The sequence below is a fragment of the Xiphophorus maculatus genome, chromosome 20 (assembly GCF_002775205.1).
Source record: "Xiphophorus maculatus strain JP 163 A chromosome 20, X_maculatus-5.0-male, whole genome shotgun sequence".
Classification (NCBI taxonomy): Eukaryota; Metazoa; Chordata; class Actinopteri; order Cyprinodontiformes; family Poeciliidae; genus Xiphophorus; species Xiphophorus maculatus.
This window is the reverse complement of record NC_036462.1, coordinates 25,718,808-26,001,694: the sequence shown is the minus strand read 5'-3', so window position 1 is coordinate 26,001,694 and position 282,887 is coordinate 25,718,808. Positions and strand designations below refer to the sequence as shown.

At 40.3% G+C, this 282,887-nt stretch overlaps 20 protein-coding genes and 2 non-coding genes across 30 annotated transcripts in view; 14 read left to right on the top strand and 8 right to left on the bottom strand.

Moving 5' to 3' along the window:
* The window catches only part of LOC102232764, an 11,419-nt gene extending 9,661 nt beyond the window's left edge, over positions 1-1,758 (top strand). For both annotated transcript variants that reach the window (XM_023325377.1, XM_023325376.1), the window contains exons 15-16: positions 819-908; positions 997-1,758. In XM_023325377.1, the coding sequence (XP_023181145.1) occupies positions 819-908; positions 997-1,488 (582 nt within the window). In that variant the 3' untranslated portion in view covers positions 1,489-1,758. The remainder of the gene's footprint in view (positions 1-818; positions 909-996) is intronic.
* Positions 1,759-6,101: 4,343 nt separating this feature from the next.
* On the top strand, positions 6,102-31,052 carry LOC102231983 (coiled-coil domain-containing protein 120-like). The gene is made up of 11 exons (XM_005813827.2): positions 6,102-6,543; positions 18,183-18,325; positions 18,412-18,508; positions 18,920-19,050; positions 23,038-23,139; positions 23,233-23,353; positions 24,422-24,481; positions 24,609-24,762; positions 24,886-24,987; positions 25,609-26,646; positions 28,537-31,052. Exons 3-11 carry the CDS (start codon positions 18,460-18,462, stop codon positions 28,631-28,633), a joined length of 1,854 nt encoding a protein of 617 aa, XP_005813884.1. The 5' UTR covers positions 6,102-6,543; positions 18,183-18,325; positions 18,412-18,459; the 3' UTR covers positions 28,634-31,052.
* An 886-nt stretch (positions 31,053-31,938) lies between these two features.
* Positions 31,939-41,474, top strand: LOC102231727 (SRSF protein kinase 2-like). The gene is made up of 15 exons (XM_014474453.2): positions 31,939-32,192; positions 33,165-33,444; positions 33,526-33,634; positions 34,189-34,276; positions 34,471-34,558; positions 34,721-34,827; positions 34,918-35,089; positions 35,233-35,258; positions 35,352-35,408; positions 36,546-36,909; positions 37,064-37,161; positions 38,523-38,630; positions 38,709-38,778; positions 38,859-38,951; positions 40,401-41,474. The coding sequence occupies exons 2-15, from the start codon at positions 33,234-33,236 to the stop codon at positions 40,583-40,585; spliced, it is 1,776 nt and encodes a 591-aa protein (XP_014329939.1). The 5' UTR covers positions 31,939-32,192; positions 33,165-33,233; the 3' UTR covers positions 40,586-41,474.
* Positions 41,475-41,568: 94 nt separating this feature from the next.
* Positions 41,569-47,942, top strand: comt (catechol-O-methyltransferase). Of its 2 annotated transcripts, XM_023324570.1 has the most exons (7): positions 41,569-41,828; positions 42,571-42,653; positions 42,792-42,963; positions 46,320-46,437; positions 46,554-46,747; positions 46,842-46,973; positions 47,059-47,942. In XM_023324570.1, the coding sequence occupies exons 3-7, from the start codon at positions 42,793-42,795 to the stop codon at positions 47,236-47,238; spliced, it is 795 nt and encodes a 264-aa protein (XP_023180338.1). In that variant the 5' UTR covers positions 41,569-41,828; positions 42,571-42,653; position 42,792; the 3' UTR covers positions 47,239-47,942. The 2 variants fall into 2 exon arrangements, with proteins under 2 accessions (XP_023180338.1, XP_005813882.1); XM_005813825.3 differs by lacking the exon at positions 42,571-42,653 and having other exon boundaries at positions 47,059-47,359.
* Positions 47,943-56,198: 8,256 nt separating this feature from the next.
* Positions 56,199-67,735, top strand: pcsk1 (proprotein convertase subtilisin/kexin type 1). The gene is made up of 14 exons (XM_005813824.2): positions 56,199-56,659; positions 57,625-57,729; positions 57,832-57,954; positions 61,532-61,678; positions 62,426-62,502; positions 62,864-62,952; positions 63,283-63,455; positions 64,123-64,335; positions 64,418-64,518; positions 64,612-64,845; positions 65,693-65,850; positions 65,945-66,078; positions 66,183-66,344; positions 67,254-67,735. Exons 1-14 carry the CDS (start codon positions 56,471-56,473, stop codon positions 67,665-67,667), a joined length of 2,319 nt encoding a protein of 772 aa, XP_005813881.1. The 5' UTR covers positions 56,199-56,470; the 3' UTR covers positions 67,668-67,735.
* Positions 67,736-70,747: 3,012 nt separating this feature from the next.
* Positions 70,748-75,128, top strand: LOC102232496 (globoside alpha-1,3-N-acetylgalactosaminyltransferase 1-like). The gene is made up of 3 exons (XM_023324462.1): positions 70,748-71,066; positions 72,844-72,906; positions 73,210-75,128. The coding sequence occupies exons 1-3, from the start codon at positions 71,033-71,035 to the stop codon at positions 74,166-74,168; spliced, it is 1,056 nt and encodes a 351-aa protein (XP_023180230.1). The 5' UTR covers positions 70,748-71,032; the 3' UTR covers positions 74,169-75,128.
* Positions 75,129-81,050: 5,922 nt separating this feature from the next.
* Positions 81,051-98,430, top strand: ell2 (elongation factor for RNA polymerase II 2). 2 transcript variants are annotated; one of them, XM_005813823.3, is made up of 12 exons: positions 81,051-81,239; positions 85,312-85,359; positions 85,850-85,971; positions 86,085-86,248; positions 89,032-89,291; positions 89,711-89,835; positions 90,449-90,521; positions 90,618-91,272; positions 93,518-93,581; positions 93,812-93,983; positions 94,240-94,284; positions 96,099-98,430. In XM_005813823.3, the coding sequence occupies exons 1-12, from the start codon at positions 81,066-81,068 to the stop codon at positions 96,213-96,215; spliced, it is 2,019 nt and encodes a 672-aa protein (XP_005813880.1). In that variant the 5' UTR covers positions 81,051-81,065; the 3' UTR covers positions 96,216-98,430. The 2 variants fall into 2 exon arrangements, with proteins under 2 accessions (XP_005813880.1, XP_023180947.1); XM_023325179.1 differs by lacking the exon at positions 96,099-98,430 and adding an exon at positions 94,405-94,655.
* Positions 98,431-100,705: 2,275 nt separating this feature from the next.
* Positions 100,706-106,110, top strand: glrx (glutaredoxin). The gene is made up of 3 exons (XM_005814739.3): positions 100,706-100,993; positions 101,828-101,952; positions 105,715-106,110. Exons 1-2 carry the CDS (start codon positions 100,787-100,789, stop codon positions 101,939-101,941), a joined length of 321 nt encoding a protein of 106 aa, XP_005814796.1. The 5' UTR covers positions 100,706-100,786; the 3' UTR covers positions 101,942-101,952; positions 105,715-106,110.
* Positions 105,712-137,859, bottom strand: rhobtb3 (Rho related BTB domain containing 3). Of its 2 annotated transcripts, XM_023324965.1 has the most exons (14): positions 137,192-137,858; positions 136,982-137,035; positions 136,674-136,905; positions 133,979-134,171; positions 130,062-130,219; positions 129,797-129,905; positions 126,850-127,045; positions 126,558-126,754; positions 117,756-117,865; positions 114,169-114,274; positions 113,451-113,624; positions 108,146-108,312; positions 107,964-108,060; positions 105,712-105,854 (listed from the first exon to the last, which is right to left on the bottom strand). In XM_023324965.1, exons 3-14 carry the CDS (start codon positions 136,839-136,841, stop codon positions 105,736-105,738), a joined length of 1,794 nt encoding a protein of 597 aa, XP_023180733.1. In that variant the 5' UTR covers positions 136,842-136,905; positions 136,982-137,035; positions 137,192-137,858; the 3' UTR covers positions 105,712-105,735. The 2 variants fall into 2 exon arrangements, with proteins under 2 accessions (XP_023180733.1, XP_023180732.1); XM_023324964.1 differs by lacking the exon at positions 136,982-137,035 and having other exon boundaries at positions 137,192-137,859.
* A 2,414-nt stretch (positions 137,860-140,273) lies between these two features.
* On the bottom strand, positions 140,274-143,664 carry rfesd (Rieske Fe-S domain containing). The gene is made up of 4 exons (XM_005814738.2): positions 143,571-143,664; positions 142,062-142,231; positions 141,122-141,156; positions 140,274-140,871 (listed from the first exon to the last, which is right to left on the bottom strand). Exons 2-4 carry the CDS (start codon positions 142,213-142,215, stop codon positions 140,560-140,562), a joined length of 501 nt encoding a protein of 166 aa, XP_005814795.1. The 5' UTR covers positions 142,216-142,231; positions 143,571-143,664; the 3' UTR covers positions 140,274-140,559.
* A 1,529-nt stretch (positions 143,665-145,193) lies between these two features.
* On the top strand, positions 145,194-147,874 carry nudt2 (nudix hydrolase 2). The gene is made up of 2 exons (XM_005814737.2): positions 145,194-145,473; positions 145,585-147,874. Exons 1-2 carry the CDS (start codon positions 145,347-145,349, stop codon positions 145,899-145,901), a joined length of 444 nt encoding a protein of 147 aa, XP_005814794.1. The 5' UTR covers positions 145,194-145,346; the 3' UTR covers positions 145,902-147,874.
* A 5,084-nt stretch (positions 147,875-152,958) lies between these two features.
* On the bottom strand, positions 152,959-159,874 carry ube2r2 (ubiquitin conjugating enzyme E2 R2). Its single transcript, XM_014474815.2, has 6 exons — positions 159,272-159,874; positions 158,818-159,037; positions 155,702-155,788; positions 154,401-154,498; positions 153,822-153,956; positions 152,959-153,444 (listed from the first exon to the last, which is right to left on the bottom strand). Exons 2-6 carry the CDS (start codon positions 158,998-159,000, stop codon positions 153,159-153,161), a joined length of 789 nt encoding a protein of 262 aa, XP_014330301.1. The 5' UTR covers positions 159,001-159,037; positions 159,272-159,874; the 3' UTR covers positions 152,959-153,158.
* An 891-nt stretch (positions 159,875-160,765) lies between these two features.
* ubap1 (ubiquitin associated protein 1) lies at positions 160,766-167,522 on the top strand. Of its 2 annotated transcripts, none has more exons than XM_023325655.1 (7): positions 160,766-160,932; positions 162,468-162,514; positions 163,495-163,619; positions 163,860-164,663; positions 164,747-164,905; positions 165,842-165,943; positions 166,062-167,522. In XM_023325655.1, exons 2-7 carry the CDS (start codon positions 162,475-162,477, stop codon positions 166,200-166,202), a joined length of 1,371 nt encoding a protein of 456 aa, XP_023181423.1. In that variant the 5' UTR covers positions 160,766-160,932; positions 162,468-162,474; the 3' UTR covers positions 166,203-167,522. The 2 variants fall into 2 exon arrangements, with proteins under 2 accessions (XP_023181423.1, XP_023181424.1); XM_023325656.1 differs by lacking the exon at positions 160,766-160,932 and adding an exon at positions 161,195-161,497.
* A 4,643-nt stretch (positions 167,523-172,165) lies between these two features.
* dcaf12 (DDB1 and CUL4 associated factor 12) lies at positions 172,166-182,990 on the top strand. The gene is made up of 9 exons (XM_005815163.2): positions 172,166-172,560; positions 173,876-174,166; positions 174,263-174,541; positions 177,225-177,285; positions 177,472-177,665; positions 179,139-179,204; positions 179,422-179,584; positions 180,903-181,081; positions 181,186-182,990. Exons 1-9 carry the CDS (start codon positions 172,501-172,503, stop codon positions 181,342-181,344), a joined length of 1,452 nt encoding a protein of 483 aa, XP_005815220.1. The 5' UTR covers positions 172,166-172,500; the 3' UTR covers positions 181,345-182,990.
* A 1,663-nt stretch (positions 182,991-184,653) lies between these two features.
* ubap2 (ubiquitin associated protein 2) lies at positions 184,654-203,516 on the top strand. 3 transcript variants are annotated; one of them, XM_023324935.1, is made up of 27 exons: positions 184,654-184,748; positions 187,300-187,437; positions 187,675-187,752; positions 188,814-188,924; positions 190,161-190,323; positions 190,436-190,516; positions 190,597-190,660; positions 190,811-190,920; positions 191,006-191,064; positions 191,749-191,819; positions 192,158-192,320; positions 192,457-192,727; positions 193,641-193,945; positions 194,043-194,269; positions 195,282-195,567; positions 195,663-195,702; positions 195,802-195,973; positions 196,119-196,170; positions 196,831-197,143; positions 197,227-197,318; positions 199,263-199,313; positions 200,342-200,435; positions 200,526-200,936; positions 201,037-201,141; positions 201,209-201,276; positions 201,375-201,566; positions 202,711-203,516. In XM_023324935.1, exons 2-27 carry the CDS (start codon positions 187,342-187,344, stop codon positions 202,804-202,806), a joined length of 3,771 nt encoding a protein of 1,256 aa, XP_023180703.1. In that variant the 5' UTR covers positions 184,654-184,748; positions 187,300-187,341; the 3' UTR covers positions 202,807-203,516. The 3 variants fall into 3 exon arrangements, with proteins under 3 accessions (XP_023180703.1, XP_023180704.1, XP_023180702.1); XM_023324934.1 differs by lacking the exon at positions 184,654-184,748 and having other exon boundaries at positions 199,266-199,313; XM_023324936.1 differs by lacking the exons at positions 184,654-184,748; positions 201,375-201,566; positions 202,711-203,516 and adding an exon at positions 184,759-185,045 and having other exon boundaries at positions 201,037-201,262.
* A 2,979-nt stretch (positions 203,517-206,495) lies between these two features.
* nop56 (NOP56 ribonucleoprotein) lies at positions 206,496-214,320 on the bottom strand. The gene is made up of 12 exons (XM_005815162.2): positions 214,254-214,320; positions 213,540-213,629; positions 213,346-213,460; positions 212,124-212,288; positions 211,731-211,929; positions 210,506-210,693; positions 209,432-209,583; positions 209,130-209,230; positions 208,164-208,312; positions 207,849-207,970; positions 207,498-207,617; positions 206,496-207,238 (listed from the first exon to the last, which is right to left on the bottom strand). The coding sequence occupies exons 1-12, from the start codon at positions 214,254-214,256 to the stop codon at positions 207,032-207,034; spliced, it is 1,611 nt and encodes a 536-aa protein (XP_005815219.1). The 5' UTR covers positions 214,257-214,320; the 3' UTR covers positions 206,496-207,031.
* Positions 207,691-207,759, bottom strand: LOC111605937. The gene has a single exon (XR_002751914.1). It is a non-coding gene; the product is annotated as a small nucleolar RNA SNORD57 (small nucleolar RNA).
* On the bottom strand, positions 209,667-209,786 carry LOC111605938. The gene has a single exon (XR_002751915.1). It is a non-coding gene; the product is annotated as a small nucleolar RNA SNORA26 (small nucleolar RNA).
* Positions 214,321-219,218: 4,898 nt separating the features above from the next.
* On the bottom strand, positions 219,219-238,253 carry LOC102224722 (retinol dehydrogenase 12-like). Its single transcript, XM_023325532.1, has 6 exons — positions 237,981-238,253; positions 231,463-231,702; positions 225,280-225,369; positions 224,962-225,150; positions 223,110-223,219; positions 219,219-219,545 (listed from the first exon to the last, which is right to left on the bottom strand). The coding sequence occupies exons 1-6, from the start codon at positions 238,135-238,137 to the stop codon at positions 219,366-219,368; spliced, it is 966 nt and encodes a 321-aa protein (XP_023181300.1). The 5' UTR covers positions 238,138-238,253; the 3' UTR covers positions 219,219-219,365.
* Positions 238,254-245,702: 7,449 nt separating this feature from the next.
* On the top strand, positions 245,703-251,157 carry LOC102218348 (aquaporin-7-like). Of its 2 annotated transcripts, none has more exons than XM_023353419.1 (6): positions 245,703-246,047; positions 249,328-249,454; positions 249,548-249,673; positions 249,784-249,902; positions 250,494-250,711; positions 250,822-251,046. In XM_023353419.1, the coding sequence occupies exons 1-6, from the start codon at positions 245,922-245,924 to the stop codon at positions 250,964-250,966; spliced, it is 861 nt and encodes a 286-aa protein (XP_023209187.1). In that variant the 5' UTR covers positions 245,703-245,921; the 3' UTR covers positions 250,967-251,046. The 2 variants fall into 2 exon arrangements, with proteins under 2 accessions (XP_023209187.1, XP_023209186.1); XM_023353418.1 differs by having other exon boundaries at positions 245,704-246,047; positions 249,548-249,685; positions 250,822-251,157.
* A 4,897-nt stretch (positions 251,158-256,054) lies between these two features.
* tpgs2 (tubulin polyglutamylase complex subunit 2) lies at positions 256,055-259,784 on the bottom strand. The gene is made up of 7 exons (XM_005797931.3): positions 259,628-259,784; positions 259,440-259,519; positions 259,259-259,346; positions 258,109-258,249; positions 257,852-257,965; positions 257,574-257,737; positions 256,055-256,980 (listed from the first exon to the last, which is right to left on the bottom strand). Exons 1-7 carry the CDS (start codon positions 259,707-259,709, stop codon positions 256,762-256,764), a joined length of 888 nt encoding a protein of 295 aa, XP_005797988.2. The 5' UTR covers positions 259,710-259,784; the 3' UTR covers positions 256,055-256,761.
* A 146-nt stretch (positions 259,785-259,930) lies between these two features.
* kiaa1328 (KIAA1328 ortholog) lies at positions 259,931-281,705 on the top strand. Its single transcript, XM_005797996.3, has 11 exons — positions 259,931-260,002; positions 261,388-261,662; positions 261,798-261,889; positions 262,022-262,137; positions 269,530-269,654; positions 271,376-271,764; positions 273,194-273,412; positions 273,623-273,697; positions 273,814-273,905; positions 274,133-274,244; positions 281,053-281,705. Exons 1-11 carry the CDS (start codon positions 259,948-259,950, stop codon positions 281,279-281,281), a joined length of 1,779 nt encoding a protein of 592 aa, XP_005798053.2. The 5' UTR covers positions 259,931-259,947; the 3' UTR covers positions 281,282-281,705.
* Positions 281,706-282,887: the final 1,182 nt, after the last annotated feature.

Below are 282,887 nucleotides of genomic sequence, written 5' to 3'. Positions count from 1 at the left end.
CTGTTGATTAACTTGTGCAGCAGCAGATAAAGCAGGAAAAGCCACAACACCAGTTTGAACGTATTTCAAACAAAAAATTGATAAACAATTATTTACATAGACCAGGGGTCTCAAACTCCAGTCCTGGAGGGCCGCTGTCCTGCAACTTTTAGATGTGCCTCTGCTGCACCACACCTGAATAGAATAATTAGGTCATTAGCAAGGCTCTGGAGAACTGATCTACACAAGGAGGAGGTGATTAAGCCATTTCATTCCAGTGTTTTGTACCTGTGGCACATCTAGAAACTGTAGGACTGCGGCCCTCGAGGCCTGGAGTTTGAGACCCCTGACATAGACTGATGGTAAACTCTTGTATCATGATACGTTTATCAGCCGTGTCGTCTGGTCCCTAGGATTCACCGATATGACAATTTTCGCCGACATTGGTGTCCAATGTTAATATTGCTCAGCCAGTAACCGATACTTACCGATACTACATCACTGCGTTTCTGCTTCAGGGAAACTTCCCACAATCCTGCACTGCATCAGTATCACTGTCACATGACCAAACAAATGCCACACGAGCAACCTCTTCCACTTCCCCTCCAGAAAGGAAAGACAACGAGATGGAAGTAGATATAGGTTGTTGACATCAGCCCAGATTTATGTCTCGAATCGATGCCGATGCGCTCACACCAATGTCATTACCGATATATCATGCATCCCTACTTTTTTTGATAAACTTTCCTTCATGTTTCTTTTTTCTTTAAAGTGTTTGTGTGATAATGCTTCATTATGCTCAACGGTTTTAACTCATTTGACTGTGTTTATTACTGAAGGACCATCACAGTCAGTGGGATACAGAGAAATCGCACACAGGCAGAAATGCCCCAAAGCACATGGAAGATGACGAGGACGAGTTTCCCATGGTGAGTGTCCGGCATGTCTTTTTTTTTTTTTTTCTTCAACATGTTAACCAAATAATCCCGTGTTATTCATTCCTCGGCTCATCCACAGATTACACAGATCTTCAGTCTAGCTGAGAATCCGGCGGAGAGCGGCATGGACCTGGAAAACCAGCTGATGAAGCTGCTCCACGCGCTCCGCTCCTCCGTGCTGCCCATCCTCTGGTACGCCATCATGGTGGAGGGCCCGCAGCTGCAGCTCATCCAGTGCTCCAAGCAGTCCAACATGGCCGACACCATGGTGCTGATCGACCCGGGCTTCTGCTACCAGGTCACCGTCCAGAAGCAGCCGCTGCTGCCCATCCACCCGCTCTACGACATCCACCCGTCGCGACTCGGCACGGCCACCGACGTGGTCAGCTTGCTGCTGTCTCTGGAGCGGTTCGTCGTGTGCCAGGGACTAACCACGAAGCAGTCAACGTTCGGCAAAGGGCCGATCGTGCTGGAGCGGGCGGCCACGTGCGACTTCCTGATCAAGAAGAACGAGCGGACCTGCGCGAGCTGCAAAGCACTACAAGAACTTCAAATCCATCACAGAGAGTGAAAAACAGTTGGATGGAAACAGTGACTTCTTTTTTTATATATATATATATTTTGTGCCATTTTCTTGTTTTTTGTTGTTCTTTTTTTCACTATATTGTACAGTTGAGAGACAATTTGACAGACTTACCTCTGGACTGTGATAGTATGTTTTACCTTTTTGAAAATCACCAAAGGAATTCCAGGAGCTGTATGAGTGTGTATATATATATATATATATGTATATATAATTATATACATATATATATACATATATATATATATATACATATGTACAGTATATATGTTTTTTTTTTCCACATTTTTATCACACTGGTGTTTGCTTTTTATGATTTATTTTTCTAAACGACTGTCTGTGTGGCTGTGTGTTTTGGCAGTGTGTGGGATTATGTATTTTAATTTCCCATCATGCATTTGTCTCTTACTTGAAAAAAATAGCCCGTCTACTACTACTACATATTTGAATAGTCAGCCCTCAGACAAATTGATACTTTAGGCAGTTTTTCTCGCTGGCAACTTTGGTCTCCGTGCTTGTTTCCGTGCTACACCAGTATTTAAAAATAATGGAGTCAAACAGCAGTTGCATTCTGATTGGAAAAACATTTAATTTGTAAATTGGACAGAGTTTGTAACTCCGGGTTGCCAGTCTACCATCACCTTACTATCTCGCTCTAATTTCTGTTTCGTACCCTCTTACTTTACCGTTGATTGATTGCATTTTAGAATATTATCTTCTTTATTTTGGAGGCAAGTAAACATGAAATCATAATTGCCTCACGCAGATATTATTTACAGCATAACATTATTGTGGATCACATAAATTTACTTTGTATCCTTTGCTGTCACGAAGGATACAAATGGAGAGATTCTCGGTACGAAACGACCAGCACGCTTCCTTTATCATGTAGAAGTTTTTCTTTTTCTTCTTCTTTCCAATCCTTTCATTATCAAGAAACCGTTTGATTGTTGTTGGGTTTGTCTTTTGAAATGTCTCCAGCACACTTTCCCTTGACGTATGTAGTGAATCGGAGAAAGCCTGCGCGAGTTCGGCCGTCCGGAGAAAGAAACTTGCAAGTTCGTCAAATAAGAATGTGTTTTTAAAAAAACCGGTAGCAGTTTGGCAGTGAGTGAGTTGCTCCTGAAAGAAACAAAACACTACCTCTCCATTTTATCATCTCGTCTGGTCACTTCCTGACCCGGAAACAGAGTGGGATTTTTTTTATTTTATTTTTTTTCCTAAGATGTTTGCAGTTGTCACATTAAAGCTGAAATATGTGCAGCTTAAATGGAAAAACCCATGAAAGATTATAATTTGGAGGGGCTCTGCCAGATGTTTTTTGCACAAAGGGTAGCATAACGTCAGAAGTTGAGGACATTTGCATGTAATTGTTCTGAGGGCCTGTTTACTTCCCGTGTGTGTGTGGAGGGGCGTGTGTGGGTGTGTGTACTCCAGAGAGATGTCCTTAAATGAAGGTGCTAATGGAGTCCAGTCATCAGGCAGATGATGCCGTTCAAAAACCTTGATGAAGCTGAATTTTCTAGACTCTTTTTCCCTAATTTGCAACCATGGCTAGTAGAAATATTTATAATTATTTAATAAAATTTAAAACAATCGGATCTATTTTTTTTTTTCAGTTAGTTTTTTTCCGTTGCCCCTGCCGTCTGCTTTGGGATGTTTGTGGAATAACTCAGTGACTTTTTTGACAATGTGAAACTTTATGCATTTTCAACATATACATGTATTTTGGATATCATGTTTTCTTCAATTACTTTGTGTATATTTGATGCTTTAAAATTCTATTGTAATTTAGTCATCGGAAGAAATCATATTTGAAGAGTTGGATCAAAGACTTTTTTAAATCAGTACCCAAACTTTAGTTGTTGGTTTTTCTATGGATCATGTGTTCTGATCATGAGAGCGAGGAACTTATTGTGCTCGATTTGGACTAATTATTGTACTTGGAGACAGAAAATGTTTTTCTGTTATTAAAAAAAGAATGAAATTGCGACTTTGCTTCCTGTACAGGTTACCAGAGGTACCTAAATCCTACCGTCCACCTCTGTCACACCCGTCTACACATCCTTCCAGCTCCGTATTTAGCATCCCTTCTTTGCCTAAATCATGTACTGGTTGCCTAGCTACAATTTTCTCCAAACAGTTAAACCTGAGCTGTCTGTCTGATATTACGATTTGATCTCATTTATGTCTCCAGCTTCAGACTGCAATGTATTTTAATGTCTTTTTGTGATCAAACAGCTAAATAGTAAAGGGAAAGAAAAATGCCATGATTTTAATTTTACTCTTTTATGTCATATATAGAAACTGAAATTTTCTACTTTGCCTAAAAGATTCAAGCTTAGAAAAATTTAAAGTGCTTAAATATGCGCTCAGTTTTGCTTATGTTTTGGATTATTGACCTGCTGGAAGATACACACAACAGATTTTCTTCCAGGATTGCCTTGCATTTTGTGTCATGAATTAGCTGCTTCTTTTTGGGTTATGTAACATATTAAAAATCTAGTTTTTTTACTTGCATGTTAAAACTATGGAAAGGTATAAAATAAGTGAGAAAATCTGTGAAAGGATAGCACTCCACCTCCTCCGAGTGCTGCTAATGGATTCTGAAGAAATGGCTCCCGGTCAAAAACAACCAATCAGAGCCAGGAGGAGGGGCTTAATGCCGCCAATGTAAGAAGAAGAGAAACAACTTTCCATTTCAGGAAAACTATTTGTCTTCAGTGGCCATGCTGACCACCTTAGACTGTCTCCTGACCAGTGATGTCAGTAAACCACTTTTTTCAGTAACGAGTAATCTAACGCGTTGCTATTTCAAATCCAGTAGTCAGACTACAGTTATCGAAATCACTTTGCGTTACTATTTTCTTTTGTAATTAAATTTTATTTCCTCTCCGTCTCTTGGGGAGTGACTGCCGTTTTTATGCGACAGAAACATAAACAACGGAGGAAAGAGGGAGATGCGCATTTTGTTGCTGGAAAAACAGAAACTATTTTTGAGTTGGCTCGCCAAGTCCGATCATTATAAGCAGCTTTGGGCTTGTTTTTTTTTTTTTTTTTTTTTCTAAAGTCGCTTGCAGATTGAATGAGTCGCTGGTTGCGGGTTTTGGGCTCGGAAATTAGCAGACATAAACCCCAGAATTTGTCTGTCATCCAGTTAGTTTCAGTAAAACTCATGATCCGTCCCGCTTTGTCTTTGTTAATGTCAAGTTAATATATTTGCTGTGAATGACGTCGAGCTTCGCGTTGCGCTCCAGAAAATTGCAAACATCGAGACTAATATGAACAGCGCAATAAACGTGAAAACAGCCACGAATGAACGAGTCAGTAAAGTTGTGCAACTAAACGCCCTTATAATCAGCAATATTAAGATAAGTGTCACAAATCTGTGTAACTACATATTTTTGAGGTGGATGCGAACATCTCACCTGGAGAGACGAAGCTTTTCTTCGTCTCTCCAACATCTTTATCCTTCCCCCTCTTCCGTTTTCTGTTTTGTGCCCCGGAGTTTTTTCTGCGCCCCATCTTTAGCTTCCTGTTGTCGAGGCATTACTACAAATTTAAAAGAAACAAAAAAAAAAACGCGCCTCAGCGCTTCTGAAGGGCCGCTGCCCAAGCTATCTGTATGGGAGAGGGGCGCCTAATCAGTGCTGTTCCTCTGTTATTGATCATTTCATAAAATGCTGACTAGAAAAAAATTCCCCACATGGTTTTTGCGCCCCCTCTTGCAGCGCCCCTATGCGTTGCATACACTGCACAGCCACCTTTTGCGCCACTGAGCGGGACATCTGAGTTGTGGAGCGGCAGGAGGAGCTGTGTGCTGCGCTCTGACAGCAAAGGCAGGGACATAACGCAGAACCTGGACGCTGGGGCGGAGAATGAGGGGGGAGGGGGAGAGTCTAAAATCCTATTTATAGTTTTCCAGACAATACTGGACCACACAAACCCACGCACAAATTTCTAAAGCTTTTTTTTTTTTTGCACTGTAACCATTAAAAAAAATCTCCCCTTCAGTTCAGCCTTTCAAGTGGAGACACATTGTTGATGCTACCATTATAAAATAGGTTACAATTAAGTATTGGTAAAGATCAATGTCATTTTCACAGCGTTGTTGTTAGCAGCTGCTGAAAGTAACTAAAAACGTTACTTTTAATGTAACTTAGTTACTTTCAAAAAGAAGTAATCAGTAATCTAAGTTACTTTCCACGGAGTAATCAGTAATCCGATTAAAGTTACTTTTTCAAAGTCACTATGCCATCACTGCTCATGACAAAGCAATAGCTTAACAAATATGTATATAAAAAAACATTTTATAAAAATGATGTACCCCAGCTTTAAGCGTTATGAAAACAATCGCAATGCACTGTAGACTATTCTGCGTTGATTCAAGTGACTTTCATTCATCTTCTCTGAACTAAAATATATATTTACCCCCCACACACACACACTCACACACACACACAAATGCAATTTTACTTTCAGAATATTTAATAACTATTTCTAGCAACAATGTATTCAAGTTTAACACACATTTAATCTTACTTGAACCAAGAAGGGAAAGGAGGAAAATCACTTCAATTAGCTTTTGCTGCTTTTCCGTTTCATGCCACTCCGCTCAATAACAACTGGGCGACATTAGTATCACTGGGAGGCGTGAAACATCTGGGAGGGGCCTCCGTGTTGTGACAGTAACGTCTCAGCTGGCCGTGAAAAACAGCGGCTCTTCGGTCGGTGGAGAAGGGGGAGCTTTCTTCTCGCGGAAAAAAGAGGCTGCTGACTGAGATGCGCGCGGCTCCGACGCAGCGGAGGTCGCGAGGCTGCTGGTGAATTACAATTGGCACGCGGAGCCACCGTGAACGCAGGGCTTTTTATTTTTAAAAATCGCGTGCGACGAATTTCCACCCCTTTCTGCTAATTGTAGCTTTTTCACCGAAGGGGATTTTTTTTTTTGTCTTTTAGTCTGCCACAGGAATGTTTTTGCCCGGCTGGGTTTTTGCTACGGAGGACCACGAAGACCTTCGAAGGCATCGGTCATGCTCTCTGGTAAGCTCCAAGATGTCTCTCTCATCCTGACTGGGCGGACGAGGGCATCTTCGTCAGCACTGCTTTTATGTGTTGCATTAACATTTTAAGTCGACGCCGACAGAAGTATTTATGGGGTTAAAAAAATAAATAGATAAATAAAAAAATAAGTAGAGCTCCTGTTTTTAGACCAGCCTAAAGACACACCTGCGAAATGTTATTGCTCGAATGAATTAGTCCTGGGTGGCTCATTAAGAGCCGGTGTTGCTGTCTCAATGCGGGGTAGCTGCAGCCTGACAAGCCGGGCTTTAATGAGGGGCATGCTGTTTGCTGGACGACACGTCTGCGCATTAAATGCAAGGACTGCATGGAATAAGGCCAAATATTTTTCATCTGGGTGCAAGCGAGCGCACTGTTTTTCCGTGGCAGGCACCAATACACTGAAAGCGGGGAATGCGCGTCCATATACATGAATATAATCAGGTGCCATGAAGGAGTACAAATCTGTGTCAGGCTTCCTGGGAATACAACTTCTCCCTGTTGCTGCATTCTCAGGCAGGATCCTGATCCGGCTGTCTCTCACACGTTTCGCTGTTTCCACCTGCATGAGCGCTGCCTGTTCCCATGCAGACTCGTTAAGCCCTATTATTAACAGATTCCTGAACCAGGAGGCCTGCGGGGATGTGAAAAAGCTAATCCAGAAGAAGTTGGTCAGTCAGTGCCTCCAGGGTCATCTGCTTACCCCCATGTTTTGCTTTGTCTTTGTGTTCAGAACTTAAATATGGTTTTATTTTGAGCTGAAGGGGGATTGTTGCCTCTGTTTTCTGGTAAACATCTACATAGTGGAATCTTGTTTAGATCCGTCTTTAGTAAATTTCTGATATTAGGTGTGTTGCAATGGTAGACAGTTGAAACTTATGTCATTTTTTAAAAGTGCTTGGTTTACCTTTCTGTAAACAAATGGTCCGTCCAGGTTTTCAAGAACAAACCAAGTCTGACTATTTGATTCATGATCAAAAACTTCAGTCTGAAAAATTCAGTGCGTGTTATTTTAGATACATTAAGTATCTTGGACACATAATCTCATTACTCAAATGTTTAAGCTATTTCAAATGAAATAATTTGTCTGGACATACAACGTTTGGTTTTTATTTTTGCTAGATCACCTCAAACGTGAAGTGATGTCCCTTCACTTTAGCACTCCCTGCATGTGTTTTTAAATGTAAAATTCAACTGAGAGTGAATTATTAGTCATATCTGTGCTAATCAGAGATTTGATATCAGATTTTGGCCTGATTCCAATGTATGCCAATCTTGAAAAACTACAACTAAAACCAAAAATCTTTAGTTCTGCTTTCTGGATGAATTGAAAATGGATCTAATTTATATGTCAGGTTACACGTTAATAAAACTGTTACGTTACAAGCCAGTGTTACAGAGCCGAAGCTATCAGCGCCATTGACGCAAACACTGTCTGGGACAGATGAGGCTGTACAAAATAATAATAAGTAAAAGAAAACAAGCTCCTATTTCACTGTTCAGAATGTAGCACTATACGTACTCGCCTCTATTCCTTCAAAATAACGATATAGTTAGCTTAATATTTGAATGCAAAATCCTTATTTAATAGATCATTGAATCATTTATTCAGTAATTGAAGAGCCTAATGACATCACATGATTTAATAGTTCAAAGCAAAGATGCAATTTTGGTAATTACACTTTAAACAGGTTTTAGCATCTTGTTTTAGCTGTGAGGACAATCATCAGGTATGTACGCCCTGTAGCATTATAAACGATCCCTTCCCTGAATTTTCTGATAGAATTGAGGTCATCAAATGGATAAAGGAGAGCAGCTTTATCTTTTATACGTTTTTACTATAGTCTACAAAAGTCTCTGTTTTGCCTGAAGGAAAAAAAAAAGTTTTTTTCTCTATAAGCTCTTGAGCTTCTTGTGATTTCATATTAAACATTTCATTTGTTCTGAAAGCAGTGAAATGGGTCTTCTTCCCTCTGTAACAACTTCAACATGGAAGAGTGTTGTCAGCGCAGTTTAGTGGTGCTTGCATTGGTGTTTTAGTGATTTCTTGGTGCAACCTGGCCTGGACCTTAGAAAGGGCTTAAAGTGGCGGTAACCCAAGGTTACAGTTTATTTGGGGTGCCCACAGATTATTATTATTTTTTTTATGAATACATGTTTGCAAACATTGTACTATTATGAGAAATAGACTAATACCAGGTGAGTTGTAATAATATCTTCTTTTTTTGTGTATATAAACAATAACACAGTATTTGAAAAATTATAGTTTTTTTTGGAGAGGGAAACAACATGGTGCTATTAGCCAAGGGATGCATTAAATCTAATCAGTTGGTATCATCAGTTCATATCTGGTTATATATAGGACATATAAATGTACTGCAATTAGCATAAATAGCATTAGCATTATTTAGCGAACCAAAACGATTTCCCACCCAGGGCTCCACATCAATGTAAATTCGGCCCTGGATGCACCTCTAGTGGCATCACAGAGATTTTTTTTTATCCTGTTTGTCATTTTGATCTGTTTTTATTTCTGCTCTTCTTATCTTTTAATATTTTTTTTCTATAACCATAGCAACTGGTTTAGTAAAAGTCCTCTGCGCTCTCTTGACACGGATCTACTTAAACATCTGCACAGATTTAACCCTGAAAACATCATTGGGGAGGAATCGAGTCCCAGAGCTTATCAAGTGGTGGTCTTGTTAGCCACAAGATAACCCACTTTGTCTCTAAATCGCATAAGCACGAAAAAAAAGAAGCACAAAAGGGGAAAATGAAATCAGATCAGAGAAGCTACTGTATGTGCGTGTAAGTAAAGCCTCTGACTGCAGGGCCGGGGCTGCCTTCATAAATCTGACTGAAACAAAAGCGCTGAGCTGCTTCCAAAATCAACAAAGCGGATTACAGAGAGTAGAAACACTCTTTGGAGTACATGCAGGAGTCCCTCCAGGTGTGTAGAGCAGAGGGGGGGAAACGTATGGAAATAATCCCCTTGGACTACAGGAGCGCATTCCTTTCTTTATTGCTACTCCCCTTTCCTCCCCCAGCCTATCATAGCAGACTCCAGGTGGATCGCAATCAGCAGGTCTACGTTTTGCCCATGGTAGGCGCCAAGGTGACTCAAGGCCAGTGAAGGTGGAATAATACATCGACTTGATTGGTCAGTGTGAGCCTCCTTTGTGCTGCTTGGTGTGTTTATGGATCAGTATATAGTGGATACAGATCACACAGCTGGAGATTACTTTGTAATCAGGGGTCGGTGGGGGTCACCTGACCTCCTGTAAACTTTCGCACTGTTCCTTTGGTTGGGGTCGCTCAGGTGGGGTAAAACCTCCACAGTGACTGAGCTGACCGCAGTCACACAGAGACAGGTTCGGAGGACAGACGACACACAGAGTGTAAGCCTGTAACTCTGTTTCCATTAACGAGAAAATTGTGCAACTTGAAATTACGAAAATGAACTGGCTTAATTGAAATATGACAATAAAAAAAAAAAATCACGTTTTCAGATTAAAAAATGTAATTAGCGTCAGGATGAGGTGGTTTTCCATCCGTATCAAAACACATTTTTCACATCACACGCATCGTGTGATCAACAGCTGGATGTTACTACTGGTGAAAACGACAAAGAGGAAGACAGGAAGTAGTTGGAGGATGATGGGTTTTTTTTGTTTTGTTTTGTTTTGCACAATGTGCATCTGGCTCCACCAGAGCTCTCACAGCGTCGCATAGTTCATAAAATGCTGTCTGTCACTCATAGGCCTGTCATAACAATTTTGCTGGACGATAAATTGCCCCAGAACTTATTGCGATAAACGATAACATTGTTGTTTTGGAGAACATTTTCAAGTAACATAATAGTAATAATTGCATAAAATTGTAAGAACACATTCTCATAAATAAACTTTAAATTCTAATGAACATTTAAACACTGGAACTGGAAGATATTTGGAATACCCAAAATAAAAAAACAAACAAAAGAAACACCAAATGAAATAAATTATGAAAACTCTGGAAATAAAATTATCCTTCCAAAAAAGGTTTAGTTGAGACTAAAACATCAGACTGAAGATTTTTATCATGAAGTTTTTGGTAAAATGAGAGAAAAGAGAAACAATAAATCAAGCAAATGAAAATTATTGTTTCTTTTAATTTATCATGCGATTAATTGGTTTATTGTTTACATTGGGAGGCCTAGTCACTCACACATGTTGAATCCATAGCTCTTCTGTAAAATTGCCGACCCAACTTCTCCAAACCCCAGCCTTCATAGCTGTTCCCAGGCAGCTTGTCGCTCCAACGCCTGAATAAGACACAGATGTCTCCTCTGATGGCTGAGAGATGATGATGCCAGGGCCATTTCTGAATTATAATAAAAATGTTTACATCCGTCCCTGACATGATTTGTAATGACTTATCGCGGGAACAAGCTTATTCACATGTGATTTTACTTTCATTTGGAATTTTTTTTTTTTTTTCCACATCAGCACAACACAAAGATTTGCTCACATTTGTAATGGAAACTCAGCTACAGCTGTATGTTGTTCAGATCTACAATCTTTGTCACGGTCATTTTAAAGAGACACGCTCTATATAAACTCTAAGCTGTGATCCTTGCTCTAATCCAACTGGAGGTGCCGACTTGTAGCCCGGCCCCGAGGCGGGCGGCAGAGTGGGCAGGGGGGTAGGTACCATGTGTAAGTTGACAACAGCAGCTGCGTCAACACCAACAGGCAACATGCGGGTGTCGGCCTCACCTGTCCACGGCGAGCTGGACGAACGCTTCCAGCTGCTCTTTTATGCGTCAGCTGCTCAGCAAACGTCACGAGTTACTGTTGTAAAAACACATGTGGATTTCTTGGAGGTCAAACTCTTCAGCAATGAATTTCTAATAGTGGCACCACACGACTGTTTATGATCTCAGGAAGGTGAAGAATTTAAAACACACAAGCTGTGAGTGTTTGGATTTCTACAGATTGTAAGACGCCTGCTGTATGAAGGAAAACAGACTTCCTACAGTGTGTAATGTGTCAATAAATAGGATTCTCTGCTAAATATTTTTGTGTTTGTTCTGGAGAAAGACTGAAGTTTCAGTCATGTTCTATCTGACCCATCAGTAGTTGTTTTGGAGACTCCCTCCTTTAAAGTAAAGATGCACTGATGCAGATTTTTGGAAGTCTTCACAAATGTACAGTTTTTTTTCCTTTGGACTAGAACACATAAAAATGAGCATATGCATATTTTCTCTACACTGAAAACATCTATTGATACTGTCTATAGACAGAAATTAGTGAGTTCTCAGTTTTGATGCATTCAGTGCACACAGTGTTGCTTTTTTTATTTTTTATTTTTGTAGCATATGCATCAACATCCGGCCCTGACATGATTTGTAATGACTTATCGCGGGAACAAGCTTATTAACACGTGATTTTACTTTCATTGGCAATTTTTATATTTTTTCGACATCAGCACAACTCAAAGATTTGCTCACATTTGTAATGAAACTCAGCTACAGCTGTATGCTGTTCAGATCTACAATCTGAACAGGAGATTTATTGATTAATCCTTATATTTTCCACCTTTATTAACTTTTTTTTCAAATTTTCAGATATCTTTTTTTCTTTTGCATTTTTCATTTGTTTTTAATGTCAGTTTCCTACTACTTCATGTATAACATACAGTAAATTAATTTCTATTGTTTCTTAGAGACGTTTCAGTTCCTATCAGTTCTGAACTGAACTGATGAATCCTTTTTGATGAGAGAAGTCTTTCAAAAACAACTTGCATTAGGACTATTATGTAATGACTGAGAATAGACACCACACTGCATTTTAAACTATTTTAATGAATGTAATTTATTTGTTTTTTGTTGATTAAGATTGTGTGCCCTCAGTTAATGACACTTTCTATTCTAGTTGCCTAATAATTTTACTTCCTGGTTGGTATTCTTTGATGTGATTGCTGATTGTTTTCGGGATGCATTTGATCGTATGAAACGTGCTCTATAAATAAAACAAGAGTGAGATGAAAACACAGAGCAGCGAAACAGAACGATTGGAATCATGTAGGGATAAAAGCTGCGTATAAATCCGTACGAGTTGAAGAGTTAATCTTACTGTGAACGTTATAATCTCTCGTGTATTAGTCCGAAGATGAAGATGCGACGTTCGGGCATCTCCAGTGTTGTGATCTGTACCAGGGTAGTTCTCAGCCCGTGTTTAGCTAACACATCCTCCTGGGTGCCATCTAAAGCTCTACACGTGCAAAGTCAACATGCGTTTGATGATTTGATGCTCGGGTCTCTTCTGTTGATGCTTTAATGTAATCCTTTTTTGATGCTGCTCTCCGCGTCTTTATCTGATTCTCCACTGTCCCACCAGCATCCTTCTGGAATCTGCTTCCTTTGTACCTGCCCACATCTGCAAACCAGATGTTTTTGAACATTTAGCAGTCAGGTGCCCTGTACTTTAGACGTCGTAATGATCAAAGGTTTAAACCTGGTTGTCCTCTTTGTTCAGTCTGTTTTTGTGTGCAAACCACCGCTTCTCCAAAACCTCATAAACGCACAACGCTTAGCTACAACCAGGCTATTATAATTACACACTGAAGTGTAGCAAACACTGACTGTATTGTTCAAAGCCAACTTATCTCATCTGATAGTCGTTATGCACACCAGACCCATACAGACTCCAGTAATTTAATTAGAGAAACCAGGAGCTCAGTTGGAATAAAAAAGCTTGTTTTGCTGGACAGACGACCAGCGTTGAAGATGTTGTCCTCGTGAGATGAATACCACCATAAAAAAGTTGTCAGACCTTTTGAACTGTTTCACAGTTCAAAGATAAACCATTAGAAACTAACACCTAATTAGTTTAGCTTATTTAAACATTCACAAATGGGCCGGTCACAATAAGAAATAATAACCAATTAATCACATGATAAATTAGATTTTTTTTTTTTAATCTCTTGCTCTCGGTAAAGACGAACGCTTTATTTCCCTCTGCTCCCTGTTTCCCTTGCTCTGTTTTTGTACTGTCTTTTTCTATATTTTTGGAGCCTTTCTTTGCACATCCTCCAGATCTACAAATTATGGATCTGGTCAACCGGCCTCTCAATGCAATTGATCAAATTTTCTCGACGAGAAGACTGGGCACAGGAGAGCCCTCTTGTCCTACGGGGACACACCTGGCGGGATACACCCTGGATTTATTCGTAACAGGATTTCTGCTGTTTGGAGCTTGTGGATACATGGCTTATTGACAAATTTGTGACGGACTTGGCTGAACTAGCAAACACTCAGATTGTTGGTGTGGACAGAGACACAAGTTGGATGCGAGCCTTGCTGAGACTCGCAGCCCAGCTGAGGACTCAAAACACACTAACGGAATGGATCTTGGAGAAGTTGCTAGTTTCGGTTCGGTGGAGTGACCAAACTAATTTGGATGATTGGGAACTGAGATGTATTGGAGAGACTTTAGGGAAGATTGAAATTTAGAATCTATCTGACCTAAGACATTCTGTATCTGAATTGGCTTTCCCCGTGTTGCCTTGGAAAGGCTGCACATTTCCAATCTCCTTGAAGATATGTAAACATAACGCTCCTTCCCACCTCACCCCCTTCTGTTATCCATGCAGCTGTGGAGCTGAGCGCTCCCAAGGACATTCCTCGATAACAACATCTTATCTGACTTCTGCCAGGAGGCTGAGCAACGTGGTTTCATGGCCTTGTGATGTCACCGCCTTCACTCATGTCTTTGTTTTGTCTGAATGTTGCTATTTGCCCTAATGTGTCCTTTCCTCTTTTTTATTTTATTTTGTTAGAAACTGTGGAGTACTCACTTTTAACCCAGAAAAGTAATTAGAACAAACTTGGAATTCAGAGACTCTAGTTTATTAGTCACTCCTTAACTTATATTTTAGAAACTGTAGAGTACTCACTATTTAGATCAATATTAGATTAATATTTAGATTATTATTCAGACAGACTCCTATTATTGCAACCCAGAAAAGGAATTAAAACAAACTTAGAATCCAGAAAAAAATATTCCAGAATAGGAACATTTAGTTTTTATTATTACTTAGAAAGTGTGGAGTACTCATTACTTTTACAAATTTAGAGCACACTTAGAAAGTCCAGAGAATACCTACACTTATTTTGCAACCCAGAACAGGGATTAGAACTTGGAACCCAGAAAAACTACCTTAGCAACTATGTTTTAGACTCCTATTGTCCCAACCCAGAAAAGGAATTAGATACTTACTTATTCTTATCTACCAAGCCTGAATAGGAGTATCTAGTTTATATACTTTGGGTCAACATTATTAGCTTTTTCTTCTTTTGCTCTTTTCTTTGGCTTGTTATTTTGTTTGTATTAACTTTTAAATCCTGTAAAGCACTTTGTATTGCTTTGTTGCTGAAAATGTGCTATATAAATAAAATTACCTTAACCTTTAGAATGAGCTCAATAATTTCCATTTGCATGATTTGTTGTTTTTCTACCTAAAACTAAGTCTTCAGTCTGGTGCTTTGGTCTCAACTAGCCATTTTTATGAAGTACAATTTTGTTTGCAGACTTTAATAATTCATTTTATTTGTTGTTTTTTTTAGTTATTTTGGATAATAATGTCTTCCAGTCAATAGTCTCAAAATAACAGTATTATCGTTTTATCGCATTAACTTCTGGGACAATTTATCATCCAGCGAAATGTATGGCCTATTCACAATTCAAATGTCATAATATGTTTTTTGATAGTTGTTTTTTTTAGTTAGGCAGAAGTATAAACTTATTCAGTCCTGTCTTTCTTTTATTAGATTTTACTTTTTACACATTATTCTTCATTTAGGAAACAAATATTTGCATATATAAAATATAGAACAATAATAACAATTTCTTTAACAACAGAGAGCTAAAACACCCGGTCCATTTCTTCCAGTCAAACCCAGATCCAACAAAAACAGTCTTATGAGAACCGAGTCTTTCACTCTCTTCCAGCTTACATCCTCCAACACAGAAGCATTTAAAATGACTTTTTATATCCTATTTTAAACTGAGTTATGTCTTTATATTGTTTCCATCCAACATTTAACCCGTTCCATAAATCCACTCCACAAACACACTTTTTTTTTCTTGTGAGATACTCTATTTTTAAAAATCTTCTGTTTCCTCTTAATGTATAACAAAACATTCTGTCACAGACCTTATATAATAAAAAACTGTATACTGAAAGGAAAATAATATATTATTTCAGAGTTCTTTCACAAAGGAAAGTGTGGCATACTGTTGTGTTATTTGCTATTATACTTCTAGATAAAGTTCAACTACTTGTTTTTATCTAACTGACACCAAAAAGATGCCTTCATAATTTATTTATTTATTTGCACATGAATTGTTTTTCTTCCACTTCCCAACTAGTTTGTGTTGGTCTGTCACATAAAATCCCAACAAAATCGATTTAGTAGTTGTTTGTTGCCACAAAGTGGAAAAAGCTGCACAATATGAAAAAAACCTTGTTTCATATTATGAAACCCTGTTAAAATCATCCACCCTTAGAGAGGCAGATCTGGTGAACATAAACTGTAAAGTTAAAGAGAAAATTGTGCCTCTGGATCTACTGGTTCATTTACTGACAGGAACAATGTAGTGGTGCGTTTTTTTTATTTTTCTTTGTATGCCAAAGGATTAAAAGAACACGAGCAGAGCTGCGAGAGTGAAATATTTGTTTTTGGTCAAGATGGTGGGAACATCTTTATTGAGAAAGGCACCAAATGTCTGAGCAAATGTTTCTGTGGCACAACAGAGCAATTCTTAAGAGGCATGGCAACCTTTTGGCTCCCGCGTTCAGCTGCCTAGATGAATACCAAATGTTTCCCACTTGTTTTCTCAAGCGCTTCTCTCTGTGGTTCTTCCACTCGGCCGCCCATCGGATAACAGTTGTGACGGTGTATTGTTTATCTCAGGTAAAAAAACAAAACAAAAAAAACCCTCCTCTCAGTCCATTAGATTAGCAGTGAAAATCCGATCATCATAGACTCCACTTGGTCTAACGGGATTCATGTGACGAGCTTTTGTCCGGGCGGCAGTCGTAAGTCTGCCACATGTTTTTTGTGAAAGGCTCCCACTTGTCTGTCAAAGGGAGGTCAGGGGGGCGGAGGCTTTCACACATACACTAGCTACCGGTTCACTTTCAGGACAGAAGCCAGCACAACCTTTTGAAGCATCTAGTGTTTGTTTTCACAGAAAACAAGGAAGTAGCCGGTTGATTGTGAGCAGAACTTCGAAGGTGGCTGCTCTAACTAACCGGTAGATAAATGTTTCTGTTTCAAAGATGCAGCGCCGGCTGAAGCGGCCTCAGCCACGGCGATTGTGCGCCAGGACTGAAGAGCCCTCCGTGTGGATTTGTGAGCTGCCGGAAGTCGTTTTATGATTCAAGCAACTGGCAAAGAGACAGAAGGGCGATTGTTTATGGCAGCGATCTGTGAGCAGCGATGAGTAAAGGGGTTTTGGCAGAAAACACTGTCACTATTTTTGGATATCAGGTCTCTGTTGGATATTAGAGATGAAGCTTTGTGCATTTGGCACATAGACTACATGGAAACAAAACAATACCTGCCTCAGTCAGTTCAGTGAAAACAATACTTTTCAAAGGTTTGGGTGTATTTCTTGATTGGAATATTTTCAGAATTATCTGTCTCAGTGGTGAACAATCTGAAATTTGGGAGTTGGAAGTCAAGACAGGAGGAGATAAAATAATACTCATTGATTTCCTACTTTTGTTACCGATTCCACCAACCAGGCTTCAGTCCTTCTGGTTTCTTTCTTCTTGTTCTTCTCCTCACTTTGCTTTAATCAAGACATGGACAAACTACTAAGGGAATAAATTTCTCCTCCTCTAATTCAGTCCATACATTATTAATGTTACTTATCGTGTCTCATTTCCCATCTTTTTGCAAATTAATTAGTTGCTAATTGTAGTAGAGTGCTAATTTTAGAGTCATTCTTTCAGAATCTCTTACACGCATGTTAAAATCAGACTCAAAACTGGATTTGAGTTCAGTGTAGAATTGCAGATGTTTCTTTTTGGATTTAACATGGCTGGCCAACACAAAACAACTCTTAATTCTTTATACGTTTAAAGTGTGGGATGCATTTTTTCAACCCCTTTAATTCAACAATTAAGCCCAATGTAAGTGTAATGAAACAAGCCTAAAGTTGTTGTCTCTGTACTTTAATAAATGTGCAATTTAAATATCCCCATGTTTTATTTTTTTTTTTAATTAATAAACACCTTGATATTATAACTTCACAATTGTGCCCTACCTTGTGTTTGTCTGTTTCATAAAATACCAATAAAATACTAAAAGTTTGTGGTTGCAATGTGACAAAGTGTGACAAATTTTATATTTGCAAGGCCTTACAATAGTATCTAAAGTTAGTGTATCGGTGAATTGTTGCAATTCTAACCATCAGTTTCCTTCATCCTTTTTACTTGCACTATGTGGTTTGACTTACTTTTAAATTCCTATTTTTTGTAAACCTAAAGCAGCAGAGAACTGTGCCATATTTATTCTAAACTAATAATATAATAACATTAATGTGGATTTCTCCTTTGATCTCTCTCAGAATTCGACTTTATTCATCTGAGCCGAGGCGCAGCGCCTCGCTGTGTGTCTCCCACGATTCGGACCCCGCCCATGTTCATCTACTGCTAATTTGGAGAGAAAATGCTGCTACCTCCACACCTCAACACCACAGATGGCTGCAAGGTCATACTGAAGGAAAGATTGAAACTTGCAAACATTTCTATCTGTGCCTTTCAGATGCAAATGATCTCTAATCCGTCTTCATCCAGGTAAGGGCGTTGCTGGGAGAGTGAGTTGTGTCCCCAAAGTTACTTTGCATGGAGGTCAAAGGACATCTGATAACATCCATGGGTTTGGGGACTCCTGGTGAGTAGCAGAGTCGTCTCACTGTGTAAGAAAACAAAGAGAAAAAACAGCCCATCATGTCTGGACAAGCTTGAAATGGCCTGAGAAATTTATTTAGTAGCTTTTTTTTTTTCTTCTTCTGACAAGTTTTGTCATGGGACCAGTCAGCTGAAAAAACATCTGCTTGTGTGAACGCCTTTTGTTCACACAGTGTCACCACAGCTGGAAGATACTTTAATCAGAAAAGTAGAAATCTGAAAACAAAACGGTGCAAAAAAAAAAAGAGAGAGACAGTGATATGATGGGAAAAACACTCGTTGCACCAGGTTCTTTTTTTAGCTACTGTACATGTAAACCTGAGTCATTTGCTCTAAATGTGAAGCTGCTGTTGTTTGCTATCTAAAGATGCTTTACATGTGTTGTGGCCTGCAGATGTTCAAAGCTGCCAGGACAGCAAACTGCAGGCTGAGAGGATTGCAGCTCTGCAGGAGAGAAAGCAGACCCTGGAGGCTCTCCTCAATGCCAGAGTAGGAGAACTTAAACAAGTGTGTTTGCAGGAAGCGGTGAGTAGCTTTCATTTCAGTTTTCAGACGTACCAAATGAAGGTCAGGATAAAAAAAACCCAACAAAAATGTATTCCCTTTCACCATGTGAAAAAAACCTATTGTAGCCTATTTCTCTCTTGGACATATGGATATTACCAGCTTTCACAAGATGCTGAAAAATAAAACCGAACAATTAAAACTGAAGGCATTTTAACATTTTCTGCAAAATGAATTATAACATCCTCACTTGTACTTCCACTAGTAATGGCTGAAATTAAACATTAGCATGTCAGGTACACGACTAGTAACATTGTCACTGAGCATTTTCAGGGAGGTTTGTTGTGAGACCTTCAAAGCACTGTGTGTAGGCCATAATGTGTAGCGTTAAGAGCAAAATCAGCCAGAACCCAAAACGCAGTCAAAACAAGTTTTATTACAAAAATAATGATGTAGAAGGGTGTGATCACACTGATGGGTCAGGGGTGGGGGATCCACAGGGGTCAGGAGTCCAGCCGGGGGAGGCTTGGGTGAATGGACAATGGGAGGTCAGGGGACAAACAGAAGACAGGGACAAAATCCACCAACCAGAGGCTGAGTCATGAAACGGTCCGGGGTCATGCACGGAGGGTCTCAGGCAGTGAAAATCCAATAACCAGAAGGCAGGAGGCAGGGTCAGAGACAGGCAGGGTTCAGCAACAGGACTTCCAACAGCAAAAGGATTAGGCAAAGATCTGTGGTCATAAACAGGCAGGACCAGAAAACTCTTTGTCTCATAAGACAAGGCTTGAAAGCTGTGACAGTGGCAACAGACGATCTCGCACTGAGCTGGTGACGAGCAGCTGTTTAAGTAGGGAGCAGCACAGAGCAGGTGAGGGAAATGAGTAATCAGCCCAGCCAAGGCAGAGCTGAAGGGCTGGAATCATGACATAATGCAAACCAGTTGTTCTCAAGACAGAGACAAACATACATAGTGACCAGATATGACTGGTTCATTTCACCATAGCAACACTTTATAAGGAATCGACCAAACAATAGTGCATTTGTTCTGACTACAACATATGTATGAGGCCGGTACTTCCGACCACATTCAGAACTGAAAAGCTTTTTGGAGCAGTCGCACGAGTCTCACACACACCAGTCCTGCCATGTTAGTGCACCAGGTGCATAATCTGAAAGAGCACAACGCCTGTGATCCTTCAGCTCGGTTTGTATAATGTGAGAGGAATTGATCATTGTGTTCATTGTAGAGCGATGACTTGAGACGGATTATGATCAGCTCACCATCCAGAATCCTAGAAACACATCTCAAAGCTGAACGTGAGGAGAGGTGTCAGAAATTGGCAGATGGCTACACATAAGCTTGTCACAATAAGTAATAAGTCAATTAATTGCATGAGAGATTAAAATTAAAATGAGCATGATAATATCCATTTGCATGATTGTTTGTGTTGTTAGAGATGCTGCCCTTTAATATTATTGAAAAGCCAGCATTTTAAAAAATGCTGCAAACATTTGACAATCAGTACAAAGTGGTTAGTTTGCACTTTTTTTTGGCACTTTTTCCTGTTTTCTCTGTCTGAGCCTAATATGTGATCTGAAGGGAATTTGTGTTTTGTTGAGACTGCACAACCCACTTTATTTATTGTTTAGGTTGTTTTGTTTATTTATTTTGGACACTTAATGTGTCTCCCAGTTCCAGTGTTAAATGGAAATTAAAGTTTATTGATCTTTGAGAGGGAGTTCTTGCATTATTATATTAAGGTAGTTGAAAATGGTCTCAAAATACCAATATTATAATTTATCGTAATAATTTCTGGGACCATTTATTGTTTCCCAAAATTAGTTATTGTGACAAAAGAGGGTAAAACAGGCTCTTGGTGGGTAGGCTGTCCTAACATTTTCTCTCTTTTTTTAAAGTTATTAAATACAATAAAATTACTTTTTCACAGACATAAAAATTAGATTAACGTCTGTAAATATTTCTTAATGACAAAGTATTTAACAGAGCGACCCAATTCCTCCATGTGACTGAGAAGTGGTGTTCTCTTTGACCTGTCCGTTTACATTCACGTTCAGTTTACCTCCATATTTTCACCCTCTTTGCTTCACCACCGTTGAGCTCGGACTGATGGAGCAACTTGCCGCACCGTTTTCTCAAATACAAAGGCCTGCAGATGAGTTGCTCCTGAGAGCCTGTCAGCACATGTTAATAAGGCCACAGGGCCCTCAGCTTTTCTTTGCAGCTGTTTAACACATCCCTTCATTTTCAGCTGGCTGTGTAGTGAGTCACTCCATCTCACTTCGCCTGTTTTTGGACTCAAATGGCGACAGAGCAGCTCGTCTCAGATGTTTTGAACTGCTGCTCTTCTGCAGGATTTTATTCCTGACACAACAGTTTATATACAATTGTCTCCATTGATTTGTTGCAATATTAGTGCATAATACCATTCATTAGGGGTTGAACCAATTAGTCGACTAGTCGACTAGTCGACTCTAGGACGTCTCGCGAGTTTTTACATTTCATGTCGACTAGTCGCAGTCATGTGATTGCCGGTGGTGACAGCCTGTGCTGATCTGACAGCACAGTATACGTCACAAGACAGAAGAAAAATAAGTTAATACATTAGTTTAAATGATATGTAGATGGATGCATATTTGTGGTTTTACAGTGTTTTTAAAAGGAGATGGAGTTGCAGCTGCAGTCCACTACAAAACACGAGCCGTCTAAAACTCGCCCCCTTCCCGCTAATGATGTCACTTAGCCGGCTCGCGAGTGTCTTTGTCACGACGATCTAACTAATACATTATGATGTTATGTTGCTGATTAAATAAAGATCTGTGGTAATGACAGTGTATACTTGTCTGACATATATATAGCCGTGAGTTCGTGCTAAGAATGACACTTTGTGCTTAGAAGTGTCATCAGATCAGCTGTCAGAGTGTATGACACTCTGACAGCTGATCTGACAGAACACTGGCTACAAAATGGCGTCTTCCAAACAGATCGAGGACAAAACCCGCATCTTGTCAAACAGGTAGAAATTACTGGGTCCTTGTATGACAATGTGCTCTTAGCGAACTCTTAGCGAAGAGAATATTGACAGCGAGTGAACTTTATTTACCCCCCGCCCCCGTGCCACCTCTTTTTATTGTTTTTACATGCCATCTAAAAGATGTGCGTTTCCTTTTGAATGTTGGTTTCCCAGCAACTTATTATTTATCATAAACTATCCCGATGTTTTGTTGTTTCACTTGTTGCTGTTCTGTGTAAATGCCGTATTTTTCCATGAAAACGGGTAATAAAGCCTGTACGTTACTCCAAAGCTTTGCGTCTTGCGTTGCCATGACGTCACAACGACTAGTCAACTCGACATTGACTCGACTTTTATCATGTTGACGTTGACTAGAAAATATCTTAAATCGTTCAATCTGCTGAGTCAGCAGAGCTTCCTGCCGCGCATCGGGCGGAGGAGAAGCAGGTGGTTTCGTTGAATTCAGCTGTAACCAAACGGGATCCGTTCATAACAAGTTTGGCTTGTGATGTTCCAAAAGCACCATGTAGTCAGTGTGATCATTTGACTCCTATAGTAACTATCCAGAGATCATCAGCATCAGCCGGTGTTTAGAAAAAAAAAAGTCAGACCCGATTTTGTGCAACAAACTTTTCCCAGCTGCTCACGAAGAATCTCCGTAATAGACTTAGTAAAAGCAGGAGAAGGGGAGAGAGTGTGTGTGTGTGTGTGTGGAGGGGGGGGGGGGTGGGGGGGTCAATATTTGCCGTGAAAATAGCTAATAAAGCCTCCAAGTAGTTGTGAAGGGTTTTTGCGCTTACGTCACTATGACGTCACCGCGACTAGTCGACATCGACTCGACTATTATCATGATGTAGTCAACCTTAAAAAATATGTAGTCGTTCAACCCCTACCATTCATAGGATTTATGTGCGGTAAACTCATCTTGGATCGCTCAGACAAGTAAAGAGTCACTACTAAATGTCCTCTGTAGGAGCTGACTGGGAAGTTGCCGCGTTCTTTCCCTCTGGAGGTCGGGGAGAAACCCCCACTGGTGCAGCGCAGAGCTGGCCTGGCGCCGAGCACCAAGGCAGAGGTAAGCCATCCCCCTGAATATCAATAGTGCTTTACACATTAGCTGGATCTCTGTGCTTGTGTCATAATGTGAACGACTGTTTTCTGGCTTCAGGATGACTCCGGCCAAAGAAAGCAGATGAAGGCGATCTTCACCGGCGCTCTATGCAGACACTCTGAGTCAGACAGAAATGGCCTAAACAGCAAGAGGACAGTCCACAGGGGGTGTCATACAGGTGAAAGACATTGTTTCTTCCAAATGAAAAGAAACCTTAAGTGCCGTGCATATGTGTTTCTACTCTTTTCACATTCAAACAATAAACCCATTTGTTGAATTTTATGTGATAGAACAACACAAAGTAATGTATTGTTGTAAAGAAGGTTACTTAGTATTCAGTTGTTGTGCAAATAAAGATCTGAAAGTGTCACACTTAATTTGCACACGTAGAGACTTAATTTCTTTTGCTCATTGTTTAGCTAAAGTTGAGTCGGATTGGATGGGAAACGTCTGTTAACATCAACTTTAAAGTCTCAATTGAATTTAGGTGTGGACTTTGACTGAGCCATAGTAGCTCACTAAAATGCTTCACATCTGAACTAGAGCTGCACAATATGTTGAATCGCCTCTGCTATACCACAGTGTGTGTGACATTGCAGTGGATGCCTGGATGCACTATTTGGAAGGATATACTGTATTATCACAAGACATGCTTTCACATGCTGTATATCTAGAACATATTTGCCTCTACAGTCTATGGCTACTACCTTTATCTGTTATTGATAAAACTGAGATATTGGTCTTCATACGGCTGCTTGTTCTTTAATTTCTCTAAAAATATGACATTAATTAATTTCCATTTGTGTTTTTATTACATTTTGCTGCCTTATGTTTCTTGCTAAGCTGTTTCTTCTGCTGCTGGAAACTAGATTTCCCAGAGGAACCTGAGTGACTAATAAAGTCTAATCTAAAAACGTCTAAACGGTTGATTTTATACTGATATTAAAATACATGCAATACTTACTACAGTACGGATTTTTATTTAAACCTGTCTGAGTAATGTTTATTCAGAGGACAATTAAGCACTACTTTTTGTTGCTCTGTGACATAAATCCCAATGAAAGACTTGGATTTTTGTGGCTTAACATGAGAAATTCATCTGTAAGCTCTGCAGGAGAAGGAAATAAATACAAACAACAATGTTAATCTCACTGAAAGAGCACTTCACTTATGTTTAGCAACCATAAGTGAAACATCACCAAATTAACAAATCAGCCCATGACCAGAACTACTCACTGTCTTTTAGAGGACACTGTGATGTCAGAAAGTACCAGCTCCATGTCGGATTCAACATCACACGACAACGGTGAGTTGGCTGTACATAAATGTTCTTTTCTCATTTTTTTACTCTGCCTAAATACCCCAGGAATGGTTGGTATTCATTGGTGTATGTTGCAGTTGGTCGTCATTTGCTGCTGTTTTTCTCCTCATAGACTCTTCACCCAGCGTTGCTGCTGACCAGCGCTCCCTGTCTCAGCCCCGGCTCACCGTGGGAAGCCCCGACCACAGAATCAGCAGGAAACTCTCTCCTGTTGAGATTTACTATGAAATGAGGACACGTCGCAACTCGGTCACAAGCTCTGTGAGGTAATTGTCTAAGAGTTCAGTTGTACACGTTCTGCTGCCAACCTGGTCCCTCTGTCACTTATAGATGTACAAGATACAATCTCTATTGTGTAAGTTATACAAACTTTGTGTTGACTTTTGCAGCCCAACTCACTCTTTACCCAGAAGTGCTTCTAATGTTGAAGGTAGAAGTGTTCCAGCAACTCCGTTGTTGGCCCGAACTGCTCCAATCAGCGTTCACATCAGGTATCCAGTGATGGCTCTGATGGCTTTTGTCTCACAGTGGTGTCCAGACTTTTTCTCCTGGGGTCAAAACTGACAAATCTAAACTACTAGTGGGCCACAAGATTCATTAAGTTACAAATGCAAAAATTAGTTTATTGTGATTTAAAAAATTTTATTTTTATTTTCCCTGCTCAACAATAAACCAGATTTTTCTGAAATATGTACATCACAAATCATGAAATAAATGGCTTCAGACTGTTGCCTTATTAAAAGTAAAACAATTTCCACATCTTTGTTGGTCATCAGTTGTTTACCATTTTGACATGTGATCAGAGGCCGAACAAAATGATTTCAAAGGCCACAAATGGCCCCCGGGCCACATTTTGGACAGCCCTAATCTAAGATATGTAATCAGTCACACTGTTTGTTGAGGAGCACCTATTATACAACATGCAAACAGCAGCTCTTCATATTTTTGATATTTAGATTTTTTTTTATTGATTTGATGCACTTGTAGTTTTGTACTGATCAAATTTAGCTGCCATGTTATGACTCACTTAAAAAATACAGAAAATGTCCACTGATCTTTATCTGTAGTTGTCTTTGTGAGTCTTCTTGTTCTTGTGTTTAATCCTCCTGCAGGTCTGACACATCGGGTAGTAATGGATTGAAGCAGTGGTCTGGCAGCCTGGATGTGCCGTACATGATTCCCCTGGCTCAGGAGGGCTCATCTTCTGATCGCAGGACCTGCCCTTACAGCTCCAGAGCACGGCGCAGCAACAGCTCTGAGGCCCTCCTGGATCGCTCCAGCCTGCCAGACGAGCCTGGACCCAGAAACGGCATGCCTCAGCGGGGAGGACCGTACAAAAGCTCCGAGACCCTGACCGACGGCAAACTGCAGCAGATTCAGCTCGGCAGCCCAGAGAGCCAAGGCGACGGCTCCGTGGAGCAGAGTAAAATGCGTCTGTCAGTGGGCGGCAGAGGGGCCAGCGGAGGCTACAACGAACTACTGATGGACTACATCTGGGGAAAGCAGCAGAGGATGCAGGTGCAGCACCAGTTGTACCAGTCCACAGGCAGAATTTGGCAAGACATGTCCTCTCCTCGTTCCTCTACTGCTGCAGTGCCTCCACATGCCAACGGCTTCTCCCATTCCCAGGTGAACCTTCCCAGTGCTGCAAGTCCTTACAGCCCCATGGTCCTCAGAGGGTCCCAGGCGGAGCTTCGTAGGGTCAAGGTCACCAGGACCAAATCTTGTGGGCCTTTCATTCCTTTGCAGCAACATTCACAAGATGGTATTTTGCTCTCTGCGTACGAGTCTTCTCTTCCTGCCACTGGCACCACCACATCCTCCATCCCCAACCTACTCCCATATCAGACTGAGCTGACTGGGCCCTCCTTTGGCCGTAGGCCCCCGCAGTTTTCTCTCCCCACTCCAGAAGATTCGACCAGAAGCCTACATAAAGCTCTCGCCCTGGAGGGACTGAGGGACTGGTACTTGAGGAACGCCTTCGGCTACCCTCCTTCTGCCTCTAAGGGCCAGGAAGCGGGCATCTCTCGGCTCTCGCATCCCCATCATCTGGTGCAACATCCCCAGTCCCTTCAAGGGGAAACGGCCAACCTCCAAAGGCCTCAAATACCCCAGTCAGCAAGCTTCCATGGTCACCCCCTGCATGGACGGTCAGTACACAAATGTCTCTACATGACTGGAATATTCTGTCAAAAGCTAGAATTTATACATATTTATGTAAAATGAACAGATTAAAACAACATTCTGTTTTTGAAAAAAAATGCTCTCCATGCTCTAGATTGTCCCTAACTTTAGACTGTAAAGTATTTATCTTGTGGTTTGTAAGGAAAGTCAACACATTGTCTGACTACAATGCACTGCTAAAAGAAGAAGACAAATTAAACAGCAGAAGCACTAAATGTCTGGATCATGAACAGTCAGGCATGTGAATTTATGTCATGCTGAATCAACAACAAAAGACAATGTCTGACTTTTTTTCCTTTTAATCTACAATAGCCCTAATTCTCCACTGCAAAAAATAATGCCAGAGTACATTTACACCAAAAAACATATACATTTTATTTTGATAAACTTGGATAACCTGACATTAAGAAGCTGTAAATTTGCAAGATAAAATGATATATTTCCAGTGGTTAAAGGCCTGAATTTAGGATTTTTAGAGTAGGATATTTTTACATTGTGAAGTCAGAATAGTGTGTGAGGGAAAAAAACAAAACTCTGAACCTCAAATTTTTCCTATAAATCTTCTCAGACATTTGTGACAGAAAATGCCGGTAGTCCTATGAGATTGAGGTGGTAAATCTAGGAGGTGCATACTTTTAATTTGTCATGTGAGTAATAAACATTTTTACCAAAATATAAAAACATATGTAAACTGTGTAGTGTTTTTGAATTAAGCTTAGCTTTTTATATTAGTGAAGTTTTAAATGGTAGAAATAAATGCATATGCTATACCTACCTCAATTAAACATTTTTTAACCTTAGTGTGCAACATGTTTAACAGGGAGCGTTTTGTCGTAAATCTGCAGCACATTTGAAACTTTCACTGAGTGATTTATGCTTGTTGACTTTTCTTTGCTTGTGAAAAATAAACAGACTTCACAAAGTTTACACTTTGTTTAAAGGAGACTGGAGGTTGTAACTGTCAGAAGACACAAACTACTGACTAGATCCTAATGAGGTGGAGTTAGCAGGTTTTGTTTGTTTGGGAGATAATTACTTAAAAGGAGAATGTCGTGTGTGTATCTTTCTCTTTGACCTTTCTGCTTTTATAGATCATATTTGTTTAGCTGTTATCCAGCAGAGGACGGTCATGTTACTCTAGTCTAGCCTTATCCGCTATGAATTGATCCATCATCTAATTTTACAACTCTGCCTAATTTTATGGGGCCATTTTTGAATAAGCATAAATTTCCCACCTAAAGCCTTATGCTAACATTTAGCCTCTCTGTTGTTTGTTTTATTCAAAAGCAGCACCAATCAGATTTAGCTTGCAGTTTGTGACCTTTAGCTCAAGTACAGCTGGGTCATGCAACAGGACGTTGATCGAAGAGCACATACAAATCTGTCTCTGAATCGTTCCCCACAAAGCAATAATTTTGAAGTGCCCTAGTCAAAGTCTGTACAAAATTTTATGATCCCAAATGGGTTGTTCATGATCAAAAACACTCACATGTGGCAACAAAACATCAAAGTACTTTGCATCATAATTGTGAATGCGCAAGAAATATTTAATTTTGTCAAATGACATCATCAAAATTATGAAGCAAGTGGACATCAAATAATATATAATGATCAATATTCCAGTTATTATGAATCAAAACTAACACTAAGCAGGTGGATTTTTAGCCTAAAAGAAATCAGTGTTTCAGCAGTTTTGCAGTTTTCTGGGAGTTTGTTCCAGACTAGTGATTGCTGCTTCTCCATGCAGCTCGCTAACGATGTGCTTTTTTAAAAATATTTTTTAAAAACTTTTAACATACTGCCTTTATGGGCTTCATGCACTGACCATAATTTTTGTGTGTGTGTTTTTCTCCCAGGTCAATGGAGTTTTCTCTCTACCAGGAAACTCCAGATCCACAAAAGCAAGAGGCGACCCCAAAAGAGCCGAGTGCGGACCCAGGTACCCTGGTCTGAAAGCCACACGATGCAACGTATCAGCAGAAACACTGTAGCCTCACCTAGACTCGATTAAAAGTTACAAGTGGATACAACGTGACCTCAGTAGCAAAGCAAAACATGGCAACCTCAGCAGAATGAGACTGAAGTGTAGCTGTATAGTTTAAAAAACAACAGAAGAAGAATTAAAAAAGCTGAAGAATTTCCTGTGTTCTGTCTGATTCCAACAGTATAAACTTGTAACCCAGTGTTTCTGTCTGAATGTGCACAAGTGCTGACTTGTCGAAACATCTAATACCAGTAAACACTGCGTCTGGTCCCACTAAATCTCCCAAGATATACTTTTTTACAGAATATAGACATCTCTAAATAACTATTTTGTATATCCTGATATAAAAACAGCTATATTACAGAGGGTAATTTATTGCTTCTCAAATATGTGATAAACAGTGGTTACGGTCTCATTACATTTGAACAAAATAGCTACATGATTGCTTTTCTAAACTATATTTTAAAAAAAGTGAAAACATGCCTCACTGTTCATCTACCATTCACTCGCTAGCATTTCTCCTTTTTTTTTTTTAAAGAAAAGTATTTTATGAAAATGAACAGGGCGGCAAGAACTGTAGTGACATCACGCTCAGGTGGAAGTGCCAAGCTGTTTACAAACACTGCCTTGCTGAAGTATTCGTAGCAGATGAACTTTTCCAGTTTTTGTCACTTTACAACCACAAACATCAAACTGGACGAAATACGCTGATGCAAAAAGATGAAGGAAAACAAAAAACATGCATGGCTTTCTGGATGGTTTAGAAAAGTGAGGCATACAAATATACGCAAAGTTATTGACTCAAGGGGAGCTGAATACAAACGCACCCCTCACTTTCCTGCTTTTTGTCTGTAGAATATAGAAAATCCTGCATCAATTTTCCTACTCAATTTATGCGCTACTTTGTATTTGTCTGTCACTTTAAAATCCCAATAAAAATGTTACGGTGATCAGGCTGGTTCAAATATTTTAGCTAACTTATGTGCTAACAATAATCTGTAAAAAGTTATAACATAAACAAAGTGAAACCGTTGATGATGTCACTCAATTAGTTAATAGACTGATTGTCTTTTTTTTTATTTTCTAGACTCAGATGAGTGCTGGGTAATAAATGAAGCCTTCTCTGTTAAGACCTCAACAGACGAGTTAAAACCAGCTGCAGGTAAACGCGTAGGGCTGGAGTGAGACCTGCTGTATGGTTGTAGCACATGACTGTAGGACAACGAATGAAACTACATTCAGCTGGATTTGAGTGTCATACAGAGCACTTTATAAACATCTGAAGCCTTAATTCCCTATTAAGTAGTCGCCAGGAGACGGGCAGCAGTGAGGTTTTGCTATGAGGCAAAGCTAAAGAGGCTTTTCAACGTCTGCTGTAGGTGTGGGGTGTGGGTGTGTAGATGGTGAGGATGGTGCTGAGGAGTTTCACACTGGCATTTTATTCCCAACTAATCTCATAACAGTATAGTATAAAATAACCTCACCTCAACCTTCCACCCCCAAGTGAGCATTATTGGTGGTTTGTGGTAGCGGAGCTGCTGCAGCGTTCGGCGAAGGTGTGAGCAGGTCTCGCACTGTTGCATCCTGTAAAATAAAATGAAAACTGGTCTGTATTTGTAGGGACTGTAAATCATGTGCTGGGTTTTTTTTGTTGTTGTTGTTTAACAGAAAACCTCATTTTACATTTTTCTACCATATGTTGCATCATAATTCATTTTCTAATCAGACTCTGTAGTATTTAGAAAAGCCATGAGGCATAAAAACCTGAAATACTGTTTGGTGTACCATAACTTTTTTCTCTCTTTTTTTTTTTTATTGTATTTGTTGTCGGTTTTTATACTTGAAGCATTGCCATTGTAGAACTAATTTGAATGTGATTATTTAAGTGTGTGACTCTATATTTTTTCACTGTATCACGCTGTGGAGTGCCATGTTTTCTGATGCGTTTCAGTTTCCAGCTTCACAAATCTCCTTCCCAGCTCATTAAAAACCTGAAATCAAAGACCAAACTGCTGTGCACTGGGGGTCAGAAAGGTATTTTTCATATTATGTACTCTGTAAATACAAAATAAATGCTATGAATTTAGCTCTAAAGCAAAATGTATTCAAACTATATTATATTTATGAACCTATAACATTTTGTAGCCATCTACTGTAGCTCTTGGTGCAGGAATTGCCAGTGTGTGTTTAAACCATTTTATTTAGCAGTGTGATGCGTTGACATATAATTTGACTATTTTTTTTTCAAAATATATAAATGCAGCTGTTTTATCTTTCCCTCATCTCCTTCTAATCAGGCCTATGACATTTGACTTAACAGACCTGCTCTCTGCTGTACATTTGAGATTTTGCATTTGTTCTACTAAATAAAGTGTCATGTTGAAATTACCTCTATATTCCTCTGAAGTATTTTCTCCAAGACATTTGGTAGCAGAAGTTAAAATTGACACATTACAATTATCAAAGATTTTTTAGATTCTTATAAACTCTTTTAGATTAAGTTTGATTTTTCAGAGCAGTAGTTTCATGTGATATCATTGGTTTACTGTACGTTTGCTTAAAAATAAATAGAGTGGTGATTTGTTATTTAGTTGCTAAGCAACATCTCTATGTGGAATATTTTAAATCGTAACAATTCGGATTAATTCTTTACAGATCTGGTACATGTCTTTTGACAGCTTTACAGATCAACCATTTGGAAACATTGGTGAAAATTAAAGCACCAGTTTTGAAAATGATTTGTCTGAAAAACAAATTGAATAAAATGTGATCGGTTGTTTGGGCCACGATTTAAGATGCTGTTTGAGGGACCAATGACCCGCAGAAGTGGAAAATAAGACACCAGCTTATCCTGGTGAAACACTGCCATCTAGTGGTGATAGTTTTTTTTTTAACTTTAAGAATAATCTAAATGCAGTACCTTGCAACATTATTCGTGCCTCTTGAACCATTTCACAATTTTCACTAGTGATCGTGGATCCCGGCTTTCAGTAAGTGAAACGATGTGGTTGAAACACTGGAGCTTTCAATAAAACGGCGCTCGAGTACGACACCTAGTGGTCAATAAACTGAAGTGCCACTGAAGCTGACATTAAGTAAGTGAAGTCACTTTATTGCAGGTCTTTCAAGGCTTAATGACCACTGTCATGTTTTAAAAACACTAATTTACTAATGGGCAATATAACTATCATGTGTTGCCGTAAACCGGCATGGCATCCCCCAAAACGGCGGTAGCAGTCGTGGCAACCCTTCTAGCTGCCGCTGCCATGAATTGATCTTGCTGTCTCTCCAGGCAGCAGCAGCGGCGGCGCTTTGCTCTTCCCTCCTCTCAGACGGAGGAGTGCTGAGCAGAGCAGCCCAGGACTGAAACAGTCCACTCCGCCGCGCTCAGCTCTGGGGTCGGCCTCGCTTCGAGTCGCGCCTTATACCGGTATTAATTACTTTTAATTGGAGAAGCTGCGTCATAATTTCAAAGAGCCGCCAACAACACAGGACTTCTGTTCGACCTCCCCAAGAAGAAACCATTGGGTAATATAAACTTTAAGTATTTTTGAAAGAATAATACGTACATTTAACAAAACAACATAGTTTTACATTAAAATAATAAATATTGTTTCCATCTTGAAACTTCCTTTCTTCACAAAGACATTAGCTAACTTTTTAAGAAGTAAAGTACGAGAAGCGAGGATAAAAGGCAAATAAAGTTGTTTGCAATATAACTAATTTAAAATAATGTATTATTTTTGAACGTATTTTATATATTCAGCCTTTGGTAGCTGGTGTGTGTAATGTTAGCCTGTATTGGTGTTCTTTCCTCTTCCTCCTTCAACAGTAGTGTCCATACAGTTTGTTTATTCTGTGAAAGAGGACCCATAAATAGCTTTCTCCTCACGTAATTAAAAATGCTCAATAAATCCAGCAAATGTTCAAAAGTTATTGAATGGATATGATTCAACTACAGTATCATAGAGAAATGTGTTTATTAAGTAGTTATTGAGCATTTTATGACTTTTTTAAAGTTAAACTATCATGAAGAATCTTACACTGTTTTATCCGAAAATGTGACTGAATAGAAAAGTTTGTCAGTTCTGCAATGAAATACCAAATTAAAGTTGATAATGGTATTATAACAAGAACAATTAATAATTGGGATGTTTAAATGTCTAAATTTGTATCTCCAAATTATCTTTTGACTCTTACAGTACTTGTATCAGTCTGCACAGAAATGACAGAAACAAAAATAAAAAATGGGCCCATGAGGTTTTCAGAGACCAGAGAGCTCAGCAGCAGTTATGCAAGCCCAAGTAGAGTCTGGTTGCAGCTGGGCTGGTGTCAGGGCTATTTATGTTGACATGCCATTCATCCAGCTAAAAATATAGATACCCACTCATTGGCCCTCTTAAAATGTCATTCCACACAGCCAGTGGGTGTATGCACAGACCCCCGTAGAAGAGATGTACTTGAAGTTTCTGAATTTCTTAAAATGCCTTTTTGTTTCAGTCTTCCCGAGTGCTGCCGTCATACCGGCTCTTCTAAAGCTCCACCCAAACTGATCGTGCTCCGGTCAACATGTCGTCGTCCTATGCGGCTGCCATATCGGCCCTTCTCGCATCCAACCAACCAATCCATCAGCCTTTCTCAGAAACAAAACATAAGAGCAGCAGCAGAAAGAGTCCCACACCCAGCAAGAGGCCTCCATCTTTACAGAACCACGCCGCTTCACCGGAGCCTCTGGGATCTTATGAAGAGCAACAGGAAAATCCTTCAGACTATGGCATCGGTAAGGCAGATCCCAGCAATAAATCCCAGCGTGTCCTGTGACATCTTCACTTCTGATTTCTATCAACCGCGTTGCTTCCAGGTGGTTATTACCGGGTAGAGATTGGAGAAATATTTGTTGACCGCTATCAAGTCCTTAAAAAGTTGGGATGGGGTCACTTCTCCACCGTGTGGCTCTGCTGGGACATGGTGTGAGTAAATGCTTGACCTTGTAGCTTTGCATTAAGTATAATGATACCTAGCCATGCTAAAAGTATTATTTCTATCATTTGAAGTTTTCAACAATGTGTCACATTGCAACAACAGACGTAGTCTAGTCTAGTGGCTCTGCTTCAAACCTTTTGCAGCCTCTTACAGCTTTGGCTAGGTTTTTTCAGCTACCCTGCTTCAATGTTCCCGCTGCAGAAAAACATCTTCTCAGCATGTTCCATTGTGGAGATGGTGGCTTGAGGGTCATGTATTTTTATTTTGGTTTCATGAGACTGGAGCTAATTTTTTTTCCACGTTTGCTGAGGCCCCTAATTGGGGACTGGCAGCGAGATTTCAGCAATTAACCACTGACAATTATATGCGACTTTGTATTGTTCTATGATATTAAAATCTTATTTAAAAAAAACAAACACTGGTTGTAATATGACAATTGTGGAAAAATCCCAAAGGGGTATGAACAGTTTTGCCAGGAAGTGCAAGGAACCGTGATGGTCACTGTTGTAATCAATTTTGAAAAAAAATTTTTTGCCTGCAGAATGAAGCGCTTTGTGGCTCTGAAGGTGGTGAAGAGCGCTGAAATGTTCACCGAGACGGCACTGGACGAGATCAAACTGCTTAAATGTGTCAGTCTGAGTTTCCACTTCGATGCGTCTCTTTTGTTTGTTTCTTCCAAGCATTATGTAAAATGAATAGTGAAACAACATTTTGCAACACCTTATATTTTGTTGTGCAGTCTTTAGTTTTTGCTGTTTTCATTTTCTTTTGTTGTTGTTGTTAAAACCAAAAGTTATTTGATTGTTTTTCTTTGTGCTACAAGGTCAGGGACAGTGACCCCAAGGATCCTAAGCGTGAGAAAATCGTGCAGCTCATTGACGACTTTAGAATCTCGGCTCCGACCGGAGAGCGTATCTTTTACAGAACGGAGACGACGTTGCTCCTAAACGATTTTGTTGCGAGGTGTTGCTGGACTTAGCGGGTTCCGCTTTTATGCCGTCGCTGCGAGAAACGCTGACATAACTTCTCTGTGGGGGTAAAAAAAAAAAAAAAGTTCCTTAGCTGCACATCAGACGTGTGCATGGTTCTGGAGGTTCTCGGCCACGAGCTTCTCAAGTGGATCGTCAAATCCAACTACACAGGCCTCCCCCTGCCTTGTGTTAAAAGCATCCTCAAACAGGTGTGCTGCATTTTACCTCATCGTATGTTATCCCCCGCTCTGCATTTCACTTCTGACTCAGATCGCATCAATTTGTCAATTTTATTGCAGGTCTTGCAGGGTTTAGATTACTTGCACACTAAATGCAAAGTCATCCACACAGACATCAAGCCGGAAAACATCCTCCTGAGAGTGGACGAGATTTATCTGAGGAAGCTTGCAGCCAACACAAAGCTGTGGCAGTTACCTGTTCCTCCTCCTCCTCTCAGCAGCAGCAGCTCAGGTTTGGGCAAATCTTTTGAGTAATTGCTTTGACTCGATAAATTTCGAGAATCAAGTTGGGTTTTTTTGTTTGTGTTTTTTTGGTGTAGCGCTTGTTGGGGGCTGTTGATTAGTCTCATATTCATTCTTCTCTCTTTCTGCCAGTGAACAGAGACTCGAGAGAAAAGCAGGTGTGGGACTTTAAAATGAACTCTTCTGTGACTACAGTATATTTATGCTGAACTCTGTTATGCCCTTCATCTTTCCTGCTACTCTTTCCTAAGAGCGTGTTCAACTTGTTTGGGAAGCTGACGGGGGTTCTGCACACCCTTGGCGAATGGGTAAGCTGAGCTGACAGACTCCAGGCGCCTCCTGATGTCAACAGCATGGGACGCTGATGAAGAGCGTTGGAGAAGCATGCATTATTGTTCTCTAATCCCTCTTCAGCATTGTGTCTGATTAAAAATAACTGTTCACCCTCGATAGATATATATATATATAAAGCTTTAAAAAATATTTCTATAGCATAATACTCAAGATTCAGCAAATTCAATCCTAATCCATGTACTATTTCTTTTAGCCGATGAGAATTGTGATAATATTTGTCTTTCCACCACAAGCAGTAAGCAGGATTGTAAGGGAGGTAAAAAGCCAAAAGTCTTTCAGATCTGACTGACTCCCCGTTGTATCAGGCGTACCCGGGGCTTTGTCCTCGGACCCCTCCTTCCTCATCACATACGTGCTTCCCTCTGGCAGTATTTCCTGCAAATTTCATATTGGTTATGAACCAATATTTCATAAACATATTGGTTTGTTTTGTTTGGTTTGATAACACTCTGCTGTAACCAAACCCCTCTCAACTCGCCATCCGACATTTCCACCCGCCTGTGTGAATTGAAAGCTTGATGAATCTCAAACCCGGTTTTCTAAGGGATTGTTTATTTGCTATAAACGTAAAATCCACACAAGCCCTTATTTTTTTATAGGTCTAAATAAGTTGGTACGTTTCCTGCTACGTGGCGGATAAGTTGTAGAAATTCTAAAGGAAACCAGATAGTTTTCAAGATTTGAAGTCAATTTCTTTTGTCCAAATTAGGAGAAATGCGGAGAAGGCTTTTGCGCTGCAGTGGCGATGTCTGCTTTATGTCAGCAGAGACGAGGAAATATTTCGAGGTTCCTGCAGCAGCAGCTGTTGTTGTGGTTACGCTGTACTTTGCTGTTAGCAACGCTCAGTTCAGCGGTACAGATCAAAGATCTTCCAACAGGGTTTTTAATTCTGAATGTGTTTTTCCCTGTCACGGCGCACAAGTAAAGGAATCACGGAGTCAGTTGAGTTGGGACCATGCGTGGCACAGAGTTGACTGAATTTACATGGTTCGCTTCCAAGACACACATTGAGCTGACAGTTTACTGAACTGCTTCAATCACACAGTTAACGCTCACATCTGATTGTTTCTGACTACGACTGCCGTCCCCAGTCCAGCAAGGTTTCCAGGAGTCCGCTGAAGCAGCAGCTATCGGCGAAGGACAAAAGCCGTCGGGGACAGAAGAGTTCGTCTGACCTGAAGTCAGACAAGCCTCATGTGACGTTTTCTGAAGCTGCCGCTTCAAGCACGCATCACTTCACTAGTACCTCAAAGCTCAGAGGCCATAACCTTAAGTTAAGGAGGCAGACTTTGCTGTTTGAGGATGGACTGGACAGTGCTCCGCGCAGCCACAGGCACTCCATGGGCTCATGCCCAAACTTTAGCGTGGACGCTCCGGCCTCCAGCTCCAGATCCGCGCTGACCCCCCAGACGTCGCACACCGAGCCCGTTGCACCTCCGGCTTCCTCAGCTAGAGGTCAGTATCACTGTTTACTGCTACACTTGTTTAAAAAAAACAACTAAAAATCACTTAAAAGAAGCCTCAGCTTGGTTAATGTATTTTAATGATCTGCATTCTTATGTCTTTGACCAAGTCATTGAAGTTTCTTTAAACGTTTTCTGCGTTTCAGGAATCGGTGACACAGACGCTCCTCTGGACGTACTGAAGCCTCACAATGCCGACAAAATTGTCGTCAAGATTGCAGATCTGGGCAATGCCTGCTGGGTGGTGCGTGATTAAAGTAAAACATACAGTTACAGTGATTTAAGTGACTAATCTTAGATCATTTTTAATGGTTAAGTTGAGTCTTTGATGACCCTCACTCTGGGTTGGTGCTTACAACTTCATTTTTATTTACATGTAGTGAATCTGAATCTGCTCACCATCAAGACAATCAACAAAAAATTTGCTTTAGTCTCATGTCTCACTTTATTCTCTAGCTTTATGAGATTCTGAAGAGGTGAAGAAGATGAGCAGAATTAATTAGTAACATTACGGAGCTTAACTTCAGTATTTTCTAGTTTTTATAACGGTATGAAAGGAAAGGACATGCTGAGGTCACCATCATGTCAGCTTCTCGTCACCTTTCACTTCGAAACGCTCAGATTGAACATTTTGAGCATTGCTGTCTTTGTTAGCTATTGAGAACCTTCAGAAACATACGTTTTACTAATGGAGGTGAATCTTAATAAATCGAATATCAAAAGATCTACTTCTGAGAAAATAAGATCGCATAAAAGCAGCAAGAAAAATCTGCCCCTAAATAGTTTAGGTGTGTAAAATTCTTCTGTTTTTTACAAGTGTCCAGACAACAGACTCTTTGTGAAATTGACTATGTGCCGTTTGACCAAATAAATCTGAATGAATGAAGTTAAAGCAGAAAAGTTAAGTTGCAGCCTGCACCGTCACAAGAGGGAATATAGACTTGGGAGATCTCCGTGCTAAAGAAGCTAACTGTCCACAGAGAGCTGCATCCTAAAGACATGGATGAAAAGTTCAGCTGGAAAAAATGTGTTGCTGATAAAGAATCACCGGGAAACACCAGCCTTAGTAGGAATAATGATAATAATTATTATTATTCTGACTTTTTAATCTCAGCATTCTGATCTGCTGACTCAGAAGAGGAAAGTCAGAATTATAAGAAAAGAAAATCTGAACGATTTTTTTTTCAGTGGCCCCCATCATCAACAGTTTTGGGTTTTAAAAGTAACAGCTTGAAACACATATAACCCGAGTGTTATGAATTTCTGTAATTCGTTCTCGCATTTTGACTTGAGTAACCTAAATAAGATTTTCTGTGACATTCTGATTTATTTATCTGACCTTGATCTTTCGACCTTGAATGAAGATAGTAAGATGAACGAAGTGAACTTCAGACCAAAAAGAAAAAGAAATGACCAGGGGTTTAAACCTTATAATGGATAGAAAGCCATCCATTAAAAAAAAAAAAAAAACAAGACAGAAATGAATCAATTTAACAGAAAAACAAACAAACCTTCACATCCTGGTTCTGAGCTCCAGCCTGGTTAGAAAAGCAGATGTGCGCTGCAGATTGCCGGATCATATTTTCAGGTCTTCTCTGTTTTCAGCACAAGCACTTCAGTGAAGACATCCAGACCTGTCAGTACCGCTCCATCGAGGTTCTGATTGGTGCGGACTACGACACGCCAGCTGACATCTGGAGCGCCGCCTGCATGGTGAGTGAGACAACAGCAACACAGTTATTCCACCGTTGGAATAACTGTGTTGCTGTTGTCTCCTTGTGTCCTCCGCAGGCCTTTGAGCTGGCCACGGGAGACTACCTCTTTGACCCCCAGCCAGGAGCCGCGTTCTGCCGGGAGGAAGGTGTGTGTTCGGGTACTTTACCACCGCTGTGTTGCAGATAAACAAGATGAACATTAAACAGAATGTTTTCATGTCCGTAGATCATATTGCTCATATCATCGAGCTGCTCGGACCTCTTTCGTCCCAGTTTGCCCTTTCTGGGAGAAAATCCAAACAATACTTCAACAGGAAAGGTAAAGTTAAGTGTTTAAGAAGTAGACGGGGGGTTTTTTTGTGCCCAATCTCTTTTTCTCTTTTGGCAATTTTTAGTTTTAATAGAATACATTTTGAATACATACCTAATTTATCTTGTGTAGCACAAGAAAATACACGCGCGGCATTGAAAATATTTTAATCCGTTCATTAAATGTGGCAGGAGCAAAGGTGATGTGGCGCCAAAATGACTAAACGATTGGAGTGTTCACTTTGTTAGGGCGCCTTTAGCATCTTCTGTTAGCGATAAACAGACTTGGCACGGCTACAAAATTGCAGCGTGACAAACTGACACCCATGTGCTCTTCTAAGAAAATATTAATCCATGTCTGAGATGGATAGAAACACTTACATGAAGATAATACTAGCATTTATTCTCAATTCCCTTCAAAATTTCCACTTAGGTAGTTTCTGCTTGTTTAATATTTCCTTTCATTGCTCAATTATTAATCGATTTATTAGTGTGAGTACTTAATAGGCTCATTGTTGATTTTTTTTAGTGATTAAATCTAATCTAATCATTCAGCCTCTACCTGAAGTGTTAATACTGAGATGTTTACAAAGACAATGTGCCGTTCAGAGAGGCTCTGGAAGATTTGAGACTGATAAAAAGCTTCTCAAGTGAGACTTAAATTTTAATACATACGTATATTCCAGTAGTCAATTAACCGATGCAGCTTATGATCCAATGTTTCTAAGGCTTATGACTTTGCATGCAAACCTCAGTGAACCTCAGACGTGATCCTCCTCTGTTCACCACAATATGTTGACGCTAATCTGAACTCTGGGATATATGAAAGCTGCCAGCATGCCAGCGTCCAGCATTGCCCGTAGCAGACTGTGTTTGTTTCAAAGGTCAAGGGAATAAAGCGGCAGCCTCTGCTATACGCCGCTCAGCCTTTTGTGTTATCTGCAGAAAAGGATCGCTCAGCCTGAGCTGACCCAGATGATTCTCAAGATGGAAAATATGTATTTGTTCTGACTAGTCTTTGCATCTCAGGGCTCTGACCTGAGTCTGATGTGCCTCGCTAGTACTGCAAACAATCAAACGACTCTTTCTTCTTTATCAGCACGACCTGATAAAGCTAGCCTGCGCTCCAACACGACCTTTGAGTTCCTGACTGACCAATCATGAGTCAGAGCTTAAAATTGACTTATTTCTCCCACCAGCCATTTTGTTTCCCCCTCTGCATTTCTTGTACAACGCTGTTTTTTATTAGTGAGACATTTTAAAAGCCCGATTCTCACACAGATTTGTAAAATACATGAAATTGATTCAATCTAATTATTTGATACGGTTCTTGCTTTAGAAGTACTGGACCATGTCGACGGTTCATGATATGAATAATTACAAAGTCAGGCTGGTCTGAGCAGCCAGAAACCCCGTCTCCCCCCTTTCTCTCTCTCTCTCTCTCTCTCTCTCTCTTCAGGGCAGCTGCGGCACATCTCCAAACTGAAACCGTGGAGCTTGTTGGAGATCCTGCTGGATAAGTACGAGTGGCCACGAGAGGAAGCGCTCCAGTTCAGCTCGTTTCTCCTCACCATGTTGGAACTGCAGCCACAGAAAAGAGCCACAGCTGCTCAGTGCTTGAAACACCCCTGGGTTACCTCCTAGAGACACACAGCAGGAAACCAGGGCCACTGTACAAGGGGGGGAAAGAAGGAGTCCGTTTCTGAAAAAAGCTCAGAAATTTTCAAATTAATCTCTAGAGGTTCATCTAATCTCTTAATCTAGATTTTCTAGAACATCTAGACATTTCTGAGCTTGGAAAATCTAATGTTTACTGGGAAAGAAAACAAATCGGAAATCCTGAGCTAAATAGTTTATATAAGCACTTGCATTTCTGAGTTTCAAAAGTCAAACATTTGCTAGAAAAAAAACAAACAATTTTGAGGTCAATCTCAGAAAAAAGATTAATTTCCGAGTTTCAAAAGTCACATTTTATCATTTTTCCTTGAAAATTTCTGAGATTATTCTCAAAATTTGGTATTCATAATCTTTATTTTTTTTCTTACTTTTGGACCACAAAAACTCCCTTTCTTCTTTTTTTTTTGTTTGTTTTAAAACATTTCTGAGATTATTCTCAAAATTTCAGCTTTTTTGTTGTTGTTGTTTTGGTGGAAATGGCCTTCTTTTAATTTCTATGTACAACGGCCCAGATACGCTCTTGTACACAGGAGACGCTGTCCGGCCAAAGGGACTCCGCCTGCTGCAGTTGTTTGGTGCTGGCATCAGTAAAACTTAATTTTTCTTACATTGATTGTTTGTTACTTTGACACTTTTCATGCCACAGAGATCAGAGTCTCAATGTTGCGTCCATGTCGCGTTTCTCCTTCCTAGAAAAATCTTCCGTTCTTCCTGGTGTCTCACATTTTAACGTGACTATGAAAAACAGAGAATTCTGGGAACTAGTGTTTATAAAATCTTAGACTTTTTTTTCTCTGTCTCTCTCTCTCTCTCTCTTTTTTTTTTTTTACAATAAAAACGTGCAAGAACAACTCTGCTCCGGTTATTAATGGAATCCTTTAATTCAAGCCAAACATCTAGAAGAGGAAAACGGTTTTCTCCGCTCCAAAGACTCCTCACGTTAAGACTAAAAACAACTAAAGCTGTGACGGATGCTTCTTGTTTTTCTGCGGAGCGTGGAGATTTTCTGCAGGCTGCACATTCCTCGCATGCCCACATCTCGCATGAGCAGAGGAGGACGAGGGAGGAGTTAGCTTCGTGTAAACTCGGGCATATATGTCCGGCTTTCCAAACACATTTTCCCTGGAGCGGCGACGAGGCGAGAAGAGGACGGAGGAACTCCACCTGACCACACGGGGAAAGTCTCGTGTTGGATCGCAAGGAAGGCGCGGTGAGTGGACTCATGATTACTCTTGAGTTACTTTGTTCCTGTTTTGCTAAAAGGGGACGCGTGGTTCAATCTGGACTCATGCCTTCCGCACTTAGAAATGTGTTAATTTGTAGCAGATTAACTTGTACATTTGCAACCTTTTGCCACAGGAAATGTGGTCAAACAGCCTTGCTGTCTCTCTCTCTGTGTGTGTGTGTTTTATGTTATTTTTATTTTTTTTACTGAAGCTGTAATTTAAACATTGCATCAAGGTTGATTGTCAAAAAGGAATGATTAGTTTAATAATAATAAAAAAGGTACCAGTTATGTTCTGCATTTTGGTAGGTTGAGAAGAAAGCCCGAGTAAAAAGGTCACAGTCTCAGTTTTGTGCCTTTGGGTGACACAGCTCTTAACCCCCAGCCAGTTGCCATGCGACTCCAACTCTAAATCAAAAGGGATTACCTCAGCTCCCTCAGCTACAACAGAGCTTTCACAGCTGTATTATTACTCCCTTTTCTCTCCCTCTCTCTCTGCTGCTCTCCTCACTGCTTTTCCAAAGAACGAGTTGTGTTTAAGATTCAAGCTGTGCTCTCTTCTCCTCTCTCGTTTTCTTCTTTTCCCTCCCTGCTTCATCTGTGCACAGGCTGTAGATAAACAGCTCCTAAGTGTGGGAAAGCAGCTGTTTGATTATTGCAGCTTATTTTAGATACTTTCTTCACAGTGATATATATGTATTTTGTGTGTGTGTGTGTGTGTGTTCAGATTGGATGTGGCAGCAGGAGCAGCTCCTGTATTGTACCCTGCACAGTAAACACCCATCTCATTATCTAAACACAAAGGGGCAGGTAGGGCGACGGGAGACGCGAGAGCCCCTTGATCTTTCTTCTTGCGGATTTTTTCATTCATCACCGTCTCTTTCAGTATTGCAGCACTGCACGCTGCAACTGCACAATTTTCTTTCTTTTTTCTTGTTTTTCTCGCAGGATGTGGCTGACTCTCCTCTACGGCTGCGCCGGCGGGGCCGCTCTGCTGTACGCGCTCTACAGATGGGTGATCCCGTCCGTCGTGCAGTACCACGCGGGTCTCGCGCTCGTTTGGCACGACACCATCGTGGAGGGATTGCTGAACGCCCTGACCCAGACCACGCGTCCTCAGGTGTGCCTTTGCTAGACGCTCGCCGAACACGATAAATGAACGAAACCTACATCGAAGGCGTAAGAGTGTTAGGGAGACCTTGTTTTTTTTTACTACTTCATTAAACTCTCCAAATTACCTGGTTTGTTTTTGTCTCAGCAGTGAAACGCAACGCCTTGCAAAAAATATTCACATTCTTTGGAAGTTAAGTGGAAGGAAAGCAGCATCTGAATGAACGTGTTGGCCGTTCTTCTTTGTGAAACGGTTCGGGTTCAGTGAGATTGTTTGGAACAATTTTCAAGTCTTCCACAGATCCTTAAACGGAGTTGGGTTTTAACCGGAAGATGAACTTCTCACCCCGTCTTGGGTGTTTTGCAGCTTCAGAGAGCTTTTCCTTTCAGGACTGCTTTGTGCGTAACTCCATCCATCTTCCTGTCAACACTTACGTTGATGTGTGGTGTTGATTTCTAGCATTTCACTGCTGTTATTTTAAACATTTTTCTCATCTCACCAGAGCATTTTCTTCTAGGTGTTTTTGGTGCGTCTTGCAGGACTTTGTGGCAAATTGTAAATTCCTGTGGCTTCCTTTTAGCAGTGGGACGCTTGCATAGAGGCCATATTTGTAAAGTGGAAAGCTAATATTTGCTGACTGTGCTACTGACCTCAGCAGCTCATCCTGAGTTACCATCTTGGCCATGTCCTAATATATTCTCAGTTGTACCAGTTTCTGTCATACCCAAGTTTCGCAGGATGGCCTGAACAGGGCTAGTTATGAATTAAAGGGGCAGTAGTGTGTAAATGTGACTTTTTTGAGCTTTACATCGTGTTACAATGTTATTCCCCCATCAAAAACGTACCTGGAGTGTTTCTTTCAGTCTTTCATGCATGTTTGAGAAATCCTTCAATCTCCCGTGGCAGACGTTCGTGTTTGTTGAAACTCTTGGGGGAACTGAGCGTTCCCGAGCTTCTGCTCAACGGAGCGATAATCCTTCCACGACTCGGCTCCTTCAAACTAGCAGCAGCAACTGGCACACAGCTGGTGGAACTGTGCATTTGCTGAGCTCATTGTATGAACTGTTTCTCGGTGCAGTGGTCTGACGAATGTTTGCCTTCAGCGCGTCAACATTGCCGCACCAAACGTTTACAGAGTTCCGGAAAGAGCAGGAGCTTCTTAAAGAGACAGAGGTTCAATTTCAAAGCGTCAAACAGCAAAGTCACATTTCTTTGAAGTCATTTAAGTTTTATAACAACTGGATGTAACGACGTTACCTCATCGTGCTATAAATTGATATTTTGTGGTTGGAAAATGCATAATACTGCCCCTTTAATGCATTTTACTTTGTAACTTGGCTGTAAATGTCTCCACAACTTGATCTTTGGGACGGCCCCTGGTTTTCAAGATGCTGTTTGCTCACTAACGTTCTTTTAGAAACATCTGGATTGACACAGAGTTTAAATCTCACACAAATGGACTCTAGTTTTTTTGAAGGCAATTGGTTTGACTGAATTTTATTTGGTGGCATCAGAGTGGCTGACCTTCAGTGCTCCCTTCTTCAGATGCACCGTGTTCCTGTCGCCTCATAAGTGCCCAGTGCTTTCTGTTGATCTGAAATGTGAATAACTTTTTATGTGAATAACCACAGATCGTCATGGCAACGTGATGCATGTAATTGATGTTGGTCTTTTGGAGGCTGCAAAAAAATATCTCTGCCTCTTCATTCGGGTTCCCTCTCTTGTTGAGAGTGAACTTGTAGGAAAAGATAGTAGGGAAGCTAAAAACTCTTTCAAACCCCTCGTGTTTGAGATGATCCATTCCGTTAAGGTGGCTGACCCGCGGCAGGACAGATGCATGCTGGGACTCCCTCCTGTCGGCTAAGAAAACAATTCTTGGGCTCAGCAAAACCACGGAGATCTGCTGACCTCAGCAGATTCGTCGTCTGAGCCTTCTTAAGGCTCACAACTTGGCATTAACGGATTGAAACCTTACTCCCAACGCAGCGAGCCTCAGCGACCCGGGCTCGGACGATGTTTGTGTAAGTGCTGTGAAGCATATTAAAATAAAAACGCCCCTGCCTCTGAAGATAACATGAAACCCTTCCTGCAAGAACAGAGACGCCTTCCAAAAACGTTTCCAAAGACTCGGTTCCTCGTTCTCGCTCCTCCCGCATCTTTACGCCGTCCACTCACAGCCGCTGAATGTAGATTCTGCTACGTCAGCGCTTCTCAATTCCGGTCCTCAGGCCTCCCTGCTCTGCATGTTTTAGATGTGCCTCTATTCCAGAACAGCTGATTCAAATGATTGCATGACTATCTAGTGCTGCAAAAGCCTGTTAATCACCTATAGATTCAATCCAGGTGTGTAACAGAAGGGAAACACCTAAAACATGCAGGGCAGGGGGGCGTGAGGACTGGAATTGAGAAACGCTCTGCTACATTAACGTGTCAGCGTGTTGTCACGAACGGCTCAGGCTTTGTGGGGCATTTCGCAAGTCTGGGGTTGTTGAAATATTTTCTAGTTTGCACACAGGAGAAGTGAATGCAACCGGCTGAAAACGATCGCACAGGCAAACACGGCTCCCTAAAAATTAGAACCTGGAGAAAAGTCGGCATGGATACTTGGAGAAAAGAAAGACGATTTTAATCAAATGTAGAGTAACCAACAACCAGAGCAATTGGTTGTCGTGATGTTTGTTTCTTCTTCAACCTTTAAGTAATTTCCCTGCTGGGATGAATAAAGTACTTCTATTCTATTCTATGTAACCAGAACCCCCCCCCCCCCCCCCCCCAATGTTTTCATGATTTTACCTTAATTGTAACTGATTATCTTGTAAAAGCTTTTTTACTTTCCTGTCGGAGATCTTTGATCTAGAGGAAGTTTTATTTTTTTTCCCCCCCGGTTAAATAAAATTTGAAGAAGAAGAAGAATTCAGTAATAAATAAAATTTGCTCTCGTCTTTTAAAAGCTTACAGTCCCATTTTAATTTCACGCGAGCACAAACTGACGACAACAACTCTAAAACACAGCTGCTTAGTAAAAATCGAACTCATGCGGAATAGATTTGCAATTATTTTTAAAGCAATATAAGGTTTTTTTTTAAGCGTTCATGCTTCCTAGAAACTGGTTTCGAATAGACTAAATGATGTGGCAACCAGTTGCTTGACACGTTGCTCCTGTGCTCAGTTGTCCTCGGAGCCAAAAAGAAATTCAAGAAATTGACTGCAACACTGCAGCTCACTGCGAAACCTTTTCGCCTCCAGGAGGAGAAAAGGTTCATTAAATGTGATGAAAAATAATAAAATAGTTAGTTTTTTACTCACTGGGAGGTTATTGACAGAACTGAAAATGATCCTGTTTTTTTTTTGTTTGCTCCCTGCAGCGAATGTTGGCTGCAGTGCAGAAGAACGCCACTAGAGGGGACCCTCGCAGCGTGGTGAAAGCCATCGATCAGTTCTGCAGACAGAAGGAGTGGGCTATGAATGTGGGAGATGAGAAAGGTGGCGACTTTTTATTTATTTTTATTTTTTTTAAAGTCCATAACTCTGTTCTTTTATGAGGGGAAAAAAAAAAACCTTCCCTTCCGGTACGTTTCAATTCATCCTTCGACCCCCAGGGTGCATCCTGGACTCCGTGGTGACTGAAGTGAACCCGGCGACGGTGCTGGAGCTGGGAACCTACTGCGGCTACTCCACCGTGCGCATCGCCAGCCTGCTGCCGCCTGACGCCAAGCTCATCACCCTGGAGTTCAACCCACACAACGCCGCCATAGCTCGCCAGGTGATCGCTTGGGCAGGATTGGGAGACAAGGTAAAAGCCCGACGTCTAAAGCAAACTACGAGAACAGGGGGAACAAAAAAAATCCACTTCTGGGTCACGTAGCCGAGTGTTTTCTTCCCTCTAGATCCAGTTAGTGGAAGGGGCATCTGGTGACTGGATCCCCAAAATGAAGGAGAAGTTTGGGATAGAAACGTTTGATTTGGTTTTCTTGGATCACTGGAAAGATCGCTACCTTCCCGACACAAAGCTGATGGAGGTGCGTCTGTTGTAACACACTTCAGTTTGGATTGAACTCTTCCCTGTTCATTCTGCCATGACACAGTTTTCGTTTTTTAAAACAGGAGTGCGGTCTCCTCAGGAAAGGCAGCATCCTATTGGCAGATAACGTCATCTCCCCAGGAACGCCCGACTACCTGGAGTACATTCGCAACAGCCCCCGGTATAAAAGCCAGTACTTCAGATCTCACCTGGAGTACACCAAAGCGGAAGATGGTTTGGAGAAATCGGTTTTCTTAGGGTAGATCTTCGGCAGAAGAGCCTCAAACGCACATTTCAGAATCATCCAGAGAACAAGAAATCCCGTCTCTTTTTCTAATGTAACGAAGACATCAACTTGAAAATAAAAGTAACATGAAATACAAATGTAACGTTGCGTTCTTATGCTATTGCTCCTGCCGTGACGTTTTCACATATTGTCGTGTCTTAATTGCAGTTTTCATTGTATGTTTGTTGGGATTTTTTTTTAACATGACAGAACAATAATTTTGTTCCACGAGCCATTTGGGAACTAAGAAAGATGTTGCCTTAGAAAATAACAAAATGGAGATTTTTTTTAATGTCAATATGCAAAATACTTCATTAGCAGAGAACTGATAGTTTTCACATGGAGGGGGTTGCGCTGTTCATGTTGCGCTGGTGGTGGTGGAGGGGTTTGGTTCTTTCTTTTTCATCAAATCTGCTTAAAGTTCATTCAGAGCAATTTGATATGAATTCTCTGAATTGCCAAACCTTTCAAAAATCCTATTTGTAAATCATTTTAAAAAGCGTCTATTTATCTTCCTCGTTTATCTCTCATGCTGCATGGAGCGTTGGTGTCTCCTGGGCCGGTAGGGCTGCAGCCCAGGGCGCCATGTTTTACTTTTCTTGGGGGCGAAGGGGCTGATTTTGTAATGTTTTTTTTTTCTTTTGCAAACTTTGTAGCTTATATAAAACTTATAGGCCTGTATGAAGTGTGGTGGTTTTAATATTGTAATTTTTTACAATCTATACTCAAATATTCAAAAATTCTGAAGTTAAGCTACATGTGTTTGGGACCAAGCCATCTCACATGGGACGGGTATGTATCGGCCCACCTGTTAATGTACTGCAGTTTGCATGAGGTAAATGCTTTTTCTTTGTTTGTTTGTTTGTTTGGGTAGGGCACCAGAACTGACACTCATCTTGCCAAATCCGGCCCTGGGTCAGTGAAACATGTATACGTTTCTAATTGTAACTTGTCAAAATGTAAAAAAAAGAAAAAAATTAACTGGGTCTGAACATTTTTGCAAGCCTGAACACTTGATCCTGTAAGTTGTGTTCGTATCTGTCCAGTGCGGCGATCCTTTAGCCGAGCTCTTGATGGACAGATGAGCTGCGAACTGACCTGGGAGCTGCTTTTTTTTCAGAGCATCAACTCAAATCAATCGAAACCTAATCCAGCTACGTTCTGTAGCGCACAAACCTGTTCTGTGCTCTGATATTCTCTGTCTGGGTGTGTGTGTGTGGGTGTGGGTGTGGGTGTGACAGTTTTGCAGCTTGCAGACTCTTGTTTTCAGTTTATGATACCTTATCAAACATGTCTGTGACGCTAATTGCTACCGTTTTGTTGAATGTTGTCAGATATTTGGTTGAAAATCGGTCAAATACATGTAGGCTTGTTCAAATGATTGATTAAATGAAGTATATAAACTACTTGAACTCAGTATTTCGGTTCATATTTGAGTAAAATTAAACAAATTATTGTTTCACTAGCTGGTTGGGCTTTCTTTAGACAGGATACACCCCCTCACACACACACACACACACAGTAAAGGGAAAAGTTGACTCATCAGTTGATGGCATTATTTCCGATCAGTAATCCGAGACATTCCCGAAGCACAATGCTGCCCTCTGCTGAGTAAAACTGGAACTGTCCGAGCCAAGGCTTCTGAAAATGGCTTCTGGCTTTTGCGCGGCTGCTATAAAATTCAATGAGGCACTAAGGAGACTTTATAGCCTGTGCCAACTTGAAGTGGAGCCCTCCAGCAGAAACACCAGCGAAGTGATACTTGCATTTCTGTGATGTTTTGATTATTGGTTAAAATTTTCTATCCAGTGTGTATTAATATTTTGGACCAGGCTCACTGACTCAGTTTGCTTTAAACTTCATTGTTGCTTCTGATGTTTCTCATCTTCCTTTTGAGTTTACCCACCAGTCAAGCCCAGTGACACTGCGGAGATAAAAGCAGGTACTGGCACTTTTGGTAGAGCGGTCCTCCTGCTGGGAAACGAAATCAGCATCTCCGTAAAGCTTTACAGCAGAGGGCAGCTTGAGGTGCTTCGCATTATCCTGGTAGCTGAATTTGGACCTGATGGGACAAAGCTGACCTACCTCAGCAGATGGCATGGCTCCCTAAATACACACTGACCATGGAAACTGTATATTTTACTTAAAGAACCACATTTAATGGCATGTTTACTATCCAGCAATATGGGAAAACAGGAGCATGTAGTCAAATATCCACGCCCCTTATAACAACTAAAGGATGTCAAGTGTTTAGTTAGATTTTAGAATTTGTTTAGTTCCTGTTTTGTTTTGTTAACATGTACTTTGTATCTATTGATTGGATATATTGTGAGTTAACTATTAAGTGGTGAATTTGTGAAATCTAGGTTTGTGTTTCTTCCTCATGCATAGAAATGAGGAAACAAAAGTTTGTTCGTTCATCTAGCAGGCCTTTACCCCTCCTCTAAATTTTTGGACACTGATCTCCAAATGAAAAGAAAAAAATATATTTAACCTAAAAACAAAACTTTGGACAACTGAGCAGTGAACTAAGATGTTTTTCCAACATTGTATCTGTTTCAGGAGCAGATGTGAAAGTTGTGGCTCGTTTCCTGGACATGTCTGTCTTTTGTTGTTTGAAACTCTGACTCCCGCCGCCGTCCTCACCTCGTGAATCTCCGTCTAAACTTCATACTACAACTGGAGTTGTTCCTGTGGCTTTGACACCTTTGTCCAACACACTGTCATTCAGAAATAACCACATCCTATCCTTCCTGTAGAGGGTGTCAGTGACTCTCATTGTCTCCATGATTTTCTAGGCCATCCGTCTACATACATTGTGACACTTATTAAATATCTTGGTCTCTCTTTTCTGGGAAGCTGAATTTTAGGTCATCATTTGCTGTAATAAACAAAAAAAAAGGTCATCAATTGCCAGATGAGATTTGAATCCAGATTCATTTAGCTGTGAGACATCAATGCTAACCACTGAACACACTGCATGTTGGTATTTAAAGGGGCAGTATTATGGGTCTTCCAGGCACATAGTGCCATTTCACAGCACAATCCAGTAACTATGTCACTTTCAGTTGTTATGAAAATGCTGTATGTACCAAACATAACTTTAAATAAATTCGACTTAGTACTTTTACGGCTTGAGATTGGACCTCTATTAAAAACTCCTGCTCTTCTGAAACTCCGCCTTCAGGAAGTCCACACATCGCTCCTCTATTAACCCTTTAACAGCATTTTTTACCAGCGTTTTTTGACAGCGTAGCAGTAAGAAGTAGTTTGTATAATGAGCTCAGCAGATGCGCAGTTCTCCCAGGTGTTTGTTTAAATGATTAGGGCTCCTCAAGGTAATTGGGAATTAAATTTCTGCAATATGATGGCAAAAGTTGTTTCTTAGTGGTGGGCTTGGGAATATTTTGAACCCCAGAAAACACACTGCGAGGACAAAGTATCCGTCAGCAGTGATAAAATGTCCTAAAAATGTAACACTTTCCTGCACAAATCGCAAATTTGACAAACTAACTGTGTCCAAAAGCATGCAAATGTTTCAATGTCTTTTGTGCCCTGAGCAGCAGCTTGGCTGCAGATGAGGATTTCATCAACATACTGAAACGGTGCAGCACCATCGCACAGGGCGAGAGAGTCTAAACTGTTTTTCAGTGCAGCCTTAGAGATTGTAGGACTCTCGGGAAAAAAAAACTTTGACATCAGGTAGAATTTGGGACAAAACAGTATTTGGATGTATACAGTTGGAGCTTGAGTTTGAATTGAAATCACGGCCTGGAAGTCTTGAACAAAACACCATTCGGTTGGCTGAGCTGGACCTCTAAGGCGTGTGCACAAAAAGAAGTTTCACATGTAGCGATAATGCCACAAGCTTTAACAGAATGTCCTGTATTGCTTATTTTTGGAAGGATCACAAATGATTCACAGTCTTATCAGCCCTACGTGTTGATCGCCTTGAGGATCCAGCCAGGACTGTGTTCAAGAGGAACAGTTCACTAGGAGCTCTAAAGTCTGAGGTTAGTCCTACAGTTCTATAATATTTAAAACATTATTGTCAGGTCAGAGGTCGGAGGAGTCCAGCCAGTCACTGTCATACATAGTTGAACAAAACAAAAACACCCACCTCCATTGAAGACCAGTTTGATGGCGCCGTAAGGGACACAACGTAAGTCTGGGACATTAAACAAAGACAGCTGGGCAGGAGACAGACAGACAAAAAGGGCAGCAGCTGGTGCTGTCCAAAAAACTCACAGTTCAGAGTGAATTCAAAAAGTCGTACCGCCCGATAAGCGTTCAGACCTCCGCCCGTCCCCAGATCAATCCTCGATGCGTCATTGTCAATACGAAACAGATCTATCTGACCCCAGAGTGACATTTTACGTCGTTGAGGATGAGATCAGATGACATTTGTGGAAGGCTGCCTGAAAATGTTCATCATGCGAACGACTGGAGCAGATCCTGAACCTTTGCGTCTGATTCCAGTTTTAATTGTACGGTTACGGTCGCACGAGGTCACAGTTGAACGACGCAGTGTGTTAGCTGCTACAAGTTCCCGATAGACCACAAATTTATTTACTTGTTTATTTATTTTTACTTGCATAGGCAACGTTTAATAAAGTTAACCAAACATTGGGATATATTCCAACTCTCTCAATGTCCAGTTCTTCATCATTTACTGCTTTTGTCATTTGAAACACAGTTGAAACAAACATCGCTCAAGTACTCATTTATGATTAACTTGAGGTTTTGTGTGATAGACCAACACACACTTGTTACACAATATGAATCTGAAAAGTGTGGCTACTCTGTGTATTCATTTCCTTGTCCACGACGCGATTGTTCTCTATTTTACGATGGCGTCTTACATAATGTTAAAATGAAATGATCTAAGAAAATGATTTGAGTTGCATTTACTTCATGCCGAACACTGCGACGGCTAACGATGCAGGAGACGAGCAGGGATGCAGGAATGATCAATTGGCCACACCTAATTGATTTCATTTGAGTTAACATGCGCTGAGTCAGCTCTCCTCTTTCCACGTCTTCACCTGCGTCACCCTGCGACTAAAAGCTCCCTATCGCGAGGCGATTCGGTGCACCTGGAAAAATAATTAGCTTGAGACGCGCAGCTCGACCTCTGGAGTCGCCTGATGCGAGTGATGTGTGTGTGTGTGTGCGTGCGTGTGCGTGCGTGTGTGTGTGTGTGTGTGTGTGTGTGTGTGTGTGTGTGTGTGTGTGTGTGTGTGTGTGTGTGTGTGTGTGTGTGTGTGTGTGTGTGTGTGTGTGTGTGTGTGACGTAAGAATGATCTCACCCCTCTCTGCTGACATGCTCAGGCACAGTTTAGATGTAAGGACACTGGATTCAGGGAATCAGTATAAACAAAGATTCACTGATCTGTAACAAAATCAGCTTCTCCTGACATAAACTGACCCCGTGTGTTTTTTCTTTTCGTTCTGTGTTTCTGCGTGCATGAGTGAGAGCAAACAGTTGTTGCTAGGTAAAGATGGATTATACAGCCGATGCGCTGCGAACCTGTTTGTACACGACCAGATGACTACAGGTAATGACTAACAACTCACTCTACAGAGACGCCACACCTCATTAAAATGAAAACTGGAGTGTCCTTTACCACCGCAGCAGTACTAGTATTGTGCTCCATTGTTACGGGGTTGATGCTGTTCCTTTGCTGTGCTGTGTGGCTGTTGAGGCCGCTGTGGTTTCAAGGAGGGTGAACAAACACAGCCGTCTCTCCAATCAAGCCGTGGTCTCTGGATCACTGCACTCATTTAAAACCGCTGACACACTGTTTCTATCAGTAAGCAGCCTGAGCTTGGCGTTATTGTTTCCACGAATAACTGAAATTGTCGCAGTTTGACGAGATAGCTAAATGAGAGTGCATACTGTGTAATAACGCCGTTTTATGGAAAAAAAAAAAAAAGCTGTTCAATAGACTTATTACACTGGTTTACAGCTAAACAATTGTCTGGGGTTTCTCAACTGTTTTAGGGTCATTTAGATGTTCTGAATCCAAAAATCTCATTGGTTTTGCTCAATCAGGTCAACTTTCTGAACTATGGATGCAACATGAGCATCAAAATGCACGACTTGTTCTCACATCTGGATCGGTTTCCTGAGAATCTGGATCAGTGAGTGAAGAGCAGGAGGAGAGACTCCATCAGGACAGAAAAGAGACGGAGAATTTAGCACAATGAAGGCGAAATGCTGAATTTACATGCAGTTACCCTTATCAGAGTTTATTATTCAATCTACAGAAATCCAAGTTTGTAACATTTAATTAATACACTCAGTTAGAAAACTTTCTTTTTCTCCTAAAACTTTTTTTTAATGACAAATATTAACGGAAATTAGCTGACTATGTCACAAAAATGTCATCAATTTAGTCAGAAGATCGGATTTCTCTCAATCAAATTAGAATAAAAACTTTACCCGATTGACAAAAATGGATGTCATTTTGGATTCAGCAGTGCGAAATAGTCCTAATTAGGTAGGAAAAAACATAAGACAACGTCCAAAAGATTTTTTCTTTTGTAATCCAGTGTTATTTATCTCATTAATCCGGCTATTAGCATCATTTTTCGTAAAATTAGTATGAAACTTTTAAGATCATGATATAACACAGAAAGACGTTATTTCGGCTCGCAAAAGTTTCCATCCTCCTGAAACTTGCAACCACCAAGTTTGATGCTTTTTTAATTTTATTTAGGATTTTGCATAATTTCATCAAGTGATTTTTAAAAAAGTATGTTGGAACAAGGTGCCCTGATCAGATTAAACCAAAAATTGAAACAAAAGAGATCATTTTTGCTCCACCGCAAAAGTAACAATAGATGCCAGGAAAGATAAGACCAAAATGTTAGCCTACTTGCTATGTGTGGCATGATATGTGAACAGCATGAGCGCCATGAACAGATTATCTGCATGGAGAAAAATGGTGGCTGGTGACTGTATCCTGCTGTGGAGATGCTGTTCTTCAGGAGGGACAAGGAATCTGATCAGAGGTGATGGGCAAACAAAGTACAAGACAAAGTAACAAAAGAGAAAAACAGTTGGATTGCTAAAAACATGAGAAGGAGGCAAATATTTACTTTGTAGCAGGACGATGATTCTTTAGACAGGGCTATGATGGCAGGGCTTAAATCAGATCATGTTCCCGAGTAAAAGACCCCCAATAAAAACCTGAAGCCAATTGAGAATCAATGGGGGTAAAACTGTTTATCAGGGTTTTTAAAGCTGCAGTCTGCATGTCAGGAAAGGTCTGGGTTCGAAAGAGCAACATTTTCTGAACAGTGACCAGGCTATTAGCCTGCTCACTCCTTTTTCTGTCCGCTTCTTTGTGTTTGACTCTCACTTCCTCCGGCTGGGAATGCTTGAATTCATTTCACGGCGTTTATCTTTAAAGGCTGCATGTGTTTCATCCTAAAGCATTTTCTTTGTTTTGGGGGGGGGTTCATCAGCAATGTTTTCATTTAAATATGTTCATATGGCTTGGCTGTGTCATATTCAAGTCATAAACATTTTTTTGTTTGTTTTTGCTGTTTTGTTCTCCCTTCTTGTCATATTAAACCTCCCTGGACGTGCAGCTCAGGTTACAGACCTCAGTACCAGAAGCCATTTATTACCACGATTTCATCACTGCACTTAAGTTGGCTCTTATGTTCCCTCTCTGATATTAGCAAACAAAGCTCACTGTGTGTGTGTGTGTGTGTGTGTTTTGTGTGAGCCATGGGTCTTTCCTGTGTTAAATTTTCCACAACTATCTATAAAACAATATCTATAAAAAAGATATTTATGATCCTGATCATGTCGCCTCTGAAGTGATCTTGTAGTGAGGAAATAGTAAACTGCATGAGCAAAATATTCACACCCATTTGTAACACACTGTGACTTCACACTGGCATTTTAGTCAAACTTTACTATATTTTTTGATACTTTGTGTGATAGGCTAAAACAAAAGAAATATAAAGCTTTCAATTAAAAAAATATTTGTTAAGATTCTTTCCTTTACTGTCATCTAATAGTTTTTGTTCGAGCTTGATTTACTTTCCAAAAAGAAATTAAATTGTAAGTCTCTGTGCCAAATATTGACCACAAAATGCAAACCAAACATTTTTACATGAACAAAAGAAGTAAATAAAAACGATGCATTTATTGTCATTAATCAACAGGTGTGTGTTGCACCACCATAAAAAATAAAATGAAATCACAATTGAATCTGTGGAGGCTTACTGTTACATAAAGCGTGAAAACGTCTTAAATTCTGGAATAGTACTTGTTATTATCAGTCTCTATTTCATTAAGTAGATTTGATTCATGTGCAGAAATCTACAAACTAAAGAGTGGATTAATGTAACGCACGGTATGCATGCTCCACAGTTCGCATATCTGCTGTTTTATTTCGAAATTGGGCCCCTGAGAGCCCCGCTTTCAATGCTCGGCTGGGTTTCATGGCGGGAGGGAGGAGCTGTCCGGGGTGCTGAAGCTTTTCCCGACGCGGCCGCAGCCTGAGGACAGACAGACGGCAGAATCTGCCTCCCAGAGTTCCTTGAAGCACAATCTGCTTGTTCAGTGCGGACTGGGGTGGAACAAAAAAAGCTCAGACACGCGTGAACGACTCTTGATTATAATCATGACGGCTACGCGCAGACGAAAAATGCACGTGAGGCAGATGCTGCAGCGCATCCGCCTTCATGATGACGATAAAGAACATATACAAAAATATGTAATCAGATGGGATCTGTATTGTTTGTTTGGTTGTTGTTGTTTTTTATCCCCCGAGATAAACACTCGTGTGATATTTTTAGTCCTCCCGCTTAGACGTTCTCCTTCAGGAACTAGCACCCAATCTAAACAGAGGTGGACGCCGGACTGACGTCAGAGTACCAGTGATGTGACGTGTAAGCTCCCCCCTCCTACCAACATCACGACCACAGACGCGCACTGACACCGAGCCCTGCCTTTCAGCAGTATTTCCTCTCCCACGACAAGCTGGTTCCTTCCATCTCAGGGAGCCGGTTCCATCAGGAACATCCTGAATTTAACGACTGATTCATCCATTTATGTCATTATTAGAACTGCGCAACGTTTACATCTCGCAGGGCTTTTTTTCTGTTTTTTTTGTGTGGAGATTATATATATATATATATATATATATATATTTTTTTTTTTCTCATCTTGTTGATTTCCCTCTGACATGGAAGTGAGATGCCGTCCAGCGGTGATGTGCTGTGTTTTCGCCGTCCTCTGCTCCGCGCTGTCCCGCTCCCAGGCGCTGTCTTACGCGGACAGGCAGTACCTGAACGAGTGGGCTGTGGAGATCCCCGGCGGGCTGTCCGAAGCCGAGGCCATCGCCAAGGAGCTGGACTACCAGCTGGTCCGACAGGTAGGCGACACCCGCACCAACGCCCTGAAGCACCAGCTTTAATTAATAATAATAACAATAATAATAATAATAATAATAATTTTATTTAATTTAATGAAAAAAGGGTGTCTTACGTAGGAGTATTTTAACGTAGGCAGAGCCAGAACAAGAAAAGTGTGTTTTTTTTTTGGGGGGAGGGGGGGGGGGGGGGTTAATGAATCGTCTCATTTCACTGAGGAAAATAATAATAATAATAAAAAATTGGGTCCGGATTTTTATTTTTTATTTTTATCTTGTCCATCACTCCACTTATTCTAAACACGACAAAACCGTGCTAAACCTGCTGACTTTCCCTCGGTGATTTTGATTTGCGACTATACTGCACATTCCCAGTTTGCCACAGGTCATGTAGAGACACAGCAGAGGTGTAGAAGAAGGTGTAGTCAGATTAGACCAGCTTTCAGACATGGTAGTGGCAGCATCATGCTTTGGAATTGGTTTCTTTAGCAGAGAAGTTTTAGTTTAGCAGAAAAGGAGAAAGAAGCAAGGGAAGGTCTGAACTCTTTGGAGCCTGTTGCTCTGGGCATCAATCGGCGTCCTTCAGCAGTCTTTCAAGCTATCTGCGGACAGTTTATTTTCCAAGGACTTTATATTTCCAGCGATATGTGTAAAGATTAAAACTGGTCTGAGCCTTTATGTGGCAACAGTTTGGCCGATGCAAGCTTTAAAGTCCCTGAAGATGCTGGTCTGATCTGTGTGGGTTATTTATTTTATCTTCATTTGAAAAAAATAAAATAAATGAAAGCCTGTAAAGTAACCACTGCTTATCCTGTTACAAACTGATCTGCAACCGTGTATTACTATATATAATATAATCAGTTGAAATAAAGAGCTAAGAAATAAAAGTGCATCACCAAATGGTTGATTTTATGTTACCTCCAGTTGAGCAGTGTGCTTATCTGTCCACCGTCTGACGCTCTCTGCAGATCGGGGCCCTGGAAAACCTCTTCCTGTTCAAACATGGCAGCCACCCTCGCAGAATGAGACGCGGCGCGGAGCACATCACCAGGCAGCTCTCGGAGGATGACCGGGTGGGTTTTTAAGTCTCGGGGTCGTTCTGTGCCCGTAAACGCGCTGGAGCTCTCTCGTCTTCAGAGACCGGCAAAATCAAACCTCTTCGTCTGTCGGCGCAGGTGTTGTGGGCAGAGCAGCAGTACGAGAAGCGAAGGAGCAAGCGGGCGGCCCTGAGGGAATGCAGGGACTGCTCAGTGGACAAACTTTTTGACGACCCCATGTGGAACCAGCAGTGGTACCTGGTGAGTTGTAGTTTGTTTTCAAGGCTTTCGAAAAACCCATTTGAGCATGTTCAGTTTTAGGTCAGAGGTGTGTGGATGTTGCACATTTGTGATTGTGGTTTGAGCGGAAAAGTGTTTTGAGTGGTCATTTACTTCCTGAAGGCTATATGATGTGTACTTTGGGTTTGTTCGCCTGCAGATTGTCTGCTCTCCTCAGACACCCACATGCATTTTAAAGCCCTGTGAGGGCTGGACGGGTCCACGTTTTGTCCCGTAGCCTCTCTTTTTTTTTTTTTACCCCTCCAGGGGGTCTTTTGTGGGCTCTAGTGTCCCTTATATGAAAGTAGGTTGACAGGAAAGGGGGAAGGAAAGGGGAGAAGACATGTGGCAAATGTCGGTGGGTCCGGGAATCGAACCCGCGTTGAGGACTCAAGGCCTCCAAACGTGGGTCGCGCTATCCCCTACGCCACCACAGCGCGCCCATCCCGTAGCCTGTTAAGTAGAGATTAATGGGAACACCTCTGCATTTTTCACACGTAAAGCATCAGCCGGTTTGTGTGAATTAATTAATCCAAGTGTTGCGATGGAGAGAATAAACAGTGAATATGCTGCATATGTACACACACCGACATCAGATTGCAATATGGAGGGGCAAAAAAAAGCATTCTGTCAGGCAGCGCCAGCCAAGAGAGCTATTTGCTTAATTGGTCACCCGGTCCCTTGTGGAGATGAGAGGGTTTGGAGAGGCCGTAATCCAGTCGGATGGGGTAAGCCAGAGCACAACGCATTAAATCCTTATTTAAACGGGACGTTTTGACTGTCCCAGGGCATGTAGTTAGAGGAAAGATTGCAATCAAAGCAATAGAAAACAACCAGCTGTCCTAAAAGAAGTCATAAAAGCTCATGGGCAAAAAGAAAACTTTTTGCCAGGTGGGAATATATGAGAGAGGCATTTCATTAGGGGTAAACAATAAAATTAGGCTTAAATGCAAAAACATCCAGCACATTATTGTCAGTCATTTGTCTTGAAAATCATCCTTTTCCTTCTGTGCTGCACTATTCCACGTTGTTCTAACTGGTAAAATCCCAGCTTTATAGTTTTAGTTGCAAAGTTCACACTTGATTTTTTAAAACATTTAAATACAAACATTTGACAAGTGTAGCATGCGTTTGTGTTCGCCTCTGGAAACTTAGTGTGGCTGGATGAAGTGCCTGTGAACTTCAGCTTTCAGGTCTTACTCTCGATTGGACGTAGGTCTGGACTTTGACTGGGCCATTCCAACAGATGAACGTGCTCTGTTCTTAACCAATGGTGTTCAGCCACAGTCTAATGTACCTGAATAACACACGACTCGATGCAAGGCATCCGCTAAACTTGATCACTTACTTAAGGAGGCGTTTCATCCATTTGACTGGAGTGTGTTAGAGCAGGGATGCATTTCAAAGTTGCATGAAAAGTGAGTGACTTTCAACAACTCAAGGACTGATCTAAACCTTGGTTAATCACAATAAACCATTAATAAATTAATTGCAAGATCAATTAAAATGAGCTTGATAATTTCCATCCTGATGGTTCATATTTTTTTGAAGGACAATTTTTATTGCAGCTACATCCAAATCCGTTTTATTTATGGTTTCGTTTTTTTTTTTTTTTTCTCGTTTCATTTATTGTTTTTGGTTACAACGTTTTATTTTGGATACTGAAGACATCTTCCTGTTCCAGTGTTGAGTCTTCTTTACAAAGTGAAAGTTTATTGGTCTGTAAGAGGGCATTATTATGCCATTATCGATATATCACTTGAAAATCATCTCAAAACAGCAATATTATCATTTACCACAGTGATTGCTGGGACAGTTTATCGTCCAGTATAAGATTGTTATTGTGCCAAGTCAATCTGATGACAAAAAATATTGAAAGCAAGTCATTTTAACACTATGTAAAATGCCTTGCATTTTCCAAAAAACAAAAACATCAAGTTATTAATTTTCAACTGCGATTTAATGAATATTATATCCTCTGAGCTACTTTTCTGGGAATAAAGTGGCAAACAGAGGCAGAGGAGGAGCATGTTCACCGTCAGCTGTTAAGCTACAGGGAACAGATGTGCTCTGTTATTGACCGGATCACCTCACATGACCTGGATTAACGGGTCAAACAGGTGAGACCGACCAGTTACCCGAAGAGAGCAAATCCTTATTTTAGCCATTTTTGGGGCTTAAACGTCATCGAATTCTTTCCACAAATCGGACTTTTTAAAATATTTATTATTAGATGTGTGGACGTCTGAAAGACAGATCCGTTCTCTGGGCCTCGACTCTTTTTTGCAGCTGTACTAACAGAACATGAGTCATGCTTGCAGCGACCGAGAAAGCAAATTGAGATGAATCAGCTTTGCCGATGAGGGATGATGACACTAATGGGATCGGCCTCAAAGCGCCACTTTTTGTGTTTCCACATCAAGCCGTGTCTGTGTCACCGGGAGGACCGGGTTACAACTGGATGCAAAAAAAAAACAACAACCCGGCAGCAGATTGAACAACCGAGCGGAGGCATCCCTCTGTTTTTAACATTGTGGCATAAGGCGTTTCCCCACAGAGCCGGCAAAGGAAGGATAACGAAGGAAAATGATTAGATAACACAAAGACTGAGAGGTCATAAAAGACCGCAGTGACAGCGATGCTGGCGGACCCGATGGATGCTGATACTGGAGTTAGGGTGGAGCTCTGTGATGCGATCAGAGGTAGAGCGCTGCAGCAGGGAGCGAGAGATGAAGTGTCTTTATCTATTATGAGTGGGTGACTGCATGAGCCTAATTAGGGGGTGACTCATACATGTGGCCTGAAATTCCTCTCACATGCATGGCTGCGAGGTTGTCGGTCTGTGTTAATAGTGCATCTCTTTGGGCATTTGTTGTTCACGTCATACCGTCTGTTGTAAAGCAAATCGTCCACAGCTGGAACGGATTCTTGTCCTGAGTGAAAGAGCTGCGATAGGTGAGAGGAGGGGGCAGAGGGGGAGGCAGGGAATCAAAGCGGAGGCCAACGCATCGCAGGGATGACTCATATCTGGTGAGGAGCTCTGCAGCGTAACGCACAATGTGCAGAGCTCTGTTTTTAGTCTGAGCTTCTTCCAGCTTTGAACCACAAAACTTCTCAAAACGGGAAAGACTATCGTTCAGTCATCCTCGTCTCCCTCTGATTATGTTAATGGAATCACTAAATGTGAGCTGGGCTCCCCTCCAGCCCCCCATGTCCATGTGCACCAGTGTGAGTCTTGAGCGTCAAAATGTTGTATTGAAAGACACAAAAGGCTCAATTAGTTTGACCTTCCAGTCACACTCTCCCTGTGAGTGGTTGTGCAGCAGCAGGAGTGGATTCAAACTCCTACAAAGAAAAAAGGCTGACAGCCCAGTGATGAATGTCTGTAAAGGTCAGCAGAGTCAGCGGGGCGGAGGGAGGAGAAGTTCATTATGATAATTCCTGAAAAGCCTTGTTCAGGTGAAGCGGTCAGAAAGAGATAAGAAGGGTTTTGTTTTGTTGTTTTTTTTAAATTATAATTATCAATTAAAGTTTTTCTTTTTCTGTCCTCCACATCCAGCAAGACACGCGGTCGTCGTCCTCGTTGCCGAAGCTGGACCTGCACGTGATCCCCGTCTGGCAGAAGGGCATCACGGGGAAGGGAGTGGTCATCACCGTCCTCGACGACGGACTGGAGTGGAACCACACAGACATCTATGCCAATTACGTAAGACACCGTTTCCATGGTGACAGCCTCCGTCGTCTGGGCCTGCCGTTGCCGTGGCGACGCGCGCCGGCGACACCTCACGAGGCGTTTCGCAGAGGCAGTGATGAGCCTCTGCTGACGCCTGTCAGCTCAGGGGCCTCCAGGCTTTTTGAATTCGTAACTGCTGAGTTTGAAAACGCATTTCTTTGTTTTGGTTTTTTTTTTGCATCTGCAAGGCCTCTCTGACTCTTTTATTTATTTATTTCACAAGAAAAATTCCAATCAACAGTGTGATATGGTATGAAAGCAGCGCTTACAGGAGCCATGCACACAGCAAAGAAAAGGGAAGGAAAGCAGAGAGCGAAGATGAGGAATGATGTATGACAACAGCTCCTAATGCGATTAGGCTCAGGCTTATTAATCCAGAGATCAATCAGGCAGAATGTTTATTCATAATAATCAGGGCAAATTGTCAGCATTCATTTGCATAATTTATAATCATTAAAATGACAATCACAGACATCTGATTTCATTGGATATGGAAACTGTTACTGTGAACCAGAGGCAACAGGATGACAGTGAAACTCTTTATTTCATTGTTTTATGAGACTGACAAACCGGAAATAAACGCAGGTTGAGGAAGACCAGGCAGCCTGTTAATTCATGACAAAGTTGTCTGTCAAGAACAATTACAGAATTATTATATTCTGCATCAGATTCTTCTTTGTATGAAAAAATTCACCCTGCTCCCTTTTATTTTTTTTAAAGGATCCGGCAGCCAGCTACGATTTCAACGACAACGATCCAGATCCTTTCCCCAGATACGACTCCACCAATGAAAACAAGTAAGTCCAGGTTATACTCTTAACCAATCTCAACTTTTTAGTCTCAGACTGAGTTAAGGCCGGTTAAACAATTCAATTGTATGTGTTTATGTCTTCATTGCTTCACTCATTTATTCATTTATTTAAATTTTGGATGTTTGTGGTTTTACGATGCGAAGCACTGTGAACTGCCATGTTGCTGAAATGTGCTATACAAGTAAAATTTGTTATGATTTTTTTACAATTTATTTATTTGGGTAAATCTTCCATAAAGAGACTATTTACGGCAGATATACTTATTTTAGCTATTTGTTTATTTGGTAAAAACCAAACCTTTCTTAGAAGAAATGAAGATATTTGTGGTTTACTCTTTTCCTTTTAGGCATGGCACCAGGTGTGCAGGGGAGATTGCAATGCAGGCTGACAACAACAAATGTGGCGTCGGAGTGGCGTACAACTCCAAGGTTGGAGGTGAGAGCTTTTGATTTGAGCTAAATGTGAGCTTCAGCTTCACCACCTCTTAACGCCGTGTGTGTTTTGTCTTATCTGCTGCTTGTTTGTTTTTATAAGCGGCAGTGTTTGGTTTTGAAATTAAAGATGGAACGCGAGTATTTTAGATTTTGTCTCACCTTTGACTTCCTCTGAACTCTCCACTTGACCCCGATCATCCGAACCTTTTCCTTCACACCACATGGCTGCTTTCATGTCGAAATCTTACTTCTCTGGAGAACCTCAGATAATGTAGCCAAAAAAGTGTGTTGAACTTTAATGTTTCTGTTTGGGGTTTTTTTTAACCCTCAGGAATTCGCATGCTGGATGGGATTGTGACGGATGCCATCGAGGCGAGCTCCATTGGGTTCAACCCCAACCATGTGGACATCTACAGCGCCAGCTGGGGGCCCAATGACGACGGCAAGACCGTGGAGGGTCCTGGCCGCCTGGCCCAGAAAGCATTTGAATACGGTATTCAGCAGGTATAGAAAACATAACACAGACACCATTTTGTACTAGAAAATTATACATGCACCCTCAAACCTTCTGACATTTTTTGACATCGCTACGTCAATACTTTTAGCTGTAACTGCACCAAAGTTTTGGTTTAGAATTGACTCAGGGGTAATGAATACAAATGCATGTTACACATATTTATTTTATTTTATTTTTATTTTTTAAATCTTTGCTTCAGAATTCGGTGTAACTTTGTGCAAATAATTCCCCAAATCACTCTGGCATTTGTTGATGTAATATGTCAAAACGGTTACAAATTCAGGGAGTATGAATACTTCTGCAAACTACGGTATATTTAGCTGCTGGGGTCTGCTAACAGGAGCAATTATATGCAGCAGTGGTGAGAGTCAAATGGATCAGGATCAATATAAAACCATGCAGTGATCTGCTAAGTGTGAAGATTTTAATGACAAAAACGTTGTAAACGTTGCACTGATGCTAATTGAACTCTTTCTTAGAAACATCAAACTGCATCCTAAGCTGTCACTTTTTTTTTTAATCTTTCATATAAAATAACTGTTTTAATTCATTTTAAACATAGTTTAGGATCAGCTTTAGATTCTAACCAGCAGGAGACTATCTGATTCAGACATCCCAGTATCCTCCTTTCGCTCTCTGTTTCGTCTTGTGTAGGGTCGCAATGGGAAAGGCTCCATCTTCGTCTGGGCATCGGGTAATGGAGGTCGCCAGGGCGATAACTGTGACTGCGACGGCTACACAGACAGCATCTACACCATCTCAATCAGCAGCGCCTCCCAGCAGGGCCTGTCCCCGTGGTACGCCGAGAAGTGCTCCTCCACTCTGGCTACGGCGTACAGCAGCGGAGACTACACTGACCAGAGGATTGTAAGTACAGAGAGAGAGACGGAGCTCATCTACCTCAGGACTTTCTTCATCGAGCCTTCTTTGTTGTTGCTTTTGCCTTCAGACCAGCTCCGATCTTCACGACGACTGCACTCAGACTCACACTGGAACCTCGGCTTCCGCCCCACTGGCTGCTGGGATTTTTGCCCTCGCACTGGAGCAAAAGTATGAGACTCTGCAAGTCACTTAGCAAATCAAAGCTTTGTTTTGCGCGTTTCAATACATGCTCACTGGTCTGCTTGTTTTGTGTTGCCTCAGTCCGGATCTCACGTGGAGGGACCTGCAGCACATTGTGGTGTGGACCTCGGAGTTCGACCCGCTGGCCAATAACCCGGGCTGGAAGAGGAACGGAGCGGGGCTGATGGTGAACAGCCGCTTCGGATTCGGGCTTCTCAACGCCAAAGCACTGGTGGACCTCGCAGACCCAGCCGTGTGGAAACACATGCCGGAGAAGAAGCAGTGCATCGTCAGAGACGACGCTTTTCAGCCAAGGTACAGGGAACATTTTGAGGCAGAGATAATACATTTTGCTGCATAATCCAGCATAGGAGAGCGCTAGAGTAAAAAAAAAAGAGTTTATGTTGATTCTTCACTTTATGCTGGATTAGCAGTCTCAGTATCCCCAACACGCATGTTCTGATTACCTTGTGTTGCCCCTGTTTAATCTGAAAGATTTGCCTCTCCATTTCCTCTGCTCTGCTTAGCAGTCTGGACGGCCCCTCTGGCTTCATGCCAGCTCGAACGCATAAATCCTTTCATTCATGTCTGGGACGGATTGGGATTAGTTGCATTTTGCAAATGAATGACCAAATGCTGCGAAATCTGCAGACGCATATTGTGTGCACTTGGGACTGCCGCTAAACACGTAACATGGCGGCATGTAACGAGTGCAACTAGGACTTACACTGACCAGGTGTCAAGTCTTGACCAGCGTGTGTAGCCTGACTAGTGTGGAGCTTTGCGAGATCAAGAGAATGATGAGTAGGTCTGTGAAAATGTTGGATAAAGTTGTGAGATAGCAAAAAGAAACTTTCTAGTGTATCACTTTAAATGTGATACAGTCACCAATTGAAAGAAATGTATTATAATTTAATATCTAGGTGAAAAATAGGAGAATTTCCTTTGTGGGCGATACAAATAAAAATAAATATATATACAAGATTACCGTACTAAACAAGCCGGTTAAAAGATGATTGTTACTCCTCCAAATTTAAACATAATAATGCATGCTTTTAATAATTGTCCTTCTTTAATAATAGAAATGTCCTGAGCCAGGGGCCATGTGACGTCCTTGGGTTTGTTGACGTCGCAGCCGCAGCTAATTCTATGCGTTCCGCAGGGAGCTGAAGGCGGCGGGAGAGATCACCATAGAGATTCCAACCAAAGCCTGCGAGGGCCAGGAGAACGCCATCCGCTCCCTGGAGCACGTGCAGGTGGAGGCCAGCATTGAATACACCCGGAGAGGAGACCTGCACATCACCCTTACCTCCCCCGCAGGTCAGAGATGTGCACACATGAACACAAGGATGTGTGGCAAACAATAAACCCAGATGTAGTTGTAAACAGTTCGCTCCTTTGGGTGTTGCCTCAGGTACAACCACTGTGCTTCTGGCCGAGAGAGAAAGAGACACGTCATCCAACGGCTTCAAAAACTGGGACTTTATGTCGGTGCACACCTGGGGAGAAGACCCTGCTGGTACTTGGACATTGAAGATCACAGATACTGTGAGGGTTTTTTTTTTAGTTTACAAATCAGTACATCATATTGCTTGTTTTGTAGATGTGAGTATCTCCTATTGCCTTTTAAGCCCTCGTATTCTTTTACGCAGTCGGGGCGAATGGAGAACAAGGGGCGGATCTTGAACTGGAAGCTGATACTCCACGGAACATCGGAAAAGCCGGAACACATGAAGAAACCTCGAGTCTACATTCCTTACAACGCCGTTCAGAATGACCGGCGTGGGGTGGAGCACATGGATGACATGATGGAGGTGAGCCTCGAACTTTTTCTGATGTCGTCGAACAGCCAAAAACTTTAAGGCGTTTTCATTGGGATTTGAGTGGAACTACATTTTGCTGCAATTACAGCTTTAGGACTTCAGTAATACGTCTTTGCCGCCTTTGGATGTGCAGAGAAGATTTTTCCCCCCCAATCTTCTTTGCAAATTCAGCCACAGTTAGACTTGCTGGAGAGCAGCTGCCTGTCAAACATTCATTTCCAAGATCCCTCCTTAGATTTAGGTCAGAATAATGAGTGCACCATTTTAACACATAAAAGTACCTTAACTAAACTGCTGAATTGTAGCTCATGCTGTACTCTTAGAATTGCTACTCTTATAGGTTTTCTTCAGCCTATTAGCTTTTAAAGAGCTTCTGGAAAAATATTCACCTCCTTCACTTTCTTCACTTTTTTCCATGTTACAGCCTTTTTTCAAATTGTATTAAAATAGCTTCAAAATTTTACACAGAAATACCCAACTGCGACAACAATGGCAGAAATGTGTAGAGATATTTGTAAAATCACATTTATGTAAGTAATATCTATTTATATATTTATACAGAGAGGTTTTTGGTATGTGTAGCCTGACAAATGGCAGCAAGGGTATTTTCAAGGCTGGAACCGAGAAAGATAAGATGCAAAACTCGGCCGCAGGCTCAAAGCTGGTCCTGGTGCCGTCTCAGATTAAGACTCATTTCTGGGCTTCTCCGTCCAATCCTTGAAGATGAGATCAATTTTTGTCTTACACGCTATCACATCAGTTCTGTTAAAGCCAAATGAAACACAACGCAACCCGCACGCACATTCTGAGGATTATCTCTGTTTTTTGTTTTTTTTTTCTTCTTACAATCTGCGTCATGACCAAATGCCGTGTCTTCTTTGTGTCTTGTTGGTGACACAGGAACCCACGCAGCCCCGCCCCCCTCAGAAGACCGGGGCTGCAGAAGCCTCTCCTTCAGTCTCAGAGAAGGAGCCCAAAAGCCCCTCAAGCGGTTCCCCACGCCGCCCTTCCCTGGCCCTGCTACGTCTCCTTCAGACGGCTTTCAAACAACAGGCCACCGTGTCGCAGCGTCCCGGGGCCACAGCGAGGCCCCTCTCTGCCCGGAGGAAGCAGCAAAGTCGGGGTTTTCTCCCTCTTCCTACGAAACTCCCAGCTCATAAGCTGTACCAGGCTCTGGACTTGATCAACAAGTTTAGCGGGCCGGGGGACAGCCTCTACAGTGACTACAGCGACGGCTTCTACAACATCAAGCCGTACAAGCACAGAAACGACCGGCTGCTGCAGGCCCTGTTTGAAATGCTGGATGACGAGTAGAAGCCAGGGAGGCGCAAGACGCAGGAGGAGAGGAGAGGAGAGGAGAGGAGAGGAGAGGAGAGGAGAGGAGAGGAGAGGAGAGGAGAGGAGAGGAGAGGAGAGGAGAGGAGAGGAGAGGAGAGGAGAGGAGAGGAGAGGAGAGGAGAGAGCGGAGGAACAAGACAAAGAGATGAAAGAAGGCAGCCGGATGTCAAAACCTCTAAAGGGAACCTTGAGATGAGAAATACCCAAAATGCTGCATTTCTGATTATCTACTTCTAATCCATAACTGTCTGTAGATCCGTTCTTTCATCCAGTCCTTTAGAGCAGTAAACTCTTTATTTCCAACATGGACTTGTTTGGAGCCTGCGTGCTGTGAAGTATATCCTCATGTGGAGCATCTAAATGCATTTAACCAGAAAACAAAGGGATGTAGAAAGTTTCGGTGGCCTTGGCTCTCTTCTCTTTACTGCCTGCTTAAGCATGCCACCGTTAGAATATAAGTTTTGCAGTAGTATCTATTTCTATATTGTCATCCGGAAACAATGATTGTAATATGGTTTGAAAGCCCTTTTAAGCAAATCCCATCTATATGTAGTTATTCCTGATGCTCTGAGCTACTGTAATAACTTTTTTTCTTTACCTCTGAGTAAAAGTTTATTCTATAAAGCTGAAAGGAAGTTAGATAAATCTGAAAAATTCCAGAAACAAATTGCAAAATGCTAAATTGATACTCTCTGCAAATTATTTTGAAAATGTTGGCTTTCGATCTGTTCTCAGGGTGTCAACAAGCAACACAATAATAGCTTTATTTTCTATATACTTACAAGTATTATGAGAAATAAATGTTATTCAGAAAAATTATTTGCTATCTAAGTAAGCAAATACAAATGTTTTAACTTGCAAATCAATAAGGATAAACAAATGTAAAAAAAATAAAAAAGGAATTTAAAAATCACAAAAAGCTAAGCAAATACCCCAGCAGTTTTTTTTTTGTTTCGAGTGCAATGCTGCATTAAAGAAATTATTTTTCTATAGATGATTTAAGCCTGTGAAATAAGTTTAATAAGACATCAGAACCTTTTAAAAATGTATTTCTTTGTGGTTTCCGGTCACACAGTTTGTGGCTGCAAAGTCTGTATGGTTATAAATATGTATAACTACAAACACTGCCAAAAATGTTGCTGTCGAAAAGCTTCGCAAAAGGAAGAAAAAAAAATTGTTTTCCAGCTTATGTACCAGTGGGGGAAAAAAAGAAGAAAAAACTTCACCTGGCCCAAACCTCTGTAGAATAGGGGCTGAATCCTGCAGCATCAAAGCACATTCCTGTTGAACGCCTTAATTTCTGCTATGATTACTGGGCACATTTAATCTCCGTTTAATGTTGATCAGTTTTGCTGGATTTAGCATTTAGTGTTTGTGACATGAATCCTTCTGGAAGCCGTCACGGGGAGTCTCTGCTCTCTGCCTCGGGTCGCCGCCTCAGCAAAGTGACCCGTTTGGTTAAAAGCTTTTCGTGCTCCAACTCACCTTTCCTTCAGAGCAGCCCGTGCTGCTTTCTTAAACACTTCTGTTGACAGGTTTTTCAGTCAAACGTCGTTTACACAAGTTAACGTTATGTTGCCATTTCTGTATGGATGTATAAAAAAAAATAATAATCTGAAATTTATCGAATAAACTGCAAAGTGATACCTTGAGTCTGAGGTGATTTTGTCGGGATGCGGAGAGGTTTTTTTTTTTTTTTTTTTTAGGGACATTATTACCTGTGACCACAGTAAAAACCTTGTGTGGTTCTGTGAGTGAAAATGTCAATAAATACAGAAAATATGAGTTTTTGCTATATTTTCAAAAACCCTTCCAATAATTTCTCTCTTTCAGCTATAAAAAATTCCAACTGCACACTTAGTTTTTGCAAAGGTTTTGTTGGCTCTAGTGGCCTTTATTTGAAAGTAGTTAGACAGGAAAGAGGGGGAAGACATGCGGCAAATGTCGCCTGGCCGGGAATTGAACCTGCGACCACCGCCACGAGGATTATGGCCTAAATATATGGGTCGTGTTTTGCCCCTGGGCCACCACAGCTCTGCAACTGCACACTTATTTTGCTCAACATAATTACTTTTTTCTGCCTTGAATTCAAGTAATGCAATAGTTGTTTATCTGTTTATTCTAAAATAGTACTGACTTCCTATTGATATGTTATGATTATTTGCGATTGTGTAGTCTGGCAATTACCTGTTTTTATTTTCTTTTTGTTATTTTTGAGTCAATCATGTTTCGTCTCCTTCCACAAATTTTTCAAAATAGCTTCCTTGAATTTTGTCCCGTTTTTCCTGACAGAGCTGCTGTGACTGAGTCAGGTTTGAATGGCAGCCTTGTTCCCACACAGATCACCTCTGCTGACAAAACAACACACAGTCACCAATCCAGAAAATAGTAACAAACATTGCATTTTGTCAATACTCATGTTATACGTTGGTGAATGTCCAAAAGCGACTCTAACCAGATGGGGGCTTTAGTCTCGATTTAAAGGAACTCATGTTTCAGCTGTTTTGCAGTTTTCTTCAGTTTCAGATTTGTGGTTCATAGAAGCTGAATGCTGCTTCTCCATGTTTGGTTCTGGTTCTGGTTCTGGTTCTGGGACTGCAGAACAAGCCAGAACAAGAAAACCTGACGCCTGTCAAAAAGTAAGGCCTAAACAAGGCTGAATATGTAAGCTCCATATTTTCACAGTGAATCGGTTTAGCATACTTACTACGCCATCTGCTGGTCTGATTTTGCTCAAACGTCCTCTCATGTTTTCCATGCAGTCAAGTGTCTATTTCCAACTAAGTATCTCCACCTCGTGGACAAAACAAATCCAACGTCAGTACTAAGTTCAACTGTAAATAAAGCAAGTAAAACCCAGACATTTAGTGATTCTCTACTCTGAGCTTCTAACCCCAGTGTGGGAAGGAAGCTAAATTGTTTATCTCTGCTGTTTCTTGATTGTGTGTACATTTTCAGCAGTTGCACTTCCCTGGTTTTGTTTTCCTCAACTCCTCCCCACACATCTGGCTGTCTGGATTTTGCTCCTAGAGTCAAAGCTGCAGGAAAAAAAAACAACAAAAAAAAATGTTAAGAGGAATGTGAGAGGGGGGGGGGAGCTGCTGGAAAGAAGATTCAGTATGAGCAGCAAGAGGAGAGGAAAATAATCTGAAAGCCATGAGGAGGAGAGAGAATCTGAAGCTTTGGAAAACCAGTGGCCAAACACCGTGGTTTTAATGGCAAACGCTCAGGAAGAGGCTGGCTGAGCTACCCAGAGAAATAAACACAATGGGCAGAAATAGTTTCCTGCACTGTTAGATTAGATTAGGTTTTGAGAGTTTAAACCAACAACCGATAGCAGTATGGCACTTTTCCTGTTCTGCAAGTCTCCTGCAGGTTAGTAGACTCTCCAGGGGCAACGCGCAGTCTCTTTCTTTGGTCATTTTTTTTGTTCTCCTAATTTATTTATCATTGGCAGCTGCGTATGTGTGTCGCATGTGGGTTAAAGTTGCTTTTGTTCTGAAAGTTGTAGTTGAAATTCATTTCAGAAATTCGTCAAGTAAAACATAAAAAGTCTATGGGACTTGCATGCCTTCAAAGATGTTTGACATCTAACTGTCTCGTTTGTTTTCTATTTTTTGCCTAAAGTATCACATGAGGTCTTGCAGATTACATGCTTTTATTCATCTAAATGTCATTTTTATCTTGTTATTTTCCTCCCTCCAAGTCAAAACAGACAACTACAGCAGAAAACTTTGGGTTTCAAACTGCAGCAAAAAACAATAGTGTGGTAAAGTAGTTGCCCCCTTACAGATTTCTTTTCTTTAATGCTTTTATTTGACGACACCTATACATTTTAGAGCATGAAACAAATCTGAGTATCAGACAAAAATCACATGATGAAATACAAAAAGCAAAAAGGGTTTTAATTAAATGAAAAAAAGCAACTTATCTGGTTGTGAGGAAAAGAAAGTTGTTACCTATTAACCCATAACCACAGCTGATCAACATAGGATTAAAAACAATACTTAAATGGGGGTATTATGTAAAATCAACTTCTTGAGCTTTACATCATGTTCTAATGTTATTCCATCACCAAAATCATACCTGGGAGTGTTGCTTTGATTCTTTCATGCATGTTTGAGAAATCCTTTAATTTCCTGTGGCAACCATTTGTGATGCCTAAACGTTTGCTCTCTCCACGCATCGCCTATTTCCACAAAGCTCCTCCGTGCAGTCACCACAGAGCAACTCGTCAACTCCTACAGACTAGCAGCAGCAGCAGCAGAAATCCTCAAACATGGTGGAACTGAACATCTGCTGAGCTCATCATACTAACTACTTTGCAGTCCAACTCTCGTAATAATAATGGTTGTAGGCAGCATAATGGAGGAGCATTGTTGTGATGACTTGTTGCAAGAGGAATATCAGAAAGAGCAGGAGCTTCTTAAAGCCATAGAGGGCTAATTTCAAGATGTCAAATTGCAAAGTCAAATTGCTTTTGAGTTATGTTTGATAAATTCAGGATTTTTATAGCAACTGAAGGTAATATAGTTACTTGATTATGCTGTGAGATGACACTATGTGCCTGGAAAATATCGACCCTGTAACCAGAACCTACCTGACAACATGAAGTTGACTAGATTATCTAAAAAAAAAACAACTAAAAGAAAACATCATGTCCCAATTTCAAGAAATTTAAGAACAGATCAGAAAAAAAAATCTAAAAAAAATGTCAACCGATGTCAAAAAAGGAGAAGGTCAGGTCAGGACTTAAACTCAAGCACCCCAAGGTAGCAAGTCCACCTCTGGATGGATCAAAATAAATTTACTTTTAGGAGTGGTCTGACGTTGAAATAAATTCAGATGCTGTAGCTTGACCTTTAACAGGCTGTTCATGTTTAAAACCCCTCAGGTTGAGTGAATTAATGTAATCCTGCACAGAGGAGTGGAAAAACATTTCTTCACAGGGAAGTAAAAAGCTTGAGCAGATTAAAACTGTTTTTATATGTTTGCCCAGGTTATCTTTGTCTTCATTTTTAAAACGTTTAAGTTGCATGGAAACAGCTAACATGGAAGAAATCTCAAAGAAGGTGAAAAAAAACCCCATCACTGCATTAGAGTGGATGAGGACAAGTTGCCGCTGTTTCACTGTGTGTTTGTCGTCATGCAGGCCCAGTCAGAATGAACAGAATACAGCTCCTTCTGTGCTGTTTTCTACTGTCTCTTATCATATGTAAGTATACAGAGCAATATGTTCTTTCACTTTGTATCAGGACAATGCATGCACACCGAAAAATGTGTTGAACAGACCTACTTGGACCTTAGATGAGTTGTGGGCCAAATAGTTATATCAGTTGCTTCTGATCATTTTTATAAAGGTAATTTCTGTATTTTGCTACATTTCTAGCAGAGTTTTAAACTTATCTGTCTCAGTGTTGGCTTTAGGTATCAGTTAAATATTAATAGGTGTGATTACTTTCCATATCCAAGTACAGTATGGTTTTTGTTCTTAAATGACAACTTTTTGTCTCTCTAGACTTCTTTAATGGACGTAGAGCTGCTGCCAGTTTGGAGTCAGCCCATCCCTTGTCTCAGGTGTTGGGAATGAAGGATGGAATGATACTGAAAGACATGTCTTCAATGAAGACAGTGGACTCAAAAACTCCACAGGAGACATCATGGGGAGCCCCTATGGTTTGGGGTGACAGCCACAATTCGGTGTGGCGCAGGGCAAAACTCTCAGAACGAGGAATTCGCATAGGCCTGTTGGCCCTTGTGGTGGGAACTTACGCCCGGTTTGTCCGTCATTTCCTCTACTCAGCCGAAAACCACTTTCTCCCTGGTCAGATGGTCACGTATTACATTCTTACAGACAACCCCCGCACTCTGGATCCTCCGGTTGAGCTGGGCCCTGGACGACAGATGAAGATGCTTCCGGCTGCGGAGCTGCCTGGCTGGGACAGGTTGGCTTACCGTCGCATGGTGCTGTTCGCCGAAGCCATCTGGGGGTCCATTGGCAAAGAGGTCGACTACATCTTCTGCGCTGACATTGACCAGGAGTTTGTGGGCCCAGTAGGGGAAGAAATCCTTGGGGATCTGGTGGCTACGCTACACCCAGAGTTTTTTGAAATGCCACGAAACAATTTCCCTTACGAAGACCAAGAAGAGTCATCCGCTTGCGTAGAGGAGGACGAGGGAGACTACTATTATACATCAGAGTTTTATGGCGGGGTGGTTTCTCAGATGCGCAGACTTGCTCGGGAGTGTTCTTTGCTTATACTTCAGGACCAGGCAAACAACATGATGGCCAAAGGACTGGAGGAAAGCTACTTAAACCGCTACCTGATCGACCACAGACCTACCTGTGTGCTCTCACCAGAGTACAGCTGGTGGGATTCGCCCCTTACTGCCCATGTGCCTAAAAAAAGACTGGTCTCATTGGGAAGGCAGTGTGAGGCTTATGACATAGAGAAGAGAGAACTACAGAGGTGTTGAAATTTTAAAAAATGGAAAGACAAGACAGTAATGCAATTTGCACTCATTTATGTACACAGTGGTGTGCAAAGTATTCATGCCCTTTGCACGTTTTCAAATCAGAACAAACTCCAGTGTGTTTTATTGGTCTCCATTAGGGGAATTGCCAAGAGGTTTGATCTAAACCACTCCATTGTAGCTTTGGCTGTAACTGTAATGTCGTTGCCATGGTGTAAGGTGAACATCCATGCCACTCTCAAGTCTGCTCTCTTACAAGTTTTCTTCCAGTATTCTCCTGTCTTTAGATCCATCCATTATCTTTGACAAGCTACCCTTTCTCTCATAAAGAAAAGCATCCCCACACCATAATTCCGCCTCCGCCATGTTTCAATGGTGCGTCCAAGTTGAACTCCAATGTTAGTTTTCCATTATACATGGTGTTTTGCAACTTTTTCCAGGTAACTGATGTGTCCCTGGCACATGGTGGTGCCAAACTGCAAATGGGATTTCTTCAGCACTCTAGACTTCCTCTTGCCTCTCTTCCATGAAGGAGTGGATAACTAACAGTTGTCCTGTCAACAGATACTCCTACCTAAGATGTTAATCTGCACCGTCTCCATGGCTGCTTCTCCTATTGATGCTGTGTCAGGCGTATCAGTTAAAAATCTCCTAAACTTTATCACTGACCTGTCTTTTGTTTTCCTTGGTCTTCATGATGCTATTTACTCACGGATTTACTTCAACAAACCACCAAGGTCTCCACCAAACAGCTGGACTTATATCCTGAAATTAATTCCGCTACATTTGTGGTTGTAATGTGCTAAAATGTGAAGGACGAGGAAAGAAAACATCAGTATTTTTGCAAGGCACTGTATCTCATGCCATTCCATGGAGGTGGAAAACGTGGCATTTCACAAGACAACTGAAAAAAATCAATGTAATGAGAATGCAAATAATAAAAAAATCTCCATAAAAGATTCATTTTATTTTTATGGTCTGTTTTGTGAGATAACAAATGGGTCAAGCAACCGTGCTAGAGCTAGCTGCACTGAATTAAAGGTCCATTGGTGTCAATAGCGCCTTTCCATGGACACTCTCTCTTCCCCCAGCAGACAAAGAGAAACTGACCTGTCTCTGCAAACAAAGCACTGTCCTCTCCATTAATGTCAGCCTCAGAGATACTGCTCCAGTGGCTTTGTGGTCGGCAGTGATAAGAGACAACAGTAAGTGCACACTTTCCCCACAGTGGCCAATCATTAACTGAAAGAGCCGCTGTCCCAAGGTCTTTAAAGACCAGGTGGGTGAAAATAGACTCAAATTGGGAGTTGTTTTTCTATGTTGCATGTGGAAAGAATTTGGGGTTATGACAAGAATGTATGCAGCATGTACAGAATATTATGTATATATATACAGACATACTGTACATACTGTATGTATGTATATATATATATATTTAAGCTGCACTTGACTAACTTGACTAACAATGCTGTTGTCTTCCTCCCTCTCACCCCAAACACAAACATGCTCCCACGTTCACACATAGACCTTGCTGTCTTGTGTGCTGTGTGTTTTTTTTATTGGGTGGGTTAAACAGGAGCAGATGTTTTCTTCTCACTGCCAACAGAATCTGTCCTTAGGGCCAGATCGCCACGTGGAGTGGAGTGGAAGGTGAACTTCAAACAGCTCTGTGCTTCACATGAAAAATTCGTTTTTCATGTTTTTGGATATTACCAAACAGTGAATAAAAGCTCTCTAGACGATCAACGTCAATCTTATATCTGTCACATAGCAAATACTGCTGTGCAATTCCTATGAGTGTGCCAATGTTGCCAATATGCTTTTACTGACTGCAAGAACTGAAAGGTTTTAATGACGTTAAAATTACAAGTACATGGGCGTGCCGTGGTGGCAGAGGGGTTAGAGCGACCCACATTCAGGCAAAACGTAGCCTCGACGCGGCTGTCGCGGGTTCGACTCCCGGACCCGACGACATTTACCGCATGTCTTCCCCCTCTCCTGCCCCCTTTCCTGTCAGCCTACTTTGAAAAAAGGGACACTAGAGCCCACAAAAAGAGACCCCTTGCGGGGCGATAAAAAAAATTACAAGTACATGAACTTTAAGCCCAGTGCAGTTGTCACTTTTACATGGAGAAATAAATTAAAAGTGGAAAAAAGGATTAGGAAATTAGGTGCAGTTTTATACTGTTCAAGTTTTTCTTTTCACAGAACAATAGAAATTCACATCTAAATGATGGATGCAAGTATTGTTGGTTGAGTTATCCAGATGGTAACTGTGGTACTCAACAGAGGTTAAGATATGGTCTGCAATACTCTGCAATACACATTACTACATAGTGTGAAAGCAACATAGGCATATACATTCACAATTATCTTTATTGAAATGAAAATGTCCAAAGACATTCACATCAAATCAAGTTAGAAGCATCTGCCACTGCCAGATCTCCGGCTTCCGTCTTAACTCTGTCTCTTTTAGGCTACTCTTTTTTATTATTATGTTGTACTCCATGTCTGTATGTAAAACAATATTTATCTATCTATCTATCTATCTATCTATCTATCTATCTATCTATCTATCTATCTATCTATCTATCTATCTATCTATCTATCTATCTATCTATCTATCTATCTATCTATCTATCTATCTATCTATCTATCTATCTATCTATCTATCTATCTATCTATCTATCTATCTATCTATCTATCTATCTATCTATCTATCTATCTATCTATCTATCTATCTATCTATCTATCTATCTATCTATCTATCTATCTATCTATCTATCTATCTATCTATCTATCTATCTATCTATCTATCTATCTATCTATCTATCTATCTATCTATCTATCTATCTATCTATCAGAATTGAGAAATATTTGAGCATCACATACAAAATGTTTCCTCTTGTTTTCGGTTACCATAGTGTTGTTTTTGTAGTTGTAACACTGCCGCATTTTTTCTGAACGCCTCAAACTTGTTCTCTTGCTTCAGGTCAGTCGACATACCGGGAAAGGCTGTAGTTTTCATTAATGTGATCATCATCAAACTGGAATATTTTTCTGGTCTTTTAATGACATGCTATTTTTTCTGTCATAAATCCAAAGAAGATTAATGTATTATTTTCTTTAGCATAGTTTTATCTTGGATGGGGGGCTTTTGGTCGAAGAGAAATCCTTTTCTTTCACTTGTTTCTCCCTGGTAGTATATATCTGATGTACTTCACAGGTACATCAAATGATGTATTTAAAATGTGCATGTATAATTTTGAAAGGAACTTCACTTAAAATAAAATAAAAAACTGTAGAGTTGTATTCTAGATTGTATCTGAATTAAACATGTTTTTGTTTGCTCATCAATTTTGCTGAATAATTGTCATTTTTGTCAACTCTGTATATATACCACATTTTTGATCTATGACTGAATAATTAGATAAACACAGTATAACAGACTCGTACCTGAGACGGTCCTAGTAATGAAACATCTTACAAACTTCTAAATGCAAAACGCTATTTTTTTAAAGGTTTTGTTATTTGTGTCTAAATAATCTTACAACGGTTAGTTTCTTACCATAAGCAAAGAATGACTCCTTTTATCTACTCGTTAACTTATGTTTAATAATTTGCACAGTTTTACTATTACAAATAATTTGGTATTTAATTTACTGGAATACTTTAGCTGAACTTCCTTGCTGAGTTTAAAGATTTATTGGTTCGGTCCTTTTTATGTGTTTCAGTGGTAGTAAAATAACAGATTACTGACATCAGCATAACCCAAAGCAGAAACCAGCATACAGGGCACATGTAGGTGAGAGGACATTTTTTGTGAAAATTTCTGCCAATTGTTGTGGGACTGAAGGAGAATCTAATGTGGAAAAAATAGTAAAAAAAATAAATGGACAGAAAAATGATCCAGAGAGTGTAAAATTGTGTTGTGCACAACTTATATATATTATGTACTTGCCACTTGATGGTTCATGAGATTCTTCCATCTCCATGCTTCGCAACTGGTATGCAGTCATTTTCTTAAAATCCTATGCTTGGCTTAGACCAAACATGCCCAAATAATTCACTGTTAGACTTATTTGTTACAAGAACAGAACTCCAGAATCCCTGGTCTTTGCCCGATTTAAGGATTTTTGGAGGCTTCTTTTAGCCTCCTTCGGTCGGCTTCCATGATGGCCAAACCTACACATGTCAGCAGCTGTTCTGGATGTTCCTCATTTCAAGACAGGGAAATCACTAATTTTCAAACTTTCTGAAGACCTCAAAACATTGTTTCTGAAACATAAAGTAAATGTCTCAGGTCTAACCACACTGGACTTCCTTCAAAATGCTGAATAACGATGTTTCATCACGTGAACCCGATGAGATCCAGTGGTGTTTGACTTTGTCTGTTTCAATGGGAAAATAAAAGCGGGGTGTCCTAATTTATTCCTCAAGAAAACAATTCAATTCAATTCCACAAAAAGTTTTATAAAGTATACCACTTGAATTATTGAATATTAATAAAATTGCTAAAAGGCATTTATGTATACAACACCTTTTCACATAGATTGTGCTGAATGACGCTGAAAAATAACATTTTGTTCTTAATTTCAAGTACTTTAATGGCATTGGTTTGCTAAGAATTCTTTGAATGTTTACATTGATGATAATGACTCGTTTGTGAAAAGGTTTTAGTGGGTGTTGGTAATTCTTGGTATGGTTTACTTTAACCTAAAGGAGACATCCAAACAGTCCCTTCTTGTGTTGTCCTTTTGCACTTGAAACAGGGCAGAATAAATATAATCTCATGCTAAAACATGAGATTAGATTGATTAGATCTAAACCTGGAGCCCCCCAAAAATGAAATCTTTTACAATGACTCTTGTTGGAAAAAATAATAAACGAAAACACTGACAACACAGTAAAGCAGCATGCAGTTTGTTTAGCCACATGGTTAGACAGTATTGTTTTCTGGAAATAGTTTCAAGCATCTAGTCTTTAAAGTTTAACTAGAAACAAAGGGGGTGTAATTTTAAGGTACTCTTTAAGCTTCTATCAGGTGACACCTTCAGGGCCTTTGTAAACACAAAACGTCTAAAATGAACAGGTCATATACACCTCGAAGGCTTTACTTAACTGCTTGTACAGTCGGCAATCTGTCAGACGAACTGGAGCGGTTGACCGGGTTCTGAAATCTGCATGGATTCAAAGAAAGGAAGGGTGCAATACAAACCAAAACCGTCAGAGGCTGTCGAGTTTCTCTGACTCAGTTGAAGTTAGACACGTTAACGGATTACAAAAATGGACAAAGGAAAATCCTGGTTTGTCACAGCTAAGATATTTTTAAACATGTGAGCATTTTGCATCAGTGTGTGTAATTGGCTGACTAGTCAGGGGGATGGGTGGGGTGAAGAGCCACGGTAATCTGCTGGATTCACACAAGCCTTTCCCCACCCTGCCCATGGCTACGCCGTTAATCACCATGTCAAGGGGACTGACACTGCTAGATAGTCCAGTTGACAAGGAAAACACATATTGTAAAAAATAAATTCAAAAATAAATAAAAAAAAACTAGGAAAAGCAGAGGACAAGGGTGTGGTTGTGAAAGTTAAACTTGTTTATTGTTTATTTTCAGTTCTACCCTGAATGGTAGTGCGAGGTAAATCAATTGAAAGATGGGAGAAATTAGTTTAAAGGGCATTTTAAGTGTCTATAAACACAATTTTTCATAAGGTCAATAAAAAAAGAATATTTTACACAGAAATACCCCACTTGACACAAGGAATAAAACATTTGTAACCTATGTGTAGGATTCATCTGTGCATAATGGATCTTTATGTGTTAATTACAGTCTCCAACCCAAAAATCTTAAATAAATTATGCTTGAGAATGCTCTAAAGGCAGTCATTATCCCTGTTCCTGGAGCAAGCTTTTCCCCCCACATTTGTTCTTCCACTCAACTTTCTATGACTAGAAAATAATATTGCAACATTTTTTCACAATGTTAAAATTTACTCTGAAAACTGTGTTCTAGTTAAAAAAAAACAATGATATTTTCTAAATTATTTGTCATGTCACTGTATTAAAAGCAATACCATCTAATGAAATCTTCTGCAATTTTGGTATTTTGAACACTAGCAACATCTTCGCTGAAGTTTGGAATACACTGTGGATCAAAGAGAAGTCATGAGATTTGTTTTTCAAAAATACGAGTAAATATTTGTACTTTTATAAAGTCTAAACTATTATATAGTTTCTCTTAGTCTACACAAGGCAGTCATATTGGACTTTGAGGTTTGTGGTAAACCTATGATTTTACCACTTGGAATTTCCGCTTTACTGGACCTTTCTGCTAATTTCTTCTTCCTGGTTTTCATAATCTCACAAACCCAAAAAACGTACAAAAGCTGAAAATAAATAAATAAATAAATAAATAAATAAATAAATAAATTGGCTTGTAACATTGTTCAAAAATCTCTATCCATATGGTGGCACTTGGAAATACAAAAATTGATTAGCGTCATCAAAATGTATGCCAAACCGTGTGTGTGAAATAGATGAATTACTGTCCCAGAAGCTAACTCTGACATTTTCAGAAGGTTATAATTAGTTCCACCATGTCAGCATAACTCAGAAGTGGGTCTGTGTGTACAGAGAAAGAGGAACTAGAAGCTAGAAGTGTTCAAATAAAGGTTTTAAAAAAGACAAAGCTGGCCCTTTAAATATAGCCCCTCAAAAAAAAGGACATTTGAACTAAAATGTTTAATTAAAACAGTGCTCTCTTTATTCTCTGTAAAACACTTTAGGTTAGGTTTAGAAAGACAGAAAAATGAAGACCAATCCAATTTCAGCCCTGTGGCCAGCAGTGTAATCCCTCCCAGGAGCAGAGTGCGCCCAGGGAGCCTCAGCTGCTAAATGCTCCGGCTTCAGAGGAACGATGGTGGAGGGCTGGTAAAGATGGCGGCTCTCTCCGAGGATGGGAGCTACGGATTAAATTGTGGCCAACAGGGTGCTGAAAGAGTATCCGTACTACACGTCAAGTTGACCGAGACGGCCCTGAGAGCGATAGAAAACTACCAAAGTAGTTCGGTGAGTTGAAGAAGACATTAATTCCTGTAAATATGGCAGCTGGCTGTCTCTAGCCGACGCCGCGTCTCCCAACTGCCACGCACAGCTAAAGCTAGGAGGTTAGCTAAACTGTTGACAGGGCGACTTTCTGCTTCTGTTTTTGATTAAATTAGTTTTGTGTCAGCCGGTTTGTGGGCTGATATTAATTAACAAAGGCCACATCTTTTGTTCTGGCCAGGTTTTAGGAGCTGACACACATTTAATAAACTATAAATCCTCTTTGTTAACTTATTGACAGTCTGATTAGCGTTAGCACTGCTTCAGTCAGAATCCCCCTTTGCTGGTCAACCTAGTCCATGTTTCCTGTCCTCTCAACCGACCTAACGTGCTTACCCAATTAGGAAATGGTTTCAATATCGTACGTTATCAACATTTGAGTTTGTATTTTTTTTCTTTTAGAACTGTAAACAAGCATATTAGCAAACTTTAACTTTAATGCCTGCAAATTGTAACTATGTCACCACCAGTAATATGTAGTAGTATATACTAAAAAACTCAAATTGAACTTAGTTTAGCTTTGCAGGCTTTTAAAGCACGTCGGTGTTTGGTCAGGTTACCATATGGTCTCAACTGGCTGGACAACCCAACACCGCAGCCTGCTAGGGATATGCACGTTCTGCTAGACTAGAGCCACCTTTCTATAGCTTTTTAACCTATTATACAATGTGGCAATCAAATAACTTTAATTGTTCCTGGAGAATGGCGTACAAGCTATTTTAATAGGTCAATGTTTTATATGTTTTTCTTACAGTCCCTGTCATAGGAGACAACAGTTAATACGTGACTCCAGTCGTGTTTGTAGTTGTAGAAAATCACATAATTAATAATGGCTGCTTATTTTAATAAGTATATATTTTATATACAACTGACATGAGCCTATTTACTATTTCACCACAAATAGATGATTTATATGGGGATCTGAGAAAATGCAACACATTATATATAACTTTTGTAATCTTTAAATGTTAAGGTGTGATGTAAGCATGTTGAGATTACCGCAGGTAAACTCACCTGAAGAAACCTCTGCAGACTTGAGTTGCAGATGCCTGAAGCCAATTTATCTGCCCTTAACTTCTGTCAATCTGCCAACAACTAAAGAGTTACATAATGTCAGGACTCTGACTAGATCTTTTCGCCCTGATAAACTACAGCATAGAGCAGGGCATTAGTGTTCAGAAATCTCTTGTTGTGTTTCGTTTTGTTTTTGAGAGATGTGACAATCAGGCATTTCCCGGTTGTCAGATTATGTTTTTCTTTCCTCTCCAAATAATGATAATAAAAAATGTAAAAAGAAAACATGGTGCAGGTGTTCAAAGTTGTAGTTTGAATCTACCCTGAAGAAATTAAGAATTACTCATAGTAAAGCATTAAATCATGCATTCCTAAAAAAGTGTATTGAAACTGCATTTTGTTGGTTGATTAGTTTTAAGACCAGTCAGACATTTGGGATTGGCTTTACAAAAGGAGGATTACACCATGCACATACATCTGCTTTAAATGCCAGAATGTTAAAACACTTTGGTATTAATACATTCAAATGTTCTCAAGCAAATAGTTGATTCAGACACGGTAATAGGTCAGTTTTCATTTTGTTTCCATTTAATAGGTCAGTTTTTGTCTTTTCTTTGTTTGTCTGCTGACCTTTGGCAAAATTAAAGGAAAAAATTGTGAAGCTTTTTTTTTTTTTTTTTTATGATGTCTCATGCAAAATTATTCCACATCAGCAATTAAACTCTGTAAAGCTCAATATTTTTTCTTTCATTAACTTGGGTTATAAACGTTAGGACGACTGAATTATCACAAAGTCAAAAATTCTTTTGTAAGGGTCCGTTGGTTGTGTTAGTGCGTTCTGTCTGCTGAAGGGAAGCCTGCCATCTCTTGCTGACTGAGCAGCCCAAAACTGCCTGCTTTTTGTTTCTCTCCCTCCCAGTAATGTGTGCTGTTGTTGAACCAGTCATCGAACTATGGAAGCCGGCTATCTTTGTCGTTCTGTGGCGACGTGAAATGTGATCAGAACTGCGTGAGCGAGTGGGGGAGGGAGTCTGTGGCTTGGACTAGCTTAGCCTTCACAACTGTGACACAATTCTCTCAATCTTAAAGTATTTTATCAAAACTACGGTCCTTCCTTCACCATGTAAGTTTAAAAGCATGCGTCACGTTTACCATTGAAGGGAGGTAGCTGGATTTTAAAAAAACAACTTCTTTCCTCTCTGGCTAGTTGATTGCAATGTTTAATGACTCTAGCCAAGTATTTTTTGTGTGTGTGCTAAGGCTTTGTGAAGAAACTGAGTTTTGTGCTTTCCTGTCCTAACCTATTATCTGCTGCAGCCACTGCAGATTTGTGGCTACCAGCTTTATTTAACCTAGACACTGACACACATGCATACCTGCCATACAATTTTACAGCTCTAAAACACTACAGGTTTACTTCACATTTCATTATCAAAGTGGTATATCAAGAGAACTCTTCAAACATCACCTTTGACTTTATTTATCCTGCCTTTTTATGTGAAAAGGAGTGTAGCTGTTGGTGTAAATGTTTCCATCTTTACTTCCTGCTTGATAAAACATTTTCCTCCTCCATAATTTTACACTAATAAAGGCTTCAGTTTCTGTATTTGAAGAAACGGGCCAGGATTTCAGAGGTTACATTTTATTAAAAGGCAATAAGTAGTTAATATCTTGCCTCCAGTAGATTATTGCCCTTTCACAGCTGTTTAGTCCACTTTAAAAGGGCCAGAGTTTGTTATTCAGGTTGTCTGCTTAGGTTGATCAGGTGTGAAAGCTCATCATGCTCTGGTCTGTCTGGAAACATAGGTGTCAGTTCAGTTGCAAATGAACCATGGCGGGGGTTACCTTATGGACGTTTTCACACCTGCGGTTGGTTTACTTTGGTCCAAATCTCTTTATGAGTTTGACGGATTGCATTTGGATCCACTTCTTCCAAACGGTCAGTGTACGGATGTACACCCATTTCTGCGATTTCGGTGTTCACATCTCCACTAACAAACTGGATCAAGACTGGGAAGGAACCAGTTTGTTTTAAGCGGTGTGAAAACTACCTTTATATGGCCATGTAAGCTGATTGTCCAGCGAACCAAAGAGAGTAAGTGAGATATGATTTATAGGAATATGTTATTTGAAAACTCCTAATTCCTTGTATTTGTTGATATAACTACAGCTGCATTCATGGTACTGCTGCATTTACCACAACACTTAGATGAACCTGTTGGACAGCTCTCTGCTTCTTGTGACAGCGCCCCCAAACAAGCAACTGTTGTAACTGCGTATTGTCAAGGCGGTTGGATCTGCTTTCTGAAGTGTAACAGGAAATTGAACAAAATTACATAAAGATAAATTTCTCTTGAGATTGGAGTCTTTTAAGGTGGCTTTGGTATTAGATGTTAGCTTCAGCCTATATAATCACCTAATCTGGAATAATACTAAATTAAGACGACGTCCTCTAGATAAAATATGAAATGCTCTGCACATGTTCAATTCATCTGGATCAAATAATGGCTCATTCGCAGGCATCTGTAGAACAATTGAATGCGGTGACTACCACCAGGGAGAGAACTTAAAAACGTTGGACACTCCTGCCATGCTACGTTTTAGGTTCAGATCAATCATTTAAATACATTTTTAATGTATTTAAATGATTGACCTGAACCTCATCTCCATTTCTGGATTTCTTTTTGGCCTGATGTTCTTTTTTCTAGCACATAAGACAAAAAATGTACAGCAGGTATTTGTGTTTTTGCTTGATGCTTTTGTAGACTAAATGTTAGTTTTGATACACTTACTGAATAGAAGATAAATACAAGATTTTTCTTCATTTGATCTGCTGATTACCGATCAGACGCAACCCGGAGAGAATCGACCTGATTTTGATTTTTGTTGAATTTTGATGGCTTAAATTTAATGTGGACTTTTTTTGTTGATGAACTCTTATATCTATTGTTAACTTGATTATGTTCCCTCTTCGTCAGTAATTGTAAACATATTTAACTGTGTTTTTTCCTTCCTATTTCAGAATGTACCATCTTCAAGGCCAAAAGTACAATTCAAGGGACTTCAAGGGGTAATTTTTATCTTATTTACATAGTTTGTATTAAAATCCTCATAGTGTGAGGTTTAATGTTGCACACTTCATGCTTTGGTAAAAGTGTGTTGGTATTTCTGCCATGTCTTTAAAGAAACCATCCATTTCTATCAAACAGGGCATTATCAGATTTCAACAGAGTTGTAAACAATCAGTCTGACTTTTCTTTGGGGACCAGTGTGTGTTGGGACAATGAAACATAAAACGAGCTGTACTGAGGGACACAAGGTCCTGTACTTGTGAACGCAGCGCTACTTAAATATGGATGTCTTGAACGACAATAAAAACCATTGACCTATCCCAGTCTTGTTTAATCAATTAGCTAAAGAGTTACTCATCATTAGTCTCTTTTAATGACTGTAAAAATACCTCTCACTTACAAACTAGTAAATTAAACCTTGGTCACCATTCTGTTTTACAAATTTAAAGTCTCATATTTAGGCAGTTTTTTTTTTACTTTATTTTACAGCACATTAAAATTCCCAGGACTGACTCCTCAGACGCCTTCCACAACTTTGATTTTTACCTGTCTAATGTGGGCAAGGACAACCCTCAGGGAAGCTTTGAATGCATCCACCAGTATGTGTCCAGGTAATGGTAATCGCTGTTCAGCTGAATCAACTGTTGCTGTCTTACTACGCGTTGCTGGAAGGTAATCCCTCTCTGCCTCGCATTTCTCTCTCGCGCTGCATCTTTGTCTCCAGCTCAGGGGCCTCACACCTGGCATTGTTGGCGACCGTTCAGGACAAGGTCACAGTGTGCGCCACCAATGACTCCTACCAGGTGACCCGGGAACGTATGACCCAGGCCGCGGAGGACACGCGTGAACGGGGGACCAAAGTCATCAAGCCTGGGGGGCAATACCGAGGTAAGGCCCTCAGCCCAGCTTTGTTTATCTGCCACTGTGAAGTCTTTTTTTTTTTTCTGTTTATTTGTTTTGGACCGTTTTGACCTAGTCTCTGGCACTTTGTTTTAATTTGAACAGAAATTGAATTCAATTAATAGTGTCCCTCTACTTTTGATGTAGTTTATAATAACCTTTTTATGATGTAGTTATGTCTTAATGCTTACAATATGAACAAAAAAAGTGAAGTTACATTTTGGAAACAAGTAAAATTATATCTTCTAAAACTCTAGTTGTTTTTATTTTTAACCAGGACAAACTCCAAATGAAGGTCTTTACTAAATAATATTTTTTTGCATTAGTAACCTTTAATTTTAGCAAACTTTCCCATTTTTGGACTTCATAGCTGGCATGCCAAATTATTACCCATAAAGATTAAGCATTATAGTTAGTATTATTATAAAAAAGAGTCAAACTTAAAATTTTGATATATTCTTTTGTAATTTTTAAAAAATGTTTCAGTTCATTAAACAAATTTTAATCAGACATCTAAAGTTTGAAAATTCACACTGTATCTTTCAAATACCTTGCCATTGTAAAAAAAAAGTCAACCTCACACAGTTTGCTTAATCATAAATAAGCTGTAATTAACCACATTTTGAGGAAAACTGACTTCTGTTTAACAAAATACAGGGCTTGATAACTTCCTGTAAAATCAGTCACTCAAACAGGACCCGTCTGACAACATGATGTAGGCAGAAAGATCTCAGAGTGCAATCTATGGTGCCTTAGTACAAAGACACTCAGATGAAAAGCAAAATGAATCGCATCTGTCAGTCTGGAAAGTTTACAAAGCCATTTCCAAGGTTTGAGTCTCCACAATCCCCAATGAGAGCCATTGTCCAAAGAACGAAAAGTTATGAAACACTGGCGAACCTTCACAGGAGTGGGCAGTCTACCAATGTTACTCCAGAGAGTGTTTCGACCCATCCACAATGTCATAAAATAACCCAGAACAACATCTAAAGCCTCCCTTGCCTCAGTGAAGGTCAGTGTTCATGATCTAACAGTCGGAAACAAGCTGGCATGAATGACATCCATCAGAAAGTTCCAAGGCGAGGCCAATTGCTGTCTAATAAGGGCACAAAGGCCTGAGGACGCGTATTATACAGCAAGTCAGGTTGCTAAAGCACATCAGTGACAGTAACCCCCCCCCAAAAAATCAAAATAAGGGTTCTAGATTAAAATAAGACCCTAAGGCCGAACTTTAAAACGTCTTTAGGCTCAAAACCCCCCAATGTGGCTCAATTAATACAATAAAAAAAAAGAATGATGAGACAAAATTCCTCAGTAATGTGAAAGACTAATTGCCAGTTATTGCAAATGTTTGATGGTAGTTTTGGCTGCCATGGCTGCCACAACCAGTTATTAGCTTTATGAGGCAATTACTTTTCCTCAAAGAACAACGCTGGCTTTTAAAGATTATTCCCCTTAATGACTCCATTTTTAAAAATATTTATTCAGGTTAAATGTATTTAATTGACATAAAAATAAAATTGTGAGCTATATTTTTCCGTACTCTACCAAGTTGTCTGAAAGTTCCTCTCTGCATAGAGAAGCTAAAGTTCATCTCATTTCAAAATGAGATGGAAAAAAAGGAATCCTTTGTTTTTGTGCCCAACACTTGCAGCAGATACAGATCCGAGGATTATGAAGGTATTGCAGAAGAATTTAAAATATGAACTTTCTGAGGTACTTTTTTTTTTTGTAATTATCTGTATAATATGACCTCTGTCCTCTGTGACATAAATGTAAGAATCGATTTACATAAACAAGTTTAGACAGAAACTGGGAAACGAGAGGAGCTGCATAGAAAAGCGGTGGGTCTGAAACCTGTCACAGCTGGTTTACTGTCAGCACCTTTTTATGCAAAATCCATTTTAAGCCATTTATTTAATCCAAAACTTCTCGCTATCTTTAATAATCTGGTTCTTTTGAGATATAGCCATATTATTATGATTTTTATTATTAATGCTTGGCATTTCTGTGTGAAAATGATTTAAACCTGTTAGATAAAGTACAGATCATCTCGCGTTGCATCTTGCCTGGAAAAAAAACTGACTTCCTTTCTCTTCTCCGTCACTAGCCTTAATCTCTTAAAGAACTTTAGAATTTCATAACAAGTGTTAGGAAGCATGAGAACGTGCCGTCTCTGTTGTAAAACACGTGGCTCAGAAATACAACAGTCGTCTAAACGCCTTCCTTTAGCTAACGAGGGATACACTTGTTATGTGTCCTTAAAATATCAAAGTTAGCGTTCACCTGTCCTTTCTGGCTTTATTTACATTGATGATAAACTAGGTTATTCTTTGCTTCTGCCTAATTTGTCCATTAATTGCATAAGTATTATTCCAAGAAATGCAGAGTTCAATTTGATGGCCAGTTTTCCCCATTATGCAAAGGTATATATACATATATTTTAAAGGTTTTGTTGGCTCTAGTCGCCGTTATTTGAAAGTAGTTCGACAGGGAAAAGGGTAATGAGTGAGGGGGAAGACATGTCACAAATATCGCCAGGCCGTGAATCGAACCTGCGATCACCGCCACGAGGACCAAGCCCTCAATACGTGGGTTGTGCTTTGCCCCTGTGCCACAGCACCCGGTAGATATTTTTAATAGCAAGTGGTGGGTTGTATCTGTTTAGATCTGTGCTGGTTTTTTTAGATACATACATAAACCCATACGATATGCAGATCAAACTCCCTGTGGAGAAAATGTTTAACGCCCTTTTTACGTTCTGTGTTTAGGAAAGCAGGTGCACACTCGTAAGCCAGCACTGTCGGCCCCAGATGTAGTCCCAGAGCGCAAACGCTCCACGCCTATCAACCCAGCCAACACTATACGCAAGTGCCTTTCCAACAACCCCGTATCTCAGAAGCCCTTCCGGGACCGCATTATCCACCTGCTGGCGCTCAAGTCCTACAAGAAGCTGGAAGTGCTAGGCCGTCTGCAGCGGGACGGTATCAACCAGAAGGACCGAAACTCACTGGGGACTACCTTGCAACAAGTAATCAGACATTTTGTTTACCCACATTTTGGATTATGTGCAGCAATTAAAGTTGGATTAAGCCCAAGTCGCATCTTGGGCAACGCAGAAAATCCAGTGCAGCTAATTTTGCACTGCGCAAAGTTGCACTGCGCAACTTTTGTAAGGCCTCTGAGTCGACATTAATCCCAGAGATCCTCTTTGCTCTTGTTCAACATATGATTAAAGTTTCTACATTTGCCCGAGGAAGTTCTGTCTTCTGTAAAAAGGAAAAAGAAAGTCTCCATTGATTAGAAACCAATCACTAAATTGTTGCAGGTCATTTGCATGCACAGGTGGCCCGTGCAGGAAATTCGAAAGTTTCAGTACATGTAAGAAAAGTTCTCATGCAACTGAAGTTTGAACTTTTGAAACTCGCTCACTGAGTCTTTGTTCAACAGGTGGCAATCCTGAATCCCAAAGATAACACTTACTCGCTGAAGGAGTCTATTTATCGCGACGTGCAGCGAGACTGGCCTGGCTATTCTGAGGATGAGAAGATCCAAGCTGACCGGATTCTAGCCCGGTACTGGAATAACCTGTTATCCTTTTGTCTCTCTTGTTTTTAAAAAGACTTTCTAAGTCTATTTTTATACAAAAGGAGAATCAGGGCCGCAGAGCCTCACGTGTTATTAAAGCCTGCACACTGCAGGTGATGCATTATATGACTCAAGCAGAGACTTACATTGGCTTTTTGGTAAGAGTCAGAGAAGTAAACATAGTTGTCTTGAACTTCACAATATTCACGGTGTGTGACACTAAAACTATTTATTACAATTTGATTTGTTGTTTTTGTATATCCATTTTATTGGAGTTAAGTTGATAAATTATAACAAGATCATTGAAAGTTGAATCTTTCATTTTTTTAAACCTTGCATTAGCTTCAATAAGTGTATCTTCTGAAAGATTTTCATTGTCATCCCAGCCCACATCTGCATGAAATTCAGACTCGGGTCCCAGTTTAAGAAGCCTAATAAATAAATAAAATATAAATAGAGAATATGGATATATAGAGAGAGTTTGTGTGTATGTGAATCTATGACGGCTGTAGGAAAGAAACTGTTTTTTTTTTTTCACCTAGTGCTACAGTAGTATAATGATATTTGCTCCACCCTGATGTATTTCTTTGTTCTTAATAGCAAATTGGGTCTCCCTACTGAGAGAGTCTCATCAAACAGTTTGCCTAAAGACGGTTTCCCTTCATCCCCACAGGTATGGGAAAAAAATGTAAAAGAAAAACACAGACACCCATACAAGAGGATTTAAATTTTAATTAAATTTTAAAACAATTTTCTTGCGCTCTCACAGAAGCACCAGGCAGACTTCGATTTCATCGACCCTCTGGCTCCCAAGAAAGCCCGCATCTCTCACCTCAGCAGCCGAGGGCCCTCAGCCTCGTCCTCCGACCGCCGCGAGGACGAGAGCAGCCCCCGCTCCAAACACTCATCCCTGCCCCCTAGCGTGACCTCAGGGCCTCCCACCCATCTCCCCATACCTTCCCACCCGCCGGCGCCGTCGCATCGGCAGCTCAGCCCAGCTTCCAACTCCAACTCCCCCAGCACCCCGGAAGGCTGCGGCACTCAGGACCTGCCCATGGACCAGAGCTCTTCCTGCAGAGACCCCTCGCCGAGCCCCTTCTCCCGCTCCCTGCAGGAACGCTGTCAGCACCCGGCCCCCAGAGAGGCCGCCTCTCCCAGCCCGCCCCCCTGCACCTCTCTCACAGTTGCCTCCACTGTTGTCACCAGCCCTCCTTTGTCTAGCAGTACAAGTAAGAAATTCAAGAAGAAATCCAAGAAGCACAAAGACAAGGACCGTGAGAGGGTCAAAGGGAAACAAACGGAAAGAGCTTCCAGCAGCATTCCTCCTGATGCGGTGGCAGAGGAGAGTCACAGGGTGAGAAAGAGGCGCAGCGCTGAGGAAGACATCGAGGTAGCTGTTGAGAAAAATCCTTACAAAGATCAAGGTATGACAGCAGAGGCATTGTTTGCATAGCTTAACCACCGAGCAGACGATACATTTAATATACTGAGTAATAAGTGATTCATACCTAGTGCAGTTCCTGTAAGTCCAGTTGGCCATCAGGTTTGAGTGTGACTTTAAGAATCTTTGACACTGTTGTCAGATTGACTTGGAAACACTTTCACTAACAGCAGGAGTTTCTTTATTATCGCTTCACACGTCTCACTTTGCTTCACTCCGACTCTGGTGGAGCACATCCAGAAAGCCAGTTCATCCACATCAACAATTAGGTCCGACTAAACTTAGACTTGGGAAATATATTATGCCTTTGACAGCTGCATAGTGTTTTTCTGAACCGATCAGGGTTTTCTCATTTTTGTGGGTCAGAACAACAATTAACAGCATTAAAGTTTTTTTTTTGTTTTTTTTTCTGGAGCTTTGTAGTAATTTGTATTGCAAACAGTCACCACATTAGGAGAAGAAGCAGTTACTGTAAAACAGGATGTTACTAAAGTTAAGCAAAACAATTCATTGCCAAGTTGGCATTTTTTCCTATGATTAGCATCAGATATTCATGACCATTGTTAGTTAGTCCTACTGAAACAGCAGTCAGTCCATCATCTTTACAGAATGATGATCCTTACTTGAGTCAGATTCCTACAGGCTGCCAGCAATCCAAGTCAAAATCCAGCTTGTTGAGTATCAGAGATCAAAAACTACACATGATAAAACAGAGCAACCTATGTTCATCTTTCTTCTTTTCTCTTGGTCTTCCATTTTAAATAACTAATTAAACACATCACTGATGCTGAAAATAGCTGAGTTTTCTTCTCGCTTTCATGACAACCTTAAGGAAGAGAGTTGATGTTAGTGCATCTTGGTGGGGTTTAGGTTTTGGTGCTTTCACTGATGAAAGATTTTTGTTTCCATTCAGTTGATCAGGAGCCAAGGTGAAAATTAATCAACGTTTTAGGTCATCTCTGATTTTAGTCTTTTAGCAAAAGTAAAAAGTTTGTCATTTTACATGGATTGTGTTAGTTTTTAATAGCTGTGTTGTCCACATAACATTTTTTTTTCCAAATTATTCTACTAAACTAAATCCAGAAAAGTATAATCCTCTAAATTTTGTTGGATTTACAAAATAACCTTTTTTAAGCTAACCTTTGAATAGAGAATTTAATTCAGGAAAGTCCTAAACACCATTTAGACAATCCCGTCTGTTTTAAAGGGTCCTGGTTTTAGATTATTATCCACCAGTAGTGAGAAAAAGCTGACTTGCAGATTTAAAATTTTAGTTTTAAACCCCAGTCAGAAACTGGACAAGGTTTAAATTAGCGTGTGGTCTAAATATCTCTATTAAATACATTGTTTTTATGTCTTGTTCCAGATTTTTTAAGTTAATTACATTGTTTTTTCCAAAATGAAAAAGGAAATATACTAATGGGAGTTTTTCTCATTAATATTTTTATCCGAAAGCACTGACTTTTATCTAAAATCTCACTACTGGGTGATTTTGACCATAGAAGAAGAATCTGCCATGAACAGGAACTGCACAGGAAGTCTGAACTTAATTCAGCACTATTCACTAGAAAATCCATAAATGCCATCAGCAGTAGAGCAACCCTCTTCTGCCCTCTATGGGCTAAATATTAGCGTTGTACAACCCAAAATGAAAAGGTTCTTGTGGTCCCCTCTTGTTTTCTGTTTTGTTTTACTTTCTTCACTTGTCATGGGGCAATTCAAAAGAATTTTAAAGAAATTTTTTTTACTTTTTTTTTATTTATTTGAATTCGGTGTATAAGCGACTCGCTGGTATGTGACTTACTAGATCTGTTCTGAAACCTGATTCTGTCAACAAACCTTTTTGAGGAAATATTTCTAGTTTTTATTGTCTTGATGTTATTCAAATCCATCACTGTTCTGATGTTTAGTTTCACAGGACGTTGTTCAGAAATAATGAACTGAAAGTCATAAAGGCTGGTGGTAAGACTTTGTTCTCTCTGCCAGTTCACCTCCATAATTTTGCCCTCCACATTTTTTCATTATGGTTTGGATTTTAGCCTTTTTTAAGTTCAGCACTTTGGGTCATATAAGTGATTTTTTTGTGATATTTTGTGCTGATGAATTCAGATATTGATGTTGCATTTAACTGTGCCACCTGGTTTGTTTAGTTTCTTAGTGAGCCTTCATCATGTTGAATGGGCTTCTAGTTCAGTATCGACTTTTCTTTTTCCTTCTTGTCTTTTCAGTCAAAGAGAAGCCAGTCCATTCCTCTGAACCTTCTTCCAAAACTGATGTGCCCGACTATGTAGTGTGAGTTTTAATTTTCAATTTGACAAATAAAGAAAACAACTTTATTTGAAGAGGATGCAGAAATGGCATAGAGCACTCTTCTGTGTCCTTCAGAGCTTTGTTTTTTTCCTGCTCTGTCTGATTATAGAGAAGCTCAGCATGTGCAAAGCTTCCTGGGTGAATCTGTAGAAATGATAACTGCTTGGAGAGGTGGACTGACGGACGGTTTTATGCTTACCGCACATTCACAGGAAGTACGCCCCGCTGGCGTCTCTCGACCAGAGACAAAGCTACAAAGACGACTTCAACGCAGAATACGACGAGTACCGTCAGCTGCATGCCCGCGTGGAGAGCATCACCAGGCGCTTCTCTCAGCTCGACGCTCGGTGTAGGAAGCTGGTTCCCGGCACCAAGGAGTACCAGGTCGGGCTGAAGCACTGCCTTCATCTTTGAGCAATAACAACACGTCATATTTACTAATGAGCCTAAGATGTATAATGTAGAGAAAGTTTCATACAACTTGTCTGATAGTGAGGATTTGGATTAGTTTCTGTCAGTAAACTCATTCAGTTTAGGTAAAGAAATGATCCTGTTTTTTTTTTTAAATGCTTGTTTTTACTTAAACATTTGTTGATGTAGCTTAAAGTTTTTTCTGACATGAAATAATTTTTCTTAACAGAAAGTACAAGAAGAGGTCTTGAAAGAGTACAAAAAGATGAAACAAGTGAGTAGTTCAACTGGCTACTGTAATTTTTGCTTTTCTGACTGACAGGTGGTGTGTTCTTTGATGTTAACCATTTGCCTTAATCCATTTTTATTCTAGTGATCTTCTATATTTCTGTAGATCTGAACACCAAGTCTTAATCACCTTCCCTGAGAGCTACAATCCTGCCACGTTTCGATGCATCCCTCTTCTAACACAGCACATGAATGGCTCATCAGCAGGCCTCTGCAGAGCTGAATAGCATGGTGATGAGGGAATTCAGGCTTTTCATTCAGATGTTTTGGAGAAGAGATGCATCCAAACAGGGCTGCACAGTGGCGCAGTTGGTAGCACTGTTGCCTTGCAGCAAGAAGGTCCTGGGCCTGGGGTCTTTCTGAGTTTGCATGTTCTCCCTGTGCATGCGTGGGTTCTCTCCGGGCACTCCGGCTTCCTCCCACAGTCCAAAAACATGACTGTCAGGTTAATTGGTCTCTCTAAATTCTTCCTAGGTGTGAGTGTGAGTGTGTGTGCATGGTTGTTTGTCCTGTATGTCTCTGTGTTGCCCTGCGACAGACTGGCGACCTGTCCAGGGTGACCCCGCCTCTCGCCCGGAACGTTAGCTGGAGATAGACACCAGCAACCCTCCCAACCCTTCTGTGGGACAAGGGTGTACAGAAAATGGATGGATGGATGCATCCAAACATTACAGGAGAGTAGTTCTGGAAGACTAAACAGCAAGTCTGCTGTAAAACTAAAAAAAATAAAATCAAAATCTCTCCTGAAATGTCTTCAACCCCTGGATCTGTACCTCCGAGATTAAGTTATATTAAGGTGTTGGAATGAAGTAGTCAAAGTTCAGACATAAAGTAGGAATCTGCAACAAGATTTGAAATAAGTTCTTTACTCTTCATCTAACCTGACAGAGATTGAGCTATTTTGCAAAGAACTATGGGTAAACTCAGTCAGTCTGTCATAGTCTCCTAATAGAGACGCTTCAGTGGCAGCAAAACGTGGCTCTGCAAGGCCTTTACCCAGGGCTCACACGTCCCCATGTATTCCACATTTTGCGATCTTCGTTTGTAGAAAGGTTTAAAAAGCAGAAACAAATCTCTCTACCAGTACTTTGTGTTGGTTGAAGTTTGGTGTGAATATTTTTGCAAAACACTGTAGAATTTTCGACTCAACTTATTCAATAGTGACGTCAGAAGGATGTTCTTTAATAGAATGCTGTTTTAAACCCATCTGGTAAAATTAGCTTTTAATCAGTGTTTTACATTTATTGCAGATAGAAATGGACAATATGGCTGAGAAACGCATCACAAATATAAGCGTTTTATATTACAGTATCGATAGTTTTTGATTTTTTTGTTTATCTTTAAATATCTAAAATTACTGCCAAACTGGTGGTGTGACCTTATTCAGCTTTCCCTCCACAGGGTGTTTTTATTTTTAAGCAAATACACCTGAAACTGCTGCTGCGCAAGTTACTCAACAGGTTGTTGCTAGGCAACCAAAGAGTGAGTTGCCATCAACCTACCTTAGCTGGCTGCGAGAGGTGCAGCAGCTAATGTCTTTCCATTGCCTACATCCCCCAAAATGCTGTGCGGTTCTCGATCTGAGTTCAATGAAATTCTTGAATATTCTACTCAGACGCATTATCTATTGATATTGAACATGTCTAGTGTGGTACAGATTATTGATTTCATGTCCAGCCCTAATTTCAGAGATGACTTAAACATTACTTGGCCTCATGCGGCCAAACGTGAGCCGCGGCACAATACTGCCTTACAGGGACGAAAGTCGAGTCTGACCTTATGGATTTGCGTTTCTTACAGCACAACCCCAACTACCATGAAGAGAAACAGCGCTGTGAATACCTGCACAACAAGCTGGCCCACATCAAGCGACTAATAGCTGATTTTGACCAGCGCAGAGCCCAGACCTGGTGTTGAGAAGCCAGCACCGATCAGTATTGTGAACGGAGTGTCAAGCCAGGGTGGGAGTGACCAAACCCGCTCTTATTTATTTAACGCCTCTTTATTTCCTGCCCCTACGTCCTTCTCTCTCTCTCTTCCTATTCCTTTTATCCTTCATTCCCTCCCTCTTTTCTTTGATTCCACAGGCTCATTAATAGCCTGCAATATTGAAAATCTTTTTGTTTTCCCCCTGTGATGAATTTGGTCCTGTGGAATTGATGCCACTGGATCAGCAGAAAGGAGCAGCCTACTTGTGTGAAATCTTCAGCTCTAACTTGTGAAGGACTCTCTTCAGACTAAAAGTATTTTTGAGCACCAGAGAGAAAATATTAACTTGTATTTAAGTAAAAAAAAAAAAAGAAAAAGAGGGAGATCTATTTATTTTGAGACTCGTATTGAAAACAAGAGTTAGCAGATGATATATTGTTTAATTTTTTTTTTCTTGAGCAATGCAAAAAAAAAAGAGGAAAAAAAGTGTATACCACAAGCCTTATGTGTTGAATTTGTGAAGCCATTTTTGCACACAAGATCCATGCTTCTCATTTAGCTGAGTTTTTTTTTTTCTGCTGCCTCGTTTTCCATTAACCCTTCAAACAAAAACCGTACTATAAAGACTGCTGCCAAAGCTGAGCGAAAAGGGAAGGAAACGGGGCGGTGGGGAGGAATCGCATGAGCTTTATGAGAAGTAGCAAAACGTGTGCATGGGTGGTAGATGATTAGTTGTGAAAGAGGGGAGAGGCTGGGGAAACCAAAGGCTTGTGATCCTGTGACACCTCTGGGTGGGCGGGTGGTGGGAGGGGGGGGGGCAGTATTCTTTGCACCAAATAAAATTCACAATGCCTTACGGCGTTTGCATTTGGGAACGTGGACTGTGGTCCACAGGCTATGCAAAGGAACTACAACTGCCTGAAACGTATTTGAGTGTGTGTGTGTGAGACTGGGTGTATGATGACGATAGGAAGGGATACAGAGTGCAGAATGAGTATGTGAGCGTACGGTTGTGAATGATATGGAGAATAAAAGTTAGAAACGTGAAATCCCCCCTCCCAAAAAAAAAAAAAAGAAGCTGCTATAGTCTGTTTACCAGCCGGTGCACTCGGGATCATCCCGGCCGGAGACTCAGTACCTGATCCTAGAAGTAGTGATGCAAAACATCCTCTTTTTTTCCCCCCTTCAGCAGTTTCTTTCTCAACCATGGAAAGAGTCACCTCCACCCCGTATTTATCCAGTGGCAAACAGTGTATATTTCAGTTTTTGAAAGAAGCCACCTCATCCAACAGAGGACCCATCTGTTCTTTGGGGGTTCCTTGTATTTAATTGTTGGTTTAAAAAGAGTTCAGTTTTGAACTTCCTCTGCATTGATGCAGGTTTGTTTTCATGGATTGAATGGCTGGCTTCTGTTCTTTCTTTTTTCTTCTTCTTCCCAACAAAGGAAAAGAAATGTTTACAGACTTGTTGGAACGTTTGCCAAAGATGAAATGCCTTTGTGGTAGCGCTTCTATGGAGTAAAGGTTCTGATAGTAGAACAAGTTAAGGACATATTAAGACAACAGATTTACAGAATGAGTTGTCTGTTGAAAAAAAAAAAAGTTCAGGAACGTGAAGAGGATCCGCCTCTTCATTAAATCTGATATTGGGCTACTTAGAGTTTGCCCCATGTAATTTCCACTGGGTGATTTAAATATGTTGGTTGTGGCATTCTTCCTTAGGGTCAGTCTCTGCAGCAGACTGGCTGTTTTGGTTTTCTGCCAGAATCAGTGGGAAAAAAAAATTATTGTTTTCCCTTTTTGGTTACTTTTGACAGAAATATTAAACCTGTATGTTTAGATCTCACAACATCTCACACAGATTTGGATCACATAAATTACATTTATTTAAAAAGGTGAATTCCTTGAGTTTAAAGCATGCCTCTTTCTTTTTATCCCCCCACCCCAAAGTCTCCACGGTGTCCCATTGGGCCTCTTCAGCATTCCAAGGGTTTCTGTCCTAATCAGAAATTTTCTTGAGTTTGGTTAGAACAACATGATATGGCCTAATGTGACTTCATGTAATAAAGGGATTTGACCAGTCTTAATGAGCAAAATAAGAAAAGTACCCAAGCAAAACAAGAAAATTTGGACTGAAATGTCATCTTGCTCTCCTGAAAATGTAAAAGACATTTCAATAAAAATCAACTTGGTTTACATGGAAATATGTCTCTTGTCATTTTTTGAATGTCGGATGCCTTTTCTGACATTCTGAACTTACCCCAACTTCTGGGCTTGGTCATTAGCCACTTCAGTTATTCTGAAGCAACTCCAAAAGCTTTGCATATGGAGAATATCTCCTCAAAGGTGAACTTTCTTCACACTTTAGGAAACTGACCAGAAAGGACATCTGCTAAAAATCCATGCTGTCCAAGTGTATAAAACGTCTCAGGTGTTGTCTCAAAACTTCTACATTTACGTAAAGTAGAGAAACCTTTAAAGAAATGCTTAATAAAATATAAAATTGTATTTCTTGAAATCACTTTTGGTCACTCTCAACCAACAGAAAAATGTCTTAATAAATGTAATCATTGCAGCTGTAAATCTGCCTTGCTTTTTTTTATATGGGGCGTTTTCTTCTAAAACTGAATTGAATGAGTTCTTCCAAAACACAAATTTACAGACATTAACCTGGCTGCTCATGTCCTCTCTCTCATCGGGTCGGTAAAGAAGTAAGGTTAGCTAAAATGATGTCATGGGCTATCATCACTGTTGACGAACACTGATTTACTCCATTCAGCATGTAAAGCTGTAGCCTTTTCATGAAAACAAAAATGGCTTAAATGCTACCAGTGGTGTGTGGGCTAACGCCATCATGTTAATGTGGATTTACGCTATTAAATATGCAAACATTAGTTTATAAGTTAAAATTTGCTAAAATGCTACCAGTAGCAGGTGGGCTATCACTATCACGGTGACTTACAGTGGTGGAGAAAGTACTCGGAAAAATGTACTTAAGTAAAAGTACAAATACACAGACAAAAATGTACTCTATTAAAAGTAGAAGTACCACATTAACATTTTTACTTGAGTAGAAGTAAAAAAGTACTGGCTTTTAAAAATACTTGAGTATTAAAAGTAAAAGTACTTGCTGAATGTAATACCTAATCGCTAATACAATACCATTAAGAGTACCTATCGTATTTAATTTTAATACATAAAAAATGTGCCATTTTAACGAACAATGCCATAGATAATGCATGTTTTTATTGTGTTTACTCTCTGTGACAGTTTAGACTTATGTGATTCTATGCATCATAATGTCAGGGATGGAAACATCTTGTCTGCTGTCCTAATCGCATGAACTTCACTTTTTTTTTTGCCACTAATGACATTTATTTTGAAAGAAATCCAACAGAAAGGGGATGGAAAGAAGGTGGATGAGGGAGGACATGCAGCCAAGGAGCCACGTAGCAGTGTTGTAGTCAAGACCACCTAACCAAAGAGCAATGAGTTATGGACCTTACCAAGCTCCGCCCACAACCGACCCACGTGACCGCAAGTCTCACAAACAAAGCCTCGCGGCTCGTTGTTTTTATGTAAACATGACTCAATTAGTGCATCATTTCTACCAGATTTTCACAATATATCAGCTACTAAATGGACAGAGGAACTAACAAGTTCAGGTCATCATCTGGGAGGAGGTTACTGGTTTCTCAGTCACAAGCTGGTTGCAAACCTGAGGCCAGCAGGTGTCAGTCAGTTATGGTAGATCTGACATTTGGTTTGATGACGTCAATATGAGAAGCTGCAGACTGATAGGAGGAACCAAAGAGCTCTGTAAAGGTAAAGGCAAATATTCTGAAGTTGGGATATAATTAATTTAATTTCACATAATTACCGCGGTAGAAGCCATTTGTTTGTTAAAATTTTATGAAATATATTTGTTCTAATTGATGTTTGTTGTGAATGACATAAACTCACAAACTAACGAGGTAATTAGTCCAACGTTTAGAAACTACAGCGGCTGTAATGCGCCACAGCAAAGGTAAACAAAGGTAAAATAACCTGAACAGGTGATCAACTCAAAACCACTCCTACCTTTTTACTCTCTCTCTCTTTCTTTGTAGTTTAAGCACACCTGTTACCGTGGCAACCGCCTGCGCCCCGCAAGACGAGCAATGATGACAATGATGTTGTCATTCGAGATATCTTTAGTTAGAATTATGACTAGTCATAATTTCATTGTAGATATCTGAAATGTGTATTTCAGATAGTCAGTAATTATTGTAGATATCTTGAATCGAAGTTTCCATACAACTCAATGGTAAATCTGACGTCATTTCGACTAGTCAGAATGTAATTAGAGATATCTTAAATCGCTAAAACGTTTAGTCATAAGACAAGTTGAGACATCTGGAATGGAAGGGCGGCGAAACCGAATTTATGTTAAAACGGCTTGCCATAGATTCATGCCTTCAACGTCACCCATAATTTAAACGTTCAAACAGAATCATCCTCTCAGCGACGACATTGAACGCCTCGTCAGAACAAACCCAGAAGTTTTCAAGGAGAATTAAGATGGCGCAGCAGTTCGTGAAGGCTCAGATTAAAGGGGACAAAGTGGTGGTCTTTCTGAAGCCGTCGTGTCCCTACTGCGTCGTGGCTCAGGAGGTATTCTCCCAGTACCAGTTCAAGCCTGGCCATTTGGAGTGTATTAATATCAGTGGACGCAGCGACATGAACAGCCTCCAGGACTATTTCCTGGAAACCACCGGAGCCCGATCGGTAAACTCATCTCCGTCTTCATCCTTTTAAAAAACGCATTTTAGTTTATTATCTGCCCTTATAAGATGCGTTTCCCTACGTAACCTCTTTTAACTGTTGTTTATATTATGTCCATGAATCATCATGACGAAACGGAACCGTTGTTTTTAAAAAAAAAAAAAAAATTAAATTCCAAGTTTATTTTTAGAAGTTATGTACTAGATGCTATTTTTTGTTGGAAAAACTTTAATATAATAATAATTATTATTATTTTTATTATCACTATTTTAAATTATTTTTTGAGTCGTTTTCTCCTAAAAAAAAAAAAATCTGCAAGAATAGGGGAAGTACTGAACGTGGTGCCCAAAAAGACTATTTTATTCTATTTAAAGTTGTAATTAAATCTTAATTTTTATTAAAAGCTGTGAATCTGTTTTTATAAATTTACCCCAATGTAAAAGTCCTAATGAGTGGACTCCACCCTGTGACATGTTTCACCTTTTGGTTTTGCCTTTCTGAGGAGGATTCATGTTACACTAGGACTCATTTATACCTCAGGTAAAGCAAAAGCTACGGACTACAGAGTAAAAAAACTTCTGAATCATCCTAAAATAAAAGCTAGTCGCAGCTCAAACAATTGTTTAAGCTTCAAATCATTTTCAGAAATGGTTCAGGAGCCATCCTTGTTTCTTGGTTGTATTTTTCTGTGCCTTGCCTCCTCTAAGAGATTATAACTTTATATAATTACTTTGTTTTTTTTTTTACAGATCTTTACTAAGGGGTGTGGGTAATTGTCAGACTATTCATCAGTTCACCAGTCTTTATTCTTTCCCACCATGGCTAAAAAAAATGCAGGTCCCACGGGTGTTTATTGGTGAGAAGTGTGTGGGAGGAGGAAGTGACGTGCAAGAGCTGGACAAGAGTGGCAAGCTGAAGGGAATGCTGGAGTCTATCGGGGCCCTTCAGTGATCTGCTTCCAGGTACCAAACTCTGTATTTGTTCCACCTTGCATCTTCCTGCTGCCCTCACATGGTTCCTATGACCTTTGCCTTGTCAAAATGTAACACTTTTCCCAACTCGAATATGTTTTGTAAGCACTTTTTGTTGAAAATGTGAATGCCTTTATGTATTTATTCTACTATTATGTCAGGTTTTTCACCCATTATTTAAATGTTGGCCCCCCTGCCTTCCTCAAATCAGACAAAATTGGTGTCAAACGTTTTGTGCAGCAAAATATTTTTGTTTGTGCCTTTTATTTTCATTTTAAAGATTTTAAGAAATGTTTCCAGGGGTCATGAAAGGTCAACCAGCACCCTCACCCCCCACCTTCTTCAAATCAAATAACATTTTGTGTCAATCAACTCGACTACATTTGTGCAGCAAACATTTTTGTTTGTGCTGCTTTGGCTTGGAAGGTGTTAATGAAAGTTTAAAGGTCATTTTGATTTAGTAAAAGTGGCAGGGGCTGGTTGACCTTTAAACTTTCATTAATATCTTCAAAACCAAAGCAGCACAAACAAAAGATTTTTGCTGCACAAACGTTTGACACCTAATGAAGAAGGTTGGGGGGCCGACTTCACTTTTCTTTTTTCAGCAGTTTGGTGACATTTGCTCTCTCGTTTCCACTGATGATATTCATCTTTATTGCCCATTTCGGCCCCTTGAATTTCACAAATTCTTCCTCTGTTATCTTACTGCTCAAAAAGTAAAAGTAAACTGAAGCTTTAATGCCACTAAGCATCAACTGGGTGGTTTAAGATTCTCCCAGAAGCTGAACAGCAGGTATTTTTGATGGAGGAACTCTTGAAGCACTGGCAAAGACATAGTTTCATTCAACTGTAGAACATCTCGCATTTCACACTGTTTTCTTCTTGCATACCAAACCAGATCTGGGAAATAAAATTTCCAGTCTTTTTAGGAACCCCTATAAGCACCATGTAGGTAAAACTGTCCATTACTGTTCAGAAGAGGCCAACAATCAGCAGGATTAATTGGAGGAAATGAAAAGCTAACCGTCCACGCAGAGAGCAGCGGCGTGTTCGTTCTAAAACAAGTCTTTATTTAAAGTCAGACACTGTGTGATCTACGGTCTGTACAGCTCAGGCTCAGCCGGGTTTTCACCGGGTCCCGCTTTTGTTTCACAGTCCAGAGTTTCACCTGCCATTTACTGCTTTCGCTCACGAATTCAGATTTATCGGAGGACTTCTTGTCGGCTGCCTAATTTGGCGGCCTTCAGGTGAAACGGGCGCCAAGTGGCATCGGAACTGACGGCGACGCGCGGCTCTCGGCTACATTTCTGCACATCTACTCAGCTAGTTGATCCGACTATGCCACGGACGGCGAGATTAATTATTATACATTGATAGTAATCAATGGGAGACACAAAGAGCTGTAAAAACTGGTCACTGATGAGTTTCACTTACACACTTCACTTGTAAATGGCAGCGAAAAGTCCGACTGTAAATTAGCGCAGCCACGTTGTCTCTACGTCACGTTTAAGGAAACGCCCACAGGTTATAGAGTTTACGAAAATAATTGCAGCACCATAAACCATAAATCCCATTATGATTAAAAATAATCTTGCTTAAAAAGAAACGATAGAAAAAAATTCAACAGGATAAAATAAGTATTGTAACTCAGAGGCAGCAAGGTTTTTCCTGTACTAATTCAGATTCTTTTTAATTCCGCTTCTGAGAAATCTGGTACGCTTTATGTCGGTCAAATGCTCCCAGTAAGGACTATTCAATATGTTTCCAATGCACCAAAAACATCGTAAGAAAACTAAAGCTAAGCAGATTAGAATAACACTGTAAAAAATATAGCGATTAATGTTTACATTTGGTGCATAAAACACTTTTAATTCATCTTACAGCCTTCACACCGTCTGTTTAAAGGATTTAAATTCAGACTTTTTTTATTATTATTATTGTCAGTGCAAGTGAAAAATGCCCTCGTTTAAACCAAGCTGTGATCAAAATATATTACGTCTAACGAGACGATGAAATTTACTCCCCTCAGCCCCCGACGAGATGTTTTAGTGATTAGGCAATAAAATTTGAAATTGCAATTAAATTGGTCCTGCTCAAAAACTAATCTGAGCTTCTGATATATTACAGACGGAAACCGGAGCAGTTTTGTAATTTGTCCTTCTCTCGCTCCCCGCTCCACTGAGCAGCTCACGGGGCTGTCGGATGTTTCCGCTTTTAAGTCACGCGCGCGCCGTGACGACGATCAATCCATCAGGACACGGAAACGCACTGGACCTGTTCACGTCTTGACTCGTCACAACCACAAAACGTTATTGAATTTTGTTGGGTTTTATGCGATGGACCAACACAAAATGGTGCGCGAGTTTGAAAAATGATGGCATGGATTTGTATTTGTTCCCCCCCTTTATTCTAATTCACATAAATAAAAAAATCTTCAGAAGAAGGACAACTGTGAGTCATTGAAGACTGGCAGAAGAAACTCATTTTGCAATCGCAGCTAATGATTGTTTTAGTAATCAGTTATTCTGATGATCGATTAAAAAATTGGCATCTTGTGCAGATTTTTACTCAACCACTTTGGCCCTTTTATAATATAACAGGAACACATCAAGTGATGCAAATAAAATACTTATTTAAATAAGAAAACAAACATTTTGGTGCTGAAAATACAATAACAGCCTTCCTAACAACAATATGTGAAAAGTTCATATAGTGTAGGACTAAACTGCTGATATATTTTTGGATTAACTCATTCATATATGAGTGCAAAAGGTGCTTAATGGGAGATTTTTTATTTTATTTATTTATTTATTTTACAGAATTTGAATTGTGTGAAGCTAAATTCTAGGAGTTCTGGGTAGAACATATTTACAGACAAAGAAGGGGGGGGTTTTATCTTAAATGCAAAATGTGTTTATGTTTTGTACAGTTTTGGCTTAAATAGTGCTCTGAGTGTTGCTCTTTCACCATATGAAAGAACAAGCCGTCGCTTGAAGTTACACAGTATTACCTTGAGGGCGTGAATACAAAGACATGCCATATTTATTAGATTAAAAAAAAAAAATCTGTATTGTTTCCTTTCTACTTTCCACCACAAAAAGTTTCTTTCATTTTTGTTTTGTTGGTCAATCGCATAAAATACCATTAAAACACACTGAAGGTTTGTGGTTTTAATGTGACCAGGTGTAAAAAGTTTAAGGGGTTCGACTACTTTTGCAAGGCGCTGAATAAATAACACCGACAGCCCCGCGTCCGGACGTTGTACCGAACAGATCTGCCACTTCCTGATTTTCTTTTTTTCTTCTTCTGTTTTTTTTTTTTTAACCTGAAGTTACATTAGGAACAAGCTTCAAACAATCTGCATATAATTGATGCTGGTTTGTTTTCCGATGAGTGTCGTTTTGTTCTTTGAAGCTCGCTGTATTGCCAGTGCTGCCAGTAGAAAATATAATCTATCACAGAGCCTCCGACCAGAGGTCAGACGGTCGTTTTTAAAATCCTATCGGGTTTTTAAGGATCAGTCGTTTTGTATTGCCCGTGTTGCAATAGTCTGTAGGCAAGGAGGGAGGAAAATGTGGAGACTCGTGTCCCAACCGATCAGTTTATTTTTGTTGTCGTTGTCTCTCAACTCGTCCTTTCCAGTGTTGTTCCACAAAGTCAAACCTTTGTTTCAGTCAACAATCCTCTCCTCGCTCGGGTCATTCCCTCCCTTGATTCCTTTCCTCCGTCCCACCCCCTGTTCCCTTCCTGCAGGGCGGGAGCCTCCAGATGTGGTCACATGACCAAGCAGCGGGACTTGCGAAGTTTGCGCCGCCGCTGCTGATACTCGCTGAGCTCCTGCAGGTATCCTCTGGACGGCCAGCGGAGCCTCTCCACCTGCTCACGCTCCTCCTCTGGAGATAAGAAAAAAAAAAAGACGACTTGAAGAGCATGAATCGCTTACAGCTGCAGGCCCATGAAGAAGAACAATATGGAAATGTTTACATTGCTCCTACACACATTAACTGTAATATGTTCTTAGTCGAAGCCAAAGAGCATAAAACATCTAAAAATTTGTCCCCAGCCAGAGTGTGCCCTTAAGTATCCGTCCAGTAGCATATTGAATCCTGTGCGATTGATGAACACAATAAAACACTTTCTGCTTTGCAATGTTGGTATTATTCAATGCAATTAGCCTGGATTTATCCGCTTTGTCGTTGCCTGGTAAATGCACAAGAGCTATAAACTCCACCAATTAGACAAATTATCAGTGGACATTTATTTGTGTTTGGTTTCATTTAGGGTTCCTACACATTTCCCAGTTATTCATAGAATGTCATTTGTTTTTCTTAATGTTTCTTCAAGATTTTTTGAGAATGAAAACAGTATCTAGTTGGTTTTATTATCTGTATATTTTCCAAATTATTAAACAAATGGATTCAGTTTTGTTTTCTATGTTATCTTATTGGCATCCAAACCAAGTCACCTTATCCTGATCTCAAACTGTATTACAGTTAAGAGTTGTCAAATCTCCAAATTATTATCCTATATTAAATACCAATTCTTTAATATTATAGGTATTATTTTGTATGTTTATTTAGTTTCCATGCTGTTTGGCATCAAAACCAGAGTCAGAGATTAAAACCGTAATCGTAGGACGTTAGAGGCCTTAAAAACTGCAAAATGGCCCCTTCAAAAATGTAATTACCAAAACAATAAATCTCAAAAAGAAACCAAGGTTGACGTGTGAAAGGATGGCACTTGGATCCAAAAATATTAATTGGATATAATTTAAAATGTCTAAAGTTTTCCCATATTTGTTAATGTACTGATAAATGAACACAAAACTCTCTTGAAACTGAAACGTTTTTCCATCCTCCATCTTCTTTTTTCTTTTACATCTTTATGCAAAGTTGCAAAATGATAAAAGCTAATTTCCCATACTTTTCAATACTATGTAGGAACCCAGTTAAATGACAGTACAGGGGTCCAAAACACGAACGTGTTATACTGAGGTGAGTGAAACACAACAAAGAAGTCGACTGATGCAAATCAGCTGACAGGAAAAGCTTTTCATGTTCCTGTTTCACACAGGAAGGTTAATAATGTCACTCCACCTTCCGCCTTTATTTACAGTGGGGGGAAAAGATAAATATCTTTTCTGTAAAGTGTAATTTGCATTTGTAAGATTGGAGTTTTAAGACTGTAGAAGTTCGATTTGAGACTCCTTAGTCTCGTCGTCCGAGTTCAGCTAATTTAAATTTATACTAAATGAAGATGCAAACACACTTTTGTACTGCTGATAAGGCATCCTACAAGAGCAGAGGCTGCATTAGCTTCGTACCAGAAGTGACTCACATTAACAAATAATTCTGAAAATGAGTCATATTTTAATTTTGGTATTAATAGATTTGATTATGTAGATGGATGCCTTTTAACTAAAAAAAAAGGTTTTATTAAAATGTATCAAAATTTTCCTATATTCATCTCTGAAAATATACCAAAGAACTGTTCAATTCAGGTATCGTTAATTGGTGGGTCTATAAATGGTTTTGTGATATGGTAAACAATTTGAATCCTAATTATTAAAATTTTTTCTAAACAAATGATCACTATAAAAACAATTTGCAATATTGTTATTAAGGGCTGACAGGCTCATTTCAGAGGTTAACTGTGTTTGTATTGAAATGTAAATGACCTTTTAATTAGTGCATGAGAGCAAATCTTTAGACTACTTGGCTTTGGGTGATTTATTAACTTTATTGACTCTTTTCTAAATTACATTCATTGATCAATTATCTAAAGTGAAACAGAACATTGTTGTTCTGCTAATATCTCAGTGAGCTTAAACACTTAAAACAGGAAGTGTGTCAGATTTTTAGAATTTCAGCAAAAATCCCACTCACAACGTGGTGGCAGCGTGGATGTATTCTGCTGTATTAAATATTAAGAAGGAAATGAATCAAAGATCATGCATTTCACACGATGACACGCTGGGATGAAATATTAGTTTTCCCACTGACCTGACAGCTCCAGGAAGTCAGGTTTATGACTAAAGATCAGGTAGTTGTTGGCGATGAAGTGGAGGAGCCAGATGTACAGCTGCTCTGCGTTGTGGCACTGGCAATTCAAAGCAAATCAACAGAGCGTTTTACTTTGAAGTCTCTCTCTTTTCAAGCCACACGACGGCTTCAGCGGCGCCCACCTTCGCTCTACGCAGAAGTCGAACCACGCTGATCCCCGTCGACGACAGCTCTCTACTGGGCATGCTCTGTAGGTAAGCACACACGCACACCTCGCACAGATGCTGGAGCCGTTTCACCTGGTACATCTCGGCGCAGACCAGCACCGCCATGGCTTGCAGCACACTGGCTGAACACACAGAAACACACACCAATAGGTCTGTCGAACATGCTTTAAAATTAGTTAAAAATGACCTGGGGTAAAGGCAACGCGGGTTAGAAAAGACTCATTTAGTCACAAATCTCTCATGCCTTGATTTTAATACAGTGCAAATGAGTGAACACCTCTAAGCTGATTCATTCAGGTCATTTCTTTACAAACATCTGACTACACATTCGGTTTACTGACAAAAAAATTAAGAAAAAAGTATTATAAGACCTCTATTTTTGCTTGAACTGAGAGTTGTGACCTGAAATCCAAAGCATCGGGATACAAACGATACCACACAGTTTCTTACAGGTATTGCCTTGTTTGGTAGTATCAGAGCCTAACATATGATTGTATTAATGCAGATCTTTATTAAACTTTTACTACCACACCAAATGAAGGTCAGTTTTATCTGCTATCATTGACGTCTTCTAAAGCCAAACATACGTTCATATTTAGATTTTATGTCATATAAACAATACGTATGCATATTTTTTATGGGTTGTCTCAATCAACGAAATATAAATTGGGGTTCCTTATGCTAAAGATTACTAGCCAAAAATAGCAGCTTGATAAAGATTTCTGAAATGAACGAAAATACAAACATCTTTCGTTATAACTGGTGATATTTTTATGTTTTACAGACATAAAGCTAGACATAAAACTTATTCTAGGAGATATTTTTAAGGGGGAAGGGTGATTACAGTAAAATGTGGGTTATAGTACCACATTATGTAGCTGTATTTTATCTCAAAGCTGACGCGATATAGGAAAATACCATTTTAAATGTTATATTTACCCCTGACACGCATTAACAATCCTAAACAAAGACTCCAAACATGATTACATCCGAAAGTTTAATTACATAACACATAAGCTTCGGCTATGACGTCTACGACTACGACCACGTTCCTGTGCCGTTACATTATATTCTTGAGTTTAATTAAGAAAAAATAAATAAATTCGGCTGGATGATGTTAAAATACCTACTCAAACTATGCCGGTGCAGGCTGATATTTCCTGTTACTCATGTCCAACCCCGTGTTTGGCAGCGTTTGCCTCATCGTGCTCACACCGCCCGTCTCTCCCTCCTCCTGCACGCTCCTCAGACGTGCTGCTGCACCATCAGCTCAGCAGCAGCAAACACAGAAGGCTTTGTTATGTCTGGCTGCACAATTGCTCAAACGGGCGTTAGGAACGTCTCCTTTCATATGTTCAGGCCGCATTATCCGGGTGAGGCGCCGTGCTAGCCCCGCTGCTTTGATAGCACTCTTTTTGTCACTGATACTCGTGGAGTTACCTTGTGCTGACCTTCAGCGCCGGGGGTCTTATGTAATTTAAGGGCTGCTGCAGCTTCAGGAGCTGCTTCTTGTTCTCAGTGTTCCTGAAGTCATGAGTGGATATAAAGCTGTAGCTCTGCAAAAACAGAGATGCTCATCCTGGGGCTATTTAAACCGGATATTAAGGAATAAATGTCTTTTTTTTTGTTGTTAATTGCCACTACAATATGAATGTGTTGCGATATCCTGCAGACAAGCAATAATTATAGGAGTCCTCAAAGTTGCAATATTGCTTTTCATAACATCACTGAAGGAGAGAAATGTGTTCATTTCCAGACACTAGTGCCAAGCGGTGTCACTCTAAAAGCCTTTGTCCTCTATCAAGCTCTTACCACTAGAGATGCACTGAGAAATGAAAAAAAATCCAATAATTTTAAAAAATCCATAAACATTCCCAGGACAGAGCAAATAACATCTGTATTGTGGAAATGATTAAAGCTGGGAGAACGCTCAAAGTTAGCAGCTGTCAGCTGTTAGCAGTATCAGTGGAGTGTTTAAAAGAAGAGCCAGAGGAGTTATTTAAAAGCATGTCAAGATATTTCTGTGGATTATTCAGGCTGAGAGAGAGCAAGGCTCACAGCAGATAACAGTAAGGACTGAGCTGGAGTTTGCACATTTGTTCTATTTTTTTTTTTAAATTGATTTCAAACTCAAGCTTTCAGGAAGACAGGAAGTTTAGAAAACATGATTTTCATTTTTCTGTCCCAGTGGAGTGCAGCCTGCGGCTCAGTGGCTCTTTTAAACTTCCATAATGGCTCTTTTATTATTAATAATGTGATGTGATTAACATTTTAGTGGGGGTTTTTTCTGTGTTTTCACTGGATAATTGCTTTGAGTCTCCACAACAGGATGACGCTAAAAGTACTAGTGAAATTTCTTTCAATAGATTTTTGTCGTCAAGTTGTAAACTATCTGGTTGTTTTACATTATTTTCCATAAACATCAGCATCCCATATTATGAAGAAAATGCATCCATCATCCTTTTACTAAAACTTTGTGTTTCTCTTGATCTTAAAACTGTAAAATTATGTAAAATATGACGTCTTCTATTTTCAAAGTTCGTGTAACTTTTATGTTTCTAAATGAGTTTTATTTAGCTGAACTGAGGGCAGAAATTTCTTTTTGTATGTCAAAGGGTGCAGGCCTCTGTTGGATCCCCTTTTATTACAGAACGTAAAGAGAAACTGGGACTGTAGCAGCTGTGCACCGATTTACCGGCCCGCTGATTTATTGGTGCAAATTTTATTAATCTTGGGAGATTGATGATCGGCCGATGGTTGTATGTGAAGACGATAAACCAACCAAAAAAAAGCTTTGAAATTGTTTATCTGTCATTTAATACAGTAATTGTGAAGGACTCTGTTTTTATGTTGGATCAACAAAGATTTACAGGATCTTTTTTTTTTTTTTTTACAAGAATTAGACTGCTTTATCAAAATAGTGTCTATTCAGTATATTATCAAAAAGACAAAAACAACAAATGTCTTAAGAAGTAAATCTTTCAGTTCAGTTTTAATTTAGAAAAACAAAATGTGGTGGTGCAGCGTTCAGGCACAACCCCCGGTATGAAGGCCTTAGTCCTTGACGCTGACGTCACAGGTTCGATTCCCGGCCAAATGACCTTTGCCCCATGTCTTCCCCTCTCTCATTACATACTTTCCTTTCTAACTCCTCTCAAATAAAAGCCACTAAGACTAATAAAAAATCTAAAATTGGCCCTAGAGTGCTCTCAACTTGACAATTTTGGCCCAAATGTAAAAAAGCTTGGAGAGCTCAGCTCCAAAGAGACGCTGTGGAAACTGGATCAAGAGTCAAAAGTAGTAATTATCAGTGATGAGTTTAAAATGAAGGCAAAGGAAGCTTAAATATTTTTAGAAGTAAATTCTGTCATATAGGTTGTAATCAGGTGCATAAATATCACAGCATCTCATTGTCACAACAAGTGATTTATCCGCTAAAATGCTCTCAAAGTGAAATGTGTGACAGTGGAAAACAACAACATGTGTGGAGCTGTGACTTGGCAGCTGAAGCAGCAATGCCACGGTCCGATTTCAAGCCTCCCCATAAATCTAATTGAATTTTAAGCTCAGTGCTGTTTTCCCAGTGTCTCTAGAGACCAACACTGGCAACACGTCGCGCTCTCACAGATGGATGATAAGACCAGTCGACTGTGTCTTTGTTTAAGGCTTAGGTTTGTGACTGAGGGCCGGGTGGAAACGCTGATACACGCCTCTGTTGTTTGCCGATTTCTTCGGGGGCTCATTTCCACAGCATGCGGAGAGACGCCGATCTCTGCTACGAACTAATCAAGCGTCTATTGACAACTTGCTCACTGGGAGATTCCTCATCATTAGACCCAGCGCTGCATACGGCTGTGTAAAAGCTGCAGCGACCTGATCCCACGGTGAAAATTGGGAGCAATCTAACCTTTGATTTGAGAACATTTATGCAGAGAAAATGACACGTTAAATAATTGGTCTAGTAAAAGCCCTCATCGACAACCATCTCTTATGAGGCATGAATATGAGGTGACAGAGACGCACGTTATTCCTCAAAATGGGAAAGATAAGAGAAGATCTCATTGAAGTAAAGTGTGTTTTCCTGACCAGTCAGTAAATGCTGTCAAGAAATCAGTCAAGAAAACAGATGATCATCCTGATCTCCACGCGTCTACAATCAGAGAAAGAGTGATGAAGTGATGAAGCTAACAGCTGGAACTGTGACAAACAAGTCCCCAAACCTAAAACAAGGGCTGCAGCTAACCATTATTATCGGTTAATCTATCAATGATTCAATCGATTAATTGAGAAAAAAATTGGCAGATTCTACAGATTTTTCATTTAACCACTTAAGCCTTTTTCTACAATATTAGAAATGCATTAATTATTCAAATCATTTTTATAGAGAAAGAAAATAAACATTTTATTGCCTAAAACGCAACAACATAGCGTTCTTTTAGAAAATTTCAACCGGGTGAAACTAAAACTACGCCACTTAAGGAGTTCCGGGTAAAACACATTTACAGACAAAGGTACTTTTATTTTAAATGCAAAATGCATATATATATATTTTGGACAGGTTTGGCTTAAATACTGCACTGAATATGTTGTTTGTTTTTTCTGCAAATGACCTTTTTCTGACTTGGCGATTAATCGATTACTAACTTAGTTGACGATTATTTCAATAATCAATTCATCACGATTAATCGTCTCAGCCATACCTAAAACCCTGAGAAAACACGCGGGGTGAATTGAAGAGCAAAGAACAGAAAAGAGAATCACAAACTCTGGAAAGTCTAGAAGAATGGCACAAAGATGAATGGTGAGAGATCCTTCTCCCTCTGGGCTCAACAGTATGTTTGTGAAATGTCTCAGGAGAATAAATGCTGTCCTGTTGGTAAAGGTTGGCTACACAAACTCTTAGCATTATGGTTGCTAATAACCCTTCTGATTATGTTAAAAAGAAAAAAGACATTTTGAACTTAATCTTTTTTATCCCTAAATAAATACGCTAAAATTAAAAGATAGATTTATCACACTGTTCCTCAGTGAAATTTTGCAACTAAAATAAAGGATTTGTCTGTGAAGGATGCTCTACTGTATGTAGTTTCAGGATATTTTCTATTTCGGGACATCTAGTCCTTATCTAGTCTAAAAGTTAGCTAAATGCCACCTTAGATGCTCTGCGAAACACATTTCCCACGCTGTCATTATTTCTTTATATCAAGCAAAAGCAGCATGCGAGTTCCACCTGTGGGTTGGCTGTGTGCAGTGACCTCACCAGGACAGCAGGAGTCAGTGTAGAGGTACTCCAGAAAAGACAGAAAGGTGTCCGAGGAGACGCCGTGGATGGGAACCACTCTGCTCCGGGCCTCGGCGTACTTTCCACTGAACATGGCCGCCATCACGTCACAGCGGGCCACCAGCACCGCCCGATGGGCGGGCAACACGCTTCCTGAATTACACATTAATCGGAAGGGTTTACAGTTTAACTCGGCAAAAATCCCTGACATGTAAAGAACTGGAGAGGACAAAACGATTAGCGCTGATAATAAACATGTTTGGCCTGCAGCAACACGGGAATAAATTATCACAAAAGGGGTCTAAAGTCATAATGGGCCAATTGACTTCATTAACTGCACTTAACAGCCAGTGGCGAGTTTCCATTTTATACAACAGAAATATACTTTTATGAAATATACTTTGACCTCTAAAATTTTCACTTGGCTCAGGGGTGCATGAAGAAGCTCACTGCATTCTTTATGAGATAAATATTGATCATGAGATGCTTTGGACCCTTTTGCTTGTATTTCTCTGTTTAATAGAGAGGAGAAGCTTTTTGTGGAGATGAAACATGACAGAAGTGGGAAAGAGCCTTTCATTTCAACTGCTTTACCGTAATGTGTCTCTTAATGGACGACCTGAGCTAATAATTCACTTCACCCTGCTGTGTGAGACTCTGCCAGCATTTGTCAGTCAGTGTGTTTAACTGCGCCTACCTTGAACCATGAAAATGACGTCCGAATAAAGAGGGGAATTAAAGAGGTTGACGAGGGTCTGGGGTCCGAGTTGAGCTGCCCGTGCACTCGGCGTGTCCCTGGAGCTCTACACACACACACACACACACACACACACACACACACACACACACACAGAGAAAGGGAGCAGAAAGCCATAAGGAGTTTAGTTAGCATTCGTCTGCTGTGTGTCAGCTTCTTGTTACTAGGAAAAATTGTCATGCTGAGCATCTTTTGTGCCTCCCTCATAGAATACAGATGGCTCCTCCTGCCAGTTCTACTCAGCGCTACAATAAAACACACTCAAACTGCAGAGCCAAGACCGACGGGACGGCAAGTGGCCGACAGCGAATGAAAATTGCAGACCAGACGGTCGTCCAGACCACCTATTAATAAAACATTTAAGCTTCTTTTTTTTTTTAAGTTTTCTATATGGCTCTAGTAGCTTGACAGGAAGAAAGGCAGAGAGAGAAAGGGAAGACAGGCAGCAAATGGCCTGAGGCCAGGAATTAAACCGGTGACAACTGCAGCAGGGGTTTTTTTTATCTTAAAGGCAAGATTTATATATTTTTTGCCTTTCAGCAAAAAAGCTGAAAGGCAATTTGCAGTTAACAAGTAATCTATTACTAAATCAGTTGATAAATATTTCCATAATGGTGATTAATCCAATGAAGTGTTTCAGCCCTATAAGAGTATGGCAAGCTTTAACTTATTTCATTGAAACTGTATACCAGAGCAACAAACTAGTTGATAATTCTTAACTAGAAAGAAAGAGATGCATGTTTTTCAATTGTTTTTACAGATATAAATCTGGTCTCTCCAAATTCTCCCTAGGTGTGAGAGTGAGTGTGTGTATGGTTGTTTGTCTCGTCTGTCTCTGTGTTGCCCTGCGACAGACTGGCGACCTGTCCAGGGTGACCCCGCCTCTCACCCGAAACGTTCACTGGAGATATGCACCAGCACCTCCTGACCCCTAGGAACAAGGGTGTTTGAAAATGGATGGATCTTTCATTATAAGAACAGCTGCAAGTAGTTAATCTCCAACAGCTTAAAAAACGTCCTACTGGACACATACTGGAAGGTGATCCTCTGCTTTAGTTCCCTCCTTCGTACCCTTCCTCAAGTTTTCTTCTAGTGTTGTCCAATATTTAGTTTCATGCAATCATTTCTAACCAGCGTTCTTGTCCCTGCTCAAGGGAAAACATCCTCACAGATCAAAACAGTTCATTTTTTCCTCCTGTGATCACGTTCTTCCATATGTTCGCTGTGTACCCTACATGGGTTGTGGCAAACATTGTCTGGAGCTTTACACAGATTTCTTCTTCTCTTTTCAAAATGTGAGATTTGTGTGGGCTGGCTGAAAATGCACATCACACTTTTCAGATTTGTACAAAGTACGGAACATGTTTAGTGCCCTGCAAATGAAACATGGAATACTAGAGAGAAAAAAAAAACTTTTTGTCAACATTTGCATAGTGTAGAGCGTGTTCACAGCTGAGAGTTATAAAGCATCCTTTTACCACTGCGTGACCTTTATCAGTCTGCTGGAGCACAAAGACCTCTCGCTCTCACGCTGCCCTGCTGAGCACGTTATTCGAGGGACGTGGAAACAGAAACCAGGCCTTTGACTTGATAATCCACAGAGAGGCTTGTTTTAAAACTGGATTTGACCAATTTCCTGAGCGTGCCGATGACCAGGAGGAGGTTCGCAGAGGAAGGAATTGAATCACGGCCGGACATCGTGGTGCCTCACCACGTTAAATGACCGCTTCTGCCACTCTGCGTCAGCCGCTGCCTCAGGTAGAAGCATTCGGTGTGAAAGAAAGGCTGGTCAGGTCTTCCACGCGTCACACGTTCTCACTCCCCAACAAAATGTTAAAAGTCTGCTGCATTGTGTCCTCGCGCTTTCTAAATATAGACAACCTAAACCACGCGGCCGCCTGAAAACAGCATCCATGCGAGTGCGACTCCCTTCCAGATCTTGCGTTCTGCTTCTTGGAAAACATCTCGTGTTTATGTTGCGCTAATCCCCACAGTATCTGGGAGGTGATTAGAGGCACTGATTATGTAAATATGATAATCACAGACGCATTATTGCTGATATGATCTTGCTAATGAAGGCCCTCTTAATCTGCAACTATAAACACATTTTTTTATGCATTCAAAAGAAATTTAATTCAGCTGTTTAACCTCTGTTATGGATTTCATGCATCCCATTAGACAGCTGCTTTTTTCATACAGAACACACTGCTTTGCAAATACTTCTTAGAATGAGTCACAGGTGGGTTACGTTGTCATTAGATGCACAAATTTGAGCTTTATGGAAGAGTGTCAGGATTTTGAAAGAAAGGCAGCATCATGCTTTTACTCAGCAGGGACAGGAAAACTGGTCAATATTTATAGAAAGACAGCAACCTTAAAGATGCAGCAAGAACTGCAACGGACTGGGCTAAATCAGGGGTTTTCCAGTTTATATACTGGATGCAATAAGACTTAAAATGTTTAGGGTGAAATTTTTATGCAAAGACTACATTTTTAAACAAATAAACATTTATAAATCATGTATTTATGTCCTTTTTCCTCTTTTTTTATCACAGTCCCTGAGCCAGGTTGTGCTGCTATGCAGCATAGAAAATGTTAGTTATAAAAAAGTATCGGTTTATTTATTAACCAATTAGGACAAAAAACATTCAGTAACTTTTCCTCAGGAGCAAACTTTGGCGCATTTCTTTGTCATTATTAGATGTTTAGATGATCCATTTTCTGCTGCGGTTACTGAGAATAGGAGAAAATTATTTTCTATCCAAACAAAAACAATATATATATATATATATATATATATATATATATATATATATATATATATATATATATATATATATATATATATATATATATATATATATATATATATATATATATATTTATATATATATATATACTTATTTGTCTTCTTCTTAATATATAAATATATATAGTATATATATATATACAAATAAGACCCAAATAAGGCAAAAATGGATCTGGAAGGGTTTGAAAATCTGAATACTTTGTTCTTTTCATTAAAATGTTGCATGTTAATTTATTAATTTATTATAATAATTTATTGCTGAGCAGGAAAATAATATTCATAGAAAACTTTTTTTTTTCATTTGCAGAAAAAAAACCTTTTTTTCTTGGTAGGTGGTTTAGATCACAGGATAGCTGGGTGAGTGACCCAGTCAAAGTCAAGATTTCAATCCAACTGAGAATCTATAGCAAAACTGGAGAATTGAATCGACTGAGCTTGAGGTATTTTTAGAGGGATGGCCAAACCCTGCTGTGCAAAAGCTAGTACTCTGTAACACTTGTGCCGTAGCTGCGATAGCTACAGAGTACCAACTGCATTTTTAATCGCTTAAAACATTTTTAAACCCACAAATTTTGCTTCAACTTGAGTAAAACAACCCCTTATGCCCCAAACCAATATAGTACATTGAATTTTTTTGCCTAAAAAAAAACACAGGAAGAGTTCAAGGGTTAACGAGTGTTTTTCTGTGTGCTGTAATGCGATGTTTAGCAGAGCTGACCCTGTCTCTGCTGAGAAGAGATCGTATGCGCTCCATAAGTTGAGCCACGGCTAGCGAATTCTTCAGCTTCTCCTCCAGGGCCTCCTGGAGATGCTCCCACTCCCACGCTCCTGAAAACAAAACAAAACAAAAAAAACATATACATCTACAGTCACACCTTTTGTTTCCATAAGGGTGCGGTTTTGAGAAAAACACAGATCTCTGTTTGGCACTGGGCTCTGACTGCCCACATGCTTTCAACACCGAACTCTCTACTTTCTCTTGCAGTCAAAGCTTTTTATAAACTGCACCTTTTTATGTAATCTTGGTTGGTAATGAAGGGGGGGGGGACCAACCCATCCCCAGCTCTACGAATATCAACAATAGAAAATATAAAATTTGTTTTTTTTTCATCAGGTTACTAGTTATTATTCCACAACAAGACAGATGAAAATTATTTTTGGCAACGTTCAAAAGATTTTAACCCAGTTCTCTTCTTCCAGGGCGATAACTTGTTCATGCTATCATTATCTTAACTGTAACAACATTGTCCAATCAGCAACAGATTGGCTCATCCCTGCAGCAGCTCATCCCTTAAAATGTGTAAATAATTAATGTCGGCAAGGCGGGAGAAATATTTTAGATGATGGTGAAATCATTTCACCCTCATTTCTTCAGCTCCCAATGTAGCTGAGAGTTGCCAATAGTTACAGGGACAAATCCAGAAACAAAAAAAAAAACAAAAAAAAAGGTTTTGTCAGAGAGAGCTGCTGGTAAGAATGCAAGAAGTCCGAACGACGCATCAGGGTGTTCAAAGACATTTAGCAATAATGTTGCAGAGCTAATCTGAATAGAAAAAAGTTTGCGTCCAAATAAAATCTGGTTAATCTGGGAGGCAAATTCTTTAAACTGTGCAAATAATGTTCAAAAAGAAAATTATTTGAATTAATTCAGCATAAGTTTGTTTGTCATGAATGATGCTCAAAAGCAAAATTAATGTCTTATTCATTAATCCCATGGAAAAAAAAACCATAATTGACATCTGTGGTTCCATATTTTTCCTATAAAGACTCCAAAACATAAAAATAATAAACTGGATGTTTATGATTTGTGTTGTCATCAAGCCGTCTCCGAATGTTTCACAGCCATCCTGTGGTGATTCTTTGATCACTGACTCCTTCTGAATACTCTGTGCTATTTTATTCAGCAGATGTTTGCTATAATTTTTGGTATTCATCAATTTTATACCTTAGAAAATAACCAAGGTGCGCTTTAAAATCATTATCTACTGATAGACTGACCTTTGGAGAAAAATGTCAGTCCAACTCCAAACATGCTGGAAGACTTTGAGCAAAAACTAAATAAGTTATTTATTTCTTCTATGGCATCACAGTTTAAGTTTCATCAAGTTTTTGCTTTTTTCCTCCTATGACGACATCACCTCCTGTTCATCTGATCTCCTACGTCGCACAAGCAAATTACTCCTGCTGCCACACTTTGGACAGTAAGTCAATAATTTATAGATCAAAACTGTAGCTGCAAAATACACTGAATCACAGCCATCGTCTCACAAAAAAAAATTGCTTAGATGCACTAATTTGGTAGATTACATTTCAAGTGCCGTGCAACTTAATGTGCATACGCGTAATTTATTTTTAATGTTGAAAAATGAGATACGAAGATTTTATTGACCAGGAGTCTTGGCTCAGTTTCAACCAGTATCATATTTGAAATACACAGCAATAATGCCACAACTTTCAAGTTTTCATATATTGAGCTTGTCGTCTTTTTTCCCCCCACTGTGTGACTTTCAAATAACAAGATCTGAAGAAATTTAAACTACATGCCTCAGGAAATCGTCAGACATCAACGACCTTGTCACAACGCCCAAAGTCACTTAAATCTTTGTTCCTCGTTCTGACCATGTTTTGGTACTTGAATTTCTTTAGGAAGACATGCTGCTTTTAAAGTTTATTCTCTTTCATTTTGTTAAATAAGTTCTAATTAAACAATTTATTGACTCTTTAGATCTGGGTGTGAACTCAGCTTCCCCCCCCCCAAAAAAAACTGTGATTGCTCTCAATTCATTTAAGACTTACTAAAGGGGCGAAAAAAATTTTTGAAATAGGTGCAGATTAGTTTGGACAAACTGTTATTTGAAAACTTATTTTTGTATTAAATCATGCTATTATAGTCTAAAATATATTTTTTTGATGATCTGAAACATTTAGGTGTAAAAAAGCAATAATACAAGAAACCTATAAGGGGGGAAATACTTTTTCTCCTGTAAACATGGCTGTTTTAACAAGGACCTAACTGGACCCATAAATCTAACTGTGTCCAGAGACATACACATACAGATGCACAGAAAATGCACATCCACACAACTGCATCCAAACGACAATTTCAATAATTCAGCCGCTCACTACAAAAGGAGACAGAGTCTCAGAGTGTTAACGTCACACACACAAAGTCACGGCCTCTGTGACTGTCCTCACACAGTCAAGTGGCAAAACCTCACAGCATGCAGTTCCCACTGTGGGTGTGATGCGCAAACAGGATGCTGGAAAACTGTTTTTGCGATGTAGTGAAATGGGCTGAAGCAGGACAATTAATGAAGCTGATTTGCTAACAAACTATTTATTCTATTTTTCTTTCACGAACGCATGCTGCAAAAGAGCATTTTTGTCCCACTGAGCTCAAAACGTTTCTGCAGGCTAAGAAGGCGCCTGTTCACATCTAATTAGCCGACTCAAGATGACGCATGGCTACGTGCGCTGTATACGATGTCAGCTCGTTCGGACCGTCGGTGTTGAAGGTTAACTGGGATGTTTTTCCACATGGCTCAACATGTTCTGTCTTTTGTGAAAAGCGTTCACATTCCACTTAGAGCATCAAGCCCCCTCCCCTTTTTTTTGTCTTCCATTTTTCCTACTCGCTCCAAAACAAACATCAATATACCTGACGGTATCCTGAGCTGCTCGGCTTGTTGCTAACACGTCTTCTTACACAACCTAAGAAAAAGTAGCGCCTTACTCTCTCCTCCTCCAACTCTCTGACTCCCGTTTCATCCTCATATTCTGCCACCTTCATTTTTCACCCTGCACGCTGCTTTCCCTTTTGCACTTCTTTCTTATGAAATCACACACACACACATGCAGGGCTGTGCACTGTATAGATGTGCACAAAAGCCCACACTGCTCCCAATTTCAGCTGCTGTCTCGCTTATTCTTATTCATATAGTCACTCACAGAGAATCGGGCTCACTCTATAATCTCTCCCCCTCTGCTCAGCCTTCTCCAGCTCAGATGTTGTGTGCACCTTCCTCTTGGGTTTATGTGTCAGAGCATCAGAGCTGCTTTCATACATGTTTATTATTGCGTGCCATGAATCAGATCCTTCAAAAAAGCTTGTTGCACTGTGCAAAAAGGATATTTGCGCGGCGCAGGACACCGTTGTAAGGTTTTCTCTCCAGATTTTGATAAGGTCTCTTCACACCAGAGTTAGACTGCCCTGTAGTCGCTCATTTTGGAGATCCGAGACTGTTTAAACGATGCTGGATTGCTGCAAATTTTCCAAGCCTCAAAGTGAAGACAAGCACAACCTTACTGTGCAGCAAGTACTTGGGCCGCAGGCTTTTCCCCCCAGCTTTCCTGATCTTCCTATAACAATGTGATGCACTGTTAAGACATCTGCAGTGAGACGTTTCTTCCGAATCTGCAACACTTTCCAACAGCTATGGGAGGTTTCTGCACATCCACCATCAGTTTCAGCCTCACTAGCTACGTTTCCATTACAAATGTGCGCAAAACTTTGTCAAAATTCCGCACATGTTGGAATTTAAGTTTCCATTAAACAAAATCACACAAGTCATTATAAAACATCCTGCTTCCTCATCCTCCTACCACCTTCGTCTTTTTTGTGTGATGCAAAAAGTGTTTCCATTGCAGTTTTTTCAAAATACACTAACTCTGAAACAGCAGAAAAACCACCTCATCCGAGCACCAGAGCTTTTTATTGAAATGAGCTACTTTGAAATTGGCACGTTTCAGTTAAGTAAATGTATTTTTGTATTTCCGATTTGCACAATTTTAAGGTCAGTGGAGAAGCGGCTACTGTCAGCAAGGATACACCATCGGCATTTTCATCAACTAATCAAGCATTATAGTATTCTGCAGAGTGCGGTGTTTTCTGGGCAGAGCGTTGCACTCTGTGCCTCGTCATTTCTAACCTGGTACAATTCTCTGTGCCAATAGAAGTCATCGACACAAAATGCAAAATCCCTGGTTTTTGCAATGACTTTCCTTTGACAGCATGACAAACAGCTCTTCATCTTTCCTCCTCTGAGACTTCAGTCTATATGTGCAATATGGAGGCATGTGTGATCAAAACGTGCTACCATGGGGCATGGGGAATGCAGCACACAGAAATCTCTTTGGGCGCAGAGTTTTTTTTTTCTATTTTGAAGTAGTCAGAATGAATCTATTTGCTTAGAGTGCTCATTTTTGTTGAAGCCAGAGTTGTATACCATGTGCATTGGAGCTGGAATGTAAAACACTTACAGTAAACTGCGTAGCACACAAGTGATCAATCCAGGCAGATGCAAGCATTGATTAAAAAAAAAACAAAAAACAAAAACAACACTGCTACATCCAGGCTGCTCCATGCAACACCCAGAATTCAAATATGTTGCCGCCATCATAATCACCGCCGTCTCACTACGTTACTCGACTGATTTTTGCATGCTCGAATCAGTTGAGTAAGTCTGCAGCATTCCTTATGCGCTCCAGAGGGAAATCTCAAAGACCCTGCACAGGCCATGCACGTTCCAGCTGAAGCATAATGTCACGATATGGAGGAAGCCTTTAACTAAGCTTAGGAACACATTTTGGGTATTTGTGACTTAATTTCAAATGCATGCAGCTCCACGCGCTTGTTTACATCCTTGTCTCTGACATAAGGCTCAGTAATAATTCAAAACCTGCTTCATCACAAAAATCAGATCACGATTTTTATATCTTGGATTTTTCTTGAACCTTTCTTCAAAGGCTTTCCTCAGTGTCCCGGTTTTTTAAGTAATTTCTATCATGATAAACTGAAGTGAGACAAAGAAGACGCAGCTGTCAAACTAGGGAAGAAGATCAAACTTCTAACGTGATCTTTCGACTCCCAGATGACTACTCTATAGTGTCTTACCATCAAGCACTTTTAGTTTGAAGGATTTCTGCTCCTCAGTGTAATGGGCCATTGGAGGACGCCCAATAGACAACCGACGGCCTCCTACTGCCAGGCAGCATTTATAGTCACGTCTGAATTATTAGGAAATGACTAAGGGCTCTTGTGGAACAGAGTTCCCATCTTGTGGACATCAGTCCAGCTCTCCCAGCCCTGTTTCAGCTCCAGCTGACCAGCGGGTTTACATCTCCACAGCGGGGTTGAAAAACATGCACATCTTACACATGACAGTGAATTGAGAAGCAGGAAATGTGTGACCTCCACGCTGTGCCACGGTTATAGTCACTGAGCTTGGATTTGTTTGGACGAAGAACACGATAGCTGCTGTTGTAGAGATCCTTTTATCTTTTCTGATTTCCACTCTCTGTCTGGCACTTCCTGCACATATTGTATGATCCCCCTGCCAGGGTTTCAGTTTGGGTAATTTTCATCCTTGGCCAATCAGAGGGTTTTTATTCAGAACGGATGGCAGGCTCTTCTGTGTCGCAGCTCTGCTGCTGCAGTTCATGTTGCTCCAAATTTTAACAACCTGGCAGTATTCATTAAAATTTTAAATTGAATAACTCACTGCTCTTTATATTGTTGTTGTTTTTATTTAAATTATTTATTATAAGACTGTGTCATTGTTGTTTTAATAATGGCATGGCTCCAAAAGTTCAAAGACTAATTTCAAATTAAATGAGAAGTTAAAATGTTTAGAGAAAAAAATCTCAGTCACCCTGACAGTGTTGTCGTAATGCAGTTGATGGATGGGAAAAGATCGGCCTGTTATTAATTACTCAGCACACTGAGTTTATTAAAAACCAAGTTGAAGGCATAACTTTGAGATAAATAATAGAAAAAATCCAGAACAATCCTGTAGGGAGATGAAATCATGAAGAATTTCTAAATATTCAGAGTGACTGTACAAATGATTACAGTTGTTCTCTTATTTGTTTTAGATAAACTGATTGTATCCCAACTCGGTTCATGAGCTGTTCCAATACAACTCAGCCCATATTCAGTAAATGTAACAGAGCAACATTAATTTTTTTAATAATTATCCGGCATTTCTAGAGAATCTAGCATAATAAGAATAGTTAAACAGGAGATACCACTGCAGGGTTTCCCCCAGCGGCGGCCTGCCATGCTTTACTAGCTTTACTAGCTTTACTAGCTCCCCCCGCCAGGCTAAGCATTACTTGTTTTTAGGAAAATAATAAAAAGCAAAACAAAAAAAACGCAAGCAGTCATTATTTTGTCTATAGTTTGAGACGTGCAGAAGTGATTTGATTGTTTCCATAGCAACGATCAGAAGCAAGACCGTGCCACAAAACTACAGTGAGCTCGTTGATAAGGTCAAAAATGAGATGTACATGAGATGTACATGTACCCTCTACAGTCGTAGAAAAAGCTGACCCGGCTAAGGAAGATTTTTCTAAGGCTGACCTCACAGCTAAAGGTTTTGCTGAAGCTTTGGCTTCATCAATTCTGGCAAAGCCAGAGATGTCGTCGCTAAAAGGCACATTCACCGGTGTCCTTGAATTACCGAGTTCCCTGGACGGGGAACGTGTCTCAGAGGGAAACGGAGTTGACAGAGACGTCACAGCCATTGGACTGTCAAAAACATTCCAACATCCCTGAATTGTGAAGTTTCTGTTGTTATTAAGCTTAACTGTTCCCCGAACAAGGAAGCTCAATTAACAACCATCTCTGAAACCCCAACCAGTGGCGTGTTTGTGACTGTTCCCAAAGACGAGGCTGCCCCGGCTGGGGTAGCTCTCTTTGAGGACGAGAGCAAAGTCTTTGGGGACAGTTTTTTCACTGTTCCGAAAGGGATAACCAACCCGGACGGGGACGTTAACCTTTCGGAACAGCGAGCTGGTTCATTCATCCTGGATGTGGTGAGCACAGCAGCCGCACAGCAGGGACAAACTGTCATGGAAGACACAGAGAACTTCTTTAAGTTCTCCAACGTTTTCCAGAACAGTTGGGTGAATGCCTCTTTTCAATCCATCCTGAACCTGAGCGTGACCAGGTGTCTCACTCCGGAAAAGGTGTTTACAGAGGCGTCATCCATCCCCTGCTGTGCGGCTCTTCTCCACTCAGCCGAAAGCACATTTCTCCAGAAGAGATCTCCCCAGTCCTCATGGAGCTGAGGGAGAGAAGTCTGGTCTTGGGAAGAGACTTTGAGATTTCCTGTTTATTGGAATCTTTGCTGGTCTGGCTCGATTCTTTTGGTGGCAGTACGGATAGGGAGTTGTACAGTGCAGGCAGTTGTACAACATGTGAAATGGATTACTTAGTGCTGTTGAGTAATGTTGTACTTCCACCTTCCACAGCGATAGATAACATAGCAGCTCTTTTTAGATGTTGGGTGGAGTTGGGGGTCACAACTATTTGCTCAGGCTGCAGCTCAAAGTTAAAACACAAACACTGCCTCACTGACAATAACGTCCTGGTCCTTTTTCTGCCACAGTCGGCCAGATGTAACAAGAAACTCAAAGTCATTCCCAACCCAAACATCGATGTACCTGGAGAATGTGGAACGGAGCGATACCACTTGTCCTCTGTCATCTGCTGTGGTTCCCATCCAGCCCATGTCTACACCTATATATGGCAGCTGCTGCAGTGAAGACATGTTCAGAAGGGGCTTCATGTTTGTCTATGAAAAGCGAACAAATTAAGAGCAACTACAGGAAACCACAGCTAATTTCTCCCAGCCCCTCCTCCTGAAGATGATAAAGGTGCTTTCGGAGAGGAGCTAGAAATATCTAGCTAAATATCTAGAAAAAGAAAAGCTGGACTTTTCTTTTCCAGTCTTTTTGTTGTGGATTTGCTGCTGTGTTTGAGATGACAATCCTGAAAGATTAAACTTTGTTTCTTGGAAATAATCTTTTCAACTCTTGAATAATCATTTACGCTGTAGAGCGGACTTCAAAAGTTTTGGAAATAGCATATAGTACGTATCAGATTGTTGGCACACAGTTAAAACGCACCTGTATCGTCCAAAACTGCTGGAACGTGTGCTTTTATTTTGATGGTCACATTCACCAGTCATTGGAAAATAATAAAGCGCATTTAATTATCAGCGCCAGGGTGCTATTTTTCCTCCTAAACCCAGTGGAACATCAAGGATCCACAACAAACAGCTTTTATGCTTTGGCTTCATTTTGATATAATGAGCAATGACAGTTTGAAATCCGATAAGTGTTTCTGTACACTTGATGGCAGATTTATTTAGCTAAATATGAAATCATTTTCACATTGTCATATTAAATTTGTTTATCATGGAAAGAGGGTTTTCTTTCTTTTCTCAAGAGAGCAGAGATTTTTTTTCATTTCACAGATTCACAAAAGGGCTTGTGATTGATATGGAAATATTGATCAATTAACAATTATTTTCTCCGTTAGGATGCCCCGGCCAGTGCTCTGGTTAAAATTTATTCGACATTGGGATGTTTGGATTTGATCTGGTTTTTTTTTTTTATTGCTAATAATTGTTAAGAAAATGCACATCTCTTATTGTAGATTCGACCTCTAAATGAGGATGAATTTCCCAAACAGAGCCAAAGATGAAGACCTTTGGACGAGTGTGGGTGGGTTTACCTCTGTAAATAAACATGAGCGTCTCCCACAGGCACATGCACAGCAGGGGGTCCTTCACCACCAGCCGAGTGAGTCGTCCCGTCATGTGCCCATCCGACCGGGGCAAGTCGTCAATAATGCTGCCGTCCCAGGTGGAGAGCAGCGAATGGGGGCCTCCGTCTCGCTCCCTGCAGACACACCGTGACTGTGGACGTTCCCTGTCCAACGAGAGTCAGACAAGACACTACAGACAGGAAGTGCAGCTACACTAGCGCTCTTTAAGCTACCGCAAGTGTGTAAACATGTCTTCTACCTGGCTTTGGGCCCCAGAAGCAGCTGTCGGAAGTACGGACTGACGGCGCACAGCACGGCCGCGTGGGCCCACCCCAGTTCTTTCCCAGAATCCCCGGAGTAGAAGGCCACGTCAGCAAACTGCATGCCACGCTCCAACAGCCACTGCATGTCCTGGGAGAAGCTGGACTCCTCCACTCGGATAGGAGGAAGACGAGCTGAAAGGACAGAGGAGGAGGAGGAGGAGGCGAAGAAAGAAAATTGTGAGATAATAAACAGTTCAGACTTCCCTCCACCAGCAAAAGTGTGTAGCAGGGATGATGCAGAACAGTCTTGTCTACCTCCACTATTGACTTTTGCTTCTTTCGGCACAAACCTTTGGCCTGAGGGAGACGGGGTGTGTGTGGACAAATAGTTTTCGACACCAACAGAATATAGAAGTGTGAGGTGGGAGGCCAAAGTCATGTTCAAATGAGGAAAGAAAGGTGTTGTTTTTTTTTCCTCTTTGGATTATTGACAGCATTAAGAAGATCCCGACTCAGACTGCCGAACTGGATTCTGGCCAACTAAAATATGCAGGACCTTTAGGAATGGACACAAAACAAACAGTGTCTTGCACTAGTATTCATACCCATATAAAAAAAACATTTTGTATTTTGTTAGGTTATAAGTATATATTTTTTATTTAGTGTGATAAATCAATGAAACAAATCAATAACATTGTTTCCAGTGTTTTTACATCTAAAAATCTGATGTTTGGTGTGAATTTTGTATTCAGACCTGTTTACTCCAATGCTACTAAAATGAAAAATGCATGCTCTTCATGAGACTGTCATAGAAAAACACAGTGTCTTCAGTCAGAGGCTTCTTCAAATTCCCAGTAACACAGACTGCTACAGAAGATCCTTGAATAATATGTTAATGTAGCGCAAAGAACACAAAAAGATTAATGTTACACCAGCACAGAGAATAATTGTAAACTGGCATTAATAAAACTGCAAATCAGAATGAACTGACAAAAAAAGAACAAAATGACCAAAGAAAAGGAAAAAAAACAAAAGGATGGCCTGCTGTAAATAACGGATAATAACGCAGTGCTTTCAAATGTTATATCATAAAGTCAGATTCATAAAAAGATGAGAAAATAGGAGGCGGTAGAGCGAAAGAAGTATAGACGCCTCACAAATCATTGTTCCATTACAATCCTATGCGTGCTGCACACTCACTAATTTGTACCGAGTGTCCCCTTGTTTTATTGCAGCTGTGATTTAGCCATGAAAACTGCCTTTTCTGAATCAGCGCTTGTCATATTTAATGTAAGCTGGGCCATAAGTTGAGCTAAGTGGAGTCAGACAGCGACCAATAAATCCAGCAGCACTAGCTGCCGTTTCTGGCAGGACGTTCAGCTCTCCGTTACCGTGTCAGATTCAAACAGACGGCACAGGAAAGAGCAGCCGGATCAATGTTTAGATCGAGTTTTACAGCGTGGTTTATGCCGAAGAGCTTCAGGTGTCTTCATCTAGCAGAAGCACAGAGAAAAAAAGCTCAAAAAGAAAACGATGTACAGCTAACATCGTCACGTCGGCGGTCCACGTCAGTCAAAAGATCGAACATTTTAGTTTTATCACTGAAAAAATATTGTAGCAACATCCATAATGTAAAAAATAAAAAAAACTGTTTAAAAAAGCCAATTTCAGATTTAATCACACATCTTTCATCCGGCTGCAACAACACAGATTCAAACAAAGGAGAAAAATGAACATTAAGATAAGAGTGAAGTGGGGGAAATGCGACTGTCAAGCTCCGGAGCCCGGCTTAGTACTTGGAAGCTTTGCCACTGAAGTAATCAAACTCGCTGTCTGAAAGCTGTTCACTGCATATTAATGTGAGTAAATCTGAGAGTTTTAGCCTCTTTTGATCAGCACAGTCATTTATCCCCTATAATTACGGTATTTTGGGGGTTTTATTGGATTGGAGGCAGTTTGATTAAGGCTGCAATAGATCTGCAAGTGAGAAAATGTTGCTGCCAGATTAGTAAATTAAATGGATGGGTGGACAGACAGACGGACGGATGGACAGATGAATTTTCTTAAATCTAATTTCTGGATTTCCAAACTCAATCAATACATGTCATTTATTAACAAAAATAATTAAATACCTGGAACTATAACGAGCGACGAAGCAATAAATAAGTTTTCAATCGATCAGGTCAGATAAGGGATTAGCAGGTTGAATACTAAAAATATTTGTTTTTTGTTCTAGTTATTAAATGCATTAAAACTAAGAATTCCCTCCATTTTTGGTCCATTAACACATCAGCCTACAACACACACATTTGTGCATAAGAAAAACTAAAAACAAATACATCTATGATGAAAAAGGAAATTAGCATCAACCAGGAAAAGTAGGATTAGTGCATCTCTCAACAAACGAATTAAAAGCCATTTTGCAACAAGGAAAAGACCAAATTATGATAGCGAGAATTATTTGTTGCATTTCATGTTTTCAAATTTGATACATAAACATAGAGCTATAAAAACAGCCATACAGACTAGCCATGCATGATTTTTAAACACTATAAGTAGAACCTGTCATTTTAATTAAAGATGTGTCAAACGTACACATTCGTCTCTCATTCATCGCCGAGCCGGTTAACTCCGGGTACTCAACTCAGTTGTTATGACATTGATTCAAATGTCTCTGCAAAAGAAAGCAGTCCACCTTGCTCTTTTGTCTCTTTCCCTTTTTCCAGTTTGACCAGAGGAATATTGATCCACATAAAACCTTTGTGCTCAGCTCTTTTCACGACTACGTTAGCTCCTGAAGAAACAATCCAGTCAGTCCACTGAATGTTCACTAAACCCGGCAATAAGAGACTGAAAACAAAAGGGGAGGACAGCAATGCACAAGTACAAGCTAGTTAGAACATGGAGAGCCTCCTTCATTAAGTGATGTAGTATTTCTCTGACCTGGTTGCTCTAAGTGAGGAGGACGCAGCTCGTTCACTTTGTTCCCTCGTCTCTTGTCTGGCCTCTCTTTGGCTTTGTGTTTCAGGCACTGAATCATGAAGTACTCCAGCTGCACAAAACAGACAGAAATAACACTGTTAAGTCATCGATCCTTAACCTTCAAAATGCCTCTTTGCAAACAGAAGTGGATGTAACCGTTAAATATGAACATTTAAAGGCCGTGGCAATTGGGTGAATCGTTCTAAAGGTCCGCATCGCCGCTTACCACGCTGCCAAAGTAGCGGCCGACGAAGACGTGGTTGAGAGAGGGCAGCTCCAAATAAGTGGCGCCCAGGTCCCGGGAGAGCTGCAGACCTTCACTGTGAGGCACACAGCTGCTCCAGTCAGACGCACACAGCGGACACGTACACGGAGGTCCTTCATCTCAATGCAGAAGAGAAGACACACGTCATTAATATTGCATTACGCTTTTAAAGCCATGCAGGAGAGCATGTTTAAGAACTTGAAGTACTCAAACTGTACAATGACTTTCAGTTCGCATGCACAAGTATTGTCTTTCTCACATACAGCTGCAAACTTTAGTGCATTTACTGGGATTTGGGGTGACAGTGAGACAAAGGGCAGCGTAATTGTTAAGGGGAAGGAAAATAATACATGGTTTTGTAAGTTTTGATCATTTGTTCAAACCCCCTTTAGTCAATACTCTGAAAGTATTTTTTGGTATGTTTCTCCCAGCTTTCTTCTTCGCTAAGCAAGACTGCGCAAAGAGCATCTCTGAATATCAGTGTTTTTGCCAAAACGATCAATTAGATTTAGTTCTGAACTTTTACTAGGCAATAAAACACATGAATTTAGTTTGATCTAAATCAGTAATGTCCAAAGTCAGTCTTCAGTGGTGGATATCCTGCATGTTTTACTTATTTCCCTGGTTCAACACACCATGTGACATGATGGTTCATCGGCAGGCAACTTTGACAGGATGAGGAGGTCGTCACAGCGTTTGAATCAGCCGTGTTGGAGCAGAGACGGGCCGATTAATCAGATTAATGGTGATGAGTCAAGTATGAAAAATAATAATCAATTATTTATTAATCAATTAATTATTAACTGGAGTATGTAGCTTTATTGAAAGGCTGAAAGAACAACATACTAATAGCAAAAATTAAGCCAAAACTGTACAACAATAAATATACACTTAGCATTTAAGGTAAAAAAAAAAAAAGTGTTTAAATATGTTCTACCAAAACTATTCAAATTACAGTTTTATCTTCACCCGACTGCAATTCTGTATTAAATTAAATCTTCTATTAAGTACCTTGTCCAATTATTAATCAGTTAATCCAAAAGTAATCAACAGATTAGCCCTACAGTGTTTTGATGTTTAGTCAAACAGAAAGAGTTGAGCTTTTGAGAAAATCTTTTTTGATACGTTGTTGTGTTTTACGCAATAAAGTGTTTATTTTCTTATCTAAAAAAGGAATTGGACTATTTGTTTTCATTTTTTGATGTATTTCTAATGTATGTAAAGAAGCCTTAAATGACAAATCTGCAGAATGAGCCATTTTTTAAATAACATTTCTTATAAATCGGTTACTTATCAGAACAATCGGCAGATTAACCGATATCTAAAATATTCGGTAGTCGCAGCCCTAAATATGCCACACTTTTCAGATTTGTGTTTGTAAAACATTGTGAAAGCCGCCAATCATTTTCATTCAGCGTCTCTCTGCTTTTTCTTGTTTCATCATAAAAAATCCTTGTGAAACACACTGAAGTTTGCGCTTCTAACGTGGAAAAAAACATTAAAAAGTTTTAAGGTGCCTCAATAGTTCAACAAAGCGCTGTACTAGCAGTAGTCAATTTATATATAGTTTGACATTTTGCACTGCCTGCAACAATAAACAATGAAAGAATATCAGAAGAAAAAAAGTCCACTACGATGCACAGGTCTAAAGAAAAAGAAGAAAATAGAAAAATCAGAAAGCGCTCCATCACAACAGGGTGTTAAGACTTCATGTAAACAAACTGCTTGTTCAGGATGCTTGATATGGAACATCAAAAAAATCAAATCAGCAGAAGCTTCGTGAACAATGACCACCTTTGAACTGTGGCGTGCCTAGATGGAAAACGCTTAGACAGAACAAGACAGAAAATGGGATGGAGTGTCCCGAAGAAGAAAACGACAGAAGCGCACTGCACTAAAGGAGGAGAGAGCAAGACCGAATGAGCTGGACATACAGCCAGGGGGCGGAGCTTTTGATAAATCATACTCCTAATAACCTAAAGGCATGACACAGAGATGGAGCTGGGTCGAGTGCGTGTGTATGTGGGGGTGTGTGTGTCCACGAATGAGGGGCAAGCGAGGTATGAGTGAATCTCTGACATGAAATGACTTGGCATATCAGTGTTACGAGTGTGTGTGTGTGTGTGTGCGCGCGCGCTAGAATGGAGGTTGGCAGGGGATAAATCTATATGTGGTTCTCTGTTCATTACTGCCTTATAGATGCCTTAATGTAGGTGCAGCAGCTCTCTTTTGCCACAGCTGCACCTTAGGTGGTCTAGAGTCGAGCAGGGGGGGAAACGCTCCGAGCTCAGCCTGTCATTCTCTGCAGTCTTGAGGGGATAGGGTGGAAACTCACAGCAGCCACAAACAAAAACACCAAGGCTCCGGTTCAAAGCTGCCTCCTCTCCTCTGCCTCTTTCTCCAGCAGCTCTCTGACAGTAGCAGTTCTCTTGTCTTCGAGCAGACGAGCTAAAAATACAACCTGCTGTGTTTGATGCGCTTGTTTATGGGATCTGGATTCAACAAGGGGTCGGTGTGTCTGCGGGAAAAACCACACGCAGACCCGCCAACGTGGCCGGAGTTCACTTAACGTTAATGCCTAATGTATCGAACGGCATCCGGTCAGGCTGCACCCAAAGGCTGTAATCTCCTTACTGTGAGGAACACTTGGCTGCTGTTGCACTTTTGAGCTGTGAATATGTATTCTTGCCTTGCTTGCAAAACCTCAACAAAAAAAAAAGAAAGAAACTACAAACTGGATGTTTTGCTTTGGAGACTTTCCTTCGGGGAGACATGTGAGCCAACTGCCTGAAGGCAACGGAGAGCAGGCTTAATCATGAGCATCCTCCTCGTTGTGGGGAGGACACGCTAGAGGACACGAGACTCAGACGGCGAGTGCATTCACCCGTCCAGAAAAGCCTGATATTGTCCTGAAAACAAAATCAAGCAGTGATGCAGAAGCAAGCTGACCCCAAAGTACTACAATGCCTTGTGAAAGTATTCATGTTACATCAAATGTTTCCCGTTCTGATGCGCTAAACACTCTAAACTTAAATGTATTGTTTTGGAGTTTTGTCTTGTCACAAATTCTCAGTTGCATTTTGATTGTGACTTTGACTGGGCCATTTTAACATGAACATGCTTTGATATAAAGAAGGGATGCATGTTATCCAGTAACGAGTTGATCTAAAGTTGATTGAGCTCATCAATCGACTAACGACTAGTTGGTAAGTGGCCAGTTTTCTCTTGTATCAAGAAGGTCGGCCGTCTTTACACAACATAAAGGGCTACATTTTTCATAATATGCAGAATTTTTTATTTTTTTTTTAACAAAGAAGCAAACCCATATATTTCAACAATTTTTTGAGTCAGCTGCATTGAGGTGAGAACTTCAGGAATTTGTCAAGTATATATATCAAAAGACTGGACTCTGTTTGGACCATTTCCATTTCCTGTTCTGGTATGTCCCCGCCATCTTTGTTTCTGTGTCAACTGACTCCGCTTAAGGATGACCAGCAGCATCCTCTTCTGGCTGGAGGTCAAACTGCCACACTGAAAGCAGGTCTGAGCTGATTGATTGATTGGAACTAATTTTATTCTAACAAACCATTAAATGACAATTATTCGTATGTCGAGTAATTACCTCTAATATAAACCATTCAATTGTTGTTCTTGCCACATGTTTAGGGTTGTTTTTTAAAGGTGAACCTCCACCCAAGTCTCAAGTGTTTACTAAGACCCTGTGCAGCAATACCAAATCACTGAGAGAGTATAGGGGACTTTGTGTTTGGGACCTTTCAAATTCCTCTGCACCAGTGATGCATACAATGACGGCGACAAATCTAAACTTGATCCTATCCGGACAAAAAGCACAGAACAAAGGCAACGCGCATGCTCACCATTCAGCCGCGCTCCAACAGCAACAAGGATGACCGGCACACCCCAGTGCCTCAGGAGAGGGCGGAGCCTCGGGGCGTAGCCATTCCTGACCTGCTGGAAGGCGAGCTTGTCCGTGACGGCGTATTTAATGACGAGGATGTCAGCCTGCTCAAGAACTTTCCGCACACTGGCCCAGTCGCTGTCTAACAAGTCCTGGACAGTCAGAGAAATGGACAACAAGGATAAGAAGGAGGTTAAAAGCTGACACATTAAAAGCAGCAAAGAGTCATCTGTGTGAACTCAACAGGCAATATAAATCTCCCCTCAGATAGCACCAACCTTTCCCCTCTAAAGTCTAAATGCCTCTGTGTGGTTAGCTCCTGGGACTTTACCCCCAAGGACCCGCATAAATCTAACAGCTCTAAACCAACCTGATTCCACTTATTAAACACTAGAAAACACACACACACACATAGAGAAAAAACTGTGGCCCATTCGAATAGAATTTGGACAAAAGGACACAGAAAATTAAACCGAAACAATTACTCCTGATTTGGACTGACAGAATTACAATAGGACGTGTGCCGAGTCGCTACAAAACCACAACAGCAGAGCTTTCATTTCAAATTCATGTGCTACTTAGAACAAAAAGGTCTTTCATCTGGGTTTTCTTGTGCATTGCATGTTAAAATAGCGTCCTCCAAGAAACGGGATGTTTTATAAAGCCTGCAATCAGTGTTAGGGAGGTCTGGGAATATGAAAATAATGTGCTGCGTGTCTTCTGAGAGGACTAAGAAAATGGAATAGTAGGCAAAAAAGCATGTCAGCGAAGAGACACACGCACTCTGTCATAAAGACAATGTTCTGAATGAAAATGTGCACCACTATTTTACGGCATGTTTGGCCTCGTTAAACGTCCCGTCTTCAATCAGTCGTGATCTAGCCACATCCAGAAGCTACAATAATGACTCAGGTGGGTCTGTTGCCGTGCAAAAGTCAACACACTTGTTGACTTTTTCATGTGAAGAAGCAGAAGAAGGGTTTTAAAACTTTTTAGTCATATAGGATTTCATATTTAGCTCCGCCTTTGCAGAACCACGTCTCACATTAGCTGCCCCGCAAGTCTTTTAGGATATGTCACTGCCAGCTTTCCACATCCAGACGGTAAAATATTTTCTTATTCTTCTTTGCAATACCTAAAGCTTAATCACAATGGATGTCGAAAGTCAGTGGAAAATCAACTTCCAAGTCCTTTGTTTAAGGTTTTATTGGCTCTAGTGACCTTTATTTGATAGATAATTGACAGGAAAGCAGGTAATGAGAGAAGGGGAAGACATGCGGCAAAGGTCACCAGGCCGGGAATCGAACCTGTGACGGTTGCATCAAGGACTAAGGCCTCCATATGTGGGTAGTGCTTAACCCCTGCACCACCACAGCACACCCATCAACTTTCAAGTCTAACCGGACTTTGACTGGACCAACCAATGTCTCAAGTCTTCCGTAGCCTCTAATGCAGGGGTCTCAAACTCCAGTCCTTGAGGGCTGCAGTCCTGCAACTTTTAGATGTGCCTCTGCTGCACCACACCTGAACAGAATAATTAGGTCATTAAGGCTCTGGAAAACTGATCTACACAAGGAGGAGGCCATTAAGCCATTTCATTCCAGTGTTTTGTACCTGAGGCACATCTAAAAACTGCAGGACTGCGGCCCTCGAGGACTGGAGTTTGAGACCCCTGCTCTAATGGGTTATCTTCCAGTATTGCTCCATATTTAGCTCTAGCCATCTTCCTATCCCGTAAACTAATTTACATGAAACTGCTAAAGAAAAGCACTCCCATCCCATTGATGAAACATGAAGCTGCCATGTTTCACCCTGGGGGTGGTGTGTGCAGAATCAGACTTGTGGCCATTTATGCAAAAGTTTTGTAGTTTATAATTTCTACCAATTTCGTTTTGTTCTTTGGGTAGTTAGAATATATTTAAGTTAATTTAGAATCCAAATTTGTAATTAATATTTATCTTTGGAATTGTTTAGATTACATTGTTAATTGTTAGACCCTCCCATTAATTTGAGTAATTAAGAACACACCAGGTGCTTGGTGGAGGTGGATTGTTTGGTAAATGTCTGGTGTGGACGGGAGGTTTTGTAAAATTATTTTTTGACCACTTGTTTACACGTTTTTATACCTTCAAACATTAAATTGAGATTATTTTTCGTTTCGACTAAGTTACAAGACCTTTTTTGGTAATTATTTTATCTCTACTTTTACAATAAATGAATCATTTCGAAAGTGCGTACAAATCCAAAACCGCCTGTTACCACCCACAGCATTTATTGGAATCTTTGGCTTTTTTGGAACGGAAGGCTGCGACAAGACTGATGAGCAGTTTTTGTTTTATGCAAAAAACGTCTTATTTTGGTATTTTGTGTCTGAAAATCTCTACTGATAGGCTTTATGTTTTCTGTGTACTCTTCCAGGTTGGTGGAGCTCCACTTGAGGTACAAAGGGTCTATTGGCTCTTGTGTAGATGGAAGGCAATCTCTTGGTAGGCTTGCATTTGAGTCGTACTCTTTCCATTTCGCTGCATTGGCTTTTACAAATCTCTGTGAGATGCTCAAAGCTTTGTACATTGTCCAAACTATAAGCAATTTTATGAATAAATAATCTGACAAGGAACTCATCACTCTATCTCTCAGCGTGGTTGTTTTCTTACCCAACTGGGGCAATCCCGAACCACCACCGTGACGTCTCCAAACACGCGTGAGGTGTACTCCATGAAGGCCGGGTTGTGCAGGCTGCCCTCCAGGTCGCAGGGTCCCACCAGCGCTCCGTGACCCAGGTAGCTCCACAGCAAGCCTCCCTGCAGCTGGCCCTGGCCCATGAGCTCCTCCCCGGGCCCGACTCCTCCGGGACACTCGCTGCCCAAAGCAACGATGTGGATGGACCTGCCAGGAAAATAGCTCCTGGGTAAGACTAAGTGGGAGCTTATTATTCATGTGTATCACGGAGACAGCGCATCACCTGTTATGTCACTGAAAATGACAGAGATGAAGCTCACCAAGGCCTTTCCTACACCTGAGAGGGCATGTGGTTCAGCGAATCAAAGAGTCGGACAACTGTTTTCAGTGCTCACCGTGCAGTGATGAATGGATTTAGAATAAATAAGACATGCAAACAGGAGCATCATTTCTCTGTGTGTGCCAATGAGTTGCAGCGTGCAGATGAACTTACATTGTGGACACCGCGGCTGTGTTCCGATGCTCTACGCTATATGGTCACGGTGCGTTTCCACGCCAGTCTGCAGTCAGGCTCGCTTTTCCGCAATGAGCCGCCGATAATCCCTCTCTCTCATCGGTGGCTGGCCCCCCGGGAGCCCGGGCTGCTGCACGGGGGTTTAGCGCTTACTCGCATTTCCCCCCACCCCAGCCCCCGTCTCTTTAGTCATTCATAAAAGCGGAGCTCGGCACCGTCCCGAACCCACCGAGCGAGCGACCGCAGAGGCGCACCGGACAGCCCCCAGCCGGTGGAGCAGCGAAGTGGGTGAGAGCAGCAGCGCCCATGGGCGGCCAGACAAACAAGTTGCCGAGCAGATTTACGGCAGTGAGAGGGGCAGCTCCGCAGCGGAGTGTCCAGACACGCGAAGAATCCCCTCGGCGGCTGAAGCAAAAAGTCACAGACAGATCTTCAGAGAGACGGAGAGAGGAGCAGCGAGCTGAGGGAACCGGGGGTGTTCGCGCCTGGCTCAGCAACGCGCACGCGGACACATACGCTAAAGCGCGCGCCAATTCACACAAACACAACGAGGCTGCAGACGTCCAGGACACAGGGCTGGTCTGCTGTAGTTTGTTCCATATGTTCTTTTTTTTTTTCTTAATGAAGGTGAGCTTTGTTTTCAGTGGACCGGTTGCTGCTGTCCTGCTCGTCCCCGTCCTCGCAGAGAATTAAACTTACTGACGTAGACGCTGAAATGTCCAGCTCTCATTAAAATTCTAGAGTTGGTCCTGATGACTAAAGAAAAACTTTGATTTGTGATCCGGCAACATCTTTAACCCCTATTAAACAAGCAGGCAGCAATGTTTTCAAGTTCTATTGTATTGAGAAAATGTAAACAAGTCTAGGATTTCAAGCCAAGTGTTCAACTGTAAAAGAAATTCATATTAAACTGAACACACAGATACACCTAATTCAAACCCCACATTCAGTTTCCCAGAAACCAATTAAAATAGGAATTTTAATTGGTCAGAAATGCACATTTACTGAATAGTATGTCCATGTGCAGCTAAAGTCTTCTAGATTATTCTTACTACAGGAAGTTTTGGAATAATAAGATAATGGAAAAGGAGCACCCGTTTTGAAAAATTGCATTATTGACAGTTTCATAAAAAAAATTACTTGGTTAACATTTTCTTATTGATCAATGGAAAACCTTCTGGTATACACTATAACCCCGACCAGCTTCCTATTTGTCTCCGCTGGTATTTTGATGACTTGTTTTTGCTGATGAATTTCACATCTTCCATGTCAGAAGGCCTCTTTGCCATTACCCTAATCTTCAACTACTTCCACAGATTCTCCATCAGATTCAAGTTACATCTCTAGTTGGGCCACTTTAAAAAAAAAAGCATTTCCTGTTAGATTAAATAATCTGGTAAAATTAAAAGACTACTTTAATCTGCCAGGGATGTGAATAATATTTGGCTTAATGGTTAGCGCTTAGCTTTTCTTTTTTTTTTTAGAAAGCTGACATTTTTTGTGTGTTTGTTGTGGAATATCTGTGGTGCTGTGGCTAGCATTTTACTTTGCAGCAAGAAGGTCCTGGGACTGATTTGTCCTCTTCTTGGTGCACTTGTAGTTTTAATCTGTGAATTGCAGATGGAGTCTTGATGCATATGGACCTAAAAATGCTGCAGGAAACCCTTTAATCACCAACTATGGTGTGAAAGTAAATAACTGCCTGTACTATCTAATTTATTTTTTTCTTTTTACTTGTCAATCAAATATTAAATTAAGTTGCTTGTTTTTTTTTTGGGGGGGGGGGGGCGGTTAGAAGCACAACTGCAATATACCTAACGTTGTTCAAGGTTGTTTTGTTGTGGGGGTCTATAACAGGCGATAAATTAGATCTGGCCATCTCTGTTGGATAAACTCAAGGTCTTCTACTGCTGTTTTGTAGAGGTAGACAAGCCTGAGGACATATACATTTTTAATCAGAGCATCTTGTTTCATTCACAGCCGTGTAATGTGATCAAGCTTTAGATTTTAAATTTCCTGCAAACCATGCCGCTCCCAGGCCGCTGCTGTCCCTCAGGAACCCCCACTTAACAGTTTTCTCACACACTCGGCTCTTTATCTTGACAAACAACTCTCAGCTGACCCATTAGAAATGACCTTCAGCAGATAGTAGCTCCAGGATTGTGTCAGTTTGACAGCATAATAATATGTTAATATTTAATCCATCGCAACTTTGCAGCCCCATCTCACTTATCCATCGGATTTGAAGTGTCAATAGAATAGAAAAAGCCTGTGGAAGTCGGCTGTGAGATAGTAACAGAGATCGTGTTTGACTCTTAATATTGAATTCAAAGCCACATTGTTCTGCATTGGGTGTGCAGTAAGCTGTTAAGTAATGCTTTTTTTTTTTACCAAAAAAAAAGAAAAACACTATACACTACCCTGCCGTTCATTACAGTTACGAAGGTTGAAAGGATATTTTCCGTTTTCCGGGACACAATACAGTCACTTGCAAAAATATTCAAAATTGCCCCATTCTGAAAAATGAAAACCATAAACAGCAGTGCATTTCGTGGGGATTTTTATGTGATAAAACAGCACGAGCTCGACCTTTATTGTGAAGAGGAAGAACAACAACCTATAATATTCAAAATTTCTTACAAATAAAAATCTGAAAAGTGTGCCTTGACACTTTACTCTGTGCCAAAATGGAAAGAATTATGCACAACTGCTCTGCAACCCAACTAAGGCATTGCTTTCCAACTAAACTCACAGAGCCAACAAGGAGAACATCAACCAGAGGAGCAACCACGATGTCGATGTGCGCTGCTGAGAAGCTTGAGGAACCCACAGCTGTCTGAGAGAATATTAGTGTTGCAAACACTGTGGCCAATAGCAAAAAATATCCAGTAAAATATGTTGCTACTTTGTGGTTTTATAATGAAAAAAATGAAAGAAAAAAACAATTCAATCAGCATGAGTATGACTGAAAGGCCTGTGGTGGTACAACATAAAGCAATTAATTCCACAAAATGTTTGTTTTGTGTCACCTACTACTTTAACAATTAAAAAACTGGCCACATTTGTTGCATGATGTTTTTATTTTTTTAAGCAAATGATTCTCCACTTCAGGACTGTATTGATCACTATAAAGCTTTTTATCACATCGATCCAGCTGCATAATTCATGAGGGAGAGATGGAGGCCAAGAGAGTATGGAAACATGCGGCTACCGAGTGGGACTGAAATGATTAATTTATGAAATACATATCTTTTAAACCTCTACACTAAAGCAGGTCATATCTTGGCTTGTATCAATGAACATCCTTGCAAAAGTCACGGTTCATTCTGAGACCAGCGGAAGAAGCTTCACTCATCATCGTCATCTTTCATCACAGGCATGTCCCCGTCAGATTCCTCGGCCTTGGCTCTTTCCACCTTGCCTTTTTCTCCCTGGTAGTAGTCCGAATCGACCCAGTTTGGGATCATGACGAGCTTGACGAAGACTTCCCCGTTTTCCTCTGTGACGGTGTGGACCCTCTGCTTCACCCCCTTGGAGTACCATCTGAACACCGGTGGCTTCTCCTGGGGGTTCCTGCCCCTGTACAAGCCCTCCCCCTCGGCCAGAGTGATCTTGTACTTGTGCTTTGGACAAATTATGCACAGCTTGCCGTTGATGTCCTGTGTGTAAAGCGTGTTTGTTTGGAAACAAAGCAGGTGGGTAATATGTTAATGCAATGCAAATTTGACATGGTAATTACAGTAATTCTCTGTGTCTTGGCCCAGCAGGAGCTGGTAGGTGATTAAGGTACAGATGGATTAGCATGTGAGAGCAAGTGCAGGGTGAAACTAAAGACTTAAAGTTCAGTGCTCCCACCTGATCTGAACGATATTATAGGTTAATCTGACATGAAGTCAAATGGAAACTCACCTCTATGTCTCCGTTCTCCAATGTTCCTCCGGCATCTGCATGAAGAACACAAGTTTTCCTTTTTTTAAAAACTGCAGACAAACAAGATGGCTGTATCCGACTACATGCATTGAGAACTGACGTCCCACACACAGATGAATGCAGACTTTTATACACTGTTCTGCAAAAAGGAATCCTGTAATGCAACATCAACCCAGGTTTCTGAAAATTTACTTACTATTTAATGTAAATTATTAAGACAGTAGGGACTTGAAAACGTGTTTCAACACATTGTAACCATCAAATCTTAAAGAAATGACCCTGTAGGGTCAGTGGTGGCCCCGAGAAATGTTCATAAGGGTGGCCACACCAGGCCAGTAAAAAAATTCAGTCGGGAACAGCAAAAGAAATTGTAAAAAGTAAATACAATTAATTTTTTATTTTTTTTATTTATATATTAATATATGTTGTATTTATTTACTTATTTATTTATCAGGTTTTATCCCTGTATTGAAGAAGATGACTCTGTATGCCTTCCTTTGACATGAACATGATTCTCTGTGGAGGCCAGTAGGGTGCTCAGAATGCCACAATAGTAATTATTATTATTATTATTATTATTATTATTATTATTATTATTATTATTATTATTATTATTATTATTATTATTATTATTATTATTATTATTATTATTATTATTATTATTATTATCTATAGGTCACAACAACAATAATAATTAGACATTTTCCCGAAAGTTGGATTCTTATTTGCTTCAACCAATCAAGTAATGACAATCTTCTATCACAGGACAGAACAGATCAGATTCAGAACAGATTGTTCTGCTCATTAAAGTCTAATGCCTGGTAATGAAATTCTCTGATATGCAATAAACTTATCTGGGACATAATGTTGAAATTGGGGGAGGAATGTTTTGAATTGCCACCAGAAAAATCCTACTCACGGTAACAGTAGCAGTCCATAGCATAGAAGACTCCCTGATGGTAGATAATCAGAACGTCTCGACCCTCCAAAGTCCGGAAAGAGCGCTTTGCTTTAATCAGTTCATCCTTCTTGCCGACGAAGTGAAGTCCTCCAGACTGCTTCTTCTCCTCCATGGCTCTCTGTGTGAGTCTGTTTCAAGATGCAACAAAGTTTCTCTGATGTGTGTTAATTTGAAAACTTTCACTGCATCCTGAGCTACTTGTGGAAAGAGTTTTTTAAATTTTTTTTTTATAAATTGTCAGCGGGATTACTGAGACCTCACGTCTCAGTTGTCAGCTTAGATTAAGTCCACAACACCTCCAGAACATTTAAGTGAGAACATCCTTGGCACCGATCAACTCTTCTCCCCGCACTTTGAAACCATTAATCCCTCATATCTGCCTTGTCATCGCTTACTAAACATCCGCTAGACGTCTTTGTCAGAAATAGCAAGAGAAAGCTTGTAAAAAAGAAAAAAAACTGGTCCTGATGCGAAACCGCATTAAATAAACGACCTACATAAATAGGGGATCTATGAAACTGCGAATCCAACTAGATTTTGCCAATATCACTGCCTCCAGAGGGCACAGTGCTGCATCATGAACATGTGCAACCTCCACAGAGGCAGCAGATAAAAATCTGCTCCATGTACAGAAAAGTGGAATAATGAGCTGTGCTGTATCACAGGCTGAAAAAAGCTCTTTATTAGGATAAAAAGTAACATCTCTTGTAGTCCCTGGCCAAAATAAAGAAGAGGAAGAATGTACAAAAAAAGAAACTGTAATACAATAATAATACAGAATAGCACTAAAAAGTTGTGCTATATATGAAACGGTCCAAAGATGAACATAGGTTTTACTTTACATTTGGGTAGCAAGATCATCCCAAAGTCTGCTGGAGGAAGGAATAGACCCAGAACCCAAATTACTTGAAGTCCAGCATGAACTTTCCAAAATTAGTGATGATTTAAGACAAACATGTCATCTTCTGCTGTGGTTGGGGCACCGAAAATCTGTAGAGAATCGACGATGTCTTCTCAAGTGAAAGATGAGGAAGATCTGAGCCAACGAGGTTAAAGTCAAAGTTAAAAGCGACCCTAACTTACTCAAAGAGCCGAAGCAGCACACAGCGCAGATGAATTAACTCAGGCAGAAGATGATCACAAATTTGCACAGTGAATAGATGTGCTTTTCAGCAGGTACACATGTCTGTATTACAAGTATCATTTTAACTAAAAGCTGTCCATTTTCACTATCCATAAGCCAAAGTCATCAAGCTTAACATAAACAAATACTCTAAATACGTCGAGCACAAACCAAAACCAACAGCGCATACAAGTTCCCATTCTTTAATTGACTCGCTAAGCTAAATTAACTTTTCATTGTCACTTTGATTTATAGAGAAGTAAACATGAAAAAAATATATATCTACAGTTTTTTTTTTGTTTTTTTAATGACAAAAGATGGTTCAGCTCTCACTCTGACTTTACCTTGAAACCCAGCAGCTGTGACTCCTTCGTCAAAATGAAGGACTGCTCTGCTGACAGCTCAGGGGTGAAGGGAGGGCTCGTTTCTATTATCTCCTCGCACAGGCTGCCTTCAGTTGGTCCAGCCTCCTCTGGGTCAGTTCCTTATCTAACCAGCCTCCGACATGAAGCACACTCTATTAATTCTGATGACATCTGAGGGTCTTAGCCTTCTGCCTCTCCCACACAGTCCATTTCATCGTGCAGAAATGCTTCTTCTTAATTATTTAACCCATTTGTTTTACATTTATTGCAGAGAATTGCCAGCCGCTTCACGAGATACTCGTGGACACGTTGATTTCAGACACGTAATGGGATAAAGGGAAGGTAAAATTGTAAAATGTTTAAAGCTCTTTCGAAACGGCGTGCTTTGAGAAGTGATTTGAATGAGGGTGGTTCTTTGCGGTCTGTGATTGTTTGTGAAAGAGCGGCCCAGAAGGAGAGCTTAGCATCGCTAAGGCATCTTCCTCTCCAGGTTCTGAATTTGAACCTGACTGGTGGCAGCTGCAGGGCTTTGGCGTCTGAGGACAACCAACCAGCACTATACCGTGAAGAAGCTCTGTAAGACAGGAGGGATGGTGCTGTTGGAAGGTTTGATGCAGGCTTTAAAGACTGGAAACCATTTTTAAAGATACAGTGGAGTGTATATTTTCACAAACTAGTGGAGACTGACAAAAAGACATAAGGTGGTTAATTTCCACCTCAAAAAAATCATACATTAAATGTGTATTTAAAGAAGAAAAATGCAATTGTGAGTGTTTGGCTTGGTGACATCACAATCAAGCAGCTCACATAGCAACAGTAAATGTTACAGATGAGCAAATTTCTTAGCTGTAGGTTCTACAATGTAAGAAGATATAATAACATTTTGTTAGTAGAGACCAAGTCACACTGAGGGTGTGACAAATCAGTATCCCTGAAATTGATTTTACTTTTTTTTTTTTAACAAAGACAAAATGATTATGAAGTTACCATTTTAAACAGCGATTGATATACTTGCTTTGTACAGTCTTCATACTAGAACAACAATCTTTGTCTATTCCCTCAAGGCTGTAGATTCTGACCTTAATAGCTGCCAGCATTTTATAGTCCAGCATGTTCCAGGACAGATGTTTAAGCTGATAGAGAATGATCAGTTAATAAAAACACTGATCAGATTATATCAAACTTGCTCTGTTGTATCTTTTAGAGCTTAAATTATACTAAAACCTGGGGGAAAGATGTAGTGTTAAAGTGTGTTGTATAGTGTTTGTTGATGTATTTTATCTTGATGTTATTCTTTTGTTGGTTTTTCTTTTTACCTTGTTAATTTTATGTTATTCAGCCCGTTGTTCAAAAATGTTCAATAATACACAATGTCCCTCTTTGGCAAAAATATTAATTAAATTAATTTGGTTCATTTGCTTTTTTCCCTGCCTCTATGCTTTTTATTTAGCCTCATATAGTACCTTTTCTTAGTCAGGAAATGTATTTAGACATTTTAGTTATTAATATTAGCAGGTGAGGTGAGATGGATTGTTTTACACTAGAGCCTATTGCAACAACACAGAGCAAACCTCGAGTACCACATAGCGGAACAAATGTGTCTGTCTTGAACTGCAGTCGGACGAGTTTTCTTGAAGCGCAGCAGGCTCACTGGGGCTCTCAATGGAAATATCTCTGAAAACAAAACAGTAAGGCGTCTAACTTTATCATTCCCGGCAGTTTATGCGGATGAAACTTTCCACAACATAAGAAACGATGGCTCTGCGAGCTTGTGGGTTTATAGTGTTTCGTCGCCTCGCCGGCCTCAACCCCCCTCCGGGGAATATCGAGTATCTCCTCTTGCAGACGTCCTACGGGCAGCACCACTGGACCCCACCCAAAGGTCTGCACAAAGCCTCGTCTGTCATTCGAACAATAAAATGCCACATTGTGTGGATGCACAGTTTGTTTGTTTGTTTGTTTTTTTATTTCATCCTACATGTGGTCCTCCCAGGTCACGTTGACCCAGGTGAGGATGACCTCACCACGGCTCTAAGGGAGACCAAGGAGGAAGCAGGGTTGGGGGCGGAGCATCTGAAGGTTATAGACGGCTTCGTGCAGGAGCTGCGCTACGAGGTTCGCGGCAGACCCAAAGAGGTGCTGTACTGGCTGGCCGAGCTGAGAAACCCGGAGGCGGCGGTGACGCTGTCCGACGAGCACCGGGACTACCGCTGGGTCCCACTGGAGGAGGCCTGCAGCCTGGCGGGCTACAAAGACCTGCAGGAGACCCTGAGGGCCGCTCAGAGACACTTGGAGGCGCAGCGGGACTAAAACTGAGGAAAGATCATTCAGATAAAGTTTGCGTAGGGTTTAAGTTAAATATTCTTCTCCCTCTGCGTCCATAGATTCTGCACTTCAATCTACTGAGAAGTGGAAAGGAAATGAGTAAATATAAAACGCAGTTTTCAAATGGTGATTTCATGCATCTTTGAACTAAACGAACAGTTGCGATGACACAATTCAAGTGACCGGGCAATGAGTTTTAAAGTTAGCTTTTCTTTCTTTTAATAAGTGAAACTATCATAAAAAAATCTTTTTATGTTTACTGTTACAATCGTCTCTTAATAATCTGGAACAAAAACGTATATGACCTGACCTGTAATGGGCAGCGACTTCTTACGCCGTATCTACAAATCTGGGTTGCCTTGGAAACACGTTTATGTGTATGTGATGGTATACTTTATGTACAGGTAGTTAAATTGGATTTAGTCACATGAGGATCCATAAGTAAAAACATTTTAATGAAAGAAGAAACTCAACACGGTCAGACCTTTGAGAGAAAAAAAATTATTATAAAATTATTGTCAGTTGTAAACATTTGATTGTACCACAAGGGGGAGACAAACACAACGCCACGAAGCTTAAAGAATATTTCACCTTGTTGACAATTAAAAGATTAATGTTGCACAGAAGATAAGCAGGCAGCTTCATTACTGTGAACATATAACATGTAAGAAATAGTGGCCTTATTGAAAGGAAGTGTGTTTTTATTTCACATAGGTGTTTCATCTAATCAAAAACAAAGATCTTTTGCGTGTGTAATGAGAAGGAAAATATTCTCAAGATGCCACTGATGAGGATAGCCATGACCCGAATGACTGAAAATACACACTAAACGAGTGGAATGTTGCTAATGGTTTAACAAAAACAACAACATTGGGATAGCATTGAACCTGTTTGCCAATTTTGTTATGAAACTGAGTTGTGTAAGCTAGGTCATCAATATATTTCTATGTGTTTTCTCTATTTGAATCGATGTGCCAGCTTCAAATACAGGTTCCTACAAGTTTGTTTTCGAGTGAATCTTCAAGCATTTTCTCCAGTATTTTTGATCATATTCTGATATTTTTGGGACAAAATATTTACCTCATTTATTTTTATAATCCTGTTCTAAATAAGTTATGAAACCACAACATACTGATGCGTAGTAAAATCATCTGGACAAACTTAGATTAGTCCCTCTTCAAAATGTAGAGTATTTAAAGACTTCTGGAGAAGTATATGTTTAATTGTACATTAGAAATGTATTTAAATCGGGTTTTATCATGTGGGATCACTTTATTCATTTTGCAAAATGTTTGGCATTTAAATCAGGCAAAGTTTAGGAACAGCAGATCAAATTTAAAGTGCAATCAAAAAAAGGTCAAATCCTTAGCTTTTATTTCAGTATTTTCTTATTTTATAAAGTATTAGGTTACAACGCCTAATTAACATTTTTGGATATATAAAACAAATGAATGAGAAACACACAACAGTGCAAACTGCAACATTAAAGTTAATGTACAAAAATGACAGAAGATCCTAACTTAATATTCAATTTGACTTCAGGATTATAATCAAACTTTTTCAAAGAAATTTGTTCAATTTAAAATCTTTCAGCTTTTTGTCTGGATATATTCATTTAATACTTTTTTTTTTCAATGAGTTTCTTAATCTTTACACTTAAAGGACAAAATTTCTTTTCCTAATGTTACCAAACCAGCAGATACAGGAAATATTCACTGTAGGCTTAACTAGTTTGCTATCCATTGCTTAGAAATATTTAAGTTAACAAACCCCCAGATGAACTCAGAGCTCTTCTCATTGCAATGGCACAGTTTTATCTGCATCCTTTTACTGTCACCATGTAATTACACAAAAGTTAAACTGAAATTAAGCACTTAATTTGCCACCTAATGTGGCATTTTGACTTCTATCATTTTGAAATAAAAGCAACTGATTCAAAAATTAAAAAAAAAAAAAAAGGTAAATGAGTGTATCATTTCCCTGTAATAAAATCAGCAGTAAAATGATTAGAGGATTAAATCACACAAATAGTTTGTACCCAGGAACGTCACTCAGGCTGAAAGGTTCAGATAAAAAGCACAAAGTTTTCTATTGAACAGCTTTACAGATACTTTTCTTTAAAACTATTCCTGAGTGTAGATCAGTAAAACTGGAGCTGAAGGAATAATGCTTTCTTCCCTGCAATTGAAAACTAACGATAAAAAGAACAACATTTTATTTTACAGACACATCTTGTCTGTAAAATAAAAGTTACATGAAGAATTTTGTGAAGTGAAAATAGATTTATTAATCGACACATTTTCTTCTTTAAATGCTCTTTAGCTGATGGATAACATGAAATAAAAGCTGTAAAAATCATTGAACCCTTCTGCGCTTTGGAGCCATAAAAGCCAAATTACAAATGTAGCGGAAAGAAGCGACAGTCACTGATCAAAGACCAACTTTTATTTATTTTTCAATGACTTTACAACTTGAACACAATAATTTTACTCTTGCATACTTTTTCAACTTTAGCCTGAAGACCTACTTTCTTCAATGTTTCATGTTTGATGATATTTAGGCTCAGTGAGGGATAGCAAAAATAATTTTACAATTAAACCCAACATTGAAGGGGGTTCGCAAAAACGGAAACCTCGTGTAAAATCTGCACCCTTGCAATAGAAGAAAAGAAAAGAAAAAAATCTAATAAAACCAAACATGGATCAGCATCAACAGGATGGACATTGTGGATGGGTCTGTCTTTCAGCAGTGACACTGGAGTTTTTGGAGGGGATTTGTTTACTCTTAAAAAAAACATGCATTAAATTAACTAAAATATTTCAGATTTTGTGTGGGGTTATGTGTAGGGAATTTGGAGTTGTTTGTTTTTTAATAGCTCTTGCTCCTCCATTCTACCTTATAAAAACCAAGGCCAACATTTAGTTTATAACTTGGTGATGCTGTCGCTCCTACCAGGCCATAATCACAGATCTGAAGCTTTGCCAGGAAGTGACAAAAAAAGCAGATGTGGAAATTTATTTCATATCGTTGAGAAAACCGATGCAGCTCTTTGGTATGTGGTAAATATACGAGCTATCGCACCAAGTTAGCTGGCTTAGCTTAGGGAATCAGGGTAACAATTAGCCTAATTCTGTCTGACTTCATGTCTCCTGCTCTGAGTGTAGTCCAGCACAGAAACCGAGTCCAAGTAAAAGCACAAGCTGTGATTTTATTTCCCCAAATGTACTCATTAGTACCCCTTGTTACTGCTGGACAAAGCCAGACTTTTTTTCCCCTCTAAATGCTAAAAAAGCTAACCAGCTACAGCTAAATACACAGGGTTTCCCCATTTTCTTTGCTATGGTTACTTGGATTTAGGTTTTAAAGTTTGGACGCTAGAAGTTGATTATTCATTATTTTTATCACCTCTTGGACTTCACTAGTGTGTTTTTCAGTGGATTGAGGGGATTTTCCAGGAAGTGGTAACTTTAATCCTGTACATTCAGCTGTACTATTTAGCAGCGAAGAAATGTCACTTTTTCTAACGAGCACATTTTTTTATGTTGGAAGGAGGCACAGAAAAGCTCTGGAAAGTTCCGTGGGTTTGTAAAGGTTGTGCATCATAATGCAGGAACGTCCATCTTCTAGGTTTTAGACAATTAATATCAGACCTGCAAATCCAGACAGTTGTTTTCCCTTTTTTAAAATTAATTAAAGCTCAGCAGCAAAACCTCAGAATCACTGATAAGCCAAAACATTTCAACCCTTCGTTCCACACTGAATGTGATAAAGACACACGGTCTATGATGAATGAACAACAATAGTAATTTTTTCATTTTTTGTTGGATTAAAACTACAATCTCTATCAATGAATTTGCAGCACGTTTTCCCGTTTTTTGGTAGATGCATGTTTTAGTTTTAATTTTTCACTTAAATTTACATTTGATTGGCTGTTATATCTGCAAGTTTAGAAAACGCATTAAGATTAAGAACATTTTCAGATCTCAGTCAAATTAACCTAGAGCGAGCATTGTTGTTTTTGAGTTTAATAATAAATAAATAAATAAATAAACTAAGCTATAAGCTGTGATGCATAACTAGGGATCATAGTGGAATATCTTATTTTTTATGTTGGACTCAAAACTACAACTGACGTCATAATACCTGCATGACGTTTTTTATGTTATAATTTGTTAAGGAAAAAAACAAAACAAAAAATGTGGAATCTGTCAAAATTTGAATTAGCAGAGCGGTCCTTATAGAAATCCAGAAGTTGTTTAGCCTTATTGTTCCATCTGTACTTATAATGCTCAGAAATAAAATAAAAGTTGGGATTTGGCAGGTCTGAACGAAAAGAAAACTAGAAATTTGTTTTGTCCAGCGAAAACCTGATAGCCGCATCTCTTAACGCTTTAGTAGAGATGATGTGACCCAACAGTCCAATAAAACCCACTTAAAATCACTCCTTAAATGTAAAAGAAATTAATTGCTGCCTAAAAAGGGGTCAGAATGGCTAAGATGATTTTCACTTCATAATATTATAGCTGATCTGTGCACATCACATGTTAAACAATTCATCTTGGAGATATACAAGGATGGTGCTTTTAAATCATTAACAGGGGTTTATGTTTGTGCATGATTGCGAGCGAGTGGGTGTGGGGGCAGCAAAAGTAGGCAATGTTTAGTGACAACCAGAGCTCTGTGGGCATCTTTCCGAATTATGTTACAGGTCCATTTCCAGAGTCTTCCTCACTTTCTGTGGCCCCCAAAGAACAGGACCAGGAGAAAAAGCTTTCACTCCTTCAGCTTCACGTTAAAATCCAATGGGTATCCTATAAGTGTAGTTAAAAAAAAACATGTAAATCCTCAGCATGCTTTTCAGACGAGACCTCATGTGGGGGTTTGTTTGTGTCCGTGGCGTAAAAATCCATCCGTTTGAAATGAGCGCTCAACGGGACGAGAGATTCTTAGAACGTAGAGATTGTGTGAGATTCGTGTGTATTACGTCAGTCACGTTGTGCTGTTCAGCATGTTCAAAAAGCTTAATACTAAGAAGGTCTGTTGCTTTTCTTAATCCCTCAAATCTCCAGCCAATCCAGGCTGGCAGAAAAGCAGGAAATAAGAGACGAGTCCGCTCTCTCGAGCTGGAAGTTTCATTCATCGCTCAGGTGACGAGAGTCTGACTGTATTCCAATGGAGGGACGTTTGGGTGAAGATAAAAAACTTGACATCATAAAGAACAAAAAAAAGAAAAAGTAAATCCTCTCACACACGCGCGCACACGCAAACAGGGAACAGGCAATCAGTGTCTTATTTAAATGATTTTTTTCTGTTATTTAAACAGAAATACATTTTCAATTCTAATGAAGTAGCATCAAAGCACAAGCTTGAGTCACAGAGGAAAATTTTTTTTTTTTTTTACTTCTCATCAACTGCATCTCAATGTCTGGCTTGTCTAAAAGAGAAGTCCCTATAGAGTAATTCTGATTCTCTTAACTAAGCGAGAAAAAACCCCAAGACAAAGCACCCCGACCTGGACTGAACGCTCACATGTGGATCGGAGGCTAACAGAGCAACGTGGTCTGGTAATGAGCAAGAAAAGAACGTAAAGAAGAGTCGTTTGGTTCCGAGGACTGTCACTGACCATCTTTTCTCTTAAAAGTGAAAGCCGACTGAGACCCTGAAGCTCGAATGGCCGAGAAACGGCAGAAAAATTGAGTTACAATACCTTGCAAAAAGTATTCGCCACCCCTGGAACCTCTTTTTTAGAAGAAAAACACTTTGCATCCATGAAATACACGTGTTCAAATGGCCCAGACAAAGTTCAGACATAAGTCCGGTTAAGATTCTTTGCAAGATAACTCGGCACTGTTTTGCTCCATCATGTTAGATCCCTATATATTACTGGAGTTTATGGCTGCAGTGCGGTATCGGCGATGGGGTATGGACACTGGAAGACAATCAAGTGAAAGTCGAACGGAGAACTTTGAGAGACAGAGTCATCCTACATGAGAGTTGAGAGGACAAGCTGCCCAGCTCACTGATCGCCTAATGAGCCAAAGGGCCAAGATTCCCCCTCACTACACTGACTGAGACGCAGCAGGAAATATAAGAGACAAGTCAGAGAACACACAATCTCAATTAGGTAAATGGGAAAACAGCTGCAAGAAAACACACCATAGATCCGATCTCTCAACTCCAGGCAGATAATGCAACTTCTTGTCATCATTTATCAGCGCCAACAACCTGTCAAACTCAAAGGACACCGCTGTGTTTCATTTTTTTAATGAGTACATTTCCACTAATGAAGTACTCGTACACTAAAATAAACCTACTCATTAGTTTTTCAACTATAGTGGCATTGTCAAGACAAAGATTGCACAAAGTTTCTTCTGTCATTTCAAACCTGGGCCAGTCAGACTCCAGATGGCATCCAGGAAGCCCACTGAACTGTGCCAGCACTGAAGACACAAAGCGAAGGGACATAGCAAGGATGAAGAGTAATCAAAGTTTCGTGAGTGTAATAAAAATACGACAGGAACTGGTATAGCATGGAAATTAAACTAGATTGGTGATGTAAATATTCAAGAGGACGGTCGTCTAGTTCAGTGTTTCCCAACCCTGGTCCTCCAGGCACACTGCCCTGCATGTTTTAGGCATTTCCTTGCTTCAGTCCAGCTGATTTCAATTGATGACTGATTAGTGGTCGTTTGCTGAACTGCAATCAGTTGAATCAGGCACGTTAAAGCAGGGACACCTCTAAAACATGTAGGACAGTGTGCCTTGAGGATCAGGGTTGGGAAACACTGGTCTAGTTTGACGTTTGCATGCTGAAATGGAGGATGAAAAATGACTGAATGCTTGATAAATCTAAAATCTGAGTTTTAGTAATATTTTTAAGAATTTTCTATACTGGGTTGCAATAATTTCTTTACTCAAACTTTGCTAAACATTAGACAGAGTGCAAGGTGTTGTTAAGGCAAACGGTGAGAACACCAAACTCTGACTTTAAGTGGAAATAGCGCCAACAAACATCTGTTGCAAACTTGTTGTTTCTTTTTTCGACAGCGTGTGAAAACATTGACTCAATCAAACTTGTATCAGTTTAACAAATGATTAAACATTTTGGCAGTAGACTTTTGACCCCACTGTTTGTGCAAACACATGCACACACACAAGCACACACACACCCATCCACATACTCTGAAAAATGACAGACGACCGCGGGACTAAATTGGCAGGGAGGATTTATCGTCCAGATCATCATGAGTCTTCGTTGCCAGAGTCGTCCTGGTTGTCATAGTGCCTGGTGGATGTCCCACCGTCCTCCAGGCAGCTGATGGCCCCGGCCTCGCCCACGGACTCCATCTCGCTCTCGTCTTCGTCCTCGTCCTCCTCCTCCATGTCGTCGTCGTAGAGGTCGTCGTAGAGCAGGTCGGAGCTGCTGTCCTGAGAGGGGACCCGGGTCTGAACGCAGTACTCGTCCAGCGTGGTTGGCACCTTCACGCCGTCCCGCTCAGCCTCCGCCGCCGTGGACAACACCTGCTTCCTGCAGGCAAGATGGTGGGGGGAGAAAAAAATCAACTAAGAATTTGAAAAAGTGTTGAGCTTAGTGTTAGCTTTAAAAATACAGGTTTAAACTGCATCTCACTGAAACAGGACATTACTAAATATGGCAGACTTCAAAAATGTTTCCTTCTGGAAGACCCAGACATAGAGAAACGTGGCAAAAAGGTAAAACACTGTATATCATTTGCATTTTCAAGAAGGTAAATCGTGTTTTTTTCTAAATAAACAGACAAAAAGCCCACCTTAAATAGTTCATTCTGTGCGTAACGAATCTAAATAACACCTGAGATCAATGTTTTGAAATGAATCACTGAAGTAAAGCAGAGGCACCCGTTTACAGCCACTGCAGTGCGTTACCTTATAATCTCTGCATACTCTTTATCTTTGCCTTTGCTGTCCCTCCATTTGCGAAACATGACCGAGGCGTCTACATTGGCTGGAGAGAAGGTGTTGGGCTCGTTGAGCAGAGAGATCACACTGAGCAGGATCGTCCTGACGGCAGAGAGAGCACAGCAACATGTACACACAGTCAGATATCAGATTGCATCGGCACGGTCAGAAACATTATGCTCACCCTGCCTCCCCCATGTGGCTCAATTACACGCTACCTCCACTCTGCTCAAGTTCCCAAACACGGACTCAGCAGTTTCCCTCAGTGATGTGAATCCTGCTGACGTGCTAAATTTAGCAGTTATTCAACAGAGCTGCACTTTCAGTGTGTTCCCCTTTTCTTTATTTAGAACAAAGCCTTGTGTTTTCTAAATTAGCATCAAGCTGTAATAAAGTGCATGCGAGATTGAAGAGACAAGTGGGGCCTCTGTTTCACTTTTGCTCTTTATAAGATGTACAAAATAAACCGTTATTCCTTTAGGGATTACACTGCCTCCAAGTGTAATCCAAGACACAAAAATCACCAGCGTGTTGCAGAGGGAATACCTGACGTTCTGGGTGGGGTTCCACCTCTCAGACGGCAGCTCCCCGCTCTGGGGGTCGTCGACCGGGGGGTGCAAAATGGAGATGCACACATCTCCATTCTGGAGAAACAACAAATAGCAGAAATGCTAAAAAAAATTTTTTTTTTTTTTAAATCAAGAAGAGATTCTACTGGCATCTGTCATTAAAATATGACAGATATTGCTTTATTGTTTTTGCCTTCCTCTTAATCCCTCATGAGCTCATGGCGGTGTTAATGCTTGGAAAGTCAAATAAATGGCACGAAAGTCACATTTGTTTGCTTGTTTTGACTTTTTAAAGGCAGATGTCTTTAGGTTTTGATTCAATTAATAGGCTGTTGGAGTTCAAATACAAGTCTTAATCTTTTACCTTCTATTTTTTTGTCTCTCTCTCTCTTGCTCCTGTTTCTTCTTTTTGCATTTTGAAGCCCAACTTACAACTTGTTTGAGTTACGTGATTATTGGATTTTCATTGCAGCACAGTTTACTTTTCCTAAGTCCTTAGTAAATTCGAGTGAGGCTGGGGGATTATCCTCATGGTGTTTTCCGACAAGATGAATGAGGTGTGCTTAGGAAAAAAGAAAGAAGGTTTTATTTTACTCTCTTTTTACGCTGAAAAATTAAATCTGCGCTCTAAGGGCCGATCACAACACTCTTTTTACTGAAGCACAGCTGTGGTTTAGTGTTTCAGCCTGGCTGTGTGATGGTCTTCTGTGGGACACACAGTTTTTCCATCTGCCATTTTTCTCAGAAAGGAATATAAACTAGCATTGAATATAATGCAACGAACAAAGTGTAAGAATGTGACAGAGAACAAAACCAAAGTAGCAATATTTGAACCACTAAACCTATTTCTATCCTAGATCGTTGCAAAGTTTACATGCACCTTTTGTGGAGCCAGACAACAAAATCTCATCAATTTGAGTCCTTAAGCACTTAGCGTGAACCTTGTTTTTGCTGCAAATGAAAACTGTAAGTTGTAATAAGTCTTCATTTTTGAACCCAAAAAGGAAATCGGACATAAATGCAACCCTCTTATTTATCCCATCTGAAATCTGTTTGAGGAGAATCAGTATGAAAAAAAAAAAATCAGATATTGATTGAAACAAATGTTATTAACCAAAACACTCTTATTACCTAATGCATGCACAGGCTGTCACTAAAACGTGCTTTAACCACTGTAAGCCTTATTAAGTAGACAACAACTTCAGTCCAATAGAAACTTTAAAAGCCATATGAGCAACAAAAGTGAGCATTACATCCAGATCAGTCGAAAGCTCTCACCTCGTAAATATTTGGGTGCCACATTTTGGTGAGGAAGCGAAACGTAGGAGGGGAGTATGGGTAGTCAACTGGGAACTTGATGTGAGCCTGGAAGAATAAACAGAGAGAGAGTTAATGTAAATTATGTACTGTTGGGCCTTTGCTGGGACCTCAGCTGTACAGGGTCAAATGACAGGCGACTTTATCCTTAAAGTAAATCTAGTCCAGCGGAGCCAAAAAAATCACTTCTATTGGTAAAGGGAGCACAAGTAACTATTTTATTCTGCAGTATGAAAAATGTGCTGGCTGCTTTAAGGAAGACCTTAATACAACTGAATTGTGACAATTCAGCAAATGGTTCACTTTGCAAGTTGAACTAAAATGCTTCATTACAAAACGGTAATTTTTGAGTAAAATCTTATACTTCAAATGTTGACTTGGAGTAAACTTCATACAATAAATTCCTTTTCTGTCCCGTTTTTATCAATTCTGTCCCTACCGAAGAAAAACATCCCCGCAGCACGGCGCTGCCACTACCGTGCTTAACTTTGAGGATGATGTGCAGTGTTTGTTTTGCTCTTCGATAATGACTTTCTTTAGTGCTGTAATAAATATGCTGTTTACTAAATAAGTCATCTTAAAGTCAATTTGTTACATGGTTTTTTTTTATTTAGGGGTATCACAGTAAAGCGCTTTTCAGGATTTGTAAAAAATTATTTTAAAAAACTCATATTGCTTTTCTTCATCTGAACAGTTGTGCACTTCCTCGTCTTAGCTTATCACAAAAAAATGCCAATAACGTACATAGGTGTGTCGGCAAAATTTAGAAAAGTTCAAGGGTTATGAATAGTTTCGCTATAAGTCTGGTTCAGTTTTTTTCCCCTCATTTTACCACTGTCCAGTTATTAAGTATTATGCATGGGAGCCTGGGTGTGCACCCAGCAGCCTCAAATCAGCTGCATGCCAGTCAGATAAGACTATCGTCAGTCCACAGCTAATCACTGAACTACACCACCACAGCCATGTTTTAGCATGAATATAAATATCGCCGTAGATTGGCAGGAGTTTTACAGAGAGAGTTGTCTTTTTTTATTTGCTTAAAAGCATAAGACGAGCACAAAACATTAAAATAAAAACCAAGCTTTTATCTTATTTTACAACAACTGTCTGTATGTCCTTTATACAAAGCCATGTATTTGTATTTAGTACATATTTGACAAGAAAAATAATAATTTGATTAAACCTTTGATTGTACAGGAACCGTCGCAATTATTTTCAAGGAAGGACAGAGAGGGGGAAATTTTTTTTTCTTCTTTGTTAAATAAAGATGTCAATTAAAAAATATAAAATAAAATAAATATGCAGGTAGGATCAGTGTTTCCTAACCTTGATCTTGGGGGTACATTGCCCTGCATGTTTTAGATGTGTCCCTGTTCCAGCACATTACCTCAACAGCCTGTCATCACATTCTGCAGAGACATGTTAGTCATGTTTCAAATTAAAAGATCAGGAAAATATCAGGTCAGGTATATCAGGAACTCTGAATACCTCAAACAGTAACAGAATTGCACCTTTGTTGACATGTGAATGGCTTGCCATTTCTTTTTCTAAGGTTCCACATATTTTTATGTGTGAAGGGGTCATCCAACCACAAAAGATGTAATCAAACACGGGCAAGTGGCCTGTATCAACAAACACCAAGGTTTAATCGAGTTATGGTCATAAAATCCCTACGATTTTCCATCATACCTTCGCTACACTTTAAAATCCATAAATGAGATGCCAGACAAAGAGCTTGAGTGCCCCGAGTTCAAGCATTAAATTATATCAAGCTATACATTTTCATTTCAATTCATATCAAAAATACCTTACTGATCCCAAAGGAAAATTAATTTAAATTTGTTTAAACTCTTTGTTTAAACAAAGATGAATCTTTACCGGAATATGTTCAAATTGTGGTATTTTGACTTGAGCTTATTGAAATTTGTTATTATAGAACATTACACTGATTTATGTCTAGTGAGAACTCTAAATAGTAAGTAAATATATTTGCTAGCCTAACAAACAGTGCTTCTACTTACTGAAATATTTACTTTCAACCACAGTATCCATCTTTAGCATGTACAAATCTGGATCTTCAGCTTTTTTTCTTTCTCTTATTTTTGTCTGCAAGTGAGCTATGCATGAGGATGACGAAGTATTGTACGAAGTTTAAAAAAGGCAGGGCAAAAAAATCCCAACTAATTATTTGACCTATTTTGTACACCCGTTGTAAACTCCAGCTACACCTGCATGAACACAACCTCACACAAACCCATGTCTGACCTGCATCTTCTGTCTTTCATCTGTCTTTTTCTTTTATTTTTTTTGAGAAAAAAGACAGATGAGGAGTCTAATCTTGCCCTTCTCTCCTACTCGTTCTCTGTGCTGAAGTGCCATTTATAGCGGTCACCAAGCCAAAAATAGCTTTCTGAATTACAACCACCGTACAGTGATGAGGAGTGGAGACTGAGAATGGAGCCAGAATTAATGACTGAAAAAAAAAAACATTTTTACTTGCAGAAGAGGTGAGAAGAAGCATGAAGATGTGAATTATGCTTTTTAGATCTCTAGGATGGTGGGACTCTTTGGGTTTGAACAAATAAATTCAAATGGTCATTGCGATATTAACTTGGACTGGATGGATGATTTTTTGATGAAAAATGAATGTGTTTTATTGCCATCAAGATGCTAAGCTCAAAGTTTTAAGGACATCGAGATGACGGAAGAGAAAAAGAAAAGAAATTGAGGTCTAACATAACCCTTATCTTCTGTAACGTAAAAGTTATTTTAGGTAATCATGCAAAACTTTTATATTTCTGAATACATATTTTGGACAATTTGAGAAATACTGGCAATTATGTCTTTGTTAAAACATTGGAAAAGCAATATTGCTTGCGATAAACCAAACTTTTCCTCTTTTCACTTTTCTCATCAAGATGTTCCCGCCGCTTCTGTACCCCTTCAGCATGATAATATGATAACAATACTTAATTATTACCATTACATAGTAATAATCACAACCTTGCAAATACTGCATTCAAGCAGCTCTTTGCGATAATGAGTGCAATGTGACCATTTGTGCAGGTTTCTCCCACCTTGAAGTAGCCTCCTTCATACAGAGTATTGGGCGGTCCGAAGATGGCCACTTCCCAGTTGTAGAGGTCAGACTCCTCTACTAGGGTGATGCGGAAACCCTCCACCGGCTGCTCCTGCAGGGACTTCAGCTCCATCATCAGGGCCTTCTGAGAACTAGGGGTTGCCTGGTGGGCCATGTTCATTCCACTTGTGACACCCAGGAGCCACAGATCAGCGAACCTAGAGACAATTCAGAAAGATCATGAGACGGACGGTTCCATTTGAAGGTAACAAACTGAGTCAACAGCTTGGAGACACCTCAGTGTTTTTTTAACTTGGTGTAAACAGACAGACAAACCAAAATGCTACACCAAGAATTAAAATACAAACATGCTATGTGGCCTGTCAAGCTAGGTTTCTTCTGAGGCCCTTAAAGGTGGAACTGCAAAGTTTAAAAAAAAAAAAAGTGCTTACCTCTGCCTCCTTGAACTATACGTTTTCGTTTGCTCCCAGCTGAAACCTGAAAGGTGAACTCATTGGCTGGCCATGCTAACGTCGCTGTGTGTGGACAACAGTAAGTGGAGCAGTGGATTTCCTCCGAAAGCCCGTGGCTGCTCCTCGTGTTTTCCAAATTCTTTTGTGTTGCCAGTGTTGACAGTTGACATGAAGAAAGCAAGTCTCAGTGGAAGTCACCGTCTCCTGCGGATCATTCCCGGGCTCAGAACCGGGGTTTGGCCGTCCCCGCCATCTCCCCGAGCTACTGGTTCGGTTCGAACAGGCTCTCAACTGACCCCTGCTTGTTTATGTTTGTTTATCTGCGCTCCAGCAGTCTCAACTTCTCCACACGTCAGCTATAAACCCCCACCGAGCAACTTCGTACAAACGGAGCGGGTTTTCTGCCGTCTGTCGTCCCCTCCGGCACGGCGGTGAGATAAAAACACGCAGGAACTCGAGCCTGTGGTCAGAGAAAGGACAGCAAGTAGGAGATTTTTTTTTTTTTTTTACACTCGCGAATTACACTGGCTTTTATCGATTTTTATTTTCCTCCCATCGATGCTTCCGGCTATCATTGCGCGTGTCTGCAGAACGTAATGCGCGCACACAGTGACGTGCGCGCACCCCAGGGAGAAAAAAAAAACCTGCTAGTTCAAAATTTCATGAACTAACAGTTTCAGAAAGAAAGCACTTATTATTTTTTGTATAATAATAATAAATATCGTAATAAAACTGAAAACAGGAGTTCTTAGGAACAAGAGCTTGTTCACATGACATTTTTTAATCATAAAGCTGTTTTTTTATCTTTGAAAAACATGTTTTTCAGCATTTTATATCTAGAAAATTTTTATTATTTTTAAATAAATAATGGACACTATCTACAAGTTTGAAAACGTGAATAGAATATCCAGGTGATGTTAAATAAAGTATTTTACATTTGAGCTACCATGAGTATCACGATTAATTTCAAACTAGCACTTTTTTTTTTTAGATAATACAGCAATCCAAAAACTTGCTGTATATTTTTTCGTACCTTTAATATGTTACATTAGAAAAAGTTTTAGCATAATCTTTAAAAATGTGTTTTTAGTTACATCCCCAAAAACTTCAATACACTTCAGGGATCAGAGCCAAAATATTTATCGTGTAAATGATCAAATATAATTAAAATAAGTATAGCGAATGATTGCACTGGTCCAGATTATTGGCTTTTAATTGAATTTCTGATGTAATTGTGAAAAACAATTCTTGAAATATGCCCAGATATGTCGCTCTGTATAATGAATTCACATCTTATGAGTTTCACCTGAATTAAACTAAATTGAATTAATGAAACAAATTAATTTTCCGATCATAAAGTAAGTTTCTAAGATGCACTACTATGTAATAAAAAAGTGGATTGCTGTCCTTGTTCAGCTGGTTATGAACCATTGCGTTATCTCAGTCTGACGTCATGGAGGGGAGTGACATCATACAGGAACCAGTAGAGGGAGCTTGACAAACCAAGATGGCGACCTACGGCGAAGCAGGAAAGAGGTTCTACTTGAAATAAAACTGATTTTTAAAACAGTTTTTAAACGTATTGCCAACGTGATTGGGCGTCGTTTGGATTTCGTAAGGAAGAAACGGAGTCAATACCGGTGAGAAAGCCCCGTTTTTAATTTGCGGGCCAGTTGTTTAGCTGTGTGAGGGGCGGTGGCAGCACGTAACGCTACAAGTCAGGCCACAGCCGAAGCTAAGCGTATTAGCATGAACAGTGGCGTACGCCGAGGACCATTACACTCTCTCTGCTTGTGTTTGGCAGTGTGCACTTTCAGTTTGCCTTTTCTTTTACCAAGTGATAGCTAAAATTAGCTACGTCGAGTTTTGAAACTTAAGCATTTTGACAGGGGCCACCGCGTTATTCTACAAGTACATGTTATTCTAGCTGTGGCTAAAGGTATCCAAAGGTATTCAAATATGTAAAACTTAACTGTCTGACAGAGCATACTATAAGCTGTATTTGACAGTTGATGGCCTACAATGACCCAGTTTTAGTCACGCTTGCATTAGGATATAGGGAATTGAATTTTCTTGACTCCTGTCGTTTAAGTTAGCTAACCTATCTTTACAGTCATCACTTCTCCCTGAAATATATCAACGCACCCTGTGTTTCCGTGACATGCTAAGCTGTTGAATAGCAATGCGGAACAGCAACTTGTGAAGGTACGGTGTTATATAACTTTATCCCCAAGTACTATTAGCAACTGTAGGGTGACTACTATGTTAAGGACTTCATGCTTGAAGTTAATACATGGGAAATCCGCCATAGACACGGCGCTGCCTTGATCACAAGATCCAGCGGGTCATGAGTGATCCATGGCGGATTGTCATCTATGCACAGTAAACACACCAAAGTCAAATTTGCCCTGGGTTTCGTTTAAAGTTACTGTTTTTGCTCGCAAAAACATACTTTATATCTGTGATTAACTACGTCATTAATTTGTTTTTGTTTACTTTATCTCATCGGTTCAAAGTTCTGTGCGGTGACAGATTTGTTCCAGAGCTTCTTGTTTTCGTTACAATCAGACTCTGTTGCTATGTGACCAAAAAATTGAATTAATTTCAGATTCAAACGAGTTTTTGTTATGTATCTGTTTTGGAGGGGTGGGGGGAGTTCGGGGGGGGGGGGGGGGGGGGGGGGGGGGGGGGTTCTAAACTAAGGATTAATCCAATTTTTAAACCAGAAAATGATTCATCAGAATTTGTCTCTTTGAAGCTGACTTTTGACTTTGATAAAAATCAAACCTCAAAGAAAAACAAAAATCTGTATTAACCAGAAAAGGCCTATTTTTGGGGGTAGGGGGGTGCAGTATAGTTTCTGAAACTTTTCCATTTTCACTTCGTATTTATTTTATGCACAATAATAATTTGGAATGTGTGGTTTGTGGCTTTACACACCTGTGGTTAAATTTAAGTAGCTTTTCAACCTGATAAAGGCACAGTCATTTATACATTTAAACGCAATAAATAAATAAAGTATTGTTATCTTAGTATCTCATTCTAGTAATTAAGTTTGTGTCATTCTGTGTGTGTTTGCAAGGAGCTATGACTTGCCAGTTTTCTTGCTTTATTTTAAACTACAATCTCACTCAAAACATTGAACTCATGCGCTTTTTTTCTTTCTTTTTTTCAGGGACTAAATGGCTGCGAGGAAGTCTGGATCAGACGTGTATAACAATGGTAAGTGTAGCACGGATGCTTAATGTTCATCAGTTTTTGTAAAGCGTTCATTTAAATAGCTTCTTTACAAAGTTAGCTGAATCTATTTCTTTCTTTTAATTAGAGTATGCTACGTTAACTGTACAGTATTTTTTTCACATGCTATAAATTTGCTCTTACTGTTCAGCCTCACATCTGTATGTTTTGTTTCTGTATTTTTAAACAATCAGTATAGCTTAAGTGGCCAAGATTGTGTTCACAAACAAGGAACTTGACTTTGGTTTATAAGCGCTCGCTCACACGTGCAAACCTTTAGTGTAAGTAAGTAGATAAACATTAACAGGAATTAAATAAGGATTAATGTACAATATGTACATGAATTTGCAGGCCTTTTTTTTTTTTTTTTACCTCTGTGTAAATCTGTTCTTCCATTTGCCTGTACCTTCACTGCTGTTACACCTACCTGAGTCGTTCCATTGAGGAAGAATAAAGGATATTCTGTTCTATACTGTTTTCTATTCTCTCATCTCAGTTGCAACTTCCTCACCAGAGAGTGTTGTAAGGGGACTTGTTTGTTTAGTTATGATGTGTTCACCAATCAGAAAAAGGTTTGACTTTCTGACGGGCCAATTTCTCGATTCATTTCTACTTTAAGGTCCTACGTTAGGGTGTCTATGTCTAAGCTTTCAGTACTTAGGGCTGCACTATATAAAATCTTACACTGACGATAATATTTGTATATACAGTATATCACAATAACAATATCACGTGCAATTTATGCCTTTTATCTTCTGTCCTCTCTTTCTCATCTGTGCTTCCATCACTCTGTGACCTTTAACATTTTGTGGTAATGTCATCTTGGACTCTGTTCAACTGGCTAACTATTACATTACATGAAAAATGCAAGTTCACAACACTATTGCATACATGGATATAGTGATGATGGTATATTTGCAATATTTTGTGCAGCCTTGACTGTATCCTTTTTTTTCTCTGTTCAGGACCCATCAGCTACCTTGATGATGTTCCCTTCAAGATAAACGACAAATTCCGGCGTCCAGCTAAAGTGGGGTTACCCGTTGGTTTCCTTATGCCAGATTATGGAGCTGTACTTGCAGACACAAAGGTACAGAGGACATAGAGATTTTTTTTTCTATTTTTCAGTTACAAGTTGGATGACTTGTGTAAAATGATAATTGAGAAAGAGGATTTCAATACATTCAGTTCTATGTAAATAAATAAATTAGTAAGTAAATATTTAAGGTGTAGCCAAGCAAAAGATATTTCCGTAACTGGAATTTTAACACTACCTGGCTATCGTGACTGATGTAATTACTTTTCCATCTTCCTTTTCTCTTCTGAACAGTATGACTTTACATTGGAGAGGCGAAGTGTTCGCTGGGGGATAGAACTTGCTGACGCCAGAGCAGCAGCAGCCAGAGCGGAGGAGGCAGCAGCCAAGCAGGAGGCTGAGAGCATGGAGTCTCTGTCTCGGGATGCTGATGGAGTTGGAGGGAACAACCTTTGCTCCGCGGCGGAGGACCAGGACCTTCCACCGCCAGCCCTGAACCCGGTCCTTGCTGGACTCAGTCACAACGCCATCCTCACTCCACTGCCGGCCCCCAGACTCGGCCCCAGAAAATCCCAGGACAGCACTCCACAGCCACAAAACCTCAACCTAGCCGACTTTGAGCGGGAGGAAGACCCGTTTGACAAGCTGGAACTGAAAACCCTGGATGATAAGGAAGAGCTGAGGAACATTCTGCAGAGCCAACCTCAGCCTCCGCCCTGTGTGTCTCCACCTCAGCCAGGTTCAGTATCTTGTGGAGACAGCCCGTCACCACCCAGCACCAACACCAGCATCTCCTCTAAGCCAGGCTTTGCCCACAAGCCGAACGGCTTGGTTGCTTTGCTGGATATGGACAAAGTGGGGCATCCTAGCAGAGCGGGCTTTGACACGGACGATCGGCCTTGTAACATCCGCTCTCTGACGTTCCCTAAGCTCTCCGATTCTGGTGAACCGGAGTCGATAAAGTACAATGCTGCACCCGTTCCCGTTCCTTCTCCTCGACGGAACCTAACCAACGGCAGCCCGCCAGCATTACCAAAAACACAAGTCATTGTTGCCCCCGAGCCATCCAACCACAACAAGAGTGGAATGCCAAAGCCGGTGAGTGTTAAAGAGCGCTCTGCACGTCTGCTTGAGGTTCAAGCAACTCTTCAATATTCACTCTGTTTTCGTCCTTTAACTAGGCCAACCCTGGAACAGGATTTACTGGTCTGCCGTGCGGTGGTGCTCTCCTCAGCATGACGCCCAGTGAACGTCAGTGTGTGGAGACGCTTGTGGGAATGGGTTACTCTTATGAGGAAGTTTTACGGGCCATGCATAGACAGGGCCAGAATGTGGAGCAGGTTGGTTACCAAAACATTGAATGTATATCTACATGCAGTCAATTGAATAACTTACTTTGAATTGCTGAACATTAATACAGAACGGAGGCTCCTAACACACAAATGACTAAAAATATGACAGTTAAATGAGATTGCTGTGCAGAAAAGGTACACTGCTGGGAGCATCTGGTCTTAGGCTACTGTGTGCAGACACTAAAGAGTCTCCATCCTTGTCACATTTCTAATTATTTTAAACATTTTAATTGTTGCTCTGACTTGTATAAGAGTAAGTTTTAGGCAAGCAGCTCTTTGCATTTTTCTGCCACACACTTTAACTTGCAAGCTAAAGTGTGAACAAATCTATGCAAGCTAGATATTATCAATTCTTGGTTGTAGCTCCTGTTACATTGTGCTGTGGAAGAGCCAAGATTTGCTGGTGTTGGCCGATTCTCTTTATTGGTCCAATAATAAATGCAAGTTTCGGGAGGAGGGGGGCTCAAGGGTGAAATGAGCGGAAAGCAGTCGCTTACGAGAAAGAAAGAGAAGAAATGCTTTTCTGTTTTGAGAGAAATTCCATTGCACAATTATTCCAGAACATTTCTGTCGCTGCTTGATATTTGTGGTTGGTTGTCTTTGGTTGCGCGCGCTACTTAATCATCTGTTGGCCACAGAGCAATAATTTAAGTCGGGAGGTAGAGGTTTTCTTCCAACCAGAACGTCTTGTCCGAGACCTCCAGTAATTTTAGTTTAGAAATGCCACCATGCCTTGGTATAAACCTCAAACGTTTTTTGCACAAATAGAATTTTTAAGACCTTCTAATAGGACATTTTACTTCATTGCTCCCACTTAGAGAAAGTAAAAGAAGTGTATGTTAAAGAGGAAGCAAGTTTTTGTTGATTCTACAAAAGGGAAGTTAGTAGGACCAATGGTTGACCTTCATCTATCTTCTGTCCAAGGTATTGGACTATCTGTTTCTTCATGGTCGTCTGTGTGAGAGAGGCTTTGATGCCAGCGCTGTGGAAGAGTGCTTAGAAATGTACCAGTGCTCAGAAGAAAAGGTTTGTAGTTTTCTCTTGATCTTAAGAGAAGGGAAACACTCTGTTGGCCTCTCTAATAATGATTTCATTGCAGATTACACTGACTGAGCTTTTTTTTTTTTTCATCGTTTGTTTCCAGGCCTTGCAGTATCTTGAACTCATGTCCAGATTTGGTGAAATGGGGTTCGAGAGAGACGCGATCAAAGAGGTTCTGTTAGTCCACAACAACGATCAGGACAAGGCTCTGGAGGATCTGATGGCCCGCGCCGCTGCGAGCTGAGCCAAGCCGGCGGGGAAGCCAAAGCTCCACCCCAGGCATCTGTCTCCGCTCCCATCCTGAAGCCCCTTTCCCTCTGCCTACCTTATCTCACTACTCCCTGCCCTTTTTGCCTTGGCTATGGAAAGGACACCCCGGAGGCGATTTCTGTCTGTGCTAAAACATACCATGCCTCAGCACTTCTGAAAGTTTGTGTGCCTAGATTGGATTGCGTTAACCTGTACCAATACTAAATGCTCATTTCAGGTACTGCTGTGTTATTGGAGTAAATGACTGATGCTGGGAAATGTGGGCTGTGGCATCTCGATGCCACTCTTAATTTGCTTCCTCTTGGAAGTCTTTCGATGAATGCAGGAGAAACTGCACAATTAAACGGGGGAGGAGCTAGCGGTAGGCTGTGTGCACCTCATGGGAAGACTTGTGGGAACTTAAACTCTTTGATAAGACAGCCGCCATGTTCCACTGCTCGCTGCAGACTTTTTAAAAAGGTGATGGGAGTGGAGAGGTCGAGAGAAGGCCCTCTTTTCTAATTGAACCAGCTTACAGTGAAAGGCACAATCACAGAACAGAGCTGACTCTCAAGAAGTGCCCTCTGAGCTGTAGTGCCCAGGACCTATTTCTGTTCTTCTTTATGCTTTTCTTACATTCATGTCTCTTTTTTTCTGTTCATTTTGGACATCATTTTGTCTGTTTAAAGGTTGCATTTATTTGCTTTCTGTTTTAGGAATTGCATTATAGATCATTAGTCATGAAAACTCTGAAAATGAAAGAGTGCCCTGTTGCACTCTTCCGCCTGCACTGGAAAGAAACCTGCTACAGTGGGAAACGTTTTCTCCCTAAAAGAAATACAATATATCTCTTGCCCCAATGTCACTGATCATACAACGCACAGGCACACACGTGTTTCATTTGTTCAGATCTTATTTAAAATAGTACACTGACACTTTGATTTAAGATTTATTTGGAGTTCGGTTGGATTATGTAAGATATGTTAACGTACAAATGCATCGCTATAGAACTGTCCTGAGCGTTTGTTTGCAGACTGAAAGAGTGAGAGGCAACAAAAAAAAAAATAATATAAGCGAGGGTTGTTTGTTTTTCTGCAGCCAAATTACAGTGCAATAGACACATTTCATGTTGTATGACTGTTGACTTGCACTTTGAGCCTCCAAAAATGTTAAAAGGAATGGTCGTTAAAGCCTTACTGGAAATGTGGATGAAAGTTTCTGTTTTATTGATTTCTATCATTTGTTTTCTGTCACTGAATTTAATATGACAAAATTTAATCAAGGCTGAGGTTGGACTCTTCATTTCCTCCCCTGATCCCCATGTACTGTTTTTTTTTCCATACCTCAGGCAGGTTGAGTATTTTCATGTATTGTTCAAAGGCAAGCCCTCTATCTACACAAGGCATGGGCCGGTATGAGATTGTTATAATCTTAAAAAAAGAAGAAGAAGATGCTACCATTGTTCCCTGTCAAGAAATGTAGCAGATGTGTTTAACAATCTAATTGCTTTTATTAAAAAAAAAAAAAGATGAGCAATAGTTATTCATGTTGCTAGAATAATCTAACAGATTTTCTTTTAATTTTTACAATTGTAGTTATCTAAAACATTTTATATTGACACACACTGAAAAGTAACAAAAATATTTTTGCCAAAATTATAAGGTGATTAGTTACAAAATACAGTTCTCATTAGATACAAATAAAACAAAAAAAAAGCTCCAAACTAACCTGCCCCTATTGTTAAATAATGATTTGGTGGGCGTGCCGTGGTGGCATAGTGGTTAGCGTGACCCATATTTGGAGGCCTCGAGTCCTCGACGCGGCCGTCGCATGTTCGACTCCCGGACCCGACGATATTTGCCGCATGTCTTCCTCCCTTTCCTTCCCCGTTTCCTGTCAGCCTACTGTCATATAAGGGACACTAGAGCCCACAAAAGACCCCCTGGAGGGGTAAAAAAAAAAGAATAATGATTTGGCCATTGTTAACCTTTTCTTTTGGGTTCTAGTTTCATCAGCCACACTAAGGTCCAACTACTGCCAGACTTGTAGACTCATTGAATTACTTAAATATAACCTGTTATTCAACATGAAGAAGGCTAAGACAGCACGTCATGCTGTAATCTGAAGAAATCAGAGCAAATGAGAATACGACATCTGTATTTTGACATCTGGGAAAGGTTAAAAAGCCGTTGCTAAGGGTTTTGGACCATCGGTGAGAACCATTATTAAAACATGAAACAGTGGTGAACCTTCCCATAAGAGACATGCCTATAGAAGTAATTCATATAGCAAATTGATGAGTCATCTAGGAAGTTGCAAAAGACCATCTAAGGCCCCATTTCCCTCAGTTAAAGTCAGTGTTCTTGATTTAAGCAGTAGGAAAGACTTGAGTGAAGTTGGCTCCCTCACTGTCAAATCTAACAAAATTGGTGTCAAATGTTTGTGCAGTAAAAATTGTTTGTGCCACTATCATCTTAAAGATGTTAATAAATGTTTCCAGAGAGCATGAAAGGTCATCCAGACCTCCCACCTTCTTCCAATCAGACAAAAATGGTATTAACTCGACTACATTTGTGCTGGTTTGTACTGCAAAGGGTTTCGTTTGTGCTGCTTTTGCTTTGAAAATATTAATGAAAGTGTAATGGTCAACCAGCCCTCCCACATTACCCAAATCTAACAAATTTGGTGTCAAATGTTTGTGCGGTAAAAATGTTCATTTGTGCTGCTATTTTGAAGATATAAAAAAGAAAGTTTCTAGAGGTCACCAGCACAAACGTTTCACACCAATTATGCTAGATTTGAAGACATTGGGGTGAAGAACAATGAAGAAGATGGCCATAGTGATATCAATGAGAAGGTGCCAGTGCCTGAGCCACTGCTGACCAAAAAGATCCTGAAGGTTGTCTTTTGTTTGCCACTATAAACACTGAGGAGTTCCAAGAGTTATAGGGAAATGTTCTGTAAACTTATAAGTGTGTCAAGCTAATAGCATCCAGAGAAAGAAAATAATACCCACAGTCAAACATAACTGGGTGATGTACGGTGGTTTAAGTAACTGGACACGTTGCGCTTGATGAAACCATTCACTTTGCCCCCTATCTGGAAATCCTCCAAGAGAATGTCCAACCATTAACTTGTGACTTTGGGCCCAAGCGCATTTGGATCAGTTATCCAAAGCACAGCAATAACTCTAAAAAATAAAAATAAAAAATAATTTGGAGTGAAGTTTGGATTTAAATCGATGGTGTGGCATCAAAAATTTACCAACGAGGCTGAATTAAAATGGTTCTGCAAAGGAGATTGGGCCAAAATTCCTCCATTCCAATCGAAGACTCACTTCAAGTTACTGCAAGAACTTAACATTTGCAGTAAGCGGTGATACAACAAACTATAAAGGGGGCTATTAATTTTTCACTCAAGGGTCAGGTTATTTTGATAACTTGTATTCCCTTAATAAGCGAAAAAAGTATTTTGTATTTACTAAGGTTATGTTTGTCCTGTGTAACAATTTGATGATCTGGAACATTTAAATGTAAAAACCTAGAATAATCTGTAAGGGCTAATAATTTTTCTCAGCACTGTAAACTTAGAGAAATAAAGAATAAATACAGGTGCTTATTTGCAGCACTGTACCAATACAACCGGCGACACTCACTCTGGCTTTTACATTTAAAGGACTAATCAGAAATGTTGCGGTTTTTAAGACCGTAACTATGTAAACACTCAAGTATATCTTGACACACATGACTGGCCCATGCCTTATCCAGACACTAAAACCAATGAAATTATGTTTGTAATCATACTTTTGGGATATAACAACATATTTGTCGAGTCTAAAATACCTTTCAGACTACATGACTGAGACTTTTTAGAAACACATGGATCGCTCCCAGACTCATAATTATTTACAGAGTTGGAATTTCCATGTCGTAATAATTCACTTGAGTTCCTATAGGAAGCACTTTAAGGTAAATAGGTTTTGACACGACTGACAGCTGCTTCTTCCTTTTTTTATTTAAGTTTCTATGATTAAAAAACAGAAAACACATAAGTGGTATTATTGTCTTCACACTTGACTTGTTAGATTTTTGTTATCCACAGATATTAATTAAAACTGTGCACCTTTGGCTGTTTGTGTTCTGATTTTTTTTAAAAGTTTTATTTGGATTACAGGTTTCGGGTAAAAACATGTTGGTGTAAAAAAAAGAAGAAAAAGTCAGTTTCGGCATGACCACAAAGCAAGTCTAATCAAAGTTGAGCTTGGTGAGCTCAGTGTGGTTTTCCAAATTCATTGATGTGTTTCGACAAAATGTTTAATTTTCTGCGAAATTATTTAGAGAATCCAACCAATTAAATATGCTCATCTTTTCAGCATTGTGTTTCTCTGTTTTTTAGCCCAGCTTCATGTTTTATCCCAAGTATTTAAATGTGAGAGATTAACCTTTCAAAGAACAACACATCCTTTTCCTGGATTTGTGTCTCTCTTTTTAAATGTTTTAAATGTTCAGCTGAATAGACAAGAAGTTATTGTCTATTGACTGGAAAAATCCAACTGTGACCTGTTGGTCAGCAGAAAAAATATAAAGAAGAGCAGCATGCAGTAGTACAGGGGCCCATGCAACTTGCCTGCAACTAAAAACCAGAGAAAGCTAGCACCTGTTCATAAAAATAGATAAAGTCCTACATATCTGTAAAGAATTGTTTCAGTCCAACTGACTTGCTGTTATAAGAAATTATTTTCAAGACATTTGTGATCTTCTTGTTTTAAGATTTCACACATTTGGTTCTCATAAAGCATGATCTTAATGCAATCCTGAACAGAAGTCTTGAGTCATCTTGACGTTTTCATATTTAGCTTTCAACAAAGGAGAGGTTGCTTTCATCTTTAGATGTCAAACGTTATTCTATGGATGCTGGCTGCATTTTCAGAGGTAGGATGTTTTGAGACATGGAAACAAAAAGTTTGTTGAGTCACATTGACTTCTTGAATAAAGAAGGCAACCAGAAAATTCAGATACAGCTTTGCAAGAACCTATGTTCAGCAGGATCTTTCAACACTTACCAGTTTTCAAATACAAAATAAAAATTCAGATTTCTCGTGCCAAATTCAGAAAAAATATCACAGGAACAAAACACAGTTTTGCTTCACTGATTTTCCTGCCCTGTGGCACACAACAGATAATTATGCTACTCCTAAAAATAGTAAATATTCATAACCCTGGTAGATTTGGAGAAGAAACAATTTTGTTTCTGAAATGAGACATTAGATATTACAAAACATAAAACAATGTACAAGAATCATTGTGTAAAGAAAGGTTTTATTTTCATTACAACAGTCAACCCCTTTTTACAACTGCTGGGCAAATTGTTTGCATGCTTCCACTTCTATACTGACAATTTATCTTTAGAGATTAACTCCAATTTTTTGACTTTGGAAGGCCATCGCCCTAATCTGTAGCTCCTTCCATTGGTTCTCAATTCGGTCAAGACTCTGGCTGGGCCACTCCATGCTGTAAAAATCGTTTCAAGTCAAAATAATAGTTATGAAATCAAAAGCTTACTTCAAATCTGAATCTGGTAGGGCTATGAACATGTTTACATCTAACTGTCAAGAAACCACATTCAAGGCTGGCAGTTAAACACAACTGCTTCCAGAATAGTGGCAAAATAATGATGAATTCAAACTTGATATATTTTGAATTAAAGTATTTAATGACGTCAGAAGGTTGATCATATTATTAACGCAGAAAAGCTTGGCCAGATTTTGCAAGGCTTCTAAATTCTTGGAATCATCTGACTGCTAATTAAATTAAATTTAATTCAAAAACACTAAAAACGTATATGTGTGTGTGTCTACGTATATATCTTTCTAACAGATAAACAGAAAAAGCGTCTCCGGAACGCCAGTGACGTCAGTGAGTACGTATTACGCTCTCGGTTCCGTACGACCTTGTTGTTGTTGATGTTTAATTTGAGTGCGGCTGCGCACTGCCCAACGCTTTCGCCGTTGCCGCCGCTTCGCAACACAGCTTGGCAGGAAAAAAAAACTGACTAAGTGGAAACGGGATAGTTTCTGCGGCCTCACGGTCATATTATTCAGGAGGCGGAGCTGCATATTTACCTTAATCTTAGCTTCGCTCTGACCAACCTTACCCTTATGTGATCGCCCTACCTCATCGTCGCGCACTGCCAGCGAGGGCCAAGGAACAGAATAGCATATCGCCATTATATGACCCAGTATCCAGTGTTACTTGTACCCTCCATGTGGGTGAAGGAACTGTGTGTGTCAGATTATGGCGAGAAAAACAGTTAGCAGGAAAAGGAGAGCAGGAGAGCCGAAGGACCAACAACAGGTAGGCGGAAACCGGTTGTGTTAGCGTGCTAACTAACTATGTGCTAGCCAGTGTTAGCCGACAAGAGCATTATTAGCATCCGTGCGGTAGCTTACAGATCAACCACCGCTCTATACGGACGCATAATAAGCCAGAACGCGCACACACACAAGAGACGTTTTAAAAGAAGAACTCTACATGTTTCCATTTGAGGATCGGCATCCGCTAATGTTAGCTCGACGTTCGCCAACGGCAGTCCGTTACAATACAAGAGCTAACGTTAGCTCAGTGGTTGTTCAGCCCCGATAAAGGCTGACGTTCAGCTGTTCTATATATATATATATTGCAATTACGTGGTCACAGGTGCTCTTTTATAGGTGACACCTCTTGGCTTGACTTGGCGTGTCAGACCAACTTTTCATCACCAACAAGAACTGAATTGATTTCGACTGGAAGCGAGATTTCCATTTGGAATCTTGATTGAAAAGCATTTTACCAACGTCAGCGTTAGCTGGGACGTCATATGTGCTAGTGTGTTGGCTTACGTTTGTCATCGGAATTAGTGTACATTCATAAAAATGGGTCGTTTGGGGATAACATATACATTATTTGTAGTAGTAATTTGTGAGCAATTTGTCAAAAATAAACCTTTGTTTGATAATGTGCCTTGCAAAAGTATGTATTTTTTCATGTTTTGTTTGTAATCACAAACTCGAATGTATGCCTTTTTAATTATGTTACTTTTTGTACATTCTTTTTCTAAGCAAAATCTGCAAAGGATTGCATGCATTTCTATTGAGTCTCCTTGACTCTGATGCCCCGAAATAAAGGGGCAACAGGACGTCCTAAAAAGTCCCATAATTTGCATGTAAAAAGCAGATGCAGACATATTCCAACCGTTCCATGTCAATGGTTCTACAAAGCATCGACATCAATAAAATGCACGTTTCGTTTGTAAAACCATTTGAACCCATGAATCATTTTCTTTCTCATAATTACAAATTACTTAGTTTTAATCTATTACATGAATCCCAGCCGTAAACTGATTGCAATTACAACATCACATTTGAAACATTTCAACAGGTATGAGTACTGCACTGTAAACTTTAAATAAGTTTGAATTTTAGATGAGTCAAACACTAAGAACGTCTTTATTTTCATAATTTACTTTTACAGTTTGAACTGTTTAGTTATGCTCTATCAGTTTAGATTCTTAGCAGAAATAAATATTGCTTAGCGACTTTATTACTGCTGAGAATGCAGGGTAACCTTTTCTCGCTCGTAATAAAAACTCTTCCGTGATGCTCAAACCTTTTCCCTCTACCTTCTTCCACAGCTGGGCTGGTGTCAAGCGCCACAGAAGCGGATCCGTATTTCTTGTTCGTCGCTGCATGCTCAGCAGTGGGGCGGCAGTCGCCACTCCGTTGTGTGCGCTCTCCGTGGACGCGAGTTCAGGCCCCAGCAGCAGCATGAGTTGCGGCTCCAGCGGAGCCTGCGTGGTTTCGCGGCCGGCAGGCTCCCTGGGATCCTCAAGGAGAGGGAGTTTTCTCTGGGACGGCTGAACAAGGTGTTTGCTTCGCAGTGGCTCAACCATAGACAGGTGGTGTGTGGGACCAAGTGCAACACGGTGAGCTAATCCAGTTTTTGGTGCCGTCTTTATATTTTGATGTTTCTCATGCATATGTTGTACTTAACCGGCTACGTATTCTTCCTTTGTTTGCAGCTTTTTGTCGTTGATGTCCTGACGGGGAAAATAACACGCATCCCAATGCTAAAGGACAGGGAGTGTAGTGATGCAGGCTCTGGGACAGTGGGTGCTATGACAACAGGGCGGCAATATCTCCCAACAGGGGGCTCTCATGCCCGGTTGGACCAGCAGGGCTGTGGCATACATGCAATTGAACTCAACCCCTCAAAAACTCTGCTTGCCACTGGAGGAGATAACCCCAATAGCTTAGCCATCTACCAGCTGCCAACACTGGACCCTGTTTGTGTTGGAGATGTAAGTGTCTCTTGTATGGTAATTTTTATATGTTGTTCAGACATGCAAGCATAATTAGTGAAACAGTGTCTCAGTTTTCTCTAGTTCGCTAATAATTTATGAAGCAGAAAAATGTGTTTTTCTGCCTTGCAAATGGGCCAGAACCTGATTAAAATACGACAGGTCTTTTAAAGTCAAAGTTCAAATGTTTTTAATTTTTTTTCTTAAAACATTTCGATGTTATTAGCAGAGAATTTGCTAAAGAGAATTGTCCTACCCTTTTCACAAGTCAATTTAATTTATATTTCTGTTTTGGTTTAGTTTATTTGATCTAAAGCACTTAGACTCACACATAATTGTTACAATCAATCAACACTTAAACTATGCCAGCTAATAAAAGAAAATTAAAACAAAAGTCAAGTGAAAGTAATTCGCAAGAGTTGTATTAATATGCTACCACACAGCAACTTATACAGCCCTTTAACAGGTTCTCATTGGTTTGGGGAAACACCTCCTCCCTTTGGCAAGTTTTTTACCTTTTATCTAAAAGGGAAAAAACTCCCCGGCCTCTTCTAAACACTTCTAACCAGGTCGTCAGCCAGCTGATTGGCTGAGTTATATGCAGAAACATCACTATCAAGTTGAAACATACAATACTTTGCAAAGTATTTATGTCATTATATCATGTTGCAGCCACAAGCGTCAATGTATTTCCTTGGGATGTTATAAGATATAGTAACACAAAGAGAAGAGATGTATAACTGCAAAGTGGAGAGAAAAATAACACATGCTTTTTAACATTTTTGTAAATCTAAATCTGAAAATGTAGCCTGTCGCTACCAGCTTTTTTTTTTTTTTTTTTTTTACCCCTCCAGGGTGTCTTTTTGTGGGCTCTAGTGTCCCTTATATGATAGTAGGCTGACAGGAAACGGGGAAGGAGAGGGGGGAAGACATGCGGCAAATGTCATCGGGTCCGGGAGTCGAACTCGCGACGGCCGTGTTGAGGACTCAAGGCCTCCAAATACGGGTCGCGCTAACCGCTACGCCACCACGGCACGCCCCGCTACCAGCTTTTTAAAAATTTATTTTGTACATCATAGCAGTATAAAATAACAGACATAAACAAGAAATGCAAATGATACATATTTTTGTACCACAATAATCTTAACATGCTCATAAAGGAGTAAGAAGAAGTAAGAAACTTATGAGCTCCTACCCCATAAATTCATTTTAAAAAAAACACATTAATTAATTTTCCATTTATCTGTTTGTTTGGTTGGTTAGATTTTTTTGCCATGGACTCACCATGGCCACTTCTCATTGTTAGACTGGATTTCCGCTGAAATTTTGTCAAAGTGGATGGTGTTTGTAAGCATACTTTTTTTTTTCTTTGATTTAGGCCTCTACTTTGACTTGGCCTTAATAACGCATGGATATGGTTTGATCGAAACCATCTTTTGTAGCTCTTACAGTATGTTAGGGTTGTTTTTTTCTGCTGAAAGATGAACCAGTTTCAAGTCTGTTGTGGCCTCTAACAAGTCTTCCTCCAGGATCACCCTGTGTTTAGCAGCAGTCTGTCTTCCCATCAATTCTAATCAACTTCTCTGTACTTGGTGAACGTGAGTGCTACCACCATGCATCCCCAAGGGGATGGTGTCTTCATTGTTTTGCTGAGCCTCCTATATGACTTGCAGAAAATGGCAAACAAGACTTCTCGTAGCTCTTTTCAACAGTAGGATTCTTTTCACTGATCTTCCATGAAAGTCACATATGTGGAGTAGAAGACTAAAAGCTGTACTGTCAATCTGATGCTCCCACCTGAGCTGTGGATTTCTGCAGCTTCTCCATAGTTTCTATGGGCCTCTTTGCTCCTGCTCTTATTAATGCTTTCAATTCCCAGCGTAGTAGTTTGGGTTGATTGGTGTGTTTTGGTAGATTTGCAGTGTGCTGCACTACTTTGTATTTGTGTTTCACAAAAAAAAGTCTAGTAATATACAATAAAGCTTGTAGTTGATAAGATACTCCATATATTATCTTAAAAGTCAGAGAAACCCTGTTTTTTGTTTCAACAAATAAAAGTGGAGTTCTCATTATGTTGTAGTTAAAGCCGTTGTTTTCACGTGGGCATTGCCGAGACCCTGAATCTACGTTTTTTTTTCCCAACCAAAATCCCCCCCACTAAAGCGCTCAAAGTGCCATATTGTCTAAAGCAGGGTCAGTTAAAGGGGTCAAAGCAGTCCGCAGTAAAAGTGTGCAGCTTGTCCCGTCTATTGTGTCGAATACAGTGGAATATTCTGCAGCACTGTGCAGTAACTCCTGGATTCCTGCAGCACAGTGGGAAGGTCTCAAGCAGAATAGGCTGAATAATGTGTTTTGATATATTGAAAAAATTCAATTTTCTATCACTTAAAAGTTCACTAATTTATTTTGGTAGTAATAGGTCTTTTAAAACCGTTCAACCCATTCTGAGTACAAATCCTAAACAGGATAAACTGAGAAATACAAAAGATGAGTTTCGGATTCTGTGGAAAATTAAGTGTTTCCTACAGCGTTTCATGAGACAGTGAGTCTGTTTGGGAGTTTTATTCCAAATCTACACGTCAAGGTTCTTGAGTTGTTAATTAGGAACAACTAAAGTAAAAAAGTATTTTGTAACTCTTTTGGCTATTATGATGTTTCACCTCAAAACCATTTTGTTTTCCAGGATGGTCACAATGACTGGATTTTCTCCATAGCGTGGATCAGTGACACCATGGCTGTTTCTGGTGAGTAAGCACGAACTGTGGGACCTCTGGGCAGTCAGTAAAACCGGCAGGTACACGCTCTCTCCATCCAAGCTGCTGTCCCGCAAAGTGTTTAGCAATTATTTCTGTGACCGTTTTAGAAAATCCTCACCTTTTACCTACTTACTGGGTTGGCTGTTTATCCGCTGCGTGGGCTTTCATCTGCAGGGTCCAGAGACGGCTCCATGGGTCTGTGGGAGGTCACAGAGGAAGTAACCGGTCAGTCTGAGAGGAGTCCGAGTGACGACACGGTACCATCTTACGCGCACATCTCCCACCGTGCCCTGAAAGACATTCCCAAGGAGTATACCAACCCATACAACTGTAAAGTTCGGGCTCTGGCCTTCAATAACACCCATAAAGTAAGACCCCTCTGGATCCTCCGCAGTTTGAATCCCCTTAAATTTGGCTTTTTTGTCTGTTTTTAGGAGCACAGATGAGACGAATTTTCATCTTTAAGAGATAAATCCTGATACTTGTTTCTATAACTCTGTATTAAACAGCTTAAGTTATTGCATAAATTATAATAATAAAAAAACTGTTGATGAAAATAAGTAATTAAGCAGTCGAGCTCATAAAATTTGTTATTAACTCTGATCTGTTACACAACTAAATTTATGTGAAGAAACTTTCCCATCTCTTTGTCATGATTAATGTTGCCCACTGCTAGTGTTATACAAAGTGTTATTTGAACTTCTTTTTTAAATTTTTTTTTTAGATTTTTTTAATTTAAATTTCTTCAATAAATCTGTTTGTATTTGTTTAATTAGTAAGCTCATTTTGAGTTGCTGCTTCTTGTTCTTGTCAGGATACAATTGAATACATCTTTATGTAGCAACTGTAGGAGTGGATGGATTAAATGGACTTTGTAAACATTTGCATTAAGGGTTGTTAAATGAAAACTTTATTGGAATGAAATTGTTTTTAACTGGTTAGTCTTTAATGAAACTAGGCACAAGTTGGCGTAACAAGCACATGTTACAAATGGTGCGGTTTCACTTTAAAATGTGATCCAATTAATTTAGCTAAAAACATTAAAACATATTTTTTATGCTATCATATCAACTTTTGTATCAGGTTAGATTTTAAAGGAAAATCACCATGCACGTAATATTTTCTGCTTGTTGCATAAACGTTTTCTGCCCTCGTTGTCTACAATAGATAATTATTTTTATTGGTTGAGACTCTCAAAGTTTGGGACATGGTAATAAAATACATGAGGAAATCAGGAAAATGTGGAGTAATCATGATCTACTGTATATCACTACTGTAATCTTCAACAGTGGTGTCATAATTAGAGTAACCTTGAAAAGAGTTAGCAGACCAACTGATTAATGTTACACAGAAACAGACGGGGGAGGGACAGCAGTGCGTCGCTCTAAGGTCTTTACATCGCTGGTCACTTTCCATGTTATCAAAAGCACTTTAATCCACAGAGATGCTATGATGGACATTTTTGCTCATTTTAAAGCTGCAACTTTTTGTAATCTTACTATAATTTTATACGTAGAATTTATCAGATCTAATTTGACCAATAACATAAACCATAGACTGATCAATAATGACTCTTTGGAGAAAATGTAAGCTTTCTTTTGGGATTAAAAACTTATTTTTAAATGGAAAACTGTCCGGGTACTTCACATTTTCACTAATAATTACCTCTTATTCGTCCTTCCTGTCTGTGTGGTTAAACTCTGTGCAGTCAGTTCTCATTCAGTTAAAAAGAGACCGAAAAGATACTTAAAAACAGCAGAAACTTTTTTTTTCTCCATTTCTCGTGCCCCATATTTTAGTGGTCTTTGTCTTGACTTCCTGTGCGGTTTTTCCTTTTTCAGGAGCTGGGCGCTGTGTCCTTGGATGGTTATTTTCACCTCTGGAAAGCAGAGCATAATTTGTGCAAGGTACCTGACTAAATAATCATTTGGTCTATTCTGTGATTTATTGTGTGCTTCTATGTACTCACCTTTGCAGGAAGTACATTGACATCGCATGTGTCTTTTATTTTCTGCTACAGTTTTCTACGTCTGTGGCGCATGAGAGTATAATTTTGTTGAAAATATGTGCTTTTTATATCAAATTTAACTTAAAATTCTTGCCATTTCCACATCGTCTCTGTAGATACTGTCCACCAAGCTGCCTCACTGCAAAGAGAATGTGTGTTTAGCATATGGACAGGACTGGTCCGTGTACGCTGTGGGTTCTCAGGCCCATGTTTCCTTTCTGGATCCACGCCAGCCTACCCACAACATCAAGTCTGTTAGTTCTCGAGAGAGAGGAAGCGGTAAGTTTCCAAAGAAGATGTCAAATCCAGAGATTTTAGATCGTTGCATTTGACTCTCGTGAAATACTTAATGCTCACTAATAAAAAAAAGTTTGTGTGACTAAATGATGAAGTCACATCACCCTGGAGGAACTCAAGCTCGTTCTTTGACGAGATGGACTCTTAGAATTACATTTATTTAAATATTAGCTACATATTGTTTAAAAATATTTTAGCTTGACTAAGTTCATGGTTTGGCGTTTGATACTTTAAACTTTATATGCTTTATAGTAGAGATGCAAGTTATCAATGAGTTGATCTAAAGTTGATTATATTATTTGTTAAGCGACCATTTTCTTAAAAATCTAAGTTTTCTTCTTGGCCAACTGTCTTTCTATAACATGAAGGACTACATTTTTCATTATATGCTTAATAGAGAAAAAACTGCATTCCTAAAATATTTTGTCAGCTGTATTAAATACTAACTAAATTGACTGACAAAGTTTTTTCCCCTCACATTATTAAACATATTTATAAAATATAACCGAACATGAACCTATTATATTGCTGAACAGAAAAAGATGAAAATAATAAATGACATAATATTCATACGGAAATACTGTCGGTAGTTGCTCTCGAAAGAAAGTAAGAACTTCCCTCGATGACTTGCATTATCTCACGACAGCCCTCAAAATAAACCTGCTTAATTGGCGCAAAGGTTGTTTTTTTTCATCATAGTACAATGCGCCGACATGCAGCACAACCGAATGAGCGCTATAAAGGAGATGGCTGTAGGAGCTTGTCAAGTGTTTATATTTCAAAACAGAACCGCGTGAAGTGCATTTAGCATCCCGAACTGGACCCTTTCTTGTTTTGGTGTGGCTCCGCCATCTTTATTCCTGTATCTGGCTCCGCTTAAGGATGACCAGCGGCGCCTTCTGCTGCATGGCGGCCAAACTACAATACTGAAAGAAGGTGTAAACCACAGGTGTCAAACTCCAGTCCTCGAGGGCCGCTGTCCTGCAGTTCTTAGATGTGCCACAGGTACAAAATGGCTTAATTACCTCCTCTTTGTGTAGATCAGTTCTCCAGAGTCTTGCTAATGACCTAATTATTCTATTCAGGTGTGGTGCAGCAGAGACACGTCTAAAAGTTGCAGGACACTGGCCCTTGAGGACTGGAGTTTGACACCCCTGGTGTAAACGGACATTATTAGTTAACCGACTTAAACTGATTTTAATCAAATAAACTATTAATCGACAATTGTCAATTCTTTGCATCCCTACTCTGTACCTTTTGGCTTCCTTTCATTAATGCTTAGCCATGTCTTTGTGTGCAGGGATCCGATCCGTGAGTTTCTATGAGCACATTGTGACTGTGGGTACCGGTCAAGGTTCTCTCCTCTTCTACGACATCCGGGCTCATAGGTTCCTGGAGAACCCTTTCAATCCATCCAGCGGGTATCGGAAGGGTGCCCCGGATGGCATCCTTAAGCTAACCACAGGGAAAGGCTGGCTGGTAAGCGTTTTTTCTTTTTTCTTTAAAGATTTCTTTACTGAAAGATGACAGAAAAAGGTTGTTTAATCTCCAAATCTTGCCTTCCTGTTCTGGGCTGCTTTCAGAATCATGATGAAACATGGAGGAGTTACTTCTCAGACATTCATTCCTTCCCCAACGCTGTGTACACCCACTGCTATGACGACTCTGGTACCAAGCTGTTCGTAGCCGGTGGGCCGCTCTGCTCTGGCCTGCACGGAAACTACGCAGGACTGTGGAGTTAGCCTCTTCCTCTTCTTGTCAATCAGCTCCTTCCCTACGTCTCCCATCGTTCTACAGAAATCCCTCCATCTTACTAGCTTAAGTTCATCCACATCACCTTCATTGGGATCTGTTTTGATCAGCAGATCATCTGTTTTGCTCACACTTGGACTCAGGAGCATGGTGTTTCATAATTTAATGTTTTTGCTGTGTATATTTGTGTCCACTTTTATGTTCTCATCTTCCCCAAATAACCTATTTCACCTTTTATCTGTTTTGCCCCCGCCCCCCTTTTTTTTAATTTATATATATATATATATATAGACATATATATAAATATAAATAGATGTGTATATAAACTGTACAATTAACTAATAATTTAAAGAGCTACAAAGTCTGCCACTGAGAAACTCAGAGTTTTGAAAAACATTAAGAATAAAAATATTCATTTTAGCATCATTAATACATTCACATCCAACCTGCAGGGATTACGCTGTGGTCTTTTGCTCGCTTATTTTTGTACTCAAGGATAGTGTTAACTGCTGCTTTCTCTGTGATAAGTGTATTTGTAAAAAAAAAAAAAAAAAAAAAACTACAAAAAAAACAGAATTCACTCGAAATAGTTTTTCCTTCTTTCGCATAAATGGACAGCAATAATGACTGAAGGATTACTGATGCCATTCCTGTTGATGGACCGAGCTCGAGTGCAGTTTGACATCTGAGAACGATCAACACTCGCAAAACACTTCTTTCCTCTGTTCTCAGAAGTAAAACAAAGAACCGGATCAAGTGAGAGATTTCTTTTTTTTCCTTCTTCTTCCTCTCATCTTCACTGAGATGATGTAAAGGAGAAAAATCGTGTTAGACTTGATAAACGCAGTGTTATTGCTCTGCTAGGACGTAATATAGAAGTAACTTTCTTTTTTTCCCCTCCACTTTGATCCAACGGGCGATCCCATGCTGATGATCTAATTTACTTCATTTGTATTTATTTTACCACCATTTTACCTTGTCGACTTCATTTTGTTGGTCAGGATTGTTCATTTTGCTTCTTCGAAAGGATGATGGTTTTGATAGCGTGATCAGATAGGATCCATCGGGAACAGTTTCTCAGAAGTGATGCAAAGAAAGCTCATTATGTTTGGAAATTCTCCTGGCGCATATATATTTATATATATTTTTTCTCTCATAGCCACTCGCCCTCTCTTTTAACAAGCCGTGAGTGGCTGTGCTTCCCCTTGTTATAAGTAGAATCAGGGTTGGCTTCAACTAATGTCTTTGCCTTCCTGAAATCTTTCTGTGAAAGACAGCCACAGAGTTAATCATCAGTTTCCTTTTCTACATTGAAATGAAACAATTCTGACCAAGTATTGACTAAACAACCAACACTTTAAAGTGTATTTTATATAAATATATAAATGTGTATATGTGTGTTCGTAAAAGAAAAAAAAATTCATTAAGGACAGTTGCGGGCATTTTCTGTGTACGCCTGAGAAATTGTGTGGATTGATCCGTCTCCTTGGTGACACTTTTTTTTTTTTTAAATACAAGCCTCGTGAATGTTTTTACAAATGACTGAAACAGGATATTGTAAAATATAAACACTTGGGGATATAAATCTAATTCTTTAAAAGGGAGTAAATAATACAATAAAATGTATATTAATGTATCTGTTTTGTTGTTTGTGGGGTTTTTTTTTTTTTTGGTTTTGAGGTGTCAACTTGATAGAAATTATTTAAGCAGCTCTTTTAACAGAAATGTGCTAGTCCAGAGGTTGTCAATGTTTTGGTCAGGACCCCCAATAAAATCCCGTTTAACCCCCTACCCTTTTTTTTTTTTTTTTTTTTTTTGGGAAAACCCTGTTTATGCCTTTAATTTTACAAAACAAAATGTCAAAAGTACAGCTAAAAGTTATCAAAATTTATGTTTTCTTTCACATTTGACTTACAAAATAATGCCTGTATTCTTAATCTGTAGCTACTCAAGGCTCTTCCAGTACGTTGGGGCTCAGAAGATTAAATGTTTTGGGAACTTCTGGTCTCACATACCTTCTCATTAGGTACTCTTGATTTGGTGCTGTTTATTGTACCACTTTTCAAAGGAAAGTGATATTTTCTTTGTATCCCAATACAAATTGAGATCCAGTTTGTATTGGATCCCAATTTTCAGGATCTTAGAGTAACTCTGTAACTGCTTTGTCCTTTGTAACAAAGGCTCCATCATCCATCATGCATATTTGTTGGATAAAGTTGTTTCTGGTACAAATTTTGATCATAGGAAGCAATCTCGCCCACGTGCAAAATGGAGCTAGGATTCGTCATGTAAAATAACGTGGCATCAGTCTTAAGTCCACCCTTTCTGCAGAACTGCAGCTAATGTCTTTCTGGACAGAGTACGTCTTCTTTGCTGTGCTTTGTCACAAGTCTGATAATCGAAAGTCCACCGGTGACTCATGTCACGCCCCGTTGAGCGTGTTCTTCAAGTGGGGAGACTAGAAAGATTAGCAAACTGCTAGTAAAAATACAGGTGGATAATAAACCTTTCTTTTGTAAAGGTTGATAAAGAGTAGGAAAATGTTCACAAATAAAGGTTGTACTCTACCATCTCTGCTGCTGATGTAAAAATGATCACAAGAGTTAAATTCTGATTTATTTGGGAGTTGTTTTTCAAAATAATTTTTGTCAACTGGAATCTGAAAATTTGACTTCTGAGTAGAAGTAATCCCCAGCCCCTTTCCCCGCATGCAGTACAGAGGCTCCCAGACCTTTCTACTGCCATTATTGCGCAAGCTCTGCACTGGTGGTAACACTGTGCATCGCGACATGCTTAACAGGAAACCGTTTAGGTGCTTCCGGGTTTTCCTGAATAGCCTGTATACTTCCTTTCTACATGTCAACCTTTCACCTTGAAGTTCTTGATAACCTGGAAGTCAGGTTCTTTAGTTGCAATATTCATAACATCAATTTCCTTTTGCATTTGAAGCCATTTTGCTCTAAGGTAGTGATAGCCCAGCAGTATTTGGGAGCAAACATTTATTTAAAAAAAAAAAAGACTGATATTTCATAGTAATCATAAGCAGTGTTTAATCTTTGACTATATGGTAATAGTTTTCTTTTTTTTTTTTTTTTTTTTACAACAGAAGGGCTTATTATAAAGTAAACTTTCGTTCCTTTGAACTTAGTTAACACGAACAAGCCTCTGGTCATTCAGCGCAGCACTGTAACAAATATGTGAATCGGAAGTGAACAAAATCCGCTAAATAAATCTGTGCAAGTGCATAAACGTCTTTAATCTCTCAATGCTGGTTGGCGGTAAGGAGCAGTAAGTGCCGTGGGGAGAGAGTGGGATCAGAGGGGAGCATCCACCGCGGCAGCGCACGTCACGTGACCACCTTGTCTACTGCTGGCCGAGTGAAGCGTGTTAGCAGGTAATAAAAACACACATTTTCCTCATCCTGTTCACCTTACTGTTAACGTTTCGCACTCGGTGTGCGTCAAACTTAATCGGTCGTTCGTTGGACCGGCGAGTAGCTGGCTTCCTTTGTCGCCGTAGCCGGGCTTTTAAAGGATGCCTCTTTGCAATTTTTCTGTTGTCTTGAATCCCGGCGAGCAATGTCGGGATGGGATTGTGCTCTGTGAGGCCTTTTTTTTTCTCCCCCCCCCTCCTTCCTCCTGTAGATTTGATACACCTTTGTCGCTGCCAGGCTCCGGCTCGGTTGGGTAATGTGAGCATTTTAACTGTATCCGCGCGTTTCGTTGTTGTATAGCAGCGGCCCCCAGAAACACGCACAGCACTTCCACGACAAGTTTGATGGATCAACTTGGACGAGATTTTGGGTAGCATCGTTAGCCGCAGCGTTTGTTCGACGCTAGCTAGTGTCAACGGTAGCACGAAGCGGCTAGCAGCGAGCTAGCGAGGACAAAGGGGACGGCAGTGTCAACAACACAAGAGTCTGTCAGTGTCGAGCCGATGGTTATGTCTTCAAATCTTTTGTGTTTGTAGGGTACGCGTAATGTATCCACATTTTGGACGTTAGAAACGACTAACACGGCAGCAACCAGCTAAAATGCAGCGTTGACTCAAAACAACACAATACTACAGAGTTAATTGTCTTTTAGCTGAAAAAAAGCCTCCAAATGCCACAAAAAATAGTAAACATTGTTGTGTAATTTTAGACATTTGTCATTGTTTTTTTGTTTTTTTTTCTCTTTTGTATACCCAAATGAATATTTAAACTCTGCTTTAAAAAGGCATCAAGTAATTTATCACATACGCTTATTACAGTATCGTTGCTATTGCAAACTAGATTGTCCATGACAGAAATTGGAATTATTCTAAGAAACTCAAATCTGCTGAAATTGTATAAAACGCCTGCTCTTGTTTCAGCTTTGTTCAATGGTGCGGCCAATGAGAAGCTTTGTGTTTGCCAGCGTCACGCAGAGCACGTATAGCTGGACTGCCATTGTTCTCTGACACAAAACAAATGGGTCAGTCGGGAAATCTAAACTTGTGCACTATGTTATGTTTTCAGTTTGCACATGTAGTTGCGTGTTTTAAAGGTGCACAGATCTGAGATCTTGTGGCTGAATTCTAATTCACAGATTTTGTAGGGCTTGTAGAGTACCAATGTTATTTTTCTGCTTTTTGCATATGTAGTTTTAAAAATGTTTGTTGCAAAACATTATTTTCTTAACACGTTCCAAAGTTACAGCCTCATGTATATGCATAGTAAATTCTCCCAGGTTCTTGTATAGGGGTATCTGCATAAATAAAACCAGGGGGAAAAAATGACAGCTTATATATATATATTTTTTTACTTTTTTACATGATTTATTTTCCATAAGATCTACTCAGAATAACCAGCTGCGTTCAATTTAAGATCTGAAGAGGAAAGAAACAGATGTGCTGCTGTTAGATTTAGTGATTCATTAATTTATTGCAGGTGTAAAAGAGCTTTAAAAGGCCTCTCTGTCCAGAGTAATAATTAATTTATTGTTTTAGAACCAGAGGAAGTACTGCTCAGCACTTGAAACAGAATCTCAGTGTCATTTTAAAACAAAACATCATACGATTTGACATAGCAGCCTATTCTGTTCTTAGAGTTGCCCAACAACAATCTGACTGTATTCTCCATCGAGAAGTAGAATCTTACCTTTACCGTGGGATTCCCTAGTCTGCCAAGATTTTGTAATCAACATGTGAAATGAAAGATATAGTTTAGCTCTTCAAAAAGCTAAAACAAAGTAACTTTAGAGTCATATGTTCCACTTGTTTTTTTTTGTTTTTTCCCCCTGTGTGAAAGCCTTTGTCTTTTCTCAGTGACGACTTCTACGCAGAAGAGTGTTGTCAATGCAACCTGCATCCTTACTGATCAGAAAACAAGTCATATTTTTAGTTATTGATCAGTCAGTCAACAGTCGGAGCAGAAATGAATCATAAAGTCTGCCAATTGCGAGTGCATATCGAGACTATTATGAAACTAATAGCAGCGGTGTAATAAAACATCACACTGAATTTGCAGTCGCGTAGCAAGACTCTGATTAGGATCCTCGTGTCGATTAGATCATTTCAATGCATCAGTTTTGTGTTTAGGGTCTAAATAGAAGCTCATGTCCCACATGAGACAGGATATGAGGTCTGGGGTGTGTTGTTTGTCCACGTTGTGTAGACTGTGGTGTTTGTGAAAGGACACTGGGTCGCTCTTCCTCCTTGACCCAGATTTTCAGCAAAGCTGTTGCGTCACCAGGCCAACTGTGCGTCTTACAGCCTCCACAAGGCCACTATTCATTACTCGAGAGTGAGGCTTTACTGTGCTCAAAGCATCTTCTGGCGTTGGATGCTCAGGAAGTTCTGTGGCATCAAACGAGGGGAAAGCTGCAGCTGGGTCGTAAACAGCCTTGTGGGAGTTATTAATTAGCATTACTGCTGGTAGCTTTTGCTCATTCTCTTATGTGGGTTTTACTTTTTGATTTCTGCAGGTTTTTCTATTTTGTACATACAGAGTTTTGTATATACTGTATATGATGAGCTTGCTGGGCGGCGACAAGGCCCGGGGTCCTCGGGAAAAAGCGCTGCCAGCAGCCCCTCACACACCACAGCCACAGAAGCAAATACAGGTGAGCGTCCCCGAACGCCAAAGTGTGGAAGCGCTCTCCTCTAAGCACTAGATAAGATGCGCTAAAGTTTTAATTTGGTTTGATTGCATCTGCAAAGTAGACATTATCCTAATGGGACAATAGGAAGTGGTTATTCCCCATTTATTTCTTCGCCATTGATTTTGAAAAACAACCAATTTAACAGCTACCACAAAAGTACTGCATCCCTTTTCAATGTCTAATGTGTCTGCGATACAGGCTACTGCTGAGCAGATCCGGCTTGCTCAGATGATCTACGACAAGAATGATGCTGACTTTGAGGACAAAGTTAACCAGGTGTGAAACACTTGGACATTTTGGTGGTTTAAGTTGCCCTCCACACTTATTGGCACCCTTGGTAAAGATGTGTAGGAAGTGCCAGAAAAGAGCAAACATTTCTTGAATGTTAGCATCATATGCTCACTAAACGTTTAAGGGGAAAAAAAATCCATACACGTGCAAATTTTCTGTTGGGGAAACTCGTTTTAACTCACCACATAGATATTAAACAGATTTTTGTGTATATAGGAGATCACCAATAATAAATACGAATTTTCTGTGTAGGTGAGCCATTTATTTCCAACTGGACCACATATTGTGATCATTTTTCTATTGGAGTACCCAGGAATAATGAATAATTTTTAGTTTTACTGGAAGATTCCAACAGGTTTGTTGTAAAAATTGCCTTGTATTTCTTTTTTATATATATATATATATATATATCTTTTTTATACCCCTCCAGGGTTTTTTTTGTGGGCTCTAGTGTCCCTTATATGACAGTAGGCTGACAGGAAAGGGGGAAGAAAAAAGGGGGGAAGACATGCAGCAAAGATCGCCTGGTCCGGGAGTCGAACCCGCAATGTCCACGTCGAGGACTCAATGCCTCCAAATATGGTTCGCGCTATCCCCTACGCCACCGCGGCACGTCCATTGCCTGGTATTTCAAAGAGTTTATATTACATGCATTCAGCGAGATTCCAGGAGTCTTTCGAAGAGAAGCAGGCTCTCGTAATCAAAGATTGACCACCAAACATAAAAGTGGGACACAGTTCCAGTAGAGTTTAGCACGTTCTAGATATTTGTTTGTGATGGTACAGCAAAAAAGGCTTTTCTAAACAACCACTTAGTGTGTAGGTAGCATCTAATAGTATATTTTCTCCCATCAGTACAATAAATGCGTCGTAATCAACAGTTGAATTTTCTTCTACATATCTTTATTTGGGGTACCAATTGGTGTGGAAGGTGCTGAAACTCTGTCAACATCTTTGATGCTCTTGTGAGGTTCCAGTGGGAATGCTGTGTTTTTTCATCTCTGACACAAGCAGACGCGTGTAAAGTGTGTGTTGTTCCTTTTCCAGCTGATGGAGGTGACTGGGAAGAATCAAGATGAGTGCATGGTAGCGCTTCATGACTGCAATGAGGATGTTAGCAGAGCCATCAATTTCCTCCTGGAGAGCACTTCGGACATGGTAAGTGGAAGCTCCTTTCATCTGGTAATGGGGATTTGTTCATTCAAGGGTTTCGTTTTAATTCAATAAATGCTCAGAATAACTGGGAAGCGAGTGGCTAGTTGTAGAAAAACATGTTAAATCTTTGACAACTAACACCAGTTTCTGGATAAGTACTGTATCTTTAAACTTGTGCTGTTATTCATTTACACACAAGATGTTACTGTGAGCTTTAGCATTTCATCAGATGAAATCTGTGTCAGGTTTGGGCATTAACGCTAGTTGGAGACTATTCAACAGGCCAAACGTAGTGTTTGTATAGAGATCAAGGGTGTTTAAAGCAGGATTCGGGGGCCAAGTGCGGTCCCCAGACTATTTTTGTGCGGCCCTCAGACCACAAATCAAGAATAAATTAAATAAATTAGGACAAAATTACGACTTTTAAGTTAAAATTTACTAAACAAATGTGGAGTGTCAAGCTTTCTGGTTTCATTCTACTGTCATGGTAACTCGGGCCACATCTACTCATTGACTTCTACTATATAGGACACATTTGTGCACCTAAATTTACTTTTGATTGCTGTAGAAAAAATTTTAAACAAATGAATTATTTTTTTCTTTCCTCAATCAGGCCCAAATTACTAATAAGCAAACTGGTTGCCTTTTACTTAACAAGAAAAACGTGCAAAAAAACATTTGAGGTTTTGGATCTACGATTTTGTTCCTATAAAAAAGATAAATCAGATTTACTTTTTTTCATCAAAATAGTTCATGCTTAGTTTGTCATTGAGTAGGTACAAATATATTATTTTTGGTGATTTTAGTTTTTAACAATGATTCACTTTTGTCCTGTGAATCCTTTTGAGCTGAACCTTTTGGCCCACGTGACAGAGTTTGCACACCCCTGATACAGACCATTCATTTATGTCACTTGAAACACATTCACCTACTAAATACTGCAGTTTTCCAAGCGGTCCGCGATGGGTGTAAATAGTGATGCATATTGACATTTGAAAATGTAATTTGATATACTGCACAGCCACAGTATTTATGACAATAATTTTTATGTTGACAGTCGGAATAAAACAGGTAACTTGTTTTTATAATTAGATCTAAAAAAATTTAAAAATTTCTGCAGCAAAAGATTGATATATTTATTCTTGGGTGATAAACTGTTCTACCCATAATCAGTAAATTCTAATGAACACTGATCATGTTTTTATTTATTTTTTGTGTCCTCTCCTCTTTTGCATTCAGACCTCATGGGAGACAGTGGGGAAGAAGAAGCCTCTGGTGAAGGAGAGCCCATCAGAGAGCAAAGAGAACAAGGAGAACCGGGAGAAGAAAGGGGAGCGGGAGGCAAGCAAGGGCCGCGCCTCGGCCAACCGCAAAGGAAAGGGGGCCAGTCGGAACCGGCAGGGTCAGGACCCAGGGCTTAACAATGAAGTTAAATTTAGTTCAGAACAGGCAAAATGTCTTCCTGTTGAGTTCTGTAGTTGTTGTTGATGAATTTTTGTTTATTTTATTAACAGCACGTCCAGAGGAGAACGGTGTGGAGGCGACTCCACTGGACAAAGGTTCGGATCGAGGGCGAAGAGCCAGGGGAAGCAGAGGTAGGAGCATGAAAATGTAGCACTGGAAGAATGATGAGTAATAAGTGAATGGGTCTGACTTTTGTTTGGATATTCTGCAGGGTCAGGAGGTCGGGGTCGAGGCAGAGCGCCACCCGGAAGCAGGTTCTCAGCACAGGGCATGGGGTATGGCGGCAACACACAACTACGTTTATTGCTTCAGACCATTGCCTACTGTTCTGTTTTTAACATGTGAAGTTAACCTGCGAGATTTGAGAAAGAGCAAACCAAGGTGAGTTTTAACCTTTGCCGGACTTTGTTTGTCTTTTTGATCAGGACTTTCAACCCAGCAGACTACACCTCAGAGGCTGGGACTGGGACCACACAGACTGAGGGTTGGGACACAGCCAACAGCAACAACAACAGCAGCAGCACAGATGGGACAGGTGAGTCCTGGAGAGAGTGTGCTGCACATATCACTGTGATCTGTCAGTGTGGGAAAGCATTATATGTGTGTGTGTGTTCTTCCAGTTGCCTGGAGAAATACCATGGAAGACTGGACAGCTGAGGAGTGGAATGAAGATGTCAGTGTGAGTAAAAAGTCTGATTGTCTCTGTCTGTGTCTGTGTATCTATTTGGGCTGCAGCGTACACTAATCTCACGATACACGATATTCTGCTCACAATACAATATATATCACGATATTTAGCCAACGATACTCCTCGCTACGATTCAATACAATACATTTTTAAGATTTTCTGAAAGATTTTAGAGGGACAGAGTGCTTTTGGTGACATTTTGTGACTGTCCCATAGACTTGACTTGAATTAGTTGAACTGATGGTGTAATACTGGTGTAATAAATGTTGTTTTTGTTATACATCTGCTTTGTTTAAATGTTAATTGTGTGGCTTTGTATATTTTGTTATGCAGAAAAGGAACCTTTTTGTCTTATTCATTTATATTACATAATGTAATTTATCTATTTCATTATTTAATTTATTCTATCTGGTTGTTTCATTGCATGTCATTTTAAATGTACATGTGCAACTGGGTAAAACTGTCATGTGTGATAGCTGTGATTTTAATTCATGTTGATTTGACATAATATTCAAAGTAGGATTTAATATATCGATACTTTCAGGAAAAAATCAGTACTTTCTGAGAAAAAAAAATCCATAAATATCATAGAATCAATAAATTTACACTGCCCTAGTTTTTATATATACATATATATATATATAATACACACTGTGTGTTTCTTTATCCATACAGCTTTCAGAGACCAAGGTTTTCACCTCCTCAAGTGCACCTGCTGTTGAGAACCATATCACCCCTGGGCAAAGGTTAGTCTTGCAAAAATAATCACACCTCTTTGAACGTATGCGATGCCACGATTTCAAATTAAAACCTTTTTTGACACATAAAAATCTGAAAAATGTTGCACATTTCAATTCAGTTCCCTTCACTCTAATATTCCACCAAAAACAATCAAGTGGAAATTATTGGACTGAGGTGGAGGTTCAGCTTCTAGCAGGGAAACAAACCCAGACACGTAGCAAGAGCTATAATGTAACATATTTGAAAAATGTTGTTCTTTCTTGTGCAGTCCTAATACCTCTTAGAGATTGGGTTTATGTACTGGAAAAATTTATGTATTTACAAAAGCTCGTGTGTGTGTTAGTCTGGACCTGGCTTCTCTGCTGCAAAAGCCTGGAGTAGGAGGAAGAGAGCCACCTTCCTCTTCTTCCACACCGAGTCTGGTCTTCACCAACTCCCACCACCATCAGCAACCGCCACCCAGCCGCAGCACGACCAGCAGCACGAGCTACGCCCACGCTGCTCTGGTAAAAATAAAAAAGAACGCTGCGTTCTTGTTCGTGTTTTCCTTTGTTTGTTGTTCACAATCATTATGCCACCAAAAATAATCATTCAGAACTTCACTGTTGTTGTTGGGGTTTTTTTTTTGTTTTATTTCACCAGTCTTCGGTTCTGGGGGCTGGTTTTGGGGACTTGGGCCAAGCCAAGAGGCCTCAGCCTAGTGCTGGTGCTCAGATCCTGGAACAGCTCAAGGGTCCCGGTTTGGGCCAGCTGCCCTCATCCCAGGCTGCCCCCCCTGTAAGCACCCCAGGAAGCAACACCTCCACGGGTCGGCTGCCGGGCCTGGGAGCGCCGGTACCGCCGCCATCATCCTCAAGCTGGGACATGAAAGCTTCAGAGTCCAACAGCGCATCCTTGTCCTCGCAGTTCAGTCGTAAGTGGTCTCGATGTTTTCGTGGCGAGTACATCTATCGATGCTGCGCGAGAGGCAGCGTACACCCTGGACAGTTTGGCAGTCTGTGTGTAAACTATGGCTGCAACTAATGATTGTTTGTCGATTAATCAGTTCATCTGAAAATGATTATGTTGGTTATTGCTTATTCTGACAACTAATCGATTAATCGGATAGCCATTATTTTAGTTACCGATTATTCGGACAATCATTCTGATGATTAATCGATTAAGCTGATGAAATTGTTGCCACATTCTGCAGATTTTCCATTTAAGCCTCTGATATACAATATTAGAAATATATTTAGAGATGCATCTAATACTTTTAAGTCATTTTTTAAATAAGAGCATGAAGATTTTATTGCCTAAAATACAGTAACAGCATTGTATGCATCATCACTTGTAGCAAAAGATGCATTTGCAGTGAAAATAAAACAACCTCAAACATCAATGTGTGAAAAGCTCAGCGTTTTCTGCTTTACTCAACTTCAGTACAGAGTAGGACTAATGTTGACTATTTTCTGTACTAACCAAATGATAATAGCAAAAGTTGCTTTACAGGAGCTATTTTTTTCTTTATGTACAAAAAAGGTGAAGCTTTAACAGTGCTACTTGAGTAGTTCTGGATAGAACATATTTACTGACAATTTTATTTCTTTATTTTTTATCTTAAATGCAAAGTGCATATATTTATTGTGCAGGTTTGTCTTAACTGTCCTGAATGTGTTGTTCTTCCAGCTACTGGCCTTTTTTTGAATCTGTATACTCCAGTTAACAACTAATCGAGCGCCAAAGTTGTTGACGATTAATTCAATAATTGATTAATCACGATTAATCGTTTCAGCCTAAAGTAAATATGTATTTTGTTATTCCTTCTTCCTTGCTTTTGTTTGCAGGTGAATTTGGGCTGCAGCCGGAGCCTTCTCTGGTACTGAGCCAGCTGGTTCAGAGGCACAGCGGCCCCTCCTTGCCTCTGGCACGCCAGCCCAGTCCACCGATGCAGCAGCAAGCAGCCCCTGCTTCAGCCTCGCCTGCTCCCCAACACATCAGCACGCCAGCACAGGCCGGCCCGGTGACGGCTGCTGCTGGTGCTAAGCCTGGGGCTCCCAGTCCGGGGCTGGACTCCCACGGGAGCAGCACGCCGCAGCAACAGCGGGGGCAGCTCAAAGGCCCGAAACGAAGGATACCTCCTACATCGAAGGTAGGAGTGACGGTGATGCACCGGGAGAAAAAGGGCCTGCTGTTAAAGCTTGAAGGAGGCGGTGACATGTATAAATGTGTTGCCTCCTCTCTGGCAGATCCCATCCACAGCAGTAGAAATGCCAGGCTCAGCTGATGTTCCAGGGCTAAACCTCCAGTTTGGAGCTCTGGACTTTGGTTCAGAGTCAGCACTGCCAGAGTTTGGGGTCGTGGACAACTGTGTGAGCGCAGTGTCTCGGGAGTCCACGCCGGCGCCCGCCCCAGCACCACCTGCATCAGGACCAGGGACCCAAAGCCACACAAGTCTGTATTCAAAACCTCTCAGGTACTGCTGCCTTCTGACTAAATGCATCTGATTAATATAATTTCTAAAAATAGTTCACATTTTGTACAAGAGGTGATCTTACTTCTTGATGTTGATTAGGTGTATTACTGCTGAGATTGGGAAGTTGAAGAGTTATGATGGTTATGATCATTTTAACAACTGATAATTCTGACTAGTAAAGAAAAAATTGGCACATTCTGCAAGTTTTTTATTTAGCCACGAAAGCCTTCAATACAATATCAGAAGTATTAGATGCAAATATACAAACTATGCACAGTTCCTTTTTTTAAAAAAACAAAACAAAACATTTTTGCTTAAAATGCAACAAGTGCATGCTTGATCAAATACTTGCAACATCAGCATGTGAAAAGTTCAGTCCATTCTGCTTGACTTTGCATCAGTACAGTGTAGGGCTAATCTGTTGACTGTTTTATATTAACCAATTTATACCTGGATAACAAAAGGTCCTTAATGTAATAATTATAAAGGGTTTTTTTTTTATCTTAAATGTAAAATATTTATATTTTTTCTACAGTTTTGCCTCAATTACTCCAAAATGTCATTTTTTGAGTGTGTATACACTCCAGTTAACAATTGATTGACTAATAAATTAATGATGATCTCAACAATCGATTCATCACTAGGAACCTGATTAATAGTTTCTGCCCCAGTGATGTTCCACTGGATTGTCTTATTTTCTTTGGATATGTTAAAGGAATGTTTGCTGTTAATAATTTACTACTTAACTGAAAATGCAATAACACTTTTCTACAAGCATTAAGCCACAATCATAAGAGTTAGTTAAAAACTTTAAATGTTGTCAGGTTGTATTTCAGTGTATTTTCTCTAAGTTACATCCAATTTGTTGATTGCAATGCGACAAAGATGTCAAAGTGTACAAAAACCCGCCAGAGAGGCGTTTACTGTTTTATCCTAACCCCCCCCCCCCCCCTCCCCCCCGTTTCTGAACTGCAAACGGTGCAACACTTCTTACTATGTGTGTGTTTTTCAGTGAGTCGCTGGGCAGCTCTCTCTCAGTCGCCCTCCCTTCGCCCCTCTTGTCGTCTGAACCGGTGTATCACTCCTCCAGCGCGGCCATGCCCAGCCTCACGCCATCGTTGGGGGCAAACTGCCCCGCTAACCCTCCGTCGTCCACCTCAGCGACCTCAACCACCTCATCTTCTGCACCTTCTACCTCCTCCCACTTCTCCTCAGTAGGGGGGAGTTACGAAGGTACAATGCCCCCTCACAATCGGCTTGCTTTTTCCCAGAGCAAGGACCCAACGGGACCGGTGATGGTAAGCAAGCCAGCTTATCTTCCCTTTTTAAAGGATGCTGTCATGGTTCTTACCAATTGGCAATCAACTAACCTAAAACTGCAATTTTTTGTCAGAATGGTCTGAATGGTGTGAGAACTTCAGCTGCTCTAGACAGTGAGTTACCCACCACTGCTTTATTTTTAGCTGTTTGGATAGAAGAGGTGCATTTACGTTATCAGTTAGCTGCACACAAGTTATTTCTGTGTTTCTCAGCGTCATCGGCTTCTTCTACACCAAAGCCAGAATCGCCGTCTGTGAACATCAACACCAACGGTCCCTCAGCGTCCTCCCACTTAACCCCCACCCTGTCCCCACACAGCTCCACCACGCTCTCCAGCCTAACACAAGACCTGCCGTCAGCTAACCAGCTGAACTCGCTCAACAGGTTGATCAAGTCTCGCCTTAAGTGTCGTAACTTTAGAAGAGCTCCGCCAACTTTGTGTTTTTTGTTATAGACTTATAGAAGTCGCATAATCGAATCCTGAGTTCAACTATCCTTTTTTTTTTTCTCCTCCCCCGACCCCTAACAGCCATGTCAGCAGCCATTCCTCGGTTTCAGCTCTGGGATCAAGTTCTCTCACTGTGAGTACCTGGGGCTGGGGCTGCATCGAAACTAATATCAGTGCAAAATGATCTGGGTTCCTGCCCTGACAGGGATTAGATTTAGATATTTTCCAGATCTGGATCACTGTGGAAGGAGAAAAGGGGGAAAAAAAAAGTCTCTTTCTCTGAACTACTTTATCTGTTTCATAGTCTGAAGATCGTGTCCATTCATCCAACCATTCAATTATTGCTCCATTCCGCTGTCTGTATTTCTGTTTCATTCCAGTTCCAGAGTTAAGTGTTCTGTACAAAATAAAATTTTATTGATCCTTGAGATGACAAATTATTGTGATAGGCCTACCCTCCACTTTTCTGTCTTGACATCCATCTATCTGTCTATTTATCCATTAATCTATTCGTTCCTAATGTCTATTTTTCCAGCTTTCCTCCATCTATTCTTTATTCCGTCAATCTCTTCTTAGCAATTCCACATTTCAAGCCAGACCACTCCTCTAAAGTTATTGGGAACTTTTTAATTTATACTTTAAAAACAAGCCAAACTGAATCAAGAAATTTACATTTTAAATCTCGGAAAGCCTCGAAACACAGCATGGATAATGTTCACACACAGGATGGATTACTTGCCTCACTTTGAATGTTCCCTGTGCTTTGTTGTTGTTTTTTTTAAATGTTGGACAGTATACGAGTGTGGACAGCAGCAACGTAAGCTCCCTCACTCCCTCGTCCAGCTCTTACACACCTTCACAGCCCACAAACTCATCGCTCCACTCAGCCCACAACAGCAGCAATAGTAGCAGCATCAGCCACCTGGCAAACATGCCCAGCATGGGCAGCAACATGAGCAGCACGGTCGGAGGCATCACCGGCACCAGTGGATTCCACTCGGCCGCCGCCATCGCCACCAGCACGGCGCTGGGACTCGGCTCCAATGGAGCCACCGCCGCGTCCAACCTCTCCGTACCGAGGACCACGGCGCTGCTCTCCTCCACTGGTAGACGGACGCCACTGAAACAGCGGGGAATTTTGAATCACTTTCCAGTTGGTTGCATCATTTCTGTGTCTGTGTGTTGATAGGCAAAACTCCTCCCAACCTTTCCCAGGGAGTGCCTCCTCTACTACCAAACCAGTATATAATGGGACCAGGGGGCCTGCTGCCCGCTTACCCGGTAAGTGGATCATCAGAAGTCGGGCTGAAATGAACGGCCAGTAGGTTAATCGTTGATTAATCGTTAACTGGAGCATGCAGATCCAAAACAGGCCAATTGCCTCGAGAAGAACATATTCAGAGAAGTAATTAAGTCACCACTGTCCAAAATATAACATTTTGCAGCGAAGAATAAAGCCTTTATCTGTAAATATGTCCAACCCAAAACGCCACAAGAGGCATAGTTTTAGCTTTAGTTCATGTACTGTATAAAAATCTCATGTTAAACACCTCTTGCTATCCAAAAATGAATTGGTTAACCCAAAAAATAATCGACACATTACCCCTAACTGGACTGATGCTAAGTCACCCGGAAAGGACTGAGTGTTTCACATGTTGATGTTAGAAGTATTTTTTAGCTGTAGATACATCCATTGCTACAAACAATCAGACATACATGTGTTAATTATAATAACCAATAGATGAATCGATAACTAAAATAGTGGTAAGTTGTGGCCCTAATCACAAGGAGTGAGTGAAGGTCACTAGATTAACGCACCTTAAAGTATCCAGCTCCCAATGCAAATTAAGTTCATTGGCAACTTTTCAAATCTGTTTGCAACAAATATTTCACTCTGAATCAGTGCTAATAATTACATAAAACTATCATGAGAGGGTTTTTTTTTATTATTTGACAATAAATCATGCATTCAATGACTACTGGAGTCTCAAAATTATTCAACCCCATTAATAAGATTTATCATAAGACCACACATTTGCAAATCAGATCAGATCGGGTACATTCGATGGAACCAATGAAGGTCTTCTTTTATTTGAGTTGTGTAAAAATAGATCACTTCAAATACCTGGAATGTTGATGGTTGTAAAATATGACTAAGTCAAGATGGCCTTAAAATTTCACAGAAGAGATCACTGCCTTGTAGAAAAGAGGAGGATCATAAACAATAAGAGAAGCCCTGCATTTGGAAGTGTGCTTCTAAAGTTTAAAGTTAAATGAAGAGTGCGTTCCTCACCTGGCGGCAAAAACAGGAAGCCATCAACTGCCAACAGCTTCCTGCCGAGGCAGGTGGTCAGATACTCGCGACTGAAGGGAAAACACCTGCAGGAAGCCTTGGTGGGAAACGTTTCAGTTTCCCTGATGGGCTCCTCCACGCTTGAAGTGAAAGATGTACATAACTTCTGAACCAAAGGCAAAATTAGTTCACAACTAAATAAACAAGCCAAAGCAGCTTTGAAATTCTGTTCTGTGAAACAATCAGAAAAGGGGAACTTTGCCTGTGGATTAGGACGAATAAAACATTCGCTACAAAGAACCCCACAACTGTAGGGAAGCATGGTGCTCGCTTGGTGACGCTCTATCAGCTTTGCTTTGGAAACCTGAAGCCGATGGATTAAATCAACAGGCAGGAAGTCTTGTTAAGGATATTAATGGAGGGCTGTGGCCAGAAGTTGGGCTCTGGGCGGTAAGCATGTTTTCAGCAGGTTGTAAAAGCAGAAAGGCCCTCCACTTAGTGTTAAAGATGATTGTTGTGAAAAAAAACTGGCAGTCACTGAAAGTGGCATTTTGTATTTAATTTGGAAACGCCACCCTACACCCTATTAGTTCTGTTGAGCCACTTAAATGGTGTTTTTTTGTTTGTTTGTTTGTTGTTGTTTTTTTTACATTTGTTAGTTTTTATATAATACAGGTAAAACAAAGTTGGTGTCGGTGTTCAGTAATGTAGGTACAACTGAATATCTTCACATAAGCATAAATACATTGCTTCAACAAGAATGGCATAATTTCAGAAACTATCAAACACTCAATTTAAAACCATCGATCAAATTTTACGCTGCAGTCTCGAGTTTGATAGTGTTTTCATAGAAATAATTTAATTTTCAGAATTTTTGTCATCCGTTTTGTAGACTGTGCAACTCAGTTTTTTTTTTTTTTCCCTTTTCACAGCAGATCTACGGCTATGAAGACCTCCATATGCTCCAGTCTAGACTGCCAATGGTAAGACACGCATGTTAAAGGGACAGCTTGTGATTGGAGACAGAATATATGGTGTTAACTATTATAAGTACTCGGTGTATACAAACAGGTGAAACACATTTCATCTTCCCATTTTTGTGTGTTTTCCAGAATGGAAACTCATTTGACTTTAGCACAAGTTGTAAGATATAACTGCTTGTAACCATTTAAGCGAACATTAATTAAACAATCCAGTGCTGGCCTTTTAAAGAAGCATGTGGTCAGGATTCTGTCATGTATTGAAAATTTGAGATTATCTAGATAAGACACTGATTACTCACAAGCGCTTTCTATAATCCTATTTAGAAAGAAAACCTTCAAATGATAACCGTGCATGTAGTGCTGCAACTATCAACTATTTTAGCAATCAATTATTGAGATGATTAGTCAATAAATCGGATTAAAAAACTGCAGTATTCAGATTTTTTTTATTTACCCACTAAAGCTTGTTGTTATGCAATATTAGAAATGCATCAATACATGCAAACAATTCCTTCTCCTAAATAAGAAAGCATTTTATTGCATAACATGCAATAACAGCATCCCTTAAGTGTATGCGCAATCATTAGGAGATTCAATTATTTTTGCATTAGTGGAGTACCAATTGTATGGCAACTAGTGCTTAATAGAATATTTTTAGCTTTAGTTTTTTTTTATACAATTTAAACCAGGTGAAACTGCAGTGCTGGGTAGAACATATTCATAGACACGGGTTTTTTTTTATTTTATCTTGAATGTAAATGAGAATATACTGTCTATATATACAGTATATATATATATATATACACCTTTTGCACAGTTTTGGCTTAATTACTGCTCTGAGTGTGTTGTTCTTCTAGGCTAATAGTCTTTTTTTATGTCTACTCGGAAAAAAACCCCCAGCCAGTTAACAGTTAATCGATTACTATATTAGTTGATAATTATTTCAATAGTCGATTAATCAATTCAGTCCTGCTTATGTGGTTTTTTTGACAGTTACACAACTGTGTGTGTGTCCCCTGCTCCTTTAGCCCTCTCTGCAGGATTACTATGGAATCACATTCCCTGGACCAACAGCAGCTCTCTCTGGCAGAGACGGGAGTCTAACCAACAACCCTTATTCAGGTTCAACTCCTCCTGGTTCTCTTGTTTGATTTCTTCTATAACCCGGCGTCTGCTCACATAAAATCTCTCCTCCATCCCCCCCTTGGTCAGGTGACATCACAAAGTTTCCCCGGAACGACTCCACCTCCCCAGCGCCCCCTACCAGCCTGGCAGCCCCCCAGCCTCCCCAGGCCCAAAGCCAAGGTCAGAGCCAGGCGCAGCCTCAGCCCCCCCAGGCGCAGCCCCCGGCCCAGCCACAGCACCACAGCAGCCAGCAGGCCTTTCTGCCGCCGGGCTACAGCTACACGGGCCTGCCGTACTACCCCGGCGTGCCCGGCGCCGTGCCCAGCGCCGCCGCCTTCCAGTACGGCCCCACCATGTTCGTCCCGCCCGGAGGCCCCGGGCCGGCCTCGGCGAAGCAGCACAGCATGAGCCTGGGCCTGGGCAACCCCTCGGCCAGCCCCTTCCAGCAGCAGGCGCAGCAGCAGCCCAGCGGTTACGGCCAGCACGCCTTCAGCTCAGGTTCGTCCCGCCTTTCACAGAGTTCCCCCGTCATACAGGAAGGACTTTCAAATCTTCCTGGGCCGTTTTTGTCATTTTCAACGCACATTTTTGCTTGCAGGTTATGAGGAGCTGACAGCAGGGCCAGCGGGAGTAGAGTACAGTAAAGGTTACAACTCCTCTTCACAGGCACAAGCCAAATCTGCTGCTGCAGGGCCTGGAAAAGGTAAGATGGAATGAAAAACGATCACATCGTTCCTGAGATGCAAGCGCCTCTCCTGTGTTCACTCCAGGTGTCTCAGTGACATCCAGTAACTCCGGCGTGCCAGACATCAGTGGAAGTGTTTACAATAAGACCCAGGTCAGGCCGCCTGAACTCCGCTTCCCATCATCATTCTGTCGTCACCCCGTTTTTTTTTTTTTTTTATTAACTACCGCCTTCCTTTAATCTGCCCGCAGTCTTTCGATAAGCAGGCTTTCCATGCAGGGACCCCTCCTCCGTTCAACTTGCCGTCGGCCCTAGGGGGTCCCGGACCGCTGAACCCCGGAGCAGCTCCTGGAGGCTATGCACCCGCCCCATTCCTCCACATCCTGCCTCACCAGCAACCACACTCACAACTGCTGCACCACCACCTCGCTCAGGACGGACAGGTGAGCTTTTGATGGGCGCTTATGGTTTTACAAGCTTTCTGTAAAATTGACTAACCTCACTCCCGATAAAATATAGATCTTGTTTTTCTATTTGCTTTGTCATTTTGTTGCAAATAATAATTTAATTAAGTTGAATTCTGTTCTCCCAGTGAGTTTTCACCCCCACATGCCTCTGGTGATGTCACACAAAGCAATAATCAGGGTTGAGTCTGCCGATAAATCGATTTAGATTAACTGGATTATTAGGTTTTGTAGATGTAACTTTTGGAAAATGTGGATTTTTTTTCTCCACCAGTGCACTATTTGTGTTTCGACAGTTCAGATTGACCACATAATGTTTTACACTGTGTGATGGGGAGAGAGTTAAAGTGTTGCTTACAAAAGTAGTGATAGAAAAGTTGAAAAATATACAAATCTCTAATGTTGTAGCAGTATTAGTAATAATATTAAACTGATTAATTTTCATACAGGAGTCAAGATGGCACAACTTCATGTTGACACATTACATCACACTACAAGTAGTGTAAGAAGTTGGTTGGAGCTTTTTTAAAAAAATTAAAAAATAAATAAATCTTCAAAACCAAATGACGCTAATCATGCGTTTTCATAAGTGAAATAACAATGACGTTTGTTTTTTATTTTTCACCTTAAATATTCCACAAATTTTCAACATTCTATTGTATTTTCTGCCATTTGTTTTAATATAATCATTAAAATGTTGCTTCTTTAATTTGAACATAAAAAAAAACTAATTTTACATGGCAGGTGTTAAATATAAAGGTCATAATTTGTGAGGGGATAAAAAAAAAAAGAAAAATACCAGGAGTTAAAACAAAAATGGCTCCTTGGCCTGTAAAGTTTCAACTGGATTGGAATTTGTGGGGAGGAAAAAATAAATAAATCTTGGGTTGTTGGAAAAAGACGGGCTGTATTCTGGGCTGCTGTGCCAAGCACACACAAAGTAGAATCAGAAAATGTGTTAAAATACATTTAAACCACTTAAAAGTATTTATTTTTTAATTATTTTTGCTGTTAAGTTGATATATGAAGATTTGTTTTATTAGATATTCCAGCAGAACAAACAGAAGAACGTCCTTTTAGATTATTGTGTTTTTGGTTAACGGTCAGACGTTTGGTTCCTCAGGGCGGGCCGAGCCAGCGTGGTCAGTCCAGCAGCCTGCAGCAGAAGAGCCAAGTCAACAAGTCGAGCTACGGCAGCTCCCCTTACTGGGCCAACTGAGACGGTTGCATCTGCAGAGAGAATGTGTGTGTGTGTGCAGACATACACACACACACACACACGGGTCGATATCGCGCGATCGTTGAGGGACAGAAGCGTTTTTACAACACAAGCTAAAATAAACACACACTACCATCCTCTCCCCCCCCCCCTTTGCTCTGTATATCCCCCTTTTCAAATTTATGGCTGTTGTATGTAAAATATATTTATGTATTTATACAGTATATATGTATTGGTAGGACATAAAATGTGGTTTTCTGCATTGTTTTTATTTTGAAGGACATTTTATTTCCAAAAAAAAAAAGAAGAAAAAGAAAGAAAGTGGAACGATGAGAATGCTAAACCATGGAGATAAAGTTGGTGAATATACTTGAACACAAGCATCTTGTGATGTGATTTTTCTTTGTTTGCAACCATAAGCTGAGAATGGTGTACATAGATTATACGCATCATTTTCGAAGCAAAAGGCCTTTTTTATTATTATTATTTTGGGGGCAGGGGGAACTATGTTTTTGTAACTTTGGTCGCCCGCATCTGTGAATCCTTATACTGAGGGTGACTTTAATAGCCTGACTTCTCTTCTTTCTCCCAGTTTCTTTCCATTTGTCTCTCATTCCTGAATTCTTACTTGTTGGCTGGTTTGATCAGCCAAGCCTTGGGTTTGATGTCATTTTAATCCTTGTTGTCCAAATTAAAAGTTATTAACAGTTCTTAGTGATCTGGCATTAATATTTACAAGTTTCGTTGAACTCGATTCCCCCACCACCTTCATTCATATGCAGCCTCTTATGTTTCAGGGTTCAAATGGCATTAGGGGAGAATGGAAACATTTATTTTAATCGGCGTAAAATTATGCAACGATACATTTTGTGTCCATTTGTGGTTTTTCCGAGGCTTTCTCAATGCGCCCCAATCCTCAAAAACTGCAAACGCAGCTGTTGTGGTGTGTTCAGGTGCTGGTGGAAGGCTCGTTCATCTGCCTTGTCATATTCGTGAGATTTAAAGTGCAACTTATTGCAGGCGATTTCAACACAGATTTTTTAAAAAATAGGTCAAATAATTACATAGATGTACGCAGTTTAAAGTACGGCGTTCTAACTATCTGTGCTACCTATTCATCCGTCCTACCTGGTGGCAATGCGCATGCGCACATCGATGCTACGTCACATACTACTTACTCAGCAGATTTCTTATCAAAGCATCCTACCTGCATAGATAGACATAGCTACTGTATCTATCCGTGCTACGGTAGGAACGGCTGACGAGAAGCAGCTTTGCGCATGCGTGATTCATTTCCGTTCAGTTCAATTCAAATTTATTTAATCAAGGACAGCACATTGAACAAAACTACATGTGGGAAAACAGAGAAACTATTGTTTTGTGCGAACGTCTTCTAACCTATGCACAAATTTAATTTCTTGGTTTCACCTTTATTTAAAGACGGTAATATCAAAAGTTAATAATTGCTGTCATGTACACAGACACCAACCTTGAATTTCTGGCACTGTAAACAAGAAAAACATAAAAATGTATATCAGAGAAAGCTATCTCCGTAACAATGTAGGTCAGTATAAATCAGTCTTCACGTATTTGTTTTAGTTTTAGCCAATGTTTCGTCTGGGAATCGAAAACTCTTAAGATCAGTTTCCATTTTTATTCCTGAAGGTGGGGTCTCTGTGTGCAGGTGAGGTTTTCTGAATCAGGTTACTGTCTGAGCTCGGGGAAGTGGGAGGGGTTCACGGTAGCGTGGGAATTCTGGCTCTTTTTAGAAAACCGTCTCTTTTGGCTCGGATCACTAAGAAGAGTCGGATCTTTCGGCTGCAAAGCAACTCTTATTATTATTATTTTTTATTTGTTCCTTAACTTATGATCCAACAAAAAAATTTTCCAAAATGAATGAGAGCTCATAGTCGGAAATGACTATATTCAACAGCTCTTCTTCTGGGTCAGCGTAAAGTGAAATGTGCATTTTGAGTTTTAAAATGAGTTTGTTACGTGGCTTTTGATGGTTACATTTACAGATTTACCTGCGGAGAACTGATGGGGCGGGAACTTTTAATTCAGAAATCTTCCCATTTTGTCTGAGACTTGTGTTTGTGTTGAACCAGCAATCAGAAAACATGCTTCTGTTACACGACAGTTTACTGCTCTAAAGTAATGGGGTTTAAATGTTTTCTTCTCTGAAAAACACACCAGCAATAAATCTCAGACTCTGAAAGGAGTGAAGGGATTATTTAGCTCCACTAGGGGGCGTCCTGAACTGTCTTACACTGAAGGCAGAAAGTTGTTAGTGGGTGCAGCCACACGTTAATACACCATTTGATCACTATGTTGTTTTAAGCAACCACTGCACGCTATCAGTTCAGCTTTACTGCTATTTTAAGTAGATTTTTTTTGAAAACACGGAGAAAATTGAAAAGTGGAGGAAAATTTTGTTTATTTTGTAAATGTGCAACTTTTTTTTTTTTTAAAGTAAATGGTTCATAATTAAGTAAGGGACTTTAAAGATAATAAATATGGTTGGAACTAGATGATTTTTCGATAGAAAAGTGGATCTGACCGGTGGTTTCGCTGAAGGCTGAGCGTCTGTAGAGATCACAGTTGAGGTTGGTAATGGATGTGCACAGCTCTGGATTCTCACCAGTAAATAAGGTTTATTTAGTTCAGAAACATCAAAACGACAAGAAGTTCGTGATTTACATTTAAATTAAACCCAAGCAGAACATTTAATTAAGACCTGTTGACTTAAATTTGCAACAATAACAACAAAAAAAAAAAAACTCTTTCCATGTTCGTGGAAATGAAAAGGAGAGGGAGAACGGCTTGGTGATGGCAGCATCATGTCAGCCGATGACCTTTTCCAGAAAGCAGCCACAACTAATCAACGCCAGACCAGGTGTAGCTTCTGTGGAGAGAAAAATAACTGAGAAAACAAAAAGCTTAGTTTCTAACTAAACTCATTGTTAGAAGCACCTGAGCGCCACCTTCTGGCCTCTCTCCAGATCAGTTCAGTTCAGAGTAGGGAGGCTCATTGTTGCTCTCATATCTTGTCTGTCAACAGCCGTCCTTAATAAAGAAACCCGTAAAACAACGCATTAATTACTTTTGTGCTAAATAGAGCATGTTGGTAGCGATATTATGCGAGATATTGAAGCTGTGTAATAGCGGTGTAATAGTGTATATTAAGTCTATCCAATCATTTAGTGACCTGCACCATCTAGTAGACACATTGTGGCTGCGCTGCATTTGGTAACAGACTGCCGTTTAACGTATTAATGTGCAAAAAAAAAAAAAAGAGTTTGCGGTGATCTGATCTGTATTTGTAGATGTTTGTGTTTAATTTCAATAAAAACCTGTTTGATACCGTTTCATTCTTACAAATACTTCTGTATTTAAAATATTTTTTAAAAGTATATTCTTATGAAAGGATTAGTGCAGACATCTACGATAGCTTGTCGTTTTAAACAGGATATTCTGATGAAGTGTTAGTTTTGTGTTTTTGTCGCATGTATAAATTGTTATGCAATGCTAAGCGTAACTCCTAAACTTCCACTTCAGCCTCGTCAATCGAATAATGTTATCCAATGATAATATGCAACATCAACACAGCCTGCTGCAGTTTTCGGTTTGTAAACATCAGGGTAGAAGTGATGCTTATATTTCTCGGCGACACTTTAAAACACACAGGCTTTGACATACATTTTATTACAAAAATATCACAAAAATTCAAGGCATCTTGACAAAGCGCAACTTGGAGGGATTTTCAAACAAGATTCACTGAAAAGTTACTCACAACAGCAGAGACCAGGGAATTTCTGGACGCAACACTGGTAGTTCGTTTGCTGGCAATTAATCAGAAATCAGACACCTTTCTAGAAACAAAACTACAAAAACACAGGACTGATTCTGTTACGTAGCACAGAATAAACCGGTGAAAGCTTTACGTTTCAGGCATGTGCTTTTCTGGAAATGTTTGGATGAGTCTGCTGTTAAATTTCATGGCATCTGGATATTCCACATAATTCAAGTTCAAAATCCTAAGAGTAGCAACCTCACAAATTAGCAGGGATATCTGGTTCTTAAGGCTGGGGGCGCCAAATGTTTCCTCACTTTGATACAAAATATATTTACACAGAATTATGACACATTCATAAGCATGTATTCTCCTCCATAAACTAACCTCGGTTAAGTACAAAATAAAACTGTACACAAAAATAGAAAGTCACTAATCCGCCTCCTTTTTCTTCTTCTTCTTTTTCTCGGACATTACTGGTTCTGGAAGTTCTTCAGTTTCCTCCACTGCCAATGTTTCGCTCTTTCGTTTCTTTTTCTTGACTGGAGTCTCCACAGCCACGGCCTCTTCTGTCTCCTCTGCGACTTGTCTTTTCTTTTTCTTCTTCGCTACAGGAGTGTCAACTTCTCCATTCTCCTCCTTAAAAAAGAAAAAAAATGTAAAGTTTAATTATTGTTAAAATGTATTTTTAATTCTGACGGTTACTAGATTTTCTGTTCTGATTAATTGCAATTGTTTGACTCTCTTCAGTGATCAAGCCCATTAAATAAGGACCAGCCAATGGTTCGGAGTCAGAGGTTGATGTTGCATGTCGTACACTGAGAAAGGACCACAAACGAGGGTCGAGTCTCAAATCGAAACATGCAGCAAGGGCAAGAGAAAACTAAAAATAGCTCACCTCAGCTTCGCCGTTCGTTTCTCCATTTTCTGCGAGTTCCTGCAGCTTCTTTTCACGCTTCTTGCGTTTCTTTTCCTTCTTCTCCAGTTTCCGCTTGATTTCAGCTGCTACGTCGGTCGCCTGAGGAACAGAAACTGTTAAAATCAGAAATGCCGCATCGGATCGGATCGTCTCCGAATGCACTGGAAATGCTGCATCAGGCTCATTAAATCAGTTTTTGCCCTCATCGTGATGTCAGGGGAATAATTTATCATCCTTTACAGCATCGTTTAGATAGGAAGGTGACTTTAAAATTAAAGCTATGCTAGTCTCCAAGGATTTATAAACTTATTGAGAAGTTAGAACACTCACCTCTTTCACAGCCTCCTTCATGACATCCATGTTTTTCCGTGGAACCTCTCCGGTCTCGTAGAAGGACAGACGCTCCTCCACCTGTCCACGCAGCTTGTCTCCAAACACGCTGGTTGGGAGATCTGGAAGGCAGAGAAAAGAAATAATCAATGCAGGGATTGAAGCAGGTTTAACTTTCTGCAGCGCGCACGCAGCCCTGCTCAGAAAGTCACATCTCAACATCAACCTGACGGATGAATGCTGTTGACGAAAAATGAAAGCATCATTGCGGTCGCCGCTATGTTTACGACAAAGCGGCGCTGCACAGTCGCTCACCGGAGAAGCAGTCGATGCGCGAAGCGATGGTGCATTTGTTGGCCAGGTATCTGGAGATGCGGCCTTTGTTCTTGGCAGCGGCGCGCCCGATGAAGGTGGAGTGGAAGATGAGGCCGTATTTGGGCGTGTTGCCTCGTGTCTTCAGAGCTCTGTGGGCAGACGCAGGCGCTTTTTGACACGACTGGCAGAAACCATGTGAGCTGCTTACTGGAAATATCCAATATTAGAAAGAAAGAAAAAAACTCCGGTATTATTAGGAACTCTCTCTGGAGTTCCATCCTTTAAATGTTCTGCCTACTCAAAGCTATGCAAGCAGGGAGCACTTTAGAGCTAAAATGCAAAAGCTTCTCAGCAGCTGAGCCCTCTTGTAGAGTCAACACATTATAAAATAAGAACCTCTTAAAGGTTTCAATAACAGTTCCCAAAAAATTGCATCAACCAGTCCTCATCAATAATCAACAATTGGACAAATCTGCCATAAAATTCAGGTAAAATTAGACTTCTAACCCTTCTTGTGCAATGAATTTATATTAGTTGGTTTGATTTTAATATTTTAAATGTCTAAAAATTATGATAAAGTAAAACATACATGTTTTGACTTAGCCAAGAACAGAGCCAAATGTTCATCTTTGAATAGTTAGCTTTGTCCAGATCAGACCTTTAAACTACTTAACAAAAAACAAATTAAACTGCATTTAAAGATTAGATGCTAAACAATGACCATGTGTTTCTGTAAGCATCTGTTTTTAATAACCCTCTTTATAGCAGAAGCATCTATCTTCTTTAAAGCTCGTCGGTGTTCTACCTCGGTGCTGCAGTGGCTGCTCAGACTGTGGGGGTGCATTAGAGTGAGCGGGATCACTCCGGGGGGGAAAGAGCTCCTCCGGTCACCCTGCTCTGCTCCGGCCCCACCCTGCCATCACTGCAGCCACGTCTTCCCCCAGCAGGGAGGGGGCGCCCCAGTACCTGAACAGGGCTTTCTCCGCTCCCAGGATCTGAACGGTGGAGGCCGGGTACTTGGCCAGGTTGGTTAAACTCCCGGCGTGGGAGATCAGTCGGGCTCCAACCTAAAGAAAACAGAAAGGTAAGAAGATTTCGACTTTGCTGAAAAGCTAAACGTTTGAGAGTTAAGTCAAGCTCCGCATATATTTTCAGGACCATCAGCACCAGATTTATTTCTCATCACACAGATTCAGGGGATTGACAGATTTTGGTAGAACATCATCGGTCCCACGCGCCATTGGGCGCAGATTTCATCTCGTGCTCACCACTTCTCCGATCAGGGCGGCCAGGTTCGGCGCCACCTGGCTCATTTTAGAGCGGAGGTACTCCTGCAGCTCCAGCCTGTAGGCGGCCAGGGACACCACGCGGTTCGAGAACCTCTCGATGTTGATCAGGTCGATGGGTGAAATGTCCATACCTGAGGAGGATGAGGGAAGGCAGTCAGGAGGCGTTAAGACGAGAAACCCAACGTTTTCCGCAGTAATACCATCTTTACATCGAGGTTGTTTCTCCCGACAGGATCCGCAGTGAGGATCGGCGCCTTCACTACAGGTTTATGAGAGACTCTCTCTGCCCCCCTGTGTTCGGCACCAAGGACGACTGGGGGTCCAAGGTGGGCAAAAAAGGGGCTCGATAACTTTAACACATTTTGTTCCGTCTACTGGTATCTTACACACTATACTCTATACTATGCTAAAAATAAAAAACTGAAAGGTGTGGCATGCACATTTACTCAGACCCAGACCGTTCCTCGATGTTATGGAGGAAGGCGAGTTCCTGTTGATTTATTATGTAAAAGTTCCTGTAAAGGACAAAATATTTCACCATCTTTTAGCTAAGATGCTTGCGATACGTTTAATTTTTCGTATATAGTTAGGCGCAGAATGGACCGTTGTTGAGTATCAGGTCGTATTGTTGCAGCACATCTGTGAACAAGTCGACTGCTCTTCATGCTCGGCACCGCAGTTTTTTTTTAATGCTATTTATTTGCCATTGATGCCTGCTGGGTGTTTTCTGAGCTTCTGAACCGTTCTATTCCATTCTGTGCAGAATAAATGTGCCTTTAGTTTGGCTGACCTGCAAATCCTGAGGCAATTTCAATGTACAACACAGAGTTTTATTGGTGGTTCAGGTGGAGTAACACCGAGTCTGGCTGCACCGATTATTAGAAAACCATATAAATAAAAACCCTACAAAACTCTTCCAAAGGATGGGAGTTCCAGGGACTGGAGTTGCTTATTAGCTGCAGCTATGTACTTTCAGTGTGACGCAGCAGCTGCCCAACCTTGACCAGCGCTCTGGTGTGGATCACGCTCAGATTCAGGCGGCAGTTCGCTCACCCATTGAGGAACGCGACGCGTCCAGGATGGCCTGAGCCTTAGCACTGTCCATCACCACTTCCTCCAGGCTCTCCAGGCTCTCCTCCGACAGCTCCTTCCTGTTGCCGATGAGCTGAGCCAGGCGGCAGTACATGGAGTTCTCCGTCACGATTTTGATCAGCTCCGGGAAGTGGTAGCCATACCACTCACTGGCAAAAAAACCCCAAACAAAACAAATATAAACAAAAAACATCCAGCACCTCAGTATAAATAAACCTATGACTAACCAGCTTCACCTTCATGCAAGATGTCTCACCCAACAAAGCTGCCTTACCAGACGTTAGCCAGCACTGCACCAATGTTGGAAGAGATTTATGTACCTCCAGCTTCTATACAGACAGTACTCTGATGCTCAGTCTGTGGTAAGCATGTGGAGGTGTGAAAACTGATCATTGAATCAAACAAAAGGTTTTCTGTTTCTGTTTTGTGTTTCTGTAAAAAGCTCAGGAAACACAAACTTAATCAAAACCAGGGCTGCAACTAACGTTTATTTTAATAAATCAATTATTCTAACGATTAATGCCATAGAAAATTCAGTAGTTTTTTTTGTTTTTGTTTAACCACTTAAGCCTTTTTTATACAGTAGAATTCCATTAAAATATGAAAATGTACTTAAAAAATAAATAAATGTGTTATTGCATTTTTATTTCCTAAAATGCAGAACACCATCACTGTACTATGAAACTGGAGGAGTTCTGGGTAGAACATATTTACAAAAAGATTTTTTTTCCCCATCTTAAATGTAAGAATGTACAGGCTTTCCCCCAGTGTATTATAAGCCTGGCAGGCCACCAGGCTTTCCTTGCGCCCCCACCAGGCTAATGTTTGCATTTTTAAAGACTTTATAGTTGGAGTTCAGGTATTAATCTCCGAATATTTCAATAACACATAATTATCAAGTGATATTTTCAAATTTCCTGTCAACTTTAAAACATTTTTAACTCAAAAACATGACGGGCTGCTAGCGCCCAACCACCAGGCTTAGAACGTTTCTGGGGGAAACCTTGATTGTATATTTTTTTGGTGCAGTTTTGGCTTAATTACTGGTGTGTGTTTATCTTTTATAAAATTACCTTTTCTGAGTCTCTCCAGTTAAAGATCAATCAATTACTAAAGTAGTTGACAATTATTTCAACAGCTGATTCATCATGATTAATCGATTGGTGGGTTTTCACCATAAACCCACCGGACTCGCATGGAGAACGTGTTGATGTCTTTGTCGAGCTGATCCAGCAGAGCGATGGACTGGATGATCATGTTGTCTGCCCGATTGACGTTAAACTTGACCTTGGCTCTGGAGTAGCTGTGACCCAGACCCAGTTGGGCCTTGGAGGCGGCCAGCGCCGTCAGACCCTTCACCAGGGAGTGGAAGTGCAGGCGCACACCTGTCGGGATGAAGGACGAGTTGAGATGTTTCACCGGCAGGTAAGACAAAGTGAAATCGTCTTGTGGCTGTTCAGATTTTCAGTATAAACCTTCATGAGTTTCAGGATAAGGATGCATCACAACAGGCCACACAAAAATTAGAATCTGCTTTCACCTTTGTTCCAAACTTGCCATTTTTTGGTTGTGTTCTCACCTCTGGTTATCTCAACCACTGCACCTCCAGTCTGTATGGAAATACTGAATTCCTCCTGAAGAGCAGCTCCAATTTTGGCATCGGAAACCCCCAAAACCGCCTTCTTCTTCCCAGACAGAGGAAGGTTTGTCTCCAAGAACAGCTTGAGGTCTGCATGAACCACACCTGCACACAAACAAAAACATCAGATTCTTGAGCCAATCGAATCCCGACAAACATAAACCACATAACAAAAAAAATAAAACTAAAGTTGCTTTCCTCAGATGTTCAGTGTTAAAATTAGGCTGTCATCACAACAATTCAGTGGATTGACAGATTAAAGTGCATCATTACAGCTGAGGAGCAGAGATGAACCAAGACACTGACTGTTTATTGGCAGAGTTTTACACCAGCAGTCCAGATCATCCTGCTGCTTTTTTAAAGGGGCAGTATTGTTTTTTTCCAGCCACATGCTGCCATTTTATACCATAATCAAGTAACTATGTTGCCTTCAGTTGTTATAAAAATGTTGCATATATCAAATGTGACATAAGTAATTTTACTTTGTAATTGAACACCTTAAAATTGGGCCTCTGTCTCTTAAAAACTACTGCTCTTTATGAAACTCCACCCTCAGAAAGTCACCACAACATGGCTCTTCTATTAACCCTTTAACAACATTTTTAACCAGCATTTCACTGAGTAGTTGCTCATAAGAGCTCAGCAGATGCGAAGTTCCACCAGGTATCTGCTGATTGTTGCTGGCTAGTCTGAAGGAGCTTACGATTAGTCAGGCAGAAGCTTGGAAACCACAACTCTAAAGAGCTGCATCTCAAAGGCGGCATTAGGCCCAACAAGCGTCTTGCAAGCTGAATGATTGCCAAGGGAGATTAAAGGATTTCTCATACAACGCAAGAAAGAATCAAGGTAACATTCCAGATGTTTTATTTTGTGAGGGAACAACATAACATGATATAAAGCTAAGAAAAAAAGTTAATTTTACATCAAACTGCAACTTTAGCAGGTTTGAGATTTCAGAAATGAAAGGGAATCTATTTTATAATTAAGCTTCTCGCTTAATTTCTAAAGAATTCAGTTTATTATGGAACTCGCAGGAAAATATCAGAGAATAAAAGGTCAGATCTGGGTGAGTTTTTAAGGGGAAACTGCCTCAGCAGGTCTAATTGGTGCAGCTCTGCTGAGGATATCCTTCGTTCTCCTGCAGCAGCTGTAACACACAAACCTTCAGAGATGGCATTCATGTTCTCCAGGGCAGCCTGAGCAGACTTGAAGGGGAAGAAGGCGGCCAGGCTCACCATGCTGTTGAACTTCCCGAGACTCAACACGCTCTCCTCCACCTGTCAAACGCACACACTGAGTGAGTCCAGCTCATATAGAAGGAGCACAACGCCACAGAAAAAACACACACACACTCACCTGAGGTAGCAGCATGCCGATCTCCTCCACCTCTTTGACAGCGAACAGCGCGTAGCCTGCCGCATGCTCGAACAACACATGCAGCAAAACCTGCAGAACGGAGATTTACGAGACTGACCGACTAAACTCAACATTGACAGCAAGACTGGGGAAACTTTCAGAACAGAAGTGTTTACAAGGCCACACGTGGTTACCAATCTGACATTAAAAAGACGTAGTTTGGGTATATTCAATTTAATTATTAAAGAATACCTTTAATAGAACAATGATTAACTTATATACAGTTTAAATGTCTAATAGACTGAATAGCATATCGATCTATGTAACCGGATAGCCCTCATGACGAACCCACGTGTTGGTCTAGGCCCTCTAGAAGATGCTACTCGCTAGCTTCTGCTAACAGCCCAACTAAAACTCAAAATGTTAAGCGAGAGCACATACATACTTTTGTCTGAAGTGATGCTACTAATAAAGTTACACATATATTTCTCCCAAGTGATTTACACCTGTCTTGGTAATAAGGAAACACGTTTAGTTGCTAACATTAAGCAGAGGTGGCTAACAGCGCCTCAACGCTACACAAGGCCTACAACTGTGCTGCGATAAACGCACAAATATAATCAAACATTCCCATGAAACATAAATAATTGAAAATATGCCATGATAGCTTTATCTATTACCTTACTGCCAGCAGATTTATCACCCTAAACTTACCATTTTTATCACGGTATTAGCAGAACCACGCAATGCGTGTCCGCTCTGCTTGCTCACCTCTAAGGAAAGAGACGGCGGAGAAGTTTCAGTACGTTGCAACGTGCTTGAAACACCGCGAGATCTGCGCAACACCGCGAGATTCCAAAATTTTCTCCAAGATTCAACAGTAATAGTACTATAATAACAAAATTATAATGGATATCTTTTATCTAATCATGGATATTTTCTTTTTGGGGGGAAACCAATATTGTTTCATAAATTTGAATAAACTTAAATTCACTTTAATGGTTTTTTTTTATGCCTTAGAGGCAGACCTGGTCCAGTACTATATGAGGATAAAGGCAGAACCTAATTTGGGGTCTCATTTCTCCATTATGTTTTTGTTGGGTTTTTTTTGGTCTGATGTGATATTCTATATATAATTTTAAAAAATTTAGATAAGAAAAATAATCATAGTTAACAGTAATAAAGGCTTGAAAACATCAAACTGTGTGTAAATAATTGATACAATGCTCTTGGGTTTAAAAGAGTGATGACTGTCAAAAAATAAACTCTTCTGCTTCTCCAGCTGCTAATTTCTGTTGAGTTTCTGGAACTTTTTTACAGCTGGCAGAAGTACTGGATGATATGTTCTTAAAATCTTATCACAACATATATAGTGGTATTTATTATGATAACAATAATACTGTTAATAAAAAAGTATATATAAAGTCCTTTTTAGGCAGCTGTATAGCGGTTGTTGCTGCAAACACAAATTCTCCTCTTAAAAAAACATATCCATTCTTCAGAGCATCAGTTACACAAATAAGGAGCTAAACGGCTCATTGCAACTGAATTTAACAATATTTTCAAATTTATCAATATTTACTGAAGCTACCAATGAATTCAAAATTGAAAAATACTGTCAGTTCAGATGATACTGTAAATTTAAGGGATTTTCAAACATTATTGGGAATTTAGCATTTTCACAAAAACTCAAATTTCTTGTCATGACTAAAAAATTTTCGAATTTCCAACCACAATATTGATAAACGTTACAATAATTACTCCTCTCTTGTTGCTCTCAGTCCATTGGTAGATGAAACTTGATTCAATGTGAAAAATGAAGGTGGTGTTTTAAGCAGCTTCCAGTCTCAGGAAAGTGCACAGTTTAAATGAACGTTACTAACACTGACTGAATTTGGTCAAATATACAGTCAGAACTGTATCAGAAGCTTGTTGATCGAAACTAAAATCAAGTGGTTTGGGTTTTTTCAGTCAAATATTTAAATACTGAGGCATCTGTGTGTAAGGTCGGCCTTGTGTGGAAGAGAGAAAAACCACCCTGAATTCAAACTTGCCCTCCCAGTTCTTGTTTTCTAAACTCATTAACATTGTTTGTTGCGTAATCGTTGCACCCTGGGCAGAGGAAAACACAAATAAACACACAAAATAACGCAAGATTCTGATGCCGAGAGATGGAGGAACGTCACAGTGATTTCTCTGTCCTGTTGTCACTGTCGTAAAAAGTACAAAAGAAGACGCATAAAGCTGTACACTTGACTCGCTAAATACAACAACAAAACTATTTTCAGCTGGACGTTCCTCCTTCCTGCAGACCCTCAGTACCATTTTGCCACCATGCAGGAAAACAGTCGAGTGTCATATTTCGGAAAACATCAATAAAGCTCTTCAGAGTCCTGAAACTCCCCAGCAACGGATATACAGGGGTCTGTATGTGCGCAAGCACCCGTTGCAGGCGGGTTATAAATGCCGCTCTGTGTCTGATAATAACTTGGAGAAGATAATTTATGACTGACCTCCTTGGACAGATTGTCCCCTGGCTTTCCATTTCTTTCAGCTATTTGACCCAAAAGAAACTGTAAGACACATTAGTGTGTCTTTAAGACACATTCTGAGTTGGTTCATCGATGTAATGGACAAGCAATAGTAAATTCATTTGAGACGTCTTGAATTAGTCTGTGTGTTTTAAGTGAAATATTGCACAGTGGAGAGGGATGTAAACTAATCTTAACCCCTGCTGACAATATCTGTGTCCTGATTTGTCATTCTGCCAAACAGCCCGGTGAAGTTATTACCCTAATAAAACAAAAGGCCAGATTCCCGAGTAATGTCTGTGTTTCCAGGAGCCAGGAGGAGAGTCCTTGAAGGAGCTTGTTGAGGAGTGGATGTGAGGGAGGACAGCAACAAAGCTTTTGGGATCTGGAGAAGTCTCGATATAAAGGCTGACCGGGACAAGCTGAGGATCAGACCGGTGGAGCCCTGCTCATCTTAACCAACACGGCCCCAAACAACTGACCAAGGCTGACACAGCACGTGAGTAACTTATGGCTTCCTCCGCTTCCCTCTCTCTCTAAGGGCTTCCCCTCACGCTCCTTTCTTCTGACTCCTGGCTCTTTGGCCCCATCTCGTCCGCTCATGTTCAGTGCAGATATCTCTGTCGCTGTTGTAAATATCCCTTCCTCCCTTCAGCTCCTTGTCCGTCTTATCTGCTGAGCCATTTGTTGTTCTGCCCCCACAGAAAGCCTTCTCACCTCTGTCCATTCTCCCTGCCTTTTATCTCCTTTATCTGTCGGCCAACGTTTCCCTTACATAAGCAGGGGATCCTCTTGCGTCCTTCTCTCTGCTTTGATCAGTTTTAGTTTTCCTTTCACCTCTTGTCGATTGTTGACCTGCTTTCACTGTCGCATCATTCTCTCAAGCATTCACCAAGTTCTGCTTGCAGCCTGGCTGGCCCTCCAGGGCCACCCGCCACTGGCTCCGGCTCTTTTGTCAGTCCCTGTCGATGCACTGTGCACCAATGAGCGAATTGATGCGCAGCGTAAAGGTGTGCGCGTGTACATGTGTGCAGGCAAGAGGGGGATCAGCATGCGTGGAGCGGTGGCGGGTTGCGTGGTGCTGGTGTGCCTGCTGGCTCTAGTGGTAGAGAGGACGGAGGGACACATCACCTTCTTCAGCCCCAAGGAGATATTGAAGATGAAGGTACTCGGCTCGGGTCAAACTGATTACAGAACGATAATCAGTAGCTTTTATAATAAAAGGTTAATATGTTAGTATTTCTTGAGTTGAAAGTTTATGTTTAGCATTTATTTCATCTTTTGTGAAAGCTCAATTTCTGACAAAATGGTCTGGAAATGGGTACATTTAGGTTCGAAACAGAACATTTTTAGAGAATTAAAATAACCCGATTTTTTTTTCCACACACCACTTATTTATTTCTGTTTATATGTTCATATTCTACTTCAACCTCTAATTGTTATTTATTTACAGAAAGAAACTGACTGCTTTGTGTTTTTGCTCTGTCCACCTTCTTATCAATTCTAACAAGCATATCTGTTCACGCTGATAGAAAAGCATCCCCACAGGATGATGCTGCCACCACCGTGTCTCAGAGTGGAGTCAGTGTGTTCAAAATGTACAAAGTAACGTTTCTGCTACACCTGGGGTTTGACCAGGATTCTGAAGAATTTGTGTTCAACTACCAAGACCAACTCTTAATTAGCCGTGTTACAGCCGATGTGATGTCAAGCCATCGGGTGAGCTTGTATCTGAAAGGAAAGATTTAGCTTTGCATAATTAATGTTATATTGCAAATGGAAAAACAAATGGGATGCCAGAGGAGGGCTTGTTGTTCTGCGTGGTAAATTGTATACATAAGGGTCTGGCTGGTAGCTTTAAAACTCTGATCTATTCAGAAACAACATAATATAAAAAGTACATGTGTACAGAACCAGTGTACATGATGACACCTGGAAAGCTGATTTAATCCAGGCCAAATTAGAATCTCATTCCTTACCTTAAGAACCAACTAATGTATTTAAACCATTGCATATCAGTTTATTTTCTTGTATTTGTTTATTTCAAATATATTAGAACCCATTTCCATTTACTTTGGTTCTGGATAAAATACAGTACAGCAAACAGAGGAAAAAAAAAAAAAAAAAAGGTTGTCAAAGCAGGTATCAAACTCCCCCCCCCCCCCCCCCCCCCCCCCACCCCCCCCCCCCCCCCCCCCCCCCCCGGTGGGTATAATTTGAGATATGGTCAATCTTTCAGTGGTGGATGGTTCCCTTTCATACCCGAGTAAGTTGGGTGTCACGCAATCATGACTGCAAAGGCACAAAATGGGACGGCACCCAAAATTTCTACCACTACCAGGCGGTTTTGAAACCTTGGTGCAATTATGTGTACCTTTGGGAATTTTTTTTTAACTGTTTGGTTAACTAAAGAAACAAAGTGAAGAATTTATCCACAAGACAAATTAATATTTCTCTCTCCCTTTATGCTTTATCCCAACACCACTTTTAACCTTCAAATTAATTAATGAATGAATTTATTCTTGGTGCCCTTGTGCGTCAGCAGCAGAACGGTAAGAAAGACATGGAGGCTCGGTCAGAGGACGGCCAGCTCGAAGAGATCACCGTCCAGCAGGCTCCTCTGACGGAGCACGACGGAAATCCTGTGAGCACGCGGCCCGCGTCGTCCTCAACGTCCGAGTGAAAAACGTCAGTTATTTTCTAACATTTTGTGTGTGTGTGTGTGTGTGTGTGTGTGCGTCGTTTCCAGGACAAGACGTTGGAGGTCGCTGTTCGTCTTTCACCCAGACAGGTGGATCACGTGGCTCCGGGGTTCGAAGAGCTCATCCAGGAAATAGTGGAGCGCAGTCAGAAAGGTAACTGGCGCCATCTTGTTTTTTCTTGATTGGAAAAGTGTTAACGTGACCGCCTTCCTCTCTTAAATCTGTGTCCCTGCAGACAAATAGCGAGGCCACGGGCGCCGGAGGGAGGAACGTTGTGTAAATTGTTCAGAAAAAGCACTGAATGCTATGAATGTTTCGTTGTGTCTAAATGAATCAAACAATAAAAGGGAAGTGATTGCGTCATGCGTTGGAGGTTCTGGAGTAATTCTTGAGAGACGTGTTGCGAAAATGTGCCAAAGGTTTCAAGGCACAAGAAGGTAACCCCGTGGAAAACCTGGGCCATTTATTAATAAGGCAAACATTGCGGTTCATTTGGCAGGAAATAATGGATAAACTGTGGGAAAAGGTTCCAGCTGAGCCACTTTATCTCACTTCTGTTTGTCTGGGTCTCAGTCCTTGTCAGGCAGCTGCTTCTAGAGCTTTGAGGTCAGCTTCTCGCAGAACTCAAAGTCCTTCACGGCGAGCGCGGCATCTCGAGCTAAAGGGGCAGGAAGCACCAGGGCGCAGTCGCTGTCAAAGTACTTCCCGGTCACCCCTTCCAGCTCCTCGGACACTGCGCAGTAGATCGGGCTCACAGCGCCCTCTTCTGGTGACTGTGGAGGGAGACAATGACGGCAGAGCATTAGTGTCCATGTGCAGCAAACAACCCGCCTCCCCTCCCTCTGCAGGTAGATCTCTGAGAAGCGACAGGTGTGAATATGCAGCCAGGAAGTTTGGTGAAATCTCCGCCATGTTGCAAATCGACAGACCAAAGAGCAGAAAGTGTAGCTCGTTGAACAGATAAATAGGATGGTCTCAGAATGAGCTTGTTTTGCTTTGGCTGTGTTCCCAGACAACTGAGTGATTTCTCAGCATTGTAAAAACTGCCTTAAAAAATTAGTGGCTATCCAAGCTGTTGAAACCCCTAAAAGCACCAGTTTTTTTTGTGAGATAAAGAAAAACTAAGAAAGGAACATAATAACCTGGTGGCACAAGTGTGTGGGATTATGACACTAATACTTTGTTGACATACATTCGGTTTCAGTCTTCTTGAGTTTCCATCGATAATCCAATGAACCTGAACTAAAGTTAAGCTGTTCTGGATAAATTTCCCTGACATTTACTATTTGCAAGGTTTTAAGGGACATTACGCAACATGCAAAGGCAGTTAGTCACCAGTAATTAAAGAAATAAAGGGTCAACAGGAACATTACATATACTGCTGTAAACCTGAAGCTAAGAACCTGCCTGAGACTCGTCAGTCTCATATGTCTGGGAAAAACAAACAAACAAACAAAAAAATCAAAAACTTGTGAAAGGCTTGGAGGAAACAAAACTTAAACCATTTGCTACCTGCAGGCCACTGAAAGAATACCACACCCGCAGTAAAATATGATGGTGGCTAGCTTCTCTCCAAACAGAAGTTGACTTTTTGTCAACCCAGATGACTTTCTGAATAGTTCCAACCATGAACCTTTAGAGTTGAGGGAAAAAAAGGCAATTTTCTTTCACAGCTTCACACTGAGCCCTAGAGTACATCCAGATCCATAAAAGAATGACTTTATTCACTGCTTTTGCTACTTTATTTTATTTTTTTTGCATTTTTAAACCCAAGACTCAACATCTTTTTTTTTTAACTGTAACTAAAACAAACAATATAAAGTCTTTCCTCTCCTGAGCAAAATCACAACAATATACAGACAGTGAAAAGATTTGCTATGTGTAAATCTTATTGGGGGTAAAAAAATGAATCACAATTATAGATATGCTGCCTAAAATGTTAAATAAAACATTTCTTAGATCTTTGTTATGAAATAATTGTGATAATAGCATTTATTCTTCAGAGATAAAATTTATATCTTCTCAGATTTGTATTGATCCATTTCTTCCATACTTAGCATTAGGCCCGAAATCACGCGTATCAGGTTTAGATGTAAAATTATCTTCATTCTGTCAAGTTTATTTTCAATTGAAATTGATACAGACACTTCTTAAAGTAAAAATAATCTTTAGTGCATTTTAATAAAAGGTAGCACGTCAAAAATGATGTACACCCTTCCCAATAATAAAATGTAAAACCTTTAATGGCATTTAAGCAAGGAAGCATTTCTTATAATCGCAGAAAAGCTTTTTGCAGATTTTCTGATGTTTTTTTTTTCTCCAGGATTTATAGCTGATGAGGACCAATACGGGAATCACATGCGATATATAAGAAATGAAACATTTTTTTCCCCTCTGCAGAGATGAGTGAATCAAAGCATTCTAAAAGGGAAAACATCTGAAGCTGAAGTTGTGTCACCAAGCAGGAAACCCCGAACTGATTCGCTAATTTACAACAGACTTGTTCAAAAACAAAGCAACCAGTCAGTTGAAGTTCAACTCACGCCCGGACGCAAACCACTGTGGTGTGACTGGAGCATTTTCGTAAGCAAGAGTCAAAACTCTTCCTTTAAGAAGCTGAGGCCGCAACAGAAGAGGACAGCTTCAAATTATTTTGCCCACAATAAGTGAAAACACAAAAAAATGTTTGTTTTTTGCTCCATTTGATTTAAACCTCACTAAACACCAAATAATCATTGTTACACTAGCATGCGTAACTCATAAAACAGAAAGTAGAACAACAAACCCCCAGAAAACTAAAGATGTATTTTCATTTCAAAATTAGATTTACAATAGCAGATTTACAACATGGTTTGGAGAAAAAAATACAATGAGCAGAAATACTAAGAGGGAGTAGAGGATGTTGTAACTCTTCTGTTAGCACCTCATAATTTAGAAGAAAACCTTGAACACACTGAAGAAATACAGCAACATTTGAAAGCTAAGATGTTTATTTCCAACCCAGCTTGTTTAACGTCCATGCTATAGTTCACATTATGAGGTTTCTTTAAAAAAATATGACTAAACGTCCTTCGTTACAGCTGTTTCTTAGAAAATCCGGGTTGCGTGTTTTGGTTGTTAGACTCCACTGAAGCTACTGGGATTAAGTGTTTTTTTTTGTACACTTTCTCCTTGAGTTATCCAGCTCATGTCCATCTGGAAAACATTTATACCAGCTGCAGATTTTTGTCTGCTGCTAAACTGTCCAAGCATTGGGGTTTACGCTGCGGGCTACCAGGAGCTAGTGTGAAATTGTGAAGCGAGAGAAAAAGATGTGAAAGTTTTAAAGCTGAAAAACAAAACAGGCGAGACGTGTAAAAACATCAGAGTAAAATGCAGGGAATAAAAATGTCAGATTTATTTAAAAAAAAAAAAAGGCATATACTCTTTGAAGTTGCAACTTAAAGAAAATTAGAGAAATTGAAAGAACTACAAAACAAAGAGTAAATGAGATATTTCACCTATGAACTTTAAAGTTAAAAAATGAAAACCAAAAATGTCTTAATTTTGCATCTAAATTGTAAAAAAAACAAACAAACAAAAAAAAAACTGAAAGAAATAAAAAAAAATTCTTCACTGTTTCTTATTCTGGTCAGAGATTTATATAAAGTCATTTACAACAACAGGAGTCGTAAAGGACGACAGTCTGTGTTCTTTGAAGAAGGATTATTCAGTGGGTCTCATAGACTTTTACGAAGCTGAGTTGATTTTTTTAAGAAAATCTGTTCTGCTGCTCTGCGGATAACCTCAGAGTAAATAGCCCATTTATTTACACTCTTCATGTTCTCCACTTTTCTTCTTGCCTGTTTCTACTTTTCTGCTAAGTTTCCTTTGTGCAAACATCATCCATCCATTGTGCAATTTTACAGCCGGTCAAAGTTCTGCTTTGCTCTCTCTGATTATTGGCTGCTGGCCTTGAACTTGATTCGTTCCAGATATCCCATGTGCGACCTTTACTTTCCGAGTTTTCAGGCAGACGCCGATCGCATCTTCACAACGATTTCAAAATGTTTGTAAGAAACAAAATATGCTCAAATAAATGTGTGCGCGCTTTTGAAGATGTGATCTGGATGTAATTACAACGGGACAAATTTCAAAACATGGAACCCCATGCTTTTCATTTCATGTATGTATTTTGGATTGACTCCATCTTTGCACATGCACTAAACCAGACCCGTGTCTCAGATTACGAGACCCTGATGTAACAGGATGAGACTTGAACAATAAGCAGCGGTTTAATGTTTTTAAAACCTTTTGCGCGAGTTACTGTGCATGGAAGCAATAAACAACTCTCTTACCTTAAAAAAGAAAAAACCGATGAGGTTAAAAGGGTAACGGACCCAGAACGGATAGTGTCGCATCACCTCCGTCATGACAACGCCGGGGTGGACGGAGTTGGCTGTGACACCTGCCGGGACATAAGAGAAAACATAAAAAATGACTTGGACCACTACAAATTTGTAATAAGGTAAGAGTTGATAAGAATACATTCATTTTTGGTTCTTAAAGACGAACAATTTTTCTTTCGGGGATTAACAAATGTAGAGAATAATGCAAGCTTTTGAAACTGAAATAGCTTGCACAAGTCTGAAGTCCTTGTGAATTTCCTCTGATTCTCACAGGGTCAAAATTAAAGATGCAAGCTTAACAAATAGCCAAACCCATGTGAATGTTTACTTAAATGTCATTTAGCAAGTTGTAGAGAAATGACAGTTGTTGTTAGTCATATATGTACTTCTGACTGAATATACTGTTTCATGTACGCTTCTTGTGAAATGGTACAGCTAATTTAAAACGGTTGGTTCCCTGGAACAGCCTCCCAAACGTTCTTTCTACGCTGTGCGCTGCTACTAGAAGTTTGATTGAAAAACACTCAGCTTGTGATGAGACACCAGGAAATGAGCAGAAATATGAAGGAAATGAGAGTTGGGATGATCCATTTCTAAATAATATAGAATCCATTGGACCTGGTGAGTGTACAGTACAGTACATACACCCTGGAATTACCCCAATTTTCAAAACACACAAAAACTACAGGCCAAAATCCTGTTTTTTCTCCACCTTTGTTTATCTTAGGTCTCCATATGGCACTAAACCATCATTCTTCTCTTCTTGCTCACTGAACTCCTTCTTCACCAACAACCATTATTAGTGTCCAGACTAAATATGTACCTAAATAACAAAATGCCAGCTCTCCATTTGTGTATGTTAAAGTGAGAACTATAAAAAACTGAAAAGCTTTTTCTAATCACACTTGCATGCCTTCGCTTCCTGGAGTAAGCTTCTTGATTTGTTGACGGTTTTTGTTTAGTAGCAACCACGACCTACCAGACGCTGTTCGGAGACAGCTGCACTGTTTTCCTTCACTGTCGTTTAGGAAGGGCCGGAAAGTTCTCCATAAGATTTATCTCAGAGGGGGCCACGTTCGGGAGTCTGACCTCCTGCATAATGTCAGCCAATTTTGAGCAAGCAGGGAAAGGAAAGTGGGAAAATCTTTTGAGCTAATCCCACTACGTGTCTGTCAATTTTTAAAATGTAAAACACTGAGATTGTGATTTCAAGCTAAAGTATTAAACTAGAATTTTCTGTATTTCTAAGTAAATTAGTAGCAAGTAGAGATGCACCGATCAGATACTAATATCTCTACCAGTCCCGATATTGAAAAAGGCTCTAGATTGGGTATTGGTGACAAAGTGCAAGGGCAGATCTATGCAGTCTAGCTCTATGAATTATTTTACATTGTATTTAGAATTTACAATTGCACTTTCTGAACCATTTGAAAGAAGGTTTTGATTTTTATGACTGATCAAGGTAGTCAACCTGTTGTTTTTGTTTGTTGTTTATTCATTTTACGTTTGCTGTTTTACTCCTAATTGCACTGACTGAACAAATTAAAGTTGGATTTGAAAATTTTTTTTTTTTACATCTACTTCTTGTGAAGCTGTTGGTATATTTAAGTGTGCTGTACTGGTGCATTTATGAGGGTCTTTTAAAAAAAGAAATATTCTGAGTGAATTCAGTGCTGTTTGTCTGTATCGGACCGGTGTTGGCCGATACTGAACCTCAGATATCTGCATCAGTGTGTGAGAAAAGTGGATCGCTGCGTCGCTGCTAGTAACATTGTCCTCTCCTTATTGGACTTAACCTTACCTGTGCCCTGTAACCTCTGTGCCAGCTCATTGGTGCAGATGATGTTATGCAGCTTGGTGTGATTGTAGACTTGATCCATGCAGTACACGAGGTTCTGGCCATGAAAGTGAGAGAAGTCCACTTTGCCCCTCTTGTGGTTCAGTGAACTGACGGTGACAATACGTGCCGGAGCCGAGCGCTTTATGAGGTCTGGAGAGAAAAGACGCAGGACACGCAGAGGTTTCGGATGATGTAAGAGAGATCAAATCACTGGAAATGAACTGTGTAATATTAGTTAGTATCCATGATGCCGTTACAGAGAAAACACGCAGGCCTTACCCAGCAGCAGATTCGTGAGCAGAAATGGTCCTAAATGGTTGGTGGCAAAGGAAGCCTCAAACCCGTCTTTGGTCATCTGTCTGGGCAAACCTGCCATCAACAGATGTAAAGATACGTGCAGAGAAAAAAAAATCAAGTTTTACTCATACATTTATTATATTATACTGTTTTAAGAAATATCCATCATATTCATCATCCCTGATAAATTGCTTTTTTTTAGCTCAGTTTTAGCAAATTTTACTTGAGTTTGTTTATAGTTCATATATTTGTTATTATTAATCGTGAAAAGTACCGCTACATGTTTTAGAAATACTGCTTTATACAACGTAATATTTTATCTTGTTGTTTATGTGTCATGTTGTTGCTGCTGGTGGTAATTTAGCACCCAAAGGCAGAGGCATTGAGTAAATGAAGAATGTTTACTGAAAAAACATGACTGACAAACTTAAAAAAAAAAAAAAAAAATATATATATATATATATATATATATATATATCGCAGGAGCACAGGGAGCCAGAGCAAAACAAAAACACAAAAACCAGGAACCAAAAGCCAGTAGGGAGAACAGAGAAGTCACAGGAAATACATCAGATCGTGTTAATGAGATTTAACAGGATCTGACGGGACGAACCAGCAAGAAGAAATTAAGAGACAGAGAGAGGTGAATAAATACAGGTAGTGTGAACTTTTAAACAATAGACCAGGCTGATTGGTTAACAGGTTGCAGGTTGAGGAGAGAGCGAGAGAAAAAATGGCACAAGGGGTGATGGAGAGCACACAACAGGGAAAATAGGAAGATTTCCCCCAGAGAAGAGTAACATATAACTAGAAAATTTCTGATGAAATTTAAACGAGGCCTGCCAAAGTGTGCCTGTCGGTTGGCACACTTCGTGGGCGTTCTGATGCTACAAATTAGCATCAATGCTAAAGTAAGCTACAATGTACTCAATAGCATGTGGAGATTGACAAACATGTTGAGTAACATGGACTTATGCCATTCAGTATGTTGAAATTAGTGTACAAGTTAAAATGAGCCAAACTGCTAACATTAGCCAAAATGCTGTCAGTAGCATGTGGAGCATCACTCCATTCAGTGTACTAAGCATGGCTAATAAATAAGAAAAATAGCTAAAAGCTTCTTTTAGGGAAAAGGCTAATGCTAATGGGGCAGTGAAATGCAAAGGTTTGTGCTAAGGTTAATTTACTGTCTTGTGCAGCAGGGCAGTGCAATAACCTGAGAGAAAAAAGATAGTAAATGCTAATATTAGTTAGCACTACCCTGAGAGGAATATTTAGGCTTTTATTTTGAAATTCCGTTACAAAACTTAACGCGGTGTCACTGTTGCTCCCCGTGATTAAGCTCATAATTACAATCCTCTGTACTGAATAGCTCTCTGATAGCAGACGGTGTCCATAAACAAGTTTACTAAATATTGTACAATAACTGAAAACAGAGATGTAACTTCTATCATGAATATAGATTAGCCAAAAACCCTCCAAATTACAATGAAATACTTCTACTTCTGGTGGGCGACGGAAGTAAGACCCTTAATCGTTTCCCCAGTAAGCCTCCCAGGAATAAGGTTGATAGAATGTTCAGTTCCAATGGTATCAATGACATCAGCGGTTATGACGACACTCTATGATACCACAAAGGAGTCTCTCTCTTGAATGTAGCTCGCAGACAGCGTTTTCTCAGACCTGTTCCTCAGTTCTATCGCGACAGATCACTCTTCAGAGCAAGTTCGAAATTAATCGAAGCAAGCGGGATATCGATTCCAGATATTACACGCCTTTCAGAGAAGCAAGAATTTACCAGAACATCGACATGAAGCAACAACAGATTGCTTGTGAACATGAAGCTTTTCCACCTGAGCTTTCATGGGTCGACATTATGGACCTGAACATCCAAGTCGACTACGACGCTGTCATTTTCCCTTTCGAGGACGACACAGACAGCCCCATTGAGCCGGAAGACGGATCAACAGAGATCCAGGGGGAATCAAGTCCTTCCGGCGACTTAGAGAATCCAACATCATTGGAAGTCGAGCAGGAAACAACTCCCTCTGCTGGCTTCAAGATTACCCCCTCGGTGGAAGTCGTGGAAGAGAAAAGCCAACACGTCATCGATCTCACAAAGCAGGTAGACGATCTTAAAAAAGAACTGCAGGGTAAGATTTTTGATCTCCATGAGGAAAGAGAACGAAGGATTGCATATCAGGCTGAAGTCAAATCACAGCAGGAGGAGATTGAGAAACTGCAAAACATGGTAGTAAAAGAACATCACCTGCGAGTCAAACGCGAACATGAAAGAAACGTGCCAGAGATCCACGTATCAAAGGTTTCTTGCTCTACCAAAGTTACAGCCGACAAGAGCCTTCTTCAACAGCTGGAGCACTTCAAGAGGGAGGCTGAAAAATACGCCTCCCGCAATAAAGGGCTGATAGAAGTCATGGTTGAAGAATATAGAGTGAGACTTAAATATGAGGAGCAGCTTAAAAGTCACACTGAGCAAGCTTCCAAATTCAAAGAACAGGAGGAAACAGTGAAATCTCTGCAGGGTCAGGTTGCAGACCTGAAGGTGAAGTTAAAACTTGCTCTGGAAAACAACCATCCAAGAGTTTCCACCCAACCAGAGGCTCCCCTGCAAATAGAAGGCTCCCTACGAACAGAGGAGTTCAAGGAAAGACAGACCTTCCATCAACCATGGAGGTCAGAGGAAAGACAGACCTTCCATCAACCAGGGAGGTACGAGGAAAGACAGACCTCCAATCTATCAGGGAGGTCTAAGGAAATACAGACCTCCCATCAACCAGGGAGGTACGAGGAAAGACAGACCTCCAATCTATCAGGGAGGTCTAACGAAAGACAGACCTCCCATCAACCAGGGAGGTACGAGGAAAGACAGACCTCCAATCTATCAGGGAGGTCTAAGGAAATACAGACCTCCCATCAACCAGGGAGGTACGAGGAAAGACAGACCTCCAATCTATCAGGGAGGTCTAACGAAAGACAGACCTCCCATCAACCAGGGGTCTCCATGCATAGCATGGCTCGGCCTTTGCACCAACCCACACCCAGGTTGCAATCAGAGGAGTCCACGCAAAGCCAAACCTCCACACAAACATGGAGGTCAGAGGAAAGAGAGACGTCCATGCGACCAACCTCCACTGGTTGCATGAAGGGGCTTCATGTTGGCGTTGGCATGAAGGCCAATCTATGCCCGGCTCGGCCTTTACGCCGACCCACCCCCAGGTGGCACTAACCTAGTGGCACTAACCTAGGTCACTATCCAAACCTAGGTTTTGCTAACACTCGGCATTAATTGCTTGATTAATTGATCTCTCTAAATTGTCCTAAGGTGTGAATGTGTGTGCGCAAGGATAAGTGTGTTAGATGATGGATGGATGAATATTTGTTAAAAGTGTCTGACAGTAGAATATGAAACAGAGAATCTGCGAAAATGCATCTGGCTCTGCTACTATCCAGAAACATCCAATCAGAATCAAAAGGCAAACCTTTGGTTCTGATTGGTTTCTAATGCGTTGAATGTGTCTCAGCACATTCAACGCATTAGACAACTAGTACACTGCAGCTACACAATTGGCAGAAAAACACCCTAATATTATATCATCATTGTTTATACTGATTTAGAAAACAAAATGCTGTACAGGTTTGTCAAAACTATTTCGACCCATATTAGAACTTTGCATTGATTTCCTTCATTTTAGTAGCTGCGATTTTGCCTAATCCACACATTTTCCCTAACCCCAAACAATATTAGTCTATTCCTAACCCTAACTAAAACTTAATTAGCATCTTACCTCTAAATGTTACCCCTGACCCAAAACAATGAGTCCATCATATTAGGACCAAAGCCTGGTCCTAATATGATGGAACTAATGCAGTGTTTCTCAATTCTGGTCCTCAGGCCCCCTGCCCTTCATGTTTTAGGTGTTCCCCTTCTGCCACACACCTGGATTGAATCTGTGGGTGATTAACATGCTACTGCAGTACTTGATGACTGCAGAAGAGGTCATGCTGTTCTGGAACAGCTGTTCTGAAACAGAGACACACCTAAAACATGCAGAGCAGGGGGTTTAAGGACTGGAATTGAGAAGCACTAACCTAATATGACACTGGACATATAATGGTGCGTTCACACCAAATACGTTTTGAGCGTCAGGCGCAGCTGGTTTGCATTCAAAGTCTATGTGGAGGCGCATCGAGGGCCGTTGCATCGTGCTTCAAGCCTCTAGCGCGGCGCGATTTGAACCGTTTGGAGCGTTTGACAAATCTAGCGCATCCAACGCTTCACATAGACTTTGAATATAAACCAGACTCGCCTGACGCTCAAAACATGTTTGATGTTAATGCATCAGTAGAATGTTCAGTTCCACTGGTAACAATGATATCAGCAGTGATGACATCACTCTTTGATGCATCAAATGAATCTCTCTCTTGAGTGTAGCACACAGGCTGTTTTTCAGACCTGTTCCTGTTTCAGAGTTATAAGTTATGAATCTTTTCCAGGAGTATTGTTAAAATTATTTGAAGGCACAGAATCAGCCCAGTACAAGTTCACATTCTCAGGTTAGAGAGATTCATCTGGTATAAAGTTAATTTTTTGGTACTGGAATCACATTTATTAATTTAATCAAAGCACGTCATCATGTCCAGAGCATAGTAGCATTTTGTTGCTTTTGCCACCACTAGATGATATGCATATAAGATATAACATAAACAGCACCATTCAGAGATGCAATGAGTTTATAGCAGCTGTTCCACCATGTCTGTAGTTCTGACGTTCTGCCATCACTGTGGTTCTAAAGAGCAGCTCAGAGAGGCAGACTAAATTCTGTCTATTTTGAGTCTAACTGACACTGTTTTGTGTCAGTTAGACTTTTGTTTTGAGTTAAATTTGGCTCGTTTTTTGTTAATTATGTCGCCACAGTTACTCGAAATGCCAACAAAAGTAATAGCTCCCCTCACAGGATTGAGCCGCACGTTTTGATATATATATTGTGAGGGGCCACGCAGCGGTACGAGCCGCATTAACGGTAGTAGGAAGGGGCAGTTATTTTGAGGTGTAGAACAATAGGGGCCTGCCCATAGCATTGCATAGGGATTCTATCCCTATGCAATGCTATGGGCAGGCCCCAACTAGACATAAGGAATAAATAAACATAGTAAACCAAAACCGCTAGAGTAGAAACGTGACTCGTGTAATCAAAATGCAAAATCAAGGAACATAATGACAATCAAAACACCAAAAGAACCCAAGATACTAACATTATGTTTATGTATGACCCTAACTTCAGAATAATTCTGCATTTTATTTAATCATGCTGCCTTTCTCAGTATAACATATACACACAGTACAGTCAGTGTTTCCATGACAATCTAATCATGACTGCATCGTAATCCCGTCTAACTGATGGATTTCTTTAACTCATCAAACTTGTTTTGCCAGTAATTACTCGCCTTATCTGTCTTCTTGCTTGATTTAATCATTTCGTCGTGTGTGTGTGTGCGTAGTGCTCTTTCTGTTTTTAACCTCTGTTAACACTGAATATAAGTTTCAGTGAGATTTCCTGCAGCTGCCAATAAACATTTCCAAACTCGAGCCTCGCTCACAGCTCGTCATTCAGTAAGAAAATGCCAAACTGAATGCTGTGGATAAAAAGAAAAGCATTAAACTCTGCCGCTCATCACAAGGTTGTGACACAGAGAGCTACAGTACTTTAGTCGCTCTCATCACTTGTTAACCAGAAAAAAAAAATGTATCTGTTACTCTGTAATGCCAAGTTGAAACAAAAAGAAATAGCTGTCACAGAGTGGATTTATTTATTCTCAAAAAAGTGAGGGTCAGGCTTTCTCTTTTTTTGGAATGCCTTTGGAACGGCATATTTTCTGCTGTCATATGCCTAACAGATGGTGTTTAACAAGCAGGAGGCTCTTTGGGGGACTGGGGGAGTTCATGTTCCAGTTAGTCCTCAACTCTTTGCTTTACAGACAAGCCTAACTCAAGTGAAGCAGAGTCTAGCTTGCTTTTGCTAAGGGCTGGTTTACATTTACAAATGTTAAAGTCTGCTGCCGGACTGGGACTGAGGAATCCGGCAGGAGTAAACACGGGCTTCACTTGTGCAGTGGCGAGCATTTTCAATTCTACGTTTGTGTCACCTGATACGGCCGCATTGTTCACGAGTATGTGCAGTGCTTTCTCCTCCTCGAGAATCCTCTTTGCGAACGCTCTGACCGAGTCCATGGAGGAGAGGTCCACAATGCGCAGGTGGACGTCTGCGTTTCCTGTAGCCTGCTTAATTTCATTAAGGGCGGCTGTGCCACGGGGCTCGCTTCGGCATGCTAGGATTACCCGCGCCCCACGCCGTGCAAAGTCCAAGGCGATGAACTTCCCAATGCCTGTCCGAGTAAAGAAAAGAAGAACGCAGACATATTTAACCTGTCACAGTCACATAAAGGTCAGATGATGAAGAACAACAAATAAGCCGCTTTCTAAAAACATATTTCAGTTTGTTGTAGGTAGAAAAACCTCAATACTATAAAGAATAAACATTCAAGAAAAGATGTCTGTTGGACAACATTTACTACATTTCTTAAAATTTTTAAGAGATTTTGCATGACAAAGTTGAACATATACCGTGAAGCGAAAGGAAAACAATACACTGTTTGTAGATTTGTCTTCACTTTTATAGTCAGATTGTTAGTAGAGCAGAAAATAGTCCTTTTGTGTACCGGTAATTTAATTCCAGTGGTTTTTTAGTGTTTATGCAAAGGGCTTTTAAGTTGGAGAACAATAGTGAACAAACAGCAACATGAAGACAGAGGAACACTATGAGATGAGAGAAAGTTGTGGTAAAGTCGAAAGCAGCGTTGGGCTAAATCAGTATCCCAAGCTCTGAACATCTGACCCCCATCATTATAAAATGAAAAAATACAAAGACACGACCATCCATCAGAACCTGAGGCCCATAAATACTCTGTCAGAGCTGCAGAAATCAACAACTCGTGCTGAATAATCTACCAACAGGACAGCGGTCAGCCGTGATCTCCACCGATCTGGCCTCTAGAGTGGCAAGAAGAACTGATTAAAGGGAAGCAGATATAAGAAGTCTAGTTGGAGTTGCTACATTCCATGCAAAGGAAAGAAAAACTTTGAAAGAATGTGCTTTGGCTAGACAAGAATAGTCTTTCAGCTAGCCCACACTATCCCAGTTACACACGTTATCTCTAGGGAGTCCCAGTCAAGCTGAGGCAAAAATATGTAGACAGATACCTGGAACAGAACCAGAGAGTTGAAACTAATGATAGAGTCATGCTTTGAGGATTCTTTTTTCAGCATGAACGGTGATGGTGGTCAGACTTGGTAGGAATATGGATGGAGCTGACGACACCTTCAGACGTTGGAGCTGACAATGACAGTCCACCCAACGCATGTGCTTTCTTTGTGAATCTGAAAACAGCAAGATTTGCTATTTGCATTGGTTCTAACGGTTGGTAGCCACACAAACTAATAATCACACATTTCTCTGCATTTTAAGTATTCAAACTGAAAAATTCCAATTCCTAAATAAATATTTTGCAGCACCATGTGTCCCACTGGCTTAAAGGCATTACGAGTGGGTGAACTTGGGAAGGGAGCAGAGGTTCATCTTTCATCATAGCAATTAACCTTAACATACAGCCAGGCCTACCATGAAGCAATGTGGAACAAAGCATAATCATGTGTATTAATGGCCCAGTTAATGTCGTAACCTAAATCCAGTCGAGTACCTGAGGCAACAATTGGAAACTGATATTCACAGACATTCCTCTATCCAGTCTCGAAAAGCTTGGGCTAATTTGCAAAGAGTTAGCAAAATATTAATTTTTGCTGGTAAAGTCATACTCCAAAAGACTTTTGACAGTATTTGCAGAAAATGTTTTTCTTTTTTTTTTTAGTCTGGGAGGCTGAATAGGAATGCATGGTGCAATTTTGATATTTAAATAATCTGAAAAACTGTTTCTGGTTGTTTCCACTTCAAGTGGTTGTTTCCACAACCACTTGGTTGTGGAAACAACCAAGTGGTACTGCACTACTTTGTAGTACTGCACTACTTTGTTTCCACAAAGTAGTGCAGTACTGCACTACTTTGTGTTGGTCTATCTCATAACATCTCCTAAAATACAATTTAAATTTGTGGTTGTATCTGGACAAAATGTTGCAAAGTTACACATTTGTGAGGCACTGTATTGGCATGTAAGCCAGCCTGTTCATTTCCCCCCAAATCTTAAATCCAATCTGCTCCAACACAGTGAGACTGGCCTTTAAAAACCCTACACATTTTTCTCTTTTAATCTTCCTGTAATCGTGGTCTCTCTCTGATTATAGGACTTTACCCAAGAGGCAAACAGCCCAATGTTTATCGAGATCAAATAAGATTCCTGTGCCAACTATGTGAAATGTGCAACGCAGCTCAAAGGCAGCAGAGAGGGAGAAGGCTGAATTTTTAGCCGCATGCTTTGTGGATGAATGAACCCTGTTTTCTTGATGAGATGTACTGTTAACATCATTAAGTATATTTGCTTAGAGGACAAGGCAATATATTGGTCATTTGGACAATATAAAGAACATTAAAAAAAGAACAGAAAAGCAATACTGCAGATAATCAGTGACACGGTGTTGCTATGTGTGACTGGGACAGTTAAAAGAAATAGTGACTCATAGAGGAAAGCGATTTTTACTTTATAAGCAATAAATGTGATTTTTGAAGTACATGGAACCAGATATGAGTTCACTAGTTAGCTGTAAGATAAAAATCTGGATTAGCCATCTGGACAAAGGATAGCTTCCAAAAATACGCTTGAACCATGACATCCTAATCTAGCTTCTGATCAAAAGTCCCTTTTAGAGTAAAGTACTCTAAAATTGTGCAGTGTTGATTCAGTCTTATAAAGGTTAAAATATATCAGCACATGCTTGTGCTGATGTATTTTAACAAACAAACAAAAAAAATCCTTGTAAGGTCAGAAAGTTGTATTTTTTTAACCCCATCCAGGGGGTCTTTTGTGGGCTCTAGTGTCCCTTATATGAAAGTAGGAAGACATGTGGCAAATGTCGTCGGGTCCAGGAGTCAAACCCGCGACTCAAGGCCTCCAAACATGGGTCGTGCTATCCCCTACGCCACCACGGCACGCCCAGGTCAGAAGGTTGTATTTTACTAAGAATAGAAAAGTTTACCTCATCTTTTCATTTGCCTTCAATTACTCATATAAAACATCTCCATTAAACAGGTTATGATGTGGAAATCATCTGTTGTGCCTTGATTGAATACCAGTTTGATAAATAAACATAAATGATGCTTATTTTACTAAGTTGAAACAGCTCCAGCTTAAGGTCTTGCAGTCAGTGTTTTTAAAAGTTACTTCATTCATAGTAAAAGTTTAATTCTGTATTTTTTTCTAATGATAACGCTCTATTTGGTCATCTTTGTTTCAGTATATAAAAAAATAATTTGTCAGGAACTTGTGTAGTTTTGGGGTTTATTTTCATTCACTGCTCTGTGCAGCAAACAAATCAGTTAGCTAATCAGCCCAGGTCATTTGTTCCGACGCTCATTCTCCCAGTACTTAAACACTTCTACTACTTTCACTCTGTGAAGGAAAAATTAATTAACAATATTTAATTAATTTTGGATGTACACTTTATGATGTTTTTATTAAAGGTTTGCACTCAGTTGCAGCTCAGCAGGACATGTGCTCTTTTGACCCTCCGCAAATAAGTGAAGAACAGGGTGTTCAGCGGTTAGAGATGTTAGACATGGCTAAGGTGATAAGCCTATTTTGTAGAAGTTCAGTTACTAGTATCTGTTTAGCCATCCGCAGAGAGGCCTTTTTGGAGAAACGCCTATTTGGACACAGAAAAAAAGTAGAGTTATCTACTATGTTTCTTTAGATAAACCTAAAAGGGTGTCTTATCCACAAGAAACACAGAAAATATGGCCAAAGTTGAGCTGTGAATGTGTATGCAACCCTGCTCAACTGAAACTCACAGATAAGTAACTTATAGATTTTTACCTGACAATTGAGCCAGGGGGTGTGGCTACGTAATGTGTGATGTATCCTATGTAGATGAGGGGACGTTCAGCCCCAAGTCAGAACTCATCCGATTCTCACTAAGATGTGAGCTTTGTATGCTTTCTCCATTTGCAAATGTTAATTAAAGCTGTGTTCGTTCTCTCCTAAAGCGGAAGTTTGGTCTTGAATTTTGTGCAACTTAACAACTCCTTGCTGGTTCCTTCCATTATCTCCCAATTTAATCCTGTTAAATCCAGTTTATTCCTGTTTAGTCCGCCCATTATGCTGCTCCTTGTGTTCCTGGCTACAGTTTTATTTCTGCTTTTTGTGTCCATCTGGCTGTTTGTATGTTTTTCATCATTATTTTTATTAAACATCCACCCGACATCTCTGCCTCTCTTCCTCTGGGTCTATTTCACCAAACATGACAGAACTAGTTTGTGCTAGAGGCATTAGCGATAAATTTAGACACTTATAAAATCTATTTTGAGCTTACATGTAAACCTTCGCTTTGATAACTAAAGCTGGATGAGGAAGCTTTGCTTAGTTTCAAGTTTGACGTTAGCATTAGCGCCGCTGTGGCTAAGCTATAGCGAAACCCCAAACAGAAATTCTTGTTTCAACACAAAACATTTCTCAAGCACAAATCTATTCGGCAGTCATTCGCCCCTGAAAAATCATATTCAAAAAGGCCTAAACAAAATAAACTAAAACTAGTCTGGCTCCTTTCTACCACGTTTATTTTTAAATACAACTTGTTCTGGGGGAAGCTTTTCCGGGAAGCTTGGTAAAATTATGACTATATCTTTCACAGAGTGATTTCAAATTAAAAGTCTATTTTCTAAGATAGAATGTAGTTCTAATGAACAAGTTAAAATAAATTAAAAACCTAGATGATAACTAACAACACTAAATCCCTCTTTGGCATCGCAAGACTCTGGATTGACACTTTATAAACTAGAAATATGTTGATTTACAAATTTAAAAGTGAAAATATGTTTGAGTACAACCAGGAAACGATGCAAACTAAATTGATACTACTGCTATCTATTTTCCATCTTGTACAAAATCTTAAATAATGATGCCCCAGCATATTGAATGTTTAGTTACATCGTCTGTCTTGAATTTTAAATTTAGAAGCCTGACTTTATCATTGCTGCTTACATTGTCTGTTTCTCGGTAAACAGAAACAGAGTGGCCCTCCAGGATTGAAATTGTTTTATTGTCCAGCACTAGTGTTGGAGATACTAGTTCTCCCTCTATTTCCACCACATCTGCCAGTGTAAAATCACATTGCCAAGTTAAAAATCTACAAAGACATACAAATGATGGGGAAGAGTACATTTTCATTCAACCTGAGCTTTTGGATGAATATTTTGGAGAGAGAGCATTTTGAAAAGGCTGAATTTAATTTCAAGTTGTATGCAATGTATTTACAGTAGGTCATATCTGCAAACCACCTGTAACTTTAAACTGCCTGTAATTGAGTCTCACTGTGTAAACACAGTAAGATGATTAAGTACTGATTAGGTCAATGCAGTGTAGTCCCGACCTGTGCTCTGTCTCCCCAGTTCTACCTTCAATAGTGAAATTACACCAAAGTTTAAGTCTGCAAAATTATTTTAGAACGAGTGACAGCTTAGACTGCTGCATCTGTGCATGTAACCCAATTTTAGGAATTAAACTCAAAAAATAAAAGTCCAAGAGAAAATTTAAACCTTTATGTCTGTGTTGATATCTGTTCACCCATCAGAGGTATTCACTAACTATATTCAAGCTGTTTAGATGAAGAGCAATGTTGTCTTTTCTAAATACAATAAAATGTGTATCAGACTGACCGCACAATGAATCAGGGGTGTCAAACTCCAGGCCTTGAGGGCCGCTGTCCTGCAGTTTTTAGATGTGCCACAGGAACAAAACACTGGAATGAAATGGCTTAATTTCCTCCTTCTTGGGTAGATAAGTTTTCCAGAGCCTTAATGACCTAATTATTCTATTCCAACACATTCAATGGGTTGTCTATTCAGACACGGTGCAGCAGAGGCACATCTTAAGGTTGCAGGGGAGTGGCCCTCCAGGATTGCAAACTAATTTACAAGCCTATAATAACATTAACAATAACAGAGCGATTGCTTTAAAAAAAAAGTGGAACATTTGTTTCAAAACCTCTTGTTTAGCTTTTATCATTTAAATTGTGGGTCAATGCATAATGGCGCCACACTGATCTGTAAAAACCAAATTTGTTAATAATTTACCTCGGTATTCCACCTTTTCTTTTAATGTTTACATGAAGTAGTGCCTATTCTGCACATTTATGACTAACTGACTGAGCTCCCACATGCCAGGCTTTCAGCAGCAGGCTGGACAGTAGCATGTGGTGCTGCGACCTCCCTCAAAGAAATTAAAAATGAAGTGGCAATGGTGAGCTTATGAAGTGAGGAATAAATCCAAAATTCACGGCGAGCACTTGTTGAATGTCTGATGCAGACATTAAAAATAGCCACCACACTATCAACAGAACAAATCAAAGCACGCACTGCACATTGTTACGAGATTCACAGAGATAATAAGTAAATATAGCCAAAAAGTCCCGCGTCAGGAGTCATCGTAAGAAGTGAACCAACCTGTATTGGCCCCTGTTACTATGGCAGTCTTCCCCCTGAGCCGCACGGAGCAGGCTTGCGGGTCCCAGATGGCTCTGCGCTGCAAGCGCACAACGAGGGCCAGCAGTGCGGACAAGGCAGCCCAGAGAGGATGGCAGAATATGTCCGTGAAAAACATATTTCCAGTCAGAGGAGATTTTGTTGACAGAAAGTAAGAGGAGGAACGCTGCAGCGGCTTTTACGTTCAGGAGCGTATTCTCTGCATTCCTGGTCAAATGAAGAGGAGGAGGAGGAAGAGGAGGAGGAGGAGTGCCCAAATGAGTAGACAGCGTAATGATATATGCTGGTTGGACATTTAATGAGGCAGTGGCTTATTGTAAGGGACTGATACTTTTTTTTTTTTTTTTTTAAATGACTTCACTTTATGTATAGCACTTTATTAACTCTAATAGTTACTAATAGTTCAACAAAGCTCACTGTGACGCCAGGGCCCCATTGTTCTGTTCTATCTTAGGGAAACTGGATAACATCAAACTAATCAGCTGTGAGAACAAAGTCACACTTCCAGGTGTTGAAGTGTAGCGGGGAAAACATGTAGCCCGACTCTGGCAAACGTTTAGGGTAACATAAAAAATAGTAAAGGATGACCTTGTAATATGAGGGAGATTACATCTGTTGTTGATTTAGCGCCACACCGCAAGATTTCAAACACATGTTGAGGGTACACTAATGAGTTGTGTAGGTGTAGAGGAGTAGCAGCTTGGATGATGGGTTTGCTGAGTACAAAAACAACAACAACAACAAACAAAAAAAAACCGAGTTGACCCTGAGTTGGGACCTTGACCTTGACCTAATGAGTGAGAGATTATGACTTTATGGCAGGGCAAACAGAGCAAACCCCTGCCTGTTATAATAACACCAGACCATGTATATAGTTCAGCTCACACTAAATATCATCAAATTTAACTGAATCAGATTAAGCAAAATAGCGTTTTGTATAAATCAGTGTGCGCGATGCATCTTGTTGACAGGATGGGTAAAACGTTCTCCAAACCAAACTGTGAGGCGATCTTGTCCACAGATGTTCTGGCAGATTTAGACTCAGGTCATCGGCTACACTTTTCCAGAACTTTAGTTTTCTTCTGAGCCATTTGATGGTATAGGTAGCATGCTTGAAGACAGTGTGATGCTGAATATTAAAATCTTTTGGTGATAAACAATGCTGTTTGAGGGCCAAACAAGCCTTTTGAAGTTTACCCAAATGTTTAATTCTGGTTCCAAAATGGCATAACCCCTTCTACAAAAAGGTTTGGGAGATTTTAAGAAAGACCTGGATGTTTTCTTTGAAAGATGAGGTGAATCTATTTTGTAATCCAGCAGTTGTTAAATATGGTCTTTAGGATTCACCATTCTTCAAGTTTTACATGAGGTGATTCAACCAGATTTAAACTGAGGATCAAGCTGAAAGGGCTTAGCCACCATTTAGCCCACGCATGCATCTCGCAGCTTTAAGTTTTTGAACTCTGCAGCACCTGAATAATTTGTTTTTCAGCTCAATTTTGCTATATACATAGCATGTACATATATGTCACAATAAGGATGGAAAGGTTTTGAAGTCATTTATCACAATCTAAACCTTTTTAGACAGAAAAATTCTTCATGTATCAGGGGCATAGAAACGTTGGCTAATACCTCATTACTGTTGCAAAGTGACTGTTAAAATGCAACTGATTTTACTAGGCAAAAAAAGTTAATTTACAAAATGTGCAAAGCCTTTGGGCAAGATTACTGAATTTCAAATGTGAACATTTGTTTTTAAGGACCTACAAGGGTTGATTATATGTTAGAAAGTTTAAATTTTATATTTAATTCCACTGTCAGAAATTCAAACTATAACCATAACATCATCGGTTTGAGAATTATTATTTTGTATCATTGTGTGTCTCCATCTTTTCTTCACAACCAGCAGCCATATCTGGACTGGTGAGACTGAACAAACATGTCCCTACAGTACTGTGCAAAAAAGTATTCAAATCCTTTAAAAATGTTCAAAATTTGCCACATTACTACCACAAATTTCAATCAGTGTTATGTGACTGACCAACTCGAAGCAGTGAATAATAATTAAGCTAAAGCTGAATTATTACAAATTAAGCTGCAACCATCTTGTCCTCAATTTGGACCAGCTTCCCGGTCCCATCTGAAGAAAAGCATTCCTGCAACATGATGCTCCCACACCCATTTTTCACAACAGGAATTGTGTGTTTTGGGTGTTTGTATTTCATCACTTCCACCACAATATTTTGAAATTCTTTTGAAAACCTTCTCATAGTTATCATCTCAACAGATTTTCTCTGAGTGGATAAAAAAAAGATTTAGATTAAAAACTTATGGGACGTGCTGTGGTGGCGCAGGGGGTTAGCACGCCCCACGTTTGGAGGCCTTAGTCCTCGACGCGGACGTCGCGGGTTAGACTCCCGGTCCCGACGACCTTTACCGCATGTCTTCCCCCCTCTCCTCACCTTCCTTCCTGTCTGCCTACTGTACAAAAAATACGAGCCACTAGCGCCGCAAAAACTCTTCGGAGAAAAAAATGGAAAAAAAACAAACTTATTTTTCAAGGAAATTTTGGGGCCCACCTATGACACGGACAATTTATGACACTTTGTGTTTGTCTGATCTGATTCTGATAACAAGCAAGTCATGTCTACTGATAACAAAGCATTTCTGACTGTGATGGACAATGAAATTGATTAAAAAAACAAACAAGCGAACACCTTTACCCTTTTGCTTTCTTTGAGAAAAAGACTCCCAGACAAGCAATAGCAAACCCTAAAACACCTCTACTCTCTCCAAAAGACTGACTGAAAGTAAATGTGTTTGGAAGCAGCCCATCACTTGGCGTTGCATAGTGTTGCATGAGAAGGACAACACAACAGGGTGAACAAGAACATGAATCTGAGGCAAGACTGTTCTTTGGGCATCCGCTTTGTGTTGATGGTGATCTCACCTCAATCATTACATCAGAGAAAGCAACTGATCTGCTTGCAGGAATGCTAAGCATGTTGACAGAGGCTAACCTATACCTTCAAAAAGTGTCATCAAACTACAGTCAAGTTACAGAAGCTTTTCTTGCGGAGATTCATGTGAAGGACTTGATTGAACTAGATCGGTCTTTAAATCCAAGTCTCAAGGCCAGTGTCCTTCAATCTTTAGACGTGTCTCTGCTTCAACACACCTTAGTCAAATTATGAGATCATTTGCAGGACTCTGGAGAAATTGACTGTATACTGGGGAAGAGATTTAAACATTTGATTCAGGTGTGCTGGACTCGGTACACATGTAAAAGTTGCAGGATTTGAAGACCCCTGATCTAGACCATCTCCCTGTTCAGAGAAGCATAGGACTCTGTTGGAACCTACAATCTGACATCTTCATTTACCATGTATTAAGGAAGTATAATTTAACATTAACTTTGGACAAAAAGTTTGGCTCCTTCCTTAGAGTCCCGGAATCTCTGGCAGGCGGGCTGCGGCTGGAGAAAGTGAAACCACGACACTGCGCGTTGACGTCACAGATCACGGAGTTTAATTCATACAGAGCAATCGACACAAAGCTGCAGAGATACAGAGATATATTCATTACCTGTAACAGGAGAAATAGAAAAAGAAACACAAAGAAACAAGGGGGGGGCAAAGACGCGTCTTTGGAGAAAGCTTATTATGCCAAAAAGCAAAACAGTGGTAGCATTCTGAATTTTTAACGTTTACATGAAGTTTTATACTGAGTGGGCGTTTCTTCAATTTAATATATTCAACTAAGGCGTTCCGCTCTTTAACCAATTAGAAACTCCCGTAGGGACTACAGGAAACTTGAGAAGTCTCCCAATTTATAACGAAGTTCCAAAGGCGTCTGGTTTCTATCGAGAGACAAAGGCGGACCAGTTAATCTTGGACGATACCAGGTACGAATGTCCCCGGCGCCGAGAGTCTTAAGATAAGATTTCGCAGACACCCATAAATCTGACGTCTCTTCCATTATCTCTCCTAACGTTCTCGAAGAGACTTGCATCTGGTAATTTTCAAAAAATGTTATCTTTGCAAACCCCAGTTTTGCTTTTGCACATTCAGCCCCCCAAAAGATTAAGTTCTGCCAAAATAATACATAAAATCCACAGGACAAAATAAAGTATAATTCCTGAGCCATTTTCTAATAGTAAAGAAAACATTTTCATTCAAACAATTTCCATTTGCTTCTAATATCGTCACAGATAATACAGTTTTCAAATACATTCATCCTTTAATAGTTTTTAAAATGAGATAATACAATCTTCAGTAAACATGGTATTAATACTTAGAAATTAAATGTTACGGGGTTTCAATCTTCTATTTTGCATTAGTTTTACACCATCGCATATGCTGGCCTCCAGCAGTTCTCCCCAACTGCCTGCAAGAATGTTAATTTATGTTTCTGTGTTCTGGCCGGGCTGCAAGCGGCCCCATTTAGTGATCTGCATTCTAACCCCTGTCTGTCCGGTTCAAAACAAGAGTATCAAACCTACCCTTTTTACACATGTGTAAAATTAACTGCATTAAGCACCAAAATCAATAATTTTCCTCGACACATGTATCAAGTAAGACCAAACCATTCACATGAAGGGGAGCATTGACAATAGTCTATATGACTCTTTAGGTTTTGTTGCTCCCATAATACATTTGGGTAAAGCATTCCTAAGAGAACTGTCATCTGATAAGATAGACTAGAACACACCTTTACCCCTGATAAACATAGCATGTGGGTCTCATGGAAAGGCTTTTTGCAAGCTCTTGAAAACCTTCAAGTACTAAGATGCTGCACCCCAGAAAAGATGAGTGGACAAATGGGATGTGAAAGTTTTAGTGAGACACCACTAACCAAGAACACACACAATCCAAAGTAGTCATCATTCAAGCCGTTAAACAAGACGCCTACAAAGAGACACTGAAAAGCCTTTAGATAGGAAAACAAATTAACACAAAACCTGACACACTCAAACAACTCAGTCCTGCTGGACAACAACCTCATACAAGTCGGTGGTTGTCTCTCCTCAGCCAACTTCACAGACACTGAGAAACATCCTCTGAGTCTCCCATCTACCAGCCACATTGCCACAGTGGCTCATCAAGGGAGACAAATAAGTTAAGGAGCTGTCTGTGGTGCTGGATGTTGGGTAGTTGGAATCCCTGACAATCCTGCACTGTGTTAGTTGAGAAACTAACACAGAACATGAATGCTATTTCTGCTCCATCTTTGGAACTTTTCATCAGGCCAATTGTTTGGAAAACAATGGAACCATATTCAACACCTTGCTGATACCTTTTAGAATAGGTGGAAAGGAGAATATCCATCCACCTTACAAAGTTGTGCAAAATGGACTGAAACCAGACTCATCATCAAGAAAGGCCGTGTAGTTCTGTTGAAGAACATGCAAGTCATCTTGGAAGAAAAGGCCCATGGGACTATTAGTGAAAACATTTCCCAGCAGCAATAAGGTCTGCAAACTGGAAGTATGGATTGTACAAAATAAGTGAAAGTCCTTTCATGCTAAATGACCTAATGTGTTTATATATGTTGTGTTGATGTTTGTAGTGTTAATAATTATATGAAGTATGATGCCCTTCAGTCAAATACTGTAAATTAGTCTATAGTAGCATTAATACATTGTTAAATAAGTTCATAGTTAGAAAATTATTTGACTAAATTTATTCCAAGAATGGCACATTTTTTAGAATTCCATCAGAGTATGACATCTGTATTACAAACGATCTATGTCATGTTGCATTTGCAGAAACTTGACCGAGTGAGCTGAACGCTCTTAGCGGCAAACTACATTTGACGCACATTTCTCCGGTAACCTTGTCAACAAGAATTTAGGAGAAAGTAAACGGCCCCTGAACATTCTGAATGAACTTTATGTACTTTGTTTCTTGAAAAACCTTCGTTTTTGTAAGTATTTATGTGTTTGGAAGATTCGTAGGCATGTGTTATTGTTTTTCTTCGGCTGATAAAACGTAGAGCAGCGTACATAATTTATGGGCGTTGCATTAACATGTGTGTATCAGCTAGTAATGTGTTTTTCCTCCTGTTGTGTCTCACTTATAAAAACGTTTTGAGTGTAGCATTAGGATAAATGTATTAGGCTTATCTTAATGCATTTTGCCTTCAGTTGTGTTTCGGTTACAAAAAATTATAGATCTTCAGTTAAGAAAACCAAGCCTTGCTTAGAGACCTTTCATCAAATGTTCTTGTCACGTTCACATAATTGTCGCTGTATTGTGTCCTAAGGGGCGGCGGCGTTATGGACTTAAGGTTTTATCATGATATGTTGCGGTTCTATTTCGAAACCAATAAGTGAGGACAAAAAGAATGACATTTTCAAAAACATGTTATTTTCATTCGTTTTTCAGAATATTCAACAACCTGAATGGAGAATTCACATCGCACCATCACACGTCAAGCAGTAAAAAACCACCTCAATAACTGCGGCCCCAATAACTCCATATGAGCAATGAAATAAACAAAAGAACTAAAAAACAGTGTTCCGCTGTCTCTGGAGACGTAAATTTGATTTATTATGGGCCCCCAGACAGAGAGAGACAGAGAGAGAGAGGTTACAGTTTACAATAAGGTGGAAACTAGTGGTGGATGTGCATTTGATGACATTCTAAAATTAAAGTGCCATATTGTGGCAAGTCATGACAACTACAGCTGATTCAATGTGCCTTGGCAGTTCCATCTAAGCATTAAGCGTTTTCCCAATCAACATCTGAAAATTAGCCAGCGGTCTCGTGTAAATATAGCCTAAGTTGCACTTTCACTTACCAATACATTTTCAAATGTATTGGTATCCATTGATACTTTCATTAAACAAATGGTTTAATGTCAGGATTTCTTACTAAAAATCCTGACAAAGACAGTTTTGGGAGGTTTTAAGGACCATTAATTAGAATTTATTGTGACAGCTATAAATCAAAATTCTTATCATGATAAGAAATGTATCACGATAAGTGATAAACAATAAGTGCCCCCCCATACATAGGACCATACAAATGGACTGGTTTTGCATTTTACCCCGTCTTTCACCTATCTGCTAGTGCCACCTATCAGCCTCTAGGTGGCACTAGAGGAAAAGTTATTTGACTTTCAGAAGGCGCTGGCGCTCAGTATTCATGTGAAGCAGTTCAAATAGACATTAAAACAGTACAGTAAATTCTGCTGGCAGAATGTCACTAGAGGCTTCATCAGCTGTTTTCACTTTAAATCTAATTTCCTCTCTTTGTGTTAGGCTTTTAGCGCATGATTAATGTCATTATGTAAACTTTGTAGTTTTGTGTTGTAAAGTGTAGATCATCTGTGACATTGAAGAAATACTTTGGAATCTATACTTTGTGCTGTATTTTTTCACATCAGGACATTTTGTCAATCAGCAGAGCTTATGTGTAAAAATGCAACAAAAACCATGAGCTTAGACTAGGGAAGGCCCACAATGGATTTCAGTTAAGATCTTGTATCTCTGTTTTTTATGTCCTTCTCATCAGAGTGCTGGGCACAGCAAGTTGATTTTCCTCATTGGCCAAAACACTGGAGTATCTGACGGTGGATTTTGAGTAAATCCGTCAGAAGGTGGGGTTGGATCAGGGCTATAAATTGTGGGACAAACCCAATGGGTTAGTGAGACAGAGGGAGGCTGACTGGCAGACACACACACACATTCACACACACACACACAGACACAGACAGAGGGAGAAAAGGGAAACAGAAGAGAAGAGGAAATTATTTAGTTAGTTTTTTTCCCACCATTTGACATAGGACTATATATTTTTCACAGGAATCTGAAGATGAGAGGCCTGTAAGTTTTTTTTTTTTTTGCCAAATCTATAACCTTCACCAAAAGACTGAAGCAACGAGGAGAAAGTCAAAGACATGGGGCCGTCAGTGGAACTGGAGGTCTCCATGCAGGGCAAACTGGAAGTAAGGCGACCCCAGATCCATCTGAATGAACTCTCACGAGTGGCACTTGCTGAATTCCTTTCAACATATGTCATGATGGTAAGAATAGATTTGCAGAAAGGAATCCTGTTTATTCTGTTGTATTGTTCTTTTATCAGTAACTGTCCTTTGTGTTCAAAACATATGATTTGCCTGCATAAGTAACAACCATATGTGATTAATTATTAATACCATGCTCTTCGCCCTGATAACCTGCCCCGACTCTCTAATGCACACGAACAAGCAGCTTTTTTATGTCACATGTTCTGTGACAGGGGATTGGTGGGAGCCGGTGGGTGAACCAGGAAGTGCTGTGTCACGAGAGCAATGGTCAAGCTGCTGGCCACATGGAGAGAGTTTCAAAAGGCACATGTTATTGGTGAAAAGGTCACAGTAATCCAATACCTAATACACTAGGAGAAACTAGAAGGAAGACTCAGTAGAAAAGAAAATCCTGATAATGACTAGCAGATAAATAAGTGGGTGCAAACAGAGTCAAATTAAAACACACCTCTGACCTAAACACTTATCATAGTTTGCAGCAAGAATCCAGCTTTGACTGTTTCCTGTTGTCAGTGTCAGCGTTTTTCTCTCTGAACAGTTTCACAGAGTTCAAATTTAGAAGAGACAATGATGAATCATAAGTTAATAACCAAGTAGAGATTGCCTATACAGCACTTTTCATATGTAACAAACAAACAAACAAACAAACATAAAAGCGTCATCAAGCTTGAGAAAATATAATGACTGATATATTTTGACTCTAGTTTCATGCATGTCTTGGCCAGTTTGTATCATTCAAGCCAGTTTTGTACCTAAGCATTCACATTTTGTCTCCTGCAACTTCCATTTTGTACCCATAAACCAAACCTTCCCTAAAAACAAAATAAAAAAATCTTTTTGGTGCATCTATTATAAACTATTGAATACCGGTTTATTTATTTTTGTAGTTAAGCAATTATTCTCCTAATAATTATTCTCCTGATAATTATTGGCATTACATAACCATTTTTCACCATAATTCAACTATGGATATAATATAGAAAATTACTTTAATTCATGGCTTGCAAAAGCAACACATACCAATGCGTTATTTGTGCCAAACTCAGCATTAGAGACCAAACTGCAAAGGTACAAAACGATAAAGAGGCAAAAATAGCCAGCACTTCTACATTTGAAAACCAAAAGGGAGAAGAAGTAAAAGCACATAAAAGGAGGCCTAAAATAAAAATATGTATATTTAATCAGACTTGGCATTAAAACTAGCTTTAAAATCAAACTCAGTTAAACAAAAAGGTATCTAGCTGCTTTTCAAAAGATTGAGCCGAATCAAGGCAATGGTAATCATTGAGTTTCCAGTTACATAATATTCTTTTATCTCAGATCATTACCTTGGTTTTTTTTATTCTGCAGGTTTGCTGTGTTCTGTTAGTTTTCCTAGATCCATAATAAAGGCATTCTGATCAGCATTCTTCCCTGCACAGCTGTAGTACATTTACTTGTCTGGTTTTCATGCCACTAATCACCTCCCTACCATTTAAGTTTGCAATTTTCAGTCACTTCTTCTCAGATCTTTGCTTTGCTGATTCTCTGTGGTTCAACTCGTGTTACTCTCCAGCATGTTTTCTTTTATTTTGTATTTCCTCTGAGTAGGTCTTTAATATCATAAGACTGCCTTTCTCTTGCCTGGTTTTGAGTCTTACTCCGTTTGCTAACAGAAAAATCTGACCAACAAAAGACCCAGCATACACATCCCTGATACCCCATGGCTTTCAACTTCTGCATCTCTCTGTTACTTTCCTCCTTGTTGGTTCCTCATTTTGTCCCCCTCCTCTAGTTCTAAACCTGAATTTGGCTCTCTGGATATTAGCATCATCGAATCCCAACACTACTGTTGGTGGTGAAGAGTCATGTGCAGAACTCTCTAGCTGCGGCGAATCCATCCACTCCAGTTAATGGCCTGGTTCAGATTTTCCAGGTGCCATAGAGCCAGTGACACGTTTACTGCAAACCAGCTTCACTTCCTGCATCATGAGCATCACCCACTCTCTTTCAACCTCTGGCTGCACCTGCAGCTTCAGGGGCATCTTTTTCCACCTCATCGTCTCCAGCAGACCCTCCTGAACATAATTTTCCTTCAACTTTACACTTGTGGTTTCCATCTTAAGAAAGAGACTTGTCCTGTCATTTTCATTATTCCCATCCTCTGCCCAGTATCCAAGGTCTCCAAATCCCCAGCCTTGTTCTAAACTGACAGCCATGGTGATATCATTTATTGCCACAAGCAGCACTTTGTTTAAACAGTCTGCCTCTTCAGACACCTAGATCCACAAAAGGGTTACTTCTGTCTCAACATCCCGTCTAAAGCAAAAGGGCCAAGCAGGGGCCGCCTTCCATTTCATGCTACTGCATTTCAAAGGGAGAGATGGCCAGCTTCTTATAGCGAGTGCCTTCCCAGAGTGGGTGGAGGATGGCCTGCCACTTTAAGTAATTGTCCCTAAGTCATCTGATGGTGTCGAGGCTGATCTGCCTCCTTCACTGACTGATTCTGCCCTCTCTGTCCTGTCTGGCTGCTCACCAGACACTTTCTGCAGTTGCCACTGAAGTGGCCTCTGAACCACCTCCTCTCTGGGACCTGCTTGACCCACTTGATTGGGATTGTGTTTTGTTTTTCTGGTCTGCTGGGGTAACTTGAAATTTCCCTCATTTTTGGGTTGTTTATGTCATTCTTGTGTTGGCTTAACACTGTGAAAGACATTTCAAAATTTCAAAACATCCACTGCAATGAGACAAAAATGTGTGCAATATGTTGTCTCTGTTGTGTGCTTGTTAGAAGCTGTGCAACTGCATTTGGACTGATTGGAGACAGTCTAGTTTATTCTTATTCAAACATGTAAGAGTCCCAGGCATGAAGAGATGAAAACATGATGGTTATCTCCTGATCGATATTTGAGATGCTTAGAGATGCTTGGAGGTACAAAGGGTTTTAGTCTTTATTGGACTTGTCTATAAGTAGTTGGAATGTAGTTACTGTTTAATGATGGATGGGCACTTAAAACAAAGATAACAGCTTAAAGTATTAATCAGAGTAAAATTAGCTAAACAGCAGAATATATTCAGCATTAACATGGTGAAACTTCCTTCCTTCCCCAAACATCTGGGAATTTAATACGTTGTAAATCTCAGGAGGAGAATGTTTGATAAAAAAAATAAAAGTAAATCCTGTGGTCCACTACACATTTTCACACAAACTTGTTGAAGAAAAACTTAACTTTCACTTAAACTTGTGAAAGTTAAGGTTTTCACAAGTTGATATTTTTCAGTTTTTCTTTTTTGCCAGACATTAGGTCTAGGTTCGGTGGCCCAGGTTGTGACTGGTGAAGGAGGAAAAGGAACGTTCTTCAGCATCAACATTGGCTTTGGCCTGGCTGTTGCAATGGGGGTTCATATTGGAGGAACTGTCTCCGGTAAGAGAATAAATCCCTTAAATAACTTCAAAGGCTTTGGTGTTCATATGCAGACGACATGACTCTTGTAACCCTTTTGTTTCTCTTTTCCAGGGGCTCATATGAATGCCGCAGTCTCCTTCGCATTGTGTGTTTTTGGCCAACTACCATGGAAGAGGCTCCCCTTGTACATTTGTGCTCAGCTATTTGCGTCGTTTCTTGCAGCAGCAACAGTTTATGGTGTTTACTATGGAAAGTCTGCTGATACTACTCACTTGACATGCACTATTCCTGTTCTTTTTGACGGTTTCAAATAACAAGTTATTTACTTACAGTCATTTTACTTACAGATGCCATTTATACTTTTTCTGGTGGAAACCTGACTGTTACTGGAGAAAAAGCCACGGCTGGGATCTTTGCCACTTATCCAGCACCATACCTCTCTGTGTTCGGTGGCTTTGTTGACCAGGTAGCCATGAAACTTAACTAAAGAATTACAACCACAAATCAGATTTATTGAGTTCATACCGTTTTCTTTCTTCAACTGTTTTACAAACTTCCTTCTTGTGGTAAAGTTCCACCTGCAAACTGGACTGGATGCTGGAAACTGTATGAAGAGCACCTATGAACATGAACTTCCCAGTCACTGGTTCTGAGTCAGATTAGTTTGCGGACTTTGACTTGGCTATTATAACGCATGATTTTGATTTCACCCATTAAAGCACTGACGTAGCTGTGCCGTCTTCCAGCTCATGTAATAAATTAAACAATACACCATGAGATGTTTAAAGGCTGTTTAAACATCTCACTTGGTTTATAACACAACTCGGCTTTAAACATCTCCACAACTTCATCCTCTCTCTGCCTGCTGTGTTTCTCGGTCTTCAGTTTTTAGATTTTCATTTGTAAAATAAGAAAAAAAATAAGCCTTGTATCATTTTCTTTCCATCCTGTCACAATCTAAAATCTGCTGTTTGCAGTGTTTTGCATTGTTGCATCTTTGCATTTTTCATACTGTGGAAAGCGGTGTTCTCATTATTATTTGTGGTGTGTTTGCCAGGTGTTTGGCACGGCCATACTGCTGATGTGTCTGATGGCTCTATCTGACGAAAAGAACAAACCAGCTGCCAAAGGGACTGAATCTATGTTTGTGGGTGTCCTGGTGGTCCTCATTGGCATTTCTTTGGGCAGCAACAGTGGTTATGCTATCAACCCCACCAGAGACTTGGGACCTAGGCTCTTCACTGCAGTTGCAGGCTGGGGTTTGGATGTATTCAGGTAAACACGGACTTTTTTGAGATACGCTCCGGTTAACTTTACAGATAAAGTTTGTCCTTTGGTTTTGGTCACCCCCAACTGTTTCTATATGTCCGTCATTCTCTTTGTAGGGCTGGAAAATTCTGGTTCTGGGTCCCTATAGTGGCCACTCCCATAGGTGCAGTGCTGGGAGGAGGGCTTTACAAGGTATGTGTACAAATGCACCACCCAGCCCCCTCTGAACAGTACCAGGAGAAGGATAACAGTGAGGAATAATCTCTCCCGCCAAAGAAGAAGCGAAACATCTGTTCCACGTGAAACTTGAAACAAATGGAAACAACGAAGAGCTTGTACAGCTGTGACGATCTGAGGATGCTGTTGAAACATGCTGCACAACCTTAATGAAGCACTTGAACAATACCTGCAGTGCGCATAATTTGAAAACAATTAAAGCTATTTGCAAAGTCTTCTGCTCACTAATTCTTACCATTTTTTAAACTATGAAGGAATTAACATGCTTAAAACAAAGATAATGACATTTCTTGCCACACGGACAATTAAAAACAATTGTTTTGTGATAAGTTTTACTCTCCTGTTGGGAATAGCGGCGTAGGCATGCTTGGAAGACAGAAGTATTATAAGGCAAAAGATCATACGGCAGTGATCAGGGCCTGGGGTCCTTCGTGAAATGTCAGGGTAAGCAAGACGTAAACAACTTTTTGAAAATAAATAGAAGCAGCAGGAGCCAGCTCCTCACAGCGTTCAAAGGGCAGCAGCACAAGGACTGAAATAAGTTCCCTCATATAGATTTCCGTCAGTTCAATGCACAGCAGTCTAGAAGTCTAGAAAATATTGATTAATGGTGTCTGATCAGGTTTTCTTTTTTACATTAAGTGTGACAGATAGAAAAAGATGCTCTGAAATGCTGCAATATATTAATATATGCCTTTAGTTCGTCAACATTGAGTGAATAGCCACAGCATTCAAAGTCGCAGTTCTCCAAAACATTTTTAAACTTTGGGAAGTTTAAAATGCATGAAACTGAAGCCTGCGTCAGTGATATCATCGACAGCAACATTCTTCTGGGGCCTGGCCTGTTGGTTGAGTAAATGTCCATACATCCTCATATACAAACACAATCTCAAGGGGGGGCAATCAATTTATCCTTTTCACTATTTTGTGTTTAATGTTTAGACTTTTTGTCTTGTTTTCCTTGTGCAAAATCTTGTGTCCAGACGGGATATTTAGAAAGGACTACGTGTCAGTTTATATATCTTTTCAACTCATGGTTTTAAAATATTTTGTGAATTTTCAGAGTAAACATAGTCTACCGTAAGGAAGCATGACTTTCAGACTTGAATATATAATATCTACTGACAGCAGGGCCCTTAGTGCAATTTTAGGTTCTTCATAAGTTAAAATCTCATATTTTCAGTCTAACTGGTTCAAACTGGGATCAGAACCACAATCAGCACAAATCTTTAGACAATTCTATAAATTATGTTCAATCACATCTTAACAAAGCCCTTAACTACAAAGAGAAACAAACTATCAGAATGCAAGAGGATTTTGATTTAGTCATAATTGTACATTTTTGACTGAAATGTACTTAATTTTATTGCCAATTTAGTCCTTTTTTGTTTCCTATGTTAGTATTTTCCTTTTAGAATTGTTTAGATTTATTAAACCTTACTATATTTGAGTTAACAAAAGTTAGTGGAATAATCTAAGAAGTCAGACAAATAGATTTTTTTAGGGTCTATTACAACTTAAATGAAAATAATTTCTTGGTGAAATATTTGTGATAAGCTTGAGAAACACTGGAACTGCACACAGTTGAAATAACATGTAATTGGTTTTCAATATTTTTACTTCCATCCATCCATCCATCTTCTTCCGCTTATCCGAGGTCGGGTCGCGGGGGTAGCAGCTTCAGAAGGGAGGCCCAGACTTCCCTCTCCCCAGCCACTTCTTCTAGCTCCTCCGGGGGAATCCCGAGGCGTTCCCAGGCCAGCCGAGAGACATAGTCCCTCCAGCGTGTCCTGGGTCTTCCCCGGGGCCTCCTCCCGGTGGGACGTGCCCGGAACACCTCACCAGGGAGGCGTCCAGGAGGCATCCTGACCAGATGCCCGAGCCACCTCAACTGGCTCCTCTCGATGTGAAGGAGCAGCGGCTCTACTCTGAGTCCCTCCCGGATGACTGAGCTTCTCACCCTATCTCTAAGGGAGAGCCCAGCCACCCTACGGAGAAAACCCATTTCGGCCGCTTGTATCCGCGATCTCGTTCTTTCGGTCATGACCCAAAGCTCATGACCATAGATGAGGGTGGGAACGTAGATCGACCGGTAAATCGAGAGCTTCGCTTTTTGGCTCAGCTCTCTCTTCACCACGACGGACCGGTACAGCGCCCGCTTGACAGCAGACGCTGCGCCAATCCGCCTGTCGATCTCCCGCTCCCTTCTTCCCCCATTCGTGAACAAGATCCCGAGATACTTAAACTCCTCCACTTGGGGCAGGACACCCCCCCTGACCCGGAGAAGGCACTCTACCCTTTTCCGGCTCAAGACCATGGCCTCGGATTTGGAGGCACTGATCCCCATCCCGGCCGCTTCACACTCGGCTGCGAACCGCTCCAGCGAGAGCTGCAGATCACGATCTGATGAAGCCAAAAGGACCACATCGTCTGCGAAAAGCAGAGATGAGATCCTAAGGCCACCAAATCGGACCCCCTCAACACCTTGGCTGCGCCTAGAAATTCTGTCCATGAAAGTGATGAACAGAATCGGTGACAAAGGGCAGCCCTGGCGGAGTCCAACTCTCACCGGAAACGAGCCCGACTTACTGCCGGCAATGCGGACCAGACTCTGACACCGGTCATACAGGGACCTGACAGCCCGTATCAAAGGGCCCGGTACCCCATACTCCCGGAGAACCCCCCACAGGGCTCCCCGAGGGACACGGTCGAACGCCTTCTCCAAGTCCACAAAACACATGTAGACTGGTTGGGCGAACTCCCATGCACCCTCCAGGACCCTGCCGAGGGTGTAGAGCTGGTCCAGTGTTCCACGACCAGGACGAAAACCACACTGCTCTTCCTGGATCCGAGGTTCGACTATCCGACGGACCCTCCTCTCCAGGACCCCTGAATAGACCTTGCCAGGGAGGCTTAAGAGTGTGACCCCTCTATAATTGGAGCACACCCTCCGGTCCCCCTTTTTGAACAGGGGGACCACCACCCCAGTCTGCCAATCCAGGGGAACTGCCCCCGATGTCCATGCGACATTGCAGAGTCGCGTCAACCAACACAACCCCACAACATCCAGAGCCTTAAGGAACTCCGGGCGGATCTCATCCACCCCCGGGGCCTTGCCACCGAGGAGCTTTTTAACCACCTCGGTGACCTCGTCCCCAGAGATTGGAGAGCCCAACCCAGAGTCCCCAGGCTCCGCTTCCTCAGTGGAAGGCATGTTGGTGGGATTGAGGAGGTCTTCGAAGTACTCCGCCCACCGGCCCACAACGTCCCGAGTAGAGGTCAGCAGCACACCATCCCCACTATAAACAGTGTTGGTGCTGCACCGCTTCCCCCCCCTGAGACGCCGGATGGTGGACCAGAATCGCCTCGAAGCCGTATGGAAGTCTTTCTCCATGGCCTCTCCAAACTCCTCCCACGCCCGAGTTTTTGCCTCAGCAACCGCCCGAGCCGCATGCCGCTTCGCCCGCCGGTACCCATCAGCTGCTTCCGGAGTCCCACAGGCCAAAAAGGCCCGATAGGACTCCTTCTTCAGCCTGACGGCATCCCTCACCGAAGGTGTCCACCAGCGGGTTCGAGGGTTGCCGCCGCGACAGGCACCGACAACCTTGCGGCCACAGCTCCGATCGGCCGCCTCGACGATGGAGGCACGGAACACGGTCCACTCGGACTCCATGTCCCCCACCTCCCCCGGGACGTGTTCGAAGTTTTGCCGGAGATGGGAGTTAAAGCTCCGTCTCACAGGGGATTCCGCCAGACGTTCCCAGCAGACCCTCACAACACGTTTGGGCCTGCCAGGTCTGACCGGCTTTCGCCCCCACCACCGGAGCCAACTCACCACCAGGTAGTGGTCAGTGGACAGCTCCGCACCTCTCTTCACCCGAGTGTCCAAGACATACGGCCGCAGATCCGATGAAACGATGACAAAGTCGATCATCGAACTGCGGCCTAGGGTGTCCTGGTGCCAAGTGCACATATGGACACCCTTATGCTTGAACATGGTGTTCGTTATGGACAATCCATGGCGAGCACAGAAGTCCAGCAACAGAACACCGCTCGAGTTCAGGTCGGGCGGGCCGTTCCTCCCAACCACGCCCCTCCAGGTCTCACTGTCATTGCCCACGTGAGCGTTGAAGTCCCCCAGCAGAACAAGGGAGTCCCCAGGAGGAGCACCCTCCAGTACCCCCTCTAAGGACTCCAAAAAGGGTGGGTAATCTGAACTGTCGTTCGGCCCGTAAGCACAAACGACAGTCAGAACCCGTCCCCCCACCCGTAGGCGGAGGGATGCTACCCTCTCGTTCACCGGGGTAAACCCCAACGTACAGGCGCCGAGATGGGGAGCAACAAGTATGCCCACTCCTGCCCGACGCCTCTCACCTTGGGCAACTCCAGAGTGGAAGTATGTCCAGCCCCTCTCAAGGAGACTGGTTCCAGAACCAGAGCCGTGCGTCGAGGTGAGACCGACTATTTCTAGCCGGAACCTCTCGACCTCACGCACTAGCTCCGGCTCCTTCCCCACCAGAGAGGTGACATTCCACGTCCCAAGAGCCAGTTTCTGCAACCGAGGATCGGACCGCCAGGGTCCCCTCCCTCTGCTGCCACCCATCCCACACTGCACCCGACCCCTTTGGCCCCTCCCACGGGTGGTGGGCCCATGGGAGGGGGGGCCCATGTTTCCTCTTCGGGCTGAGCCCGGCCGGGCTCCATGGGTAAAAGCCCGGCCACCAGACGCTCGCCATCGTGCCCCCCCTCCAGGCCTGGCTCCAGAGTGGGGCCCCGGTGACCCGCGTCCGGGCGAGGGAACACCAAGTCCAAAGTTCTTGTCCATCATAAGGGGTATTTTTACTTATTAAAGACAATCCTGACCATTTTGTGGTAGTTTTTAGTCATTTTTGGGTGAAAAATGAACACTGTAAAACTACGATGAAAAATCCTACTAACCAAAAACACTGGGGTTTAATATCAAATGTGTTCTATGACTGCTTTTTTCTGTAACAGTTAGTAGGAACACTGATTTAAAAGAGCTCAGATTAGGCATCGGCCGGTATGAGACACACTTTATGACGACCTTGGGTGCAAATATCACAACACCTACACAGACATTTACAACAAAAGTGTAACAATAATTAGTCATTTTATTCAAAACATAGGAGACAATCAGAATTTCTGCAGCAGTATTGACATATTGCTTCTAAACATTAAAAGTTACATTTAATTATTATGTCAATTTCTTTACATGATACATAATAAAACAATATAAAATAACTATCTCGCCCAGAACGTTAGCTGGAGATAGGCACCAACACCCCTCCTGACCCCACTAGGGACAAGGGTGTTAGAAAATGGATGGATGGATAAAATAACTACAGCAGCAGTTTTCCAGTGGTTATTGCACACATTTCTATTCCCTTTTGCATTCAAGCTAAATGTCTAATATTAGCTGGTGATGGGTGGTATAATTCTCAGTTTTTTTTTGCAACAGCACGAAAAAACAAATAACACAAAAGGTGGTGTGAGATTTTTTGCAAAAATCTTTGTATGCCTTAAAAACCAGCGACTGGTCCAAGGTTAGCTCAGAAGGATTAATTTTCTGGTAAAGTTTCAAATCCGTCGACATTCAACATGTCAACATCTTGTAAATACCAAACTGAACACAGGAGAGGCCATTTAAATCCTGGTCATAGACTACGCATGCTCCACAACATGTTCTTGTGTTACAAAAACCTGCGTTTAAGCAAGCAGCTGATAGCAGATTTGTCTTTTGAAGATGTGGTGGTGAAACAGACAAAAAGAAAAGTCTCTCTCTCTAGATTGGATCTGTTTCACCGTTTTGCTCCACCGTGTCTTCCTGCGCTCCCTTGCCCTTTAGCAGCGCCTCCAGAGTTGGACTGGGCCGACTGCTTCTTCTTGGGGGGCGGGACCTTGGCTTTGCCTCTGAAGGCCTTTGTGGGATCCAGCTTGTTTAGAAAAACATCTGCAGCTGAATCCGTCTGGCTAACCTCATTGCTGAAAATCAGGGGCTGGTAGAGGGACGCCCACTGCTGCAGAGAAAACCAGCACATAAGAACGTGAACACAAGATGTAAAGAGTTGTGACAAAAGGTTTAGAAGATTAAGAAATAAAAGAATATCCATCACTGTTTTTTTATGTTTTAAAACAGTAGCTAGATGTGTTTTAAATGATGTTAAAAAAAACCCCATTGTGCTAAAAATACCAAATCAGATAAAACTACAGTCAGGAGTACCCACAATTTTTTTAACAGTACATTAAAAAAGCTGAGCATCTTTCCATGATTAAAGAAAATCATGGAAAATCACAAGACTGAAAAGACCCACATCAACACTGCAGCAGATGCAGGAATTTCTAACATGACATGGTTGTGGTCCATAGAAAAGTTGTGTGTAGAGCTGAAAATGTGTGTGAGAAAGGTGATCTAAAAACCTAACCTGGTTACACCAGTTATTTTCGGAGGAATGGGCCAAAATGCCAGCAAAAGGTTTAAAATACATGTATACTTACAGCTTTGAAACAGGTGTAAACCCTCTTTTTTTTGCATGCAAGTATCTGGTTTCAGTTGATAAGAAATAGTGAAACAAGACACAACAAAAAAAATGTACATCCTCCCATTATCTACCTTAGCCTGCGGGCTTGGACCATATGGTGTGTAGGCATACTGCCACTCAGGTAGGCCCAGGTGTGTTATCATCAGTCTGTAGTAGGCAGTAAATGTTGCAGTCAAAAAATGCCAGCACAGTGAGCGGTCCAGGAACCAGATTTCACTGTGCTGTGCAACCACTCCTGAAAACCAAAACAGCGAAATCAACATGATGTAACAGAAAATCTCATCGTCTTCAGGTTTTCTCTGTGTTTCTAGTTAATAAAAGTGATATTATGTAAACGTGAACACAACACCTGGAGTGCAGTTTTTGTAAACCAGACACACTTTTCCATTCCCGCCGCAGGAATCCAGCTCATAAATACGACTCCGGGCATCAAAATGAGGCGCAGACGGTGCAGGCTCCAATCCTGACAAAAAGAGGAAATAATGCCTCCTGAACAAATATTTACTTTCCTGTGCAAAGAAGCACACGTAGCATAGATGTAATTGAAAGTGGCACGCAGAGGTTGTTGAATAAAGCATGCGCGTGAATCAGTCAGGTGAGCTTTACCGCTTTCTGAGCTGCTCTCCTCCCAGTCCAGATCAACCAGTGAGGGGGCGTTAGGGAGAGAGAAAACAGACGCGGGCTGAAGCAGCGGGCACAGCCTGCCCACGCCGTTGATCATCATGCAACCTAAAGGGACACACTCATCTGAAAGATGACATACAGTCATGGATGAACGGATTAAAAATTTTTTAAAAAGTCGTTTTTAGTGGACATAATTTAAATATGTTCTGAATAAATCTAAAAACTCACTAATTAAGTTGGTGAAATATCAGTAGAGCAAACTAAATATTCATGGAACATTTTGTTTATCTCAATACATTTAAAAATGGGAACTCATATAGATTAATCACACACCAAGTGGTTCCATCATTTATATTGATTTACAGGTAAAGAATTCTGTTTCTCAGAAAACTACGTCATTACACAAGACCATAAATATATATATATTTTTTTAATATTGTGGCATACACACTCACTGGTAAGACTGCTGAATTGACAATTGTCAAGCTAAAAGTCAATGACGAGGACAATCCATAAACAGTAATTGCTAAAGAAGATGGTTGTTCACACATTACTGCATCCAGACATATTAACAGAAAGTTAAGTGAAAGGAAGAAGTCTGGTGGAACAAGGTCCAAGAGGGATAACTGACAAACTGTTATACCTAACAGGAAAAGGAAAAGGAAATTGGAGCAGCAGCCCACTGCAGACCAGTTTGCTGCATTGGCCAGCAAACTGGTTTGACCTAAACCAATCAGAGAATCTGTTGAGTGTTGTCAAGAGAAAGACAACACTGTGACTGGTGTTTTGTAACACCAGTCACAAAAATGCAGAAGGCGTCTATCAAAATAATCTGAGTACCTCAGGCCATGCTGCATTGATGAAGTAATTCATTAAAAAGGAAAATAGACCTAGTGTTTAGTGTATATATCTTACCGTACATGAACACACTTTTCAGTAGGCCGTCATTAATGTATTTAAAACTAATGTAAATACAGTTTCATGCAATACTGTAATTTTCTGAGGAACTGTAATTTCTGAAATTACAATACATAAACACGAAACATGTAAGGAATTAGCATTTATAGTTGTAATAAATGACCTTTTAGTACATCGAAATTTGCTAAAATTACGATGCTAGGAGGCCACCTACCGTCCAGTTTAACACTCCAGGTTAATGTGAATCCATCAGTGGTCAGGTAGAAGTCTCGCATATCCTCTGGTAAAATACACGTGTTTTTCTAAAGGAACAATATGAATGAGTTACACGTCAATATGATAAATGACGAACCAAAATTCTTGAAGCTGCACAAAAGGGGCTAATTTTATTCTACCTGCTCCCAAGACAGGAGGGTCCTCTTTTCTGCAGGGTCTCTCTCTGCGTAGCGCACATCCACCACCCCTGGCATGTTTTCTGGACCAAAATGGACAAAAAGCAAAACATGTTTAAAAGGTAACATATTTCTTGCAAGCTAGTCTCGTCATAAATGGCTAACAATAATGAATATAAGACAATACAAACCGAGTATTCGAGTAATTCCGAGGGTCAGCCTCTCAGTAACACCTTTGAATACAAACGCATCTTTTGTTTCGTCCATTGTCATAATTTCTGCACAAATATTAGCAGAAATTTGTCAGAAATCCTCCATACATCCTTCCTTCTGCATCGAGTCATAGGAAGCGACAAGAGCAGTTTACAAACAAACCTGACACATATTTTGACCAATAAGAACGCCGGATTTTTGCATTTCGCCCTATGAGATTCTTAGTTGAAAAATAAGGGCGGGGCTACCATTCCTTAGCAACGCTTGGCTCTCTGGGAGTGGTGGCGGTTGTTTCAATATGGCGGCGGCTGCAAAGAGAAGTGGAAACTCGGGGATATTTTGGAAGAATTTCGGTATATCTACTTTTATTTGACTTTTTATGCTTCACAGAGTACCTTACGTCCGTACGAGTTTTGGAAATAGGTGGGGGGTTTGAAGTGGTCCTGCTTTCGTGCTTTCTTTTTGTGTGAGCAGCTAACAGGAAAGTTGCTGTCTCAATGAAAGGAAGTAGGGCAAAAATGTTAGCTGACTACTTGAAGTTTAAGTTGTTTAAATTTATTTTAGTATCAGGAATTACAGTACTGTGAACTCCGTAATCACACGGTAGCCTGCGGCGAGTCTTAACAGTTCCTAATGTTATTTCAGTATGAATAACACTGAATAACACTAGCTGTAGAAACAGGGCTAATTTATTGATATACTAGTTTATATATGTTTGAATAATCCCAAGATTTAACTTCATTCAATGTCGGGAGTTTTGAAATGTTGCTTAGCTCAACTGAGCTGCCATCTCTGTTACACCGTTAAACTCTTCCAACTTGAGTAGATAGTTTTAACTAATTAACCAATTGATTTTCTAATTTTGTTACACTATAAAGCAAATCCCCAAAGTATAAGATTTTGCACAATGACTTGAAAACGCTAAATTTAACAGGCTTTTTTCTGAAACAATATATTAATAGAATAATGTTAGTATATTGACAATATATTTGTAATGGTCAATATGGATATTAAGTATCAATTTACAATTAGTGGTCTCCTGTTTTCAGCAAAAGCTTTTATTTTAATTTTGAATATGTGTAAAAACACATTGAAATTGGTATTTTTACTCATGTTTATCATATTTTGATAGTATTAACCCTTCCTCCCCCAATTATAAATGCTAGTCAAAATGCAAATTGCACCTTCACATGTGAAAAGGGCTGAAAAAAGTGCTCAACATCTAACAAAGGGAGCCAAGAAATGAGGTGAAAGTTGCACTGTATTGTCAGTCATATCTTAAAATGAGATATTCAGCCATTTCTGCTAGCAGTGGTCCAAAATACAGCAGCAGGATCACAATGAATCTGATGTCTAAACTTCAATCCCAAATTCCCCAGAACCCTGAGTCAGGTTTCTGGTGAACCCACTTCAAAATTTCCATGACTTTATGGAACTGCCTGGTACCAGGTACCACAGCAGACTTTCAGGACTCTAGTGCAGGTCATGTTTTGACAGGTCAGGGCTATTAAGGTGGCAAAAAGGAAATCGTGGAAGAGCCTGAAGTATGCTTGGTGTATGATCCATCCACTGGGTTATCCATGTTATTTATTAAGATTCGCATGACATTATTATTTCAAAATAATATTTGGAACGAATATTTTTATCAGTTCTTGACCAAAGTACAACACCTAGATGTGTGAATCCTGTATGAAGGCTCCTGCATTTGCTTGTTGTTTCTTTCTGTTAACTGTCTTAGGAGTTGATGGAGGACTGAAAAGTCAGACACCTGCAGGTCTGGGCCCAGATAGGATCTATTCGTCCAGACAAAAAGACACCAAGATCCGAGTGAAGCATGCTGCTAGTGGCAAAAATCAAGCTTCACTAAAGGCGACGGGGAGGAAACAAGGCCACTATCAAAGTGATTACTCTGAGAGTTATACTACAGAGGAAGCATCAGCAGATCAAAAGGATTCTGTGCCAACTATGCACACTTTCTCTCAGCCCAGTGGTACTCATCTTCCTTTGCCACAGGTAAATCAGTTTCTGGTACACGGTGCTTTTTCTTCTTTCCTCATAGATGAAGGAGTTCAGCATTTAAGGCTGGCAGATTTTCACTTCAACTATTCGTTGCTAACTCTGTGTACCTCTTAATTGTTATTTACGTAGGTGAGCAGCAGAGCAAAGGGCGACATCTCTTTAAAGGACCTGTGTTTTGAAGACAAAAGGAGAATTGCAAACCTCATTGAAGAGCTAGCCAGGTATGTGAAATCATATGGTAAAGAGCGTCTTTGAAATGTTGTTAGTAATTAAAGTTATTTTGGTGTCATAGATTACTTGTAGACAGTCTGTCCTTTCCTTATTCTCTAACAATGAGCCTTGCTGGTTTACAGAGTAAGTGAGGAGAAAGAAGAGTCTGTGCAGCGTCTGAAAAATGAACAGGGAAACTTTGAACGCAAGATTCAGGATCTAGAGCAGCAGAACCTGATGATAGCAAAGGAGAGAGAGCGTATCCTTTTAAACTCACTGGCAGAAAATGTTGTAAAGAGTTGCTATTTATATGTAATGGGGTAATTATTGTGTTATATAAGTCCTTCAGGTGCTTCTCAGTAAATTTGATTATTTAATTTAATTTAATTGGTTTATTTGGTAGGGACAGACATACAGCGACATAGACAAACTGAACAAAACAGCAGTCCCATGTTTACGTCATAGTGCAATAGCAACAGCTAATTCACAGCACTTGTCCCTAGATGGGCTTTTTTTTAAAAAAAATACCTCTAAAAGTTAAAGTAATAATCGAACAAACTGTGAAACATGTTATTGAAAAGCTAAATTATTTTAGTAATTCAATTTTAAAAACTTAAACCCGTATATAAACATTTGTTTCTGTCCATTTTGATGATTATGGCTACAGCTAAGGAACTTTTAATACTCAGTTTTAGAAAATTTGAATGTCGCATTGGACCGTTAATGCAGTATTTGGCAGAGTGGACAGGAGACAAGTCCAAGTCCACTCGTAAACTTTGTCTGCAGAGGGAAACAAGAAGTGGTCCAGAGTTTCCTGATAGACTGCTACACTTACTTTGAATTAGATGAATCATAATAAACCAACACCAGCAGATGACAGGGCTTCCCAATCCATCATTGACTGTACAAATTTCAAACTGGATCTCAAGCATCTTGGATTTTGTCCTTTCTTTCTCCAGACACAATGTAGATTTTCATTAACTGATGCCATAATCGTTAAAATGAATGGAAACAAGCACTTATATGCCAATTTGTGTATGACGAATTAAAAATAAATACAATTTCTCATGATTCTGATTTAGTGAGATGCACTTTTATATTGTAAAAACAAAAACAACTACAGCTACAATTCAACTGATAAAGGTTAGGTTTAGCTCTTTGGAGATTTGATTTATGAAAGTTTGCAGGTCTTTTGTAATGTTTTGACATGTTAAGACTATTAGATATATTAGTAATATTAAGTCAAGCATCTCTGAACCACTTTAAGTGGTGATGTATGGAAATAAGAAAGCACACTAGGTTATCCAAATGGATGTCTCATAGACTAGCATATTTACTATGTTGAAGAACGTATAGAGGATAGAAAGTCTTAGTTTTTTCAATTAGGCAAGTAAGTGTTGTCATTTTTGACATGCAAAGAACAAAAAATGAGCTACCAAACACACTAGTTCTGTTGGCTTTAATACAAAATCATATCAACAATGCTTTTATGTTATTGATAGTATTAATAAGGTATCAACACTGTTCCAAATAAAATGACTATGTTTACTAATATCAATGCGCTTTAATAAATACTATTTTATTAATGTTTCACAAAGCAGTCTGCAGGGGGCAGTGTTGTCTTAAGTAAGCATACCTCAAGGCCTTGGGCTAGACCCATCAGTCTGACACAAAAAGCAAAGAAATAGATGCATTTAGATTATTTGATGCTTGCTGCAGTTGTCCTTTTTCAATTGCTCGCAGCTTATCCACTGTTGTGCTCAGAATCAATTTTGTGGTTGGAGCCGGTGGTCTTTGCCGTCTAAATTATCTTACGTGAGGTTTGATATTAACTCAGAGGACCATGTTGTTTGTTTTTCACTGTGTTTGTTGTCTCTGATTGTGTGTGCTTATTGAATACGGAATATTTTTCACTCACCTGAAAAACCTCAAACCTTTTAAAATGAAAATGGTTTTTAAAAGATTACAGTCATGTTCAATAAATTAGAATAAAATTAATGCATTTTAGTAACTCAGTTCACTAAGTGAAACACATTATATACAGACCGATGTTTTCAAGTTTTTATTTCTATTAACTACGGTGGTTTTTCTGCTTACAGCTAATAAAAATACATGTATTATTTAAATACAACACCATAGCATTATAAAAACATTTATTGCAGAAATGTGGGTTTAGCAAAAACTTTCCTAAATGCCTACTTAAAGGTTGATATTCTCAAAAGCCACTTCAGTCTGACAAATGAGCCTCATTTCTAATATGGATGTCTGTAAGAATTCACAGGTTGAGAGATCATAAGCAGCAGAATATATCACATCATCTTGATTTAATTAAATGAAATAATTACAAACTAGGTAATATGCAGTCTTTTTCCAGTCAATTTTACAACAAGAAGTGTGTCTGAACTCTGCTCGTTCATGTTCCCACTCAGGTACCACCTGAGCATTTCCATCTGTTTTACATTAAGAAGGCAGCAGAATATGAAGTTTATTTGACCCAGCTGGTAATTTGCACAATTTGCAACAGCAGCGGAGAAAATTGGGAAAGCACAACTCTATTAAAGTCACTTTAGCTTGGAGACTTGGCATTTACAGCAAACTTCTAAACTTCATTAAAAGGTATTTAAGAGGAGGAAGTGTTTGAATCCTAGCACCTTGGGGTATGTGGGGGGGATAACATAGTCTTTAAAGTGTGTGCAAAAGTCAGGAAGGCCCTTCTTAGGAAGAAGGTTCGCGCACTTCTTCGAAAGGTTAAGGAGACACCAAAGGCAAGCACACTGAGTGAGGGTCTTGTCAAGTCTAATTCCATTACGCCTCAGCTTATCTTATCTAACCAAGACTCAGGGTTGTCTGAGGTATAAAGGATGTGGGACTATACGTTAGCCCCCAGCCACCCAGGATAAGTTAGAAAAGTACCCTTGATATTAGGGATATTCGGCTGACATTTGCAACTGACTGGCATACAGAAGCCAATCTGTGGTAGCGATAGGAAGTAAGTGTTTTGTACTTAAAGGCGTGTTGGCCTAGGTGGAAATCATTTGGGATTTCTAAACCAGCGTAGACGTCTGTTTTTTTTGCTGCTATTTAGTGAGAGGAAACAATTTGGAAGGAAACTTGTGGTCTTATAAAAGGCTCCATTAGAGCTTACTGGCATAATTCAATTCTGGTTGAGTTTGAATTTACAATAATTAAAATGGATGGATGGATAAAACCCAACTTTAATTAAAAATTGTTTTTGTAATGAGCAATACAAACATTTGACTTTTCATGTGCATCTTACATCTACGAGTTAAACCTTACTTTTATCACAATAATGTCATAGCTTTCCATTGTAGCTTGTAGACATGCTGTTTGGCATTTGCAATAAAAGAACATTTTGAGCATTTAAAAAAAAACTTGGTCATTTTAGTTTGTATCTACTTTGCCCATGTATGTAGCTTGTTAGGTTGCTAAAGTATTATGAATAAAAAAAACAAAACATTTGTACTAAATAAGAATAAAAGAGAAGAAATGTTGAGGAGGTCAATCATGTCGATATAGTTTAGTTCCTTGTTTTCATCCTTCATGTAGAAACAAGTGTTTTCTCTGTGTGCTAAGCAGTTGCAAAACCTGCCTGCACAGATATTTTTTGGGAAAAAAAATAAATAAAACACACAGATCTCTAGTAATTTGAGACTAAAGCTCAAGTTGAATTAAGAAGACTGCAAGATTTTTTAACTTAAAGTCGGGAAGAGTAGTAATTAAAATATTACTACAGGACAATCTTTCATCAAGCCGAGACTCTTAATAATTTTTTAAAGGTTACAACTAGAACTCAACTTTAATACTGTGTTGCTGTTGTCTGTTTAGTCTGTCAGACAGGCTCTGTTTGTCATGATTCATAATGACTAACAATTCAAAGCACATGTGAGAGTTGTAAGCATTGTGATGATCACAGAAGACAAAGAGAAAATTGGCTTGTTCTCAGACTGCTTATTTTAGTTTGATTGTTTCTGACAGCTTATCGATTCAAATATATATATATATATATATATATATATATATATATATATATATATATATATATATATATATATATATATATATATATATATATATATATATATATTTCTTCTTTTCCCAATCAGTGAATTCGCCATTAGTACAGGCTACCAAGTCGTGCAAACACCAACTGCTTTTATGTGTAGGGTAAAGACTCAAGGTTAGCTATTTTCAGTATCAGTTGGATGTTTAAAACAAGGTCTGGAGACGCGCAAATATGCAAGAAGTTATTTAAAAGGAATAAATATATATGTATTTTTTAAAGCTCCTGGATATGTTTTTCTGGTTTATTCCTGGATAAGAGAACGCAATAGAGAATGAGACTTAAAGCAGATAACAGGAACACTGAATGAAGTACAGTAAAATTAGTTTATGCTTTTGAGCTTTCGGCGTTTGTCATGAAACATTCTGGATTTGGAAATATTAGAGTAAAGGGCCCATGTTATCCAGGGCATGCATAAGGAGACAGCTGTTTAAGTAATGGTAGCCATGTTAGGCGTGTTTCTTGCCAAAGATAGTTTGAAATGTGAACTTTTGAATAATTTTGTTTTTGTTTTAAAGTAGTAAAGCCTCATTTTGGGGCGACTGCTCTCTCACATAAAGTGTGATGTAGCCTCTGCTCATACTATAAATAAATAATGACCGTTCACTTCAGGAAGGTTGAAAAATATTTTCAATGGTGTCCTTATATCGTCTTAGGTTATAGTTCTTTCTATTTACTGCTATTGGCAGCACAAGTTTCAGGATATCAGCCACAAAATTCTGGTTGCTGCATTTCTTCTCGTAACCCCTTAAGGACATTTTGTGAATGGCTCGATGGCTCCTACTATTCACCTCCAGTAAAAAGCAAATATTGATAACACCTTCTCCTATTCAAGAACGTAAACATTGTCATTGTAGGAGTATAAGGTGGAAGAAACACTGGGTCCATCATCACCATAAAGTTAGAGTGATAACTGAACTGGAACTATGGAGAGTTTAATTTGTCTGTGTTGCACGATGTACTAAAACGTAGCAAATGTTTTTGCTACTACATCTCGTTGCTTGTACTTGTGACAGTGCAATGACGATAAAGTTGAATTCTATTCTATTCTATAATTTTGCTTTCTGTACTTCATTTTTCTTTGTGGGTGCCAAAATATATTTAATAGCCATAAAGCTGCACCTACTGTTGGCTTTCCTAAACTTTCAGTGACATACCACTTGATCTATGCGAGTCCAAACTTCTGACTCCATCCAGTTGTCATCTATGAATCATAAACATGTCAAAAGGTGTTCTTGTTAGTTTTCTTTTTTTTTTTCCTCGTGGTTGAATTCAGACGCGTTTTCACATCTTTCTGAATTAAATTCTTCAGAATCAGTACTATTGAGACGATTATGTAAACTGTCATCTGCTATTACTTTCCTGTCATTTTCTTCCCCACACACTTTTGATGTACTCAACAGCCATCATGCATCAAGCTCTCTGTCCCCCGCTCCCTTTTGCATCCCTGCTCAGGCTCAATCTGTTTGACACAGAGTACTAAAGCGGGTTTTAAAATACCCCCACTTCCCTTTCCTTCTGTGCAAATTTGTTCCACCTTGAAATGGATTTCATTATTTCATTTGAGGCTCTGCCTGACAGGGAAGTGAATCATTTTGACAGGCTCCATCTGAAGCCTCTTCACTCCAACACCTCGCTTTGGAATATTTTTGGAAGGGGAGGGTGGGTGTGTGTGTGTGTGTGTTATTGTCGGCACTTTGTAGTTGGGATGTAAACTGGGAGTTTGCAAAGTGCTCCCACTGGCTGAGGTCCAAGGCCCTGGGGAGGGAAAGTATGTTTAGCGTAATGACATCGGTGCTGCAATCAAGTATGCTTTACTGAGTGGTTTTAAGACAGAGAAAGTATAGAAGCAGCGTTTGCATAGGTACAACGAAATGAATTTGGTTTATTTATATGTTTCATATTTCATATTCTACCTTGGATTGAGGTAATCTATAGCCGAGGAGGCATGTTCAATCTCCGCGCTGCATAAACAGACCTCCCAGTGCAGGTTTGCTTGATGTGATGCCCTTGTGATGTCCTTAGGTTTTCCATATAGCGCTGCTTTCATGGAGATCAGCGCAGGCATCCGGGAGCCCGGGTGAGGCTGAGGGTTTAATCAAAGTGTTCTCTCACATTTTCTCAGTGTTTATGGAAGTCGCTACATTGCATTTGCCTGGTGTCTGGTTCTCAATTCAAAGTCATCCTCTCTCTCCTCTCCTCTCTTCTCCCTCCCTCCTCCGTTTCATTTCCACGGCCTGATTGAAGTCGTCTAACAAGGAAAGTGTTTTCTTATTCAGTGTTCCGCCAACTATTTCTTCAATAAGACTCTACTCTGAACTTTGATTTTCTCTTTAAACGGAAGCATTTTTTTTTGTGCAAATGGATGGTGAGAAAAACTCATCAGATAGGAGAGCATGGCCACCATCATAAAAAGATATGACCTGGAGGAATACACTTTATGGTCAGCCTGGGGATAGTTTGTGTGTGTGGATGTGCGGGGGAGTGCGTGTGTGTGTGTGTGCTTCTTGCTTTGTGCACAACCTGCTTTATTGTTGTGTTTATGTGTGGACTGTTTACTGTGTATGTGGGGAATTTGCACTCTAGTGTCATGAGGTTCTTTTGTGTACGTGTGTTTGTGTCCTAGAACGTCAGAGTTGATTATTGCACGTGTGTGGATGTGTCTGTGTGCAGTCTCCCCATTCTCATGCTCATTATCTTTGTATGTGTCGGTGTTGGTGTGGTGCTGCCACTGTCATTAGTGGACTCCTGAGGCACAGCAGTACTCCCGTTCCAGATTAGTTTTCCTCTGGCTGCCAGCTCTCTGTCTGGCAAATAGCCTGGCGTGGCACAGCCCGGCTCAGCTCGACACAGCTTGGCTCAGCCCAGATGGCGAAAAAGCTACATGCCACAACAACAACTTTGATTTTGCTGAACTCTTCCCTCCATTTTTTTTTTTTGAGAGTTGAAGCTCTCTCCACCTTTTGTGGTACAGTGAGGATTTAAATTCAGTTTGCAGTTTGCAGTTTGCAGGTACAGAGCCAAGAATGCAATGAAGCTAAAAAAAAATACAAAGGTTTCTTAGGCAGAAAAATGGGACCATGATAAATTATTTCAAACTTTACAGCTCCTTACAAAATGGATTATACCCCATGGATGTTTTCCTATTTAATTACGTTGCACAAACTTCAATGTGTTTCTTTGGGATTTTATATTTTGTACATTAATAGGGCATAATTGTGAAGTGAAGTGCAGGCCTAAGTCCAATTTGGAATCTGTGGTAAAAGTTTTCATCCAATCTGACTGAAACTTTTGGTCACCTGATCAAAATAGCTCAAACTTAGTCTATGTGAACACCTTTTAAAGGCACTGTGTACATTCAGGTGAAAAGTAAAGTGTAAGAGCAAAATTTATAAGGTTATAATAATCTTGTTACAGAAATGTGCAACCATTTTACTTTATATGTGTGTCTTTTGGTTTAATTAACATCATCATGTTACCCAACATTGTGGATGTTGGGTAAGGGATATGAAAGGTTCACCTGTTCAAGTCAAGTCTCTGTTGTTGGCTACTTAACCTTTGGTCCTCCAGGCCTACAGCTACAATACAAAGAGTGTCAGGAGCTGCTTGGCCTCTACCAGCAGTACCTTTCTGAGCAGCAGGCCAAACTGAACCAGTCCATTGCTCACCTCACTCACCCAGCAACTCTCAATAAGGTAAGGCATGGTGTGCAAGGATGGCATTGTTGTTTATGTACATAGTGTCACTATAGTTGGTTCTGAACGAACCGTGTAAAACTGAAGGCCGGGATTGAAGGTCACTTTGCAAAGGTCTTTTTATGACTGATGCTGGTTTGAAACCAGGGCATCCAGTTGCAAGATTCTCTTGACTCAAAGTTGACTCATGCTGACTCAAAGTTCTCTTTCTGTGTCTTAAGAGAGGTGGTGGAAATATTTCAGTTCAGATCTGGTTTGCCACACATGCAGTCTCCGAAAGAGTGCGCGATTCCCCAGCACCGAAGATACATTGGAGCTATTTGCTCAGGGACTCTCGCTGATTGGAACTCATTGTTAAGCAAGTTACAGCTGACTGGAGCTGTATACCGTCCCAGCAGCGCACAGAGGGATTGCTGCCCAATGGCTGTCTTTAGGAGTCTGCTGGATAATATTGATGTTTTTAAAATATGGACTGTTGTGGAAAATGCCCAGCTTGACTTATTTTGACTCTGTGATGTATAATGGTTTCCTCTAGCTGTGACAACATTCAGAGAGCGTCCTCCTTTGACCTCCGTCATGTTCTCAGGCACAGATTTGTCATGATAAATGTGACAGTGAGTCAAAGTTGTTTGTTTGAAGAATACTAACTGAACGAAATGACCTGGTTGTATTTGAACAGCAGCCAATTCTCTAAAATCTGGAGATTTCTTTTCTACAATCATAAAAAAATTTACTACTTCTCTAACAAGAAAATGAGATTGTAAGAGGCTTACACATATGGAGGCATTGTAGACATTACTTTTTTCAATTATCCACACTTGTAGTGAAGTATTACTTCATTATTTTATTTTATGAATACAACCTATATAATCATATCTCTGAACACATTAGTCTAAATTCTTAATGCCTTTTTTGTCGATTATATTTAAATAGCTTTGATTTTTAGCAGAGCAATGCCGCAGCTTTGTGCATGTGAGGTCATATTCCGAAGTTGTCTGTTCTTTAGTCCTTGCAAATTTCTCATATCGTCTGCTCTTAAGCTGTGACATTTTAAAATGGAGTCAAACAAAAGGGTTCAGGAAAGTAGATGGAAAGTAAATTCAGAGTATTTGACCTAACCATATCTAGTTCGTTTCTCTCTCAAGGTGACTTTGTAGAGGCAAAGATGCAGCTCAGGTGTTGGCTTCTGTGAGTAATAGTGACTTTGTCAACCTCGTTGTCCCTCAGCGGCTCCGAATAATAAGTGTTTGCTTGCTCTCTGACCCTCAGCAAATTACTCAGTCTCTTCCCCCATTAGAATACTAGATGGGGCGTTCTTCCCTGTGTTTAGCTCATAATTTCCTTGATCTTGATGGAAATGCCAAGTATTCCTCTTAGTCTGTTAGATTTTACAGTTCTGAAAGATTTGTGGTGCTATAATGACCCAGACAGACTACAGCATCTCTTTTTGGAGGCATCAGCCTCTGCACACGGTGTGTCCAAACACTGCAGTTCACATCTGTGCTCTAGCAGCGGCTTGAAACTTTTTGTGGCAGCAGACAGCAATAGCTTTTGTTAGTTTGGAAAGTCCTAATGTTGTATAGGAGAATTTGCGTTTTGTTACCCAGCTGTAAATTAAACTTTTATAGAGCAGTCTGTTTTGGCTGAAGCACTTCATTAAACTCTCAGAGGCTTTCTAAATGGGCTTAACAGAACTAATTGTTCTTTTGGTTTCTGTGCAGGTGCTCGGTTCTGAGGAAACCCCCAGCAGGCCCTCTACAAGCAGAGCTAATGGCTCATTCTCTGACGGCTCTTACATCGGCCTTGCTGCTGCCGAAGTGCAGCAGGCTTCGCTTTATAGGAGCCCTAATGTAAGAAGAGGTGCTGCAGAGACGCTTAGGAACCCTGCCTCTCTTTCCTGTGACAGAGAGTTCAGTCCAAACGACGGGGCAACCAAACGGCACAAGAGTCAAAAAAGTGACTGCAGGCAGCCACGCATATGCTACACATGTGAGCGCTGCCAAGGCAGTTGTCATGACACTGGCTGTGGTACACAGCACGGGAGAAGTGAAAGCAGCTGCTGTCTAGCGAACTGTCATTATGACTCCTTCACTGCGAGGGAGCATCAAAGGTAATGTTAGTGTTGATGTACAAACTCTTGAAAAAATTATTAATGCTCCCCTATACTGCCTCTATACGGGAAGCTAGAATCACAGACTTTAGTGTTTAATTAGGATTTTAGTAGTTTATTAGGAATGTAGTGCATCATTTTGAAGTGGAAGAAAATAGTATGCTTGATAAGTCCGAAAAGTGTGGCATGCATTTGTTTTCAGCCTTAAAAAAATAACAGAAAAAGTAATTGTTAAAAGAAAGCTACAACACGCTAACAATGTGTCTGCAGATGATTAAAAAGTATTAAATTTGTGTATCTAAAATTAAGGTCTAAAATGTGTTAAATTCATTAAAAAATTAAGTTGGCCTTAAATACAGTAATCACATTAAATTTGATCATGGTAGGACTATTTAAAGTAGTTTTGTTGTCTTGCAGAACTTTTCTGTCATGCAAAAGTTGCAGTCGCATGAAAACATCTTAATTGAGTTCTGTGACTTGAGGTGTGAGTGTGTGTGTGTGCATGGTTGTTTGCCCTGCGACAGACTGGCGACCTGTCCAGGGTGAACCCCGCCTCTCGCCCGGAACGTTAGCTGGAGATAAGCACCAGCACCTCCCGACCCCACTAGGGACAAGGGTGTTAGAAAATGGATGGATGGATGAACTTGAGGTGGTTAAGGATACCTCTTATATCTAATATACTCTTACTATCTGGCTAGTTAGCTTTTTTGACTTTATCACAGGTAAGAACAAATTTGATCAGCAGTTGGCTGGACGATGTTTGTTTTTGCCAAAAAACTTTAAAGTTTGTCACTGTGAGGATTAAGACTGTAGAGAGCTGTTTGCAGTGTGAGAAGCACAAAGTTGGGTTTACAGTTTTTGCTGTCCTTGGTTGTAATGCAGCAAGTCCTCCCAACCATCCCCTATATCTACAGTTTTTTGTCTTAAATTTTACTCAAGGTGACATTAAAAAGGTCTTTAAAAGTCTTAAATTTGACTTGTTGAAACCTGCAGATAACTTGTATAAGACAGTTTGCAATAAGATAAAGTTATGCCTGATGGTATGGCCCAGTCAAAGACCAGACATGAATCTGATTGTGATTCTTTGACTAGACTTAAAAATTGAGCCTTATGGATTTTCTCTGTTCCGTCTGACTGAGCTTCTGAAGTTTTACAAAGACAAGTAGGCAAACATTTCAGTCGCTAGATGAACAAAATGGCTTGAAAATTACTGCAAAAGACTTGCTATCATTTCCTTCCACTTGACAGTCATGTGCTACTTTGTCGGTCTATCACATTAAATCTTAAACTACAAAAAACATAGTTTGTTGTTGTAATCTAACAAAATAGTGAAAAGCTTAGGCTGGTATGAATAATTGTTTTTCTCTAATTTTGATACACAACCAAACTGGAAACATGTAGATCATGTATTGTATGTATTTCCATATAGGCTGCCAAGTAGGAATATAATTACTGCAGAAGCAAAGGAAGCCCTGACCAGGCCCCTGCTGGGTCATGAGGACTGGGAGGAGAAGCGGCACCAGCTGCTGCTGCAGAAGATGCAGTTGGAGTTGGAGAGGGAGAAGCTGCAGGCACGGCTGGCTGAGCAGGAGGAGCGACTTAGCAGACAGACAGAGCAGCTTCGACAGTCACGACTTCTTCACAGCAGGTAGAACACACAAGCCAAAGAAACATGGCCAAATGCAGCGACACCGCTGAGAAACGTTTACGGGCTGAAGTTGATAAGCGTTTACTTTTAGTATCTGAATTAACACACGCCCAATCAGTCGCTGTGCGTCCTTCGTACGACGTTTCAAGTGTCAATCATTGTTTTTCTAATTTTGTTCTCCCTCATTTTGACTTGGATCACACAAACCAGTCCAGCTCAGTTCAGCAGCTCAAAGAATGCTGGGTCAGAGTCAGAGGGTCCTTCCCACCGAGATTTTCCCTCCAGGTAAGTCAAATAATAGTTTTTCTCAGACACTAAACCTAGCTATCAAATAAGTAATTCACACCCATATAATCCTGTAGAACTATTGAAAAAAAAAAGAACTACCTTCTGATCTGCAGGTCGTCTGGGAATGTGGAAACTCATTCTGCAGAACAGAATTTGCACGAGAAGACCTCCCAGGCTGTTCCTGCTCCTTCTGCCAGTGGAAAGGGTAAGCCTGTCAGCGCACATAAAAAGAGATCCACTTCATTTCTAACCCTAATGCAGAGTGTAAGGAGCTGGATTCCATTGATTTATTTTTGTTACTCAGTTTGCTTATAAAACCGTATTCTTTTGATTAGAAAAAAAAGACTATATGTTAAATACCATATACTCTTTGTTTCTTGACTTGCTATTATTTTTTATTTCTTTTACAACAGAGGTGTTTTTTCTTCACAGAAAATCCTTTACAAAGGTCTCGAAGGGACATGGCCACATCTCCAGCAAAAACCCCTTCAACTCAAAGTCTCCCTACCTCGGTTTCTGTAATCCAAAACATCCCTGAAAACAGGTGAGCAAGTGTTAATGTAATGTTATTTAGACTTTTATCTTCCATCTTCTGTTTACAATCTTTGGGTTTTTTTTATTTTTTATTTCTACCATAATTCCTGAACCCACAAATTGTTGAAAAGTAGTAAAATAATTTTAGCATGGGTTGTAAAAATCCTTCCATAGTTGTCCTTAGTTTTGTTTGACAAATAATCAGTTCATTAAACGACGCTGAAATATAGCGCATTTCAACAACAATATGTACATAAAAAGCTGGTAAATGTTTCAATTTCATTTCTTGAGTGCTGATAAAATTTCTGTCATTGCTGAGCACTTTTCTCAAACCCTTTTTAGTTGAACTTTTCCAAACAAAAATAAAGGAGAGGTGCAAAGGGTTATAGTAACGGGAGGCAGGATGCGTTTTGGATAGCTGACAGATGGATATTAACCATTAGAGACGCACAGATCAGAAGTCTGTGCATAATTTTCCATTATTGGTCATTTTAACGCTTTGCTGCCACCAGTTGTAGCCAATTCTGATTTCTCTTAACAACTTCAATATAAGACAATTTACAAACTGTTTCATAAGTCTTTTCTTGGACTTCTGCCTTGAGCAACCTCAAACTGTTTTGATTGGATAATCCTTCTCCTTCGATCCAAATGTCTGGTTTTACTCTCAAAGTGGTTCTATTTCAGCAGTAAAATGAGTTTTAAGTTAGATATTTGACAGACATGCTCTTTGTGATTCACTAGAGTCAACCGTGGCTTTTCATGCCAAGTGCTGTTAACAGAGGAGGTGGTTAGAAATACTCCATGTGATCACTCCAGAACGCAACGCTTGTTTGGAGTCCATCAACAAATTCCAGTCTGTTGAAAAATGGAAACAAAAGGACCCAAAAAATCTATAGTTTCCACTTGACCCCAGTTCTGCTGAATTTAGTCATCTTAACAGGCTTTAGCATCCTGTAGGAAAAGCTCAGTTAGCATGGCTAGCGTTAGAAATCAGTAGTCTTTAAAGAGAATGTAACTGCATTAAAGTTTTCCAAAATTCTGCCAAACGTTTTTCAAATCCAACATATTCAGTGGTGAAAAGATGTCGTAAGAGCAAAAAATATAAACCAGACCGATTTTGACATAGTTCATTCAGACTTCCTATTATCTGCTGAAAGCCTCGTTCTTTCTTTGAGCCTAAATAAACCACAGACACGCGCAGTTTCCTTTCAAATCGCCTTTTAGATCTTGCATGATCCTTCTGTATTCAACTGGAAGACCTCAGTTACACTGAAAGTGTCGAAGTTTGAGCCTTCTTCCTCAGGATCAACTTCTTCACTGTAGGGTGTATGCTGTGTGGTATATTATTTGGACTGGCTGGAAAAAGATCGGGTTTTCGAGTGTTTGACCAGCCACTTACTCATCGCATCTCTGCCTGCCAGTAAAAGATTAGGTGCACCTTTGAGCAGCAGTGTGTTCCTGTGGCTGAGTGGAAACATTTAAAGCCACAGCCTCCTGTCAGTCAAATAGCTGCAGGCGGATCCCAGTAGACAGTCAGTGAGACATCGATCTCTTTCCGTGGCTCGATTAATTGCAAGCCTTCAATTAGCTGTTGCTTATTGAGCACTGAGTTCGGAAATGTCTCCACCGAAAGAAGCGGCTACATTTCAGTCCACTGGTGCATAGATGTTTAATACACTCCCACCACTGACAAAATCTGGACCTTAGATAAAACAAACAAAACAAAAAATATCAACAGATGGGTAGGTTAAATATATCGGTATGATATCAACCATCTGCTGCCAAACCCTTAAAATTTTGGCCTTAAAAACACAGTTTTGTGGTCAACCTCTAATTTAAATGGCCGCTCGGCGTCATTTTGTTCACTCGAAGAAACGTAGAATCTAAAAATCAGAATTGCGAGAGGCAATTAATACAAAAAGAAGCTTTGGGTCGGTTTGTTAGGCGAATAACCTCAGATCAGAAACTTGAAGCCACTCATGTAGATAAAGGTGTGGAAAGGAGAGAGGAAAAACACTGGGGAGATAATTAGTTATATTTTATGAGTTGTTTGTGATTCCTCAAGGCAGTTAGTGTGTTTTTTTTGTTTTTTGTTTTGGCTGTTTTTTTTTTACCCCTTGTTCTTCAAAGGAAAAAAAAATCTACAGCTTAACAACACATAAGGAATACAAATAGAAACTTTAAATCTTGCAGCTTTTCTTTGGCCTGCAGTTGTTGCAGAACTGGTAGCTAAATGATGATTTTCCTTCGTCAGGCTGCGTTCTCGAGCTGTAAGAAGCTAAATGAAGCTTTTTACAGGGCTAGCTTGGTGCAGTGGCCAGCCTGTCAGGAGACATGCTGCGTTCCATTAGTCGGCCTAGCAGGGATCCTGCATCAGGTGTAATTGAACAGACTTGGATGCACACGGTGCCCTCCCTCCCTCCTTCTCTCTCTATCTATCTCTCTTTTTCCTCTCTCTCTTCCTGCCACAGTAATGAGACCAAGACAGCAAGTGTTAGGAAAAGATGTTAAAAGTGTGTTTGAGGGTTAGCGCATTGGAAAACATGAAAAATGGGGAGCGAGGAATTGCCAGATTAGGTCCGGATGGAGGACAATGGAAACGGCGAGAAAGACATAAGAGGTGGAGAGCGTCGGGCTTTAGTCCGAGTCACTAAATGGTAATTAACCCCAGTGCAAAACATCCCACTGCATGGACTTGTGCACATTCCTTACACAGTGGGAGGACTCGTTGGTCGCCGCAGACCTGTAAATGACAAAATACGAGACGCTGTGAAGCATTTCGAAAATGACGTCCACGGCGTGCGGGGAAACTGTGGGACGAGGCTGACACCACAGCAGCTCGTTCTGGGGGGGGACGAGGACTGAGCAACCACTGGAGCAGATAAACACCAAGCACCTCGGCCAGCTGTATAGCTAACAAGTTCACCGTCTTCACTGACTCACATGAACCTGATGGACATCCTGATCTTAGCCCACAGTTTGTGTTTGTGTTGGTCCACTGTTAGCGGCTAAAGCTTTAGCTTGTCTGGAGCGGGTCTTTCACATTATATTTAGATCTTTTTTACATTTCTGCCGCCTTTCGTAAAAATATCAACTTTTTAATGCAGTACGTGCAGGATAGTCGAGACTCGCTGTTTTAAAAGACAGTTCTTTAAAACGCTGAAAGTTTACTACTTGCAACGGTTAACTCTTAATCAAAGCAGTGCGTGGTCCAAGTTTAAGCTGGGAGCTCTGGCAGCGGGCCATTAATTCCAACAGGGGACCGAGGGTATCGGATCTTATTAGCATCCATTTCCACCTCCAAAGCCCATTAAAATAACTACACTGTTAGCTGCAAACTGTTTTTTACACAAACTATAATGAGGAATTTTGCCTCTAAGATGGGTTTTGTTAGTTGTAATCAATTGATTAATAATACCCGGATTTGATTGAACCCGTTTTTATAGCTGCTGTCCGTTTGTTTGTTGTTTTTTAAAAAGATAATCTACTTAATTTCTTTTTTGTTTCTTTCTTTTTTCTTTGTTTCTATCTTTGTTTTTTTCTTTCATTGTTTCTTTTTATTCCTTGTTTTCTTTTTCTTTTCTTCCGCTCTTTCTGTCTTTATTTACTTTTCTTTCTTTATTCCTTTACGTCTTTCTGTTTCTTTCTCTCTTTCTTATGTACAATAGAAAACAATTATGATTTGTCCTTTACAGGACAAATGTTTTTGAGTCTGTATTTAATTAATCTGCTATAATTTGTCTTCTAATAAAAACATTGTTATAAATAATCAGATCCTACATGCTACAAAGACAAAAAAAAAGTACAAATAAATAAACCAACGAAACTGTAAGAAGTGAAGTTTTATCTCTGGTAAAGATTTCTCTCCTCTGCCCAGCTGGACAGCAACAGCTCCCTTATGGACATTTAATCTCGACCATTACAATCTTGATGTGCGAATTGCAAATCCAGAGCAGGTGTTAACATTAAGTGACCTCCTTAATCCCTTCATGAATCCTGTGCTAGTTAGTAATGAGACAGTTCCAGCACACCCTGCCCATCTCATCTCCATCTATCCTGCCGTTGCCCGCCCGCTATTGATTGGTTTGGAAATTGTCATACGCAGCGGCCATTACGGGATATTTTTTTTTTATCTTACTGTTTGGACTGCAAATAAAAAGAGGCACCGGGGCGAGACGGCTGTCTTTTAAGGAAAGAGACAAGGCAAGTAGGAAGTGCAAGTTCCAAGAAAAGCCTGAATAATTTGTGGCAGACAGTAATGACGTATATAGTGTTGTGTGTTTTCAGCATCGTCTTAAAGTTGTATGTATTTCTTTGGATATTTTATGATAGACCAACAAAAAGAAGCGCAGAAGTGTGAAGAGGAAGGTAAATGATGCACGACTTTTCAGATTAAAGGTCTGAAAAGTATCGTAGGTGTTTATCTTCAGCAGTTTACAGACTGACTGAGGAAAACCTATTTTTAAAAAGTGAAATACAGCTGTTTCATTTTCATAAGAAGCTCGGTCAGATTAAATGTTTGTCGAAAACGAACGAATTAATCATCCCAACCATTAAACTATGTTTTGTTCCCATGTCTGAGCAGTTGTTGGTATATCAAATCCTCCTCTTTCAGTTTTCTAAAACAGTAGAAAAAGTTCAGATAAAAATGCTCAATGTCGAGTTTCCCCAAAGATTATTTTAGATTTTGGTTGGATTTTCAAATGCCATCTGCAAAAAAAATCAATACATAACAAACTGAAAACCATGTGCTGTTTTTTCTCCACGTTACAATTACATCCTTCTTAATGCTGGTCTATCAAACAAAATCCCAATAAAACATGTTCAAGTTCGTAGCTGGAAAAAAAACAATTAAGAAGTTCAAGGGGTATGAATACTTTGGTAAAGTACTGCGTATGGGATTTTTTTTTTCCACAAAAGTGAAATACTAGAGTCCACTTTCTTTTTCATGAGATGTTCTTACTGTAATGACTTGCTGTGAAGATGGAAGCACTTCAGTATCAACCATCCGCTGTTCTCGGATGCCCTCGGCATGACCCACTGTTCCAGGTCCAAAGGCGTTTTTTTTGTTGTTGTTTTTTTCCCCCCAGCAATGCCAGAAGCTTGTTTCTTTAACCGCTGTCCTTTCAGAAGCAAAGCAGACTTTCCTGAACTCTATTTACAGGGAAAGAAAATCTCTGGCAGCTTTTGACTTTTGCAAAACTTCTACATTAAAAACTCTGCTCAAGAAAGAAAAGCTGCTCTACAAAAAAAAAATCACTTGCTTTTCTCTCTCAAGTCTTCATGCAATCTCTGTGCCTTCGCTCGTCTCTGCTGCTGCCACCCCACCCATGTCTGTTCCCTCGCTCTTACCCAAACTGTACGCCACCCCCTAACCCCCTCCTACGTCCACCCCCCACACCCCCAACCTCTCGCTTGTTATAGATTGTGACCGCCGGTAAGTGATGCATTATTCATTACAGACATGTCGCTTGTTGATGGATGGCTGTTTGAGAGCCCCGTCCATTAAATAAATCAACAAATAAAAATGCAAATTCTCACATTTCGAGTGAGGCATCCCGTCCAAAGTTCCTCCTTCCCTACCCCCTGTCCACACACACATGCACACACACATTTCCTCTCTGCCCCGCTTTCTATCCGAAACAGCAGTGCTCATTTGCAGTCCCTCCTATAGAAGCAGACACACATTAGCCACACTCTCTCCCGCTCTCTGTCTTCCTATTTTTTCCCTTGCTGGTTGACAGGGAGCAGACCAAAATAAGGAGGACAGATTTACTTCAATTAGCTTCAGCTTTTTTTTTTTTTTATCCCCATCAACCATCACCCTTCAGCTCCTTTGCTTTCTTGCTCTCTCGAACTGTACATGCATAAATTAATCCAAACCTAAATGTAGTCTTTTTTTTTTTGTGCCCTTTTTAAAGCTATTCAGCTACTGATGTGCGTTGCTTTCGATTTAGCTTTAAAACATGACATATCAAGGTCCAAAGCTACGTGCAGAGGAACACCAATATGCTCCCTGATTGGAAGCTGCGTCTGTCCGCCGGCCACCCGCATGCATATCAACAAGTGAAGATCGCCTTAACCTGGGAGAGCTGTGTGTGGAGAGCGGCGCGCGATGCAAATCAATGCCGCTATAAACGAGCAGAGAATTATGTTGGCAAGATCAGTGGAGCGTGCTTTAAAGAATTCATGTTTTGTATCTGGAATGGCCGTCGTTCGGCTGTGTATACACTGAATAATTTATCAAGCCAGCCAGACTGCGGGATTGAATCTCTATTAGCTTAATCTCCCCCGTTTTGGTTTATTTATTTCGCTGCACACTCCCTCATTTCTATTCCGGGGGAGAAAAGCGCCACGTCCTCTCCCGCTTATTCTCACACACCTGCAAAAATCAGATTTTTCTTTCTTCTTTCTTTCTCTGCAGGGACGCCCCAGTGGGTTTGGACTTGTTAACTCTGCTTGTTAGCGTTCCACAGGCATTTCGGCAAGAACAAATTTTTGTTAATACTCAAAAGTGTTTTGCTTTCAGACTCTCTGTGTTAACAAGTGAAAGGTGAATGACAAATTTTTCCCTGAAAGTAGATTTTGATCCTTTGTGTTGTTGTTTGTTTGTTTACTCTGTCCGTCCATCCATTATGAACTCTTGGGTTTTTACTTAGAAATTTCAGTCTGGAAAAGTTTTGAATTTGTGCTGGAACCCGCTCTGCTAAAATATATCCTGCAAAGCAAACTAATGTAAGACACATAATCAAACAAAAACAAAAAAGAAAGATAAGGCTTAAACCAAACAAGAAATAAAAAGTGTTGCTTTCTTTCAGGTTGGACCATTCCTTGAGTGAGATTTTGGACGTCTTCAGTCCCGTCTCTGCCCCGAAGCAGTACAAGCCTGCTGCTCGAAGACCCAAGACGGCACAACGCAGTTCAACCCTCGCCGGCCCCAAACCTGGAGGAATGAGCCTGATTACTCCAGGTGGGAACTACTCTCACAGCGCTCAGCAGGACCGCGAAGAAAGCCAGATACTGGAAGATATATTTTTCATCTGCTAACAAAAAGTAAAGCGAGTCACTTGATGTTCACCATGACGCCTTTTTATTGTCTTCAATTCTTTCGGAAATTAGGATGAATTTGATTTCTGTCGATCGTGTTCTTATTGGCTACTGTGGTTGTTTTTTTTTTCCTTTTATATGCAAATAAATGTATATTTATTCTGAATTTCCTCTGTTTGTGAGGTGAACTATGTTTTTCCCCAGGAAATTTTTTTAACACTGAGCTGCATTTATTGCTTCTGAAGACCTTGGTAATGTAAATGCAAACTGAATCTCATGACTCACAATTGTCCATTCTGAATCTGACTCCATGTATTATGCATAAATCTGCAGCCCCAGTAAATCCCTGGAAATATGAGCCAGTTGCTCCTATTTGCAACCAACACCGTTCCTTCTGTTTCATTTCCGAGGAGCTCTGTGTGTATATGTGAAGTCCATCCATCCATTTTCTGTACACCCTGGTCCCTAGTGGGGTTGGGAGGTGCTGGTTCCTATCTCCAGCTAACATTCCAGGCGAGAGGCGGGGTCACCCTGGACAGGTCGCCAGTCTGTTGCTGGGCAACACAGAGACAGACAGGACACACACCCACTCACACCTAGGGAGAATTTGGAGAGACCAATTTACCTGACAGTCATGTTTTTGGACTGTGGGAGGAAGCCGGAGTACCCGGAGAGAACCCACGCATGCACGGGGAGAACATGCAAACTCCATGCAGAAAAACCCCGGCTGGGAATCGAACCCAGGACCTTCTTGCTTCAGCCACATTTGAAGTCATTACCTTGAAATATAAGTTAAAATCAAACAATCTGACAGTCTTTACACATAAAAAGTACATAAATAATATGAACTAACTGGTTTTATTTCAGAAAAACATAGTAAGACCGCTCCTAAAAATATAGAATAAATATCAGCTGTATTTGAACAGCTTATTGCGGTGGACGTAACCAGCTGATTATAGATGGTTAATGAAGCTTATCTGCTTGGTCAGCTGGCCTGGAGTCAGCTGCTGAACAGACATGCCACTCAAAGCTTGTTAACTGTTAGCTTACCTTTAATTAGATTGAATTGTCACGCTACATTATTTTCCGACCATGTTTTTAATTAAGCAAAAATATATTCAAACAGCTAAATTTGATAGTTTTTCCAACATTATGCTTCCAGTGCTTAACCAGGACTGTGTTTGAAATGAAATTTATTGAGAAATATCTAATATTGAGTGCTGAAATGACCTGATTAGTACTGGAACCCTGCCCCACCCACTCCTTTTGTTTCTGGTCGTAGCTTGCTTTTCAGCCAGCTGACTGGCAGTATGCAGAAACATCTGGAGAAAACCCAAGTAACTCAGGTATTTTACTTAAAATCATAGAAAAATGATGGCAGAAAATATTAGTGCTTCAGAAGCGAGAACTTTTTGAAAACCTTGTAATACCTTGAAAATAGCAAGACGCCCAGCAAACAACGAATCTCGATGCGACGGCAATTATGACACGACACACATTATGATATTCTAGACTGTGCTTTATTATTGGGCTAAGCTGAGACGCATCATTCATTTAAAATTACAAAAAGAGGAGTCCAGGGGACCGGAGAATGGTGCAGTCTGGA

Coding starts and splice junctions, on each gene's coding strand:
- glrx (XM_005814739.3), top strand. CDS start 100,787: ATGGCGCAGCAGTTCGTGAAGGCTCAGATTAAAGGGGACAAAGTGGTG. Junction 100,994..101,827: donor AAACCACCGGAGCCCGATCG/GTAAACTCATCT, acceptor AAAAAAATGCAG/GTCCCACGGGTGTTTATTGG.
- LOC102224722 (XM_023325532.1), bottom strand. CDS start 238,137: ATGTTTTTCACGGACATATTCTGCCATCCTCTCTGGGCTGCCTTGTCC. Junction 225,370..231,462: donor GAACAATGCGGCCGTATCAG/GTGACACAAACG, acceptor TGTTGATGGCAG/GTTTGCCCAGACAGATGACC. Junction 225,151..225,279: donor GCTCACGAATCTGCTGCTGG/GTAAGGCCTGCG, acceptor TTTTCTCTCCAG/ACCTCATAAAGCGCTCGGCT.
- kiaa1328 (XM_005797996.3), top strand. CDS start 259,948: ATGGCGGCGGCTGCAAAGAGAAGTGGAAACTCGGGGATATTTTGGAAG. Junction 271,765..273,193: donor ACTGCGAGGGAGCATCAAAG/GTAATGTTAGTG, acceptor ATTTCCATATAG/GCTGCCAAGTAGGAATATAA. Junction 273,698..273,813: donor CACCGAGATTTTCCCTCCAG/GTAAGTCAAATA, acceptor TCTGATCTGCAG/GTCGTCTGGGAATGTGGAAA.
- nop56 (XM_005815162.2), bottom strand. Junction 211,930..212,123: donor AGTGGTTGAGATAACCAGAG/GTGAGAACACAA, acceptor TCATCCCGACAG/GTGTGCGCCTGCACTTCCAC. Junction 207,618..207,848: donor TGAAGGAGGCTGTGAAAGAG/GTGAGTGTTCTA, acceptor TCTGTTCCTCAG/GCGACCGACGTAGCAGCTGA.
- tpgs2 (XM_005797931.3), bottom strand. CDS start 259,709: ATGACAATGGACGAAACAAAAGATGCGTTTGTATTCAAAGGTGTTACT. Junction 257,966..258,108: donor GGAGAGCAGCTCAGAAAGCG/GTAAAGCTCACC, acceptor TCTTTTTGTCAG/GATTGGAGCCTGCACCGTCT. Junction 256,981..257,573: donor GTCCAAGCCCGCAGGCTAAG/GTAGATAATGGG, acceptor TTTTCTCTGCAG/CAGTGGGCGTCCCTCTACCA.
- pcsk1 (XM_005813824.2), top strand. CDS start 56,471: ATGGAAGTGAGATGCCGTCCAGCGGTGATGTGCTGTGTTTTCGCCGTC. Junction 56,660..57,624: donor ACTACCAGCTGGTCCGACAG/GTAGGCGACACC, acceptor CGCTCTCTGCAG/ATCGGGGCCCTGGAAAACCT. Junction 66,079..66,182: donor CATTGAAGATCACAGATACT/GTGAGGGTTTTT, acceptor TCTTTTACGCAG/TCGGGGCGAATGGAGAACAA.
- comt (XM_023324570.1), top strand. CDS start 42,793: ATGTGGCTGACTCTCCTCTACGGCTGCGCCGGCGGGGCCGCTCTGCTG. Junction 42,964..46,319: donor CCCAGACCACGCGTCCTCAG/GTGTGCCTTTGC, acceptor TGCTCCCTGCAG/CGAATGTTGGCTGCAGTGCA. Junction 46,748..46,841: donor GGGCAGGATTGGGAGACAAG/GTAAAAGCCCGA, acceptor TCTTCCCTCTAG/ATCCAGTTAGTGGAAGGGGC.
- LOC102218348 (XM_023353418.1), top strand. CDS start 245,922: ATGGGGCCGTCAGTGGAACTGGAGGTCTCCATGCAGGGCAAACTGGAA. Junction 249,455..249,547: donor TATTGGAGGAACTGTCTCCG/GTAAGAGAATAA, acceptor TCTCTTTTCCAG/GGGCTCATATGAATGCCGCA. Junction 250,712..250,821: donor TGGGGTTTGGATGTATTCAG/GTAAACACGGAC, acceptor TTCTCTTTGTAG/GGCTGGAAAATTCTGGTTCT.
- dcaf12 (XM_005815163.2), top strand. CDS start 172,501: ATGGCGAGAAAAACAGTTAGCAGGAAAAGGAGAGCAGGAGAGCCGAAG. Junction 172,561..173,875: donor AGCCGAAGGACCAACAACAG/GTAGGCGGAAAC, acceptor CTTCTTCCACAG/CTGGGCTGGTGTCAAGCGCC. Junction 179,585..180,902: donor TTCTCGAGAGAGAGGAAGCG/GTAAGTTTCCAA, acceptor CTTTGTGTGCAG/GGATCCGATCCGTGAGTTTC.
- rfesd (XM_005814738.2), bottom strand. CDS start 142,215: ATGGAGGAGAAGAAGCAGTCTGGAGGACTTCACTTCGTCGGCAAGAAG. Junction 141,157..142,061: donor TATGGACTGCTACTGTTACC/GTGAGTAGGATT, acceptor TTCTTCATGCAG/ATGCCGGAGGAACATTGGAG. Junction 140,872..141,121: donor TGGAGAACGGAGACATAGAG/GTGAGTTTCCAT, acceptor CTTTACACACAG/GACATCAACGGCAAGCTGTG.
- LOC102231727 (XM_014474453.2), top strand. CDS start 33,234: ATGTCGTCGTCCTATGCGGCTGCCATATCGGCCCTTCTCGCATCCAAC. Junction 34,828..34,917: donor TTAAAAGCATCCTCAAACAG/GTGTGCTGCATT, acceptor ATTTTATTGCAG/GTCTTGCAGGGTTTAGATTA. Junction 35,259..35,351: donor GAGACTCGAGAGAAAAGCAG/GTGTGGGACTTT, acceptor CTCTTTCCTAAG/AGCGTGTTCAACTTGTTTGG.
- LOC102231983 (XM_005813827.2), top strand. CDS start 18,460: ATGGAGGTCAAAGGACATCTGATAACATCCATGGGTTTGGGGACTCCT. Junction 23,354..24,421: donor CCACAGGGGGTGTCATACAG/GTGAAAGACATT, acceptor ACTGTCTTTTAG/AGGACACTGTGATGTCAGAA. Junction 24,482..24,608: donor TTCAACATCACACGACAACG/GTGAGTTGGCTG, acceptor TTCTCCTCATAG/ACTCTTCACCCAGCGTTGCT.
- ell2 (XM_005813823.3), top strand. CDS start 81,066: ATGCTCCGGCTTCAGAGGAACGATGGTGGAGGGCTGGTAAAGATGGCG. Junction 86,249..89,031: donor GCCTGGGGGGCAATACCGAG/GTAAGGCCCTCA, acceptor TTCTGTGTTTAG/GAAAGCAGGTGCACACTCGT. Junction 94,285..96,098: donor AGTACAAAAAGATGAAACAA/GTGAGTAGTTCA, acceptor CGTTTCTTACAG/CACAACCCCAACTACCATGA.
- ubap1 (XM_023325655.1), top strand. CDS start 162,475: ATGGCTGCGAGGAAGTCTGGATCAGACGTGTATAACAATG. Junction 163,620..163,859: donor CTGTACTTGCAGACACAAAG/GTACAGAGGACA, acceptor TCTTCTGAACAG/TATGACTTTACATTGGAGAG. Junction 165,944..166,061: donor ACCAGTGCTCAGAAGAAAAG/GTTTGTAGTTTT, acceptor GTTTGTTTCCAG/GCCTTGCAGTATCTTGAACT.
- ube2r2 (XM_014474815.2), bottom strand. CDS start 159,000: ATGAACATGGCCCACCAGGCAACCCCTAGTTCTCAGAAGGCCCTGATG. Junction 155,789..158,817: donor ATGAAGGAGGCTACTTCAAG/GTGGGAGAAACC, acceptor TTATTCTTCCAG/GCTCACATCAAGTTCCCAGT. Junction 153,957..154,400: donor AACCCCACCCAGAACGTCAG/GTATTCCCTCTG, acceptor CTCTGCCGTCAG/GACGATCCTGCTCAGTGTGA.
- rhobtb3 (XM_023324964.1), bottom strand. Junction 134,172..136,673: donor TTCGGGATTGCCCCAGTTGG/GTAAGAAAACAA, acceptor CTGACTGTCCAG/GACTTGTTAGACAGCGACTG. Junction 117,866..126,557: donor GCTCATGTTTATTTACAGAG/GTAAACCCACCC, acceptor TTTTGTTTTCAG/GAGCGTGGGAGTGGGAGCAT.
- nudt2 (XM_005814737.2), top strand. CDS start 145,347: ATGGCTCTGCGAGCTTGTGGGTTTATAGTGTTTCGTCGCCTCGCCGGC. Junction 145,474..145,584: donor CCACTGGACCCCACCCAAAG/GTCTGCACAAAG, acceptor TGGTCCTCCCAG/GTCACGTTGACCCAGGTGAG.
- LOC102232496 (XM_023324462.1), top strand. CDS start 71,033: ATGGCACTTTTCCTGTTCTGCAAGTCTCCTGCAG. Junction 71,067..72,843: donor GTTCTGCAAGTCTCCTGCAG/GTTAGTAGACTC, acceptor GTCGTCATGCAG/GCCCAGTCAGAATGAACAGA. Junction 72,907..73,209: donor TCTACTGTCTCTTATCATAT/GTAAGTATACAG, acceptor TTGTCTCTCTAG/ACTTCTTTAATGGACGTAGA.
- ubap2 (XM_023324935.1), top strand. CDS start 187,342: ATGATGAGCTTGCTGGGCGGCGACAAGGCCCGGGGTCCTCGGGAAAAA. Junction 187,438..187,674: donor AGCCACAGAAGCAAATACAG/GTGAGCGTCCCC, acceptor TCTGCGATACAG/GCTACTGCTGAGCAGATCCG. Junction 191,820..192,157: donor CATATCACCCCTGGGCAAAG/GTTAGTCTTGCA, acceptor TGTGTGTGTTAG/TCTGGACCTGGCTTCTCTGC.